The sequence below is a fragment of the Misgurnus anguillicaudatus genome, chromosome 17, assembly GCF_027580225.2.
Source record: "Misgurnus anguillicaudatus chromosome 17, ASM2758022v2, whole genome shotgun sequence".
Classification (NCBI taxonomy): Eukaryota; Metazoa; Chordata; class Actinopteri; order Cypriniformes; family Cobitidae; genus Misgurnus; species Misgurnus anguillicaudatus.
The window spans coordinates 4,091,179-4,379,536 of record NC_073353.2 but is presented as its reverse complement, the minus strand read 5'-3'; the positions used below and the strand labels follow the sequence as shown (position 1 = coordinate 4,379,536).

The following is a 288,358-nucleotide window of genomic DNA, read 5'->3' as shown; positions in this document are numbered from 1 at the left end:
CAATCTATGAGGCACCCTTACGAAAATTAACCATGGTTTTACTACAGTTAAACCCAAAAAGTAAAACCATGGTAATCCCAAAATAACCATGGTTTTGAGTTATTTATTTATTTATTTAAGCCATGGTTAGTGAAGTAAATCCATAGTTTTGCTGATAGTAATCAATACACCAAAAAAACATGGTTACTACACTTTTACCACAATAAAACCATGGCTAATTTTCGTAAAGGCAACCAGGACAGATAGCTTACAACCATCCCCTTTTTGATCACTCTTTATAATTTGTTGTGAATATTTTTTTGCATGTGTGCTTTTTGTTAACCAACCTGATCCTCGTACACATTTTACAAGTTGGGTAATTTTTGTGAATTTGTATGAAGTGAATCACACAAAATGTACGATTAATTCAATACCTGACACAATATCATGTCAATTCGTATGTGTTTTACAAGGTGGCTAATTTGTAAGTTTCTGATGCTTTCACCCATGTGATGATGGGGTTTGAGGCAGGGTTAGGGGTGGGGTGTCACTGTTTTTTATAACAATTCACACAAATTAGCCATCTCGTAAAATACATACAAAGTCCAATGAGATTAGGCTGTGATACCCCACCCCTATCCTTGCACCTAAACCCAACACACTAGTGGTGAAAGCAAAACGTACAAAAACATAAATATTTGGTCGTTCAAATTCATGCAAATTAGCCACCAAATAAAAAAGCCTGGTCTCACTGTTAATACATAGTATTAATGCATAACTTTCAAAAACACAAAACATAGTTTTTTGTACGTGTAGATGCAGAGGTGTTCAATGTAGATGTATTTGCAACATTTAATCGTAACATTATAACGTTTTTACAGCTTCAAAGCGTAAACAAAAGAGTTTATTAAAATAATGTAATGTGTAAACACAATAATTTATTTATTGTGAAATATCAAAAGCAGCACCAAAAGTAGTTAAAATAAGGATGTGCTGCATTCGTGCTCCTCTCTGGAGTTTATGATGAAGTACAGGGAAATATTAAAGGTATAGCGGAGGATTTTCTCGAATTTTAGAAAAGAACTCCCTTCCCCACTTTTTAAAAAATGCAATTGCGCAACACTCCTGATTGACAACGAGTAGGACCAATAGTCTTGATGATCCACCCGGAAAAAGAAAATCCTCCGCAATACCTTTAAGGTTGTTAATCCACCAGAACGTTAATTCAGCTTCTCTCTGTCAAGGCACACATTTTAATTTCAAAAGTACATCAACTGAAAGATAGAACACCAATGCCTGCAATTGTAATATTAATGAATAGGAATAAATAAATCTGTAAAGCTGTAAATACATAAATAATTAACGTATTAGTCCTGTCAACATGTTTTAGGGTGTATAAAAGCTCCCGTTCTTTCTGTGTATTTGAATCTTTGATTGTGTTTACAGTGCGCAATATAACATGTGTTCATGTTTCACGTGTAAAAACCCACTGTATTTTTCACACAATTTACTTATCTGTACAGCGCTGTTTTCACTGTCATAAAAACGGGCTGATGTCCTCCTTTTTCTATGAAGTCCCTCCTTTAGAAATCCGTAAGGAGTTCTGATTGTGTAGTTTGTTTAGTGTGTTGTGATTCGACAGCAGTTAGGCTTGTCGTTAGCTTAGCTGGCGACTGACATATTCCTGTGGGCGGAGTTTAGTCAGAAAACCGCTCTACTGACGTCATTAGAGCAGGAAGTAGAGGACTGTAGTCCAAACCGGCCGTTCGCTGTAGGCCTTGAAAGGCGAATTCTGGTGCAACCACACTTTACTTAAAAATACACACATATGCTGTGTCCAAAACCATTTACTTCCATACTATATAGTATGCGAAAAGCAGTAGGCGAGGCGAGTAGTATGTCCGAATTCATAGTATTACAAAAACATTAGGCAAAAAGTACCCTGCTGACCTACTACTTCCTGTTAGATTTTAAAAGTGTGCATACAACGGACACATCACTATCCGATGATTCCCCCGGCTGTATTAGCGCTGGTATGACATGATGACGACAATGACGTCACGTGAGGTATTAACATGGCTGATGTAGTACGTCCAAATCTCATTCATACTATTAGGATTCAAACTATACTTACTGTTTTAACGGTCAGTAAGTAGGTACTTCATCTCATTTAGTACATACTGTCACAGTATAGGGCTCGTTATAGTCGTGTGTAGGTCCTACGGCGCAGCCGCGACGGCGTAGGTTCCGCGTCGGTTTTCATTTATACTTTTGCGTCGTCCTCCGCGTCCACGTGCAAACACACGCGCAGACCGCTGGTAGGCAGTATCCACGCGTGTAACCACAGTAGCAGCGCGACCGTCAGAGAAGAAGAAACTTGGCAAGCTAACCCACAAACGAAGAAGAAACCGCAACTTGTTGTGTATGATTTGAGAAGACCAGCAATGATGGGAGTAAATAAACACTGACTTTTGTTGCAGATTGAGTTAAATCACTCCTCAACTTGGTTCATCTTTGTTTTCACCGTCGCAAACGGAAAAACCTATGACGCAGTTTGTTTTACCTGACGGGAGGGGTTCTGGTGGACCAATCACAGCGCTTGCGGTCCGCGTAGAACTGACGCGCTGTTAAAATTTTTGCGAGTCGCGCGTCAGGCTACGCAGAGCTACGCACAGGCTACGGATAGCCTACGCCGTAGCTACGGCGTAGAACTTACGCACGACTATAAATCGCCCTTATGCGGTTTCAGACGCAGTATTCTCATGAGATCACATTGGGCTTTAATACCCCACCCCTATCCCCGCCCCTAAACCCAACAAAGCAAAGGTGAAAGCAAAACATGCAAAATTGGTTGTATGAATTCATGCGAATTAACCACCTCATAAAATACCAGCGCTATCTTACGAGAACTTGTACATATTTTACAAGTTGGCTAATTCGTATTAATTATGACCACATTTTTGTACGATTTTTCTTGACCCATGTGCTGTGGGGTTAGGGGTTGGGTTTTGTACACTGAAAAATGATTCATTCTATTTACTAAATTTTTTTGAGGTAAGTGGTTGTAATCAATTTATTTAAGCTACATTTAAACAAAAGTTTTATATTTTATTTTACTTTACTAATCTTTTTTGTTTAAATGTAGCTTAAATAAATTGATTGCAACCACTTACCTTAAAAAATTAAGTTTTCAATGAATAATTTTTTTTAAAATATGTACGAATTCTCGTGAGATCAGGCTGAAAATACATATGAAATGGTATAAGATTGTGTTTTGTAATTACAGTGGCATTTACATTTATGCAGCACACTTTTTGGGGCTACTCTGTATTTTGTTAATGTATTTTTCTGCAATACAATCATGAAATACATGTGATTTTTATTCAGTCGTTTTGTCATGCAATATTTGTGTAATGTCATTTCTTGGCTTATTGACATCAATTTAGCAGCTTCTTGAAGAGTAGATGTCTTATTCAAAAGCAATTACTTCTATATCGTAACCACGTTTCATTTCAAATAACAAATCAGTGAAATACGTTTGATGTTTCGTCTTCATTTGTCAAGATGTTTGCACTGGAGACAGATAATTGGAGGAGACTTCTGCTTTTCCCTGTGTCATAAAGTTGTTTCAAATTGGTGGCGAAAGCAGCGTCGACATGGTATCAGATTCCTTAATTGACAGCGGCGTGCGTGCCGGCTCGCGGTGTGTTTTGCTCGTCTCTTTGTACGTGCGCGCGTGACTCTGGTCCCGTGTCACTCAGTGCCAGGACCCCGAGACCTCCGAGCTCATTTAACGCTAACATTATGAAAATCATCCCTCAGCCCTAAAGCGAGAGATCTTTGTTACGACTCGCGGCTCTGTCAAGCCTTCACCAATTACACTCACAGGTACAATGGCCTATTGAGAGGAGCGCAGCCCTTGACTGGCGCGCCGACAGTGATTTGTGAATCGTTACCGCGAGAGCTTCGTACCTGAGGAATGCAAATAATGTGCGGCGAAACCAAACTACAGCTACTATTACCGCAGATTGGATTTTTCTTCCTTTCCTCGCCTCCTTTTCTCTCGAGTGTGAAGTTTTCAACTAAATGTAAATTTCTCTCCATCAGAAGAGGCCACTAGCTCAGAATGATGGCTTTGACTCTCGCCTCAGGTTGAAGTGGCTTCGCTGGAGGTGTGATGTATAAGAAACAGCAGATGTTGGACTACTGTAGAATTACTTTCAAATGAAAACATGTATTGAGTGCATGTTCTTAAAAAGACGGCCGACTTCTTTAAACTATGTGTCAAATACAACACGGCTGCATTTTGTTGTTTAATGAACTTGTGATGGTGTGACACGCACAAGCTACCTCTCAAGCCTGGTTCAGTAGTGACTTGAGGATAACCAATCATGAGAAGCTTGGTTAACGTAAAAAGTTTACCCACAAATAAATTGTGGCTTTTTATTGTTCCAGGTCCATATGGCTTTCTAATTTCTGTAAACACAACAAAAGTTCAGCAAAATTACCAGGCCTTACAATCACGTGAAAGTAACCATGGGGACTCTTCGGTTTCTTTGAGTTTGCACAACCAAAAGGGAAAGATTTTCTGTGAAATATTATAAATATTGAAAATAATAGACTCATTTGCTCATACTTTTAAGGTGATTAAAACAAACCCCTAACCTTAAGTATTACATTTTGGTTCACTATAGGCCACTTGTCTTTGCTTAACCGTCTGTGCTGTGGCCATTAAAGGTGCTTCCAACCATAAAACGATACAGTAAGACATAAAATAGGTGCAAACATCATATAGACTTATGGGATAGAGCCATACCTGTGTTATAGGACCACGGGAATAAACTTCAAAAAGTTGTTTTTTACTTGGCATCCTCACATCACCAACTTACAAGCCAGACTGTTTCAGAAAATGTCAACATTACTGGTATGGAAACCCTGTTGAGTACAGTTTAGGAAGTATTGAAGTTCCAGTAACTCTGTTAAATTGCGGTACAAGTTTGCGCTATGACCTTGAAAACCTATCATTCAGAAACAGAAGGTGTGGCTGTGATCATAAATATACAACAGCTTCTGAATAATAGATACCCTTGTCTGTCAATAAACGGTGCATTTACAGACCAAGCACAAAGGAGATGCCCAGGTAGAAGTTCGGACCCGGCTGACCGGGTCACGGCACCACGATGAGGTGAACAGAGGAGTTCGGGAGGGGTGTCAGCAGCGGTGAGGAGCGAGGAGCAGCCATCCCTGAGGTTAATTAGCATTCTCTTTCCCTTCACTTTATTATCAGCTGTGTCCTCCACACAGCCGTTTAATTGCGTGAGCTGATCGAATAATAAATGGCAGAGTAATTACCATTCTAAAGGAGATCTCTCTCTCTCTCTCTCTCTCTCTCTCTCTCTCTCTCTCTCTCTCTCTCTCTCTCCCGCACAACTCAGTCAAAAGAGATTTTTATTCTAAATTAAGTTTTTAACTGTCATCTGTCATCTTAGGTATAATTATAACTTAGACATTTCGGGTTCATTGTTCTCGCACTGTGAAATTCTCGGCGGAGAAAAGACATTGTGACAGCGGATTTTGGGCGCATGGAAAATGATGTTCAGGAGGAATTCTCAATGCCTCTAAATGAGAAAGCAAATATGCTAATTAATCAAACTCGCTCGCAGGGCAATAACACAGTTGAAATCCTGCTCTTATTTTAATATATTTAATCAGTCTCTGAGTCAGGTAATGTGCTTTGTCTTTGCTGCAGCAGGACTGGATTGTATTCCTGACTGCATCTTCAGCTAAATACACTTGTAGGCCCGGTGTCACAGACAAGACTTAAGCTCACTCCCAGACTACAACTTTTTTATATTTAAATGAAAAACCATGTGCACAAACATATTTGAAAATATATCAGTGTCATTGTTTGTCTCAAGATTCACAGATATTTTTTTTAGGGGTATTTATAAAAGCTACCTACATGTCTTAATTTAACTAAGACTTCTGACTTAATCTAAGCCCTGTCTGTGAAACCAGGCCTTATTCATATAAACGTACAATTCTTCAGTAAAACACGTTTATTTTTAGTCTGCTAGTATAATAATGTCAGTGGACATACTGTACGTGCATGATTTACTAAACTGCCGTCACTTGTGCATTTGTGAATTAACATTCTGTGTTGGAATTTGTTTTAAAAAAAAATTGTATTATTTTTGTTTAATCTTGCTAATGCTAATCATATAGCTAAAATGTAATATACCCCAATATACAAAAACAGATATGCCTATTTGTGATCCTCTCTATAAAATTCAGGTCAAAAGTTTGATTTCATTCATTGATTTCACATTGATTTCAATCTTTGACCTTACTGAGTCAATATTAAAGATATTAGGTTAAAGGTTAAATAGATTGATTGATTGCTTGATGAGCGAATTTTTTTTCAACTGGTCTGGAAAAATGGTCAATAAAATAATTTTTATTTTTTTTACCATGTATTTATTTCATATTTTGTCTTAAACATGCTGTTGTCTGATTGGTTAACAAATACAATAACTTTTAAAAATAGTTGGAAAAAATAGGGAGAGGGTATATGGGGTATTTTGCTTTATATTTTAGGAACATTATTGTAGGCCTAATTTAATAAATGTAAACATCTATATTTTTATGTTGAATTTTTCATAAAAAAAAGATAATAATAGATGAAATGCCATTTAAAAAATGTATTAATTTATAAGACATTTAAAATGTAACTTTCATGAATAATAAATAAAATAAAAAGTGACACGTAAAAGTGCTTTTAGCTAAATAAACACATACCTCAAGCATAAATAATTAATAAGACTAATTAATACGGCTGTGAAAAGATTAATCACGGTTAATCGCATACAAAATAAGTTATTTTTGCATAATATATGTGTGTGTGTGTGTACTGTGTGTAATTATTGTGTATATTTAACCACACACAAATACATATATTCATATCAGTTTATATATATATATATATTTGAATTGATATATAATGTAGAATATATAAAAATATAAAAAAAATATATATATATATATATATATATATATTATATATATATATATATATATATATATATATATATATATATATATATAGACGGTTTCAGCAGTAACACCATAAACAAGCGGCTGTCGCGGTCCGCACGTAACTTCCGGTAAACTCCGCTAAGAAAAAATAACAACAAAGTACTTTAAATGTAGTTTATTTATATAACAAGTAAACAACAACACATAGTTTACATAGGAAACCAAATCATTTGTTATTTTCGATGAGGCATTTGTTCAAGAGATCAGTTTAGCAACTAGTCAGACCATTAAAAAAATGAATCCGGAAGTAAAGTTGGGATCCAGATGTGTATCACGTGCGTCTGATAAAACCGTATATATAAAGCACACACTCATATATTATGCCAAAAATCTCTTTTATTTTGTATTCGATTAATCGCGATTAATCTTTTCCCAGCCATACTAATTAATCATTAAAAGGTTACTCTACATTTACATTACATTTAGTCATTTAGCTGACGCTTTTCTCCAAAGCGACTTACAAATAAGGTAAACAATAGAAGTAATTATAACAACACAAGAACAGCAATACATAAGTGCACTGGAAATAGTCTCATCAAGTCCAACACAGTATACATAGCCAAGAGTTGGTTAGTAATTTTCTTTTTTTAAGAAAGAAAAGGAAAAAATAGAGAAAGATAGTACGTCCTATATTAGGAAGTGAGGTAATGGCGGAAGAGATGGGTTTTTAGTCGATTCTCTCATGTTTTAACACATGCAGTTGTTGGATTCTTGTTACTTAACCATTGGTTGAAACAACCCAGCAAATTGGGTCATTTTTAACTCAAGTAGTGTGTCCTGTCCAATATTTACAAAGTTAAAAACAACCCATCACCTTTTATATGTGTTAATTCATCACTATTACTCTTAAATAAGACTAAAATGGTTTTGTTTAACCAGGTGTGTCTATATATGAGAATCATCCAGGTGAGTCTTATTCTCTCTACCTGCTGGTGGTGTTCCAAGCCACAGACACCTGACCAGATATCACCGGCCTCCACCCGGGTCAAGCCACCATCCCAGACCGCGGAGAACTTCAATTACACCGGGATTCTCGGAGCAGAGAGCGAGGGGCCGCATTGATTGCGGAGGGCAACAATTGATTTTGTCCATTACGCGGTGAGAATGTTTCCATCCTGCGCAGATCAGGCTGCCCTCCTCCTGTGGGTGGAGATAAGACCCCGTTGCATTGTGGCTGCCTAATCTGTGTGACGGCGCTTGTCTGTGCTGAAATTGATGTGGCTTTTCAAGCGGCCGCGTGTGGCTCCGCGCAGGAGGGGTCTGTTCCTCTTCACCCCCGTCTCAGATCCACTCAGACCATTCAAATCTGAAAACATGAGAAGGATTTGCATCGATACAGATATTTGGCTTTGTGTTTGTTCCAGTGAATGTTCCCAAATAGAAGAAAAGAGTTTGTAATGATGTCTGCGACTTGTTGAACTCTTGACATCTTTTGACTTGGCAATGGCAGGAACAGGTCATAATCTTTAATAAGAGAGATTTAAATGATGTAAGTTATAGTAGAAGAGGTTTTTAGGACAAATAAGTTACACATTTCTTTCTTTTATAGCTTTTGAATAAGCATTGTTTTGTAAAAAAATATTTTTTCTTAATGCCCCCCCCCCAATAAAAACATAAAATGTCTGTCTTTATAATCTTCATCAAACTGCTTACACTTCTGAAACACATTTCTGCTGACTAAAGACATGTATTCTTTTGAATACAATGTTTTGGTACAAAATAAACATGTTTTTGAGTGAAATGTTGAATTAAAAATGTACGTGAATTTTAATAGTTTGGTATATCTGGGCACACTGATATTCAAGATTGACATTCAAGAGTTAATTGTCATATGTACAGGAAACACTCGCTGTACAATTAAAGTCTTACACTGTGAATTCTCTACAAAAAAAATAAAGACAAAAAACACAAAAGTACACAATAATTACTCAATTGCAAATCTGCAAGTGTGTGCATTAGTGTAAATTAACACTGTAGACATACATGTAAGTGTAGTAAACAAAATATATGACCAGTAAACAACACATTTTGTGTTATTTTTAACACAACTTGTGTTACTTTTTAATACAAAATCAAGTAAATGATGACAGATTATTTTTTAAATTTTGGTTGAACTATCCATGTAATTTGGGTTTGTCTCTTTTTGACCCAACTTTGGGTTAAAAAATAAGCCAGCATTTGTTAGGGTGTACAAATGAAGAGTTCAGATCTGACATATTTTCTTGTAAAATGAGCATTTTTATCAGGCTCGTATGTTTAGTTTTAGTACTCACAAATCATGTCACTTTAGTCATTTCATTGGTATTTAATAAAATTGTCTTTAGCCCCAAAACCCTCTAAGTGAATGCAAAACTCTCCACTACTAAAAAAGCTTCACTATCCTTTCTTAATAAAGGTAAAATACTTAAAAAAGCTGTCAATATCCTAAAATATTCAGTAAACCTCCTTTAATGAAGTTTATTTTGAGCATGCGCATAACCAACGTATGTTGTTGTCCATTATCGCTTGTTGGTCACCACAATTGCATAGAAGCAATAGATTTTGCTGTAATAAAGCTAGTAGGCTTTAGTAGCTTCTGTAGCACGAACACAATCACGTAGTCCGCCGTTATTGTTGTTGCTGTTACGTGTGACGCTTCTGACACGTGATGTGATGACGTTTTCGCTTTACAAAATATACGGATTGGCTGTACACATGAAACCGCAAGGGTGTCGATTTCAGATTTATCCACTTTAGGACCTGGTTTCAAAAAATAGCGGTTTCACTCTCTCAAAACGCCGGATCCATGTGGACGAAACGGCAATACGATAACAAATTTATACGTATACAGTGATATACGTCTCCGTGTGGGCAGCCCCTAATACTGAGGACACGCATTTCCCACACAAAACATTGTACTGTCAGAACCCTGCCAACAACACTAGATATAATACAAAACAAGATTCAGGCAGGATCCTGACAGCATGTTTGTTAAAACTAGTTATATTTCCTAATTAAACTAAGACCTAGTCTTGGCTTAAACTAATCTCTGTCCGGGAAACCACCCCTCTATGTCTTATGCATTTTACACATTCAATGATAAAGTTCAAAACTAGATGTTGCAAGATTAGTCTCAGACTTGTGGTCTCCTCTGTACGTTATCTTCCGAAAGTCAAATGGGTTACGGCGAACGGTGTTTCGTGTTCACTTGAACAACACAAGAGGAACATCAGCTCATTAGGCCAAACAGAGCCCGGCGCGTAACTGATTATGAGCAGCCTTGCTCCTGAATGAAAGGTACTTAGTCAGGTAAGCACCAGTGAGTAGCTATATTAACCCAATACATCTTGCACTGTAAAAACGGCACTCTGTAACGCTGCTCTGTTAAGCCCTCTAACATGCGTTATTAGGCAGCATTGAGGTGAATGTTATCTATCAGCCGGCTCTCGGCATCAAGATTCACAGCGAGAACATCGCAGGCTCATCTGTTCCTCTCTAACTAGACAAACCCTGATGCTGATTAATAGCGGTTAAACTTACAGGCACTCCGTCAGTGATGTTACACAGGGAGGGTAATATATGAGAGCCATTAAATACACATCATTTTCCTGGCATGAAATATGTTGACCCTGATCTTATTACACACGTAATTAAAAGCGTTCAACAGTTCTGCGGCCGTGTGTGTGTGCTGTTGAGCTGGGTCGCTCATCACAGACAGCCGCAAGTCAAATTGATGCGTCGCGAGAACGCAATTTGTTTTATTCATCCTTCTGAGCGTCGTTCCAACGGGTATGCATATAAATTGATTTTTATTAGAAAGTCGGATTTACAAAACATGAATTTATTGAGATGGATGTATTTTCTAGTTTTGGTTTTTAACATAAAAGCGATCGTTTCTTTAGTTGTTAACTTGCATGTTTTTATGAAGTGCATCAATATGGTAAACATGGGGATTTTTGCTGTGCAGAAGCACATTAAGTGGATCATTACTGACCGAACATTTCCCACATAACTTTTTTTTTACAGAAAACATGCTGATCTGTTTCCCAGACAGGTCTTATCCTAGTACCAGATTAAAATGTATGTTTAGGCTGCATAAATTTTAAAACATCTCGCACTGACATATATCAGTGCCATTGTTTTGTGTCAAAATGCACACCAATATTCTTTTTTGTAAGGTTTGTTTGTAAAAAATATATGTAAATGTCTTAATATAACTAGGCCTAGTCCTGGATTAATTTTTAAAGCAAGTCCAGGAAACCGTCCCTTAATGAAATATAAAAATCTCTAAATCTGGCCTATTCAAAACAGCAACAATGGTTCTTGATTTGAAGAAAGTTCTCTGCAGTTCACGGAATATTATGTTGAAGAACCACTGAAGAACATTTATGCTTTAGGATATTTTGTTTGTGTACAGACCTGAGCACTATTTATCAGTTGAAACCATAGACTGTAAAAAATATGGACGTAGTGTCCGGCCCATAGGTTTATGAAGAGTTTTTGAAGCCAATAGTTGGCGGGGTCTGCCGTCGCCATCTTGTGCATCACTTGCGGACAACCGGGGTAAAGAGGCCGGACGTGGGTGAAGCTAAGTTGTCTGGTTGCTGAAACCACACCTGCCTAGCTCGACTCTTGTGACAGCAGTGGCAGTTAACCCGTCACTTTTTGAAAACGTTTTGAGCTCGTCCACTTTCGACCACTTTCAACCACATTCAAAGGTAGTCGAAACCCCTTTCGATCGGATTGCTTTTGTAGTGTAAACGCACATGTGGTTGAATGTGTTCGAACAGCCACACACGACTACCTTCTCTCTGCCCATTTATTTAATCTGAGGTACTGAAAACAATGTTTTACGTCTTTTCTGGCGCAAACACACTGTGAACAGCGCTATTTAGCCTTTCATTGATAAAACTAAGCGGCTGATCTCCGCAGTGTCATTTTGAAAGCGTGTGAAAGTTGAGCGATCTTATTTCATCAATTGCGCTGAAAATTCAGAGAAAGCTTTAACATATACATGTACAAAACACTGTGCAGCATGTTTACTTGCTAAACAAGCAGTGCACTCCGACATAATATTAGTTTGCGTCCATTTAAACTCATAATTACTCCAGATCGCGTTTAAATGACAGCAGAGAGACTCGCCCACCGTCTCGACAGATCACCCCCTAAAAGTATTCAAGCCCGTTACAGTTTAAGTCACTTCAGTATTGGCTTCATCAGAGAGATCGGAAGGTTGCCCCTCGGTCGAAACAGAAATGAAATTTTTTGTATTGAAAAATTTGTCATTAACTACATTAACTATGTTTGCTACACTCTTTAAGCTTCACGATGCCAAGTCGTGGAAGAACCGTTTTTTTGGGCCTATTCATTCCAGAAGGAACCTTTAACATCCACAGTATCTTTCTGTTTCACCTGCCTGTACTCATGCGAATTCATAAAACATTTTGTCAAAGGAACATATATTTTTATGTTACTTTAACTTAAAAAATTAAGTTAAAATATAGCTGCAAGCAGCGATGGCGGGCCCTCGCACGTTATTTTTCCGCTACACGGTGCTTCCGAGAAAACGATGCACGGTGGGCAAGGGCCTCAAGTGGGTAAATATCAGTGGGCTATTTAATGTTGTTACTGACCCATTTGGGGACTGTTTGGTAAAAGAAACCCCACATTTTAGACAAACAGGGGGGGGGGCTAGTCAGCCACTAAATAGACACGCCTTTATCTGACCTTTTTGTCAACACTTAACTGCCAACAACTCTGATGTGTGTGCCAAATTTAAAGTTAATCCAAACACGCCAAGAGCCTTAAAAAAGTCTTAAATAAAAGTAAAGTTTGACGCGTTGCCATGGGAACAGCGTTCGAGATATCAAAAATCCCTTCGCAATTTATCATCTACAATGTCTCAGCATCATGTTGACCACTTTTGGTGTCAATCGAATGAATATTCTAGAAGGAGTATTTAAAAGTTCACTGCATGGAACTGAAAGGCTTCAATATGCCTTTAAAATGAAAGTAAAGTTTGACAGGTTGCCATGGGAACAGCATTCGAGATATCAAAAATCCCTTCGCAATTTATCATCTACAATGTCTCAGCATCATGTTGACCACTTTTGGTTTCAATCGAATGAATATCCTAGAAGGAGTATTTAAAAGAACATCGGATGGAACTGTCAAAAAAATCCACCTTTGTGACTGACACACTTCCTGGCGCCTGGTGGTGGCGCTATACCCGAGACTCACAATAGGCACATCAATGCGATCGTAATCTTCAGACGAACAAACGCCCCGCGTGTCATCACAATAAGACATTTTTTGCCTTAGATATTAGACACTTCCTGTTTCTCTGATTTCGCCATGACTTTGTCGCTTCGCCATGGCAGAACCGTTCGAGATATCAAAAATCCCTTCGCAATTTAGCAAGTACAATGTCTCGACATCATGATCACCACGTTTGGTGTCAATCCCATGAATCCCCTAGAAGGAGTATTCAAAAGTTCACCGCATGCATTTTTTAAAACATTCCGAAATAGCCGACTTCCTGTTGGGCGGAGCTTAAATGTTAGAGGGCGAAAGTTGTTCGGGTCGATGAGATCTATATGTGTACCAACTCTCGTACATGTGCGTACATTTTTGCCCGATCTGTGCCCCAATGTTTGTTTTTGAATTACAGGGGGCGCTACAGAGCTCCCTTGCCACGCCCGTATCCCAGCCCCTGCATGAGCCTAGTGGCACGCGACTCCGACGTGTGTGCCAAACCTCAAGACCTCCCGAGCACGTCAAGGCCCCCAAATTAGCACAAGTGCCGAAAAAAACAAAAACAAAAAAAAATATAGCTGCAAGCAGCGATGGCGGGCCCTCGCACGTTTTTTTACCGCTACACGGTGCCTCCGAGAAAACGATGCACGGTGGGCATGTGCATCAAGTGGGTAAATATCAGTGGACTATTTCATGTTGCTACTGATCCATTTAGGTACTGTAGGTAAAAGAAACCCCACATTTTAGACAAACGGGGGCGCTAGTGAGACACTAAATAGACACGCCTTTATCTGACCTTTTTGTTAACACTTAACAGCCGACAACTCTGGTGTGTGTGCCAAATTTAAAGTTAATCTAAGCACGCCAAGAGCCTTAAATATGCCTGAAATAAAAGTAAAGTTTGACACGTTGCCATGGGAACAGCGTTCGAGATGTCAAAAATTCCTTCACAATTTAGCATCTACAATGTCTCAGCATCATGTTGACCACTTTTGGTGTCAATCGCATGAATCCCATGCGAGGAGTATTCAAAAGTTCACAGCATGTAACTGTCAGTCTTAAATATGTGTAAAAATGAAAGTAAAGTTTGACACGTTGCCATGGGAACAGCGTTCGAGATATCAAAAATCCCTTCACAATTTATCATCTACAATGTCTCAACATCATGTTGACCACTTTTGGTGTCAATCACATGAATATTCTAGAAGGAGTATTTAAAAGAACATCGCATGCAACTGTCAAAAAAATCCAGCTTTGTGACTGTCACACTTCCTGGCGCCTGGTGGTGGCGCTATACCAGGGAGTCACAATAGGCACATCAATGCGATCGGAATCTTCAGATGAACAAACACCCCGTGTGTCTTCACAATAAGACATTTTTTGCCTTAGATATTAGACACTTCCTGTTTCTCTGATTTCGCCATGATTTTGTCGCGTCGCCATGGCAGAACCGTTCGAGATATCAAAAATCCCTTCGCAATTTAGCAAGTCCCATGTCTCGACATCATGATCACCACGTTTGGTGTCAATCCCATGTATTCCCTCGGAGGAGTATTCAAAAGTTCACCGCATGCATTTTTTAAACAATCCAAAATGGCCGACTTCCTGTTGGGCGGAGCTAAAAGGTTAGGGTGTGAAAGTTGTTCGGGTCGATGAGATCTATATGCGTACCAACTTTCGTGCATGTGCAAACATTTTTGCCCGATCTGTCTCCCAATGTTTGTTTTTGCATTACAGGGGGCGCTACAGAGCCCCCCTGCCACGCCTGTGTTCCAGCCTTTGCCCAGACCTGATGGCCGACGACTCCGACGTCTGTGCCAAATTTCAAGAGTTTTCGAGTATATTTAGGCACCCAAAGTGGCCAAAAGTGTTAAAAAAAAATAATAATAAATATAGCTGCAAGCAGCAATGGCGGGCCCTCGCACGTTTATTTTCCGCTACACGGTGCCTCCGAGAAAACGATGCACGGTGGGCAAGTGCATCAAGTGGGTAAATATCAGTGGACTATTTTATGTTGTTACTGACCCATTTGGGGACTGTAGGTAAAAGAAACCCCATATTTAAACAAACGGGGGCGCTAGTGAGCCACTAAATAGACACGCCTTTATCTGACCTTTTTGTCAACACTTTACAGCCGACAACTCTGATGTGTGTGCCAAATTTAAAGTTAATTTACGCATGCCACCAGCCTTAAATATGCCTGAAATTAAAGAAAGTTTAAAGCGTTGCCATGGCAACAGCGTTCGAGATGTCAAAAATTTCTTCGCAATTTGGCATCTACAATGTCGCAGCATCATGTTGACCACTTTTGGTGTCAATCGCATTAACATTCTAGGAGTAGTATTTAAAAGAACATCACATGGAACTGTCAAAAAAATCAACCTTTGTGACTGCAACACTTCCTGGCGCCTGGTGGTGGCGCTATACCCGAGACTCACAATAGGCACATCGATGCATTCAGAATCTTCAGACGAACAAACACCCGGTGTGTCATCACAATAAGACATTTTTTACCTTAGATATTACACACTTCCTGTTTCTCTGATTTCGCCATGAATTTGTCGCCTCGCCATGGCAGAACCGTTCGAGATATCAAAAATCCCTTCGCAATTTAGCAAGTACAGTGTCTCGGCATCATGATCACCACGTTTGGTGTCAATCCCATGAATTCCCTAGAAGAAGTATTCAAAAGTTCACCGTATGCATTTTTGAAACCATCCAAAATGGCCGACTTCCTGTTGGGCGGAGCTAATAGGTTTGATTGTGAAAGTTGTTCGGGTCGATGGGATCTATATACGTACCAACTCTCGTACATGTGCGTACATGTTTGCCTGATTTGTGCACCAATAAAATTTTTTGCATTACAGGGGGCGCTACAGAGCCCTACTGCCACGCCCGTGTTCCAGCATTTGCCCGGTCCTAATGGCCGACGACTTTGAGGTCTGTGCCAAATTCCCGGTGTTTTCGAGCCTGTTAAGGCACCCAAAGTGCATGCCAAGTGCTTAAATATGCCTGAAAATGAAAGTAAAGTTTGACGTATTACCATGGGAGCAGCATTTGAGATATCAAAAATCCCTTCGCAATTTATCATCTACAATGCCTCAACATCATGTTGACCACTTTTGGTGTCAATCGCATGAAAATCCTAGGAGGAGTATTTAAAAGAACTTTGCATGGAACTGTCAAAAAAATCTACCTTTGTGACTGACACACTTCCTGGCGCCTGGTGGTGGCGCTATACCTGAGACTCACAATAGGCACATCGATGCGTTAGGAATCTTCAGACGAACAAAAGTCCTGCGTATCATTACAATAAGACATTTTTTGCCTTAGATATTAGACACTTCCTGTTTCTCTGATTTCGCCATGATTTTGTCGCTTCGCCATGGCAGAACCGTTCGAGATATCAAAAATCCCTTCGCAATTTAGCAAGTACAATGTCTCGACATCATGTTCACCGTGTTTGGTGTCAATCGCATAAATCCCCTAGGAGGAGTATTTAAAAGTTCATCACATGAGTTTTTGAAACAATCAAAAATGGCCGACTTCCTGTTGGGCGGAGCTAATAGGTTTAAGTGCGAAAGTTGTTCGGGTCGATGAGTTCTATATGTGTACCAACTCTCGTACATGTGGATAAATTTTTGCCCGATCTGTGCCCCAATGTTTGTTTTTGAATTACAGGGGGCGCTACAGAGCTCCCTTGCCACGCCCGTGGTCCGGCCTTTGCCCGGACCTGATGGCCGACGACTCTGACGTCTGTGCAAAATTTCAAGAGTTTTTGAGTATGTTAAGGCTCCCAAATTGCCCCGAAACGTAAAAAAAAAAAAAAAAAAAAAAAATAATAATAAAAAATATAGCTGCAAGCAGCAATGGCGGGCCCTCGCACGTTTTTTTACCGCGACACGGTGCCTCCGAGAAAACGATGCACGGTGGGCAGGTGCATCAAGTGGGTAAATATCGGTGGACTATTTTATGTTGTTACTAACCCTTTTAGGGACTGTAGGTAAAAGAAACCCCACATTTTAGACATACGGGGCGCTAGTGAGCCACTTAAGAGACACGCCTATGTCTGACCTTTTTGTGCACACTTAACAGCCGACAAATCTGATGTGTGAGCCAAATTTAAAGTTAATCTAAGTACGCCAAGAGCCTTAAATAAGCCTGAAATGAAAGTAAAGTTTGACACGTTGCCATGGGAACAGCGTTCGAGATGTCAAAAATTCCTTCGCAATTTATCATCTACAATGTCTCGGCATCATGTTGACCACTTCTGGTGTCAATCGCATGAATCCCATACGAGGAGTATTTAAAGGTTCACAGCATATAACTGTCAGCCTTAAATATGTGTAAAAATGAAAGTAAAGTTTGACAGGTTGCCATGAGAACAGCGTTTGAGATATCAAAAATCCCTTCACAATTTATCATCTACAATGTCTCGGCATCATGTTGACCACTTCTGGTGTTAATCGCATGAATATCCTAGAAGGAGTATTTAAAGGAACATCGGCGTCAACTGAAAGGCTTAAATAAGCCTTTAAAATGAAAGTAAAGTTTGACGCGTTGCCATGGGAACAGCATTCGAGATATCAAAAATCCCTTCGCAATTTATCATCTACAATGTCTCAGCATCATGTTAACCACTTCTGGTGTCAATCTCATGAATATTCTAGAAGGAGTATTTAAAAGAACATTGCATGGAACTGTCAAAAAAATCCAGCTTTGTGACTGACACACTTCCTGGCGCCTGGTGGTGAAATATGCCCGGGAGTCACAATGGGCACATCGATGCGATCAGAATCTTCAGACGAACAAACACCCCGCGTGTCATTACAATAAGACATTTTTTGCCTTAGATATTAGACACTTCCTGTTTCTCTGATTTCGCCATGACTTTGTCGCCTCGCCATGTCAAAACCGTTCGAGATATCAAAAATCCCTTCGCAATTTAGCAAGTCCAATGTCTCGACATCATGTTCACCACGTTTGGTGTCAATCCAATGAATCCCCTGGGAGGAGTATATAAAAGTTCACCGCATGCATTTTTTAAACAATCCAAAATAGCCGACTTCCTGTTGGGCGGAGCTTAAATGTTAGAGGGCGAAAGTTGTTCGGGTCGATGAGATCTATAAGCGTACCAAGTCTCGTACATGTGCGTACATTTTCCCCCGATCTGTGCATCAATGTTTTTTTTGCATTACAGGGGGCGCTACAGAGCCCCTGTGCCACGCCCGTGTTCCAGCCTTTGTCTGTTCGCAATGACGGACGACTCTAACGTCTGTGCCAAATTTCAAGAGTTTTCGAGTATGTTAAGGCCCCCAAAAAGTCCAAAAGTGTTAAAAAAAATAAAAATAATAAAAAAAAAAATAAAAATAAAAAAAAAAATAATAAATTCGAGCAAAAACAATAGGGCTTCGCACCTTCGGTGCAGGCCATTCTGGCCTGCTCCTCGGTGCTCGGGCCCTAATAATAATCCGAGCAAAAACAATAGGGCTTCGCACCTTCGGTGCAGGCCATTCTGGCCTGCTCCTCGGTGCTCGGGCCCTAATAATAATCCGAGCAAAAACAATAGGGCTTCGCACCTTTCGGTGCAGGCCATTCTGGCCTGCTCCTCGGTGCTCGGGCCCTAATAATAATAAAAAAAATAATAATCTGAGCAAAAACAATAGGGCTTCGCACCTTTCGGTGCAGGCCATTCTGGCCTGCTCCTCGGTGCAGGCCATTCTGGCCTGCTCCTCGGTGCTCGGGCCCTAATAATTCAACTTGTTTATATAAGTTATGTCAACTTATCACAAGTCAAAACCTAAAATAGTAGGTTGCATTTGATTTTTCCTACCTTTATAACAGTTTTACTTTACTTTACTTTACTTTATTGTCCATGTAGTGGAAATTTGTCTTCGGCTTCACAATACAACAATACATCAGCACATAACACATAAAATACAATAAAAACGGAAAATGAGAAAAAGAAGTTGGCTAATTCCTATGAATTCGTACGAAATGAATCAATAAAAAAACAATAACAAAACCCCTTCCCTAAGCCCAACATCAGGGGCAAAAGCAAATCGTACAAAAATGTGGTCGTAAGAAAAGGATTAATACGAATTAACCACCTTGTAAAATGCAAAAAAAGTAAGAATTGTCATTGAATAGGGTTGGTTTCCCAAAAGGTTATTTGTAGTGAAAAAAGGTTCTTCAGATTAAAGTATTTATGAAATATTTCTTCTATAAGAACCTGTCACTAAATGGCTCTTATTGTATTGTTGTGAAGAACCCATAAGCATCTTTATTTTTAAGACAGCAAAGCTGAAATTTCATGATAACCCTTGTTCATTTTTTTTAATGTAGCATTTCAATAAACCCTGATCCTATGTGTTAAACTTTAGTAATGTCTGGAGACATGAATATTATACAGACTTGGAGGTGGGCTCTTTTGACTTAGAGCAACCACAATATCGTCTTAGCAAGGCTCTGGCAACCACACTTACACAAGCAAACAATGTAAAGTCTTTTTATTATAAATCTTTACCACTGATCTTTTTCTCCTCATCTCAGCCCTGATGGGTCTGCAGTGTTAGATGGATGTGAATCAATAACAGATGTGTGCTGATAGCAGGACTGATGTTTGATCAATGTGAGCTCTGTAGCATCACATAGAAATCACTTAAACCCCACAAACCTTCCACAGGTACCCTGACACACACACACACACACACACACATCTCTTATAAATCTTCCTCTTTCTATATCTAGTTCTTTCCCTCTCATCCATCCGCAAGAAAAGTTCTCGGCAGGTATTCCGGAGTAATCCGTGAGGAATCGCAGGCGGCTTTGTTTTATGTGATGCGATGAAACTGGGTCGTTATAAAGAGGTTGGCAGAGGGATGGATGTCAGAGCCCAGATGAGGACGACCTCCAGTGATCAGAGAGCTCAAACATCACCACACTACACACACTTTTACACAGAGGGAGAAATTACTGCCAAAACCTCCAAATCCAGTCTGAAATCCACTCTACATACAGTACAAGAGCTTTCCTTTTTATCAGGAGAATATCGTGTTGCCAGATCCTCTTTAACCAGCACACGGCACTGACGCTGATACAGAGAGGCACGTTAAATAAAGTGTGAAATTCTTAACATAAGGACTGTTACACGGATGAAGGGAGCACGGATAAGGGTTGCATATCTTTTTTTGTGACTGCCGACGTGTTGTGACCTTTTTACAGAGCCGGCATGTCTTTACACACAGACAGATTGGCCATACCTAAGTGAATTTTATGGTGGATTTGTAATGACAAAAGCATCGAGTTAAAGCATGTTGACACCGTGTTAAAGAGTTTCACACGGGGGTCTCGGTGTCTGACTCATGCACGCCATGGCTGTTAAATGCTTGACTCAGGCTGTAAATCTAACGCTATTGCTCATTTTGTCATTTTATGTGTGGATTTTACACGTTTATGGACTAAAACTGCTTCACTCTTTAATGTGGCTTTTAAGTTCGTACATTTATAAACAGATGCAAAGGGTGAGCTAACTGAAATTGGTTAAATGTGACATTGGATTGATATGAGGTAATGCCATTGTGACACATCTCACAGGAAATGCCCGGGGCTGGGAAAAGCATTCCAGGACAAATCACGTCACCGGATTCAGACTAAACGAGGTTGGTGGGGAGTCTGAGAAGATTGTTGGGCATGAAGGATATTCAGGTGAAATGTTTGGTGGGAGAACAGAGTAAGACGGTGACTTTGAAATCAAACCATAAAATATCTTTCTGGCCTGGATGCTGATTGGTCAATAAGTGATCATGATAAAATATTACCACAGATCTACATATCACAGATAAAGAGACAGAAGCGTTCCTTCAGGTGGAAATACCTGTGCATTTGCATTGTAACACACAACATTGTGGTGTGACAGTGAGTGGCTGTTTAATGCTGTTCCTAAGGGCACACAAGGCCTGCAGGTATTTGCAGCACCTGTTTAAACTAAAGAGGTATTAAGGAGGGAACAGAATAAGGGTGTGAGAACAAACCCTGACACAAAGCCCTCGAATAAAATTCAGAGATTAGACCCGAGATAAAATATAAACTTCATTGTTTACTGTGGACCTTAGTCATTATTTCACATACACATTTATGTGCTAAAATGATTTACATTTGTGCATGTGGCAGACACTTTTATTTAAAGCATTTAACGTGCATTGAGTCTTTCTTATTTATTTTTAATCAGTAATTGTGTTATCTGGAGATGAAACCCACACTGAAAATCCTAATAAGTTGACTGAACTCATTTGATTGAGTAAACTCAATCTCATTATATATCAATTATATATAATTAATAAATTATAATATAAATTGTATACATTTTTTTAATTGTATAATTTCAAGTTCACTTAGTTAACTTGGTGGCAACAAAGACTGAACTTAAATTGTCATTTAACTTTATATAACAAGGTGTAATGAAAGGTATTCAGAACTGACTCTCAATAAATGAATGAACTTCATTTTACACAGAAGCACACTGTTGAATTTTTTTTTAATTATTTTGTTTAATCAACTCAGATTTAGAAGTCATTTTATTATTTATCTTGACAAGTGATGAGTTGCTTCAACTTATGAAATACAATTGAAATATGTCAACTTCATTTTATAAGTTATAACAACTCTAATTACGATAAATAATAGTAAGTTGAAATAACATGTAAATCTGAGTTGATTAAACAAAAAAATTTAAGGCTGCAAATACTTTTATTGTATAAACAACTCTTTATGTGTCCAATCAGTTTTTATTCTTTGACCAAATAAAATCATTCAAAATGTTCAGGCGCAAGGGCTTATTTCTTACATAATTTTCAACTAATCATTTTAAGTTAATTACACTTGAATTTTTAAGTTTATGGTCTTTGGAAGTTAATAAGTTAGATGAACAATGATAGTTAAGTTATGGATCCAAAATGCAAAGTTTGTCATGATTGCTTGACTTTTTGAGTAACATCATTAGGGCTTTTAGTGCATAACCTGTGGGTTGCTAACACAACCATTGGAGCTACATGAACAAATTATGTTAAACCGTTTCTCAGAACTACACATTTTTGCAACTTTTTCACACAAGTGTCTCATCATAATCAAACATAAAGCAATCGGAAATTTTAAAAATGTTTTAGTCTGAAAAGCCAATGCACTGTAAAAATTCCTTGTTGCACTTAAATTTGTAAGTTTAATCAACTTGAATTTACAATTCATTTCAACTTTCTTGATTAGTGAGGAGTTGCTATAAATGATAAAAAATAAATGCTAATTCAACTTTATTTATTTTTTAATTTAAAGCAATTCCTTACTTATCAAGAAAGTTGAAATGAAGTTCAAGTTGATTAAACGTACAAATTTAAGTGCAACGTAGATTTACATTTTTTACAGTGGATCTCATGGAAAGTTGTGTTATGGTCACGAAAATTTTTATTAATTTATTTGTGTCCATGGCACAAAATTTAGCTTTTTTTTCATGCCTTGAGCACGAATGCCTTTTCGTCCCACTCAGCACAAATTTCTATAAATAGTTTTTTGTGTCCGTGTCATTTTATGTATTGTTTTATCTTTTTTTCCTATTTTTAAATCATTTTTGCTTGGGGTTAGGGTTAGATTTGGGGTTTGGGTTAGGATGTACTGTTATGTATCGGTTTCTACATGTTTTTCTTCCACCTTTATTTTTATTTTCGCCTGGAGTTGGGGTTTGGGTTAGGATGTCTAAAAATGTAACAGAATGTGATTCTAACCCCAATCCCAAGCGACAATGGTAAGAAAATAGGACAAAACAATAAGAATAATGAGTGACACGAAAAAGGCTCAAGGCATGCTGAATTTCGTGCCATGGACACAAATATGTTAATCAAATTTTTCATGACTATAACACGACTTTCCGCGAGATCAGTCTGTTTAAACATACGTTGTCTTGTAAAATTCCTATAAAATTGTGCTGCTTGGTATCTCATCCAATTAAATGACAATCATGCATTTTTAAATGTGGCTTAAATGTCCAAATATTTGGTTAGATGACAATGCCGACACTATGCATGGAGCAGTCGGTCTGAAGTGTGAAAAGAATGCAATGTCTATGTAAACTGGGATCAGTTAAGTGATATTTTATCAGGATGGATTAGATTAATCAGTAGCCTGAAGGAGATTGAGTTAAATAAAGATTGTTAGGCAGTAATCCCTCTCTCTGGGTGTGTGTGTAATTGAGACGGCCCTTTAACCCTTATTAGCGTTAGCCCGAGGGATCTGACACATACGGTTTGTTGTCCTCATTGTAATCTCTAAATATGCTCCATTTGTCTCTATTCAGCCTGTATTTCCCACTTACAACTTCTTAAAGGAATCTAGCTCTAGGTTATTCAAGCACGGAAAATTATTTTGACTTTTCCCACAGCCTGTTAAAAACAAACAAAATGTGTTGACAGAAATTCACTTGCAAAAGGTCCCATGTGCCATAAACTTGCATTATTTCTAATTATAATGATTAGAAACGATTTTATTTCTAGGTTTGCTTTTGAGTCTCATCCGCATAAGGCCCCGTGGTGCGACTTTTTATCTGCCGTTTATACGCATGTTTGCATTTGCACGTGCGCTCTTCCGTGGCTTCCCTGCGGTAGAAACCAGTGCTTTTTCATTTCTGCACTGGGAATAGGGCGTTTGAATGGGCCAGTGTACGGCTATATCACATTATTAGTAATCATATCTGCTTAAGCCAAGCCCGCTGCTCCAGATGGCTGCTTTCAAGTGCAAATGAAGCAGCGAGACGAGGCCGCCTTTAATACGTACTCACGATTCACAAATAGCCATTGATTTTTTCTGTGTCCCCCTCAAGGCAGCCAGTCTGCCGGCATTGAGCTCGGATTAAATGGTCTCCTGAGTCTTTAAAAGGAACATTGATTCTTCTAATTAATTGTGCGCCGTTCAGAAGCAGAATGCATAAACTCGCTCGTATTTGCACTTCAAGTCAATTATTTTGAGTTCGGCCGGACAGGGAACAAACAGGCCCGACGTATCCGCGGAGCTGATGGGAGTCATTTTGTGTGAATCCTCTCAAATGAAAGAGAATTATTTCCATTTTAGCTGTACGTCTGAATGGAAGTCGACATAGGAAGAGGTACGGTCGCCCACTGGGAATGCAGACGTGTTATGAATAACACACGAGAGCGCGTGTGCACGTATGAAGAGTGCGACTTGTTTTATTGTGTTGACAAGTCCCTACCTGTGATTCATTTAAACAAAAAGTATTTTCTTGTCCATATCCTCTCAAAAGGCGAGTCACTGTTGTTTGACGAATTAGGCTCACATGATCCAAGGATGTGACGAGTTTCGGATTTCGATAACTACCTGCCGAAAGGTGACCGGGCCGTCCCCATTTGCCCGGCACTGCATTATCTGCGTGCGCTTTCTCCGAGAGCACCGTACACCCCGGTGCCAGAGCGAAAGGTCCGCTGACAGCTTTGCTATTTAAGACAGGGACGGTCCTCTCCTCCAGATCGTAAGAGTGCTCGAAGAAGCGTATTACTCTCCTGATACTTCATTAATCTCCCTCAAACGCGGCGCCGCTGCCACGGCTGACAGCGGGGACAAAGCGGGGCGCTGCTCTCCTCCCAGCTCAGATAATGCGTGTTTTACAGTAGCCCAGATGTCCGCACTCAATAAAACATTTGAGGGAATCAGGCGAAGTGTGTTTGGGGATGTCTGTATTGACTGGCTGCTGTGTGGAGACTGCGATACGGGGGCTGCTCGTCTCTGATTACAGAATTAAAAGAGTGGGCTGACAGAGCGACTGGCAGGCCGGCGGACGGGGATAATTGTATCTGTGGAGGGATTTGGATTTGACCAAAGTGTGCCATCCTGATTATCTCATGCAGGAAGAGCTGCACGCCTGAAATGAGACTTGGATTAACCTTTCTTTTTCATTATTTTGTTTTATTTTTTTTTTTGCTCGAGTAGGGATATGTGTGGTATAAACACTGTTGCTGATATTCTCAATAAAATCGTTGCTGAACTCATCGGATACCCCTTAAAACCCCTTACCGCTTGAAGAAATTGCATCTTAGTGTTTGAAAAGGTGAGAATAAGAGGCCTGGGGCCACGTTTATAAAATGCTGCGTAGAAATCATCCTACATTTGATCTTACGATCATTTATCAAAAATGCGTACGTGTGATTCATAAACCGAACGTACGCGCTGAAAACGCTCTTGAACTTGTGCGCCGTTAAACGATGTCCAATTAAAGTTGGAGTCCACGATGTTTGAAAAACTCTTTGGAAAAGGAGACGGCCCGACTACCAATACACACTTATAGCCAATCAGCAGTAAGGAGCGTGTCTACTAACCGACACTTGCCGGATTGCGTATGTGTGGGACGGGTCTATCAACAGAAGGTCCAGATTCTATTGGGGTAGGGGTGTGTTTGTTTAGGTGATTTCAAATATCAACATTGGCTTTCAAACATCATGGACTCCGCCTTTAATGTCCTAGACATAAAAAAGAGCACTTGTCAATCTTTAAACCATTTTCGAGCGGCAAGAATGGCTTATTTTCCAAAAACCTGCAATCGGACAAGCAAAACTGCGTACGGCTGCTCAGACCCTGACGTGGCGCTAAGCACTTTTCCACGTCAAAGATCATTTTTATAAATATGGACTTTGTCGTGGATTTTGCGTAAACCATGAGCCCGTCCACACAAAAAATGTGTTTAGGTGTATACGTAAGTATTTTGTACCATATCTCCATTTTGTCCAGACCGATCTGGCATTTTGGGAGCCTGAAACCGCTATTTTTTTAAACTGGATCCCAAAGTGGATAAATCTGAACATGACACTCTTGCAGTTTTGTTTGTACAGCCAATCTGTATATTTTGTGATACGATGATGTCATCACCCTACGTCTCGACCCTTGTCATAGGGTGATGACTTCATCATATCACAAAATATACGGATTGGCTGTACACATGAAACCCTAGTCAGACACCGGTAAGTCATATAACAGCAACAATAACAACAACGACAGTGAGTCTATTACTATAAGCAAAATCTTGCAACATGCAAGCAACAATGATTATGGACAACAACAAGGTTTATGCGCATGCTCTTTTCTGTTTTTAGTGTATCTCTGTGGCAGAATTACAGTGCCACATCCTGGTCTGGCATGTATACTACATCTGTTTGAGTCGGTTTCAGTGGTTTCGTGTGTACACCGATATTTCTTAAGACGACACTGTGATTACAGACTTATTTTAGAACCAGGGAAAGAAAAGATTGTATAGGAAAAGCTCTGGTTTGTGTGGACGTGGCCAGTGGTGTAGTGGTGTCTGGAGAAGTGGGTATACTCTTAATTTATGCCCCCATTTGTAGGAGTGGGTATACCCCATGCTATCAAATAAAGAAGTGGGTATACTCCATAAACCTGTGTATACCCTGCACTACACCACTGGACGTGGCCTAAAGCGTGCTTTTTATTTCTGCATCGATAGTACGACGTAACCTACGCAGAGACACAAACCCTGCGCAGTAGCCTACGGGTAGCCTGACGTTCCTCTTCCAAAATGTAATAACGCGTCAATGCTACGCAGACTGCAATCGCTGTGATCAGTCTGCTAGAACCCCTCCCATCAGTTCAAAAAGATCTGCATCACATTTCCTTATACAGATTTACGCTTACGACAGTAAAACAAAGATGGGCCAAGTTGAGATGTGATATTGAATCTTAGCTGTCTGTTTTTTTTCATCACTGCTGGTCTTCTCAATAACATACACAAGCTTCTTCTTCATTTGTGGGTTTACTGGGCAAGCTGATTCTTCTTCGACTGTTGCTCTGCTCTTGTGGGTTACACGCATGGATACTGCCTACTAGCGGTCTGCATGTGTAATTGCACATCGATGCGAATGATGTAGAAGTATGATTGAAAACCGACGCATAGCCAGCATATAGGGCTGGGCGATAGAGCTAAAATGTTTATCACTGATATAATGTGTTATATCATTCGATAGCGGTAACTATCGATACATTTTATTAAGCTTTTTAAAAAATGACAAGTAGAAAAAAGTTTTAATTTAACCACTTTATGTTTTATTTACACACTAAAAAATAAAACAATAAACAATTGTAGTTTAGCAGTACAAAAAATGTGAATATCTTACATAAAGATTAAATTGGTGTTAAATAAACTCTATTACTGCTCTCTCAGAAGCATTTCTATCACCATAATATGGAGCCCCTAAGGGGACATGGAGGAAAAATTAAATCAAGTTTAGTTTCGCGTGCGCATGTGAACATATCGTATGCGCACGTGAAACTAGCGCGTGCGCACGTGAAACTACTGTGTTTAGTTTCAAGTGCTCACACATGAAACTATCGCATGCACATGTGAAACTTTCGCTTTCACGAGCGCGAGTAGTTTCATGTGTGCGTACGAAAGTTTCATGTGCCCACGCAAAACTAAACTTAAAAAAAATTCTGCACATGAAACTAAACTTTAGATTTCTTTACTCCAATGTCACCTTAGGGTCTCGGTACCATAATGTTTGATTCCTGTTCTTTGTTTCTTGTTGTTTGTTCTAAACTTGTTTGCAGTGGTGGAACGAATCAGTACAGCCTGGTAAAGTAATAATTTGAATGAAAAATTATTTGTATTGCTTACGTGTCGAACACTGCCATCCCCATGTAGCCACTTTGAAAGCCGGCACGTGCGAGCCGGATGCAGAAAAGAAGTGACAGGCCCACAAGTATGCACAGCTTACACACAACATTGTTCCAATGCCGGTCAGACAAAGAACAAAGAACTGCCACACTGGCGAGGTAACATTTCCTTATTAATATCTCCTCGGCCATAGCACTCATTTTTACACATTTTTATGCTTTTTCTGTTACATGGCGCAACAGAACCCCACAGCAACACATTAGCTGTTTGCTTGTCACTCGCAGCACGCTGCTTTATCAGGGCATATAATAGGCTGTGTAAGATATAGGAACAGTGATGTTATGTAGTCCAATGCAGTTTTAGCAATGCATTTACAGGCTTTATATCGAACATTAAGTTGTATCGTTGATACATATCGATATCGCTTTATCGCCCAGCCCTACTACAGCATCGAGGCAACAGCATAGGCCCTATGCAGAAATATAATGAGCCCTTAAGCGCTGTCTGTAAAACAGAGCCAGTGTTTGGGAATAATGGTTAAGATTAGCCATACCCTGATAAAAAAATATTAATTGTCATCACTGTACACAAATTTGAATGAATCATTTTTATGTTTTGGTTTTAAAATTCATTTAACAAATTATAAACATTTAAACTTGAATATTATATCGCTGCAAGCTATATTGGCTAAAACAAGGCAAAATTTGGGCTGTCAGTGAAAGTCTAATAGATGTCTAACCATAGCCCAAAAATAGACTGTGTGTATACGCTTAGAACATATAAGAGACATTAAAGCAAACACATTGAACAACTGTTGGCTTTGCTTAAATGATGAAATTTAGGACATCTCCAAGTTATTTGGGCAAAAACCGCATGTAACCAAATTCAAGGTTATTTAACCTTACAAAACAGCCAATCACAGTGGCCGCTACACATGCTTCGGTCTTCCATAAACGTAATTGGCTGGCTTTACCTAGGTTATTTGCATAAGGCGATCTGATTGGCTGACGCACGCGTTGCCGCTTGAAAAGTTGAGAAATTTATGCCGCAACCAACGGCACTGATTGGTGACAACGGATCCATAATTCAGTTCGGCAACGCATGACGTCACCCATTAAAAGTGAATGGGAAGCGCTTACGCTTACGACCCGCGTGAATGCGCCGTAAGTGGTTGCTTACAACCGGAGGGAAACGTTCACACACCTATAAGTATCTTTAATACTCTGGTCTCAGTTTCACTTGCTTAGAAAAGTTACAGCACACCTCTCTTTAACAAGATGCGTGATTTGTCACTGGACCACTTTTTAATAGGCCTGTAATATCAGGTCATGTACACTGTTAAAAATCTGTAGAAATTACAGTATGAATGGCAACTAGCTGCCAGTAACTTACTGTAGATTTTACATTTATGTTATTTACTTGCAACAGTTTGTTCAAAGTTAAATGAACATGAAACATTGTCTTTATCTTCTACAGTAAGTTACTGGCAACCAGCTGCATGATTACAGCAAATTTTTTACGACATCTTAAAGGGGACATTTCACAAGACTTTTTAATATATAAAATAAATCTTTGGTGTCCCCAGAGTGAAGTTTTAGCTAAAAATACCCCACAGGTCATTTATTATAGCATGTTGAAATTGCCACTTTGTAGGTGTGAGCAAAAATTTGCCGTTTTTGGGTGTATCTTTTTTAATGCAAATGAGCTGATCTCGGCAATAAATGGCCTCCTGACCTATTTTTTCACATGCTTGCAGAGAATGGTTTACCAAAACGAACTTACTGTGTTGATCTTTATCACTAAGTGTTAGAAGCAGGTCCCAATCATGCACTTAAACAAGGAAAAAGTCAGATTTTCATAATATGTCCCCTTTAAAATGTACTGTTGTGTAGAGCATTACGTTACCAGTGTGATTCCAGGGAACACATATACTGATACAAATGTATACCTTGTAATGGACTATAAGTTGCTTTATCTGCCAAATACGTAAATGTAATATTTAATAATCACATTCTTTTACATCATTTCCTGTCTCGTTCCTCCTTGACCAGAGGACAGCTTAAGTAACAACTGGCACATCTTACCCCACACCCCCAATGCATGCGTATGTGTATATAATGGAATGGTAATGTTGGTTTGATCACATTCGCGGCAGGAGCTCGAAAAACACACACATGATCTTCTCTGAGCTCCAAGTATTCTCCTCTAGACACGGCAAACTCTCACTCTGCAGACAGACTGCATAAATTGTCATCTTTTCTCAAATTTACGAGACAAAGTCTGTGCTGATGTGGTGTAGTATAGTATTCCTGGCTGAAATTGCACTCTCAGATATGGGAAAACAAAACCGTTCCTGTATTACTGTCTCTGTACTTCAAGGGGAGATTGAGTAGAAGATGTGTATGATAAAAAAGAGAGAGATGATAGAATATTTTAAATTGTAGTACTTTACATGTTTTGATTGTAGGTCATAGAGAAGGATATTTTGCCTCGCTCCACAGGAACACTGGGAAACCATGCATACTGATTTTTGTCTCTGATTTCTACGCCATAAAACACACACACACACAAATCTCTGCCATTCCAGCAATTTACTGTATAATCTCTATTTTTGAGGAGAAAAGAAATGTTGATCTCCGAGTCCAGCCTGTTTTTAATTATTTAATCTTTGTTCACATATTTCCACATGCAATGCCTAAAGTTCTTACCATCACATTTTATTATTTTCCAACCTTGGTATCTTTGTGAAAACGGGTCCACAGAATGTGCAGAGAAAAGCACGAACATTTCACTTTTTGGATGTGTGTAGTATTTTTATAGCAACCGCTGAGGTTTTCCTCATTAAGAAGTTCACAGGAAGATAATAGATGTTGGGTTCTGCGCTAGTCAAAGCTGAAAGCCATTACTGAGGCCTGTTTGTCAAAGCTAAATGAGTTAGGATGAAAAGTTGTTTTCCTGCGGCTTGGCTACGGCGTTTTGTTTTGCGTACAGTGACAGTCACATTTCTGGAACAATAATAAAGTTATTTAGGACAATGCAGATGTAGTTCATAAGACAAAACATCATAAACTCCACTCGCATGTCAACACATCATCGCTCAAAGATGTTTGGAATTTAACAGCAGCCCGTTTGACTTTGGTGAATAAAATACACATCAGACGTCTCTGGTTCTTCTCTTCATTCTGGACCGCTTTCATTTCATTTAATTGTAACAGATTCAAAGAAATGAAAGGATTAGAAGATATCAAAGTCTGATTAGTGGCTGGTTTTTGGTACGAATGTTGTCACGGTCGTCCATCAGACGGTGCCACTCTGCCCGGAGGCAAAAACCACAATGGCACCACACCAAGCAAGACAGTGAGACTAAAAACTGCACCCATGAAAACCAAATCCTGCTGTTGTAAATCATACCAACACAGCAATAAGCCAAAAATATGATCCATGAGATTACATGAGAGAAACAAACACATAAATTAACATGACAATTCTGAGCACAAACAAATGCATATGAATAAAGATAATCTGTAAAACAAAATGTTCGTTTAAATAAGATCTTGTAAATAAGAATCTTCCAGACGCTGATGTTGTTGTTTTATCAGGGTCATTAGAAAGATTTATCACTGCATTACAGAGAAAATACAGACGTCAACGTGTAGTGGTATTTCAGCTCCCCCGTCCAAACACATGACATGACTTTTCATCATACAATCAATTCCTGATGCATAAAATCAAGTACTGTCCTACTTGTGTGTCTTTTGTTTTCACCCAGACATATACAGTCTGTCACAAGAATTTATATAGAAATAATGCACAGCCTTTCAAAGCAGAAGACTTGTACATGTACACAGATGTTCAACGCATGCACATTGCGATAAAATACAATACGCGCGCACGCATCTGGGGTCTCATTTATAAAACTGTGTGTAAGACTTAAAGTCTACATACGCACAAAATTAAAAAATGGCAAAAAAATATTACGACTTATAAAACAAAGCAATGTTCCATTTATAATTCACCTGCAAGCGTGCGTAAATGAATCATCCTCAGATCCCACCCTGCAAGCCCATTCTCCTGTACAACACAACCTTTGCGTGGGAACTGGCGTACGCACATTTCTAGCCCCATTTTGTGCATACGCACGCTTTATAAATGAGACCCCAGATGACGAAAATTGCGTCAAAGTACACGTAAAACATGGACAATACCGTCTTTACAGTAACACTCAGGCGTCGTAAAAAACTGTTTTTCCTTTTAAGCAAATAACTATTTTGATAAAGGAAAACAGTGCTAAATTTAAACAAAAAAATGCGTGTTGAGAAATGTTTGATTAATTTAATTTTGTAAAGTTCTTAAAAATTATTTTGCACCCATTTTATAATTTTTGTCTTGACTCAACAATGTGGCCCAAAGACCATATACGCCTTAGTGTCACAGTTCTCATGAAAGACAGAGGTAGACAAAGACTTTATTTAAAACAGAAAACAAAACCCACGAGGGGTAAACAGTAGTGATGGGTCGTTCGCGAACGAGCCGTTCTAAGAGCTGATTCTTTGTAGCGAACGAGCAGAGCCGAATCTTCAGACGCAGGCAGGGGTGGGACCGTAAGAGCCGGCTCTTCTAAGGGAGCCGAGCCAGAAGAGCCGAATCTATGAAAAGAGCCGGACTGCCATCACTAAAATGTAGAGCCGGAGCTTGAGCCGAAAGAGCCGAATCTATGGAAAGAGCCAGACTGCCCATCACTACTTTCTATCACGTAGCCGAGACCAGACTTTGCATGGGTGAACAGTAGAAACCGAATCGGCACAGGACAGCCAACACAGGGGCATTATATAAGGGAGCAAATCAAAAGGGGAACAGGTGACAATCATGAAACAATAATAAGAAAATTAAAGAGGAAACGAGGGGGCGGGGTCAGGAGGCGAGACAGAAGGCACATGGCCTGAATAAACACACAAAACATAGGCCATGATCCTGCCTCAAGACTAATAATAAAACAAGGACAAGAGGGCAGAATCATGACACCCTAGACCAGGGGTGGGCATTCCTGGTCCTGGAGGGCCACTGTCCTGCAAAGTTAAGCTCCAACCCTAATCAAATTCAATTCAATTCAATTCAATTTTATTTATATAGCGCTTTTCACAAGTGTTAATTGTTGCAAAGCAGCTTAACATGAGAAGATGTAGAGGAGAACACAGAAAATCAATAGATAATAAAAGAAGTAGAGAAAGCGGTTAAACCGTACAAGCGAGCATATTAATAAAGTAACGTATACTGTAAAGTGCTAAGTTAAGCCAAAGTTGGCTGACTCTCCCTGGGATTAAAAACCCTCTAGGAAAAAAAACCCAATGGGAAAAAGTCCTAGAAGGACAAAAACCCTTGGGAGGAATTAATATATATTTATATATATATATATATATATATAGAAACGGTAGGGATAGGAGGCGGGTAAGCGAATTAAACTGGTTTAGCCGGTGGTCGTTGGTCGGGCATCGGCTGGTCATCACGTTGAAGGACAGCCAGTGGATCAGTGATGCAATGATCTTCACAGCAACCGGAACTGGGTCTGTTTGTCTCATGGTCCTCGTGGTTGAGGACGAGACAGGGAGAGAAAAACAGAATTCTATTAGCGTAGGGGCCGTTCGCATGCAATGCAAGTGTCAAACATTATAGTGGTTCAAGTCGGCTCGGTTCCAGACAGGCTAACTATTGCGGCAATAGTATATTACCCATATGAGGTATGTGAGTGCTTTGTTCTGGACAAACTAACTACTGCGGGAAAAGTACATTTACTGGACATTTTATGTGAATGCTTTGTTAAAGAAGAATGTCTTAAGTTTAGATTTAAATTGATCGACTGTGTCTGATACTCGAACATTGTTTGGTAAATCATTCCAGAGCTTAGGGGCTAAGTAGGAAAAGGATCTACCACCTTTAGACACTTTTGATATTCTAGGGATAATTAAGTGAACAGAATTTTGTGAGCGCAGTTTACGTGATGGATTGTATTCTGATAGTAGTTCTTTAATATACGAAGGCGCTAGGCCATTTAAGGCTTTGTAGGTGATTAGTAATATTTTAAATTGTATACGATATTTAACTGGTAGCCAGTGTAAAGATGCCAGAATTGGACTGATGTGGTCATACTTTTTAGATCGAGTAAGCACTCTTGCGGCGGCGTTTTGAACCAGCTGTAGCTTGTTTACCTGATTTGCATGGCATCCCCCGAGTAACGAGTTACAATAGTCTATTCTAGAGGTCATAAAAGCATGTATAAGCTTTTCTGCGTCTGATGCAGACAGCATATGGCGTATTTTTGAGATATTTCTAAGATGGAAGAATGCTGTGCGGCAGATGTTGGCGATATGACTATCAAAAGATAGATTGCTGTCGAACATTACGCCTAAATTCTTAACCGTGGAAGATGGCACCACCGTGCAGCCATCTATGGGCAACTTGTAATCTGACATATTATGTTTGTAGCGATTCGGTTCAATAATAAGTATCTCTGTTTTATTGGAGTTTAGCATAAGAAAGTTGTGTGCCATCCAGTCCCTAATATCACTAATGCAGTCTGTTAGCTTAGAAAACTGGTGGGTTTCGCTAGGATGCGACGAGATGTAAAGCTGGGTATCATCCGCATAGCAGTGAAAACTTATGTTATGTTTCCTGATAATGTCTCCTAGAGGTAACATATATAACGAGAATAGGATAGGGCCTAGAACTGATCCCTGAGGTATGCCGTATTTAACGGGGGAGTGATATGACTCTTCCTCATTTACATAAACAAAGTGATATCGATTGGTTAGATACGATCTGAACCAGGCTAACGCCTGACCACTGATGCCAACATAGTTTTCTAGTCTACTGAGTAAGATTGTGTGATCTATTGTGTCAAAGGCTGCACTAAGGTCTAGTAATATAAGGATTGAGATTTCACCACGATCGGATGTTAATAGGAGGTCATTTGTAACTCTAAGCAACGCTGTCTCTGTGCTATGGTGGGGCCTGAATCCTGATTGGAACTTTTCATATGTATTATTATTTTCTACGAATGTGCGTAGCTGGCTTGCCACTATTTTTTCTAATATTTTAGAAAGAAAAGGTAGATTTGAGATTGGTCTAAAGTTATTAAGATCTCCCTGGTCAAGGTTTTGCTTTTTAATGAGCGGTCTAATAACTGCTAGTTTGAAAGCTGTTGGAACGTATCCTAATTCTAGAGATGAGTTAAAGATATTAAGTACAGTGTCTGCCACTACATGAAATACCTCTTTTAGTAATTTTGTGGGAACGGGGTCTAGTATACAGGACGATGATTTGGATGACGTTACTAGTTTAGAGAGCTCTTCTATTGTAGTAGGATTAAATGACTCAAGATGTTCGTTTGGTAATCTAGTGGAAAATGTACTATTGGGTAGAGTGATGGCTGCTTGCATAGTTTCTATGTTTTCCCTAATAAACATAATTTTGTTAGTAAAGAAGTTCATGAAGTCGTCACTATTGTGTTGGAGTTTACTATTGGTTTCTGTTTGTTCTTTGTTTCTAGTCAGTTTCGCAACTGTGCTAAATAGAAAACGAGGGTTGTTATGATTTTCTTTAATAAGCGTACTGAGATAGGTAGATCTGGCAGTTTTAATAGCCTGTCTGTAGTGTTGAACACTCTCTTTCCATGCTGAACGCCATACCTCTAACTTTGTGCTTCGGTAGTTTCTTTCCATTTTTCTAGCTACTTTTTTAAGGGCTGCAGTATGATGGTCATACCATGGAGCTGGCGGTTTTTCTTTGATTCTCTTTTTTCGAATGGGAGCAACAGCATCCAACGTGCTAGAGCAGACGTTGTTCAGGTTTTCTATTATAATATCTAGATCTTCACGATTATCTGCTACATGTTTCATTTGGGACAGGTCTGGAAGAGTGCTAATAAAGCTATCTTTAGTGGTGGAAATTATTGTTCTGGCTAATCTGTAGCATGTTGTAGACTGAGCGGTCCTATCTAGAAGTATTGTACATGACACAAGGTAATGGTCTGAAACGGCATCGCTCTGGGGTGATATTTCGATGTCATTAATATTGAGTCCGAGTGACAGAATTAAGTCTAGTGTGTGATTACGAGTATGCGTGGGCCCTGACACGTTTTGTTTAATGCCGAGAGAATTTAGAACATCCATAAACGCACGTCCTAATGCATCTTTTGGATTATCCACATGGATATTAAAATCACCAACGATAAGAGCTTTATCTACAGTGACTGTAAGCTCAGATAGGAAGTCTGCTATTTCTTTAAGAAAATCTGTGTGGTGGCCTGGAGGCCTATATATGGTAGCTAAAATGAACGAAAGTCGTTTGTTGTTGCGATCAGTTATTTCCATATTTAACAGTATTATTTCAAACGAATTAAATTTTAGGTTGGATTTATGGTTTACTTTGAATATTTTATTGTATATTGTAGCTACACCACCCCCTCTCCCTATTAGACGAGGAACATGTTTATAATAATAGTCTTGTGGGGTGGATTCGTTTAAACTGGTGTAATCGTCTGCTTTAAGCCAGGTTTCTGTTAAACAGAGTGCATCTAAGTTTTGGTCAGTAATTATTTCATTGATAATTGGTTCTTTGTTGGTAAGTGATCTAATGTTAAGAAGGCCGAATTTTAACATTTGAGTTTCATCTGTTAATGTATTATGTTCTAGTTTTATGTTAATAAGATTTGTGCGAGACGAGGTAAACGGTGCTCTGTATTTATTTGTTCGAGGAACAAACACAGTTGAGATGTGTTGGTACTCTGTTAAAAAAGGCTCTATGTGCTGGGATATATGTGATCTTGACATGTCAAGGCAGCTAACAGACTGATGGGTAAGCCGATCTGTCTGTTTCCTGACCTGGGCCCTGGATAGTCAGACACACCTGAAAATTGCAATCAAAGGTTTCTGTGTTTGAAAGGTGTTTGATTAGGGTTGGAGCTAAACTTTGCAGGACAGTGGACCTCTAGGACCAGGAATGCCCTGCCCTAGACCATCACATGCCATATACACCCTACTAAAAAAATCCAGCTAAAGGTCTCCCAGCCTGGTTAAGTTGGTGTAGCAAGCTGGTTGGGATATTTTTAGCTGGTCAGGATGGAGGACCAGCTTGACCAGGCTGGAAGCTTGGCCAGCTTGGCTAACTGGTCTTAGCTGGTTTCAGATGGAAGTAGCTGGTTTAAGCTGGTTAAACCAGATTGACCAGACCGGAAGACCCGCTAAAAAAGTGGCCAAACCCCCTCTTAAACCAGCCTTCTATACCAGCTAAAACCAGCCAAACAGCTTTGGCTGTTTTTTTGCTGGTCGTTTCAGTAGGGTGGTAATTTACATTTATATACATTTTGCATATGGTGAAAAGCCGGTGCTACTCAGCAGCTATAGAAATGAGTCAACTAAAAACAAGAACAAGACTATGAATCAGTCTAGCAATCAGACACGCATCCCTTTATCCAGATGAAACCAGCATCTCAGTTCACCGGTGTCAAAGCTTTAAGAATGCAGGGTAATTCATGTGAATGTTTTCTTCATCATAACTACATCTGTGGTATCTGCTTTTCCTGCATGGGCAGGCAAAAAGCAAAATTTGACTCTAATTTCCGCTCATATTTTCTTCAAACATTAGCCCAAGCCGCAGTAAAAACCTCTGTCTTCACCTGAGTGGTGTCCGAATGGAGGTCCCTTTTCTCGTGTGTCATTGAGACACATTTGATATTCTGGCCACAGACTTTCCTGTGGTGCCATTTTGAAGCTTCCCCATTGAGGTTCCATTTACCCAGGCCACCGGGAGTCTCCAGCCGGGCAGACTCTCTCCACGCGGTCCCTTCCACTGCAGATCGGCCCCAGCAAGCGGCTTCGCCAATATGTTAATACGACACTTTCAGAAACAACTCATATTCACGCCGTAAGCAGGCCCGGCTATTTTCACCCCAGTAGACGGAGAGCTTGTCTCACCTCTGCGCTTTACAAAATACCGGAAAATGACTGATTTTTTCCCCTCTCCGAACGAAACATGCAGATTTCTGAAAGGTCATAAATAACTGGATTTGTATTTATTCTTTTGAACGATTTGGTTGCCTTAGATTCAAAATGCATTAAGCTAAGTGTCTAATTTTACTTCAATTATGAGTCCAATTTTTTAGTAATTGCATCAAATTCAAGAACAAATCTTTACAAAAACTGGCACCGAATTGTTTCGCTGCAACCAACATATTCTCATGGCAATTTGTACGCATTATGAGGTGCATAATTTGTATATTCGTATGTTTTTGTATGATTTGCTTTCAAACATGACGTTGGAATCTCACTATTGTTTCTTTCATAATAATCGTACGTTTTTGTACAATCTAGTTAATTACATACAAAGACTGTTACAACACCAGAAATGGTTTGCAGGTCATGGAAAAAGCTAAATATAATAATAAAATGTATCGAACTATCAAAGCAAACAACATACCACATTTGTACTTGTTGAAATCTTAAATGTTTAAATTTGTTGATGTATTTGGTTGCAAATTCATGTCACTTTGTATAAACTATCCAAGTTAGGCAGAACTAACACCAAGTTGCTTGACATTGCCCTCATCTCTTATGAAAATTACCCATGTTTTTTGTGTGTAGTAACCATGGTTTTGTGGTGTATTGCTTACTATTAGCAAAACCATAGTTTAACTACAGGCTATGGGTTTTGTAAGGGATAAGCGCAAACCTTAAATAAAGCTATGCAAAAAGAAATACACCGCGTTCCAAATTATTATGCACAAGCCATTTTTGTTTATTTTTCCAATACAGTCAGTAAGTTTACAAATTTTATTTTACCCTCAACACTTATATTACAGTGTGAATTTTTTTCTATTTAAATGAAATAAACAATGTTGCGGGTAACGCATTACAAGTAATGCGCGTATTACTTTTCTGAAGTAACAAGTAAAGTAATGCATTACTTTATAAATTAACACATTAATATTTAAGTTACTTTTTTAAAAATGTAATGCAAGTTACTTTTCAGTTTAATTAATTCAATTTAAAAATAAATTAATATACTGAATTATAGTGAACATGAGAATTATGCACTCTGTGCACCTGAGCGGTAACAGTTTGAGTAAAAAACGGAGATGGCAGGCCAGAGCTTGACATTTTTGCGATCTTAAAAAACACCCGCAAGGCCTGAAAGAGATCAAGCCTCAACCAAGTAAGAAAAAGTAACGCATAACTAACTTAAAAGTAACATAAGCATTCCTTTTCATGAAAGGTAACTAAGTAACGCAATTAGTTACTTTTTTGGGGAGTAACTTAATATTGTAATGCATTACTTTTAAAAGTAACTTTCCCCAACACTGGAAATAAACATGTCAAAAGATACTTTAAAGGCGAAGTCCCACGATGTTTGAAAAACGCTTTGGAAAACGAGACGGGCCGACTACCAAAACACACTTAAAGCCAATCAGCAGTAAGGAGCGTGTCTACTAACCGACATCCTTGCCGGTTTGCGTATGTGTGGGGGCGGGTCTATCAACAGAAGGTCCAGATTCTATTGGGGTAGGGGCGTGTTTGTTTAGGTGATTTCAAATATCAACACTGGCTTTCAAACATCGTGGACTTCGCCTTTAATACTTTGAAAAATATGCAAAATATGCTGTTCCAAATTATGATGCAGAATGCACTTTAACAAAATGTATAATTCTATAATAGATTATAATGATCCAAAAACAGATATCTATCAAATGTGCTGCATGGACGCAAAACAAACATTGTCCAAAAACAAACACAATGCAAAATAAATAATGTATTTTCACAAGTTACATAATAATATATAAGGATATCTTTGACATGACTTTAACTCCCCTATTCATTAAACTTGTAAGTATACAAGTATAGCTTTTGTCTTTATTTCACTTGAAGATGCTAGTATTGCATCCCAGAGTTGATGTTTTGAATTATAGTGCTGTCCACCTCACAGATCTTTTATATAATGATGCTCCACAGGCTCTTAATAGGACTAAGGTCATTGGAGGATGATGGTGGTCACACCTTGATTTATTTCTTATTTTATGCCCATATGAATTAAAATAGTCAGTGATGCTTTTTGCAGCATGGGATGATGTGTTATCCTCCATGAAAGTACATTTATTTCAGAAGACATGATTCCCTTTATATCTCATTGTGAAAAAACATCTTTTAGGAACTCTACATATCTTCTACATGCCCTTTCGACCCCATCAGGGATCCTAAGGGGACCGACCATCTTACTTCCCAATATTCCTGTCCAAATCATTCTGCCACCTCTCACTAATGTTACAGTCTTGTTTGAATACAGTGGCTATTCACCAACAATCCAGAATTACATTTATCAACATTACTCAGTATATTATGGCATGTCAATGAATAAAACTGTGAGACAAATAGTCTTCTTGTATTCTGAGCTTTGGTTTTGGTTTGGTGGAGGAGTAGTAATAAAGCTTTATGCATTGAAGGATCCAGTATTAAAGGGGTTCTTGGGATTCCAGAGACACCAGCAGGTTTAAATACATGGTTGCTTCGTAACGGTGGCTTTTTATTGCTGCCTCTTCCTAATATTTTCCTTAAAAATATTTTTAAAAGCCTTTATATAGTTAAATCTTTCTGTACTGAGAATCACTCATAAATCTTAAAATACTTCAATAATTTCTGTTTGGATCCACCAAATATAAATTGTTATAGGAAGTAATTTGCTTTTTTAAGATAATGCACACTTTTTGTCTTTAGAAAGATCTTTTTTCATACCTTTATTGTCTGAGAACTACAACTTGCTTAATAATTTGGAACAGCATATTTTTCAAAGTATTAAAGTATCTTTTAACATTTTAATTTAATTTAAATAGAATAACATCCACACTATCATATACGTGTTGAGGGTAAAATAAAATGTGTAAACTTACTGACTGTATTGGAAAAACAAAGAAAAATGGCATGTGCACAATAATTGGAACGCGGTGTATACGGTTGGGCACTGTATGTAAACTCTGGCTCTTGAAGTTCAACGGTGTTATACCTCCCAAAACATACTCGTGGCTCCTCTGTGACCAGATCATTCAACAACACAATCCCACGTTCAAAGTTTTACCTCTAGGTGTATCACACACAAGCCTGTTTCTTGGTTTGCAAGCCAATTTGTCACCTAGCCTGAAAACACATCCCTTCACACGCAAGACAAAATCTCGAAGCAATTAACTTATTGTGTAGTACCTCAATCTAAAGATATGAGATTAGATACATGCGGCATTGTACAACAGCTGCGTTTTGCCTTTCCATTTGAGCGTGGGTGTCTTTGTGCGTAAGATTGTGGATAAGGTAGCGCGAGGTATAAGGCAGAAGAGCGAGAGCCACAGATGTGGGCCTTTCTAAAGGCTCTGTCTGCCAGCCTGTGTTTACCTGACACTCAGAGTGACAGCGGAGTGATTGGAAATATCCCCCACTCACTGATGCGAGCCCCTGAGTGCACGGAAAGTGCTTTTGTAGTCTGGCTGTAATGGCCCAAGTTTGAATTGAAGGTTGAAGGAAAACGCTTCTCTCTGGTCACTCTCTGGGAGGAGCTGACATAGTGGAAACGATGCAGAGAACAGTAAGTCTTAGATCGGGAACGCAGCTGAGAGTGCAGAATGTTTCTGGGCTGTTATCTCAATGCAATCTTGCTAATCTCTCAGCGTTTATAAAAGCAACACCATTGCAACAGATAAAGTTCCGAGACTTTCCTTTTTTCTGCTTGACATCTAGGACGATGCAAAGTGATCTTGGTGAGGCCTTATCGTAACAGTTTTTCCTCTCAAACTCTCTGGTGAATAACAAAACAATCTGCCGAATTTGCCCCCCAGACAGACTAATTTCCTAAGATAATTTCATTCTCATTCTGTGCTGCTGAGCTCCCTTGACGCACTACGAAGCAGGGAGGCATAGGTACATCAGTTGTCAAAGTTGATAAGAATTGCAGACAGTATTGTGACAAAGAGATGCCATCATTCCCTTTATCAAATGATTTGTCTCTGAAGGGCCTCCACAGTTTGAAGGCCCAGCATTCTTGTCTTTGTGATTTTGGTAGGGTTTTTTGTTTGTTTGTTTGACACTGTATTGAGGGCATTTAATATCGATGCCTTATTCTTACTTTCTCATAAGGATTTTATTTTGCCTAACCAACATATTTTTAATAGGACATAGTATAAACCTACATTGCTTGTGCATTTTTTTTTTAATTAATTATTACACTGTTTTTACAATATGAAAGGGATCATCTGTAGGCAGCAGAAAAAAAGCCCCGATGCTAAGGGTCTTGTATCACACTAAAGGAGCTTATTTCGCTATAACAACCATTAGGGCGCTCATTACACTGCTATTTTCCTCATAAGTAAGGTAAGGAGTAAATATTGATTTCTTTAAAAATATTGAGCTAATTTTAACAAAACACAGACCACCCGCGAGGAAAACACGTAAACTTTCAGTTTTAAGGTAAGACAAGATGTTCATGTTCAAATGTCATTTGTAAATGTTATATGTCATTAAAAGACATATTTATATTTTTTTTGTGTATTAAACTGTACCTGTTAAAATGATTTGCAGCATGCAGGTTACCATGTGTTATTAGTTTTGAGTGGTTGTTATCTGGGAATAACAAACCTGCAAATGTCTGGACAGGCTAATCACAATCAAGCATTCAACAACATGCAATAATAACAATAAATACAAGAATACCAACTTAATATAAACCAAATAAATTAATAAATAATCACTCTAAATACACAGTAACAAACACAATAACCAAAATTACAGTACAAGTTAAAGGAAAACACCACAGTTTTTCAATACTTTACTATGTTTTTCACTCAACTTAGACAAATTAATACATACCAATCTTCTTTCAATGTGTGCACTTAATCTTTGTACAGCGCATCGTGAATGTGTTAGCATTTAGCCTAGCCCCATTCATTTCTTAGGATCCAAACAAGGATTAATTTATAAGCCACCAAACACTTCCATGTTTTCCCTATTTAAAGACTGTTACACGAGTAGTTACACAAGCAAGTATGGTGGCACAAAAATTAGGGATGTCCAGATCCGATATGCTGGATCGGTATCGGGGCCGATCCGGGCTTTTTGGCTGGATCGGACATCGGATCAAAGACCGACAACATGACCGATCCAATTCCGATATGTGCGTTAGCCGTGGTTGTTGTTACTTACAAGTTATTAAAAGGACAACATATTATAAAAGCACCATAAATGTTTTATGCACTATATTCAAAGTCTTTTAATACACTCAATAGCTTCATGTGAAGGAACAAACGCACATTTAAAGATATTTAAGTTCACACAAACAATGTAACTTACTCGCACACGAGTTACTCCACTGGTGAAGCGGACGGACGAAACGTGTCATTTACACACGCACACACAAGATAACTGTAGGCTATTGTAAAGATCTGATTTCATAAAGTCTCAGTAAGCAATTGGATGGATTCAATTCCCAGAGCACACGATGCATCTATTCTCTTTGTGTTTTAACAGTTATAAACTTTTCATTGCGGAGCGAGGATTTCCATGAGAGGATGATTCAAGGACATCAAATCTGCACCCAGAAACCCCATGAACGTTGCGTGTTATGACTTAGGCGCATCAATTCTGCACCCGGAGTGTGCATAAAAAGTCCGGTCAAAAGCATAATTCCCAAAATAACCATCTGCACACTAAAGCTTTTTTACTATGACAGTTTTACGCAATTAAGAAGAAAATATTTAGCATACTTAACTGATCAAACGTACCTATTTTATGTTCTCCTAAACACTGCCATGATGTTTCTTATAACTTGTAAATCATTTTACATTATTGATTTTAACATTTAAAATGGTACTAGATGTAGCTGAAAGCACTATACACATTCAATTAAAATACTATCGGGCAGATATTGGTATCGGCTGATATACAGAAATGAAAAAGTGGGATCGGGACATCCCTACACAAAATAAAATGTGGCTTTTTTTAAGCGGATAAAAAATAAGAACTACATTGCATGGCGGAAGAACACCCAGTCTGCAGCACTTCAACCTCGGCACGCAGCAACATCATCACTCCTGACTCTTGCTCAAAATTCCGTCAATATTACTGCGCCGAGGTCAAAGTACTGAAAACTAAGTGCTCTTCCGCCATACAATTCAGCCCTCACCTTCTATGTTTAAAGGGGCAATAAGTAGGATTTACCCCTATCTAGTGGTGAAATTGTATTTTGCATTCAAACGAACAGTGCTCTCTAGCGCCTCGCCTTTCCAAATGCGTGTTGCAACTACGGTAGCCATTATGTAATCACTGATCTCCTTGTCCGTTGCAGCTGGTTCACGTGTTCTGAATGAAAACGCGTTGTTGAAACGCGTTGGTAGGCTAGTGCTTTTTGTCCCTCTCTGCTATTATAGTTTATCAATACGGCAGAACGATATGGATGCCTCCTTGGACCCGTTCAATGTAAGTCAAGAGAAGAAATTCTAAGCTTACAAAAAAGTCAGATCACTGGCAGAGGTCATTTGACACCAACGAGGACATATTTATGAACAAAAGACATTGATTTTGATTAATAAAACACTTAAAATCCTACTAACTGTCCCTTTAAAAAAATCGCCACGGTTTATTTTGTGTCACCATACTTACTTCTGCAACAGTCTTCAAACAGGGAAAACATGGAAGCGCTTGGTGGCTCCCAAATCCATCCCTGTTTGGATCCCAAGGAATCAATGGGGCCAGGCCAAATGCCAACACATTCACAACGCTGCACAACGATTAAAAGTGCACACATTGAAAAAAGATAGGCATGTATTAATTCATCTAAGTTGAGGTAAGAACATAGTAAAATATAAAAAGGGTGGTGTTTTCCTTTAATATAGGATACACTTTTATTCAAAATGACTTCCCACTGATAAGAGTATTTAACATTTTGTCAGAAGAGCCAACAGTAAGCATAGTCAACAAAGTAGAAATAGAGTTGTAGCTATAATAGGGGAAAAGGAATATCAAAGATAAGAGGGGTTTTATATATTTTGTATATTACCAACCGAGTTCGACTGTGGATAGTTGATATTTCACTCTCATCCTTCAGAAAGATACTCGTCTTCTGCATTCAGACTAAGCAACAGAAATAATTGCATATCATTAATCATTTTGGTTACTTCAGAAAGACTTGACAGAGCTGAAGTGGCTCTTACACTAAACCATAAATCTCTTAATAGCTGATTACAATTGTAAGACAAAGAGAAATTATGTGACCTAACGTTAGTGTTTTTGTAATATGTGAATAAAAATCATATTAAACGAGTTAGGCATTCGTGGCAATAAGCTTTAAATACACTGATAAAGTCAACGCCTCGAAAACAAAAACAACTGATACAACAACAGTTCAGTGTGCAGAAAGCGCGTTCACATTTTCACCGGCCCAAACTTCAGAGGGATAGGAAACAAGCCGGTTGAAATGACAGACATCACACACGGCCAATAAACAGACGAGCTCTGAAACCTGACTACCAATGAGAGCGAAACGAAGGGCGGAACTTCCTGTTGGTGACGCAGTTGCGAAGTGGAAGCCCCGCCGTCAATCAAATTAGGAAAAAAACAAACTGGACTAAAGCGAGCGCAGACACAGATTAAAATCATCATGCTCGGAGTGTAAATAAGCGCAAAATATCCGTATTTTTTTAAAGACCGCACGTAATGACCGGTACGTAGCAGTTTGACGAGCGCGGGAATGGCTGCTTTGAATCTTTGTGCAGGCTCTGTTTATGCTAGGCTAGGCTAAGCTAACGTTAGCTGGCGGGTAAATATGCGAGTTTAAGATCCGTGGCGGAAATAAATAAAGACCTCGGAATAGAAGGAAAGCAATTGAGCGTTTCCGATAAAATAACTGAGGCTGTCCAAACACCAAACGTGCACGGTTTCTAACGGCTTTTGTTGTGTTTTGTGTGTCAGCGCCTGAAGGGCCAGTGAAAGCGGGAGTGATGGCGGACAGCAGTAGCGCTCAGGACGGCAGCGGTGTAGAGCAGGTGAGTTCAATCCTTCAATATCCTCTCTTACTCTCGAATGCATATGGTTTGGTGAAGTTTTGAATTAGTTCAGTTTAAAAACACTAGTACTTCCTGTGTGGCCACCCACTTACATGTGTTAAACCCGCCCATTATCAGGACGGCCAGCCCTCGCCGCTTGCCCTGCTTGCCGCCACCTGCACGGGCCTCGGTTCGCCCGCCCCCGGGGGAGAGAACGCGGCGAATTCTAACAGTTCTGCTGGGGTGGTAAGTCACCAACTACTCTTATAACCTTTATATAACCTTTATAGCACCACATGTCACCATTTGCCCAACCTCATGTTGTAACGAACCAGTATGAGCTTCTTATGTGGATTAGCATTTTCATTTTCAAAAGTGGGAGCAAAAAACCAAAACAAAATCGCACCTACTGCAAAGGGGAATGTATTTCTCAGGGGTTTTAAAAGCAGAAATGTAAAGTTATTGGTTTCAAAGTTCTTTCATTGTTGTAAGTTTTGGTTATATGGGTCAACAGTCCTGTGGCTGAGTTTATTAGATGTTAACAGTATTTCCTCACCCTTTAAGCAGCTGTTTACAGTACCGGCTTTTCTAGCTTTGCATGGTCATGGGATGAGTTAAAATATTACTACAAATATGTGAATAGTTGTAAAAAATGTGTTCCTGTAACTCAATGGTAGAGTTTTTGTGCGTTTGCAGCACAAAAGGTTGTGGGTTCAATCATAGGAATGCACATAGTTATACATTGTATACCTTGCAATGCACATTAAAGGAATAGTCTACCCTTTTGCCATATTAAACAATGTTATTACCTCAACTTAGACGAATTAATACATATCTATCTTTTTTCAATGCGTGCACTGTACAGTGTGTCGTGAATGTGTTAGCATTTAGCCTAGACCCATTCATTCCTATGGTACCAAACAGGGAAGCCACCAAACACTTCCGTGTTTTCCCTATTTAAAGACTGTTACATGAGGAGTTATACCAGTAAGTATGGTGCCACAAAATAAAACTTTTTTTGGTACAATAAGAATGAATGGGTCTAGGTTAAATGCTAACACATTCACAACGCGCTGTACAGTGCATGCATTGAAAAAAGATAGATATGTATTAATTTGTCTAGGTTGAGGTAATAACATAGTTTAATATGGCAAAAAAGGTAGACTATTCCTTTAAAGGGACCATTTAAAATATCCACCAAAAAAAAAAATCAATTCATACTCCACACTCCAAACAGACGGGGGCAGTGTACCTCCAGAAAGTGAGTTGGTCTATTTTAATTTAGCAGCTGCAAATTTAGCAGCATATATCAAGTTTGATTTACATTAGCAACTAAGTTATCATTAGTCACAAAAAAAAACATTCAGTCACAAAAAAAAACATTCGGTCTCATTAAAATGCAATGTTTTCCGCTACGTTTCGTGCGTCCATTTGGTGTTCATTATCATCGAAGACATTTCAAGCTTCTTAGCTAATGTTACATTTTAGTATCAGCTTGGTAGATAACGGGTGAAAACCGGATCGGATCTGTGGGTAGAGCTAACTATTAAACGCTAACAGCTAAGGATGCGCGATAATTTGCATGCGATAGTCATTGCGCTTCTCGTCAGTGAAGCCGGTTTCTTGATTAAAAGTGAATCGCCATTAGCTGCTTTCAGATGGAGCCACATTTACTGCACAAAGCCGTAGTTCATGTACAAGCTGAGCATAGGTTATCGCAATGCCTATTATAAGTGAACTTCTAGCGAAATACTAACAGCATCTTACTTACCAATCGAAAAGAAATGTTGTCATTTCGGAGTCGAACCTCATTTCTTTCATGTCCATTAGTTGTCTCCAGCGATGAAAAGCAGTGCCAGTATTTACTCTTCCTTTATTCCTTTATTTATCATATTTTATTTGTGATTCTGAGCGCGTTGTTCCCTGCAGCAAATGGTTGTGGTAGTGGTAAATGTCTCTTGCTTTAGCCATTCTTCCGCTCTCTTCCCTGAACTGAAATACGTCCGAAAACCCTATTGCAAGGCAGGAAGGCATGTCCGAATCCATGGCTGTCCGAATTGCTTTTTTTCTGAGCTGCCTTCATGCTTCTTAAGTCAACAAGTCAGCTTCGGACGCAGCGGTAGTAGTAGAGGGCTGTACTCCCACACACGCGACTTATTCGTGTATTGCAGTTTGGCTGGCGGTTATGTGCGTGGCCCGCATGCCGCCTTCCATGGTCGAAACTGGTATTACAACACCAGTCGGGCTGTAGCTAGTAATTTAGCATGCTAATTCAGATTGATATTTCTGCAGCACTATACCTTGTCATTTTTTTAATGACATCTTTGCCCTTATTTCTTCTCATTCTTTTGATGCGTGTAGCTAATTTTCTAAAATCTTTTACCTCAATTATTACAAATGGCACCTTTAAGTCGCTTTGGATTAAAGCGTCTGGGAAAATGTAAATTTTTTTTGGGAACCTCAGCAGCACTGATGAATAGTTTGGGACCATTTTACAATAAAGATTTGTTTGTTGACATCAATTGGGGTAAACCTTTCTTAGTTATCATGAATTTACAATACAGCTTTTATTAATTTTATTAATGTTAATTCCGGCATTTATTAACTCTTTCGCCGCCAGCGTTTTTAAAAAAAAGTTGCCAGCCATGATTTTCACAAAAGTTTAATGCCTTCCAGAAAATGTTCTTTTTTAAATATATAAACATACAATATACCAAATGAAAGAACAGACCCTCTGCTTTCAAAAAAAAAAACTGTTTCATCCTACCTTCAGTAGTTCTTTTGTAATCAGCTTTTGAATATGGTTAGGTTTCTGCAAAAACACCACATTTTGAGCAAAAAGCAGAGATAATTCAATTTTTGTGACAGACTTTTCATAGAGATCCCATTCAGAGCGATCTTTAAAACAGACACGGACATGCAGCCGCTTGCCATAGGGCAATACTTCCGGGTTTAAAATAGCGGTATTGCGGAAAGACGGAAACACTCGTCATTGGCAGGGAAGCGTTTTCTCTTGATTGATGAGATATCTCGTCAATGGCGGCAAAAGAGTTAATTACATGTTTTAAATTAAAAGTTGTATCTGCCAACGTGAGTTAACGGTGAACTAACATGAACAATTGTATTGGTATTAACTAAGATGGACAAAGATCACTAAATGCTGTAAGATATTACTCATTTACACTTAGGGGGCATGCACACCAAAACTTTTAAATGCAGCTGAAAATGCCTGGAGGACGCCAAATGCCAGCTTTCTTCAGCTGAGCGTTTTTTAGCTGTAATACTTGAGCTGTGAGCCGGTTGGTTGCTGTGGTAATGTCCCGCCCCTCCTCCACTGTGATTGGACCGCTGTGTGAGAACTGACATTGACGAGCGGAGCTTTTCACCCAAAGTTAAACGTTTTTCAACTCTCGGCGCTAAGTGCGGAAAAAACGCCAAGCGCCGGTTTTAAGTGAGGAAGAAAACCGCTAGCTGCTGGCTTTTTTGAAAAATGGCAAGCTTCCATTGGAAACAATTGAAAACATGCGCCGGCCGCGGGCGTAAAAGCTTTGGTGTGCAAGCCCCCGTATGAATCTGGCAGACACTTTTACCCAATCAACTTACAGTGCATTACAAGGTATACATTTTTGTCAGTATGTGTGTTCTCTGAGTTCGAATCCATTACCTTTTGCGCTGCAAATGCAATGCTCGACCACTGAGCTATACAGGAACACTGCTACTCATTGTTAGTTCACGTTAGATAATGCATTTACTAATGGTAAAGACAGTGCATTTCTAGTAGTGTCATTGTTTTGTTCTGTGTAAAACATGTCTTTTTCTTCTGTAGAACGCAGACCTGTCAGTCCACTTAACAGGGTCATCTGACAGATGGGAGGCGGTAAAGGATGATTCCGGTGTCTTGCATCTCCCCGGCACGGGTATCGTCACGTCCAACGGGCAATATGTTCTTCCTCTCCAGAGCCTCCAGGGTCTCCAGAACCAGTCCATCTTACTAACATCAGGAACAGACACGTCCACCGGCACAGTGCCTAACATCCAGTACCAAGTGATCCCTCAGGTGCAGACAGCCGATGGGCAGCTGGGTTTTTCAGTCGAGGGAGCTTCAATGGCGCAGGACGCCTCAGGGCAGATCCAAATCCTCTCAGACGGGACTCAGACCATCAACGTCACGGGAGCGTCATCATCTGATGTTCTTGGCAACAACCTTATGACCCAGTCGGGCCAAGTGCAGATACCACAGGTATCTCTGGGAAGTTCTGCCTTCAGCAGCCAGGGTCAGGTGGTCACAAACGTGCCTCTGGGTTTGCCTGGTAACATTACCTTTGTGCCCATAAACAGCGTCGATCTGGACTCTCTTGGACTCTCGGGGGCCCAGCCAATAGCCACTGGCGTCACTGCTGATGGACAGCTGATTATGACCAATCCGAGCACAGAGAACTCTGAAGGCTCGGAGAAAACGGGAGATCAGCAACAGACGCTCAACTCTAATGACATGTATGTGCCTACCACATCTTCAGCATCCTCGCAGCAGCCGACCAGCACGATAGATGGCACGGGCGTGCTGACGCAGGGTGAACAGGGGGATGGATCGGGCTACCTCAGTCAGGGTGCGGTGCAGGTGTCGGGCGGACAGCAGGTGATCCAGTTACAGCAGTTGCCTGTGCAAAGCAGTGACGGTCAGCTGTCTGCTCAGACCCAACAAAACATTCAGCTCATCAACCCGGGAACCTTCCTCATCCAGGCCCAAACGGTCACACCGTCAGGACAGATACAGTGGCAGACCTTCCAGGTACGACTTTCCAGCAGTGAATCTAATTCAGGAACCATATATATATTTTTTTGAGAACTGATAACCACACTAAAATACATATATATATATTACAGTACACCAGTATTTAACAAATACATTAAAACATTCAGAATGGCCCACATGAGTGATATACTGAGTGAAATATAATATATTGTGCCACGGATCTCTGTTGACCTTCGTATTCGCAGGTGCAAGGAGTTCAGAACCTCCAGAACCTTCAACTCCAGACGACTCCAACTCAGCAAATCACTCTTGCCCCAGTGCAGACACTGTCTCTGGGTCAGGGTGGTACACCAGTCAGTCTGGCATCAGGACAGATTCCTAACCTGCAGTCAGTGACAGTGAACTCGGTGGGTCAGGCAGGTGTTCAGTTCCAACAGTCTGAAGACACTGACAGCACTGGAGGTATGGCTGGAGATGATGATAAAACCTCTCCTTCAGAGATGAGAAATATTACATTTAAAGTTAATGTGAAATCTGAAATGATTTAGAAAACCTCATGATGCTTAGTAACATTTGACCGTCCACATTTAGATATCATTACCTATTCAGTATATTCAGCAACTTGTCCCGCTCTGATGAACGTCAGTGTGAACTACGCCACTCGTGACAGAGGTCATGTAAAGGTCTTAAAGGTACCTTACAATTAAATAGGCTGTTCTTTGCAAGGATTGTACTTTTGGTGTAAGGAACCTTGACTAGCCAAGTTTTGGGACAAAGCCACTCGAAATAGGCAGTGTGGTGAAAGGAGATCAGGAGATGATGTGCTTGAAGTCAAGCAGTAACTACAGTTTTGTTAGTGTAACTCTGATCATACTATACTCTGTAGATATTCAGATTAAGGAGGAGCCTGATTCGGAGGAGTGGCCTCTGGACAGTAGCTCTACGCTGAATGCCAATGACCTCTCTCACCTTCGTGTTCGTTTAGTGGAGGAGGAGATGGAGGGCTTGAGCCAGGAGGGCAAACGACTGCGCAGGGTTGCATGCACCTGTCCTAACTGCAAAGAAGGAGGCGGGAGGTGAGTGTTTTTTTTTCAGTTTTGCATTAAGTTAATGAAGTGGTATTCAAAGTATGTGTTGAGGTGATAGTCTAGGACTTCAGAACTCATTCCAGGGTTCCCACGGGTCCTTGAAAATTTGTGAATCTGGGGGGAATATTTTAAGGCCCTGGGAAGTTCTTAAAAATATACATACATAAGTACAGGTCATTGAAAGTCCTTGAATCTATTTTATAGAAGTTGTTTTCTGGAAAAAAACATATTATTCCCTGTGTAGTGTAGGATAATAAAATAAACATTCTAGACTTTTTAAGCACACGTGCTAAACTGTTCACTTTAAATGCTTATATCTTCTGTATGCGAATGTTGAATCATACCAAAATGCTTTTTGGCATAGTTGTGTTTGACACATGAAAACGTCTCTGGTTACGTATGTAACTGTTGTTCCCTGAGAAGGGAACAACTTCCTGTCCCTGTACTTCCTACGTCCCTGTAACGCCGTCTTTGGCAATATTTTAGATAGCGATATTCTTCCTGACTCCCGCGTCACCCTGTCTTTGTCGTTAAGCCTCACCATTGGTTGAATTTGATATACACATTCAGACGCACTTGGAGGCATCACCAAAGTGTCACCGCAGTGACGCAGCTCGAGTTCCCTCGAAAGGGAACTGTAACAATGAATGTGTCTTAAAAGGTAACACGATGTGACCTTGCTCTCACTGGAAATGTGCCCCCCCCCCCCCCAATTTAGTCCTTGAATTTGAGGGTATTGGTACTAGAAAGTCCTTGAAAGGTCCTTGAATTTGAAGTTAACTAAGGTGTGGGAACCCTGTCATTCAAAGAGACGACCTAAATGAGTAATAATTACAATTTCTTTCATTTTTATGATAACAAACTTTTGTTTTGTGTGTTTGCTTCGTTTTATTGTTCAGTCTCTTAGTTAAAACTGATAATGTCAAACATTTGTGTTATTGAACACGTTCGTATTATACGTTTATCAAATACTTTTGCTTCAAATCCGCTTGGCCCTTCAGAAATACTGGTTTGTTGGCAGAATTTGGCTCAGTTCACACTGCAGGTCTTAATGCTCAGTTCGGATTTTTTGCAGAAATCAGATTTTGCTCTTTTGAATTAGTTCTGCCATCAGTCTCACGTGTGAACCTTATACGGCCCTGAAGTGACCCGCATATGAAAAAAAATGCTTCTAGGGTTGCAAAGGGGTGTCATATTTCAGTAAATGTTTGGAAACTTTGCATGGAATCTTAATCTGGGTAATTTTGGAGATTTTCCAAATTGGAAATTTTTGGGATTTTAATTTTTTGAGGAAAAGTATATAAACTATTAATATATACAAATAAAGCTGCAAATTTCGACACTTTTTTCAACCGATTAGTCTATCGATTATTTTTTCGATTAATCGAATAGTCTAAAGATTTTTTTTACAAATAATAAATGTAACATCTGCTATTAATGCCAACATTTTAATGAAGCATTTTCTCAATTAAACAAATACACAAACATAAACTTCATTAGTTTATGATTAGTACATGCATTTACTCAGCATTAGTTCAGACTGAAGTAAAAATAAGTTCATTGTGATTCATGAACCCTTATTATAAAATGTAACCATTATATTATTACTGTTAATATTATTACTATCAGTAGTAACGTTACTGCATTCTCATTTAGCATCAACTTTAACATTTAACTTTTCTTAAGTCTCGGGTAAATACAAATTTAGTTAGCATGATCTTCTAATATTTTATAAACGGCGTTTACGCTGCTGTTACCTTAAATAAACGCATGTCAGGAATACCTAACGAGACGAGCTTTTATAATATCTGCGCACATAGCAAAAAAATAAGCTATGGGAACTCCGCGCTGCCAGCTGGCTTTCAGTGCACGCGGGCACATGCCTATCTCAGTGTAACACAGTAACTTATTATTTCATAACTTCTTAATATAAAAAGTTAAACATGTCCCGCTCTTTATTTACTGCTTCAACATACTGCCCAGACGCGATGCAATGTCGTGTCTGTCAGGCGTCTCGCAGCTCGTATTAAACTAAGATGTAAACACAGCTGTATTAAGCCAAATATATGCCTGCATTGATTCTATTGTTGTATAAAAACTTACTGTAAAAATTCAAATACTTATGCTGCCGTCGCGTCATTTTGAGGTCGGAGAGCTCCAGGTTGTTTTCTTTTAAGATGATCGTGCACAGATGTTGCGCTGCTGTGGTATGCCATTTCAGTTTTACACAGTATGTGTTTTATTTGGTCTCTGCTTAAAGTATTCCCACACTTTTGATCACGTTCTGGCTGTTTGGTATAACACTTGTATTATCCGGTCGGAGCTGAAGCCGCCTTCATTTGAAAACGTAAACAATGCGACGCATTTCCGGCAAATCGACGTAATTACGTAATCGACTACGTCGACGCGTCGTTCCAGCCCTATATACAAACATAAATAAACATTTAGTTTGGTCATAAGCAGACATGCATGCAAGGTAATACAAATTATAACAATGAAGTCTTGACTGATTTAATTGTAAGTAGAACTTTAAAGGCGGAGTCCACGATGTTTGAAAAACGCTTTGGAAAAGGAAACGGGACGACTACCAAAACACACTTATAGCCAATCAAATCAAATCAAATGCCGGGTTGCATATGTGTGGGGCGGGTCTATCAACAGAAGGTCCAGATTCTATTGGGGTAGGGGCGTGTTTGTTTGAAGGATTTCAAATATCAACATTGGCTTTCAAACATCATGGAATTATAGTTATTATACTACTGCTAGCTTACATTTATATATCTGATTTACTGGCTAGCTAGCTACTGTATAAACACATTTTGGTATTTGCTAAACTATAATGTATTTATCCAAGTTTTATATTCAAAACTTACTTGACTTGGTGTAGTCCTTGGGCTCAAATGCAGCTATTGTGGCAGTTCTAGCAAGATTTTTTTTAAACTACATTAAAGTTCCCTGTTTTAGGCAACTCTGCATTTTTATTTTTCAAATTCCAAGTTTATTCTCATTAATTCCCAAATATTCCTGTTAATTCCCATGGAAAGTTTCCAGCCTTGACAATTCCTGAAATATTGCAACCCTAGAGGCAGCACACTGTTTGCGGAGAAAAAGGGGATGCTGCTTGTAAAAGTTGAGTGAAATGTGACATGGCCGTTTAGACTGAAGTCGAATTGCCCGATTTAGGACCACATATGAAAGTTGCCTGGGTCTGATTTGATTGTGCTGTTCAGACTGTCCTAAGAAAATCAGATTTTGTCCACTTTCACAAGCAGTGTGAACAAAAAAGCCACAACGAGGTGCACAAAAGAAGAATTTGATGACTGACGGTGCGTGTACATCGGATTTCAGTTGTCGAGCTGCAAAATATTCTTTTTATCTTGTTAAAGGAGGTTTACAAAATATAGTAGGAAATTAACAGATTTTTTTTGAGGTTTCTCAAAAAAACCTTGCATGCACTTAGATGGTTTTGCAGCGAAAGTCAACTTTGTTAAAATACCAATGAAATAACTAAAATGACATTAGTGAATATAAGCCATCTCAATTACTGACTAATAACCTTTACATTGCCATTAAAGTGAAATAACTAAAACTAAACATAAGAATCTGATAAAAAAGACGCACTTAAAGCATCTAAAACTCTTTATATGCACTATTGTTAAAATGACCAAATGTTATCAGATTATATATACTGTTTGGCTGCTTGAATTGTCTTTATAATTACATATGTGTAATATACTTTTGTACTGACCATGTTTTCTAATCTTGCGTTGCAGAGGATCAAACATGGGCAAGAAGAAGCAGCATGTTTGTCATATAGTCGGCTGTGGGAAGGTGTATGGGAAGACATCTCACTTGCGAGCTCACCTGCGCTGGCACTCGGGGGAGAGACCCTTTGTCTGCACCTGGATGTTTTGTGGGAAAAGATTCACACGCAGTGATGAATTACAGCGACACAGGAGAACGCACACCGGTACTCACACATACACACACAGATGTGTCTTTAGCACATATCGAGCTGGCATACTTTCATAAGCACCATACTGAAACTTAATATGATTGATTTGGAATGCAAAGATGTCCTCATGTGAAGCTCACAGGGGACTTAATCGTAATTAAATTTAGTTTGACGTTAGCATGACGCTAAGCTAGCAACGCAAAATATTCATAGCTCATAAATATGTGACCCGGCCTGTGAAAACCAGGCTAATGTTTCATAATCTAATGATGAGGGTAAGATCATCAAAGTTTAATTTCAATATTTGACATGAGTTTACTCCGTGAATATTAAAGATATCAAGGTTATATTTTCACAAAAATGTTCTTTATGTTATGTAAAATGATTTTATGGTTAAAGTGGGTTTTCACAGGCCTGGTTAAATATTGTGTAAAATCATCAGTTTTTAATTGTATGGAATTCTCCTTATCCTTTTTATAAATAATTTTATATATTTAAAATTGATGACATGACACCAAATAGACAACAAACAGTACAGAATGGTGGGAAGATGGAAGACGTTACAGAAAGTCACATTTTAGTGTTGACTGAGTTGTAGTATTTACCAATTGCAACCTGTTACTCAAGTTATTCAAAGCTGTTTTCTAACAAAACAACATTTTGTCATTAACTAGACCAGCAAGAACATTGCAAAATCAGGGATTTAAACTTTTAAATGTCACAACGTTTGGTGAAAGGGTTGCAAAATTTGCAAACCCCATAGAAAACCAAAAAATGCAACTTTTTGTTAAGTCTAGTTTAGTTTGTTGATTTTAAAGGTGCCGTAGAATGTAAAACTGTATTTAACTTGACACAGATGAATAATAAGAGCTCTGTACATAGTAATGACATATTGTGATCCTCAAACACGATTGTTTCCTCCTTATGTAAACCTTGTGTATGCAAAAGACTGCCGGAAAACAGGCCAATTTCAACATAACACAGACTGTGACGTTACAGTAGAGATGTACGCCCCAAAATTAAATTACACATTAAATTAACTACAATGTTGTTACAATCCTAAAAACAATGTGAGTGTTGAGTTAGCGCTATATGCTAGTTAATGCTATATGCTAATGTTTAGGCTAATGTTCTGCTATTGACGTTACAGTTACGTTTTGCAGGTCCATACTGAAAAAACACAAACTTATCACTCAGAAATGTCTATTAACAATCTCCAAACTATTGATTATTCCTCAAAATCTGTATCTTCATCTGATACAGACTCAAACATAAGGTCTGTTTACACACACACAGAGCTACTGAAGGAGCTGCTCTGAGAAACCAATCAAAGCCAATCAGAGCAGAGCTCAACATTATTATTTATGACCCTTTTAAATAAGGCAATAATAGACCATTTCATTCTGAGGACAAATCCTAGGGTTGTAAATGGACATGTAAAACCATCTCTGGATCATTTTTGCACTTAATAAAGTCACAGACCTTCTATATGTAGATATCAGAAATCAATTTAACAGATTATTACAATGCATTCTTTGGCACTAATGAATTCATCTAACGAATTATTTGTCTATGCTGTGACAGGAGAGAAGAAGTTTGTGTGTTCAGAGTGTTCAAAGAGGTTCATGCGTAGCGATCACCTGGCCAAGCACATAAAGACGCACCAGAATAAGAAGGTAGGGGTCGGAGCCGTGGTAGGCAGTGTGGGCGGGGCAATGACCACAGACAGCATAATCACAGCGGGTGGTACCACACTCATCCTTACCAACATCCAGCCGGGTGGCGTGCAGGGTCTGGCCACCGTCAACGCTACGGTCAACACCTCCGGCTCACAGGAGCAGCTGGGTACGGGCGAGATTCCTCTGCAGTTAGTCTCTGTGTCCGCCGGGGACACGGCCGAGTGACTGCATGACTGGTCTGGTGCAGAGGGGGAGTAGTTTTTTTTTGTTTGTTTTTTGGAAGGAACCGCTGCTCTGGGATACAACTGAACCATTCTATTGGACTGCTAAGGTTCCATCTCTTCCTATATGATGTCACATCCTCTGCTGGGGCCTCAGAATTCATTTTGACTACATCAGTTCTACACTCACGCATATACTTTGCTTTTGTACCTTTACATATTTACTCTCCTTTACGTAAATATGTACATTTACGTGAATGCATACACATATATAAATATAAATATACACACACACATATATATATATATTTTACAAATATAGAATTATTTGGGGTTTTGTTCATCTTTTTATGGGCTAAGCATTATTTCTTTTCACATACAACACTGAAATGCCTTATTTTGTATTATAAGCTGTCGTGTACAAAGCTAGAGTTCTTCATGGGTGTTTTAAGCACCCGTTTCAGTATGTACTTGTTGGTGTGGGTATAATCATGTTGTATAAAGAATACAGCAATGGTGGGTAACTGGTGGCTAATGTTAAAGGAATAGTTCACAATTTTTTTTCATTATTTACACATCCTCATTTGTATGCTTTTTAAAAAATGTCCATTGAATACAAAAATCTGAATAGTTATAGTGACCACGTTTAGATATTTCAAGAAGGACAAAACTAATAAGGATGGACATTTGTTCAATAACTGGTGCTTTAATGTCATCTGTGTGAGGAACAGACCAAATCATTCTTCAGTGACAATCTTCTCAACCTCTGAATGAAGGTTGTCCGGTCCATGTTTGCATCCATAATGTAAAGAGTTCAAATAAGAGCACATACTCCAAAACTTTTCTATTTGTGATTTTCCATCAAAGATTAACATTTAGATGTTTGTTTCATGCTTTAGACTGGAGCGTGACAGGCACGGTGACTTTGAATTATCATATGGACAATGGTTTAAAACAGCATACAGGTTTGGGATGATATGAGGGTGAGTACATAATGACAGATTAGATTTTTTGTGAACTTTAATGTAATTTAATTCTAGGTTAAAGCGATATTAGTGGTGTACGTTTTTCAAATGAGGAGGAAGATAAAATATTAGAATGAAGTTTGCCATGGGAGTTTTGAAAGTGTCCAGCTGTGTCTTTAACCGTCTCTTAAAATGGGTTCTTATTTTATGTAGTTTTATTTTCTGTAGGGAGGCCCAGGCCCAACAAATGGGAACATTAAAACAATCATGTAATTAAAAACATTTTATGTATCATATTTCTCAAACCTCTTGTTGTTGATCAGATCTTTAGTAAGCATTTGTTGAAAAATAAGTCTTTTTGAGCGAAAATATTTATATACCTTGTAATCTGGATTTGTGGTGTCTACAACTGCTTTTCTAAGAAACAAACTACCTTTGGCTTCACTTCTTTTTTTTTTAAACAAACTGTACTATAAGTCAAGAATTGTTTGTATGAAATTAATTGGTTTGTAGTTTGCCAAAATTTATTCGATTCACACTTTGATAAAGTGAGAGAGAAACTGTTTCTTTTATGTGTGTCTGTTTGTGGGCCTGGATCATGTTTTAGGACCAAAAGAGCAGATCTGAATCTCTGGTATCAAATACTGATGATGCCAGGTTAAAAAAGTCCTACAAGTGTGGTAAAACAACAAAATGTTTGGTGGGACAATACCTCTGCCCTTTACGCTTGTGTTGGGTTTGAGAAGTCACATCACTGCTTAACTCTGTGATGTTTTAGGCAATATGTCCCAGGTTGTTATTATGTGGGGTTTTGTAAAGATCTGTCTTCTCCATCTGCTTACCGTGGCCATGTAGATGCTCATTTGCCTTTAAACAGGCATCTGTTGTCCTTACAGGAGAATTACGCCCTGTTACTCATTGTTAAACTATAAGTTTGATCATGAATATTTTGTAAAGAGAATGCATTGCATTGCTGTCCATGTACAAGTATGGCTTTGTTTCCACTTGTTACTGTACGCTTATTCTATATGTTTTATTATTTTATTTTTTTTACTCAAAATTATTGTCTCTCAATTCACTTTTGAGTTCCGTTGCCAACCTCCAATAGCCAAAAGGTTTTTACACTATTCAGTTTATTGAACCACATTTTCATATGTTTTGATTAAAAAGCCCAGCAGGCAAATGACAGATAATGAAACACTATTTTGTTTGCTGATTTGATAAGAGTCGTTGCTCTGTCAATGATCCAGATTGCATTTTTACTATATTTTCCTAGTTTGTGATGTCTGATTTGATTTTGTTCATTATAAATAGCATCTTAACATGTCACTTTTATCATTTTTATTTGGTCTTTTCTTCAAGAAAGCTTCAAACTGTTGTACAATGCCCACTTTTGAGGGCAGCTGTTTATTTCACACTAAAATAACTAAACGTAATGCCCTGATTGTCACTTGTCTTAATTTGATCATAATATTATATGCACAGAATGTGTGTACTTCAGATGCTGCCTTTCATATATTTCCCAATAGTTTTAATAACCTGTTTGCTTTTACTAGCTAATGTAAAACATCTTTTAATGTGACCAGAATGTAAAGGTAGTTCACCCAAAAATGAAAATTCTGTCATCATTTTCTCATCCTCTGTCTAAACCTGTATGAATTTCTTTTATTCTGATGAACACAAAAGAAGATATTTTGATAAATGATGGTAAGCACACAGCTGATTGTAACCATTGACTTCCATAGTAGGAAAACAAAATATGATTGAATTCGATCAGCTGTGAGCTTACTATCATTTATCAAAATAACTACATCAATTATCACAATACTTCAATAATATGTTTGTGTTCATCAGAAAAAGACATTCATACAGGTTTAGAACAACATGAAGATGATAAAATAATAACACAATTTTTATTTTTGGGTGAACTATTCCTTTAAAACCATAAAATTGTTAGGAAAGTGGTTTAAGTAAATATTTGTAGATGATGTTTCTCATCTCACATGCTGTTACTTGAGACTGCACATGCCGTGCAGACTACCTGCATACTTAGGAAAAAATTTACATTTGCAGTCCATAATATACAAATTTGTGATTTGGTTACATTTAATATCTCTGGTGTGTTTTAAATGGTTACATTTACATATTGTGTGATTGTGGGAGTGTGTAACCTTTGTGTACATAAAGTCCAGCAGATGTCACTGCAGCAGCAGGGCCAGTTGGGGATCCAGCTGAATCTCTGACCACTTCATGTGACTTCATGTGATTTATTCCTAAATTAGTTTGAAATCTTGAGTCACTGTTCAAATATTTATAAAAGAGGGACGGTACACGGAGAGCATCCACCTACTGTTTTACCCCCTTAAATTGCATTTGGAAACATGTTTATTCTTGGACTTGCTCAAGTGTGAAAATCATTACCCATTTTTCATTTCCAATTTAGAAATATACTTACAGCAATTTCCTCTTTGAGGAGGTTTAAGGCTATGTAACACTTTATGGTTGAGTGTTTCTTGAATACTAAAAAAATCCAGCTTTGGAAATGAAATTGTGTTGCTGACAAATAGCATGTATTTCTTGTGGTCTGACAAATGTTTTTTTATACATCCCTATGTAGTTTTCAAGAGGTCATAAAAACACAAACAGGCGTCATGCCCTCAGATTTTTGAACCAAATGGATTTTGCATGCAACTTTCAACTCAAAGAAGTGTCCAATGATCTGTTACTTTTCTTTTTATCTGTTTAATATGCACAGTATTATCAGTTCTGTGCGGCAACCTCTTCACTTTCCAGCGTTTTCGCCGTTTTGATCGTGTGATGAAGGCGCTGCAGACGCAACAGCGCAGTCGTTGACGTCATCAGCATCTGAGCGCGGACTCGCGAGCTCCTCACTGCTGCGTTTTGCTATCTGAAGAATTAAAACGTCGTCAGAAACGCTCACAACATTTCCAAACCTCAATACGATAATGTGCAGTTAACCTCCGCTGTTTAGAAAATGTAGCCTATGGTTCAAAAAGTGATAGTCTCGACGTTATATTAGTAGATTTCTAGATTCATATTGGTACAGCCAGAGTTCATGGGGCGCGGGAATCACATGTTCACAGTCACATATGAGGTAAAATTTAATGCAAAAATGCGATCCTCTAATCATTTTATATAAACATATTTTTTTAAAGTTTTTAATATTTGCAATAAAAATAAAAACTTAAAAAACAAAAAGCGTTACAACAGTAGGCAATTGCTTTTGCAGCGTTAAACATTAAAATCAATCACGTGACAGTCGCTTTTCATTGTTTATATACTTTATGGATTTAATATTTCATAAATTTTATAACATAACGCAGTTGTTGTGCAAATGCATTAATGGCACAATGATGCCAATATGTCATTATTCTGATTGAATTAATTGATTTACGTATTTCACATAACAGTTGGTCAACACCTTTATTTAGATAAAGAAAAATTATTTTCACATGAAGGCATGGGTGCTCAGATTGTTAGAAATGTAAGTTGGAGTGCCAAGGGAAAGACTTAATACGTATTTTAATGTTTATGCACAAATTTCTGTGAGCTGTGCCCCCTTAAAAAAAATGGTGCACGCCCGGACACAAATACATATACAAAGTGCATTCAGAATAATTATGAAACGAACAAATTAGGATGTAATATAATACTTTTCATTGGTGTCACAGCTTTTCAATGTCACCTGGCACTGATTTTTTTGCTCGATTCAGTTTCTCGTGTATAATATTTGGTTTAAAAAATATATTGTAGGCTATTTCCTTCATTTCTTATGTGGTTGCAGTCGCACGTGATCTAAAATCTTTAATCTGTCAAATCAAAGTAAAAAGTACATGCTTGTGAATTTGAGTCGACACAGACTCTGTTAATGTTCATACGGAGCCGTCCGTTTCTTGCCACCTTTCATTTGCATAATTTAATGAATTCAATTCATTGTAATGCAATACGGAGAGCACGGCGAACATGAAATGACAGTTTGAGTTAATGAAATGTGTTAACGGTATCATCATTTACTTGTATGTTAATTAGTCCAATTAATTTCCAGTGCACGCTAATCTGAATATTGTAATAGCGCTATGCGGGTCTGAAGTCAGGTGGAGAGCAGTGAATACTGAAACAGGGTCCATGAATCATCACATCCTCACCTTTACACCAAATGAGTCGAGCCATTACTGCGGGTTACCCAGAATTCCCAGCTGGCCTTCAACACGGCTGGGCCGCCGCTCACGTGGCCTCTCACCTTTGTGCTGAGGGATGAAAGCCTGAGCAGTTCACGCTGATGGTGAGTTTTGTTTGGATGACTTCTTACTGATCTCTGCTTCCTCAGATAGAAGGAGAAAAGGGGTGTAAAGTGATATATTCCTGTGAAAGCAGCGGCCGCGGCGCGTGTGGATCGATGTGAGTGCAGCCCGGCCGCGGTACAGCACTGATAAGTGAAATCTCTCTCGTGTGGTTGAACGCGGTAGTTTCTGCTGGGCCGCTCAGATAACAGCCGCCGTCAGGTTCAGTGTGGGGAAAGCAACTCAAAGGAGATTGTGTGGCTCAAAATCAAAACCTGTCATTCAGGTTTTTATTTTGTTATTGGGATATTTGGTGTTAAAGTTTCAAAACAGGGTTTGTTAACTTTTAAGAACCAGCGAGCGACCCCACACAGATTTAAAGGGATAGTTTACCTAAATATTAAAATTCTGTCATCATTTTCTCACTCTCATGTTGTTACAAACCTGTATAAACTTATTTGTTTTGATGAACACGAAGGAAGATATTTTGAGGAATGTTTGTAACCAAACCGTTCATGAGCCCCATTCACTTCCAAAATAGGAAAAGAATACTATTCCTCAAAATGTCTTCATTCATGTTCATCAGAACAAAGACATTTATACAGGTTTGTAACAACATAAGAGTGAGACAGAATGATGACAGAATTTTCTTTTTTTTTGGTGAACTATCACTTTAAAGGGACCCTTTTAAAAAAGACAGAATCTTAATGTTGCTTAATAACACATTAACTATTTAAGTAGATTTTGACATTTAGTTTTGGTTTAATCATAAGCCAGGGTCAATTTTTTTAAATTGAGATTATACATCTTAATAAATTAGCTTTCCGTAGATGTATGGTTTGTTAGGATAGGCCTATATTTGGCCGAGATCAAAATCTGGAATCTGAGGGTGCAAAAAAAAATCTGAATATTGAGAAAAAACACCATTAAAGTTGTTCAAATGAAGTCCTTAGCAACACTTATAACTAACAATAAATACATTTTTATATATTTACAGAAGAAATGTACAAAATATCTTTATGGGATGTGATCTACTTAATATACTTATACATACAATGTATTGTTGGCTATTGATGTTTGCGTGCTATTTGAAAAATAGACTTTTATATCTTCCAGGTTCACATGAGATAAAAAATAACATGGCTTTTTGAATATGGAAATCTGACTGTGAAACACAAATGTTTACTTAAAGGTATTCCATAATAGGCCTATTTTTCTTCCTCTTAAATGCACATGTAAATTAAAGGTCCCATTTTTCCTGTGTTTTTGAAGCTTTGAAAATGGTAAACATGTCTCCCTTACAAGCTGATGAGTTAAATCAGGTTTGTGAAATAAGGGAACATCTAAAACTTTCTGGTAGGGGGGCCTCGAGGACCAGGATTGGGAAACACTGCTCTAGAGTGCTGTTTTCACTGTCCTAAAAAAACGGCTGATGTCTTCCTTGTTCTATGAAGTCCCTCCTTCAGAAATATGTATCAAGTTCGGATTGTGTAGCTGGTTTAGTTTGTTGTGATTTGACAGCAGCTTAACTTAGCTGGCGACTGGTGTATTCCTGTAGGCTAGTCAAAAGCTCTTATATTGACGTCCTTTTTCCGGGAAGTAGAGGACTGTAGTCCAAACCGGCCGTTCTCTGTAGTTCTTGAAAAGTAAATTCTGTTAGAGAAAATAAAACGCTTGGCAATAAACTTTGAGCTTTATGATTTTGCAGGCATTATTTATGCTCTACACGCAACATTACACACTAACTAGTTTGAAAAATGGGATCACGATAAACGGCTGCTTTAAAATAAATATAATTTGTTCTTTGAAGAGCCATTACTATTTGTTGGGTATTATTGATTCTGGTTTGTGCATTTCATTCTCAGTATTCCTACAAAGTATGTTGTCCCCCCAAAAACTTGTGTCCTTTTTGTTACATACACAATTTATGTGTATTCTCTCGACTATTACAGAAAACACATATATAGACTGATGTCTGGACTCTATCGTCAGCGGTTTCGGAAAATATAAAAATAATGTTCAGTAATACATACACTTTATAGTTTTCTTATATTCATAATATAGTTTTGACTGCAAATGTCACACCCATAATGCTGGAATTGCTCATACAGCCTGACCTCACAGGAATTTGTACATATTTTACGAGATGGCTATTCAAATTAATTTGTATGCAGTGAATCATACAAATATGTACAATTATTATTATAATCAATAATGAAACTCCACCCCTAACCCCAGCATCAGAGGAGCGAAAGCAAATCTTATAGAATTGTATGAATTATGCTACCTACATGAGAATTATCGTGAATATGAGTTTCCTATAGGTAAAAATTGCACATGAATGCCCTCTGATGTCATGTTTACTTCTGGGAAGTTCAGAAAGAATTTTGATTCCTGAGATGCAGGCGTCAAACTTTAAAAATGGCAGAAAACCTCAAACTTTAAAAACCTGCTGTGGCAGGTATGCTTTATTAGTTTTATCCTGCAAGAGCTTTATTGCCTTGTCTTATCATTAAAATAGTACTTATTGGGCCAGATTTACTAAACGGAACAAAAATCGCAGATTGGAGTGGTAATATCTGCATGTTATTTACTAAAAGGTGCAAATTTAATGGCGCAACAGATGATTTCCATAATGACCAACACAATATACTAAGAACAGCGCACAAATTTCAGGCTCACAAATTAGCAGAGCTAATGCTCTTCAGGTGCGAGTGATCTACTAACACGCTTGAGTTCAGCACCATGGACATCTCAGCTGAAAATGCAGGAAGTGAAATCCCGTTTTACGAAGCCATAGTACACTGAAAAGAACTGGAGGACATAAATAAAGGTTTACAAAAAGTTTTAAAACACCTGATTTTGTGACTCTTCTTCAGCAAATAACATGGCTTGGCAAACAATATTTTTGAATAATATGTTCCTCAGGCATTCCAAATAAACTGATAAGTAAAAAAAACCTCTCCCTTGTACCACACGCGCTCTGATCTGTGCAACGCCATTGCTGCCATTTCAAGCGCAAAATGATTTAAGACATGCTTTTTTCTGTGTTAAATAATACCGCAAATACCAGTAATATCACACACGCAAACATTAGTAAATTGCGCTGCGTGAATAATTTTAAATAATCACCTGCTATAAATTTTGCATCGGAAAGGCAAACTTCTAGAAATGCATTTGCATTTAGGTCAGTCACTAAAATAACTCAACTTTTCATCGCTAATTATCCACTGCATGTCTTTAGTAAATCTTGACAGTTGTTTCTTAATGCCAAAATGATGGTTTGCCCTTGTGGTAGCTGATAGTAAATTTAACCCATTGTGTTTAAATAACATTTTCACACAGGAAAAAGTTAACCCGGGGTTTCTTTAAACCCCACGTGCGGTTGAATGCATCCGGTCCAGCTCGATTCAGACGTATCATCCTTCAAAGATCAGAACTCTTGATGTGTAAACTTCAGACAGTTGCGCTACTCTCTCTCATACTTTAGTGTATTAAAATACATTTGGCTAATAGAGCAATGAAAAACAACGTAACGTTTTTATGTGGGACGACTTTGATGCTGAGCCGTTTGTAATTCGCCCTCTGTCTGTGTGTGTGCGCTCGTTTAAGGGGACTCAGTAGTGCACACATGAAGAGATATGCAGTCTGTGCATATTTGGTCTTAAAGAGACCGTAAGCTCAATTGACCTACTTACGTCTGTGGCATTAATGTTAATCAAACAACCAAAGACAAAGAGAAAATCACTTCTGAAGCTTTAAAAAATAATAATTACATTTAATGAATACAATAAATGCACTGTTATTATTCATTTGATTTCTGTACCTGAATGTGCAACTTTGTTCTTTTTTATAAATGTTTGTAATTTCTTGATTTGTTATTAGAATTTACCATTCTTTTTTTTTGCTGATCCGAAAAATGATCCGATCCGTGCCTCAAAAACCGTAATGTGATCCGAACCGTGAGTTTTGTGATCCGTTGCTCCCCTAATCACAACTTCAGGAGTGGGAGTTATCAAATTTCCGATAGCCTGTTAAGGCAGCATTAATGTAAATTAGCCACCATGTAAAATATGAGATTGTGTTAGCTCATATGAGTCTACAGCGACTAAGGGGTTGTGCACACCAAAGCTTTTAAACGCGGCTGAAAACGCCTGGAGGACACCAAATGCCAGTTGTTTTTCAGCTGAGCACCAGCTTACTTCAGCCGAGCGCTTTGGTAGCTGTGATACTTGAGCTGTGAGCCGGTTGGTGTTTGTGATACTTGTCCTGCCCCTCCTTCACTCTGAATGGACGGCCATGTGAGAACTGACATTGACGAGCGGAGCTTTTCACCCAAAGTTGAATCTCTTTCAACTCTTGACGCTCGGCGCCAAACGCGGAAAAAACGCCGGGTGCCGGTTTTCAGCACGGAAAAAAGCTAGCTGCTGGCTTATTTGAAAAACGCAGAGCTTCCATTGGAAACAATTGAAAACATGCGCCGGCCGCGGGCGTAAAAGCTTTGGTGTGCACGCCCCCTAAGGAGGAGTCTGTTCTCTGATGTTATTTTGTGTATTTGGAATAATGCAATGTGTTCGTGTGGTTTATGGTTAAAAAACACATTTTCCACATACCGTACATTTTTGTAGCTCCAGATTTCACTCTCTTTCTGAAACGCACAGATCTGATAAGCTCTGTGCCCCTGATTGGCCAGCTAATCTGTACGTTGTGATTGGCCTGAATAGCTCTGACGTCAGCCAAAAATGTGACGCTCCTTACCATGTTCGAAAGATTCGCTCACAATGCAATACTAACAGGAGTTATCTTACAGGCCAAATCAGGCGGAATTATGATAATGTTGTCTTCTTTACATCACCAATCCCAGGAAGTAAACTGTTGCCTACAACCCGTGTGTTTGTTGTAGTCCAAGAAAAGAGATTTACATTGGAAACGATAACTCCCGTCATTGTTTACTTTGGGGTTTGTACTAATACACATTTACACACCAAAGGAAATGTAAAATCGTGAATCAGACAATAGGTGCTCTTTAAAGCTGTCCAGGAAACATGGATGAAGTTTATGTTGTGAAGTAGTTAGAACTTAGAAGTCATTCTTATGAAGTGTTTGGAAAGCAAATGTTTTGTTTGAACAAATAAACCTTTTTGAAAGTGATTTATTTTATATATAGTTAAAAAAAGAATTGGTAGGAGCTTGCATAATACTCAGAGCAAGTAACAATTCTGTCATTTAGCAAATGATCTTTCATCAATAATCAAATTATGTCATAATTGGCTTAGTATAAAATATATGGGATGAATGTATTATATAGCAAAAAATAATAGATAACAGTACAATCATCATAACACAAAAGTAAAGGGTTTGTTTGATAAGTATATAAAAGGTTTTTAGGATAAACCAAAAGCCAACTGAATTCTCTCATGGTTAGTACAATAAACCCAGTGTAAATGAAAGTGTAAAAACTGCTGTTATAATATTATATTATGGGTTGTTGCCCAGTGTTGGTTTGAGCCCAGAGGAATGGTAGGTAGGTAGTAGAATCCAGTAGGTTTAAAAGTAAATGCAATGGAGAATTTAGTGGTCGCAATTTCGCTTGTGATTTGTGAGGGTGGGTGTAATTTTGAGTATTCTCTTTCATCCGTGGGGCTGTTTGTGGTTCGATGTGCCAAATGGCTCTTTGTGAAGTGTTGGTCCTGGACCGACCCCCTCTCTTAGAATTAGAGTAATTGGAGCCGAGCTCCACTTTTTTATTTCAATTCATGTGCAAAATACATAAATAAGATAACGATGAAGATCTGGTAGGCCAGCAGAAAGCACACACAGCAATAACATAAAGGCATTTTTCAACTGCACGTCTGACACAATTTGATATGCCTGAGAGAAGGGGCTCTCTGAAACAGGACCATAATGAGAACAGTTGGTAGAAATGGTTTATTTGATTATATTTACCTTAGGATATAGCACATTTCAAAAAGCCTAAGGTTTCATCTTGGTCTCCTCCATTTACTCTAACTGCGCCTCTCTCTCTCTTCCTCTTCTGACGCTTTTCAGGTGGTTAAATATAAGGCGGTAATTTCCTAAAATGGCCACTATTCAATGAGACTGAAAGAGCAACAACTTTGCGAGGAGGGTCTTAAGAATCCTTCTGAGAGCTGCATTCATGTGCCATGTGCTCTGTGTTCATTCAGCTACTTTGTGCTATTCAAACGCGTTTTCACCCATGGTGTCTTTCGGCTCTGTTAAATGTGTTGATATTGAGGCCTAAATGTATATTCACACGTGTGCCATGAGAATCTTCGCCTGATGTACAGATCTGAACGTCTTTTTTATCTGAAACCTGTCGTTTATAGCCATATTGCACTGTAGCTGCTCTGCATTCAGTTGAGTTTTCAGTGAATCAAAACCGGAGCCATCGTTTCACTATCTATTGGAATATGTTGGACTTTTATATTTCTGGCCGCAGACTTAATAACACATCACCGTTTAGGATATAGTTGCTGAAACTGCTGAAAGGGAATGAGACATCATTTTACTTTGGCACCAGAGTACCTAAATTAAACATTGCACAGAAACTAGTAGAGCATAGCACGAGCGATGGCAAGATCATGGGTTTGGGAACAAAGACAAAAAAAAAACATATTCCTCAAATGAACTGCTGTGGATAAAAGCGTTCAGATGGATAAATATAAATACTCTCGTGTGAATGTGATATACTTTATATTGTACCCAAAACCGAGTGGCCATGATCAAAGATGGCATTATACTGGCTCCCCTGTTGTAAAAATCAAGTTTTCTTGTTGTTTATATGTCTATGTGGTGTCTTTAAAATGTTCCTGCCATTGACGAGTTATCTCAATGTCAATTAAGAGAAAACATTTGCATAAAAAAGTGTTACCATGGGTTCACACCAGCCGCGTTTGAGGCGCCAAAATCGCGTCTACCGCATCTAGTTTGCCACTTGAACATTTGGGGGTGGTTTCACGGACAGGGATTATCTTAAACGAGGACTAGGCCTTAGTTTAATAAGGACAGCTCTTACATTTATTTTAGTCTAGGACTAGTCTAATCCCTGTCCAGGAAACCGCCCCTTGGGGTTTACTTGCTTCATTCACCCGTGAAAGCTGTGCGTGAAATTCTACTCATCGAGACATTCATGCGGTAATTTGCGTCATGGGAGGGGCTTCTGCAACTCCGCTCGCTTTCTGTAATCACGTCACTACTCGAGCAAGCTCCTGATTGGTTAATGCAGCGTGTTTTTCCACCAAAGTTCAAATTTTTTCAACTCCCACGTTTGCCGCGACAACTCTCAATTCGCACCATTTGCGTGAACAAGGCGGAATCGCGTCTACCGCGCTGCACTAAATGCCTAATTCTCGCCGCGAGCAACGCGTCTTCACATTGACTTAACATTGAAATCACTTGCACTTGACGCCTCTACCGCGGCTGAAGTTAAAACGTTATTTACTAATTTTAAACTCTGTGTATGTTTTGATAATGGTTCTGAATCTGATCTCTAACAAAATTCCTTCACAAAAATCCAATTATTTCAGCTTTGTGCTAAAAAAAATTGTATTTTTAAAGAAAACTTATATTTTAGAGTTTTTAAGCACAGAAAAAATCTAGATAGTATGAAAATTTTTTCCTCTTTTGTTTGTTTGTTTGAAAGCAGAGGGTCTGTTCTTTCATTTGATACATTTGTATGTTTATATATTTTTAGAAGAACATTTTCCTGGAAGGCATTTTGTGAAACTTTTGTGAAAATCAGAAATAATGCTGGCAGCAAACTTTTCAAAAAATGACTGGCGAAGAATGAGTTAAAACGATTTAATGCAAACTATGCAAATTTATCAGTCAGCACCATTGCTGAGTAGTGCGCAGCACTACTTCTGTGATGTTCACACGTGCACTGTGAACGCTCTAACCTGTTAACATCAGCAAAAGAATTACTGCTGCAAAAATACACAATTCACGTATGCATTTTGCGAAACCGGACTTAACAGTAATGTTACTGAAACTGCCGAATGTGGCATCTATTTACATATATATCTATGGTCCGAGGTGTTGCGAGTGGAGCCGGGGACTTATTCGCATATTCATATGTATGGTTTGAGCTGTGTGATTGAGTAGAGGCGGGAACTAATTTGCATATTCATAGATCTACGTATACTAAACTCAAGGGTGTAGAGTTACATTCAAGCTGTTTTAAAGCATGAAGAAATTACTGTCACAGGGAAAACTTTTACATGATATTATTGTAGTGATCAAAGATGAATTTAAGTGATACAATTATCAACTACAGGGGGACTTTAAACTGGGTTAGGTCAGCCAAAAATAAAATTTTTGTCAGTAATTAGTTATTCACCCTTCATGTCATTCCACACCCATAAGACCTTTGTTCATCTTTGGAAACGCAAAATCAAGGTGGTGTCATGCATCGACCAAAGACAGAAATATATTCATTTGTGTTTCAAAGATGAACAAAGCTCTTACAACATAAGGAATTAATGACAAAGAAAATTCTAGTGTTAACTAACAGTTTAAACAACTTCATGTTTAAACAAGAAAAGAATTAAAAGAGGAAACAAAACTACACTGGGGGTCTTAAAATGTGAACTAATGCATTTCTGAAGCGGTGGAAAGTTCTATCAGGAGCCTCTATTGAGGACAAAATAATTAATTATAAGGAAAAATGTAACATTTTGCCCTTGATGTGTCTTTTTATTATTATGTTTGTTTGATTTAAAGAGAGTGCTTTTCTAATCCCTCACTGATTGAGTCAAGTCATTTCCTTTTAAAGCGGTGAGTTTGAGAGTTTGTTTCTCCTCTAAGTGTCTTTAGAAAGTGAAAGTCCTCTGCATTCATCACACACGCGTGTCCTTGATCAACCGCAGAAGCGGCGTATGCCGAAGCAGATCATTTTCTGCAGGCTAGTAGACTCAGCATGGACCAACTCAATAACCTGATATTCCCACTACGGCTGAATACGGCCAATTTTGCAGTAGGTCAGTGATTTTTCCCACTTTTTTCAAAGCAGAGACAATTATGTGACCTCCCCCTATAGAGCCAGCTAAGCTCAAGGGTGTGTGTGTGTGTCTGTGAGAGAGAGAAGTGCATTGAATCTCTATTGGAGACGTGGTGGGGTACCTGTGGAGGTTGAAACAAGGTGTGTATTATGCAAACGATGCTCCTGCGGTCCCAGAATGCTTTGCTCTGGATTGTCTCTGCCTGGGAAGTTTCCTGCCATTATTTGTAATCTGCATTAAACTGAGGTGTTTGGGTGGACACGAGATTGAGAGATGCGGAATTTTAAAAAGAAGGAGGGGGGAAAACAGCCTGGGCTGCAATTGTTTGACGTGTTTTGCTCTGGCCGAGAGGTTTGTTCTGTTCGCAGGGTCTAATTAGGTGCTTTCTTGTTTCAGAGGAAATTACAGGTTTTGTATATCTCTACTCTTCCAGGGAGGAAAATTTGAATAGTTTATTCTTTGTCATCATTGTTTGTTTAAGAGTTGTTTAAGCGATACGTTGCCTGCATCTTGAGTCTTTGTTTTTAAGGGCGCAATTCTGTTTGTGTTGCAAAATATGCAATCTGAAATGCGTCTCGTTTCGTTTGGCAAGCATCATTACGGTTCCTCTATTTAGGGTCAGGGATTTGAACAAGGCTATTACTTGACGATTGGCTAAACAAACTATCACTTGATGTTAAGGTGTTATCGAAAGCTTAGAAAAATCACTTTGGGCCTGTTGGATGAAGAACAAGCAACAGCCTTAACCACCCATAGGAACAGAGCATTGTAGCACAGCTCACCCTTTCTTCAGAAAGTGTAAAATCTGTTTTTATTGACAATGTTTTGGTCGAAATCTGTGTTTTGATTCCAAAGGCAAATAGTGAGGAAGCATCAATATAACAAGCGCTGCTCATATATGTATGCATGTGGTTATTTTCCATATTTCATTTCCATTTAGTCCCTCTGAAAGCTCAATTTTTTACTGCCCTCTCACAGAGAAATTGCGAGCGCCTCTGAAACCATTCACTGAAAGACAGCGAGAATTTCTGCCGGCGAGAAGAACGGCGGAAATGGTCTCCGTTTTGTGGAAATGTACATTAAACGGTGTCAGCTTCTGAATCGGAGGTCAGGACAGGGTCCCCATGGTGACAGTTGCCGGGAGAACTCATTGAGAGAAATGAAAACTAACCCCTTTCCTTCAGAATAGCAGGTGGCCGAGCGTTCTCGAAATCTCCCGTCACGTCTTTGGCGAGGTTGACACGGGTAATGTCCGTGAGGCTGTACCCTCCATACCGAGGATGATGTACATATCATTTCCCTGGCTGACTGATTGAAGACTGTAATCTGGACAGAAGTCTTTCTTACTTTGATTACAGTCGTCCATTCACCACGAGAAAAACACGGCACCGTGGCCTCCTCTGTGCTTCCGCGACACCATCAGCTTCTTTGGAGGTGCCCCGTGGGCCAGAACAATCTCCGACCCATTTGTGTTCAGGGGACACGATGCTCGGGTGATGCAGAGACGGCGTCTGTCTGTGAATGACAAACACATACAGATTCATTTGACTCCCAAGGTCGTTGCGCTTTATCGATGGGATGAGGAAACTTGAAAAACCACCTCTTTCTTTTGAGTCGTGCATCTGAAGAGCACCTGTGATTACTGAATAGGCCTCTTTAAGGGACTGACCCCGATGACGGTCCAGACTGCTGAAAATGCCAGCGAGTAAGTGGATGAAAGAAAGGGTGTTTTACATGAAGAAACACTTTTCTTCTGAAAGCCCGTCTCGCACAAAATTCCCTCGTCTCGTCGGCACGCAACCCCCAAGATCGAATCTATTTTCTCCGAGTTGTTCCGTCTACTCCCTCCCGCTGTTGTGGGCTTATCTCTCGCATTAGGCCGGGCTCTAAATGGGCCAGATTTCAGTGTTGACAGTCGCTCGCTGCTCGGCAGACAGACTATAGCGCATTAGCGCACGTTCCTTAGCACATTAGCGTGTTCCCGTGGGAGAAGTGGGTTCAAGATGATTGCCCTCTCTTACACGCGTTTCTGCTCTTATACCGCGTTAGACCTGCCATCATTACTGCTTTCCATCAGTTCCCACAGCAACTGGATGCCAAACGTTTGCAGGTGTCGCTTTGGTACGAGGTGAACCTGTCAGGTTGGGTTGAGGCGTCACGTCCTGTTTGAACGCAGAGTCGAATGGAAGTCAGGAGTGGAAGCAATGAAGTTTTATGAATCCTTGTTGTTTTTATATTGTTTTCTTCACTGCCAAGATATATTGATGCATATCAACTCAGATACTTTGGTAGTGTACACTCTTGAAATAAAGGTTCTGCTATAGAAGAAACATTTTTGGTTTCCCAAAGAACCAATAGTCTGAAGATCTCTTTTCCACTGTAAAGAACCTTTTGTGCAACAGAAGGATCTGTGGATGAGAGAGGTTCTTTGTGAAACCATACAGCCAGGCAACTAAGCTTTTAGGAATCTTTATTTTTCAGAGTATATGGTAATGGGAGAGAATGAATGCACACAATAGGTCCTTATCCGTAATCAACCAAAATCCATCCGAAGGCCTCATTCTGATGAGAAATCGTCTCGATCGAATCTAAACTGTGCAGTCATTGTTTCATTGGATACACATCAATCACGTTATCGTTCAGATATCCTCCACGTATATTTGATGAAGCGTCCTCCGAAACTCTTTATTCTTGTAAAGTAAGCATCAAATTAGTTTTTGACTCATCTTGTTTTTTCCCCTCCCTCAGTTTATCTCGTCAAGTCTTCTCCTCCTCCCACCCTCGTCTCTCTCCTTGTTTTTCTCCTCCAAATGAACAGCTTGAGAAATAAAGCAGAGGAACTTTACATTGTGCCGGAGAGGGGGGTGAAAATTACGGGCAGTGTCAGATAATTGAGCTTGTCTTAAGAGACGCGCTAATAACAGCCACAGATGCGGAAGCCGTGTCAGTCTGCGAGCGCGCTGACAGACTCTCTCTCTGTCGCTGATGAGCTGCGTAGGGGAAATCGTTCCATGCAAACAGCTTCGTTATTACGATCTGGCAAGCGCCACGCATGTGTGTACCCAATTCAGCTTGAACTGACAGAATCCGATTGACCGGGACACATTCATGCCCTTTATTCTCTTTATACTCGCCAACAATGCAGATAATTACTGCGGCAAGAAAAACTGAAAATAGAATTTCGCAGCGTGCAGTTGGTGGAGGGGGGGACAATGCGGGCGCTGTCACCGGGAGCATTTCTGTGTCTGATGAAATTGGCCCAGTCACTATTTACTCACAGTGGGTGAACGTCTCAATCTTAGACAGCCTCCTACGTTTCCTGCGTACCTCACAAACGTGCGGGTCTCTGCCGAACTGTATGTTGGCAGTTTACGGGAGGTGTCGGGCCTTTGAGGAATTCGTTTGATTTAGTCAGGTGTTTTTTGCTGATTTGAAGACAGTGTGACCTTTGACCTTTTCAAGCTGGCTTTTACATCATCCGAAAGGGTCACACATTTGACGTTAACCCACAGAAATGAAAGCGTTCTTGTGATTTACGTATAACGACTTTGTGTTGCTATAACCATGAAATAAAACTATAGCAAATGTTTCGCCTGTGACTACTTTTTGTTTGTTTGATTTGGAGGACTGAAATGGACTTGTGAAATAGTCGCTATTGAAAATCCTTGACCTTTTTTTCCTGGGAATCAAGAGTGTTTGGTCACATGACAATTACCTATCAGCTGATTGGCTCAAAACTAAAATAAGAACTGTGTCCAGACCAGCTTCCATCGGGATGGATATGAATGCTAACGGATAGCTTTCTTCAGGTATTATTTACCCGAAGATCACTAGCCAGCGGGACAGTTAAGTGCCTTGAGATGCCTGTCGGCGTTTTGCCACCACACAAGCTCGCCGCCGTTATCAGGAACGGAAACGCTCCGTCCAGAGAGATGAGTGACGCTTTGTGCTCACCGTAGACCTCTGTCTCTCTCGCGCGCTCTTTGTTGCTCTAACAAGCCCCGCTCAAGCTCCAGTGAAGCGAGAAATTGTAAACTCTGAGAGTGTAGGTAAAGATAAGGCCGTAGTGTGTGTGTCTCTCCCAGAGAGAGAGAGAGAGAGATCAGATAGCACACACCCACAGCAGGACACTAGCATAGCAGCCTCCTCCTCTAATCCACACACCTTTGTATTCACTTGCAAATCCTCCCGTCCCCATAAATATGTATTAGTACCTCAGACACTTCTCAATAACCACTTCAATAGATCCGATCAGATTTGGGCCTCTCTGTCGTTTTGTAGCATTGTGTCCCGTTGCGTGAGCGTAGAAAGCGTTCGAAGGCTTTCTGTGGTAATACACAGATATGGGATTGGATGGCGTGCTGCAGGTATTCAGGCGCACAGCATGTTTTATGACTGCCGTTTATGTAAAGACAGCAGAGGAGTGAGCAAGAGTGCATTATGTGCTTTCACCTTCAAACAGAGAACGATTGTACAAGGTTTGTGCCTTTACCCGGATGAATTTAAACAAACGTGCAGATAAATATTAAATGCTCAAAGTCTAATAAATGCAAATGGGTTTGAATTCTGATAAATTCAAATGTATGTGTGTGTTCTGTATTATAGCCAGTTCTTATCGATTTTCAAGAAGTCAAATTTTCCACCTCAGGTCAAAATCACCATTGACATTGAGGACCAATATGGACGCCCATCCAATATTACGTTTAGCAGTCAACAACTAATATCTTTTAAGTGGTTCATTCTGAATCCTCCAATTCTAAAGGTTTGATTCCAATTAATTTCTGGTAGTATCATTCAGTTTGGTGTCTAATGTAATAAATTAAATGTTAAAATCCATGTAAAGTGATGATAAATGTGCTCTGAGTTTGTCACATTTAAAATAAGTTCTTGGAAAAAAAGGCAGGATCCACTGCTCTCAAATGTTGGGGCTTGTCTGCCATAGTGCCATATATGTATAAAGGCTAGATATCTCGCACGCGCTGCTGGCCAATTGAGTGAAACGTCCGCATTTGGCGGTCATCTTTACCACGGGGACATTGAGTTTTAATGGTGCAGGTACTTTTAAATGACCATAACTTGCTTAATTTTCTACGGATTTTCAAACCGTTTGGTTTGTTATAAACGTCAAAGATGTACCTATGACACTGCATACTTAAACTAAAAAAAAAAAAAACAATTTATGAAACATGTTAACGCATCCAGAATTATAGCCATGTTAATAACGTTTGTAAGAAACCAAACTGTCATTTAAAAGTACCGGCACCATTAAAACACAATGCTACGAGTGAGCGAGCGCCCTGTGGTAAGATGGCCACCAGGTGATGACTCCGCCTTAACACATCTAGCCTTTATATATAACTGTTTAGCAGTGTTTGACAAACTCCACAATTCAGTACTACATCAAAGTCTTTGTAATGTGTTTCAGCAATGCATTTCATAAAGAAAGGCCATTGAATTATTCGAAAATAATGCACACCCAAGGTGGTATTGCAGCATAATGCGAAGGAAAGTTACACTGCAGGTGTGCATTATTTTCATATAGTTCAGAGGACCGGAGTCAATTATTCATCTTATAGCACGGTTTCCACAAACACTGCTCTAGTGGTTATTTTAAGACATTTGACAGATCAGGTGTGCATATGAATGTGTTTAGAAACAATTCTTTGAAATTATTTTAAAATAAAACATTTTCTGTCTTCATGAAGACCAGCAGATCACCTCAGCGTTTATAGTAAAGACATATTCGATCTTGTGTTTGATTAACTGGAGCAGCGCAAGATCGGTTTCTCACTCAAGGAGTTTTCTTTCATGTGTCAAATGCTATCTTAGAGTAATGTACATGAATGTGCTCTGTGTCTAAGGGTGGTTGTCTTGAAGTCAGATTGGCGGAGGCCAGAAGAGCACACGCTGGTTGCTTTCCCCGTTAATTCTTCCCTGTGTGTATAAGAGAATGCGATGCTCAGTTGGTGTGTGTGTGGTTGTGTGTGTGTGTGTGTGTGTGTGTTTATATGGAGAAATAAGTGCTGCTCTGAGATAAAGCTGTGGAGCAGCATCGCCTGTCAAGGATGATCACAATACCCAGGAGAACACAGAACAGACAGACACACTGTCATCATACAATTACGCCACCTATTACAACGCCACAACTGCACCTCACACACACACACACACACACACACACACACACACACACACACACACACACTTGCTATTCAGATCACTGTTGGTTTAACACTTAAATGTGGCTTGTGCTGCTGCTGTGATCTAGGTCTATGTCTTTATCTCCCTCTGGCGTTTTCTGAATACATACATACCTGCACAATCTACATATGCATTACATGTGTCATTTTGCCATCATCTCTCTGAAGGTGTCAATCTTCGCCTTTTTTTCGTTGTTTTTGCCTTTTATCTTCCTGTTTGAAGATGCATTCACGACACTGAAATGTTTGGAATGATGTACTACCTGATAGTTTTTTTGAAATACAATGTCAAATAATGTGCACTGTATGCTGTTATTATTTTCTGTATACATAAAACACTTTGGTCACCTACAATTCACCAAGAAGAAAACCATACAGAGCAGCCTGTGTGAAATATACTGTCCCAGAATGAAATGTGGTCAACTTTAAAGGGGACATTTCACAAGACTTTTTCAAGATGTATAAAAAAATCTTTGGTGTCCCCAGAGTACATATGTGAAGTTTTAGCTCAAAATATCATATAGATAATTTATTATACCATGTTAAATCATAAATCTGGCATCACAAGGGGAGCCAAATTTCAATTAGCTATTTTTTCATATGCTTGCAGGGAATGGTTTACCAAAACTAAGTTACTGGGTTGATACTGATAAAAGCACTGGGGACCCAAATATAGCACTTAAACATGAAAATACTCAGATTTACATGATATGTCTCCTTTAAATTCACAGGATCTTCAACAAAAATAACAGAAAAAACACAAAGTATTATTCACTCATGGTTGTGTAACAAAAATGCAGTTCTTTCAAGCAGCACACATCTCTACAAATGAACACCTAAAGTTTGTTTAACAGCTCTCATACAATATATAAGTGCAAATGTTACAACACCCCATAGGTGGGATTCATTGTAACAGACAGAGGGTTTTTAATGTAATTTTATTAAAACACAAACAATTCAATATTATTTTATCTAATAGAGGTGGATGTTGTTTGTACATCTGTCTATAATAGAAATCCACACATCCATCCATCAATTGCCCCTTAGCTAGCTAACCATCCTTCTTTAATGAATTAAAACATGTATCTATTTTAAAGGGTCGCACAAAAAGACAAAAACGCATAATTGTAAATGATTTTCTCTGATTTTGTATTTACAGTTATCATTTTGATTAAGACATTTACATTATTTGCATTTTTTTACTGTATACTTTTCAATCCTCACTGAAAGTTATTAGGAGTTGTTGACATGTTTCAAAAGGTCCGTAAGATCATGTAAATTTGGTGACTTCACACCTAACACTCATTGTCTAGAATCTGTACAAAAAGTACATAAAAACATTTAGCAAATTCACAGGAGATGTAGCACAAATGACTCAGTCTGGTGTAACTATGTACCGGTAAAAGGTCTGTGTCAGAAGAATTAACCCGGTGTTAGTTTGTGCCCCGCTCACTTCTATTGTATCTCACAATACACTAGACTGTCCAAAGTTATGAATTTGCTAACATAACTTTGTAAAATAATAGTCTCCTCCTTGAAATTTTGACACTAAATTAAATCTGAATTTGTATTTACAATATGATGTGACGACAGTGCACCATCCCAGCAGGCAATAGCCATCATTTCACCATTTAAGATTACTATAGACTAGGGATGCACCGATAGGATTTTTTGGGCCGATTCCGATTTAAACAGACAACTTCTGCCCGATGCCGATACCGATATCAAACACTTGTATACAATACTATACAGTTGGTCTATTAGCTAGTTTATTTCTGCATCAAATTATTTTTACTGAACATGGATTGGATCTAATTAACATTCAACTGACCAACATAATAAGAGAGGCACAAATTAAAACAAATATAATAAGACAGCATGACAACATTCAAAGGTGGTTTTTGCTATTCAGCATTTATTTTAACAACATTAACAAATTTTTTACATATAATGGATTTCTTTATGCAGTTAATTAATAAACAATCGGTATCGGCCTGTCTCGTGCTATTGCCGATATGCCGATGGTTTCAAATTCATCAAAAATCGGCCGATAAATATCGGTGGCCGATACATCGGTGCATCACTACTATAGACCCAATATAGTCTGACTATGAGTAACCCACTTTTAGCCAAAATAAACTTGAACTTGGTTACATGTTGTTTGCCAAAATAATCTGTGAGATCTCTGATACATGTAAGCAAAGTCGACAAGTTGTTTGCTTTTGTTTATTTCATTTATTTTTCTGGTAAATGTTCACTGAAAGCCCAAATATTGCCTTATTTTAGCCTAGACGTCTGGACTGAGCTGTGTTTGGACTGCTATTAGACATTAGCTGCTGGGATACAAGTGTTGCAGATTTTTCCACTCACTAAATGCTCATTCATTAACTAAAATGTTTATACAGTGTTAGTATGCAGCATACGGTACTCTATAGTATTTCACCAGCCACCATCTGACTGATTTTAAATAAACAATGTTCATTGTTTCTTCTCTTAGTGAACCCAGAAATGTCTTCATCATCTTCTGGTGTATTTCAGTTGATTTGTAGTTAGCATGTATAATGAATGTGTTCATGATCAGCCTGAGAGCCGGACAATCAGTACACACTTTAAGAGTCGAGTCATTACCGTATGTCGTGGTGTGATGTATTCAATCTTAATATTTATTTATAATATATATTTATTTACATTGGTAAACAGTCATTAGTGAGTCATAACTAAAGCATATGAGTAACTGAACTGGCCGTGATACAGTGTATAACAAACAATCTTTAAGATTTGAGCTGTTCGTTCTCCTCTGGCTTTAGTGTTTTTTTTTTCTCACACTGTGTGTTTTGGCACAACCTCTTCACATCCTCACTCACCTGTGTAAAGTTGCTCAGCAGATGCAGCGATGTCTTGCGTCAGTAACTGCAGATGAGCTGGTGTGAGGACTTGGCCAGCAGATTGGATTTAACAAGCCAGATGGTTTGTAATTGTCTGATCAATTCAGTGTTTGTGAGATTTTATGCCTTTCGTTATTATTTGTTTTGCCACTTATAATTTATCATGCAAATTCCAGCGTCCCTCACTGGGGAAGCGTCCATATGTCCACAAACACACACAGACAGGTTTCACCAATGCATCGGCCCGCATTTAAATGTGTATGTGTCGAATAAGGTGTTGGCCATGCCAGGACGGTTTTAGTGTCCTCCCTGGAGAGATTAAAAACACAAGTATCCATATGCTACACATCCTATACGATTAGTGCTGGAAATAATATTTGCAATTGCACATTTCATAAATCTTAACATTTTAATCAAAAAGTGTCTGTTAAAATCGGGAAATGAAACAAATTATAAAAGTATGATCCACTTTTAAAAATGAATAACAAATAAAAACGTCCTGTGGCCGAGGAAGTCGACATCAATTTCATTGCATGAGGGTAGTTTGTTTTGTTTAAACTGATTTAAATAGACAAATATATTAAAATGTTTCAGACATAATATTCTTTGTGTTACCTAATATATCATGTATTTTTTTATAACATATAAACAAAGAATATTAAGTTATATACAATTTTGGGCTATTAAAATGAAGTTGGGTTGGCTTTAAAGTAAATACTGTTTTTCAATATTTTACTATGTTCTCACCTCAATGCGTGCACTTTTAATCTTTGAACAGCGCGTCGTGAATGTGTTAGCATTTAGCTTAGCTCCATTCATTCCTATGACTCCAAACAGGGATGAATTTAGAAGCCACCAAACACTTCCATGTTTTTCCTATTTAAAGACGTTACATGAGTAGTTACACGAGTAAGTGTGGTGGCACAAGAAAAAACTTTTGTTTGGAGCCATAGGAATGAATGGGGCTAGGCTAATGCTAACACATTCACGAAGCACTGTACAAAAATTAAGGGCCCTATTTTAACGATCTAAGCACATTGTTTAAATGGGCGTGACTGATTCCACTTTTGCTAATTTAACGACGGGAAAAATGGTTTATGCGCCAAGCGCACGGCCTTAATGGGTGGTTCCTATTCTTGTAATGAGTAATGGGTGTGTTTTGGGCGTAATGTGCAATAAACCAATGAGAGTCTCAGCTCTCATCCCCTTGTTGCGTCTGGTGCCATGCGTAATCCCTATTTAGAAAGCGCAATTTGTAAACTGAAAAACTAAGCGGAGGAAGAAGACCAACAGTTTAAGAATAATGTTAAAAAATTGTGTTGTTTTCATTTTTATTGAACTTATTTTTATTAAAATCTCTAAAATCCATTTTCTTTAAGTCATGGAAGTACAATTAGCAGGCTTTTAATTGCTGGAAATGTATTGATATCCTACATAATAATTGTAATCTCATAAAATAATTTTAACATATGCAAGAAAAGGTTTGTACTCTAAAAATACTTTATAAGAGATAAAGAATTTACAAACGTGTGCATAGAGCCTTTTCAGCACTCGGACAGTGCCATGGATTTTTTTTTAAAGCATTACTTAAAAATGTTTCTCATCATATCCACAGGTACAGAGTCATCATATACAATAAATCTGTAAGGTAGCATTTAAAAACATTTAAAAACAGATGCATTTGTTTAAGGCAAAGCATTTATTTACTTACCAGGCTGCAGGTGAAGCAGTTTTTTTTCCAACAGACACAATAATATTTTTTTACATTTTAATCCTTTAATTTTTCATATTTAAAAGCGTTGTTGTGCTGCTGCGCATTCATGTATGTGATAAGCCAACACGTGTTATCGTCCTGTTTATAGGCGCATATTACTAACGTGCTCATAACAAAAACAATATTGCGCCATAGACTTTAGACCAGGTTTTAGTTGGTCAATGGCGTAGTCTATTTTAGTTGCCTCAAAATAGCAACGTGCCAACAATGCGCCTGAACACACCTCGTTTTCACACCAGAACATCCATGGGCACAAAATTGGGCACAAATGCATTTGCTATTTAAACAACGTGGCGCTAAACTTGATAATGATCATTGCGCCAAGTTGAAACTAGCAAAAGACACTTGCGTCGCGCATTGCGCCGGGTGTATGATAAGGCCCTAAAAGTGCACGCATTAAAAAAGGTATTTATTAATTCATTTAAGTTTAGGTAAGAACATAGTTTTTAGTTCTTGTGTGTCTTTTTCCTCTTATTCTTCTCTTCCACGTTTTCACCTTTATGTTTTACTAAGTCACCATTTTCTTTCCCAACAATCTTTTTTATCTCTGTATTACCTCAGGTAATAATATCCTCCGCAGTACTCCGGCTCTTCTGTGAATTGTATTTCTTGGACATCCAGGAACCGTTGACAAGGTAATATGAAGTCCGTACACAGGTATTCATTTCCGTCCAAGCTATCATATGATTGCTTTGCATTTTATGTTAAAATAGTTCTCGGCTGTCTCTGAGCAGACTGAAATGCAATTTAGCCAGTGTAACCTGTGTGACATTTGATGGTTCTTTGAATTGAAAGTGTGCTGGATCTTTATTAGTTACTTTAAGTGCACTTCAGTAAAGACAATACACCCTACACATGAATCAAGTAAGCCAGGTCTATAGCACATATAACATCTGTGTCAAGAAGGACTTTGTGCTGGAGATTTGAATTGTGTGGCCATTGATTTGCATTCATTAGAAAAATATAGGGGCAGCAAATTATATACATGCAATACTTTTAAATTGTATCATGTATAAAAGCAGCCTGATCTCACGAAAATTCGTACATATGTAGAGTTGGCTAATTCGTGTGAAGTGAATTGTACAAAAACAATGATTAGCATTAAAAAAAAACTATAATGAAACCCCACCCCTATCCCCAACCTAACAAAAATGTACAAATGTCTATCAATTTTGTGTACATTTTTTGGGGTACATTTTTCTTATGGCTCACTATCCTTTGTTTTTTGTTTGGTTTGCATTGTGCATTAGTGAGAACAAATACCCCGTGTTAAAACTTCGCCGATGTCGTCTTGTCTATCTGTACTATAAGTTGTGTGCAGTCTTTAGAGTAACTCAAAGACCTTTGACCCACTCACCACGACAGACACTCTTCATCTATAATACATGCATTTTAACTTTGATTTCTGTAAGTCTCTATAAATGTCCTTTAACTGCTCAGCTTTTCCACATTATAGTCCACCTCTTTTCCACCAATCAGCCGCGAGTAAGCGTCTCTCATAGTTGGCATCCTGCAGTCGCGTAGCTTGTTTCTCGTGGCATGTGAAGTGGGCTAAAGAGTTTCTCCTGGAGCTAAAGGGTTAACCCTTCACTTAGCGCTCAGCTCCTGGCTTTGTCACTCTGTTCTTTATGTGGATAATTAAGTCACTTTAAAGCGATCTTTTGTTTCTTTTCTTAGGTGTGTAATGAGTAAGATCGCTTGTACGTGCATCCAATCAGAAACAGCTAATCTGACCATATTGTTTGACAAGTGTGTTCCTTACTGCTCTCTGCCACAGGAGATGTAATCTGAAACAATTATGCCAATTCCTCAGAACAGTGTGGTGCGGGTAAGTAGCTTGTTTTCCACCTTCGTCAGGTTACATTCAATGGCCTCTCGAATGATATCGTTCAGAACGGCAGCCGGAGAAGTTGGAGGGTAGTTAGCCGAAGTTTATGTGCTGAGAAGCAACTTCTTGGCTGCCTGTGTTTCACGCCGCAGCTGAAAGGCTTTACTGCATATAGTTTAGTTTCTTTGTTTACAGGAGCCTCCAGTTCTGGTTTTGATTCAGTACCCAGTTTTTTTACATTAGGCATCGTGCATATTATCATACGACTGTATAAACAAAACCACAAAAATAGAGATGCGCCAATACTGATATTCTTAGATGTTGTACCAGTAGACTTATAGGGCAAAGACGAGATCAGATGCGTTCTCGCGCGGAGCGATGTGAATGATGGGAATTGGCGGTGCGATTGCCGCGAAAACACGCGCTATTCGCCTCAAACGCACCTTTGTGCAAGTTGAAAATATTCTACTCAAGCGAAAAAATTAGCATGACACAAAGTTAAATCGCGTGAGTAATGTAGAGCGAGCAACGCGATGCTACGCGTTTGGTGTGTACATAGCATTAGAATGGCATGTACTGATACCGTTGTGCTTTTTACAACTTGTTTGAACGTATTATGCTGTGTAATCCCAAAAGTGCAAAGCATACAAACTACAATTCTGTTGTCATTAGCTGCGTTTCCATTAAAGGACAAGTTGGGTATTTTACACTTAAAGCCCTGTTTTCAGATTGTTTATGGTGAAAAAGAACGGTTTTGACATATGAAATTTTGACATATGCGGCTGCCCCGAGAATTTTCGGGTGTTTGTTGTTTCACCTCACACCTCTACAATGGGTTTATAGGTGCACTGGAACAATTCTTTCTAAAATGCTTTAAACTTTCGTTTACAAAGATTTGAAACTCACTGAGTGGTCAGGGGTGTTCACTGATATGCTCACACAAAAATCGCTGCAAAAGATGCTTTCCAACAGGTGTTTTAGCATTCGTTGTTAACTTGTGGACCTATTTTTCCAAACGCCTCACACCCGTATATTCTCCCGTTGAGAGCTTGAATAATAGACACCTCAGCCCAGTTGGTGGCGATAATCCGCCATTGCCAATTGCAAGAATAGAAACAACGTTCCCGGCGCAGAGTAATACCGTACCTCGCAGCACATCTAAGTCAATGGAGTTGGCAAAAACTACGATAAAACAGCTGTTGTAATGCGTAATTTGCAGCGATTTTTGTGGGAGCATATCAGTGAACACCCCTGACCACTCGGTGAGTTTCACGTCTTTTTAAATGAAAGTTTAATGCATTTTAGGAATGATTGTTCCTGTGCACCTATAAACCCATTGTAGAGGTGGGAGATGAAACAAACACCCGAAAATTTCATTTCATCATAAACAATCTGCAAACAGGGCTTTAAGTGTAAAATACCCAACTTGTCCTTTAAATATTTGCACAAAACTTTAGCGTTATTTTGTAAATGTCAACAAAAACTATTGCGAAATAATGGAATTTACAGTAACAGATGTTTTGCGACTAATACATAATTTTGTTGTCTTGCGATACATCATTTTGAAATCCATGGTGACAGGTGTGTTCAACTTCATACGATGCCGAGCAGACCAGCATGCAGATGACATCAAAATCCCGCTTGAGCGACTCGAAAGCATACACAGCAACCGACTCCCGAATCTCTTTTGCATATTTTGATGTCATGCGCTTGTCAGTTTTTGTGACGTCACTTGAAGTTCAATGCACCTCTTTAGTCCTGTCTTCCAGTGCCATATTGAAATATTTATTATGTGGCTTTTACGAATGTCAGGTGATCTGTAAATGCAAAAAGCGGTTACATTTGCAGTTTTGTGATATTACTTTTCGAATTCACCCAAGCGTAAACATTTTTGTAATATATGGGAGTTTATGCGAAACTGTCGTGTTTCCATTGGGTGCCTTTTGAATTTGCACAATTTAAATGTTAAAGGCCAAAGAATGTTCCATTTTTTGTTTCACGTCCGCAAGGGTCTGCGTACAGTGCGCGTGACACAATTTTCGTCATCAGAAGAGTGTGCGTGTACTATACGTGCACGGCCGGACATCAAAAGAATGTACGCGTAGGCTTTGCATTCGCCTACAGAAAAATGTAGTATGTAGCCCACCAGCATTTTGTCACAATGCGGATGCGTCGAATGTCTGTGTACACCTATGATTCAAATAAACTATATGTTTGACCACATACATACGTTCGCATGTTCACTTACACGTAAAAAACACATTTAACTCCGAGCTTAATGGAAACTTAGTTTATTTTGGCCCATTACAAAATAACAGTGTTTGTAACGATATAATCTGTCCTGGTCAGCCTTTATCTGCTTATACAGATTACCGTATTTTTCGGTCTATAAGCAGGGTCCTTGAAATCCTTAAAAGTTTGTGAAACCGGGGGGAAAAATTCAAGGCCCTGGGAAGTTTTTGAAAATATTCATACATAGATACAGGTAATTGAAAGTGCTTTAATCTATTTTATGCAAGAAGTTTTCTGGAAAAAAATCTTTATAATTCCAGTGTAGGATAATATCATAAAATTCTAGACTTTTTAAGCACACATGCTGAACTGTTCCGGTGCGGCTTATAGTCCAGAAAGTACGGTATAGGCAGATATATCAGAGCATCCCTAATAAAGTAAACATTCAAATGCATGAATATTACTGTAAATTGCAGCGGTCCAATAATATTAATTGGCACAGTTGTCATTTTTAATAATAACCACAATACTCATCATAACAGCGTCCATGGAATACAAAATGATTTATTTTTGATGATAAAAGTCTGTAAATACGTAAGGAGAAAGCAAGGAATGTTTCTTCTTTGTCTTATATATGTGTATATAACCACAGATTCATGATCTAGTCAGTGCAAGTTTCAAAGAAAGAGGCCTGAGGTGTGTGAGAAAGTGAAAAAGAGAGATCTTACCATATCATAAGCCATATAAAACCCCTCCCACTTAAGTTCTCTCAGCCCACTCTGTTGATATAGACCGACTCTTTCCTTAAATGAGTCAAAAGTGACAGATGACATCCGACAAGATGGGAAATATCTCACACAGGTAATAGTGGACTCAAGGTTGTAGAGGACTGCTGCCTACCAGGGCCAAATGTAGCTCCCTGTTGAGCCCTTAAATTTTATCGCTCCCGGTATTTGTCCTCAATGACAAATTAACAGCCTTCGCCCTACGCTGGATTTCCTTTTAGGAGACCGAGCTTAAATTCTTTCTAACTACTTTGAATTTACTACTATTCTGCTTTTCACGGGACAGAATGAATACCGGGACTAAAGTAGAGGAGATAAAAATTTATGGTATCTTGCAATTTAATGGTTGAAAAGATGCAATTGGAGAGATCATAAATTGTGAAGGAGTTTATGCTTCATTGCTCCTGATTCAGTGCTTGCTGTTAGAACTTGATTTGCGAGTGTCTGCAGAGTGTGATTAATGACCCGATGAGCCCGAGCGACGCTAACCGCGTTACTGCTAATGCTGCTCATTAGAATAAATAAAATAAATTGACTGCAGCTCTATGAAAACTCTCTAATGGTTAAAAATCAAAGACTGTCACCCGCCGCCCGGATTTACCTTCCGAGCGCCCGTTCTCACCTCCGTCGCGTCTCTCCTGACGAGGCCGATGGGGGACCGACCGGGGGGCCCGACTGCACGGAAATACGACCGACGGGGAGGGGAGAGGATTGTTTAGTCGACTGGTAATCGCATGTCAGGGGCTTTTTTGCACTGAAAACAATTTGAGGAGAGGGATAACGGTTTGTGTGGTTATTATGCATAAAATTGTGTTTCAAGCTGAATCTGTGTGGCTCTTCATGTTGTTTTTTCAGGGCCTGGAGCTGTAGCCCTCACCGCATTCGTTCATTTGCACAAGGAATGGACTCTCAGACGGATCTGTTCGGAAAGGATTGTTCAGGATGATAGAGTCATCGAGCAGAGACGACGCTTGTACAGGTGACACTGGGTGCTCATGCAAGACATCGAAATTAGAAGTGGAAATAGACTGCAGAGGCAAAGTGATTTTGGTTGTAAGGGTTGATGGAGGTTAAAGGTCATAAAGGTGGATAAATATGTGTGTGTGTGTGGTCAGATTTTAAACACACACACACACACACACCATGACATCTTGTTGATAGTAAGCATACGCACATGCATAGTTTTATTATATTTAGGCTATATTTAAACATTCATAAAAACTATAAAAAACACTATTCATCCTTGCTATCTATCATACTTTACCTTTAAATAAAGTATAAAATCTTTCAAGATATCTTTAGTTTTTTGAATTTCTATGTGGGTCCATATCCCATCTTTGCTTAAAATACTTTTACCCTTGAAAAAGTCATAATATTTTAGATAAAATGCACATTTAGTCATGTCCCCATGATTTGACTCAGTCCTGTTACCCAACACCCCACGAGAGAATCTAGGAATATTCCACAATCACATTTTTAAGAGGAACTGACATCATCTGGATCTTCTGAAGGCCATGGCTAGATCAAAAGATCACTTTTCTCATTTTCTTTTCTGTATATTTTATGATATTGATGCTATGACTGTGAATGTCAATCTTAACGTTTAGCCCTCTTACCTGTATTATGTCTTTCATGTTATTGGTTTATTTTAAAATAGCAAGTAAATAACAAGAATTTGCTCAGTGTCTTCACGTTATCAGCACATATTTAATACAGCTATATTTTATGTATTTGCTAAATCTATGCAAAAAACTCAGTCCTGTTACTTTTAGTCCTGTTACCAAAATACATCCATCCCCCATTAAGAAACCATGTTACAAATAAACTAGTTACTAGAGAGGGAGACGCGCACATCCAAACACTAGCAGGTGCTGGAATCCAAAAATACAACTGAGTAAGTCAAAAAAAGGAGTCCGCACATTGAACTCACCAAAAAATATACTATTTTATTTAATCACCGAAGTAACGTTACTTCTGTGATTAAATAAAAGAATATGAAGAGTTTCGTTGCAAAACGAGATAAATCCATTTTTTTACATTTTTGTCAAAACATGTTTATTATTATGTTATCATGTTATTATTTTGTTTTATGGTGCTACTTAGCTGTATTTTTTAAGTTATGAAGGTTTAAATCAAAACAAACCAACTGCAGTTCAATTGAAGTTAATTGGAATGCACAACCAAAAAACGAGATTTCTGAACAATTCAAAAAACGGTGGTTATCTCGTTTTGAAACGAAACTCTTCATATATTTTTTTGTTACCTCGGATTGATCAATACTCATTTAAAAGATGTGTGTGTGTGTGCGCGCGCGTACGTGTGTGCGTGTGTGTGTGTGTGTGTGTGTGTGTGTGTGTTTAGATTTAGTGTTAAAAAATAAGAAAATTTCACTTCAATTTTGATGAGTTACAACATGTAAATGACATTGATTCGGTGGAATGACTTTTAGACACTTCAGCATCACTTACATAAATGTGATGACATTACAAATACTGTATAGAAAATCAGCTGTAGTTCATTATTCTGTACATGCGCTGTGCTTTGCCCGTTATGAATCTGATGTCTGTGCTCACCACATCAGAGCAGATATCTCATTATACATCGACATGACAGTTAGAAGTACATCCGAAAAGTCATATATCACACATAAAAAATGTAATCTGAACAAGTAATATATCTGCCGTGTTTGTTCTAACTTAATGAAAATGTAAATGTTTCAACATAAATCATATTGCTGATTCAGAGGATAAAGTCATATCTCCACTGCAGTATTTAATCCCTTCAGATGTTGAAAAGTTCTGCTGATATTAACTTTTGTTTTGGCACAAACTCAATAAGACTAGGGATGTTCATATTTTACCGACCGGTTAACCGTTAACTGAAGGTAAGAATTTTGACCGATAAAAAAATTGTCTTGCGCACGTCCGGACAGACCTTCACTGATCGTCTCTGTCCTAGACCCTGACCATAAACATCTCTCTTTATGCACAAACAGAGAAAGAAGACGCAAAAACTTTCTGAAATGTGTCCTGCTTTAGAAATGGCCACTGTGGTAGATGAAAAAAAGACAATCTGCCCTTTTTGGACATTAATCCTCTGGACTGATTGCGTGAAAATTTGATAATGTATGAATCCTGGTTCTGTTGTTGATCTGTAGCTGCTATTTGCACGTTTAAATTAAATGAAATGTTTGTATTGTTTTTACCAGGTCATAGACAACCGTCAACTGTATTTTTACTTTAGGTACTTTAGCTTGTTTCATTTCAAGTCATACATAAGCATAGACAAAGAAATACAGATCTTAGTTTGAACTGTTCTGTAAAAACAGCGTTTTAGCAGGTGAGAGTAAATTAGTACTGTAGTGTCCAAACAATAATGTATTCAGATTACAGTTAAATTACTTTTCTGAGTAACATAACCAGTACTGTATATACTTTTAGTTTCTTTGACCACAGTACAAACTTGGGGTGTAAATGTACATCTGTGATGAAGGACGTGTAGTCTCACGGTTAATAGTAATAATACATACCTTTCAAAAACACAGTATTTGTATATGTTTAAATAGATGCTGAAGCGTACAATGTAGACATATTTGCAACATTTAATCGTAGCAATATTACATTTTTACAGCTACAAAACAAAACATTTACAAATCATAAATATTACTGTATAATTTCCCTTCAAACATTTTTAAAAAAAAATATAACCATACTAACCCTACCCCAAACCTTACCCTAAAAACAAATATACAAAAGAATTAAAATATGTAATGTATTCCTTTTGTATTCTGCAATGTAGCAGACAGAAATGTATAGGACTTTTTTGTAACAATATAGCAATTAAAAGATATTTTAAGCCGCTTATACAGTCCTACCCCTAAACTTACTTTTATAAATAAAAAGCATAACAGACAGGCAAGTGTAATCACAATAACTTACTTATTGCAAAATATCAAGAGCAGTACCAAAAGTATTTAAAATACAGATGTGCTGCAGTCGCGGTCCTCTATGGAGTAAATGAAGAAGTAAAGAGAAATATTAAATTTATTAGTCCTCAAGGACGTTAGTCCAGCTTTTCTCTGTCAAGACACGCATTTCAAATGTCAAAAGTCCATTAACTGAAAGACGGCAATGTTGCTAATCTGTGACGTAGCCCACAAGAGCCAATGAGCATTTAATATTACTGCCGTAAAGCAATACTTGAATTCAAATTCCTAACGAACGCGAGATTTGATGTTTACAGTCGCTGATGAGAACTGGAATCAATTTGGGGCTGAATTTGGATTTGTACCGCACAATCATATGAATTTTAAAGGTGGGTGAATGACCTCTAAAAGCCAATGTTGACATTTCAAATCACCTAAACAAACACGCCCCTAGCCCAATAGAATCTAGACCTTTATTTGATAGACACACCCCACACATATGCAACCCAGGCAACGATGTCTGTTAGTAGACACGCCCCTTACTGATTGATTGGCTACAAGTGTGTTTTGGTACTCGGCCCGATTCAATTGACATTTGTGAATTTATGTTGTGTTTTGGTGTAATTATTGTTGCATAGTAGAAAACGCTTGATGTGTGTCATGGCAAACAAACTAAATATTACCATAAAATGGTTAAATGACTACAGAAATGCTATTTGTAGGGTTTTAAAGTGAAGTTAATATTGTGTAATTCTCTGTAAATCATGAACATTTCATTATGCAAATGAGTAAACTTACTTAAATAATTAAGTAAGAAACACAGATGCCAGCTATTTTAATAATAATCAATAGGAATACCTACACATCCCTATGTCTGTAAAGCTGTTAATACGTAAAGTATAAACGTATTAGTCCTGTCAACACGTTTCAGTGTGTATGAAAACGTTAGTAAATGTACGTGTGCGGCACAACCACACTTTATGTAAAAATACACGTGAGATCACGTTGCATAGTCCAACTGAGAGCTGTTGTGTTGTGTTTTGTGTGTTGTGCTTCCAGTGGTGTTTGTCCTCACTGTTGTACCACAACATTTGAGCCACAAACCTCTGCTGAAACGCGTCAACAATACTCCATGAGAGAATTTCAGGATACCCTGAAGTAATTAAATGGAATTCATTTCAAATTTATATTTTGGCCCTTTGTGGATTTCCCAGGATATTTCTTTTCAAACCGAAAACAATGTGCTCAATGACTGGATTATGTTTGTTTGTATTTATTCTGTTCGGCGTGCTGTAAATAAGGCATGTTCGTCTGTTGCCAACCTAAAACTTCATATCTGAAGGCTGCCAAATGACGGGGTCAGACGGAGCGCTGACACAAACCTGTGTTTGTCGTATTGAGCTCAATTCTGTTCTCTGGCATTTGCACACGAGAGAACGGGTGAAGAGTTTTTCACACACGTTTGTTAGTCAGATATCTGAACGAGAGCTACAGGTTTATTGTGTGGAGGACGCGGGGCTTTTGAATGGCGTTTTGTTTTACTCCACAATATAAATCCAAGAGGAGCGTAAATATAATGTCATTGTTTGATTCATGTTACCTTTTGGGAGGTGAGGGAGTAGATGCATACAATTACCAAAATTGCTTTTTTTTAAGCTGCTTTGAAAGAATGCGGATTGTACAAAACCTAATTGATTGATTGGTTGGTTATTTACTTTTTGGCCAGTATATGGTGTAAATTCAGACTAAATTGAATATCGTACCCTGTGACACAGTTTAATTTGAATCTGGGCACTTCTGAAAAAGTTAGCTTGGAGAAGTTACACTGAAAAAATATTCATTCAATTTACTCAATTTTTTTTAAGGTAAAGTGCCATCATTTTATTTAAGCTACATCTAAACAAAAGTTTTTGTTTTGATTTTCTTATTTTTTGTTTAAATGTAGCTTAAATAAATTGATTGCAACCACTTACCTTAAAAAAGTTGAGTAAATTGAATGAATATTTTTTTCAGTGGGGTTTGTTATCATTTTTATCTCAATAAAGACAGAAATGAAAGTTTAATGAGTTTGGGTCTAAACACTAATACAGTGTGAAGGGATCCAACCTGTCGAGAGGATTTTCTTGTTTGTTTATACCCTCTTTCCATCTCCATGCTGATTATTCATACACCTCCTTTCATTGTCATCAATACCTGTAATCCTGCGCTTTGTTCCAGCCAGAAGAACTTAAAGTTTACAGATCAAAACCAAGAGACTGTCACTGCATGCTAAGTCAATTACTACCATACAATATAATAGGTGAAAATCAGTAGGAGAGGCAAGTAATGTGTCCGAATTCATAGTGTTCGTAAAACAGTAGGTGAAAAGTATCCGGACGATCTACTAGTATGGGCAAGATTTCCCATGAGCCCCCTGGAGAGGATTCATCCAAAAAAGAAGGAGGAGAGGCGTTTTCATATTCAAAAATGTTATAAAGTGGTAATGTGGCTCTATTTAATCAACATGATCTCACAGAAATTTGTGTTATAATCATGCAAAATGTGATTATTTATTCGTGTCCATTGCACGCAATTCAGCTTTTTTTCATGACTTTAGCACGAATGCCTTTTTCGTGTAACTCGCAGGAATTTCTATAAATAGTTTTTCGTGTCCATAGCATGACATTCTTTTTCCTGTCATTTTATAAATTATTTTCAAAATTTTTCCCTATTTTTAAATCATTGTCGCTTGGGGTTGGGATTATATTTGGGTTAGGATTTACTTTTATGCATTGGTTCTTCCATGTTTTTCTTCCGCTTTTAAAACTATTCTCGTCTGGAGTTGGGGTTTGGGTTAGGATGTCTAAAAATGTAACAGAAAGGGAATCTAACCCCAACCCCAAGCGACAATGGTAAGAAAATAGGAATAAAAACTATGAGAAAACAATACATAAAATGAAACGAAAAAGAAAGTTGTGCAATGGACACGAAAAACTATTTATAGAAAAAGACATTCGTGCCCAAGGCACAAAAAAGCTGAATTTTGTGCCATGGCACACGAAAAAATCATCAAATTTTGCGTGACTACACTGTAAAAAATTATGCAGCTGGTGGCCAGTAACTTACTGTAGAAGATAAAGACTGAAAATTTGTAATGTTCATTTAACTTTAAACAAACTGTTGCAAGTAAATAACATAAATGTAAAATCTACAGTAAGTTACTGGCAGCTAGTTGCCAGTAATACCCATTAATACTGTAATTTCTACAGATTTTTTTTACAGTGTATAACACGACTTTCCGTGGGATTAATCGGATTTAAATGTTATTACATAAGGAAAACTTTCGTTCCTTGTGGTTAAATTGCGCTTGTTTAACATCTTCCATGTTAAAGTGATGTATCAAGATGGCCGAAGATGCAGTAGAGGTCTTCTCAGGTCCAAAGTGAACCGAATCACTTTCTTACCCCAACCCGACCCGATTTTTTTAAAGAAAGACCTGAGCCGAAACAAACCCAAGAAAATTACACCCGACCCAATGGCAATTTTTTGGACCCGAATGTAAACGGCAGCAACATGTGTGCAGTCCGCAGCCCGCACCCACCAGTCAGAAAGAAGGAAACCCTGGTGGCCTCGCAACCAATTTGGCCCGCTTCTCCAATTGTTTTCAGGATAACCGCTATAATGCACTTTCAAAATTAATTGACAGGTCTGTCTCAACGAAAATTACAGGGACATATTTTAAATATACAAATTTTCCAGCTCCACTAGAGTTAAACATTTGATTTTTACCTTTTTGGAATCCATTCAGCCGATCTCTGTGTATGCTAGCATAGCTTAGCATAATCCATTGAATCTGATTTAGCATTAGCATTGCGCTAAGAGTTTGGATATTTTCCTATTTAATACTTGACTTTTCTGTAGTTACATCATGTACTAAGACTGACAGAAAATTAAAAGTTGAGATTTTCTAGGCAGATATGTTTAGGAACTATACTCTCAAACTGGCGTAATAATCGAGAACTTTGCTGTTGTAACATGGCTGTAGCAGGCGTAGTGATTACCCGAAAATAGTCCCCTGCCATTGAAAGATACTAAGGGGACTATTTTCGGGCAGTGCGTAATATCACTATGCCTGCTGCAGCCATGTTACACCAGCGAAGGCCTTGATTATTACACCAGAATGAGAGTATAGTTCCTAAACATATCTGCCTAGAAAATCTCAACTTTTAATTTTCCGTCTGTCTTAGTACACGATGTAACTACAGAAGAGTCAAGTTTTAAACAGGAAAAATATCAAAACTCTTTGGTTATTTTTTAGCGTGATGCTAATGGTCTAATCAGATTCAATGGATTATGCTAAGCTATGCTAAAAGTGCTAGCGCCAGACCCGAAAATCGGCTGAATGATTCCAAAATGGTAAGAATCAAATATATTTAACTCTAGGGGAGCTGGAAAATTAGCATATTTTTTAATAAAGTGTAATGTCCCTTTAACCTACCGCTAGCCACACAATTCCGCAAGCGCTCTTGGCAAACAGAGGAGGGGTTGGAAAAGGACTCGATGCACTCACGCTATAGTTTGGGTCTTCTCTGGTCCGTTCTGCAAAAACACATTCATTTTAAATTACCCGAGGCCGCTAATATTATACCCAACCCGTGTCCAAGGCACACGTGAAACTTTTAGACCTAGACCCGCTCGGGTCAGACCTTTTGGATCTAAGTGGACCGTGAAGACCTCTAAGATTTCATTCACACTACCCATATTTATACTAATTCATATCTAATTTATTACATACCATCACAGTATGTGATTTCTGACGCGTTGTGACGCTGTGACCTTAAACTGAAACGGAAGGCACACTATTTAACTCGGATTATAAGCATCACATTACATGTATTGGAACAAATGCGCTTCCGGTCCACAGTGTCGAGTCACCTTTAACCTTGATGTTGTATGAGCATTATGTAGTTTTTCACCACAGGTTGACCCATCCTCCATTTATAAAAGCCTACGAATAGATAATTAAGCGCTTCTTTATCCTGCATGTGTTCTCCGTATCAGACTCCGAGGTCAGATCTCACCGGCACGCTGGCGGCTCCGAGCAGGTAAAGCAGGGGAGCGTCGGGCCAGAGAAGGTGGGGTGATGGGTTGAGAGGGGCTTTTGTTGTAATGGCACCTCGCTCCAAACTTTAACCAACACACTCCTCATCACAGTGAAGTGGCGGGAGAATGCGGAGGGGGGGAGCGCAGGTCAGCGGCGTCGTGAATAGACCTCATCAGCGAGGGCCAGAGATCAAATCCTCGCATTACTCGAAGCACAGTCACCTCCACGACCCCGCCAATATCGCACGCCTAACGCAATTATTTGCAATCAGCAAATGTGCGATTCATTATAAAAGATTTCTTACCCCGATATAATTTGCTATTGTTCGCAGGGGGAAAAAGCCACACAAAGGGCCTTTTTAAGTGTTATTGTAGAGAGCGGAGCCCTTTGTTTAAGACACTTTCATATCGCGGCAGTTAAAGTCTGATTAAAGTCTGAAACGGGGAGATGAAAATGAGCCGGTGTAATGTGGCGAGTCTTGCTGGGAAGGAAATGGCTGGTGTACTCGTACACACTCTCTATTGAATTGATTTGTAAATAGACTTTTCGACAAAAATCCTACAATTTCTGTGTCACTTTTCCCGCCGGTGTATTTTCTCCTGATTGTAGACGCGAGAACCGCTGAGATATAATCACATGCCGTGTTTATAGGAAAGTTTGTCTCGGAGAGACTTTTCCCATTGGATGGATTAGATTTGGGAATGTAAATATCAGAAGAAATGGACTGCTGTTTCCAAACCTGTAATATTAAGTTTTCATTATAAGCACAAAGTGAACCCTTATATTTAAGTGTTTCCTTCAAATGGATCTGGAATGACATGATATTTGTCTGTAGCATTTGAATGTTGGAGTGACACGTTATTTGGCCTCAGCATTTGCTTTGGCATTTGAATTCGGTACAAACGGTTCAAACAAATACAAACTTCTCCTGTGACTAAATGTGTAAATGTGTTTAATGTTTGTCTGTTCTGCGTGAAGTGCAGATTAATGCTGGATTTGTGTGTGCGTGTTGTCTGGGTTGTGCAAGATTAGCGCCGGGGTTAAACGTGTCTGTTGTTGTGCATTTAAGTTTAAAACTTTCTATCGTTTTTGTTTTGCTTGTGTGTGGCTCATTCATGAGGAACAAATATCTTTCTCATTTGCATATTTTTCTCTATCCGTGGAGTTTTTTATTTGTTTCAATACTGCATTAACTATCTCCTGCATAATTCTGCCTTCTAGATTGTAATGCAATTATGCATTTGAAAAACCGAATCATGCGAATCAACTAAACAGAGAGTTTAATAATGAAAAAAAATCTAAACGTTTTTGTTTAGTGTGGTAGAGTTAAATTTTTCTCTTGAAAGAATTTGATGTGAAACATTTCAGTTTTTTTTTTAGTACAGTTCTTGACATCGTTTCTTCTGAAAGTCCAGCAGAGAAAAATGGCAAATGATTTATCTTTGAAGAAAAAAACAGGAACCGCAAGGTTAAAAGATAAATCTCAATTTCCTCTGTTTTGCTCCAACTTTTTAACATGGTAGAAACCTCCTTCATTTCATATAATTACAATAAAACCATATGTACTTTTATCAACTTATCATTTTATATCTACCGTCTTTACTAATATTTACAATCTATTTTAAAGTGCGTGCGTTTGCTTGTGCATGTGTGTGTTCTTGTCTGTGTGTGTGTTCTTGTCTCTCTGTGTGTGTGTGTGTGTGTGTGTGTGTGTTCTTGTCTGTGTGTGTGTGTGTGTGTTACTGTCTATCTATGTGTGTATGTGTGTGTGTGTGCATGCATGTGTGTGTTGTTGTCTGTGTGTGTTCTTGTATACTGTATGTTCGTTAGTTTGTGTGTGTTCTTGTCTATCTGTTTGTGCGTGGATGTGTGTGTGAGCGTTCTTGTATATGTACATTAGCTTGTGTGTGTGTGTGTGTGTGTGTGTGTGTGTTTTTGTCTGTGTGTGTTCTTGTATACTGTATGTGTGTGCGTGTGTGTGTGTGTGTGTGTGTGTGTGTGTGTGTGTGTGTGTGTGTGTGTGTGTGTGTTCTTGTCTGTGTGTGCGTTCTTGTATATGTGCATTAGCTTGTGTGCGTGCGTGCGTGTGTGTGTGTGTGTGTGTGCGTGCGTGCGTGTGTGTGTGTTCTTGTCTGTGTGTATGTGTGTGTGTGTTACTGTCTATCTATGTGTGTATGTGTGCGTGCGTGCATGTGTGTGTTGTTGTCTGTGTGTGTTCTTGTGTGTCCGTTAGCTTGTGTGTGTTTGTGTGTGTGTGTTCTTGTCTATCTGTGTGTGCGTGGATGTGTGTGTGAGTGTTCTTGTATATGTACATTAGCTTGTGTGCGTGTGTGTGTTTTTGTCTGTGTGTGTTCTTGTATACTGTATGTACGTGTGTGTTCTTGTCTGTGTGTGCGTTCTTGTATATGTGCATTAGCGTGTGTGCGTACGTGCGTGTGTGTGTGCGTGCATGTGTGTGTTCTTGTCTGTGTGTGCGTTCTTGTATGTGTGCATTAGCTTTTGTGTGTGTGTGTGTGTGTGTGTGTGTGTGTGTGTGTGTGTGTGTGTGTGTGTGTGTGTGTGTGTGTGTGTGTGTCTGCGCGTGCCTGTGTGTGTGTGTGTCTGCGCGTGCCTGTGTGTGTGTGTGTGTGTGTGTGTGTGTGTGTGTGTGTGTGTGTGTGTGTGCGTGTGTGGCAGGGCCCGGTGGTGCCCGCGCAGTGTTTCGGGGCCGCGTGTGGGAGGAGAGCGCCTGTCAGCAGAGCTCATGGAAAGATAACAATAAATGTCTAATAATGACAGTTAATGAGCTTGATTAAGTTGATTTGTTATGGAAAAAAGTATGAGGGCAGAGGAGAAGCATGTAGCCACCGTAATAAGAGATTCATTTTAATAGATACAAATTCAGTGGGGTTTTGAAACACAATGGGGCTGCATGGAAAATTAGCAAGAAGTACAAAGGGACACCAGATTAATTCTGTCACACACACATATTTCTGGTAATTGCACGAGCCATCTCATGTCTGAGTTCACCTGCCGTTTATCACTGTAAGATTTCTATTATTTCATTCCCGCTTTTCCAGACTGTGACATTGGGAGGCCAGACACATAGCAGTGAAGTTTATACGTTTGTCATTTATCTTTTATATCATCCTCGAGCAAAGTTGTAGTTCGGTGACATTTGAAGCGATGTCACATCCAGCTGTGTAATTATGTTTTTTTTTCTCTATGCATGCACAGAAACTATTGTGTACCTGTTCTATTATACATTTTACCTGCCTGTCTTTCATCTGAACCAAATGAATAAAACCTCCAGGAGGTCTTCGTAAACAACTTTCTTTCATCTTCACAGAACTTTGTGCTATTGCGGGACAGTTTCATTGAAAGCGTTTGAGTTTGATACTTTTCCTTTTTATGGAGGGTTAATTAGGAAAAAACCTGTCGAGAGACATTTCCAATGATGCAGTGTATTGAGAGCATTAAAATCCTCCTCATATTTCCCCTACAGCAGTCTATCTCTCTCTTTCTCTCTCTGTGTGTGTGTGTGTGTGAGTCTCCAGAGAGACTGCTTTAATTGAATACATTAAAGGGCACAAGAGCTCTAGGCCTTATTTATTTGCTTGCTGTCTCAGACTTGTTTAAATGAGACCCACTGCTGCTCTGCTGAGCTCTGTTCCTCTGGGTGATGCTCTCTGGGTAAACACTCGCTGTTTAGCTGCCATCAGTGTCGTCTTCCTGTTATCCAAAATGTTATTTATAAATGATGCACCCTTGAGCGGGGAAATGGCACTCTTGCAGCCAGTAAAACGCTTAAAAGCAGCCGTAACGGATTAGAGATGTGAGAAATGCCAAATTTCGAATAAAAAAAAGTTTTTATGCTCGCTTAAAGGAAAACACCACCGTTTTTCAATATTTTACTATGATTTTACCTTAGCTTAGATGAATTAATACATACCTATCTTTTTCAATGTGTGCACTTTTAATCTTTGTACAGCACTTCGTGAATGTGTTAGCATTTAGCCTAGCCCCATTCATTCCTATGGCTCCAAACAAAAGTTTTATTTTGTGCCACCATACTTACTCGTGTAACTACTCATGTAACAGTTTTTAAATAGGAAAAACATGGAAGTGTTTGGTGGCTTCTAAATTCATCTCTGTTTGGATCCTAAGGAATGAATGGGGCTAGGCCAAATGCCAACACATTCATGAGGCGCTGTGCAAAGATTAAAAGTGCACCCATTGAAAAAAGATAGGTATGTATTAAGTCAGTTAAGGTAAGAACATAGTAAAATACTGAAAAACAGTTTTCCTTTAAGGTGGTTTTTACTTATGTGATAGAGTAAATGTGAATAATGGGAGATGGAAACGCATTTGCTGAATAAATTCTGATGTAGCCAACATTAAGGCCACCTTACTGATCGTCTAGCTATTTCCGCTGTTGTTGCCTTTACAGTCAAATACAGTCATGTCTCAATTTTCGAACCATTTTGTTTAATGTTGGTTATGTCATTCGCTCAAACATAAAAAAGCACCTAATTCGCATTTGTTTGTTTTTCTCGAATTTTGAATAGATTCGCTTCATGCGAATGTTTGGAAGAAAACCCCACTTCTGTTATGGGTTGTTGTGCACACCAAAGCTTTTAAACGTGGTTGAAAACACCTGAGGGCACTGAATGTTTTTCAGCCGACTGCCAGCTTTCTTCAGCTGAGCGCTTTGGTTGCTGTGATACTTTTGCTTTGTTTATCGGTTGTTGTACGATGCGCCGGTTGGTTGTTGTGAAATTTGTCCCGCCCCTCCTCCACTGCGATTGGAAGGCCGTGTGAGAACTGACATTGACGAGCTGAGATTTTCACCCAAAGTTGCTTTTTTTTTTTTATTCTCGACGCTAAGAGCTGAGCGCAAAAAACCCGGCAAGCGCCGGCTTTCAGCGCGGAAAAAAAACGCAAGCTACAGGTTTTTTGAAAAACACAACGCTTCCATTGGAAACAATTGAAAACACACGCCAGCATTGCTCCATGAAAATTTATGACATACAATATAAAAACTTGAATTAAACAAAACATATAAAATTATACAATGTAGTGCTGTTGGATTGTAGCTTTATTTTTCTGAGGTTTAGCTAAACTTAGAAATTGTGAAATATTATTGTGTTTTATAAAATGTCATAAACCACTGGTATAGACCACAGCACCCAGAAAGGTTTGCAAAATATGCATTTTCATAGAAGAAAGTCATAGGAACTTTGCATAATGTAATTTTTTATTTATTAAATAATGTATTACATTTATTAAAAACGTAATATTTTTTATTTTAGACTAAAACACTGCTTTATCTAAACTCCTGTATGTCTTCAATATCTATAATTTATGTTTATTCTGTTATTTAAGATGCATTCAGACTCATAGGCCTCAAAAATACAGTCTTGAAATAAAAAATGAAAGCAATTAAATATAGAAAAGGTTTGTGTGCGGAGAGTTGTGTGTGTGTGTGTGTGTGTGTGTGTGTGTGTGTGTGTGTAACGGCTGATTTGTGTTTTATCATGAGGTCATAATTCACAGCTGTCTTCCTGATATCCTCTACATTTATCACCTCTCAACACAAAACTTACCCACCACACGCATGCACATAAACAGCCCGTCTCCAATCAGTCTTAGCCGATGCGCGTCACAGTGCGTTACGCCTCATTTCTGTCATTTTCTAGTCCGCTAAATGTTTTGTACTTTTGTAAAGCTCACAGACTCTTTGACAGGTAATTCACATGTCTTTCGAGGGCCATATGCGAAGGATTGTGTGGGTTGTTGAAATTCATCTAATCATGCCTTTATTTCTTGAGAAGGTGAGCGAGGAGAAGCCTCCTCTGATCTTAAGATTTCTCTTGCCTACAATGCGTTCAATCAATATTCTGAGTGTGATAATGGCCTGTAAATGCATCTTATAAGGTGACAAAGATCCCTAATCACAAACACAATACTGCACTGACACACGTATCAGAAATGTAGGCCACTTGATCAAACCTTTATTCCTTCTTTTTCATTTGCTATTTATGCAGGAGCCTTTTAATGCTTTTACGTTTAAATGACGTTTTTTGAGGAAAACATTCCAGGATTTTTCTCCATATAGACGGTTTCATCGGACGCACGTGATACACGTTTGGATCCGAACTTTACTTCCGGTTTCGTTTTCTTAATGGTCTGACTTGTTGCAAAACTGATCTCTTGAACAAATGCCTTGTCAAAAAAACCAACACATTGATTACATAGGAAACCAAAACATTTGTTAATTTTGTTTGTTATGTAAATAAACTACGTTTAAAGAACTTTTTTGTTATTTATTCTTAGCAGAGTTTACCAGAAGTTACCTGCAGACCACGACAGCCACTTGTTTATGTTGTTACTGCTGAAACCATCTATAGTGGACTTTAGTGGACCCTCAACAGTTTACAGTTTCAGTGCAGTTTAAAATTGCCATTTCAATGCACTTTCAAAAGGCTCTAAAAGATCACAATTGAGACATAAGGGTCTTATCTAGTGAAACTGTTGTCATTTTTGACCAACCAAATAAAAAAATATGTACTTTTAAACCACAACTTCTCTTCTTGCACTAGCTGTGTGACGCGCTAGCATGACCTTACATATTACATAATCTTGTCGGAAGGTCACGCGTTACATATGTAAAATGCACACTTGCGGACCAATTTAAAAACTAAACTGACATTAATTAGTATCATTCCACATACAACAACACCTGAACGCTCCTCTTTCTCCGTACTTAAAGTGCACCTATTTCATTGCTAAAAAAACAACGTTATTTTGTGTATTTGGTATAATACAAAGTGTTTGCGTAGTTTATGGTTAAAAAACACATTATTTTCCACATACCGTACATTTTTGTAGCTCCAGATTTCACTCTCTTCCTGAAATGCATTGATTTCAAAAATGTGCTGTGTCTCTGATTGGCCAGCTAATCTGTACGTTGTGATTGGCCGGAATACCTCTGACGTCAGCCGGAAATGTGACGCTGTTTACCATGTTTGAAAGATTCACTCAAAATGCAATGCTGGCATGAGTTAATTTAAAGGCTGTGAGACAAAGCGGGAGAAATTATGATAATGTCGGTCTGGTCCACGTTAACAGGCCCAGGAAGTAAACTGTTGCCTACATTCCGTGTGTTTGTCGTAGTCCAAGAAAAGAGATTTACGTTGGAGACGATAACTCCCGTCATTGTTTACTTTGGGGTTTGTACTTTTTGCATATCGTTAACATGAACAAATACACACTTACACACCAAAAGAAATGTAAAAACGTGAATTGGACCATTGGTGTTTTTTAAACACTGGAGCGATGGTTTCACATACATCATGAGTGAGCTTTCAACGTAATTACGTAAAACATAAGGTCACACTGCCGCATCACACTGCTAGTGCAAGACAAGAAGTTGTGGTTTAAAAAGATTTTTTTTGGCAGAAATGACGATCGTTTTGCTAGATCAGACACTTATGTCCTGGTTGGGATCGTTTAGAGTCCTTTGAAACTGCATTGAAACTGTAAACTGTTGAGGTCCACTAAAGTCCACCATATGGAAAAAAATCCTGGAATGTTTTCCGCAAAAAAAAAAATTCTTTTTGACTGAACAAAGAAAGACATAAACATCTTAGATGACATGGGGGGGGGGTGTAAATTATCAGAATTTTGTTTTATTAAAGTGCATGAAGTAATCCTTTAAGTACGTGTAAATTTCAGAATTGTCACGTCTATAACGGAGAAATGTCACATCTATAACATTGTTTCTTCCTAATAAATGTGCATACAAAAATGTAAATATAATAAATATTAAATATTCTTTGAAGAGCCATCCTTTCTTCATTTGTTGGGTATTATTGCTTATTGCTGGTTTGTAGTCTATGACAGACAAAAAAACATCAAAAAGCGCCTATTTATTTTTGTGTTTATTAGAGGACTGACATCACATACAACCATGTTTAGCACTTTCAACAGTGTTTTATGTCATTTCAAAGGGTTTCCTGTAAAATGATACCAAACATTTGTATGTAAACCTTTGCATGTGGGTATGGGAAGCTTTTGAAATTGGGTAGGCCAAATCCAGGCGAAAATCCCCAAAATAGCTTCAGGGTGGAAGAAGTTAAGATTCATACAAAGTGTATTGTCTCCCAAAAATGTGTGCATTTGTGTCATATCCATAAATCCTGCATGTTTCAATTATCTAAAATAAAAAACATGATACTGATATTTTTCTGATTTCTAAACTCCGATGGTTCAATATATTGCTAAAATGCATTCTTTGTGAATTTATATTTCAAGTTTTGACCGCAAATGTCACATCCCTAATGTTGGATTTGCTCATATGTTCATTTCAACACTTCGTCTGAAACTGCAATGGATCTTTATCCAAGGTTCCCAACAAAAACATGCACTCATTCGTTGCTTTATATTTTAATTTCATAATGAGACCTCACACAAATTTACCTCAACACTTCATGTAAATGTATAACGTTGATCCTGTTAGACTAATTCAAAGTTTTCTTTCACATGTGCCCATGTTTGATCTGTGATAAACCTGCAACACAAAACTGGTGTTTTCTTCCCGGAGAAAAACCTTTGAACACCAACGCTAGTGTCCACATTTTTCTTGTCTCATAAAGTACTGCAATTTAAGAGCTGAAATCCTCTTTAGTGTGCAACAGTGGGCAGTGCTGTGAACTTGGTGATTAGGGGGAAAAAGTGTGATGCGTTTATACGGCGAGTGTGTTTGATAATGAATTGAAAGATTCAAGCTTTAGACCTAAATGTAATTTTTTCGTGTCGACTGTGTCTAATGTAGGGAGCGTTTAATCACCCTCAGTGACAGCCACGTGCGCCTTCATTTAACCTTCGGTGAAGATCATGAATTCTAACGCTCTTAATTGGATCCATCATTTAACTGAGGGAATGGAGCAAATTTTGGTGCAATTCAAAGTGATGTGATTGACAGGCAGGGGCAGTATTAAAGAATATCTGTATTCACGGCCCTTGTCACCACACACACACACACACACACATGTGTGTGATATCTCTCTGTTTGATGATCATTGAGATACAACAACATTAGTAATCTGACCTTGTTTTAAAAGGTTACAAGATCTGAATACTTCAGGTGGGAACCTAAAACTCACTGACACACAAACACTGTTGACCTTACAGCTAAAAGCCTACACAGTTACAGCAACCTGATACAATAACACTTTTTAAACAGCACCTATTTTCTGATTCACGATTTTACATTTCCTTTTGTGTTTAAGTGTGTGTTAGTACATGTTAATGATATGCAAAGGTATAAATCCCAAGGTAAACGGTGACGCGGGTTATCATCTCCAGCGTAAATGTCTTTTCTTGGACTACAACAAACACACGGATTGAAGGCAACAGTTTACTTCCTGAGATTGGTGATGTAGACAAGACTGAAATGATCATAATTCCTCCTGCTTGGACTCACAGCCTGTAAGTTAACTCGTGTTAGCAACCAATTTTTTCAAACATGGTAAGGAGCGTCACATTTTCAGGCCAATCACAACGTAAAGATTAGCTGGCCAATTAGGGCTTTTCAAATCTGTGTGTTTCAGGCAGAGAGTGAAATCTGGAGCTACAAAAATGTATGTTATGTGGAAAATAATGTGTTGTTTTAACCATAAACCACGCAAACACAGTGTACTATACCAAATACACAAAATATCATTGTTTTAAGCAATGAAATAGGTGCTCATTAACATTTATTTCATTTTAAAGCAACACTAAAGAGTTTTTTACTTAAAATAACATTTCCAAAAAAGTGTGAACGGCACTTTCACATTCACTTTGCAGCCCTCTATCGGCCAAAACCGCACTAAAGAAGTTTCCAACCGTCGGGTCGCGGCCCTGTAGTTCGAGTGAAAACTACAAAAACTTGCTTTACGGCAGACCTACAATCCAATCAGAGCCAGCTATGCTGCAGTATTTACGACAGTGCTAATGAACAATTACGCTTCTAACCTGTAGGGGGAGCAAAGAGCAAAAATGTATTTTAAGAAAAATTTATTCAATCATGAGCAACTGATGTTTTCTTTCATTGCACAAAATAACGTTGTTTTTAGTAATGTAATATGTGCTCTTTATAAAACAAAGGCAAAAAAGGTAAACAAATGTCTTTTCAAACATTAAATGTATGTTACCATTCACTGTATAGGCCAAACATTAGGTACATTTACTCTTGGCAGCAAATATTTCAAACACTGTAAAAAGTGTTTCTGTGCCTAGTAGATTTAACAAAGATAAAACGAGTAAACTGTATAAAAAAATGTAATTCTTGTTTTTTAATCAAATTAAAATAACATAAAAATGAATAATTTAAGTAATTCTAAATAAACACTTTATTGAGTAAAGTCAGCTTCATTTTATCATGTATAATCCACTTAAATTTGTAAAAAGGAAATTAACTTAATAATTTTGTGTTGAATTTACATGAATGATTTTAGTAAACATCGCTAACTAGGCAGTAGACTCGTAGTTCCCAGCATGCTTTGCATGGGACTGCATTTAGACAGTGAAATTTAAATTTAAACACTATTTTATGTGTTCTTAACTAAAAAGAAAGAGTTTTTAGTGTCTTTTAAGAAAGACTTTTTAATGTTTAATGTTCATTTATCTTCGAGATTTAGAAGAGTTTTTGTTTCATCTTTGAGTTTTGTAGATACCATTGTTCAGAAGACTGGTGCTTGTGCATAGACTGCATACTGAAGTATGTCACGCTTTACAGCTGCCCAAAACTAACCTGGATGGGCGCATTGATTGAATAAACAATTCTGGCCCTCATCTCACAGAAAGATAAAGTCTAAATCAATGTTTATGGAAACAACAACAAACCATAAAGAAGTTACCTGTACCAAGAAAAGTCAATTAAACTGAGTAATACTAGAACTATTAGTTAACTCAACTTAAAGGGGACATATTATGAGATTTTTTTTAAGATGTAAACTAAGTCTAAAATAGGTCTGAGCAAAAGTGTGCCATTTTGGGTGTGTCATTTAAAATGCAAATGAGCGGATGAAGTGCAACCACTGATCACAATGATGGTGGTTTGTTGCAATTGAAACTCAATTGTGCTGTGAAATATTTTATCTCTCTCTTTCTCTCCATACTAAATGGTTGTGCTGTGGTTGGATAGTGCAGATAAAGGGGGCGGTATTACCTTATTCTGACATCACAATAAGGGCCAAATTACAATGAGCTATTTTTTCACATGCTTGCAGAGAGTGGTTTACCAAAACTAAGTTATTGGGTTGATCTTTTTAACATTTTCTAGGTTGATAGAAGCACTGGGGACACAATTATAGCACTTAAACATGGAAAAAGTCAGATTTTCATAATATGTCCCCTTTAATATTGTTGCGTTTGTATTAAGTAATATTACAGTGTTTATTATACTTAAAAAAAGGCAACAAGTTGACTCAACTTAAAACATCAAATGCAGCCACTTGCCTAAATTTAGAAATTTAAGTTAGATTAAGGTATTACTTTTTACAGTAAAGTCGGTCTTCTCCACCAGCCTGATCTCATGGGAATTCATATGTATTTTACAAGTTAGCCAATTTGTATGCATTCGTAGAGAGTGAATCATACAAAAACGTACGATTATCATAAAAATAAAACAATAAGGAAACACCAACCCCATAACATTAACCAATGAAGTGTCACAGAGGCGACAGCAAATCGTGCAAAAATGTTTAAGTGTGGTTGTAAGAATTAATACAAATTGGCTACCTTGTAAAATGCATATAAATTGGCAGGAGATTGCGTTGCAACAACAGAACAAGCATTTAATGTAAGCCCATTTCACTTTGTGTAGTTTTGATCATGGCAACCTGCTCATTTTGGCATCTGCTTAATTTGCCCAAATAATGACTTTATTTGATTGGAGTTTGATTGGAGTATGACCTTTAACTTCAACAGCAATTGATCCTTTTTCAATTTGATGAGGATTGTTGTCCAAGTTAGCTGCAGTTTATTACTTGCAAATGCATTGTTTTCTGCTGTCTGTGACTAAAAAAAAACTTTGTAGCTTGTTTGCGGAAATAATGTCGTTTTCATTAACAGATGTCAAGCAACTGAAACATAACTTAAAGTTATTCCAATGTGTCCGACTTCATACGGTACCGCAATGAACTCTCGAATCGCTCTTGCAGTGTTTTGATGTCATGCGGTTCTTGTGACATCACATGAAGTCGAGCTCACCTCATCTGTCTTTCTCCTCTAACCGAACATACTGAGCCATATTTACAGAATGATCATGTGACTTTTATGCGGGTGAGAAAAATTCCGTTGTTGATTTGCGATATATTAATTTTTCTAATTGCTTGATAAACCACCTAACCTAAAAAACTTTTTGCGATTATATATGAGAGTTTATGCTAAATTACCGCGTTTCCATTGGATGCATTATTAATTGGCTATTTCAATTTGCACAATTTGAAGGGTAATGGAAACGCAGCTACTGTCCTAGACTCTTCTGCAGAGCAATCTCCAATCACTCTTAATTGAAATGTTTTAGAGTTGTGAGCTTGTTCTCGAATTCTGTCTGTAATGACTTTTTTGTCTTCTGCCCTTCTGTCGCCCCACGGTGAGTCCAAAACTGTGTCAAGTGGCTGATGGTGAAATGCATTTCCAGACATCTAATTGTTTTCTTGCCTCTGAGAGAAGAGAAATTAATGTGTGTAACAGTCTGGTCCTCTGTGACAAAACCTAACCAGCCAGATCATGTTTGCTTAAAGAATCAAGCTCCAGGGTGTAATTTGATATTTTGCAATTACATTTTTTCCTCTGACAAGTTTTAATGTATTATTTAAATGATTTTAGCTCTGGGATATATGCGGGGTTTTTAAACAATACATTACTTTTGGGATTTTGGGAGAATGCAGTTCAGTCAACACGCTGTGGCCCTGTTTCGCAGACGTTGTGTTTTAAAAGCAGATGAGTTTGATTACAACGTCTTTGTTTCTTAGAACCGAAAACATCTTAACATTTATGTATACATTTTGGGTGTAAAAATTAGGTTTTGTCTTTTTAGTTTCACAATTCTTTCATCCGTTTATACAACAGAATAATAATTCAGTTTATATTTAAACTGTGTCACACACAGTAATATAAAGTATGTGTGAATTAATCTTGTTTTTTTTATATTGTGCACTTTAACACTTCAATACAAACAGGCAATATTTAAAGATGTTTGTATTTAGTGCTGAATTAATGTCCACTTCAATGTAAAATTGAATGCACATAATGCTGTCGGGTGTAAAGCTGTGTTATGATGCTGTGTGTCACAGGTGTTTAGCAGAGGATAAAACATCACATTGAGACACATTGAGGTGTGTGTGTTAGGACAGATATACAGTATGAGCTCTGGGTTCAATCTTATACAGCTGAAACTTTCTCAGCATCAGTTATACTAACACAAGCATTTGAATAACAGATTGCTACTAAAGTTAGTTTGGTATTAAACAAATGAAGTAGGAGACAGAGTGGTGATATCTGTTTCGAGCTGAATCAAATGCAGCCTGAGAGAAGTTTGCACAAAATGTATAACACATGTTAGGTTACACTTTATTTCTGGGCATACACAGCTTCATACACGTGTTTGGTGTCACATGAAACTGCTCGTAATGTATTGTGTGACTTAACAGCCCTCAAAATTCACTCATAAAGATAAAGATCTCAATCTTGTGTTTTACTATCAGAATCAATAACAGTTTGATAATAAAAGAACATTTGATATAAATAAAACACAGAAAGAAACTTTCACTAAAAGTCACACAGAGATGTTTGTAATGGCTAACAATACATTGTAAAGGTCAAAATTATTAATTTGTCTTTTCTGCCAAAAATCATGAGAATATAAAGCTCATATTCTATGAAGATATTTTGTAAACTTCCTACTGTAAATATTTAAAAAATGTATTTATCATTAGTAATATGTGTTGCTAAGGACTTCATTTTGACAACTTCTTTCAATATTTAGAATGTTTGCATCCTCGGATTTTCTAAGCCAAATATTGTCCTATCCTAACAAACCAAACATCAATGGAAAGCTGATTTATTCATCACAATTTGTGGTCCAGGTCACATTTATTATTTAGACATTCTGTCAGAAGAGAATCCTGCTGGGGTAAATAAGCAATTAAATATATTTAATTGGTCTATTAATTAACATATCAAATTTTGTTTTACCAGAGTGCCAAGAATTGACAAAAAAATATTTCAAAAAATCTGTAACACCACAATAACATACCATTCCATTAGCTAACATAACTATGCAATATAGTGTAGTTTATAAGCATGTATTAATCTTTGTTATTACACGGCTCTCTGGAATGCTTGATTCTGATTGGTCAGTTGAGACATTTGCAGGTTCGTTCTTTTCAAATAATAACCGCTCCAAAGTAATAACGCATAGCCGGTACTACTTGTACGATTAAAATCGCTCCGCGCCAATAAAGATTACCGTTTGGCGCCATCTTGTGACAAACACTGGACAACCATAATTAAGAATGGAAAATTTTGACATTAATTTTAACATGTACGGGAAAAAAAACATTTAAACAGTGGATAGAAGAACGAACAACGACAAGACACAGAGAGCTTACTGAATTTGACAAAATAGAGCATGACAGCTACGAAGCCAACACACAAAAAATTACAGAATGGGCATTAAAACTTCTCAAAGACTGGCTAAAACAAAAAAAATGGAGACAGACAAGTATGAAGCAGAGGATCTTAATAAGGTATTACGATCATTTTATGCATCTGTGCAAAGTTTCGCGGAAGGATAAAAATGTTAATTTAAAACAAATAGGCCAATAAAATGTTTCATATTCATGTCCAGTTTTTTTCTTATGTGGCAATATAAGCGGGATAATGTAGAGGCAGCCGGTAGTTATCGGGTAAATAAGCCCCTTCAGTGTGATACAAGACCATCCACTTCGCGTCGGGTCCTGATCACACTGTCGGGGCTTATTTCCCAATAACTACCGGCTGCCTCTACATTATCCCTTACTTAATGTTTTACAGATGTTTATGTGAGTTAAATGTGCATTAATTAATGTTAACAGTTACAACTTTTGAAAATGTATTAGTAAATATTGAAAATAATATTAAGATGAATAAATGCTGTAGAAGTGTTACTTCATGTTAGCTAATGCAAACAAATACAGTGAAAGCTTAGTGGTTAGAGAGTCGGGTTAATAACCTTGAGCAAGCCCCCATTGCTTCCGGGCACTGTAGCTGCCCACTGCTTTGTGTGTGTGTGGGTGCGTGTGTGTGCGCGTTCGTGTGTGTGTGTGTTTACAACTTGCAGTGTGTGTTCACTGCACTGTACAAAAAAAATCTACATTTCAAGTCATTTCAACTTACTATTATTTACCTTGACTAGAGATGAGTTGCTAAAAAGGAAGTAAAATTGATTTATTTCAAATAGATTTTATCATTTATAACAAGTTGCCTCTAGTCAAGATAAATAATAGATTTTTTTAACCAAATGTTTGTTGACTAGTGTGTTTTATTGGGAAAGTTGTGTAATGTCATAACGTTGGCCAGCACTTTGCTTTTTGAACCATTTGATTGATTAAAAATGATTTGATTTGTACAGTATCTCATTAAACAGCCATAACAACTGAGCGACTGAATGAATAAAATGTTTACCTGTTTGTTTTCTGAGTGTCCTTATCAAATAATATGCTTTTCTATGACTGAAGCCTCTCTGGCAGTCAGTGTGGTGTAATGAACTGAGGTGAATTGTGTGTTACAGGTTATGAGAGAGCAGATTAATGAGGTAAAAACTAATGAAGCTTATGAGTGCCTCCACATCACAGCTGAGAGACTCTCATAACGGATGATCTCAATAAAAACCAGTCCATTCACTCACTCTCTCTCTCTCTCTCTCTCTCTCTCTCTCTCTCTCTCTCTCTCTCTCTCTCTCTCTCTCACAGCACACATTATGACCAGCAGCATCTTTCTCCTGTATAATGACCCAAACACCTTACAGTGACCAGGTCAGACTGACACATTCTGCTTTAGGCTGAAATACAAGATGCTCAGACGAAACTTAAAGGGTCATTCATTATTTGATATGCTTAATATTATAGCTTTGTTCATTTCTAGTAGGACTATTGAATATCCAGGAAGCCCTTATATATTTGCTCTCAGGCTCAGTATACAGTCTTAACATATAAACTGATACACGTCTGGATCCGAACTTTACTTCCGCTTTCGTTTTTTTATGGTCTGACTATTTCCTAAACTGATCTCTTGAACAAATGCCTCGTCGAAAATAACAAATATTTTGGTTTCCTAGTAATCTATGTGTTGTTTTGCTTGTTATATAAATAAACTACGTTTAAAGAACTTTGTTGTTATTTATTCTTAGCGGAGTTTACCGGAAGTTACATGCGGACCGCGACAGCCGCTTGTTTATGTTGTTACTGCTGAAACCGTCTATAAGCTCTGTTGAATGGCATCACACTTTTTAGATTTAATTTTCTGATTTGACCTCAGTTCATTTATACTACTGGGTTTTTAATACTGTTAAGTTGTAAATTATGTATAGGTTATATGTTAATAATTAACTTATCATTTACTAAACATGACTACATATTCAAGAATTAATAAGTGATATGCTAACAATTTATTTAAATGAGTGGCATTTCACTGAAAAAATGTATTCATTCAATTTACTTAATTTTTTGAGGTAAGTGGTTGCAAACAATTTATTTAAGCTACATTTAAACAAAAAAAAAGATTAGTTAAATAAAATAAAATAAAAACTTTTGTTTAAATGTATCTTAAATAAATTAATTGCAACCACTTACCTTAAAAAAATTGAGTAAATTGAATGGATCTTTTTTTCAGTGTTCCAGCAACATATCAAAAGTTAGTAGGTTCTGGCTGTTGATTTTCTTTAGTGCCAGTTTATCAATATTAATCTGATACGAAAATTAGTCAGATAAGTTTTTAGTACAATCCACCTTAAATTAAGATGTCTGTGTTTTCGGTGATTCTCAGAGCATTTCTCTTTGTGCTCCTGGCAGGTTCAAGTTAATAAAGAAGCAGTGTAGATATATTTTTAAAAACATAAAGTAATTCATTGTTGCAGTAACAATAGCATTATTTTGATGTTAATGTTATAATGGGTTTGTAACTTGCTGTTGCTTCCTAGTCTTTGGGTCCAGAATATATGCATGTTGGTTACATAATTGAAAAAATGCTGTTCATTTCTAACAAATAACTAGCTGTGAAAATGCTATTATTGTGGTATATTTTTCACTATGAATGGTTTACGCTTTAGATTAGGGGATGCAGAAAGCTTTGTTAATGATTTATTCATGCACTGTCAGAAAAAAAGTGCAAACCTGTCCCTTTCTGTCACTGGGGTGGTAGGTTCAGTTTGTACTTGTACAGGTATACAAAACATGGTACAAAATTGCAACTTTTTGGGTACATTAGTGTACCTAATGTTCCTTTAAAGGTACATTTAAATGTTTTGTACCCCTTCCATTTAACTGGTACACAATAGGTCCTTAAAGGTATACGATAAGACTACTGTACCCAAAATGGTACATCATTTCAATGTGTTACTCATAAAGGTATCCTTTGAGGACAACCCCAGTGAGAGAAAATGTATGGTTTTGTACTTTATTCTGACAGTTTACACATTATCTATAGGCATCTATAACAGGTGTTGAACACTTTGGGCTGACTGGAGAGCGTATATGTCTTCTCTAACAGATGTGAGCTTTAGTTCAGATTATTACTAGATCTCACATATTACATACATAGGCCTGCAAGTCTATGATGATGAGTCAAAGGACATAACATGACCCACTGAATTTTTTATTTTTTTCACTTGACATGAATATTTAAATGATTTATAAGGGAATTCATCAAATGTTTACCTGTTTGCAATTTTTTTCATGAATTGTTAGCATACTTATTAATTATTTATAAACATTTTGTAAATGATTAGTTCTGCATTACCTAAGATGAATGTACAACCGAATTAACAAAACATTAATACAATGTTAGCGTATCACTTAATAATAATTTATGAATATGTAGTCATGTATTGTATGTGAATAGTTCATTATTAACTGATTTACAACTGAATGTGATTATGAAGTGTGACTTTCTAGCACAAATTTACACAATGTCATATAATCAGATCAGATTAGAAATCATCACAGTGAAAATGATGCTTCCATACATCATATAATGAATTGAATTCTTGTTATTTTCCTAGAAATGTTTTGGTGTTATGGGGCTTAGTGAAATAAAATGTTAAGATGTGTCGGTGAAAGCTGCTTTCAGTTAATTAAAAGTCAGTGTTAAAATAAAAATGACATTACATTATTTGTGCTACCAAACAAGACCTGAATTAACCGCATGACCACCTGTCTTCAGTAGAGAGGTTGGCTTGTTTTTGAACAGTTCAGATGTTTGAAACAAATCTTTCTTTTGTTATGTATACATTTTATTTCCAGCTTAATGATTGAAAGAGGTCAGAGCACTGTCTAAACTGCAATTTCCTCTTTGGAGGATGAATCATTTTCTTGATATTATTTAATTATTTATGATAACAAATATAAGGCTTATACGCAACTTAGACTATAATTTAAGGGTTTAAACGTGTGTCCAGCTTTTTCTCTGACAGGTGCACCTACTGCAGGTATGAAAGTGTCCTGTATCGGAGCTCCCCCTTCAGGAGAAACCCTGCATTGCACTGCAGCTATGAACCCTTTCAGCATTAATGATGTCTATCCTCATCAAATACATTACTTTGACTTATCTGTTGTTTGTATCTTTACTTTTATAAATTATACATTGTTGCTATGGTCAGACATTAACTGATAAAATATTACCAAAGAAAATAAGAAAAGTGCCTCAAATTAAAATATTGATGTTATTAAGCTAATGTGTTATACAGCATTTAATGTAAACTGGATAGATGCATTTTTCTGATCTAGAACAAATCTTTGATAAAGAGATATAAATGTTACTAAAAACCAACAATACATTTATAAAGAAAAATATCTATATATTGATCAATGTAAATAAATTGGAGAATATTAATACTAGATGATGTCTCTGGCACTGGGTTAAGACATATGGACCTGGTTTCACAGACAAGGCTTAGCTAAAGCCAAGACTAGGCATTTGCTTAAATTAAGATGTTTAAGCATCTTTAATGAGCATGCCTTAGAAAAAGACATTACTTGTGTGCATCTGGAGACAAATCAATGGCACACTGGCATATTTTAAGATCTGTCAGTGCAAGTTATTTCAGTTGAGACATGTGTTTTAGTCTAGGACTAGCCTTAAGCCTCGTCTGTGAAACCGGGGGTTGATGATTTATGATATACAAACAGAAAGAAAGAAAGAGAGAGATTCCAGAACAGAGAAGTTTGTCTGATTTAGTCAGCCTTCTCCAGCAGTGTTGATTAAGTTACTCAAATAAAGTAATTAATTACTACTTATTACATCTTCAATCGTGTAATGTAATGTTAGATTACTGTACAAATGACTCTCTTCAAAAAGTATTTAATTACTTATTACTAATTACTTTTAAAATTATCTTTAGTAAATCATACAAAGATAGACTTGAAACGGCTCAAATAAATCATATAAAACTACATCAATTACTCTGGTCACACTTTTTTAAGATCCAATTCTCACTATAAACTAACTATTAACTACGTTTGCCTTAATATAGTCCTGCTTATTAATACTTACTAAAGTAATGACTACTTTACTAATACTTAAGTATTGGTAGGGATTGGGTAGGAATAAGGATGTAGAATAAGGTTTTGCAGAATCAGGTATTAATATGTGCTTTTAAAGTATCAATAAACAGCCAATATCTCAGTAATATTAATACTAATAACCAACCAGTTAAAAGTGAGAATAAGTTAGTGTCACCATTGTCCTTATTAACTCACCAAAGTATTTAAAGTGAAAAGGATACATAAAAAAACATGCATTTTAATATTAGACTTTAAATGTTGATGTTAAATCCACTATTGTATTATATATCATTGATCTACAGTCTATACATAGTATTTACTTCAATTACATTAAAAGTGACTGCAATTAAATTACTAAAAAAATAAGAGAAATCCCTTACTTTACTTTTTTAAAGAAAAAGTGATTAAATTACAGTTACTAATTATTTAGTTACACCCAAAACTCACTGTAAAAAAAATCTGTAGAAATTACAGTATTACTGGCAACTAGCCTACTGTAGATTTTACATTTATGTTATTTACTGGCAACAGTTTGTTCAAAGTTAAATGAACATAAAACATTTTGAGTCTTTATCTTCTACAGTAAGTTACTGGCAATCAGCTGCATAATTACAGCTTTTTTTAAGTGTGCTCTCCAGATATTTACCCTTTATCATCATATCTAGCTTGTGTTCAGAACTGCACCGTGCACATTTTCCTGTGACTACTGTGGCCTGTCTGTCTAAGAACAATACAAAAACAATACTTTATAATGAATAATATCTTACATAAACTGCTGTTAAACCGGATCATACTGATCGAGACTTCACAAATCTCCCAAAAACCTGACACAACAACCCAAAAGCAGCATACATTTAGTCAAGGGAACTATGATCTGATTAGCATACTACCATACTAATACCACTAATAAATACTTCAAACATGCTTTAATGTTGTCACTTCATGTTACATAGATTATCATCATCTTGTTAACATTTTGAATTAGATAAACATCTAAATTAAAACATGCAAAACTATATTTGATTATAAACTGTAAAAAAAAAAAACATCAGTGGACACATTGTATAGATAGCCTATTATGAGTGATAGAGAGGCTCCAAATCTATAATTTAATTATGTATTCAAAATCCTCATTAATAAATGCAAGGACATTATTTTACTATAGGCCTATATGTCCTCAGTTTCATCAGAGCATGCGCGTCATCGCGGTTACGCATCTGGACGGAACTTAAAGGTATTGTGGAGGATTTTCGTTTTCCGGGTGGATCATCAAGACTATTGGTCCTCCTTGTCAATCAGGAGTGTTGCGTAATTGCATGTTTTAAAAGAGTAGAGAAGGTGGTTCTTTTCTAAAATTCGAGAAAATCCTCCGCTACACCTTTAACTTCTGGTCCCTGTTAGCTTAACTGAACTCTGAACAAATACCTTATTGAAAATAACAAATGTTTTTATTTCCTAAAGACACATTTTACACAGTAACATTTTCTTAGTGTAGTTTTCGATATGCTTTAAAGTTGAACTAAGTGAACTAAATGACTCTTAAAGGACTCTGTTGTTATTGATTATTTGCAGAAGTTTACAGAAAGTTACGTTTGTTTCACGAAAGCCGTTTGTTTATGTTGTTACTGATGAAACCGTATAGTGTTGCCGTATCTGTTTTGAACATAAATAGCCTATAGTTTTACATAAATATGTTTTAATTTTGATGTTTGATTATAAACTGTCAAACTAAATCAGTAGACACCGATCATAATACATCACGAGTGAAAAGATCACAAGTCCCAAATCAATGATTTAATTTGAGTGTATAAGAATCCTAATTAATAAATGCAAATACATATATTATTTTACTACAGGTCTGCATGTCCTTTACACTACAGCACCAAGAAATCTAATTTCACATCTTATCCTCCTCTCTTTCTTTCTTTCTTTCAATCAATGTTTAACTGCGGGAGATTGTGAGCAATTTGCTCTCTGTTCTCAACAGGCAAACAGAAGCAAAGATTTGAGCGCTGCACAATAATAAATGTTCGATATCCTACAACATCATTATTAATCACGGATACTGGCACGGGCACCAAGCTGCAGTTCTGCGGTGTTGTTTATGTGCCCACGTCACGTGTGATGCCCGCTGACCCCGCAGCGCGGGAAACAGGTAACGCACGCGCGCGCACGCGCTCCGTCTCTCACGCGCTCATTTAGCGCTACGCTGCTTTTCATAATTAGCGCCGCGAGGCCTCATTAAGTTCGCTCTAATGAATAAATATTGTATTTCATAGCCTGATTACCAGATCAGCCCGACGCTCGAGCGTCGTAAACAATTATTTCCCTAAATATTCATCACCCTAAAGTGGATGATCATTGGTATTTAATACCAGTACTTTCGAGTGCATCTTTATTATGCAAATAAATACTTCTGAAGCGTTTGTTTCCTGCAGATCCAAAAAATTTCAAGAATTAAAAATAGTCGTGAAACATGACAGAGAAAAACCAATGGTGCAACTAGTATGTGCAAGAGATTCACACAAAAACATATAGTGTCTACTTTTATAAAATATTGTAGATGTACCAGTATTAGATCTGACAGGTTACCACACTCGCATGAACTTACACGATAAATAAATTGTGTAAAAAAATTCTCTCAGAAATGGCCAAGTTCATGGTGATCTTAAAAAGAAGGGAAAACCAGGAATGAGTGAGATGAGGATGGTGAATGAGCTTTAACAGGGAAAAATGATTCACAGGTATAAGATTTCCCATTAGAGTCTGCTAATTATTTCCACACCATTAGTGGCAGCAGCTCTCTAATGAGGGATACAGGAGCAGTCTGCAGTATATCACAGCACTTCTGCTCTCCGCTGCAGGGCTCCGGTCGGAAGAGCCAGGGTAATAGTCCCCATATCCCCCTCCTTTTGCCCTCCTCATGTTCAAATCACTGCAATATTCCTCTTTGATTGAATTTCTCCTGAAATAGATGTTGAGGTGGATTTACTGGCACAAGGGAACTTTCTGTTGTAAGTGCTCAAAAAACACAACACAGAAAATAAAACCTTAACAGCACACAAAAGAATGTCAGTTTGAAGTAGTTAAAGTCTGTGTAATGTAATTTTAGATAATTGTTTCTAAACACATTATGTTAGACATGTTTTGCTGAAACACATTACCAAAATTGTGGACTATGTAGTAGGCCTACTGAATTGTGGAGTTAAACCGTGCAGTTTTTCCACTCCACATGAATCCAGTGTTCAGAATTATTTGGGCGGGGCTAAAACAGTGACTCGATGACGCACTGGTGCTACCGCACATGACCCCACCCCTAAAACAATGCCAGCATCCATTCAGGTTGTGGTGTTATTTGAAAGGGTGACCGCTAGGGTGAACGTGATTTCACCAAGTAGCATGTGATCCTGGATCAACACCATTGTTGGTCCTGGATCAACATTTCATTAACCAATAAGATTGCAGGATTAGGGTGTATGTTAGATTTAGGTTTACGATTGGGTTAGGGGCTTTTAAAAAATACCCCTCAAACTATTATTTCACACTAATTTGAGGGTTTACAAATGGTTAGGGTTTGAGTTAAGGGTAAGTTGGGGTATCTTTGATTAAAACGTTAGTTGATGAAATCACGGCGACTTTCCAAATCTTGTAAGATGTGCGTAGGTTTGGGGGAAAACAGCAGTTCTGGTTAGAAAGGATACAGCTACAGCCCAAATCCCATAAAATTTGGGGTTTAGGGGTCAATTAGGATGAAAAATTGGCGGGGTGGTTAAAGGTATATATATATATAGAGAGCCCCTGACTGAAAATTTTAGGAGCGCCAGCAGAAAATTTAGGGCACACCTTAAATCGGCCTGCAATGCAATTATTCACCTTTTCACAAAATAACTGCATTACTGAAAAATACAAAGTAGATTTAACTCTGTGCAGCTGCTGCTGCACATGTCATTATGCACAATTGATGAAACTTTCAGAATAGGAAGTTATGAACCAAAGAATTATACAATCCCCTTAACTAATTCTAGGCATAAGATACATACCGGTACATATACAATTAGTTAGCCTTATCCAGATAGCATTGTAACGAGAGTGGCATTGCGTTTCTCATCTTTTATCCAGTTTTCCTTAACTGGGCACTGATGTAGACCTTTATTCTCATCTATAAGGTTTTTGGTGTTAATGTAGGCTAAACGTTCTCCCACTCTCTTTATCTCTCATCTCCGCCCTGCTGAAAATACCAGCAAGACCAGCATATGTTGTGTTTTGGTGATGGTTTGCTAGTGAACACCAGCATCAGCACCAGCATTAGCACCAGCTTAACCAGCACCAAACCAGCATTAGCACCAGCTTAACCAGCATCAAACCAGCATTAGCACCAGCATCCCTTGACCGGCATTTGTTGTGTTTTGGTGCTGGTATGCTGGTGACCACCAGCTAAACCAGCATCAAACCAGCATAATTCCCATGCTGGTTTGATGGTGTTTTATCAGCAGGGTGTAATGTCTAATTTTAAACTCGCGCGTGCACGTTTTCTCGCGGTTCTGGGGTGCGTTTCCCGATAGAAAATATGGTCGCAAGTTCTGTCGTTAACAATAAAGTTCAATGGTTACAAGACCATAGTTAGCTAACGATGCTTTTGGGAAACGCACCCCTGAGTGAAATGTGTTGACTTCACCCGGGCTGCAAAGACCCATTGGTAGATTCAACTGAGCGCATGGTGACATTAAACGATTGACGCGTCATGCAATTGAGCGGTTAAAACCCAATCGCACGTTCCGTATTTTTGTCACGGGTGCTCACATGCGCGAGTACTTGTAAAAATAACATTTTGGTCCCAGTCTGGATCCCTTGGTGCCCCGCATTGCCTGGTGGGGCATTCGCCCAATCGCATCTATGGATAATCCAGCCCTGCCTAGAACATAACATCAACTGTGATGTTACAGTCGAGATGTACACCCCCAACATTAAATTAAGCACAATGCTTTTAAAGCGCTAAAAACAAAGTTGTGACTGCTGAGTTAACGCTACATGCTAGTTAATGCTATACGCTAACATTTAGGCTAAGGTTCTACTACTGACATACTGATAAAAAACGTATCACTACAAAAAGTCCATTAACATTCTCCAAACAATTGATTATTCCTTAAAATCTGTCTCTTCAATCTAATACAGACTCAAGCATAAGATCTGTTTACACACACACAGAGCTACTGAAGTAGCTGCTCTGAGAAACAGCCAATCAGAGCAGTGCTCAACATTATTATTCATGACCCTATTCATAGACCATTTCATTCTAAAGGTAAATCATAGGGTTGTAAATGGACATGTAAAACCACCTCTAGGTAATTTTTACATTTAATAAAATCCACAAACCTTCCATGTAGATATCAAAGAACAATGTAACAGATTATGTTAATGCATTCTTTGGCACCTTCAAAATCACATTTTAACCCATTTAATTTCAGACTTTAATAGTTTTGTGGCTAAAGAGAAACTATTCTTACATGCCAAGTTGGGATGCTTACCTTCAGTTGTTTGCATTAAATGAAAACATTGAGATCATGAAGTCTTGAGTCTAAAACACTTCAGACAGCTTTGAAACATTCAATAGTAACAAACCACGTTGAGAAAGATTGGGAATGATGACTTCTTTCATTCATATTCGTCTAAAGATCTTAAAAAGGCACAGTATTTATTCAAGTACTTCAGCAGTACACAACGCAGTTAAAACAGCGCCAAAGCACAAAACTTAAGAATCTATTGATTCAAATAATGCTCAAATAAGTATTGCAGCCAACAATTAAAATCAAAGTCATCAATACAGTACAAAGATAAAAACCTCTCCCTTTCAAAACAAAAACAATTCATCGTATACATTTAAAACAATGCAAATTTAAAAAGCTTTTCAGGTAGACAACGGTCTACTCAAATTACAAAATGTGCAGCAGGTTTAGGGAAGCTCTATGAATCATGCAGAAATGGTGTAAGGAACTCTGAAACGGCAACAGTTTTCACTCTTTCATTCAGCTTCTTCTAGTTCTTTCTTCAAACTGTGGAAAGATGCAAGAGGGTCAAGATTACATTCCACAGGTCACAACAGAAATAACAGCTTTATCCCAAAACCTAGTAAGGTTCCCAACTACACGAACAGCAATCAAATGTAAGATGTTTAAAAACAGCATCCAAATACACATCTTATTTTTAAAAACAATACTTATGATAAATAAACCGTTACCTCTTCAGGTAAGCGTGGACGTTGTCATAGCCATGGTACTTGGCCAGATACACAAGCACACCTGTAGCACAGCGCCCCTCTCTGGCCCGGCAGAAACTGCAGTTACAGATACCCCTGCATGGGGGGCAGAGCCACTCCTATAGGAAACAAGCAGGTACCAATTGTCAATACTGGTTTATAGAGTGAGTATGAAACATCTTTACGTTAAGATATACGACTGAAGACGTCCTATAGGACATTTTACTGGAGAATACAACTAACCGGGTTCAGGAGGGCATCCTGGACCTCTTCACCGTAGCGGTTCTTGAGACAAGGCCCGCAGAACTGCCCTCGAACACCCACACATTCTGGATTACGGCAGTTGGTCTTGGTGTCTGTGGTTTTCTGACGACATTGATGGCACGTGGAGCCCTTTAAATAAAAATACACATTTGCATGAACTAAAACCAAGGTATTTCACTGAAGCCAACCGCTATTGTAACAGACTAACCAGAAGTTTTTAAGGAGTCTAAAGGACACTTACAGTGGCACGGTTGTAAATCTTCTCCCTGACGTTGACGCAGATGTTGTCCAGTTCAGCCTGAGTGATTTCCTCCACAGGCCTCACGACATGAGGAATAGTCAACGTGCTGTTATAACTGCGTCGACGTGGTTCCCTCTCCTCATACATACACAAAGACGGAAATCATCAATACAGAGCAAACAAAATAAGATTGGAAAAGTGATATAATCGGTCAAGCAGCCATCTCAAAACTAAAGCGAACTTTACTCACCTCCTCTTCATCATCATAATTTTTTTGCCTTCGGACGAGACTGAACTTGTCGTCTTCATCATCATCATCCTCTGGAGGGGGAGAAGGCGGCCCGTCGACAAGTGAACGTGAACGCGTGTGAGGGCGAGACGTCCGCTCTGGATTTCTCCGGCGAGCTGAACCAGGCTGAGCCGAGCGCCGTGGTGCACGAGGCTGTACGGCAAAAATAAAATTCAATTACTCAATTACAATTATTTTTTAAATTCAATCAAAAAATATTTTTTTTTTATAAATAAACAGCCCTAAAGCCTTACCGTGCTGCCCTGAGATAAAGACGACCTTTTAGGAAAGAGCCCAGGAACTTTGTCCAGTTCAGCCATTAGCTTAGCCAGCTAAAAAAGAAAAAATAAATCAGTATAAACAACTACAAACAAACTGAGAACACATTAATGCACACTAACAAACAGGGTTGCACAGTACAAGTGTGCATGTATACATCATTATTTAAAAATTATTTAAAACCTAATATCCAATCAGAACTTTGCAAAGGAGCAAAACATGAATCTGATTTTTCGTTTTAGCACATCATGACCCAAGAAATAAGTATTAAACTGGATTTCCAGGTATTTTTATAACAATTTTTAGGGAAAACAACCTTATTTAATGCATTTTCACAATACATATTGTGTGGGATATATAATGCAACATATGGACATGCATGTAGTCTCACCATAGCTTTGTTTTCTTTAATATTTAGAGCTCTCTTCAACATGAAGTTATCACCCTCAGATTCAGACTTGGGTTCTTTGGTCTTGGGCTGGGGTTTAGGCTCAGGTTTGGGTTCAGATGCTGCAGGTTTTGATGGACTGGCTCGTTTCGGTGGAAACTTCATTGCTACTTTAAGCGTGAATGATCGGCGAGTTTTTCTGGGAGGCGAACAGCATTCGGTGTCAGAATTCATGTTCTGAAAAGCAAACAAGATGCTATTAGTTGATGAATTTGGACTGGGTGCGTTTATCATTACGGTTTTAAATGATTTGAAGACTTTCAGGGTGGTCACAAACCATGTCTGTCATGTCATCATTCAGGTCGTCCTCAAACCCGCTGCAGGTATCTTCCTCCTCCACAGGAAGGTCAAACACTTTCTTACTCAGAGGAGAGGTCCTAGTTTGCCTCAGTGGTCTCTTCTATTAAAAAAAGTCAACATATTAACTTGCTGATCTTATACAAATAAAAATGATGTTGATGAATGATTGCGGGTGAAGGCAAAGAAGAAAGGTGATAAAGTTAACAACGTACCGAGTTCCCAAAACCATCAGATCCAAAACTGTCACAGCTGTCATCTGAAGAGGAGGTTTCCATGGGAACAGCAGCTGTGTTCCTGTAACTGCGCAGATTCATTCTGGTGGAGGGGGGAGACCCCTGCTGCCTCTGTGCACGAGGAAAAAAAACACGTCAGAAAAATCACCTTTACAGTAGATTAGGTTAGAAAGTACAGCAAAGTATGCATGCTCGGTCTCTACTTGATCTGATACATCTGAGAGTTATGAACACTTCCCAAGTCCCTTATTATTACCTAAACCACGTTTAATTTACTAGAGGAGTCCTCCTGATCCTTTAAGGGCTACAACTAAAACTCATTACAACAGAGGACACAGTTTAAAGAGATTAACAAAAGGTCAGAGATCAGATAAGGAAATATTTGCATTTCTTAGGGTCCCCCTGCCCCCACCTCACACTTACTAAAACTTCACAAACATACTAACGTTACACACAAAAAACAACCCATGCTCTCACTAACAAACAATCACAACGATCAGTTTACGCAGACAAACTAGTTTCTTACGACTAGTGTTGAACAATCTTTCTGCAAATAAACTACTGGCTCCGCGTGGATAAACTTCCAGAAACTATTCAATATTCACAAAACAACAAATGAGGAAAAACAAAGAGTAAACATTCACTTTACCTTTGAGCGCATTGTCGTGTAATCTGACGATAAAAAGAAAATTGCGTAAACGTGTGATGTTTGTGACCAGTTGCTCCCCTGTATGCGAATGCACCTCTCTGTCCTGCAGCGCGCGAGTTTAGTGTGGAAGTTCGCGGGTAATTCTTAAAAGGGGCGTGGGTTTCTTCCGCGCCACAGTCGAGTCCTGAAAGATGTATAAAGGTAATAAAGTAACTTTATTTAATAAAATATATATAACGTAAAGATATTATCCACTGTATAATTGTATATATTTATTTGGTGAAGTTAATCTAATGTAAGCGTTAGGTTATGTGACAGATTATAAAAAAGCACACATACACGCCATTTGACATGAAGTGCCCTTCCAGGATCTATAGCTGTGGCGCCAAATCTCTGATCTCAAGGACGCACAAATCGCGCGAAATCCTGTCTTTACAGCTTTAGATGAAAGAGGCAATGTCCTTTAAATTGTAATTTTTAATAACATATCAGCTCGACATAAAACATCAAATTTCATAATAAATATTCATCTTAAAGTATATCATATAAAATAAATAATTTGACATCATGAAAGAAAATGATATCATCTTATTTTGCAGGGAGACAAGTGACAGCTTAATAGAAAAGATCCTTGATTATCACCATTAAAGATTAACATTTAAAAAGAAAATATACATTTTCTTAGTGAGCAAAAAATAGTTTAAGCTCTAGTTGTATAGGAATACAAATGTTTTATATTTTTAAAATAAGAAAAACCCTAAATATGTCATTTAACATGAGTGTTTCTGATAACTACTTATCAGTAGTGCATAAACTGTCTATATTTTACTACTAATGCCAATTTAGGCATTAGCACATATTTTACTCGGTACACTAAAAATCCCTTTGCAACAACCAGTGTTAAGTGACAATTGACAGGTCCTCCCTAGAACTGGGCAAACCCTCAACTTCGGCCACGCCCACCTCCTCTCCCTCCTCTTTTTGGGCGACCTCTGGTTTGCCTCACTTCCTGATGTTTGCATTCCTGTTTATTAGGTTTTTTTCTTTCTACTTTGATCCATTCCCCATCACTAGCCCCACCCTCTTCAGTCTGCCCTTTTTGCTTAACCCTTTCAGTCTCAAGTGACATCCCTGGTATCGGCCGCTGGTGGTGTCGCGCTCGCCCGGCTTGTTGGGGTCCTCTAAATCCTTTAAAGTTATTAGGTCCCCCAGAGGACCTCCTGGCACCTCCTCCTCCTCCTCGTCCTCCTCCGGTGATCTTTAGAGTGTGTTCATAGTAACTGTTTTTGCTGTAGCTGTGTTTGGATCCAGCGCTAGCGGGGCGCTCTCGCTCAGAGGCGCTCTCCGATGTTGTGCTGGATGGGCTGCTGCCCTTTGACCCCAGATGGATGTTGGACAGTTTGACTGAGAGTGTTGGAGAGGAGCTCCGCGAGTCTGTCCACGGAGAGAGAGGGCTGCGATTGGGCGATCTCCTCACAGCGGCGGCGTAAGATGATTGGTTCCCGAGCGCAGACAGGAACTGAGGGAGCGTCATGTTATCAGGGCGGCTCGTGGAGTTCTGGGCCGCCTGCTGGTTGATCTGCTTCATTCTCAGACTGTAAATCCATCTGGGATCAACACCTGATGGAAAAGAATGACAACGTTTGCAAATATATCTTTACATTTACAGTTTCCCTACCAATCAGCTGTTAGATTAGATTCATTTTACTTTGACTACTATTTTTTTTCCATATAATTTCATACAATTCATATCATCAAACACTTACCTGAATTGGACCTGCCTCTGTTGTGTCCTTCTCTATTGGTTGGTGCAGTATCGATGATCAGCTCGACGGGTTTAATGACATCTCTACCGCTGTCCTGACCCCATTGCACTGTGTGCATATGTCTTGTAGACTTGGGGGATCTCACGTTACTCTGGAAAAGATGCAGATAGAGAACTCATTTATCTCTCATACTGGCGTACTGACTAAGCAGGAGTATATGAACAGCAGAAATCTCAGCAGCACATTCATAAAGTTCTGGATATGTTCAGCTCCTTGCATTTTCGTTTATTAAAGGGGTCATATTATGAGATTTTTTTTAAGATGTAAAATAAGTCTTTGGGGTCCCCAGAGTGCGTATGTGAAGTTTTAGCGCAAAATACCACATCGATAATTTATTATAGCATGTTAAAATTGCCACTTTAGGTGTGAGCAAAAATATGCCATTTTGGGTGTGTCCTTTAAAATGCAAATGAGCTGATGAAATGCAAACAGTGATCACAATGATGGTGATTTGTTGAAATTGAAACTCAATTGTGCTGTCAATAATTTTTTCTCTGCGCTAAATGGCAGTGCCGTGGTTGGATTGAGGGGCGGTATTATTATAATAAGACTCGCTACCTATGTCACAAAACAGGTGAAGTCTGAATGAGCTATTTTTTCACATGCTTGCAGAGAATGGTAAACTAAGTTACTGGGTTGATCTTTTAATGTTTACTAAGTTGAAAGAAGCACTGGCACCCAATTATAGCACCTAAAGGCGGAGTGCACGATTTCTGAAAAACACTTTGTAAAAGGGAGTCGGGCCGAGTACCAAAACACACTTGTAGCCAAGATCATGGACCCTGCCTTTAAACATGGAAAAAGTCAGAGTTTCAAGCTATGGCCCCTTTAAAAATTCCTCAGATTTTCAACAAAGTTCGGCACGGAAAATGTTAAATAAGATTTCAGATACAGATTTCATCTGGACCCCTTTTTTTAATAAGATATACTAACATTACACAACTCAGCAAGATGTAGTTTAAGGAATAGTTCACCCATAAATGAAAATTAGTCCTTGTGTTTTTATAAGGAAACATTTATAAACTACGGCAGTATGTGTGTTTACGAGAGGCTGACCTCTGAGCCAACGTTACAAAAGCCCATGGGTTCACCTCAGAAGACATGTAATAAGTGTATGAATTAGTTTTTGATGGATGGATGCGCTTTTTAGGAGCTTTAAAATGTGGCACTATCCAATGCCATTATAAAGCTGAAAAGAGTCAGGATATTATTCAGTAACTCCAGCTGTGTTTGGCTGAAAGAAGAAAGTCATATAGAGTGCCGAAGTAATGGCGTCACTTTGTAGGCTAAAACGCGGAAGTGAGCTAGCATTTTAGCACTACGGGTTCCCTCGCCCTGAAGTCTATGGGTTTTTTGAATGGGTTTTTGCTAAATCGCCTGAAATAAGGTCTGTGGTAACAAAACCTCTAAATATTTTCACGTTTTGTTCTATGATATAAAATACACCAGTTATAATCTGCTTGTGATTTTTTTAAACTTTATTGTGCCTTAAAACGGTGGTTGCTAACAAGTTGCTAATAGGGACTACATCCGTGGCGGGGAGTTTAGACGTCATCATGACAGGAAATCTGTCACTAGCCTTTCAGCATCACGTTCTCAGAAGTTTACCTTTCAGTTAATATACATAACGTTATATATTTAGTCTTTTCAAATTGTAGTTTTTCCAAATATTGTTGTACTGTGGAGAGACTGTAGTTTGACATGTTTTGTTTTGTCCGGAGATGCACGTTTACCATCCGATGTTCCCCAGCGGAGACTGTTCGTGCCGTAAGGTAACGTTAAGCGTTGAACGTTTTTCATTACAAAATCAACAGCTAAAATAACTTACCTGTGTCTTTCTCTTAACGTATCTTAAAGCCTGTTTACTTTGCTGTTTAATAGATTAGATCCGCTGCAGTTTTATTAAAGGCTAACGTTACTTCGAGAAATGTGTTTAATTAAAATATTCAAAATAATACCTGGTTTATTGACTTTTATTCAACTTTGCTTTACCCACTAATAATAATGATTGTAGTTATTTGTAAACAGCACTAGTTAGGCATTAGATAACAATGATATTAATCTTTGTTATTTTTGTAGTAAAGTGTGATTTTTGTAATTTTAATTTGTAAAGGTGTAACTTCCATAAAACTAACACTGCTTATTTTGAATTTATCCTTAGACGAGCTGACCGGATGTCCAGTGTCCATTCTCGCATCTGCAGCTATCATTTTCCTGCAGGGGATAAAATGTCCCCCTTTGTTTATATCCACAAATGATGTTCCCACTGGACAAATTTTGGAAGATCATTCATACTCCCTGAGACAGGATAGGGCTGATGTGCCTAAAAATGTTCCACCACCCATTTATAAAGAGTGCTGTGTGTGAATATGTTGCTCATTTTGAGGATTCCATTACGTACTTTGCTGGATGGAGGAGACCCAAAGAAATCATCCTTGAGGACCTTGAGTAAAATTCGCCACAACTATACACACTTGCACTTGCATTTTCCATGTGGGCATTCACATTGTGTTGCAAAAATACCTTCTTTCCCTGTAGAGACTTGTCATGTGAATTATATAGTTTGTTTTCAGTTTCCTTATTTTATGAAAATAAAGATGTTTACTACAAAACTTGCTGCAATGTTTCTGTGGATCAGTGATTGGAGCATTTTGTTAACTTTTGTTTAATTCCCAGAGAACACGCTGATATCTATAGCTTGAATGCACTATAAGTCACTTGTCTAACAAATACCAAAAATTAAATGTTATACTATTGTAACTATACACCAGTCAGCTCACAGTAATGTGAGATACAATTTACTACACAGGCTCTCACATTGGGGCTTGTGGATTACCAGGTAAAAATATATAGAAAATGTGAACAAAATTAGTATATATGGTTTATTTAGGGAACATGTATGGTTTAATTATAATATATTGTATTTAAGCATTGATGCTATTGGACAATTCTCTTTAAATTCAACATATATAATTATATATAACTATTATATTAAATGTTTGGAATTTAACTGTGTTCTGTTTGTTCAGAGATTGTATAGTTATCTTATAAATACATAGAACACTTTATTTAACTCCTCTATCTCTCCATAGTTTTACTTAATGAGACTTGATAAACCTTGTCCCTCATGCTGGCCCTTACAATACCGGTAAGTAAACCAGCATCTAAGCTGCACTGTTATGTCCAGATTTATAGTGGTTCTCTCTCCTCGATCTATGGTTTTCTATCGTCTAAGTAAGAAAAAGTACATAAGATTGGTAATTGATACGGCAATAGTTAGGGCTTCTGAGATGTTTTTTTTCTGGCGAATTAGCAAATGGTATGCAAACATACAATCAAACATAATACAGTGAAAGATAATCTTTAAAGTTTATTTGGGGCACAATGATCATGCATAATAACCTTAATCACAAACAAAATAATATTAAGGTTTATATAAACTAACGAAATAATAAACTAATAAATAAATAAAACATTAACAAAAAATCTCAAAGAGGCACGCGTAAACAAAATTTCTAACATTTTTGGAAATAACGAATGGGCAATATTTCTCATGAAAAAGTGGATAAGTGTCCATAAACAGCGCAGATCATAATGAGGGAGCGTGTTTTTTAAATAAAGTTTGAGGAAGCTTGATGATGACGTTGATCCGCGACCAGTGCGCTGTAGTCCGTTTATAGCATACCGTTAGCATTTTATATCTGACGGCTTTATTTAGGCTTCAAAATGTATACATTATCGTTTAACTTATAAAGATTATCTTGATAGACAAAACGTGTAAGGTTCATAACTCTTTGTTGAACACAGATCTTATTTTTTGCGATTCTCCAAAAGTCTATGGGAAAAATGAATGGCTTTTCGATCGAGGGAACCCATGCGCCGCTAACTTCCGGGTTGGCCTACAAAGTGACGTCATGACTTCGGCACTCTATAGATCTAGGATGAGTAAAAAATATGCTAATTTTCATTTTGGGTGAACTGTTTCTCTAAATTTCAGAACTTTTAATGAAACATTTATGTACGAAATGAAGTAATGCACCATGATTGAAAACGAGACAAATTGTTCTTTTAAAATAAAGTTAAAAATCCTATTGTACTTTATTGGACATACAGTATATACACAGAAATTTTATCTTTGTAATCTTTTTTTAAGTGATGTTTTTGGTCATTTTTGCCATTATTAGATAGATGATATTATAGGAGAGGACAGGAAAGTATGCGGTGGAGAGAGGCTTATGGGATATGCGAACTCAGGTTGCCGAAAGTGCATCTGCACCATATGTTGGAGCATTGTCCACTACACCATCGGCTCTGACATCATTGTAATCATTATATAATTGTAATAACTTTAAATGACCACTCGGCCAACTTTTAACCATCCATTCAATTTTTAATGTATACATTTGAATTCATACATACGTTTAGTAGCACTACGCTGTATTTATCCTGGTACATACTCTCATAGTTAACTATGCACTCAACGGTTTGTGTCCCAGATACTCCGACTATCCATTTATCCATCACAAATGGAGGCTGGGGAGTAAAACAGTAAAGCTCATCAAGTTAACATTGAACCAGATTCATAACATGCTTAAAAGTTTCCTTTTTAGTCACAAAAAAAAGCAAAACCAGCAGTATATCTCATCTTTTATAACAATATCAGCTATGACCTACATAAAGCTATTTGGACTAATGTATCCTGTTTCCTCAAAACAGACCGCAAACATAATGGATGTGTCATTTATGGTGATATACAGTATGTCATCTCTCACCTTGGTCATCTTTAATACATCTACATCCGTTCTGTTGGCATTAAAGGTCACGTCTTTGATGTATGCTATTGCCACTTCATCCCCATCACGCTCCATGTACATTTTCCATTTACAGTCCTGCAGAGGTCAGAAAGACGGTGAGAGATACAGATGAGACATCGATAGACAGGATGACGATAAAGTGATGGTAAAAGTGAGTATAAACATAATGAATGTTTTGAACAAACAGATACATTATAGACCTGTTTGGTTTTTAGGTTAAGAGGGAGCGTAATATAACCCAACAGCACAACCTAGAGGATGTCAATGGTATTATTAACACGCTTTAGGTTTGGGTGGTCTTTTTGCACACAGTAACTTTTCCATCAATCAATCGATTTTGTCAAATAATCAATTGCTGTTTGCACTCAGAAAATGTTTATTAACTAACTATGTAGATTCTAATTTATTTGGAGCATTTTTTAGCTTGTTGCTACTGCATGCAGTTGCTAGGGTGTTCTGTGTGGTTGTTAGGGTGTTGCTAGAGCATTCTGGGAAGTTGTTAATTCTACATATGGGTGATTATAAAATTGCAAGTACAATCGGTGTCATTACTTTTTCTACTTTTTGCAAATAATTATATTTTTAAATGAAGTTAGTTTTTAACTAAGTTCAGGAGGAGCATGGCCATGTTATCCAACCAATAAGCACAAAGAGGTCTCTACATATAGCCATCCCTCACCTCTGTCCCGTGACAGAGCATCCCTCATCCACCCACCCGTAATAAGATAAAGCAAATATGCTTTATCTCATTACCCTATTGATTACATGTTTATGCAAACTTGTGTTAATGCATAACTTCCTGTTGTCCAAATTAGTCAGTGTTTGTTACCAAAATAGAGAAACAGTGTTGACAGTGTTGTGAAACGCATGTGCGGTGACAAGATTACGCGTCTGAGCAAAACTTTACACATGTTTTGGTTTCCTAAAGACGATGGGAAACGGCAATCATGTTATTTGATGGGAGGTTTGGCAGCCATTCTGTAGTTAAGATTGTATACATTATATAATACACATTTTACACAGTAACGTTATCTCAGTGTGGTTTTAGATACACTTTAGCTATGATTTAAATTAAGGTAATTAGTTTACCGGAACGAGTTTACCGGAAGTTATGTTCCACGAAAAACCGTTTGTTTATGTTGTTACTGCTGAAACGGTCTATATAAGACACTTTTTACAGAAAATATTATATTGTTATGGCCTGTATAACTTTGTGATCCATAAAAAAGATTATTAAAAAAACTTTTAAACAAAATAATCACTTTGAACAATAAATGTACTTTCAATCACCCATATGATCAACAGTGACAGTGATGCAAGTCTAAAGCCTTGAGTATAGTTCATTGTTATGCAAACGCGAGCGTATGCACACAGTCAAACGCAAAGTATAGAGGGTATGCACATGATGTCACCTTCAGCGAAAGTGACTGCGGTTACGCCCACTGAGGGGCAAAAGACAGAGCGGCAGCATTTGTGTACAGTGTGAAATCAGCGAAAACACGGGGATAACGTGTCTAAATGGGAAAAAGCTGTTGTGCGATAGACTGTACTAACAGATTAAAGGCAAGAGAGGCAGGAATTATCTTACAAAACTTTTTTACAAATAAACTGTCTTTATATCCCAATACATAAGTAAAATGTAAGTACTCTGAAAAAAAGAGTATAAAAATCGTGTGTCTGTAGACCTCTCATGACTGTTTTAAACACAGCTAATTATTTTCATTTACTCCACCCCTCCCTTCTGGGTTTCTTCTAAAGCCACGCCCCCAAAACACATGAACACGCGATACCGACAGCTTTGCTGGGAGAAGGATTTACCTCAGACAAGCGGAGAGGAAGGAGCGCGGTGCATGTAGTAACATCATGTCAGAATCACATGTAATAATACACCTAACTTTATTCACTATAAATATAAACAAATAGGATGGCTTTTAGTACTCACTATTAAGCTAGCATATTGATACTGGTAAAATTTAAAATATATTTTGTTTGATTCGGTAACAAACAAGCTAGTTATATTTATAAGACAAAGCTAAAAACAGGTTGCATTGATAAGTTTTTTCATTACCATCAGTTACACTGTGATGAAGGTGAATTTTGTGGAAGATTCATAACATATACAGTGTTTTGCATGTAAGAGTTTCCGTGATGAAAGCATTGTTGACTCTGACGAGGACTACACTCCGCAGACAATACCGCTACGTCGCATCGTCGACTCGAGGAAAAGCCACGCGACATTTACTCTTGTTTGATTTCTTTGTTTATTCCTTTTTTGCCTCGTTTGCTTTCGCTGACTGCATATGCAGGTACTGTGAGTTCTGAATGCTCTTTCTCTGTCGTACTTGTGCTCTTCCTAGAGTGCCTCGTGCACGTTCAAATCAATCGGGTGTGCGCATGTGTTGGCAGATCCAATTGCAACAGGGGTTGTGCCATGGTCGCGAGAGAGAGTGATAGTCGCGCAAGCCAATCATTTGTTTGTCCCGAATGGAAATAATGAGCTGTGTTTAAAACAGTGGTGAGAGGTCTACAGACACTCCAGTTTTATACTCACTTTTTCAGAGTACTTACATTTTAATTATGTATTTGTATATAAAGACAGTTTAAACAAATTTGTAAAAAAGTTTTTTAGATAATTCCTGCCTATCCTGCCTTTAACAAGAATTCGGAGCTATCGTTTTAAAGACTGCCAAGAAACACCAAAAGGAGAAGCAAATTGATCGTCCATGCAACCATCCACAGACCACACAGGTGGGTTGATAAGGTGCTAGGGTCACTATCAAGGGCAACTAAATTTAATTTTCGCTGTCAGTTATACTGACATTTTCGCGGCCGCCGCTAGAACAGCCAGCCATTTTGCTAAATGTTTTGAAACTCAACAGGGCGTGCTCCGGCGTGGCGTGGTCATTTGACTCATACATCATTCAATTGATGAAACATTGGCACGTCTAATGCACAGGAAACATGAGCACTAGGCTTTCATGCATGCACAGTGAGAGACAAGCACCAATAAATTCTTATATCATATATAATCGCCAAATTATTACCTTTTACGCAAACAGGAAATGCTTTTATTTCGATAACGTGCAGGTTTCATGGGTCTGCACGTGACACACGCATCTTGAGGGACAGCGCACTTGTAAATGTGTGAGATAAGGAAAAGCTCTCATTTGTCATTTGTTAGCTGGTGGCAGTAAATGTGAGTTTGTAACCATAGCGACGCGAATAGCGTGGTTAACGGCATACGCAGGGACGCACATTGTCTATGTTCAGCGTAGCTGCGTCTGGTCATAATATTAGATGGTGCAACAGGCGTAAATTTTTTTCACAAAGCCGGACGAAGTTAACCTCGACATAGTGTTTACAGTACACCCAACTTTTTTACGTCTAGCTGGTACAACCGGCCCCTGGGCTACATACTACATTCCATGAACAATGTACACAATGTTTTAAAAATCTGGTACACACTCTTTTGATGACAAAAATTGCGCTACACGCGCTGTACGCGGACCTTCGCGTACACATAAAAAAGTGGACTTCAGCCTTAAAGCTAAAAGTTTGTGCGTACAGGAGAATGTAGTATGTAGCCCATTGTGTCACAATGTGCATGCGTACACATATGAGTCAACTAAACTATGATGTGCAAAACAAGTTCGACAAGCATGTAAAAAAACAAACTATACTTCAGGCTTAAGCAAACACCAGTAACAAATTGTGACAGTATTTACAATGGTGAACTTTGCTCTGTTGTGCATCTGTGGTGTATTAAAGCAAACATATCCTGGTTGATGCCAAGTGTGGGAATAAATAATTGAATAACTTGGGAAGAGAATTCATTCACACACACACACACGTATGACTGATGTAAAGGCTGAAGCTACGAGAGATCAGAGTGCAGAGAACCGACCGTGTTCGTTTCTTAGACATAACAAGAGTGGGGGACCTCAACATTCATTCTTATTCACATTAGCAATGGAGATGAGGCTCCTCGCCGAGAGGACACGTCAGAAACGCTTGAGCCGTGCATGCTGGGTACAGCGGTAATGATCTGTCCAATCTGCCAACCCACCACCGGGGTCAAAGGTAACCGCTTACAGCACGTGGCCAGGGTCGCATAGAAAATGCGGTTCACACTACGCACACTTTGTTTCAGGAGGACACGAGGACGTGTGCGGGTGTGATCAGAGAATCAGATGCGTATTCGAAGGGGGCATAAAGGCACCACGTCAGCGCGCGCGGTAACACGTTGGCCGAACGCTGACCAATAACGTGCCTAATAACGGCAGCGGAAACAATGTGCGGTAATGACGGCCAGCGCGGTAAGCATCTAATGACACCTCATACATAATTCAGCACCTTTCCGGCGACTAAGCCCTGATATCCTCATTAACAGAAACACTCTGCGCTGTCAGATGGGCAAAGCACAATCGCAGGGCCTCATTTAGGCTTTGAAAAGTGCAGCTGGTACTGCGACACCGCCAGAACGAGAGAGAGAGAGCGAAAAAGGCAGAAAAAACCCAGAGCCGAGAGGGTTTGTTTTATTTAGTGCAAAAAAGCCTCGCAGTTTGTAAAAACAAGGCTGACACGGAGGCTGACACCAGGCAGGGGAAAATAATTAGCTCTCATTTTCTCAGACTCCTGTTTCCTTCTCCCTGCTGAGCGTCTTCCCCACCAAACCACCACATGTCAGGAGAAATAGGAGGCAATTAGCGGCCCCGCTTCAGCCCCGCCGCACGCCTTGAAAGGCGACTATTTATGATGGGACAATGAACAGCTGAAAGATTAAATAACATTTGCCTTTTAAAAAGAAAATGACTTCTGGCTAAATTTTTGATTAAATTCAAACGGCAAGTGGAGACGCAGTCGCTCTCCTGTAACAGAAGCCCGAACAAAAGGCTCGTCGGCAAGAGGGGGTGGATGCTACGCGCCCCGCTTTAGATAAAAAAATATTTATCTCACTTTTTTAAGTGAAAGAAAAGGAGAAACGAAAACGAGAGGCTTGGGAGCAGAGAATGCGTTCGGAGATGCAGTGGTCAGTGTTTGATGGGACTATGAACAGGCGCTTTGACTTAAGCGTGACAACTTCAAATTAAGGAGCCCTGCGATTGTGGCTTTCAAAAGACATCTCGGTTATGAGAAGACATCACATCTCCAACAAAATCAGAGGAAAGGACCCAAAGAAAGCAAAGCACAAATAAGAGAAAATAAATCAAAGGAAAAAGAGCTTACATACTTAAAATCAAAATCAGCTGATTCGCTAAAACAATCACTAAACTTAGTTATAATTTTAAACAACTTATCAATCACTCAGGATTATGCTAGCACCAACTCAGAATCTTATAGTAGAAACAATCGATTGAGCAATTGGGCTATTATGATTTTAAAGTGTCGCTAAGTGCAAACAGCGACCCTTGTTGGCAAATGCTGTTTACACTTGGGCCATGAAAGTTTAAAAAAGACGTCTTTTAGTGGATCAGGAGTAGTGAGTAACATGTCCCAAATGGCACACTCCGGACTTGTGGTCCTCCTCAGAGTCCACCTTTGATGACATCATGTTGTGCAGACCTTAGAAACCCTTGACGCGAGACCAAGAGGACGCACCGGAGTCATATTTTGGGACAGTCTCAAACGTCACGCCGGAAATAGGAAGAGAAGTTGCCCATCAGTGTGAACTCCTCCCTTTTGTCTTCTGATTGGTTTGATTGCTCTTTCGCAAGGACTTCTGGGTTGGTAAAGTCCGAAGACTGCATCAAGGGTGCAAAGGGGGCGCTGATGAGCACACTTTGGAGCATAAAAATGACAGATGGGACACCCTACGGACTCATAGACTAAGCGAACACGCGCAGTTTAAGTCCACGAGACAAAAAGTCCACATGAAGTCCGCCATTTGGGACAGGGCCTTACTCGCCGTGTGTTGCTAGTCTCATTCAATGAGGTAGTTACAAGGTAATTCTGGTTGTCCTAATAACAACTATAAAGTAAAGGGCAGTTCACAATTTGCGTTTACGCTTTTGTTGGGTAAGTTGTTGGGGCAGGCAGTTGAAAATACTTCAACTGTTTAAAATGCCATGTCAGAAAGCATGTTGGAAAGAAGGAGGAAAGCAGCGTGGTCGCGTTTTCCGTGCAGCTTTAGATGCAAAATATGAACCGCCCTTTCTGTAAATTACGAAAGACAGATGACGTGAACTTCACTGCTTCACTCTTACTTTTCGTTGTTTCGGAAAGTCGCTCGTAATTTGCATAAAGTTGAACTGTTTTCAACTTTGTCGCATGTCCACTTCCTATCGGCAACGGTCTTGTCGCTCGTGCCGCCTGAACTCGCTAAGCCTCCATTGAACTGAATGAGATCACGTCGCTCCGCCATTGCTAGTTGTTGGCCGTGTGCACGCATTCTGCTTTTTAATTCCACTCGGGATGGGAAATAAATGATCACTTTCCTCACTGTTATGAACTATAATGGCGCTTTCCATTGCATACACGGTTTGGTTTGGGTCGGGTAAGCTTACTTTTGGGAGCTTTCCACAGGGTTCTGTTCGTAGTACCTGATACTTTTTTAGTACCACCTCGGTTCGGGTTCCAAGCGACCCGAGCTGATACCAAAATGTGACGTGAAAACACTGATTTTCACTGATTGGTCTGAGAGAATCGTCACTACCAGTGTGATTGCTATAATGTAAAAGATTAGCTTTACCTTCATGCTAGCTTGCACTGTCTCGAGTAAACATGTTGTCATCTGTGCTCTGCTATAAGTTCCCAAACTCACTTTTAGCGATGAAAATCATCCACAGGTTGAGAATCAGGAAAACCAGAACAGTTTTTTCCAGACTTGCAGTTTCTGGCGGAACATTCGCGACGAGCACGTCACCATTATGCTTAAATGCAACTTCAATGAGGCTCAGCGGAGCGCCGTCAGCTAACGCCACGGGTGTTTGAACAGAAACTGTCATGTGAGACATGTGCACAGTGATAAACGCGATGTGCAAACATCTATTTGTGGTGGTCAATTTGAATTTTGTGGCAGAATGAGAAATAAATAAATTTATGGGAATGTACAACAACACTTTCACTTGTATGATGTCACAGCAGTGGACAGCGCAAATATAACGACACGCCTATAATCCCTCCCACTGCGAAGTGATACTAAACTCGATGGAAAAGCTAACAGAGCCAAAGTGAGGTGTGGGGTACTATGGAATGGAAAAGCGCCATAATACACGATGATCTGTACTTCAATAAAATATAAGAAAATGCTTGAAAAGTGTAAATAAAGAGTGTTTATTAAAGCAATAAACCCCAAGAAGCAGTGGGTTACCAGTGCATTTTATGACAGCTAAGGGGCGTTGTTAGGCACGACGCGAAGCGGAGTGCCTAAACCCCCTTGGCTGTTATAAAATGCACTGGTGACCCAACGCTTCGAGGGGTTTATTGCGTTTATAAAACGGTTACTTCATATGCATAACGTTAGCGGGGTTTTATAAAATAAAACACAAATAAGTTGTAATTATATTAGTATAAATATTACTCTTCCGCCAAACAAAGTAGTTCCTCAGAATCAAGTGTGGCTGCAACAGAGCGCAGTTCACAAACAACAGAGATGCAGCAAAGGCACAATGAAAATATGATTTAAGACTGTGGTGTTTATTTTTATAAATCAACATTCATCTAATTTATACATTAACATTTATATCGTGCAACTGTTGAAGTGATGATCAAATATGCTTGGAAGCATGCTTAACTTTTTCCCCGTCAGCGTTTTTTTAAGTTGCCACCCAGTTTTAGTTGAATGTCTTACAGAAAAATTATCTTCTTTAAATAAACATAATAAAAATAAAATATCAAATGAAAGAACAGTCCATCCGCTTTCCAACAACATCAAAAAAACGTTTCATCCTACCTTCATTTGTTGTCTTATCAGTTATCACCTCTCAAATTTTCAGCTAAATGCGGAGATAATTCCATTTTTGTGAAGAACTTTGTAAGAGATCAGATTCAGAGCCTGATCAAAACACACGTCACGCTAAATCCACCACAACGCTGTTGTGTCGAGTGAATGCCTCAGTGTTTAAGTTGGGTAAGATTGCCATCTTGTGGATAATAGCGGAAATATCCATTTAAGACAAAAACAACCCAGAGAACGTTTTCTCTTTATTGACGAAATGACTCAACAATATTTATTGACATTTATCTGTATATATCGCCATAATTGTGCAAATGTAGAAAAATTAAAAAATGATTAAAGACTGTGGTGTTTATTTTCATAAATCAGTACACAGCAACAGTGGCGCAATGATACTTGTGATGCGGTCTGAACCGTGGGTTTACCGGGGTATTTTATCACGGCTTAGAACGCGTTTCAACCAATCAGAATGAAGAACCAGAACGAGCCGTTTTATAATAAGAATTAAAGTATTTATTGGGTTGGTTAGGGGTCGGTGTAGTAGCCAATGTGGTAGACATTGCCCAACCGTAATTAAAACCGAACCGAGTAATTTACCTTGTGTCCTGTGCCTGCTTTCCAGTGATATCCAAACACTAACTCCAGATTGACAGTTTTCCTGCACTCCTCCTCTTCCTCAACGGCCGAACCGTCCTGAGATTGAACAGAGGAACCAATCAGATACATTTGAAGCAGCATTACTGTCTGTTTTTCAATGAAAACTGTCAATGTAATATAAAACAACAAGATAATCACATGCCTTGATCAGTGGAGGAAAGTGGAAGAGGCTCAAGTAGTCTTGGGTTAGCTTCTCAATTTCATTCTGCAAAAGAAAGATTTGACACGATGTTTAAAACATTACGAGAGGGATTTACACCGGGGTTATGCAGTGCGCCGACAATCAGCCAATGACCAGCTGTGTATGAATGTAACATAATTATGACCTGTTAATGGACTTTCAGCAGCAAAACAACAATTAATACCATTGTGTATCACTTATGAGCATGTAATTCATGTCATATACATCTAAAGCCATTCATTCAACAAATCACACTCACTGTTGAGCACCCATGCTAATACATGTGTGATGTCAGGTGTCATGGTTTCCTGGAGAAACATTTCATTTCTCAGTGGTTGCTCTTTCAAAGCTCAGGACTGTGACTTAATGGAGTTCTTAATTATGTTTTCATTTAACCGTCAACTTAATCTCACATCTTTTTAAATTCACTAGTTCGAACAAGTACAGAGACAAATGAGACAAACTGTGGAATTGCTGGTGTACAGCACGAGAACTGTGAATTGAATTTGAGTTTTTTTTAAGTAATGTTAATATTGGGATTTTTGACTACTGATTGTGGCGACCTGACGAATGCAATGCATTTTGGTTAGAAAAATTGTCTGACTGTGATCAGCGCTGCAGCCGCCTCGTGATCATGTGTGCCAGTACAGTGAGAGCAAGATGCACTAATGCTGCTTTCACATAGGAAGTGGTGTGCGCTGCGTTTGCCGCTAGGTTCAGCGCAGCCAAGCGATTTGAGCTCTGCTGGCCAGACCAAAGTAGGCGGGGTTTTCAATAAATTATTACAACACATTCTCACTCCCCAAGGCGAAGGGTGCCCCTATGCGTCACTATATCGACGAAATGGGAACTCCGTTGCTTTCATGCTAATCCCTCAGCGTCGGATATAGACGAAAGGGAATCCCGGAAGGTGATGCCGTCACGTTATGCGACGATCGGCAGGATCATGCCACTTCTGGACGGTAACTACTTTTTTTCCAATTTTTAAACCATTGTCGCCTGGGGTTGGGGTTAGACTTGGGGTTTGGATGTCAGTTTAAATATTGGTTTATACTTTTTGTCTTCTGATTTTTAAGCCATTGTCGCTTGGGGTTAGAGTTGGGTTTGGGTTAGGATGTAATTTTATGTAACAGAAAGTCATTCTAACCGCAACCCCAAGCGACAATGGTAAAAAATTTGGAACAAAAATTGAGTAGTTACCGTCCAGAAGCGGCATGATCCTGCCAATCGTCGCATAACGTGACGGCATCACCTTCCGGGATTCCCTTTCGTCTATATCCGACGCTGAGGGATTAGCATGAAAGCAACGGAGTTCCCATTTCGTCGATGTAGTGACGCATAGGGGCACCCTTCGCGCCTTCATACTGACACTGAAGGCGTTTGAACATGCTTCAGATTTTGACGCCATGGGGAGTGAGAATGGGTTGATTATTACAGTGTTTATATTTGGGTTAAATAGTGGATGAGGAATACAGAGACTGATGTTGCCCATCTCTATTTCACGTAACTTAAAGCTGCCTACCTACAACAAACTACTTGACTTAAAACACACCTGACATGCCAACTTGAATTGCTACGTGTTTCCATGACCCGACTTTCCTTCCGATGTCTCTGTAGGAGCTCCGGGAGTTCCGAGTATAAGCTCTTCGTCCATTTTGTTTGGATGCATGCCCCGTTTCTATTGGCCGCGGGGGTGATCATCACAGAGCGCAGCCCAAAAGTTAAACTATTTTGAACTCTGACCGCTGCTTGACGCAACAACAAACTGCCCTCGCGCGGCGGAAGCCATTGAAATGAATGTGTTTCATAGCGCAGTGCGCACCAGGTCCTATGTGAAAGCCGCACAATGCTCACAAATTCGTGTTTTTGTAACAATATGTTTCCATCCAAAGTTATGTGCAAAACTGCAATATCGCATAAAACATTTGCAATTAAAGCACTGTTTCCATCCAGCGAGTCGAAAATCACCAGTGGCGTGTTTACCCACCACGCAAATCACGCAATTGCGTGGGGCCCCGCGGGCTTGGGGGCCCCCTACTGGCCACAAGGTTTGCGAAAGTATGTTACGTTTATTTAGACCCAAATCTAAGGTACGGAAAAAGCATGCACGAGCGAGAGATGTGCGAGTATGCACGCAGAATAATATTTGCACAAATCCTCGCAAGGGCACATATAGGCTACTCCATGAGCGAACAGAAAAGCACACCTCTGCTAACCTCTGTATCTCATCATTGTCATTAAAATCTCATCTTTAGTGTATATGTCTAGTCTATATGCTTGTTGTATCACACAGTAAGTTTGTTTTTGCAATATGAACATGAGAGTTATGTGATCCCATCCATAAATTCAAGAACTAACCAACTTACAATGTTGTTTGCTGGTGTTTGTTAGTTCAGTCTGAATCATAATCTAATGCTTCCTCTTTTTCCTCATTACATTTTTTTAGTAAGATGTCAGACACTGAAGTTGCAGTATTAATTACATTGTTTTAATTACATCCTATAAGACATTTGCAAGCAAAATATATATCTGAGAGGGGCATGAAACATTTTTTAATCCAAGAATTTGTGTACCAAACTGTAACAAAATAGTGTTATTTTAAGCAGTGTAAAACAAAATAAACCCGCTTTATATATATCTCACTTAATTCTATGTACTGAATATTATTGTTGTGCAATTCAAATGAAAAACCTTGGGCAATGCTGGGGCATGGGGGGGCCCGGTTCTTGGACTTTGCTTAGGGCCCCCAAAATGATAAACACGCCACTGAAAATCACAAATGCGTTACTTCCTCATAAACTGATGCTAGGACTGGACAATAATAATTTAATATCAATATATTTCGCTGTATATTTTTTTCCAATAATGGTGATATGGTTTTTAAACCTGCTCATGTACAAGAAAACATGTCAGATGGGTTTTTTAAAGGGTTTTGCATCTAAGCTCTTCTTCATATAGACCTCAATTGATTGTTTTTTTTTAATAATACAGATTGTAACTTCATTTTTGTTTCATATTCAATATAAACTGCTTCTGCTTGCTACATTTCAATTGGAAGGTTTGCTTATCTAACAAATTTTACATCTAATCCACTTCATCTGCGATAAAAACGTGAACACCAGCGAACGTCACTACGGCAAGCAGCAAGTGTCCGACATGACAGCCGTGTCTTTACTCCTCTCCGCCTGCAACCGGCAGATCTCGCTGGTCGGTTAAAGTCTAGGACAGTTCAACTGGAACACGACTCTAAAATGCTGTACCACGCTCTAACATGAAACATGACAGTGTGTACCTTCAGGTGTATGATGTGTCCTTTGGACATGACACCCAGATCTCTCATGTCAGTCTCAGACAGGAGCAGGAGTCTCTGTCCTGTGATGTGGTTCTGCTTGAAGACATCAGCATACTGCTGCAGCTCTCCATCACCTGCACAACACACAGACAGACATCTACTTGTCTTCATGGGGACTTCGAATAGACTTGAATTGTTTTTATACTCGGCTAATCATGATATTTTCAATCTGCTTACTGAACCCCTAAACAATACCTAAATCATTTAATATGTTATAAAAGTGTTTTTGTAATAAAGGACCATTCACAACACAGATGCAATGTGAACGATGGCTCTACAGGGAGTAAAATCTCACCTTCAAAGATCTGCTGCATCCAGAAATGCTGTCAAAGGTAAAACAAAAATCTGAATCAGCTATAATCCTGTCATGTGCAGGGTAATATCATTTATAGAAATACTCATGTTAATAAGAAGAAACCCACCACATGTTCTTCTGTCCAGGAGTGAATCGCCAGGTTTGGAAGAAGCTGCCAGACACATAAGGTACATATTTAATTGTATGTGCATACACGCTACTATCAACCTGTTTACAGCAATATAGAGACAGAGCGCAGTTATGCTAATTTGAAAACCACTCCCACCGGGGGGAAAACAATCCAACCGTCTCCATTGACTTTGTATTGCGAGAGGCTGCCTTCTCGTCATTTCTGGCTTATAACAAAAAACAGAATAATGCCTAAAAGCTGCTGTGTGACAAGATGTACACCTAACAAGCCAAAAAAAACCCAGCAAAAAGTGGATCGCTGACTACGTTTCCCTCTAGTGGGCGCAGTTCTATTAATAGTAGTAATATGAAAAGTTGCCTGTTTCCACTTTTGTGTCTTTAAACGCTCGTTTTTTGGGGGGGTCGACAGCTTATAAAAACTTATTTCTGTTTTTTTTTTTTGCTTATCAGCTGTACATCTTGCCACACAGCAGCTCAGAGGCATTATTCTGTTTTTTGTTATAAGCCAGAAATGACAAGGAGGCGTGTTCTCGCAATACAAAGTTAATGGAGACGGATGGATTGCCTCCCCCCACCGCGCTGGGCGTGGTTTTCAGGTTATGACGCGCTGCTCTCTGTCTCCATACATATTCATGTTGGGGGGATATACAGTAGAGTATTGATGAATGTTAAGCACATATGCTGCTCAGTCGGGGTGAAATAATTACTAAACTTTACGAAACAAATTTATAAAGACAGATAGATAGATAGATTGATAGATATACAAACAGAGAAATACATATACACCAACAAGTAACTGTCAGTAGCTGCGTTTCCATTTCCCTTTAAAAGTGCTTAAGAATGCATTGAAATAATCTGTTAAATTGTTAAATGTTGATATCTACATAGAAGGTCTGTGACTTTATTAAGTGCAAAAATTATCTAGAGATGATTTTACATGTCCATTTACAGCCATAGGATTATTACCTTATTTGAAAGGGTCATGAATAATAACATTGAGCTCTGCTCTGATTGGGTGTTTCTCAGAGCAGCTCTTTTAAGTAGCTCTGTGTGTGTGTAAACAGATCTTATGTTTGAGTTTGTATTAGACGAAGATACAGAATTTAAGGAATAATCAATTGTTTGGAGATTGTTAATGGATGTTTCTGAGTGGTAAGTTTGTGTTTTTTTCAGTATGGACCTGCAAAACGTAACTGTAACTTCAATAGTAGAACTTCAGGCTAAACGTTAGCATATAGCATTAACTAGCATATAGCGCTAACTCAACTGTCACAACTTTGTATTTAGAATTTAACAACTTTGTACTTCATTTAATGTGTAATTTAATGTTGGGGGTGTACAACTCAGCTGTAACATCACAGTTGGTGTTTTGTTGAGATTGGTGTGTTTTCCAGCTGCATGAACGAGGTTTACATAAGGAGGAGGAAACAATCATGTTTGAGGCTCACGATATGTCATTACCATGTACATAACTCTTATTATTCAACTATGCCCAGTGTTGGGTAAGTTGCTCAAAAAAGTCAATCTTAAATCATGTAATTACGTTACCGTACAAATTACTCTCTTCAAAAAGTATTTAATGACCTACTAATAATTACTTTCTAAATCCTATTTAGTAAATGATACAAAGAAACCGCTCAAATAAATCAAATAAAAGTACATAAATTATTCTGGTTACGCTTTTTAAGTTTCAATTCTCACTATTAACTAACTATCAACGATTTTTTGCCTCATTATACTCCTCGTTACTGCTTATTAATACTTAGTAAAGTAGTTGTTAAGTTTAAGTACTGGTAGGAATTGGGTAGGAATAAGGATTTAGAATAATGTTTTGCAGAATCAGACATTAATATCTCATCTAGCCAATATCTCAGTAATATTAATGCTAATAACCAACCGGTTAAGAGTGAGAACTGTAAACTACACTAGAGTTTTACCATTATTTGTATTAACTCACCAAAGTATTTAAAGTGAGAAGGATACATAAAAACATGTTAAATGTTGATGTTAAATCCACTGTTGTATTATATATATAAATAATCTACAGTCCATATACAGAATTTACTTCAATCAGATGTAAATGTAATTAAATTATTGGAAAAATAAGAGGAATCCCTTACTTTACTTTTTCAAGGACAAATTAATTAAATTACAGTAACTAATTACTTATTAACTACACCCAACACTGTCTATGCCTAGCTAAATACAATTTTACATTCTACGGCACCTTTAATCACAGAACTGTGTTTTACAAAAAAAATAGAGTTAAACTAGTACCCATCTATACCCAAACAAATTGAGTTCATTTGAAAAGTGAAGTTAAATCTGTAAAAAAAAAACAGAGACAGATATATATTTCACTGTGAAATATTGAAATGCTTTTCTCTGCTCCGTTTCTGTCTCTCTCTCTTTCCTCACTGTTCACACAACTCAAATTGGCCAATCTTAATGTCAGTGAAATGTCAGTTGTTGGTAAGTGCGTGCCGTCCTTGCCACGCTGACACACTGTTCACTCTCACTCTCCACAGCATGTGGCTATACATCCACTTCATTTGCTATAAATAACATCCATAAGGACCTGGTGGGCGTCAGTCCCACTCACCTAATACAGCCTTATAAAGTGACTGCTCTAACCTGTATACAGCGCACAGCATACCACTTATGTATATATCTCTTTAATAAAAGAGTATTACAATATGTAAAGAGTTGTACTTATTAAAAGCTCATTACATAATGCATATTATTGACTTTAATAATATCACATTGCAAAGAAAATCCTATAATAAGATTTAATTTATATAGCAAAGTATTTAAAAATCTGAAAAATACAAGATTGGTAGTAAATCAACATTACCTGCTTTCAGATGGAGATTCGAGTTCACTTTAAAAATGCAAAGTTGTTTTTAATGTGCTTTCAAGAGTATTGGGACACCAGCTTGACTATAGACAGTATGCACGTGACGTCACTTTTGGCGAAAGTGCCTGCGGTTACGCCCACTGAGTGGCAAAAGACAGAGCGGCAGCATTTGGGTACAGTGTGAAATCAGTGAAAACACGTGGAAAACGCGTCTAAATGAGAAACAGCTGTTGTGCGATAGACTATACTAACAGATTTAACAAGAATTCGGAGCTATCGTTTTACAGACTGCCAAAAAATACTGAAAGGAGAAAAAAATTGATCATTCATGCCAACGTCCACAGACCACAGGTGGGTTGATAAGTTTCTAGGGTCACTATCAAGCAGAGGTTTTACTTTCTACTTAAACATATTTTTTTAAGTATTTGTATTTTATCCGTGTTTTTCTTTGGAAAACATACATTCCAAAGCATATTATCATAATTTTGACTCTATTACATTTCATAAATAATACGTGTTTGTTTTACATTTAATATTTAAGTACATTAACATACTTTTACTCGAGTAAAAGTACACAATTTTAATGTAATTAGGCATTAAATAAATTTTAATGTGCAATATTAAAGAATACACAGTATGATGATTTAGAATGTAGTGAAGTAAAATTTTTCCCGATACAAACATCCTAATAATGCACAAATGCTTGAAAAATGTAACTAATGTAACTAAGTATTGTCCACCTCTGCTATCAAGTCCAACTAAACTCAATTTAAGCTAATAATAGTCAGTTTTACTGCCATTTTCGCAGCAGCCGCTATGAAAACCAGCCATTTTGTTGCACGTTTTGCCACTCAACCGGGCAAGCTCTTGCGTGGTCACATGGAAAAGTGACGTCAATGCATACCCTCTATAGCATTTGCAATGCTTTATGGGATTTTTCTCAATGGGAGTTTTTCTGCCGTGATTTTTTTCTATAGTAACAGTGACTTCTCATGGTGAATATCTCTTCAGGATTATGGGTAGTGTAGTTTTTTTTTAACAAACAGTAGAAATCTTTCTATAGAAGTGAATACAGAATATGTCTTTGCTTAACACCTCACCGAAGCTCATGGTAGGCCCAAAAACCACTTTATTGATAGAACAAATGGGAATTTTTACATCCTAAATTGTACAGCGCTGTATTTCAGCAGGTAAAATAAACACCTCCTGTAAGTACCTGCTTATTTGGGTCCTAATCACCAGTGAAATCTGGCCATGCCCATCGTCATGGTCGCAATGTACAGAGAGTTAGCGGATCTCTGTTTGGCCTTCATATGGACCTGTATGCCCAGCTGAAGTACAGGAGCTGATGAGAACTCCAGGGGCAACATCTGATCAAAACCCCTCATCTCTCTGCCACACATCTGTCCATCAGCAAAGTTGCTGATCTCACTATTCAATTCCTCCAACACTGACTTATAAAACAGCTCTGAGCTTTATGCTGTGGCCAAAGGAAGAACTGAGAGCAATGAAAGAAAGACGACGAAGTTAGAAAACCAGAAAAATATTGAACAGAGGATAAACAACACCAAAAGAGAAACAGAAAGAAAGAAAAGTCATGTAGTTGATATTCTCCAGACAAACAAAAGGAACAGATAGCAAGTGCAAAGAAAAAATATTTCAAAATTTTAAAGATCATACACAAAACAAACCATATAGTGTTGGTGCTAAATATCCATAGAGTCCATGTCAATTCAGAACTAAGATTTAAGGAGGTCGCACACTAAGTGAGAAGCACACTGGACGTGCACATTCAATAGCACAAGCTTAGTCAGACACAGTCTACTTCAAGATCCAAAATATACGTTAGCAGCCTAGTTTAATAGCTAACGATTGAGGACAAATATGATGTTATTTAATGTTAAACTATGTAAGTGGCAAGGCAGGGATTTGAGCAGGGTCCAGAGAGTCACAGCGGACAGCTGCCACCGGCGTGTATACATTCACAGAAAATAATACGTTCGATTTTTAGATACATGGCGGGACGCAATGCTTCTCGTCCGGTGTGCGACCCCCTTTAGGTTAAAACGTTTTGGATTTATACAGTAAAGTACATATTCTAGGCACTAACTAACTGGGCATTTTTCACAATTTATAAATTTTTATCATTAGGATAAAATGAGATCATAGGTCATAAACTTTTTGAATAATATAAAAAAATATTGTGTTTATAAATAGCAAGTCCACCCCAGGACATTCACATAAAGCATCATTCCTTCCAGAAAAATGCAGAGTTTTTTTTTATGATTGTTGAGGGCAAAAATCCTTGATCTTGCGGCAGGTTTTCTTAAAAAATGCGATGGAATATGCAGGATATTTATGCGATGAATTTGCGGGAACTTGCAAAAACTGCAGCTTTTCATTGATGTTCAAGTCGCATCATTTTGTCACTTCCTAACATTCCCATGACAACACGGAACATGACTGCACATGTGTAAATGCAACATTTTTCAACTTTCTGCTAAGATATATATGACTTTTTGCTACGAAAATGTGGGGATTATGAAATCATGCAAGCCCTGCATATTTTGCGTGCAGAAATCTGCAATTTATGCAGCGAAAGTGCATTGAATCATGCAATTGCATAATTGCGTAGGTTTTTTTTGGAGGGACTGGCATAAACTGCACCTGTGGTCTTTATCAGGTATCCACAGGTGAGCCTACTTATGCCCTAACCATTTTTTCCTTGTATTATGTTAAAGGAACAGTTCACCCAAAAATGAAAATTCTGTCATAATTTACTTACTCTCATGTTGTTTCAAACCTGTATAAATTTCTTTGTTCTGATGAACAGGAAAGAAGATTATTTGATGAATGTAACCAAACAGTTCATGAGTCCCATTCACTTCCATAGTATAATTTGTCCTACTATTAAAATGAATGGGGCTCATGATCAGTTTGGTTTCAAACATTCCTTAAAATATCTTCCTGCGTGTTCATCAGAACAAAGAAATGTATACAGGTTTGAAACAACATAAAAGTAAGTAAATGATGACAGAAATTTCATTTTTGGGTAAACTATCCCTTTAAGGCACTTTACAGTAAGAGAGAGAGAGAGAGAGAGACTCACGGGTGTGTTGGACTGCTCGATCAGTTTCCTCTCCCACATCTTCAGTCGTCTCTCTCTCTCCTTCAGCTCTTGTTCTTTGGTGCTCAGGTCTCTCTCCAAACGCTTCAGACGCTCTAGAGTCGCCTCAATCTCACATCTGCACACACACACACACACACACACACACACACACACACACACACACACACACACACACACACACACACAAACATGCTACATGTCACATTCACAAACAACTATACCATGTGATCAGTGGACAATTCCTGCTGTTACAATGCAATCTAATCAAATACAAAAATCATTAAGCACAAATAATAACAAATTTCATACTTTTGCGTAATACTGCCAATGCACCAAATAAAACATCATATCATCGCTATTGGGTAAAAACCTTGCATCTCCATATTTTTCATAAATCATTAATACATCTTTACATCTGTTTGTGAGTTTTTAAATATTTTACCAATGAAAAGTATTTTTTTTAAAAACCTGCGTAACTCCATCCCGTCTCAAGTGTGAATGAAGTGCTGCTGATGCACACATTTCGGGTAAATAATGAGCTGTTTATTTGAATGTGTACAGGATTTTGTTTGCAAGCAGTTAATAAATAAAGGCTATTGTCTTTTGTATTTTAGGAGCAGAGAAGAGTGTCTCATTCCAGCATCTGTCATCAAATCATATAGCCAATACTCTTAAACAGTCTTGAATAGTTGGCGCGTAGCACTTATATTTTATAACATGAGATACCACAACAATAAACTCACAAAAATATCATAACCAGATAACTTTTAATTTCACAGGACCTTTGAAAACACTATTTGTCTTGTGATATTTGACTGAACCAGCAGAGGGAGCTAAACCACCTCTTTTACCTTACTCAAAAATAAGCTAGATTTGAATAAATGGACCCATAACCCTTTACTTTGACATTTAGCCCCGCGCCAATGCCCTGCTCATTCCTCTGCCAACTACTTGTGAAACTGATTTTTCTGCTTGTCTTGTAAGTTATCTTTCTTTGGTTCTTTCTCTTTTGTGTTGAGCTGTGGGTGGCGGGTGGGAAAGAAAGCTTCTGTTCCTGTTTCCTGGCCCACTTCCAGACCATCCTAATATAGCATCAAACACACAGAGCTTTCTGGACCACCCGCACACAATGAGTGTGAATGGATACGGTCTTCATCTCATTACTGCATGACTGAAAACGGATTTCAGTAAACCGAAACAAATATGTTATAACCTTTGCTTTTTTATATTTAACTGCAATTACTGTCAACTCTCTTTGATTTCATCAGCTCCCTAAATTTTAAAGGATGTTTCCTGATTTAAGGAGCAGATTCCATAAACTTGATGTTTTTATAGAGCACTAGTTATTAATACTATAACCCACACTAACAGATAACTTTCTCCATTTGTTTCATGTCAATTATTTTTATAGCTTTTTTACAAATAAGGATGTCTCCAAAGGGAGATTATTCTCAGGTTTGTCAGGTTTTGCCCACTTTGGGGTGCAAATTTGCCCTGGAAATAGTGTCAAGTAGGTACAAACACACAACCACACAATCTAAAATCACATTTCTCCTCAGTATGTAAATGTACCTCCAGTCAGCTTTACTATGCAGGAAAGTGTTGCACTCATCAGGTAACTGTGTGTCGCTCCACATGGACTCCAACGTGGACAGAATGTGTTTGAACATTGGCCTGTCCTTCAACATAACCACATATACATAATCAACAACCATCACAAACAGAGGACATATTTAAATATTAAAAAATTATTTTGATTTAAACATTTATAAACCAACACCCCCGAAAAGTGAGCCGTACTATGCAGTGGAAAAGCTCCTTACGTACATTTTAAATGCAATTAGTCTTTATGCTCCTTAAAAACCAAATATATTTATAATGTTTATATTTAAATATAATAAATTTAAATATAAAATATTTCTTCAAATAAACATTATAAATAACGCTGGGCAAAGATTAATCGCGATTAATCGCATACAAAATAAAAGTGATTTTTAGCATAATATACAAGTGTGTACTGTGTTTAATTATTATGTATATATAAATACACACACACTGTATGTATTTAAGAAACATTTAAATGTGTATATATATTTATTTATATTTTTATATATTATTTATAAATTTAAAAAAATATATTTAAATAAAAATGTTCTGAAATGAATATATATGTGAGTGTGTTTAAATATACATAATAATTACACACAGTACACACACATATTTTATGCAAAAATTTACTTTTATTTTGTATGCGATTAATCTTTGCCCAGCACTAAAAATGTAATGTTTTTCTGTGTTGTATGTACATTTTGGTCTAATTAAATGCTTTCTGGCATGAACATTTCCCTAAAACAAGCTGGCACTAAGCTATGTTTTTTTACACAGAGGATCAGGTCTTGTGCAGTTAGCACCTGCTGATAAATGCCAACAAGTGTGACATATATTAACAGCTATTTTAATGCAAGCAACATGCACTTTCATCATGTAATATAAACTGTACTATGCCTGATTCACGGTTAGAAAAGTTTATCTAATACCTCAGAGTTTAAATGAACAGGTTTTGAGTGTTAATGGATGGATGTCAGTGGTTTAGATGTGTGACCTGATCAAATAAAACTCAAGCCCTGACATGAAGCAGACTCAATGAGAGAATTAAAAATGACATGCATTAATAAAAGCAGTTATTACAGACCTGACCCAACAGCATGTCTTATCTATTATTCATGCATTGACATGATTCACATTCATAAATGCCTACTGGCTACTTAATATCTGCTTTATTCCTGTCCTGCCATGAATTGCTAATGCTTTGTCATAGTCACTAAATTGGGCATTTCACTTTATGGTTGCTACGTAATATCAAAACAATCTATATATACAGGATGTTTGCAAAAGATGATCTCATAGTAATATAATAACATGACGAACAGGCCTTAAATTTGCAGTGTTTACGATTAGCTTTATATACTGTATAAAAACATCAGTTTAAAGAATGACGATTAGATAACTAAATCAACATGTGCTGCTTCTTACTTTGGGTTCTGTCAGCCAACAGCTTCTCATCAAACAGGCAAAACTGGCTGGACAGCTACTGGGAATTGTTAACCTCTGCAAAACAAATATGGCATATACGTCAAACATCACACACACACACCAATCTGACAATACAACCAATGATTGATGTGGCCGATCAGAAACTTCACCTCATTCTTCTCAACCACCAGCCAAGCCACCTGCAGGCCCTCCAGACCTTTGAAGGGAATTTCACGTGTCAGCATCTCCCACAGGACCTGAAAGAACACCACATTCAACAACACAATCAAAACTCTGGGGAAGGAGTTCTGGACAAATCTGCTTGTTACAACTTTTAGCATTACCATTTAATGTAGTCAGCATTTAAAGGTGCATTGTGTGACTTTCAGAAGGACCTCTTACATAAATGCAATGTGAAATGTGTGTTTTGTCACTATGTTGTCTCAGATGATGACATGACATGACGTTTGTCCTGTGGCGGCTACCGTAGCTTCTCTATGCATTTCGAAATGGAAGGGTGATCTGTGGACTGAGCCACTGGTTAACAATGTCACTGCTAGATGCCGCTAAAAATCTACACAGTTGACCTTCAAGTTTAGTTTTGAAATACTTTCTTACTCGCAAAACATCTTTTATTTCATTCGGCATCAGACAACATTTTTTCGTTTGGTGCATCCCTAGTAAAAACATAGCATAGTTATTAAAATAAAAACAAAATTTAGCTGTGGAGCAAGTACATAAAAAATGTATAATTTTAATATATTACTTGATGATTTATAAATTAGCGGTTAGTTCTGATTTTGCAGGTAAGGTCGGTTTAACTTTATTTGACAACCCACGCAGAGATGGCGATAGAGAGGCAATTTAAAGGTTATGAATTGCTGCTTAAGGAACATATACGCTGCGCCACAATTTGCCTAGTATCCATTGAAAAGAGTATTCGAAATAAAAATTAGTGTGTCCCAAATCCATGATCCAAAGCTGATATTACCCACAACTCATTGCAAGAGGAAGGAATTAGGGATTCTGGACTGAATTAATAAATAAAATCAGTGATGCTTCAGATGTTTAATAAATTAAGTGATATAGTAAATAATATATAAGAAATAATGAATCAAAAAAGCGAATTTCCGTGTGAATTTCTCAAATGACTAGAATTTCACGCGGAAATGGGAGGGTCTTCTGCGACTCCACTGAGACTCCGCCACTCTGCTCGCTTCCTGTAATCACGTAACTACTACAGTAAGGTCCTGATTGATTCGTCGAAGTTCAGATTTTTCAACTCACGCGTTTCCCGTGGCAACGCTCAATCAGTGTTGAGCAAGTTACTGAAAATTAGTAATTAGTTACAGTTACTAGTTACTTCTTTTAAAAGTAATTGAGTTACTCTACAGTTACTGTATATCAAAAGTAATTAGTTACTAGGGAAAGTAACTTTTAAGTTACTTTTATGTCTGCTTTTTAAATGTAAATATGAACAGTACTGAACAGTCAAACAATAAAATGATATGGATGGGTTATTTTACACGCAATTTTACACCTAGTATTTCACATACTGTAGGAGCCTATTTTGCTTTAGATTCAGCTGTTGAATATTTTTGTTAAAAATTATTTTAATATGTAAGCTTAGTTTATTTATGTATATCATTTAGACAAATATTCTGTGTGTTTACATTGAAAATATATAGTGTGTTAAAATTGTGTATTGTCTCTTTAAGAATTTGGATCATATTCTTAAATATTTTCATATTTTCTAAAAAAAATTATCATTTTTCTGATTCCATATTTATTTTAATAAGCCAGAAACGTCTCTGATGTGTCCTGCTGACAGGCGCGGTGTGCGCGTCCAGCAGCTGACGCAAATTATGGGTCCTCCGAAGATTAGACCGTCTCATTTCAGTTCTCTTCGCGAACTTCTGAGGCTTCCACCTTGAAAAACCGAGTGCTCACATTTTTAGGTCCCATGCTTAGCAGGGCGCGGCCATGGAATTGGGACACAGCTTGTGAAGCTTGCAGCGGTAGTGCGCTCTTTGGTCATATGTTGTTTGTATATGTTTTCTGTTGGATTTAAATGATACACAGGATTAAAGGAAGATATTTAATCAGAAAACGGAGTACGTGAATTGTTTTGTCCGACGGACACAGAGCGAGTGGATTGTTTTGTCAGACGGACACAGAGCGAGTGGATTGTTTTGTCAGACGGACACAGAGCGAGTGGATTGTTTTGTCGGATACGGTGCGAGTGAAACTGAAACTGAAACTAAATACGCACTCACACATATGGAGTTTTAACACGTTTTAACAGTTGTACAGCGCAGTGTGAATATTTTTCTGGAAACAACAATCGCAGATCGTTCTCTTCCATGAAGGCCGATGTAAACATCTAAGATATATATTAACATTTCTCAGATTTATTTCTTTTGTGGACTACAAATGAAAGTTAATGTCATACTGGGATTGCTTGGCTAAGATCATTTACAAACATGAGACCGGATGGATTATGACTTGCGCACAATTTTTAAACAAAGGTATGTTGTCCCGTTTAGATTTTTCATGTTCATTCTATATGCACTGTCAGCTATGATGAAGTTTAATGATTCATTGCGCCCCCCACCACGGTCATGCGACGTTAAATCAGAAATGTCTTGTCTGTAAGTGTTATTTTTTTACAAAATAGAGTAACGTGAGTAACGAACTCATTTAAATTTCAGTAATTGTAATTGCGTTACTTGATTAAAAAAAAAACTTCGTTACATACTCGTTACTGATAAAAGTAGTGGAATTACAGTAAAGTTACTCCCATCACTGCGCTCAATTAATGCGGAACGTGCGGCGCAGATGGCTATTGCGCCGCCCTTTCAGCGCTATTCGCGCCGCGCTTTCCACGTGTACCGCGCCACAGGTGTAATCGCGTCTTTGCATTGACTTAACATGTAAATCACCCGCGCTACACAGCATTAGAGATATATGAAGAGATGCATTTTTAACCTCCTAAGACCCGAGCTTTGGTTTGTCTTTTTTTCAGATTTCTTTCAGCTATTTTGGGGTTAGGAAGAAACAATAAATATAATAACCAAATATTTTTCTTTGAACATGAAGCAGCGTAGTTGTCCACGTTTGTGTACAACAGGTTCCAGTTACCCAGAATTAAATATTGTAGTGCAAACAACAACAAAAAATGTGATGGTCTTAGGAGGTTAATTCAAATGTATTTGTACTGCAGCAACTTTGACAATAAATCTTGTTTCATAGCAGCTTTACAAACAGTCCTGTCTTATAAAGCCAAGATAAAGGGGACTGTAAAAAGAAAAACACACTAGAAACATACAAAGCAAGTATAAATGTTTCTGAAATGTATGTAGCAAGACATAAGAGACAAACACACCTAATAAATACATTTTACAATTTTTCTTTGGCTTTTTTTGGGGACCCCCTAGAACCTCCTGGGGACCCCAGTTTGAAAACTCCTGGTCTAAGCAACAAAGTTTCGCATCTTTTACGCATTAGTATGTCATAGTACTTGCACCCTTTTTTGTTATGCACTGTATAAACTTTTCCATAGCAAAAACAGTACATACTTTAGTGTATAGTATATGTAGGCGACATGGGATGCAGCAATAGAGTTCAGCTGATGTTAGGTGAGAAATATATTGTTTTATTGTGACATTAGCAAATGATTAACACTCACAACACAATATATGTCAGTCATAAATCACAGAAACTCACACAGACACACAAACAGTGCACACATACTTACCACTCCATACGAGTAAGTATCACAGGTCTCAGACACAGGAAGACTCTGGATGACTTCCGGGGCCATCCAAGGAAATGTGCCCACCAGAGACATGTGAGTGGTGTGTGAATGAAACTTAGACGCCCCGAAATCACAAATCTGATGGAGAGTACCATTTCATTAGTTTCATTGAACTAACAACTTGATGCTGTACAGTATGTATATGTAAACATTGATAGTCTTGTACCTTGGGTATTCTATCTGTAGTCAAGACAACTGTAAAAAAATACAAGATGATAAGCTCATAGAAACAGAAAGTATTGTGCATAAAGTATATGCCTCTTATAATTAAGGTTTAGGACCGGGTAGAAACAGCATTTCTGTTTTCCAAATATTTTTCTTCATTTGTTCCTAACCAAATCCTAATCTTTAACAAATGAATATTTGAATTACTTCCCAAAGCACTATTTAAAAATAATGAAGTGTTTTATTAACAAATCGTTTCGGGACTTGAGGTCTCTGTGGATGACTATAACCGGGGCTTCAGTGTGCAGATAATGCATCCCTATAAAGAAAAACACACACAGCAATGATGGATCTACTCTAGGAAAGAAAACTGTTTAGAGTTTCATTTTGTGATTAGAAAACAAAACAATTTCCAACTTCGAGAGACTATTTGAGCTCTATGGACAGCATATGTTCCCTTTCCTGTGCCTCAGCATGTATAAACAAACGGGATACAGTATGTGTTTACAGTAATAAACTTACAGCTGAAGTCTAACAGGCAGAAATGTATTTACAGGAATTGATCAGTAACCACGACACTGCCTACATGATGCACTACTGATGTAATTCCTCTTGTGTTTTTTTCCATGTTACCACACATTGCATTATATCTATGTATTTGGAAGACGATTTATAGCACAGTGATTTCATTTCTTCAGTATGTTTGTTTCCTGGGCATCAAACCCATGAACTTTGGACGACTACACATTGCTCTACCAATTGTGCAACAGGAACATTTAAACAAAACTTGGCATCTAGCCCCTGCCATATACCTTCCTGCTTTCTATACCGGTTTTCCTGGATAGGGTGGGTAGTAAGGCTTGTTACATTATGGGCCACTCCACTGAATCTGTGCTATTTCTATCCCCGTGACATTATATGTATACAAATCCATATTTATAAACTAACTACAAATAAAATACATTTTATTATTAAGCAAAGTGCATGTTTATCTAACACCAAATTTAAACTACATAATTTAATTCATTAATAAAAACTACAAAGAACATTGAAAAACAGCATTTTTATCCGTCCCTGCTCTCTATCGCTATATTTTACCTTTAAATATAAAGCATAAAATCCTTCAGATATCCTCATTTTTTTGCATTTCTGTGTGGGTCACATCTTTGCTTTATATATTTTTTACCATAGAAAATGTCATAATATTTTAGATGAAATGCACATTTTAGTCGTCCCCCCCACGATTTGACTCAGTCCTGTTACCCAACACGTCCCCCCTCTGAAATCTAGGAATTTCCCACAAGTCACATTTACAAGAGGAAGTTACATCATGTAGATCTTCTGAAGGCCATGTGAAGATCAAAAGTCACTTTTCTCATTTTCTGACTGTGAATGTCAATCTAAATGTTCAGCCCTGTTACCTGTATTATGTCTGATGTTATTGGTTTATTTTAAAATAAAGCTTTTGATTAAATCACAAAAAAATTTCAGTGTCTTCACGCTATCAGCACATATTTTATGTATTTGCTTAATCTATGCAAAAACTCAGTCCTGTTACTTTCAGTCCTGTTACCAAAATGCCTCCATCCTCCATTAAGAAACCATGTTACAAATAAACTAGTTACCTGAGATTGATCAATACTTATTTTGAAAAGTAAAATATATGTGTTGCTAGATTTAGGAGTGGTTTCCTGGACAAAGCTTATCTTAGTCCCAAACTACAATGCATGTTTGAGCTGCCTCAATTTAAAAACATCTTACATTGACATATCTTAACACATATCAGTGCCGTGGTTTTGTCTCATGATGCACAGCAGTATTGTTATTATGTAAGGAATGTTTGTAAATACTACTTAAAGGAACAGTATGTAAGAATTTTATATCAATTAATCATAAAATGGCCCTGATATGTCACTAGACATTAAGAAATTATTTTCATTTCAAATACTTATATCACTGACAACAGTGGTCTGGTCAGGATATTGTCATTTAAAAATTGGAGTTGCACCCTCAACTGATGTTTATGTTGTCATGTTGTGTATTGGCCTACAAGTTGTGTGATTGCAATACCAGTTTTGACCACAATCCTACATACTGTTCCTTTAAATGTCCTAATATAACTAAGACCTAGTCCTTGAGTAACTTAATGGCTGTTTCTCAATGTCAAGGATACTTCCTTGGCAGGACTAGTCCTTAAAAGTCACTTCCTTCAGAGGCTAGGCGAGGCTCCACTTTAGAATTTGGAGAACATGTAAATGGAACAGGCTAGCAAGTGCACGTCATCGGTCATTACGTCAGTAAAAAGGTGTGCTTTCGGCGATTTGAGAGCGTGAAGGATATACATATGCATCCTTTCCTGTATATGGGATATTTTTCAAACGAAGGACTTAGTCCTTGGTTGCAATTCTGAGGATCCTTGACATTGGATGTCGATAACGTAGCATCCTCGAAATTCTGGCTTCCGATGATCCTTCCTTGACATTGAGAAACGGGGAACTGCCCCTAAAGGGGGTTGCACACCGGACGAGAAGCGCTGCGTCATGTCTAGGACAACTCGGAAGTATTGTACACCGGAAGTGCACATTAAATAGCGCAAGCTTAGTCAGATAGTGTCTACTTCAAAATACAAAATATACGTTAGCAGCCAATGTTAATCGCTAATGATTTGGGACAAATATGATGTTATTTAATGTTATACCACGGGTCTGTTGAATGCTGCATTCTGATTGGCTGAGAAAATGTTCTATGGGTGTTGATTATTTTTCTGTAAACCGCACACCTAACTTTTCAAATGTCTTAAAAATAGGCACCAGAGCAATGTTTGTGGTAACCGTGGTATAAGAGGAATAATTGACTCCGGTCCTTTGAACTATTTGAAAATAATGCACACCTGCGGTGCAATGGCACTCCGCTTCGCGTCGTGCCGCATTACCACCTTGGTGTGCATTATTTTCTTACAATTCAACGGCCCGTCGTCAATTACTCCTTACTTAAACTATGTGAGTGGCGCGACTTGAGCAACTTCCTGACTCGTAGCTGCGCACCGCGGACAGGCGTCACTTGTCGGTGCTGGTGTGCGTATACTTATAGAAAACAATGTGTTAGATTTTTTTCGAACGGCGTGGCGCTGTGCGCCGCTGAGCTGCGAGTCCCGTGTGTAAAAAAGTAAAAAAATTAACTTACTTTTTTTTACAACATGCAAATGGCACTGATTGGGTGGAATGGCCCTTATACCAGTAAATGTGAAAAGTGTTTCCTGCTACATACAGTGCTTGACAAATTTATACAGCAGCTGTCTATTTATCTCAAAGATCATCCAGCATCATGTGGACTCTTTATTTTACAGAGAGTTCTCTGTGTTTTATCATTTTGAACAGGATAATTTTTGCGTTTTTATACTCTATGCTTTGGTAATATATCTGTATTTTTCCCAGTGGGATACGGGATGTGACAGTACTAAATCGGTGTGGTCTGATTTGACCCTGCTTTGAAACAAAAGCTCTGCCAGATATGTACATGAGGTCAGATGTAAGCTTTCCAACCTGTTTGCATGTTTCGCAGCTGTACATTTTTAAACTGGGAGGAAACCCCTGTCATTACATTTTATTTTCATCATGCACTGTTTTAATAAAGGTGAATGTGACATCTAACATGAAGCTTTGAATTGTCATGACAGTGCTACGTGTCAGTGTGTGTAGTTGTTGTAGTTCTTTTATTGTGTTATGTGCTTGTTGCCCTGCCTGAACTCTTCTCACCCGTCTGTTACCTCAGATTAGTTTCTCTACTGTATTTATACCTCAGTGTTCCCTTTCTCCCCGTCAATAATGTCTGTCAGCTCTTTTGTGTCCTGACGGTCTGCCTATTCTTGTCTGGTGTTTGGATTATTAAACCTGTCATCTTGCCTTCATGTTTTCATCCTGCATACATAATGTTTAAAAGAGATGTATAAAGGGAACTTAATTCCTCCAGTGTATTATCAGCTGTAAGTCTGTGTACTTTCTGGCATTATGTTAACACTTTATATAAAGATTATATTTAACTGTTTTGATGTATATTCTGTTGTGTTTTTTATTTATTGTGTGTTTATTTGGGGTTTTTTTTGTTCTGTGGGTGTGTAAAACCTTTAGCGATGTCGATTGCCCAGGTCATAATCTGTTTCATGCTGATTTCTTCACTCTCAGAACTGGACAGATAGTCAAACAGAGATCCACCGCTGGCGTACTCTATAATAAAAGACATCAAATGCAAACAAATCATTTAAAATGTAAGAAAAGCTGATAAATGTTGTTTTAAGCAGTAGCGGCCACAATGCTGTGGGTCTCTTGTTTTGGGGCTTTCATTTTGAAGCTCATGCTCATCTAAGACTTCCTGTTCTTTTCTGTGTTTCTATCGCTGCGTCTGAAATTGTCTACTTCCATACTACATAGTAGGTGAACAGCAGTAAGCGAGTTCATTGGCTACATCCGAAAGCTGTAATATGCTTCCTACTGAGGTATCATTCAAAGGCATGAAGGCATCAAGGCATGTCCAAATCCAATGTTTGGTTTACTTCCTGTCTCCTGAGATACCTTCATTGTCTTGTCCCACAATTTTATGCGCGGGCGTGAGCGGGGAATGTGATTGGTCAAGCCTGGTCGAGTTCGAAAGAATAAAATGGTGGCAAAGAAAGCTGCTGGAGCACAAATTTAGTGAACATTAAGTTATATTTTCACTTTTTACACTTTTTGTTTGCATTTTTTAGTGAGAAATTAGTATTGTAGTTTTCAAATATGGTATTGGTTATCACAAAGAAGCTCTTTGTCTATATTTCAAACATAATTGTTTTTCGCTGCCTATGAAGGCTGTCCAAATGCGTTTCCCAGAGCTGCCTTCATGCTGCCAAAGTCATTGCCTCATGAGGCAGCAAGGCAACAAGGGTTCAATCCCCAGTTCAAATGCAAATACAGATATTAAATGGCTGTCCCTTGTGGTTAAATTGCGCTAGTTTAACGTCATTCCAGTTAACGACAATCTTGTGTTATGATGTATGTGATGTACATTCCAAATTCATTCATATTATCAATATTCATACTATATAGTACCTACTGTTTTAACGCTCAATGAATTTTAGTTTATCTGATCTGTTCCTAATTTAAATGATAGGCTATTAAATAGGGGAGAGTGGGGGCGAAAGTACCAATTTTCAAAAAAAAATAATTTTGAAAGATAATGTTATACACTCTTAAAATTGATGTGTTAAAAATTTACACAAAATATGTGTAAAAGGATTCTAACACATTTTTGTGTTGGAACTGACACATAATGTGTAAATATTATGCTTAACTGCTTACACAATGAATGTGTAAAACACGTTAACCAGTACACAATAAAATGAAATGCATAATTATTGTAGTTTAATGACGATTTATATTTAAACAAAGTAACATGAAAAAATGTGATATAAAACACTATATCCTGTAGTTTTCATAAAAAAGTGATTTAGGCAGCGTGCACTGACACTGATTATCCTCTACTTTTGTTTGTTATAAAAACCAAATATCATATATAACACATTCCTTTATCAAGTATAAGATGTTTGTGCAACAGGAAATATACAAGCAAGTTCGGTCAAAAGCACAATAAGCCTGCACTTCACCACAAAGTCAAATAAAAAATATAAAGTTTTACAATGCAACTTTGTCCTTAGTCAAAACGATTTGCCCAGGAACAGATAATATATTTTTGAGACCAAAGATTGTCCATAAGACAGTACCAATAAAATATATATAACACTGTTAACCACTACTAACACATAACACCCAGCGGCCAGCGGTGATTTTCAGAAGGACTTGCCGAGATCAAGCTGCGTTGGGCGGGGTACATGAGCGCTAAGTACCCGTTGGTTGTCTGGATCAGAACTCCGAAAAAATCGGGGAAGATTTTTTAATAAACGCTCTCTTTATAAACCGACCGCAAATTTGAACTTTTTATACATACATTCTCGCCTAAAAAGCTTTTGAACATACACTTTGTGACACAATAAGAGTAATATTTCAAACATTATGCAGGCGTTCTCTTCCATTGGTGGCTGTCATAAGTTCACACGAATCTGCTGATGACGTTTCACATGGACAGACAACTACGCATTATTGTATTTTTAATTGTATTTTTTTGCTTGTGTTATTTTTATTTCATTATTATGAAAATCATGATCATTATTATTGAGCCTTGGCTGGCAGTCTGTTTTGAATTTGTTTTATTGAAAAAACAAACACACAACGCATATTGTGTTGCGCCTGCGCAGTGACGTTCTTTCCAACCGCCTTTCCAGTCAAGAGGTCAAGAATGTTCCTGTCTGCATCAGGTAAGAAATTAAATTAAAAATTACAGTTATAATATTATATCTATTTCTCATATAGTGTAAGAAACTTTCGTATTAATTGTGCAGGAGACTGTTAATTTAAACTTTATTATGGTAACGTTCAAAACTCGCTCGTTTTGCAAAGTTACGTTTGGAGATTCATGTTAACAGTCATTGTTTAATGAAAGGCACATTGGACTACGGGTTAGTAATATGTGTGACACTTGCTTGCAGCACTGTAACGTAAATCGTTAACACCGTGTCCTAAATAGACGTGACACGCGCTACCGGGTTTCTTTTCAGTTTATGTCTTTACGTTATAGGACGGGTCATTATAAATTATGCCTTTCGATTATCGCAACGCCTCGTCGCGTTTGGTTAAGCACATGGTGGAACAGTATGCACATCACTGTACCTAACGTACTGTACACCTGTGAGCGGCATGACGAGACAAAAGACGGTAAAACTCATTATTAATCGGTGATGCTGTACATTCTGGATGATGCACAGCCACATGTTATAATACTGTTTTTATTTTCGTGTCGCGCCGCTCGCGTTCAATATAAAGTTAGACAAGACGCAATTAATTACTGGGAGAGTAGTGGTCTAATGTTAAGAGTCGAACTTCACAAACCTTTCACTGCTTGCAGTAAGGCTAAAGTGCTACGTGAATAAGATGGGTGTAGTTTTGTGCTACTAGCTGTAAAGTGTTTTTGCACTATTGAGTTATAAATACTGCCCAGTAATACTTAACTAGATGTAAATCACAATTCTTGTGTCAATGTTTGTTTGTAATCTTTTTCAGCTATCCATCTGAAAAAGAAAAGCTGGCACTCTCAAAGGAGATTGTGTTGTTGGTTTATGGTCTCATTTGGTCAAAAAGAGGGACATGTACCGTAAGGATGCTTTTACATACTTAATTTATGTGTATGAAATTACTTACTTGACAATGTGTATAAAAATTGTACATGACTCTAAGCAAGTGCTATTTTTGCATTGATCATGATAGGAGCATTTTTTTTTTTTTTTGATGGCCATCACACAGTGGATTTATAAAATGAGATTACAGAACATCAGACGGTAGCTTCAACAGAGTTGAAGTGGGAGGACATCATCAATAAAGAATGGCATTGACCAAACCTTCAGTCATCAAAGAAGATGGATACAGGTAATGACAAAATCACCAATTATTGGTGAAATCTTTAAGGAATATCCCCAATTTCTGGACATGCCAGTGTTTGTAATATACTTAAAGGCGGGGTGCACAATGTTTGAAAGCCAATGTTGATATTTGAAATCACCTAAACAAACACGCCCCTACCCCAATAGAATCTGGACCTTCTTTTAAAAGACCCACCCCACACATACGCAACGCGGCAAGGATGTCGGTTAGTAGACACGCTCCTTACTGCTGATTGGCTATAAATGTGTTTTGGTAGTCGGCCCGTCTCCTTTTCCAAAGCGTTTTTCAAACATTGTGCACTCCGCCTTTAACTGGAGATAACTTTACACAAAGTGTTTCATAATTCCAATATTAATATTTCTTTTTAAATTCACTGAAGGGGGACATCAAGTTTTCCAGACTTACCGATGGGAAAGAAGAAATGGGAATGTGACAATTATTGAGAAACTCAGGGAAAAAGCATCTTTAGAGAAGAAAATGGACATCAGACATTTATTGAAGAAAGCTGACAGTGAACATAATGGTATGATTTCCTATCTCTGTTCCAAATGTTTAATTTGGAAAATGACGTTTAAAATGTAACATTCAAAGTACGATATAAAAGTAATCATTTTTTAAGAATTTTTTCTCAATTTATATTTTGCATGTGACCTGCATGTTTACTTTACCCAGATGAGAGCTGTTTTATACAATGTTAAGGATACTCGTTCATCTTCTGCTGTGTGAATTCTGCTGTGTCAGTCCTGTGGGACTTGATGCCGGTAGGCTTTGTGACTCTAAACTTTATATAAAATAAGTAATTTTCATGCAACAACATTTTCTAATGATGTTCATTGTTTCATTTGTGTAGGCTGGTAGCAGTGTGACGTCTTTGCTTACTAAATGATCAAAGGGTGTCTGAAATCAGCTCAGCCACAGTTGGTTTCCAGCGGTTCTTCAGGACATGGAGGCCACTACGTAACTGTTGCAATGAACGATTATTTTGCCTTTCCACCTGATGTTGACAATTTGACCTGTGCGGTGCTGAAAACAACTTGCACTGAAATATATCTTAAAATATATCAGTGCCCTTTGTTTTGCCTCAAAATGCACACCAGTAATGTTTTTTGTTGAAACCAGTTATATTTCCTAATTAAACTAAGGCCTAGTCCTGGATTAAGCTAATCCCCTGTCCGGGAAATCGCCCCTAAATGTTTTGTGACGGAAATTTCTTTGAATACACTTGTCAAGTTAATTTGAAGTATTTTTCTAAATGTAAGATAACATGTTAATGTTTCAGGACAAGTTAAAAAATTTTGATAACTGGCATGTTGGAAACGATTTCAGACATTGTTCTATTCAACATGTTTAACACAGTTGCTTTTAAATTCAATGAATTATTTTATAAACAGTGTGTTAAAACGTATCAATGTAATGTACTTGCACTTACATTTATTTAAATTAGCATACATCTAGCAACATAAAGTAGGCTACTAGCATATTTTCATGCAAGCATTAATTGTCAAATATTTGTTATTTTACAAATAAATAGTTTGTGAACAATATTCAATAGTTGTCTGCTTGATTTCATAATTTAAAGTTTACAAATCATATGTTTTTTTTCTCTTTAATATTAAAACTAAACAATTACTCGGTAACACACAGTTGTGTTAGATTAATAGAAAGTTACACATTAATGTGTTTACTGAAGCAACACATTTTTGTGTTGCATTTTATAACACATATTCTGTGTTAAATTTAACTCAACATGTGTTGTCCCTGCGCACACTCAGAACATGTGTAAAAAATAACACATGTTGTGTTGTTTTTAACACATTTGTTTTAAGAGTGTAGACAGAGATATATTTTTGCTGTGGTCATTAACTCACAAATGTGATCTATCAATACAAGGTTGAATTTTGATCAAATGTAAAAGGACTTCAGTATAATTTTACTTTGAACATAGGGAGCGCATTGTTACTTTTGACCCTATAACAGCAGGGACAAAAGTAACACAACAAAACAAAATAAATGTTTCTGTTACACTTGTTTTTATTAAAGACACATGACTATGACCTTGTTATCTAACTGCAAACATATTTTGTCATTTATCTTTGTAAAAAATAATGAAATTACATTTTAATTTTAAATTTCAGTTTTATTAAAGTGTTTCAAAAGCAACCAACAGTACAAACTTGAATTGTTGATAATAAAACATTTTTTCAACAGTTTGAACACTATAAAAAATTAAATGAAATCAAATTAGAATAATATAAATGTTCAACATATACAACAGCATGAGCAGCGGGATAAAAGTAACAAGTGTTACTTAACATTTAAACCCGATTTACTTTTATTTTGAAAAACTCTGAGAAGTCAAACTTCAGGATCTGTTAGATCACTAAATAACCTGTAGATTGACCAGTATTGTAACACATGAAACAAGAAACACAACGCATTATAAGAAAAAAATGACCGCTTTAGGAATTAACTTATCATGGTTGAAAAAATGGTGAATAAATAACGCAATATTTGTCAGCTCTATCAAGGTTTTGCACGCTAAAGATGCTGTCATGGTTGGGGATGCAAATATTATGAGGGCTCGGAGAAAATCGCTTTGTTATTTTTATCCCACTTTACTTTTGCCCCGGTTCTCCCCTACACTTCACACGCCTCAGGATTTAAGTTATTTGCTTTATAAGAAATGCAAACCTTTTGTGAAGAAAAACATTTCGTAGTAGCTTTAAGCCAAGATGCTTTCGAACAAGTTCGAAGTTCAAAAAAGACAGTTGTTATCTGTGAATAACAAACCTTGGAATGTCACGACTTATCAGAATCAGAAAAGGTGCTGTGTAATCTGTCATTTTGTCAACAATGTTTAATACAATATCCTATACCTGACATCTACACGCGTTTTCAGAGACAAAAATTAGAATATTTATTTGCATTGCGTACTGTATTTCTTCTTTAAAGATAGTTTCGCAAAAAATAAAAAATTACCCCAGGATATACTCACCCTCTTTCAGATGAACACAATTTGAGTTATTTTAGTAAATGTTTATAACAATAGAAAACATGGTCCATGACTTTCAAGCCCCAAAAGTGTATTCATCCTTCACAGAAGTAATCCACATGGCTCCAGTGGGTTAATAAAGGTATTCTTAAGGCAATCAATGCGATTTTGTAAGAAAAATATCCACATTAAAACTTTATAAAATATATATTGGCCTCCGGTAGAGGTCAATGCACAAAATCACACCAATTACCCTCAGATGATGGACATATGTATCTCGGATGGCTTAAGGGTGAGTAAATCATAAGGTCATTTTCATTTTATGCCGAACTATCCCTTTTAGGAAACAGACAGCACATTTCCACATTGTAAAATAAGTAAAATACACCTGCTATCAAATACACAATACACATCTATAATCTCTGGACTCTGTTCACATTTCACATCTTACACAACAAAGTAATTGCATCTTAAAATGTGTGACAGACACATATTCCTTACACGTGACTGTACTGTAGTAAGGTCTGTTAATCTTTATAAATCTGTATTTGAGGAAACTGTGAGCACACATCATATATTGGTCAGATTATTAGGTGGGGTTACAAGGTTCAAACAGATGCACAGAGGAAATTAATAACCTTGTGAAATCCATCTCATCCTATGAACACCTCTCACCTTTATCTGCCTTAAATTACATTTACTTTTCATAAACAGAGACGCAGCTTAAACACTTTATCACCTTTTACAATCACCGCTGCATACTGAGTCAAACTCACAGCAGATTCAGTGTTTATATAAAGAGCAGCAGACAAACCTCAGCAAACCAGTCTCAGTCTGTGGGGGAAAGGGTTCAGATTTTCCCATCTACATTTGTAAAGGGTCAACATTAAATCAGCTCATCATGACCTAATGTGATATCACCAAATCATGTAATGTTGGACAAAATTGCCCACAAAAAAGACTTCTATTAGTACTAAATAAACTATACTATTTTCATTTCGCAGTGAAGCAGAGATCATTTTTTAATTTGACATATTATGAGAGAGTTCTCATTAAAACTCTAGATCATTTTAAGAAATTACAATGTAATTACAATACCCCCCCCCCTTGTGTAGGATTCATCCCCCCTGAGGCCCCCCAAAGAAAATGTATGACATAAAACAATCTCAAACTTGAAATTTGAGTCAAACTAAATTATATGTCTTGTTGTGGTCCAGGGTCACATATTTCATAAAACTGGGGGGCCCTGGTACTACTATCTGGTTCCCTCTCCCCCTTTTGATAACCACTGGTGTACATTTCAGATAAAAATGGTGACCATTTCTAAATGATTAAAAGAGTAAAACTCACCTGTAACAATTCCATAGTTTGGTGCCTCCAGAATTGCTCCATAAAACTGGATAATATTTCTATGACTAAGAACACTTAAAATCTCTGCCTGAAATCATAAACAAAACAACAACAACAGATTAATACACGATGACTTCTAATATATATATTAATATTTAATGCCAAAGATTCAAATAATGTGACACTTCTTGAAACACTGATGCGCCTAGAGATACACCAATATAAACCTTTTCCAGTGATACCGATAGATGATTATTTAGGCTGATATCTGCCAATACCGATGCCGATTGTTTGGTGGTTATATTAACTTGCATTAACTGAATTCTGAAGACTTTCTGATTGTTATTCATTCATATGATGACCATTAACCCCTTAACTGGCACAAATCCCCTTTGAGTGGGGGAGGAAATGTGATATACTCAAATTCAAATTAATCTAACTCTGCCATTTTTTAGTCTAGAAGCCTAATCTTGGTCTTGTTTTAAAGAAGAGACTTTAAGGAGGTAAGAATATTAAATAAAAAAAGTTATAGCAGTTTAAAAAATTTTTGTAACCTGTAGAGGCTGGTCAAAGTTGACCAGAGAGGAAAGCTACTTAAATATGTTACCAAAAAGTTAAATATATAGTGCAAATGAATACAAAATTTAATCGTTTAGTTGTACTATTTCACTGTTAGTCATGTTATAATTTATTTTAAAAAATAAAAAATTTAAACTGAGTGTGTGTGTCATGTTTGTGTCTCTGGGGCGCAGCCCTAATGAGTGTCTATGTAGGTCAGTAAAAAGGGTAAAAACATGTCACCTGAGGCTGAGCTCTAATTGGATGTTTTTGGATCCACCCTGGGGCGCAGGACTGTGCGACCCAAACCCTTATGTTGTAAGCGAATCAATGTTTTTTTTTACATTTTTGACCTCCTGTGATTGGATCGTTCACAGAGTCTCATAACCGCGTTGCAGATTGCTGTGTTAACTGATAGCTAAAGTACTGATCAGTGAAAGCAAGTGAAATATCTTGAGATGAAGGAAAATATGATTTTATCCTTACAAAATCACCATTTACAAGGCATTTCATTGATAAATAAATAAAGGATTAGGAAGCTTGGACCAACAGATCAAATAATTGCAGTCTGTGTGCTCCATCACTTCTCATGATAGCTGGATATCATGTAAGTCGTGAGTTCAATTTTTTTCCCTTTTTGCTGTTTTAATGTCTGAATGCATGATAGACTGCACGACACGACATTTTGTGGCGCGTTTGAGCTGGCATTGTGTGAATAATGAGAGCGAGAGCTCATATAATCTGGTATATTACGTGGCTTGGTCAACTTTGTTGTTAGAGTTTTGTTACAGAGCACCCACGAGAAAACCACTGTTTTAAGGGAACTTCACGAACCGTGCAGAATGAGCTATTGTAAGTTAGTCTGTTGTGAGGGAAAAAATGTGCATGTGCTATTGCTATTAAAGCAAAAAGAAACGTACCAGCCTGTGATTAGGCAACTTTAGTGTCTCTTTTTGTGTGTGTGATCGTTCGCGTTAACCGAAAAGTCTTTGATGGAAATTTTTTTAAGCAGAATAAAGAAAAATCTGAACGCCATTTTGAATTCCTAGTCTTGTCCAGTTGGTGGCAGTGTGTTGCTCAAATGACGCCCTGGTTTTTGGACATTCTTGCGATATTTTGATGTCATACACTGATTGGTCTGCGCATGGCTGCTGAAGTTAAACACTACAGGAGCGCTGCAACAAGACGCCTGTCTAAGGTAAAGATACAAAATCTAATGACAAAGAGTCTGCATTAATCTACTTTCATGCGTTTATTACACAAGATGGTTTCAGATGAGTTTAGTTCAATTCAGATTTTTACACGTTTATTGATATTTTAATCGCTGTAGTATTTTGTTATTTGATTTGTTCATATTTGCCTGTTCAGCATAAAGTTTTCATGCTTTATCGACTCTGCTTTCATTGTGAGAAAGAAAAACATTCATTCATCTGCTTCATGTCATGTTAAACATGTAAAGGGATGCACGGTTTCCGTTTATCTGTTCTCTAAACAAATAAATAAACACATTTTGACTTGTATGCTCGTCTTGTAAGTTTATGATTAGAAATGGACATGTGAACGAAAATTAAAACATGAAATGACAAGTAATAACTGACTGTGACGTGTGTGTGTGTGTGTGTGTGTGTGTGTGTACCTGGTAATTATCACATTGTGGGGACCAATTGTCCCCACAAAGATAGGAATACCAGTGTTTTTGTGACCTTGAGGGGACATTTTGAGGTCCCCATGAGGAAACAAGCTGATAAATTAAACACAATAATGTTTATTAAAAATGTGAAGTAGGAGAAAGTTTTACTTTTAGTGGTTTTACCAACAACAAGCAATAGGTGTCAATGATTTGCTGCATACTCTTGTCACAAATTAATAAATTACTGTAACTGCATTATTGTTAATGCAATAATAAATGACTCTCACTAGGTTCTAATGTTCCCCATATGGTGATGAAATATGAAAACTAAACTCTTTGAGCTTTCCAGTGATATATAGTTTGTCAAGATTGTTTAGGTTTAGAAAAGAGTATTAGTGCTATACATATGTAAAAACAAATTGTGTCAACCTGTGGCCGTGTGACATTTTGGAAACTGACTCTCATTACATCATAACTTTCTCAAAATGGTGATGAACTATGAAAACGACACTCTTTGAGCTTTCCAATGATATATAATTTGTCAAGATTATTTAGGTTTAGGATGTGGTATTAGTGTTACAAATATATAATAACAAAGTGGGCCCACCTGTGGCATTTTAGAAAATGTCTCTCACTATGTCATTCCTTAACCAAAATGGTGATGATAAATGAAAACTACACTCTCACTTGTGCAAACAATATATAGTTTGTCATGATTAGATAAGAATTCACATGCAAACACTGAAGTAAACGTAGGTGTCACGCTGGCGGGACAGTGACATTTAGCAGAATATACATGTTTTGAGGCACACTTTCTTCATAAATGAATCAATTACTCTCCCTACATAATATATTTTATAAAACACTGTTGAAATGTCTAATCTAGAGGCTTACACCTTTCCAATGATACATAGTTTGTCACGATAGATAAAAATGTCCATGCAAAATATTGAAGTAAAGCAGGTGTCCCGCTCAAGGACCAGTGCCAGTTAAAGGGTTTTAATATTGAACATTAAAGAAGTCAAATAGTTTCTTTACATTTTCTATACACACAGCTCAAATTCATTGCATTTTCCTGTTCTCCATTGACAGGATATATCTGGGAAATTTATTAATTCTAAGTGAAAACTAAAACATTTATATAAATGTCAGTGCTGTTTTAGACGCAACTTTGTTTATACATAAAGTTGAAGATTTAAAATGTTGTACCGCACCATACTATTTAAATGTATCTAAAAACTTTGTGTGAACTGAATATGGCAAACTAGGCAAATCTAAGTCCTTATGACACTTCTGTGTGATTGTACAGCATTTTCATCTCTTTATCAAATGAATTTCAAAGGAATTTTACCCACAAAGCATTTAACGCCAAAGCAAATGTTACAATGCCCAAATGCTACCAAAACCATTACACACTAAAATCACTTTGTGAAGAACAAAGACTACAATGAATCTAGCGTTTAAAAGTAAATAGATGTCAACCTTAAGACAAACACTGCAGTCAGATGAAACTAATATGACTTAATTGTGTGACAATTTTCTCTTAAAGACACAGTCTATGAATTTAAGTTCACAAAAGACCCAGCGATAGCGAGCGTCTGGAGAGACGAGGGTTATAATCGCGGCGGTCCGACACACAGAGAGGCAATTATAATGATTATCACACTGACAATTAAAGCATCTGTATGAAAAGCTGAAGCGATTCTGACTCCCACTCACCTCTTTCTCAATCTTCAGGAGTTTTTTCACCGCCACCTCTTTGTCCTGTGAGAGCCAGCGGGCGCGATACACGCTCCCGAAACTTCCTCCGCCGCAGTTCTCGTAGAAGAGGATGTCATCGAATTTGATTTGCACAAAGTAGGTGCCCAGAGATGCCATGGCATAATGGCAATATATAACACGCTTATCTCCTGAAGAACAAAGAAACAAGAAGATGAGAGGAAAAATGAGGTTGTGATGAGAGGAGAGCTCGATCTGTTACTGAGTGAACACTTTACTACTAATCTAATCAACACACACAAGTGTACTTTACTATATTAGAGAGATTAACTCATGCACCTGTGATGTTTTCATACCAAGATAATCATATCATAACAGTCCATTAACCTTAAGCATCACACAAACCTGCAGATGTTATTAGATTTGACTCATTTATGGGCCACAAAAATGTCCACACAAGTCAGCTTACACTATATTTATAAGCAAACTTGGCTTTGGCACTATATACACACTAGAACAGGGTAAAGCATGATTATCTGATTTTATTTAATAAACCAATATAGATTTGCAAAATCTCTAAATCGATTCTTAATATGAGATTGACACTCGGTTAATTTTATCTGACAATACAACAATAAAGAGATTACATCTGAAACTAGCGTGTGCAAGCTTACCATACACGTCCATATCTTACTGTCCATTGATGTGGATGCTAATATTGTTCTGCTTCTTAACCTCTTTGTGTGAACAGGAGACAGACATCCTTTCTGTTGAATGTTTTTTGTGTTACAGGAAATCATCTATACCTCTGACCAGACCACATAATGTGCTGATTCACACACTTCACCTGATCTAGGTTTTGCTAACAGACAGTGGTATAAAGGCCATGTATGCATTAAAAAAACATGTTCAAAAACTATTCTGTCTAATCTAATGTGCTTATGCAATGCCCCCATTGTCCACAACATTTGAAGGAGCCCTCAAACAGCAATGCCCCAGAAACCACCCAGAACATCCTAGATAATAACTTTATTTTATATAGCACCAGCTTCTCAAAGCATTGTACATAAGAACATAGAATCACAACAGAATGAAACAACATGTAGATACCACGTAGCAATGCCCTAGCAACCACACAGAGCATTAGGGCTGGGTATTGGCAAGGGCCTCACGATACGATACGTATCATGATACAATGTATCACAATACGATACAATGCGTTGCATGTTGCGATACATTGCAATGCTTTTTCTTTTTTTTATCAAAAATGTAAAAAATAGAGCTGATTTTTTTTAACTTTTTCTTTAAAGCCAAAGTGCGTCCACATGAAAGCTGCAGTTGTTTTTGAATTTTCTGCCATTTTTTCACTCCCGCTATCTTTTGAGACATTGGCCATATATAGCAGACAATTGGACAGCGACAACTACAGCAGCGGCGGAAGAGGTCGTTTGACGCACAGAGGGATTATTAAATTTTTTAAATACCGATAGTAGAGATTGAAATATCGATACAATATCATGGAAAAAAGTATCACGATAGTTAGCTGTATCTATATTTTTGCACAGCCCTACAGAGCATCTATACACACATAGCAACCACCCACAACATTCTAGATATCACATAGCAAGCCCTAGCAACCACACAGAGCATCGTAGATGCTAGTGATAGGACAATAAATTGCAAATGTCGATATATCCAGCTCAGTCACACAAAATTATGTACCTAATAGTCATGTAATTTTTTTAGTCTTTTTCGTGATACTGTCACAAATTTCTGCGTTTTTTCGTGATCGTATCACGAATTTCTGTTTATGTGTCATTGTCACGTATTGGTTACTCAACTGTTTTGTCCTATTTTCTTACCATTGTCGCTTCGGTTTAGGGTAAGATTTACATATAATGACTGTCATGGTCTTGCCAGACCTTTGTGTTAGATTCAGGTCTGATTTTATAGGGCAAGATCATGACAGGACTGTGTTTTGTTTGGGGACATGTGGAGTATCATTGTATGCTTTGGCCACATATTCCCAGTGTCTTGTCACTTTTACCCCACTCCCTTATGTGCTCTCGTCCTGATTATGTAATGATTTGCACCTGTTCCCCATCTGTTTCGCTGTCTTTATAATGCCCTCTCGTTCTCTGTCTTGTGCTCTTCGTTCGTCAAGATTCAGTGTGTTTGGTTCACGTCTTTCTGTGTTACCTGAATCTAGTCCTCAGAGTTTCTGTTATTTTGTATTCAGTGTTTGTTTCTTGGGTTTGTGTTTTACATCATCATTCAGCACCTGTTTTACCCCCTCATGGGTTTTTGTGTTTTGTAGTTTTACTAAACCTTCGGTTTATCTTACAGTTGTCTGCAATTGGGTTCTCTCTTTATTTTTACCGTGACAATGACATCCTTACCCAAACCCAACTCTAACCCTAACGCCAGGCGACAATGTTTTAACATGTAGAAAATATTAAAAAAAAAATTTATAAACCAATACTTAAAGTGACATACTAACGCAAACACCAAATCCAACCCTAAACCGAAGCGACAATGGTTTGAAAATAGGAAAAAGCTGTGGAGTAACCAATGCATGACAATGACACAGAAATTCGATCCGATCACGAAAAACGCAGAAATTTGTGACAGTATCACGAAAAAGAATGAAAAGTTACATGACTATAGGTACATAATTTTATGATACTGGGTAGATCTATCGGCTGATATTTGGATTTTTTTCCTTTTCAATCAGCCAGTAAATTTCTTTATCACTTACATTTGATGTTTGTAATAAAAAAGACACTCAATGTAAAGCCAAAGTCTGGCAGACAGTAAAATGACCAATCATTATTTACTTTTTAACATGATGTTATGTTGTGTCACACACAACACTACACTAGTTCAACACACTTATTCAAACAGTACCGTGAGATGTCAGATCCTTATTAATTATGTCTAGTAAATATGTTTTAACTACTTTAAAAGGGTTTATTTTAGGGATGCACCGATAGGATTTTTTTGGGCCGATACCGATTCCGATTTAAACAGACAACTTCTGGCCGATACCGATACCAATATTAAATACTTGTATACAATACTATACAGTTGGTTATTAGCTTATTTATTTCTGCATCAAATTATTTTTACTGAACATGGATTGGATCTAATTAACATTGAACTGACCAACATAATAAGAGAGGCACAAATTAAGCTAAAACAAATATAATAAGACAGCATGACAACCTTCAAAGGTGGTTTTTGCTATTCAGCATTTATTTTATTAACATCATTAACTCATTTTTTTACATATAATGGATTTCTTTATGCAGTTTATTAATAAACAATCGGTATCGGCCTTTCTCGTGCTATTGCCGATATGCAGATGGTTTCAAATTCATCAAAAATCGGCTGATAAATATCGGTGGCCGATACATCGGTACATCACTAGTTTATTTATAAATGTTATACATAACTATGTTTTTTGTAGTTTCACTGTTTGTCTCTTATTTACTGTAATAACATTTGTGTTATATCAGCCTCATATCGACCATACAGCTTTCTTAATATCGGTACGGCATCAGCTATTAAGAACCACATATCGGTCGACCTCTACTATATACCACATAACAATGCCCTTTAACTTTAACCTATCAAATTAAGTTAAATAATGTCAACTTGTTTATAAGTTCTGTTAACTTTATACTAGTCAAAAACTTGAAAAATAGGTTCAATTTGATTAAGCAACCACCCTGAACATCCTAGAAATCACAAAGCAATGCCCTAGCAACCAATTGGAACAGCCTATTAGAGTACCTACATAGTAACACCCTGGCACAACACCTTAACATGAATCAAGTTTTAGTGATGAAAGGGTGAATGCAAAAAATTGTAACTTGATCAATGTAATGTACAAGCTTAGCTTGTGATGCTGAATATAAAGGCATCTTGTTGAGAGAGAAATGGCTGCTGGTGTATTGTTCATAAGTGAAGTCATTATGGTTTTTTGAGGACTGCTGGGTTCACAGCATGCTTTAGCTTCATTCTCACAGTGGGATGCTGTGGATATTTCAGTCGATTTACGTTATAGTTAGCAGCACGGCAGGACATTGCTTCACGTTCACACTATAAACACTTTGGTTACTTTAAAAAGAAAAACTCCAGTAGTAGACACATCTATCTACTGTACACCGTCAAGCTGAGAAAATATGAAATGGCATTGTGTTAGATAAATATGGCTTTAGGAAGCTGAAGTTCACTTCATTATCTTGAAGAGTAACCACATTAGTTACCACATGTGAATCAATGGACATCATACAAATCTGTGTGAACTGCACATCATTTGACTTATCATGTTACCACACTTTTTTATTATCTACTATATAAGTGTAATATTTTGTTTTATATGACATTCATAAATTATTATTTAGTGTAATGTAAACACTTTTTTAGGGTCTCTGAATTTAACCAGTAGGTTGACAGCAGTATTTCTCAATCATATGGGCACGTGGCCTGGAACAGAAAGTAAAACCAGCTGATTTTTCTCCTTTATCTAATAGTAACGACCGTAATATTCATACATCTGCTATGAAAACACACTTCAAGCAAAATGCTAAATCTAATTACAGCAATATTATGCAAATAATATAGTGATCTCACGGGGCTACTGATTTCTATTAGAGATCACTTTATTGATCATGTGTCATTTCTATAGACACATAACAAATCACTGACATTATACAGTTATTATTATGTAAGTATAGAAGATAATCACACTGACGGAAGATCAGATATCATTATAAAGAAAGAATGCGCTGTTTAAAAGTCATTATACATGCAACATTTCTCAAATAATCGATAGTTTTATTTTATCCTGATCTTCCCTGATTCCTGAGCTGATCCATAAACAGGTCCAGGCAGATCCCAGAAGATCCATTAGACTGTCGTCACGTGTGTGTTATTACAGTGTAACATAACATACCCGCTCTCCAGCTCTCCTCTGCTCTGCTGTCACTTCTGCCGGGAGAAATTATAAACAACTCTCATGAAGATCTTGTGACTAAACAGCAGATATATCCACTGCGCGACGAATTCACGTGTAATTCAACAACTTCCTGATTGTAGCTGGCCAACACACACACACACACACAGAGAGAGAGAGAGAGAGAGAGAGAGAGAGAGAGAGAGAGAGAGAGAGAGCGAGAGAGAGAGAGAAACACAGAGAAACAGTGACGCCGAGCGGTCACATGAGGTACTGCTTTACTGTGCTGAACGTCTGTTTGTCAACATATCTTTATGTGTGTGTGTATAGTAGTAAAATATACATTTAATTTAAAATATATAATTTTTGTAATATAATATAATATAATATAAAATAATAAAATATAATATAAAATAATATAATATAATATAATATAATAATTTATAATATAATATAATAAAATATAATAATTTGTAATATAATAATTTGTAATATAATATAATATAATATATACCACAGGCTAAATGCTTTATTCTGATTGGTTTAGAAATGTTTCATTGATTATTTTTCACGTTGTGTCACATTACCACCTTGGGTGTGCATTATTTTTGAATAATTTAACGCCCGTTGTCAAATATTCCTTATAATATAATACAATATAAGATATTGTAATATAATATAATATAATATAATGTAATATAATAATTTATAAAACGGTTAGTTCCAATCCTTGATTCTGATTGGTCAATAGGTGTGCTTTATTCGCAATAAAACACTGCTATGACCGCTTCACCCAACGGTTCTATTTAATATCACTGCGCCCTTAGCAACACCCTTAGCAACACATAAACATATAATGAGACAAATTCTGAGAACAGTTTGTTGTTTTTATTTGAGCTTTCATGTTGTTTTTCGCAGTCAGGGACTATTTTTTCTAGCGGAAGGAATGCTTTTATTAATTTAACTTCATGAAAGTTGCACTAATATTTTTTTTTACTTTAATATTGTGTGGTAACCGTTTTATAAAAGCAATAAGGTACTCGAGGCAAGTGCTGCATCGTGAATAAGCAACGGCTGAAGAGGTTGCAGGCACTCCGCTTCGCGTCGTGCCTAACAACGCCCCTCAGCCGCCACTTATTCACGATACAGCACAGCCTCTCGTACCTTATTGCTTACATATACCACGGGCTGTTGAATGCTTTATTCTGGTCAGTTTAGAAATGTTTAATGGGTGTTGATTATTTTTCGCGTCGTGCCGCATTACCACCTTGGGTGTGCATTACTTTTTAATAATTTAACGGCCTGTAGTCAATATTTCTTACATAATATCATATCATATAATGTTATATTTGTAGTTGCATACTATGACCACCTATAAATGATAAATAAAAAAGACTGACCCTGTAAATATGGATCTTATAACCGGTTTATTTACACAACACACACAGGAATATAAAGTTTGCAGACAAGCCATCAAGAGGCTTTTGAAATGTGCTCATATGGTTTCATTTCCATATTTAGCTTATTAACTTCATGCCTAAACTGATATAAATATGCTAATAAAATGTACATCCAGTTAAAAACGAATTCACAAATTAAAATTTAAAAAATATTACTTAAAAATAAAATGTTTTGTAATGATTGATCGCAGATAAACAAAGACACAGCTTAAGCAAAAATGTACAAAAAAAATCGATAAAATCAGTAAGACTCTTCAGTTAAAGAAACTTCACTTTCAACAAGTTGATTCAAAACTTCAAACCATTGGTTTAAAGCAATGGAATTATTATGAAATAATTTTGGGAGAAACATTTTTAATCCTTAAATCAGAAAATAAGGTGACAAAGATCCGATGAAATGAAGCTTACACTGAAATGAAGCCACGCTTTTATTAAATATTCAGCCAGGCAGAAACAAAAATAAAAGCCCTTATGACGAGACAATTTTGACTTGACTGTGCATATACAGCAGGACAGGTCTTGTTTTAATACAGCTATAGCTTATTCACTGGCAGAGGTAAAGCAGCACTGATTCTGTACTTCTGTAATGATGTGAATCCGGCTCAGGTCCGGCGGGGCTCAAGCCTGTGAGAGAGCTGTGATAGGCTGCGCTGGTTGTCAATCACGCTTATATGACGCACGTAGCTCCACACATCCTGGTGGTTTTTACCAGTCACTTGAAGTGCTTGATCTTGATCTATTATGACAAAGATTTTGAAATTAGATAATTAAATTTACATTTAGTTTATAAAGTTTTTTAATATAATGTGACTTGAGGTTTTCTTGGAAGCATAAATGATTTGGACTTATAAATAACCTCTTTACAGTCATCCAGAACTCTCTAATACAACAGCAGCAGTCAGAACTTCCTAGTAACTTCATAGCCATTCTTAAACCACATCTTATCAATCACATTACAATGCCTGAACAAACATTAGGAAAACATTTATTTTTACTTCAGAAAATCTCTGTTTGTAAGTGACTTACTGAAAGATTGACTTCTGCAATATCTGACGATTCTGACTGTGTTTGCGATCATTCTCTAAAAAACACAAAATCGCAAAATAAACATTATCACAAGTCTCCTGTAAAATGGTCTCAGAGATTTTCAGAAAACTCACCATTTTCTCAAAGTTGACCAATCTGTCTGTGAATGTTTTGTTACCCTCATGAGTGAATGTCATATCTGAAAGTAGAAATATGCAGATTTTAGAAACAACTTTCTTTGAGACAACCTTTTTTTTGTACAATTCAGCATGTTTTATGTTTCCTTATTTTTAACATTCATACCCCTTAACTGTCAAACCCCCCCCCCTCTTGTGTGGGGGTGATATTCACCTTTAAATCAGTATAACTCTGGCATACTTTAAAGTTGTATTCTGAAGTTGTTAATATTAAATAAAATATTATAGTAGTTTTCATTTATTTTTATAAACAAAAATAATATTTTTTATATTCAAATCAATAAAAATGAAAATGTTCCACAAAAATAAAAACAAAATAGAGCCATGGGAATCAACTAGTTTGAGTTTTGATCCAAAGTTTAAGTTAAAATCACAAAACGAGCTTTTTGTGACACCTTTAGTAGATTTAGCAGCAACGGCCATTAGGTTTCATTGGTTTGTTAAATACTCTTCACTGAAAAAAATGATTCATTGAATTTAATCAATTTTTTTAAGGTAAGTGGTTGCAATCAATTTATTTAAGCTACATTTAAACAAAAAAGATTAGTAACGTAAAACAAAATATAAAACTTTTGTTTAAATGTAGCTTAAATAAATTGATTGCAACCACTTACCTTAAAAATTGATTAAATTCAATGAATAATTTTTTTCAGTGTTGATACATAAAAGTCACTGCATTATTATTACGGCAAAGGTTTTGAAATATGAAAACTACATTGATATATAGTTTGTCAAGATGTTTGAAGATTTATAATAGGATATTAGTGTTAAGCATATGCATAGTAATGACATTTATAATTAGAGTGACATTTACACTTAAAATGACTGTCGCTACATCATTTCTATCACTTAATGGCTTTCAAATATGAAACTATTCTTAGCACTTTCCAATGATATATGTAAGCAATAAGGTACGAGAGGCTGTGCTGTATTGTGAATCAGAGTCATATAAAGAGAGAGTTACGAAACGCTTTGATCTCGCCGCCGCGCGGTCACGTGATTCATGTAACGTTCTACAGTTCCTAACCAAGCAGGGCTGTCAATCTGTTTGCATAGGTTTTCAGCTATTTTAGGTAAATATTAGCTTGTAATGTGAATTGATCACTATACTTACTATGTTTATAACGTTTTTTTTTACTAGGGAGTGATGGAAATACAGTAAATCAGTTAATAAAGATAAACAGTTAATGATGACCCAAAGATAACTGTGGTTATCTATACCAACTACAGCAACACAGTTTATCTTTTATTTTTATAACAAAAATATGGCTATATAAATGGCTATCAATCTGCTAAAAACATAATTCCTACACTTTTACTATATTAAATCACAAAAAAGATCGCCAACGCGGTTTTTTGTAACAGTGAAGCATAACAGAAACACACTAAATTCATATTTAATTATTTATAGTACACATTAAATGTTAATATAATTATACATGATTTTCGAGGATACATCACTCGTATTACTTACCAAACACAATGAAACACATAGCAGCATAGTGAAGCAGTGTGACTTTCTTATAAGGCATTTAGCTTGTCGCTGTTGCCCCCTAGTGTTACTCGTAATATATAAAAAAAGATAAGTATAAAGTAGATGGCCACCAGTATTAAAATATTAAATCTATATTATTCACACATTATACACAACTCATTAAAATATAAAAAAAATCCTAGTTATTATTAACGATAATCATTACCTACAGCAGAGTTCATAAAATATCACTGTTGACTATATTCATAAAATGTCTGAAAATGTCAAGAGAAACGGTAATTTCATCGATTTACCAGCAGGTGTCATTGAAATGAATGGGCTTCAGTGCTGCGTTTGTAACTATGCGTCACTACATGACACGCTGTTACTTCCGCATTCCATTCTTACAACGGTCGTCTATGTGAGTGTCGTAACTCTATTTTTATACGACTCTGTCGTGAATAAGTAACGGCTGAAGGGCGTTGTTAGGCACGACGCGAAGCGGAGTGCCTGCAACCCCTTCAGCCGTTACTTATTCACGATACAGCACTTGCCTTGAGTACCTTATTGCTTTTATAAAACGGTTACCACACAATATTAAAGTAAAAAAAATATTAGTGCAACTTTCATTAGGTTAAATCAATAAAAGCATTCCTTCCGCTAGAAAAAATAGTCCCTGACTGTGAACAACAACATGAAAGCTCAAATAAAAACAACAAACTGTTCTCAGACTTTGTCTCATTATATGTTTATATGTTGCTAAGGGTGTTGCTAAGGGTGCAGTGATATTAAATAGAACCGTTGGGTGAAGCGGTCATAGCAGTGTTTTATCGTGAATAAAGCACACCTATTGACCAATCAGAATCAAGGATTGGAACTAACCGTTTTATAAAGGTTTTTAAGATTTTCCATGTTTAGAATAAGACATTACTACTCATAAATATGTATTAACAATAGGCCCACCTGTGGGACAATGACATTTTTTGAAATTACTGTTACTTCATCATTCTTTTTGCAAAACAGGGGTGAAATATAAAAACTAAACTCTTAGCGCTTTCCAACAATATATAATTTGTCAAGATTATTTATGTCTAGAGTATGATATGTGTGTTATAAATATGTAATAACAACAACCTGGGACCACCTGTGGGCCAGTCACATTTTACAAAATTACTCTCACTACATCATTCTTTTTGGAAAATGGTGATGAAATATGAAAAACTGCCTCTTAGAGCTTTCAAACGATATATAAATATATATATCGCAAGTTTTCAAATAGGCTATGTGAACAATAACATTTACAGTAAGCAGTATTGTCTTTATATTGTGTTGTTTTGACTTAGTCAGGAAGTATTTTTCTACATATGACTTACACATATATAATATTGCATTTAAAGGTCCTACAATTATCTTAAAGACACTGCTCTTTATTTAGGATTTTCTTATGTCTGTATTTCAGTGTGCTTTCTGTAAAGCTGATTTGTAACAATGTAAACAGTGAAAAGCACTACACAGTATAAAATATATACAGAAACTTGAATTAAATATGTAAGCTCACCTTTAATCAGTAAAGGCATGAAAGGGATGATGGGGGGTTCTGACTTTGCCATTGTGAGTCGATACGCTCGGTGATTTCTGGAAGGATCCTAGAATTAGAGATAGAGATAATCTCCAGTGGATAACCAGGTTACTGTATATCTCTAATGCTTAACTCAACAGCTTCTCATTATTTGTTATTTGAATTACTTCAGAGAAATATTGACTTTTATGCAGACAGTCTGTCACTGGAAAAGACAGATAGTCACACCCTAAATACATGCCATTGGTTGAGGCTGTCTTTGTATATTAAGATAAAACAGAATAAATTATTTTAACATTGAAGAAAAATGTGCCATCACTCACCATGAGGTTTTCAAACTCTGCATAAAACTTCTTAAACTTGCTGGGCAGTTTCTGTAAAGAGCAAACTCTTAAAAGTTGTTTTCCCTTTTCTTTTTAGGAACTGTTGGTTTCTCATGATGTGTGTTTGTGTCAGTCAGTGTCAGGAAATGTATTTATGTCTGTGTATCAGTATATTTATTAGACTCTTACCTCCCACGTCTGATGAAGTCGGCAGACGGCTGGATTTGCCAGGCCCATGATAATGGCGAAGAATGAGTTCAGATTCTTAAACTCTTTACAGCTTTAAAAGAGCAAACACATACAGTACAGCTCAGATAACCACAGAGTAAAGAGGACTTGAACAGATGATCACAAATTATTGTCATTGTTTACTTACTAACAAGTTTGTACAACCTATATATCTTTCTTGCCTTTGTAAAACACAAAATGAAATCCTTATAGCAGAATGTGCACCTTGTCATTCTCATGCAATAAACGTTAATGTTGATAAGCTCTAAAAAGTTAAGTATTATAAATCAAAGTATTATATGACCTGTGTGCTATATATCATGTCTCCTGCAGTCACATGACAGCTGTGTTTGAGGTACAGATGTTTTTAATCTCATTTGCATATTCACATGATTTTTATGCACATTGTGGCCCCTATCATGCACAATGCGAAATGCAGCGCAGTGTTTTTTGCTAGTTTCAGCCCGACGCAGTTATTATTTTCACGTCTAGTACCACATCGTTTAAATAGCAAATGCATTTGCCCCCATACAGTATGTGAGCCCATGGGTGTGCAAACATGACATCTGAAAGCTTTGGTTTAAGAAAAGATTGATTTTTATTTTTAGACTGTTCCTCACACATTATGGATTGATGTTAAAATGCTTCATGGTGCCCTGGTATTTCACTCTGTGCTTCCATTATAAAAGCGTTTTTTGCAACACACGGCTAGACTTCACACAGAATTTGAGCTACATCAATACTATTAAAACTGTTGAAGAAAATAACACATCACACAAACACACATTAACATGTATACTGCCCTGCAAAGGCTAAGTGCAGTATCTACGCAAACACTGAAACTGAGAAAAATGGCTTTAAAGTTTTTTACACCAGCCAGTCAAACATGTTACTGCAATTTTGGCACACACATTTCTCTGAAATGGGACAAAATTTAACCAGGAGACTTTGTCACAAGACACAACAGATCTCACAAAGCCCATTTTAACCCTTAACTCAATTTTGACCAAATGCGTAGTTACTGCGCTTTCGCTTTGTAGGGCAGTATATTAATTGATGGCACCCGTCACTCACTGTGCTGCTATCTTGATGAACTTCTTGAGGAGTTGGACACGTTTGCTAAGTGTTGGACACAGACAAACCTCTGTGACCACCCATAACTGAACCTCATTGAACCTCCGCAGGAACAGGTCCAGATTAGCCGTGGTCTTCTTGAAATGCTGCCGTCCGAATGTGTGATAGATCAGCTCGTGCTGAAAGAGACATTGATGCAGGGTTTTAGTGCAGAAGGATCCTAAAGCACTTGGAATGGAAAGTGGCATGACCTGGTTTCCCATTTTGTTTTCCTATTACTTTACTTTTCTTTTATATTGAGGTTTCAAACTTTATGGGGGTTTCCACAAAAACTTGACCTTCTTACTTAGTTTTTTTGTCTTGTTTTCAGTACAATTATCTAAAAATTAAGATGCATTTTCTCGATGAGCTAAGAAAATAAGTCTAGTTTTTAGACAAAAAACATAAAATTTAAGTGAATCTATATTCAAAACGAGCAAAAAAAATCTGCCAATGGGGTAAGAAAAAAATCTCAAACTTTTTCCTTAAACACTAAATTCAAGAAAAATTTGAGGAAAAAATGGGGTCTTACCCCATTAGCAGATGTTTTTCCTTGTTTAAAGCACAAATACACTTAAATTGTATATTTTTTAGACTTATTAGATCATTTTGCTCATCAAGAAAATACATCTTAATTTGTAGATATTTTTACTGAAAGACTACTAAGTAAGTCATTTTTTGCAGTGTGGAAATTATGTTGCCGTAGTAGACAACCTAGAATAGGAATTAAATACAGTATGGTGGCATACTGTAAAAACTTCAAAATTGTCTCATACTTGTCTCATGACTAGTTGTCATATGGGATAAAAGGTAAAAAATTATACTGTGTTTTATAATAAATCACAATATAAATTTTGCAATATGGAGCCACAATCCAAGACACAACAGCATTTCAATATAAAATCATTTGTTTGTGGTCAGTTGAAGAAATAAAGCTACACATCAGGGATGGCATGAGGGTGAATGAATTATAAAAGTATTTTTATATTTAGATGAATTTATATTTAGACTACTCCTTTATCTTCAAATAACCATATAAAATCCTTTACACTGATTCTTGATAATAATAATAATAATGTATAATGAACTTATAGTTCACTCAAAAATGAAAATAAGCCCATATTTTAATTTACTATTACAATATAATTTTAAATAGGAAACATTTAAATTTCTAATGTTATAAACTTAGGCTGTAGGCGTATTCATGAGAGAACTGAGGGCTGAAGGTCCAGTGTTAAAAAAAACAATTTTTTACCTCATCTAATAACTGTATCCGTTCATTTTTGATGAATGGATGAAGCTTTTAAAATGGGGCACTATCCACTGACATTATAAAACTAAAGTCAGGATATTATTCAATATAACTCTTGTGCTGATTTTCATTTAATTTGAAAGTGAAGCCGAGTTGTGTGTATATGTACCTCATGTACACAATCAAAGAGTTCCCAGTCATAGAGAGTCAACTGATGAGCCAGATCTTTAGAGCTCATGAGCTCAAACGTGGACATAGATCCTGCAGAAGGACCCTCCTGCTCCGGCAGCGGAGTCTACAACGTAAACATTTCATCAAGTCATCGCTCAGTGTTTGTTAGGAGTGTGTTTACAGCTCATGTGTGTTGTATATGCAGTCGCTCACAAACCAAAGAGTCCAGCTGGTCTCTCGTACAGACAAATAGACGACCATTAATGCTCAGTGATGAAAAGATGGACACATCGGACGGCTTCAGAACCTCTTTATCTGAGAAAAACACACATTTAGGCATTACTAGCATAACAGAGTCTGGTACTATAGTACAATAACCTAAATAATAAATATTCTGTACATTTTTATATATGCTTATCTTTTAATTAAAACGTGAAAGATGTTTCATAATAAAGATGATATAACAGTCCCAAATAGTGATTGGAAAATGCAGTGTTCAAGCTTACAGTAAGTGTGCAACAGTACAGTATGTGATATAAAATGTAAGTATGTCTGTTTGTGTATGAGTGCAGTAAGATACGTAGGTGACTGTGTAGTAGATGTGTATTAACTGAGAATAAAACATCTATCTTACACAGACAACTAGATACACAAAATCTGAAATATCTCAATATAAAGTAGTGTAGTTTCAAAAGTCTTTGCGCGCGCGTGTGTGTTTGTGTGTGTGTTTCTGTGTGTTTATCTCCAGCCGAGCTGAGGTGGATGAGCAGAAGTTCATCACCTGAACCCAGTTTATCTGTAACAGCTGTGATGATCTCTCTGACAGATGCTGCCACAGGCACTCGTATTGTAGTGTAAGTGTGATCACTGCAGTACACTTTAAAGAGGACTACAGAGAAAAGCACTTATTTAAAACTACAGACACATATAAAATCTAAATATTAAATAATCAATATCTAAAATATAATCATTTATTATTCATTATTAATGATTATACTAATGTTTCATAACATTGATATAACTGTGATATGATTTCAACTCAAATGTAACAGTAAAACAGTGTTTGAATTGGGCTGGGGTTGTGGTCCCTGACCTCCTAGCATTGAGGGACCCCTGCAAAACACCAATATAAATTGGGGGTCCCCATTTTTGTTAAAATGAAAATACTACCTGAATTTCAAAGTCTCATGAATTTAAAGTGATACTGTACATTATTTGTCCCAATTTCTCAATAAACGAATCCAAAAGATTTCTGTCTGAAATAAACTCTCATATGCGCCTCATGCTGTTATATGGAGGAATTGACAGATTGTTAGCGTCTTTTAAAAAATTCACCTCAAACGATTATTTCACACTAATCTGAGGGGTAAAAAATGGTTAGGGTTTGAGTTAATGGTAATTTGGGGTTTCTATGATTAAAACGTTGATCCATGACCAACAAAAAATGTTGATCCAGCATTACATCTTACTTTGTGAAATCACAACACAGTGACCCTATAATGGCGGGGGGGTGGGGGGGAGACTTTCAAGTTTTGACGTAATTCGAAAACTGCAATAAATCATAATTATTCAAAATTAAATGGTTAACTTTCTGAACCGAACAGAAATAAATGTGACCCCTGACCACAAGACAGTCATAAGTCACACATGTATACACTCACCTAAAGGATTATTAGGAACACCATACTAAAACTGTGTTTGACCCCCTTTTGCCTTCAGAACTGTCTTAATTCTGCGTGGCATTGATTCAACAAGGTGCTGAAAGCATTCTTTAGAAATGTTGGCCCATTTTGATAAAATAACATCTTGCAGTTGATGGAGATTTGTGGGATGCACATCCAGGGCACGAAGCTCCCGTTCCACCACATCCCAAAGATGCTCTATTGGGTTGAGATCTGGTGACTGTGGGGGCCATTTTAGTACAGTGAACTCATTGTCATGTTCAAGAAACCAATTTGAAATGATTTGAGTTTTCTGACATACTGCATTATCCTGCTGGAAGTAGCCATCAGAGGATGGGTACATGGTGGTCATAAAGGGATGGACATGGTCAGAAACAATGCTCAGGTAGGCTGTGGCATTTAAACGATGCCCAATTGGCACTAAGGGGCCTAAAGTGTGCCGAGAAAACACCCCCCACACCATTACACCACCACCACCAGCTTGCACAGTGGTAACAAGGCATGATTGATCCATGTTCTCATTCTGTTTACGCCAAATTCTGACTCTACCATCTGAATGTCTCAACAGAAATCGAGACTCATCAGACCAGGCAACATTTTTCCAGTCTTCAACTGTCTAATTTTGGCGAGCTCATGCAAATTGTAGCCTCTTTTTCCTATTTGTAGTGGACATGAGTGGTACCAGGTGGAGTCTTCTGCTGTTGTAGCCCATCCGCCTCAAGGTTGTGCGTGTTGTGGCTTCACAAATGCTTTGCTGCATACCTCGATTGTAACGAGTGGTTATTTCAGTCAAAGTTGCTCTTCTATCAGCTTGAATCAGTCGGCACATTCTCCTCTGACCTTTAGCATCAACAAGGCATTTTCGCCCACAGGACTGCTGCATAATGGATGTTTTTCCCTTTTCACACCATTATTTGTAAACCCTAGAAATGGCTGTGCGTGAAAATCCCAGTAACTGAGCAGATTGTGAAATACTCAGACCAGCCCGCCTGGCACCAACAACCATGACACGCTCAAAATTGCTTAATTCACCTTTCTTCTCCATTCTGACATTCAGTTTGGACTTCAGGAGATTGTCTTGACCAGGACCACGCCCCTAAATGCATTGAAGGAACTGCCATGTGATTGGTTGATTAGATAATTGCATTAATGAGAAATTGAACAGGTGTTCCTAATAATCCTTTAGGTGAGTGTATTTGTAGCAATAGCCTATGGGTCAAAATTATTGATTTGTCTTTTATGCCAAAAATCAATAGGATATTAAGTACAGATCATGTTCCATGAAGATATTTTGTACATTTCATAACGTAAATTTATCAAAAATGTATTTATCTTCCTAACTCTTCCCCCAGATGTCATCGTTGTAAAATGTACAAAGGGTCAAATATACATGTTTTTTGGGAATGCAGGACATTAAAACATTTCTGGAAGGCGGTACATGATCTAACTGTTAAGAATGTGTAAACCCCATTACACCAACACTGTACATATTTGGTACGGAATTGGACAAGACACTGGATACCACATGCAGGAAAAGGATTATCATAATGTCCTATATAGCAAAGAAATGCATTCTGATTAAATGGAACCAACAAAGACCCCCATCATTTAACCCTTTAACTGGCGCAGCCCTTTTTGAGTGGGGGGGTTGGTGAAAAGGTGATATACACCTTTAAATTAATATAACTCTGGCTTTTTTTTGGTCTAGAAGCCTAATTTTGGTTTTAATTTTGGTAATTTTTTGTTTTAAAGAAAACACTTCAACGTTTTTTAGGGAAGTGTCTGGAGGTGAAAATATATATATTTTTTAAAGCAGTTTACATTTATTCGTAATAAATAAAAATGCAATATAGTATTATTTTTAATACATAAAATTGTCAAAAAACTGAGGTTTGTGCTGGTTTGCTGTGAGGTTTGCTGCATACTTGTGTCACAAATGAATAAATTACAGTTACTGCATTATTATTACTGCTAAAAGGTTTTGAAATATAAAACTACATTCTTAGACCTTTCCAACAATATATAGTTTGTCGTGATAGATTAACATTTACATAGAAAATATTAAAATAAATGTAGGTGTCCCGCTCACGGGACAGCGCCAATTAACGGGTTAAACTGTTTAAACGAATCCTAAATGAAACTTTAAGACTGGAACAACGCACATACGCCCTAAAAAATAAGGGAGACGCCTATGGAAAGAAATTAGACTCAAAATGATCAACAAATACATGCACATTTATCTGTGAATTGGATGCATGTTACAAATGTATTTTACTATCCACGAACAAATGTCTTTAGATTTGAATATGTGAATTCAGAATTTAAATGAACGTGTATCGATTTGTACAAATGTACAAATACAAATGTTATATTGTGTATTCAAATATCATAATTTGCGCGTGCAAAAAGGGAGATGTGCATTTGTGGATCAGGTGACGCGCGTGCATTAATCCAGGTCTGTTCATTTGTATATTGAGACTTTCATTTCACCGTTTAAAGCATTTTATGAGCCAAACACAAACAACCATCAATGAATGAACTAAACAGATGTCTTTGATTTTGTGTCTGCGAATTTTAATATATACGTGAATGTGCATCGATTTGTACAAACAGAGACATATTTGTGAATTCAGTTGGCATATTTCGTAAAATTATTTCACAATTTGTGCACGCAAAAAAGAGGACGTGCACCCGTGGACCAGGCGACGCGCGTGCATCCATCCTGTTCTGTGCATACGAGTTTTGAGACTTAAGTTGCGTGGTTTGCATTGAAAGATCCACAAGCACAGCTGTGCTAAGAAAACAGTCACCACTAGGTGTCAGTCTAACAGGGTTTCACACATGGCGGTGAATTATGTTTTCTGTATTTCCCTTTAGTCTGGTGTTTTTATAGCATTACGTTTATTATCTATAATATATTAAATGTTTTAATGGCTTGGCTACTGAGATGTGTTTGTGTGCATGTATGTAATGTATCTTTATTGTCCTTTAATGGTAAGTCAATTATTTTTACAGTACAATTCACTTCATTCCAAAAAGCAACACATTCATCTATTATACTATACCATTTATTAAATATTTCATAATTTTCCTATTTTCTATTATTTCTTTTTACCTTATATATAGCCTACGTGTTTGTTCTACAAATTTTTGTGTTACATTCATACAAATTAATATGCCCCAGCCTGTTTATATATAAATAACACTTCACATCATGCGTGCTATATTATTAAGAATGTCCACATAATAATCACCAAAACAGGTTATAAAAAACACCACAATAGAAAACTGGGGAAAGTATGAAACATCCAATAAACTGCACTATAGAACACATCAAACCACTGCTTGTCCAGTATAAACCATTCAAATCTCCAGTCTTCACAAATATACAAAAACATACCGTGACAAAAACGCCACACCAAAGGGAAGGGAACAGACCCCGACAGAACACCCGAAACCAGTTGCTTTGCTTGGGGCCTATGCTGGTATCCCCAACGCCAAAAAATTATAATCTGATCTAGTCTAAATTTAATTAAGCTCCTATATCAGACGTTATTTAAGGTTATGTGAATAATAGCCTATATTTATACTACGGGTCTGTTGAATGCTGCATTCTGATTGGCTGAGAAATGTTCTATGGGTGTTGATTATTTTTCTGTAAACCGCACACCTAACTTGTCAAATGGCTTAAAAATAGGCACCAGAGCAATGTTTGTGGTAACCGTGGTATAAGCGGAATAATTGACTCCGGTCCTCTGAATTATTTGAAAATAATGAACACATGCAGTGTAACGCTTCGCGTCGTGCCGCATTACCACCTTGGTGTGCATTATTTTCTTGTAATTCAATGGCCCGTCGTCAATTATTCCTTACTTAAGCACTTATAGAATATTGTATTAACCCTATAACTGCCACTGCCCCTTTTGAGTGGGGGGGGTGAAAAGGTGATCTGCACGTTAAAATGACTATAACTCTGGCATTCTTTGGTTTAGAAGCAAAATCTTGGTCTCTTTTTTAAGAAGACAATTTATAGTTTTACACTGAGGTGTTTGAAGTTGTAAATATTAAATGACAAAAAAGTTATACCCGTTTAAATTTATTTTCAATAATTAAAATAATGCAATAAAGTATATACTCTCTAATCAAATGTATATAAAAATTTAAATATTTTACTCTCAAAACACCACACCAATAAAGACACAAGTCTCAACTAGTTCTGAACCAAATTTTAGGTGAAAATAACAAAAAATGAAGTTTCTGTCACACTTTTAGTGGTTTTACCAACCAAGGCCACTAGGTGTCAACGGTTAGTTGCAATATCTTGTCAAAAGTTGATAAATTACTGTCTCTGCATTGTGTTTAATGCAAAAAGGTTTTGAAATATGAAAACTACATTCTTAGAGCTTTCCAACGATATATAGTTTGTCAAGATTTTTGAAGATTCATATATTCATTTTGAAGAATATTAGAATTATGAATATATACGAGTTCATATGGACTCCTACTGGGTCAGTGACAAATAACAAAAAGACTGTCCCTAATAAATTTCCATCATCAAATGGCCTTGAAATATGAAAACTACATTCCTAGAGCTTTCCAACAATATATAGTTTGTCAAGATTATTTCAAGTTTATAGGGTATTAGTGTTATAAATATATAATAATTTATATGTATTCCTATGGGGTGAGTGACATTTAACAAAATAACTGTCCCTATACAAATTCTATCATCAAATAGCCTTGAAATATGAAAACTACATTCCCTGAGCTTTCCAACAATATATAGTTTGTCGAGGTTATTTCAGGTTAATGGGATATTTACAAATAAATATGTAATAACATTTTGGGCCCAACTGTTGGTCTGCGACATTTTAAAAAATGACTCCTACTACATACGTTTTTTTTTTCAAAATGGTGTTGATATATTGAAACTACATTTTTAGAGCTTTCCAACGGTATATAGTTTGTCAAGATTGGTGTAGGTTTAGACTATGTAATTATTGTTTTAAATATGTAATGCCAAACGTCCCACCTGTGGGACAGTGACAGTTATAGGGTTAACAAAGTACTTACACACTTTAAAGTTCTGAACTGCTGATCGATTCATAAGTTATGAACGAAAACATGATTTATAAACGTACATAATTAGTGTGATATAAATTGTAAAAAGTCTGTTGCCTGTTGTGAAAAGCGCTCCTCAGGCTTCGTCTTTGGGTTGTCAGAGGGATTACTCGCCCGAATATTAACATTTACTAAATTTCCCATCGGCCCGTACCAGAGACTGATTGCTCGCATCGCCTGTTCTTCATTTGGTGGACTTTATTTATTTCATTTAGATCTTCATTTAGAATCTCACCAAACCTGTTCGGTGCGAAGTCTTGCTTTGCCATGGTGAACGTTGCTGAGCGTTTCTTTGCCTATCTTTACCTGGATTTATATATCCCGACTGTTTATTGGATTATTGTATGTATAATCTAATAAAAATGTAATGTACTGTGACTGTCACCCAGATCAGGAAAGGCAGTAATACTTAAGGATCCTGATCTGAGTGACAGTACATTACACACACGGTAACGTTTTTTTAATTAAGCTCCTAAATCAAATTACTGATTAAATTACAAATAATGTTACTGATCTAGTTTTGTAGCGGTGAAGGACTTTCCCTTGCGGTGATTTTGCGTGGCGCTGTATGCGATTTTACGGCTTTTATTTACTAAAAGTATAATTTAAATCCAGAACAACGAGGTGCACTAAGGTAGAAGCAGGGTGCTATGTCTTAACCCTTATGAAAAGAAACATCATCAACACAAGCTATACTACAGCTACATTTAAACAAAAATACATAAATAAATTAAAGAACATGGTTTAGGCTTGTTAAGTGCAAATTTTCAAAGCATCGGTAAATACAGAACATTGCGCTGTAACTGTACAAAACGAATGCAATACACAAGCACTGCATATTCATTTAGGCCATTTTCAATAATATATTAGTATTCTCATGAAATGCGTGCAGATGACACGCAGTGTGATTATCGTGCAATACATAGGCTACATAAAATTACAATTTTGAGTGAATATGATACGCAAGTCCTTCCTGTTCCATTATGGCTCATCTATTCGTGTTTTTTTAATAATTGGTTTCTCATTTGTTTTTTACCATTGTCTCCTGGGTTTGGGGTTAGAGTAAGTTTTTGTAAAATAAAATGATATCCAAACCCAAACCCCAATTCTAACCCACACCCAATGGTTTAAAAATGGCAATGGTTTAAAAAACAGACAAAAAAACAATAAATAGAACGACACCAAACGATGCGCCATTTATGTGAGCGGGAAGGACTGGCGTATGCACGCAAAATTGAAATTTGGCGTATATGTATTGCACGATAATCACACTGATTGCTATTCATACGCATTTGATGATAATAGGTTGATTAGATAAATTAATGTGTATCTATACAGTATGAAAACGATTGAATCAGTATTTTGGCTAAATTAAGATGTATCATTTCAAGATCATTTTTAGTCATTTAGATTTTGTCATCATTACAGAAAAAGCTTATTCTATCTATAACAACTTACATTATATCATGTGTGTTTCTTGAATATATATTGAAATATATGCAAGTAAAAAAGTACAAAATAAAATCGTTCAGCTCATGGGGAGTGAACAAAAAGACGTTAAAGTCTCTCCGCAATAACGCAGACGACGTGCTGAAACTGTCGAGTCAACAGATGATCATCATGTTTAAAATGTTTCACCCAGAAATTAATAATGAAAACTTGAATATCTAAATGCCCAGGTAAGAGTCAAGTGTTCAGTCAGTTCACAAAAAAGGAAAAAGCCAACGACATTGGCTGCAGCTTCCTCATCCACGGGCGGATGCTGCAGATACACAAAGAAAAAAACTATAAAGGTTTTAATGCTGGTAAAAAAATCAATTATGGCATTTTATATTTGTGTTGATCAGTTAAAGTTATTTTAATCTTTAATACTGCATCTGCAGACAATCTGACGACGCTATCATTCTATTATCTCAGTTTCACTTTCTCACGCATTCACTGTAGCCAGACCCGGATTAACACAGTGAAGTGCCCCCAATATATTTAATTGATTTATTTATTTATTTATTTATTCATTCATTCCTTTAAACTAGTCATTCAGGGCTTCAGACTAACTTTTTTGTTATTAGGAGCACTGTAGCCCCTGACTGAAAATTTTAGGAGCGCTAGCAGAAAATTTAGGGCACACCTTAAATAAGCCTGCAATGCAATTTTTGACATTTTCCCAAAATAACTGCATTACTGAAAAATACTAAATAGACTTAACTATGCAGTTGCTGCACATGTCATCATTATGCACAATTAATGAAACTTTCAGAATAGGAAGTTATGAACCAAAGATTCATACAACCCCCTTAACTATAGGCATAAGATACATATAGGCTACAATAAGTTATATCTAGATAGCATACTTTAATGAGATGAGTGCCAGGGCAGAAGATTACATGCTTGTATCCTTCACACGTTTCTCATCTTTTATCTAGTTTTCCTTGGGCACTGATGTAGACCTTTATTCTCGTCTATAATGTTTTAAGTGTTAATGTAGGCTAAAAGTTGTCCAGCTCTCTTTATCTCTCATCGCTGTAATGTTTAACCGGCGCGTCTCCTCGCAGTTCTGAGTGAAATGTGTTGACTTTACCAGTACGCGAAATTCTCTTTCCTATTTTCTTACCATTTTCTACCATTTTCGCGTCAGTTTAGGGTTAGATTTACATAATGACATCCCTACCCAAACCTATCCCTAACCCCAATGTCAGGTGACAACTGTTTAATTTCGCGTGCCTAGTGGTATTGAGGTCCCTGGTTCGTCAAAAAGTGACGCGAAAGGGGTACCCTCCGCGTCAACATATTGACGCATGGTCAAGTGTCGTCAAATATTGACGCCATGGGTGTGAGACTAAAATCAACCGAGCGCATGGTGACATAAAACGATATACGCGATTACGCGTCATGAAATTGAGCGGTTAAAACCCAATCGCGCATTCCGTAGTGCCCGCACATGCTCGAGTACTTGTAATAACATTTTGGCCGCAGTCTGGAGACCTCGGTGCCCCCCATTGCCTGGGGCACTCGCCCAATATTGACAATCCATCCCTGGCTGTAGCCTGTGATTTAACGAAATGACCCTCTTACCAATTTATTTGGCCTTCATTATACATGTATGATGTGAAAAACGAGAAGGTCATAGCTAGTTTCATTAATTTAACGTAAAAAGCGCCGTGGTTGCATTTATGCGATTGGCTTCAGTGCGGTAATACAGGATTGCGTTAATTAGTAGGTCCTAAGCAAAGCAACTGATTTCAGGTGTTCTGTCAAAGTCTGTTCCCTTCCCTTTAGTGCAGCGTTTTTTATCACGGTATGTTTTTATATATTTATAAAGACTAAAGATTTGAATGGTTTATACTAAACAAACAATAATTTAATGTATTCTATAGTGCAGTTTATTGGATGTTTCATACTTTCCCCAGTTTTCTATTGTGGTATTTTTTATAACCTGTTTTAATAATTATTATGTGGACATTCCCAACAATATAGCACACACCCATGATGTGAAGCGCCATCCATACACAAACAGGCTGGGGCATACCAACCTGCACGCATGCAACACAACAATTGCAGAACAAACACGCAGGCCATATACAAGGCAAAAAGAAACAATAGAACATAGAAAAACCATGAAACATTCAATAAATGGCACAGTACAACAGATGAAAGCACTACCCCTCAAAATGAAGTGAATTATACTGCAAAAACAATTGACCCACCATCAAAGGACAACAAAGACACACCACATACATGCACACAAACACATCCCAGCAGCCAAGCCACCAAAACATTCAATACACCATAGACAATAAACGTAGTGCTATAAAAACACCAGACTAAAGGGAAATACAGAAAACATAATTCACCGCCATGTGTGAAACCCTGTTAGACTGACACCTAGTGGTGACTGTTTTCTTAGCACAGCTGTGCTTGTGGATCTTTCAATGCAAACCACGCAACTTAAGTCTCAAAACTCGTATGCACAGAACAGGATGAATGCACGCGCGTAGCCTGATCCACAAATGCACATCCTCTTTTTTGCGTGCACAAATTGTAAAATAATTATACAAAATATGCCAACTGAATTCACAAATATGTCTCTGTTTGTACAAATCGATGCACATTCACGTAAATATTAAAATTCGCAGACACAAAATCAAAGACATCTGTTTAGTTCATTCGTTGATGGTTGTTTGTGTTTGGCTCATAAAATGCTTTAAACGGTGAAATGAAAGTCTCAATATACAAATGAACAGACCTGGATTAATGCACGCGCGTCACCTGATCCACAAATGCACATCTCCCTTTTTGCACGCGCAAATTATGATATTTGAATACACAATATAACATTTGTATTTGTACATTTGTACAAATCGATACACGTTCATTTAAATTCTGAATTCACATATTCAAATCTAAAGACATTTGTTCGTGGATAGTAAAATACATTTGTAACATGCATCCAATTCACAGATAAATGTGCATGTATTTGTTAATCATTTTGAGTCTGATTTCTTTCCATAGACGCCTTCCGAAGGATATGGGAACCGCTTATGGACCTCTGACGCTACCATGTCATAACAGGGTTTGGCATGTTTACATAACTTTTAAAAATGAATCGTGATTTGTGACCATGGACCGACTTGACTTAATTTGATGTATTTTTTTTATGTTATTTATTATTGTTATTTATTCATTTTTATTTCTTGTAATTTTATTTCTTTTTTTCTGTCTGCTATGTTAACAAAATGTTAAAAATCAATAAAAAAAATTATTGAAAAAAAAATGTTCAAATAGTTGTATAGGCAAAATAATGTTGTATCCTAACAAATCATATATTAATGGAAAGCTTATTTATTCATATAATTTCAATTTGAAAAAAATCCCCTTATGGTTTTGCTGTTCAGGGTCACAAATGGAGATATTGGTGCACACTGATGACTCACTCTCATCTGTGCTTCTGATTGGCTGTCGCTTCTGCAGTCTGTCGTTCCCCGTGCTAAACTGACGCAGAAGGACTTTGTGCTGAAGTATGAGAATTACAACATGGTGCTCTTTTAGTAAATAAAATTATTATTAGAGAAACAAACATTTGTGTTGATTTGTGCAATTTTTCACCTTTTTCTGAGAGGGTCTGTCATCATCTGAACTGTAAACAAAAGTGATTAAAATAAGTTAAAAATAAGTATAACAGCTGTCAGTCTCAGTTTGTTTTGTAAAAGAATGTAATTTCATTCTCTCGTGTCTCACTTTTGTTTAATGATCTTCTCAAGTTCAGGCAGATGATCTTTCAGAGCTGGAATGAGTCTGGAATCTTCACACACCGTCTCATAGAAATCCTGCAACAGCAGAATAAACCCTGACATCTACACGTGACAAATCCAGCTCCCAGAAGAGTTTAAAGATGTCTGTAAAGCCCAGACCTAAATGAAGAGCAGGTGCTGCTGACCTGAAGGAAGTGGTAAGAGCTGTCCTCCTCTTGTAGGTGGTCTGTGTTAATGTCAGCCCACTGTAACACCAGACGAATCACTCTGCGTTTGTTATTGAGAGTGTAATCCATCCTCTCCTGTTCACTGCCCTGGGACGCCTGGGCGTGATAGGTGCACCAGCGCTAAGGACTTTACACATTTCTTGCATTACCTGTAAATTGAACCAATGACCTTGGCCATGATGATTGTAAGAGTTTTGTCCTGTGTTATGTTGTGTTTTGTACTTTTATTTTAACACCCTGTTCTGTTCTGACTTTTATTTTATTCTAATATCATCATGCCATGCTTCACTTCCCACTTCCTGCTTGTTTAGTATAAAACCACTTCCTTTTGATAATATCACTGCTGATTATTGCTTAGCCTGTTTAGCCTGTCTGCATCCTACCTGTGTCCTGTTTTCGGTTTTGTATCTGCCTGTTTTTGATCCGTGCCTGTTAATTGGATATTGATTGTTTTCTGCCTGCCCTGACCATTTGCCTGTTCATTCGGATATTCTTTTGGATTGCCCTTTTGGATGTGTTTGCCTGCCCTTTGGGATTTACTTTAATAAACCTCTTTTGCACATGGATTCAACTCCCCATTGCTTTCTTTAAAGCACCCCACGTTACAATGGCCAAGCTCTACGGTTTGATCTATAGGTATGCTGTAGCATGTCCTAATCTCATGTCCCTTCACACACACATATTTACCTGTGTACACTTATAAGTATGAAGGTAAAAAGGCCAAACATTAAGAGATGTCACATGGAGAGACCTACACAGTTTAGGTACTGTATTCAGTAATTGGTTTTGGATACATTGATGCCCCCTGTAGGCATAACAGTGCTACTGCACCAAAAAAAGATTCTTCATTGTGAGAAACTAGTTTGAAGTAACATTTTTGATTTGTCTACTCAGATCAATGGTATAAAACAACAGACAGGTTGGCTGAAAATGCACATCTAATCTCTGCCAGTAGGTGGCAAGTGGTTAGATAAAAAAGCCTGTCACATCAACTTTATGTCAATGTTGGAGACGTGTTAGTCGGATTAGACAAATTAACAGAGTAAACTTTTTTGAGATTGAACGTTTGTCTCAATGTGAACCGGTCTGTAGAGGAGAAGGAGAAAGTAAATGTATATCTACAGAGGGTCCAATATTAAAAACGTGCTGTAAATGTGAATGTGTAAAGGATATTGGGCCATGAGGAGAGGACACAGCTGACTGTTTGGTACAAAGACACAGTGCATAAGCAAAAAGTCATCCATAGCAGGATCTAGGGAGGGAGAGAGAGAGAGATTTGATTATTTTGAACTTTACATTTATCTTAACTTCAGACAAAAAGGTTCAAATAAAAAAGGAAACAAACATTCAAACATATATTTAACAAACAACAGACTTACAGAACAGAAATATGTGTCCTGTAATATCACACTTCTGTGGCGGGCAGCACTTTCTCATGCCATGGTCAAATTCTTTGTTTAGCCAATCAGAGCTTTAAAGCTAAACATTTTCTTTACTCTTCTACTGAAGACAAAGTGTAAAACTACATCTTGGCTGGGACTTCGGTCACTACCCTGCTAAAAAAACCAATAGACACCATCACAGAAATTCTATTGGATTTATTGGTTTTAATGGGAATTTTATTGGTTGTGTTGGAAACTATAATGTTCTCTATAGACCCCTTCACGGTTCACGTCACAGGCGGTTCCCACTGCGCATGTCGGGGTCAGAAAATTCATTACAGCAGATTGAGTTGCGTATTATTCGGTATCGTAAAAAATGCCTACTTGCGTCGTGGGCTGTGAAAATCGCAGCAGGTCTTCTGTTAAGTTTTCGCGATTCATGCAGAATCTCAAAAACAAAAAAATACAACATCTGCAGCTGCAAGCAATTAACGTGCAGACTGGGACAATGCAAAGATCAAAGAGGCTTGTGTTTGTAGTGCTCACTTCATTTGAGGTAAGTCATCATTTTTCAGCCCTGTTAGATTAAATTATAAAGCCCCGATTGTATGACAGTTTGACCCCATGCTGCGCGCACACCCGATAGTCATTCAATGTTTACAAACCTTGAAGGGGTCTCTACTGGTGTGTGTTGGGTTCTATTGGTGGGGCCATTAAATCCTAATAGAATATGTCCCAAAACGCACTACACAAAGGAATTTTGTAGTGGTTTTAATGCTAAAAGCTAATGGCTCCATTGGTATTTTAATGGAAACCATTAGGAATTTCTGTAATGGTTTTATTTTTTTTCAGCCTGCCGCCATGTTGATTCCAAACCGAGGCTGTGAGGGATGAACGTCCAGACTCCAGAGCATGCGCTTTAAACCTATTATTGTTTTATATCAGCATGCTGGTCATTCAGCAATCAAAACACAGAAAATACAGAATTTTACAAATTTCCACAGGACAAAGAACCTTAGAAAACGTAGATTGTTAAAATGAGAAGGGACATATGACCTTTATTTTGAGATAAGTGCAGTACAATGTGTTTTGTTATTAGTCTATTGGCAAATCATTAATTTCTAATGTTGTGCGCATGCTTAATTCTCTTTAAAACACGAATATAGTCCTATAACTAAGTGGATATCTTCAATTCACACAGATTGCAAGGCATGATTACATTAAAAGCTTTTCTCTAGTAAGTTTTTTAAGCACATTGACAAAAATCAACAGAAGCAGGATTCATTTCTAACTAATTAACATTTGTACACAACTTTGGGGGTTTAATGTTTTTTTTCATCTCTAACAATACTTGCACAACCAACTACCACGTAAATAACTTGTTGTCAATCACACGTTATTAAGTCAATGTTCATGTCTTAAAAAAAATTATGGAGAAAATACATGAGAAAAACTCTTACGATCTGTACAAACTGAAGATGTATACTTAGTTGTTGTCATAAAATATTGAACTTTTGCACTACATTGGTGTTAGCACTACACTGGTGTTTTAAAGGAAAGTACCCTGCTGAAAATCCAGTTTAATGAAATTTCGTTATATAATCGATAACCTATTTTTTTAATTCTTTTTTCATGCTATTATCACAAATTTTCGCGGTTTTTCGTGATCGTATAACAAATTCCTGTTTTCGTGTGATTATCACGTATTGGTTACTCAACTGCTTTTTCCTATTTTTAAACCATTGTCGCTTCGGTTTAGGGTTAGATTTGGTGCTTGCATTAGAATGTCACATATTGGTTTATACTATTTTTTCTGATTTATTTTTTTATATGTCGCCTGGCGTTAGGGTTAGAGTTGGGTTTGGTTAGGGATGTCGTTTTATGTAAATCTAACCCTAAACCGAAGCGACAATGGTAAGAAAATAGGACAAAACAGTTGAGTAACCAATACATGATAATCACACGAAAACAGGAATTCGTTATACGATCACGAAAAAAAGCGAAATTCGTAATAATAGCACGAAAAAAGAAAAAAAATACGTTACTATATAACGAAACTTTGTGAGACTGGGTAGCAAAAAAACCCAGCATAAACCGGCATAATTCCCATTATTACCAGCATACCAGCACCAAAACACAAAGCTGGTCTTGCTGGTATGCATGAGAAATTATGAAAAAACTAATATTATGTACACAATGTGCTTTTCTCAATATGTCCCTTCTAATTTTAACAATCCAAGTTTTCTGAGGATCTTTGTCATGTGAAAATTTGTAAAACAATGTATTTATAGTGTTTTGATGGCTGAATGACCAGCATCCTGATATAAAATAATAGCTCTGGACGTCCATCCCTCACAGACTTGTTTTTGAATCAACATGGTGGCAGACTGAATAAGGTGTATTGCTGAGATTACAACAGCATGTATAAAACGTTTGCGAGATCTGTCAGGTAGCTCTGTGGATTGAAGGTTTAATATGAATGAAGAACCTGATTCTGTGAATTGTGAATCGAGTTTCATCGTTTCCAGAAGATGTTCCAGAATCTTCTCTGGAGTCCCAGACATCACAGTGTACCTGAAGAACAGATGAGACAAACATGACATTATCACATTAACTGTTACTCAGAAATCCAGCAGGATGTGAACAGACTTTTTTTAGTGATTTTTGTGTTAAAAGAGAAATTTACTTGAGAGGAGAAGAACTGGAACTTCTGCTGTTGCTCTTCTCCAAAACTAACACATCTTCCTCATGTTCCTTCAAACGGACTGTGTTTGCTTCCACATCCTAAACACACACATATTTGATTATTCAGTTTACAATTTACATAGTTGTAATTATAAGTAGGCTAATATATTTGTAAGAAGTTGTTTGTTAATGACAGGCCGTTCTCAGCTAATGTTAGATGAGTGTCGTTGTGACACATGAGATATCTGAACTCACTGTCAAACAGCACTAAACTAACATCATACTGTTAAAGAATGAGGGGAATAAAGGTGTTTGTTGCTCAGTCAGTGTTTATTTTTTACAATTGATGTGATGTAATGTAAGTGTTGTAATTCTGCATCACCACCAGGAGATGGAGACTCAAATCAATTTAGACGATCTTAATTTATTCTTTACGCCATTCCAGGATCTATGGCTCTATTCATGGCAAAGTAAGAGTACACTATAAAACATGTTGTTTATGTTGTGTTTTGTGTGTTAAATCTTGTTATCTTGTGTAAGCACACATTGTAAATGATGACCCCTGACCCTGAGGATCCTGTTGAAGTCTTCTTTATCCACCCTCAGAAAGTGACAGTTGTCTTCTCTCAGTACAATAGAGGCGGCCCGAGGTGCATCATTCACCAGAGCCAGCTTCCCAAAGTCATCTCCCTCGTGAAGTGTGCATACTACACCCTGCAAGGAGACACAAGATCTGTGACATCCGGATCTTTAAATATATCACAAACATCATAAAGTTAATGGCTTGACAACCCTAATCAGAAATTTTACTAACTTAAATAACAAAACATTTCATGACAGGCATAAAGTCAAAACATTCAAAGAGAAAAATAAAAAAGAAATCATTAAAAGGCTAAAAAAGTAGTGTGGCATATTTTGTTATTGCAACAGCTATTTTTGTATTTTTTATTATGATTACGATTTAAAAAAACAGTTGTATGATAAATTAATAACTGTTAAAATAATGTTAAATTATTTATGTTTAATTGTTACCGTTTAAAACATCTCTATAGCTTTAATGAGTTTTGCACACACTTTCTTGTCACTGTTTCTGTATGAACTATAATTGGCTTAAATTATCACTTATTAAAAGCTTCATTGGTCGGTTAAATATAAAGCACTGGGGAAAAATTACAAGTCTGACCTTCCCATAGATCACCACATTAACCGAGCCCTTCAGGATGATGTACCACGACGTCCCTTCCTCCCCCTGATTAAATACTAGGAACAAAAGAATTCAACAAGATTATAATCCACAGAGCACAGCACACAGATCAGAACTAATCTGAGATTATCACATTGAAATTCACAAAATCATTAAATCCATTTAGCATGTCTTTGTGAGGTGAAGCAGGTTAAATGTAATGTATTTCTGACACTTACACACCGTGCCTGCTTTCGCATGAGACTCAAAGATTAAAACTCCAGCCAATTCCCTCTTCACCTAAAGAGAATAGAAAAGAGTCTCTATTACTGAAACAAACTATGTCACCGTGTAACTATGAGAAAAGAAAATCACATTTAAAATTATGCCCATACTAAATTAAATGAAGAAAAGTCTACCAGAAAAGTTTGGCCAAAAATAAAAATGTATATGATTTTCTGCTCTGTATCATACAATTAAAGTGAATCTGAAGCTGTACCTTAATATTTATTGTATTTTATGTTTAAATTTAAATATGCTGGGTGAAAATTTATATGCATGGAATTCAGGGACGAATTAAACTTTGATGTGCCCAGGGCACGGACGTCTCAAACTTTGAGTAAAGGGAGTTGCTCAACGGACGAGAAGCGCCGCGTCGCGTCTAGGACAACTCGTAGGTATCGTAGGCCTACACCGGAAGCGCACATTAAATAGCGCAAGCTTAGATAGCGTCTACTTCAAAATGCAAAATATATGTTAGCAGCCAATGTTAATCGGTAATGATTTGGGACAAATATGATGTCATTTAATGCTAAACTATGTGAGTGGCACTCTGTGGCACGACAGGGATTTAAGCAGTGTCCAGAGTCACAATGGACAGCCACCACCAGGCACCGCCCCGCCAGTGTGCATACATTCATAGAAAATAATGTCTTCTGTTTTTAGATTCATTGCACGACGCGGCACTTCTCGTCCGGTGTGCGACCCCCTTAAGACATCTAAGTACACAACATGTTGTTTTTAACTCTCACTCAACAGTGATGGAATGCATTAGGATTATTTATTTATTTATTTATTAACTGAAAGCACGTTATTTCAACGTATATTATTATACGTTGAATGTTAAATATAACATTTTGAAAATTATATGAATATTTTATGCCAGGGGGCCCCCTGCTGGTCTAGTGTCCAATAATGCCCAATAGACCCGTGCGTTATTTTTATGTTCTTTATTACATGTCCTTTTAATATAGGCTGTCAATACATGTCATCAAGCCTAGCTATTTAAGATTTTATCAAAAAACTATTTAAATTTTGCTCTGTATCTCACACCCATCTTATATGGCTGAGATTACCTGAAACCACAAAGATTACTTTAATGGGGATTTATGTCCTTTTTGCAGATAGCCAAATCTATAATTCATTGTATGAAGAACAGTGATGGGCAGTAACACGTTAGAAGTAACGCGTTACTGTAATCCGATTACTTTTTTTCAAGTAACGAGTAAGTAAGGGATTACAATTGCAAAACCAGTAATTAGATTACTGTTACTTCCCTGTTAGCAGGCTGCGTTACTGCGTTATTTTTAATCTTGATTTTGTTTCGTGAGACTCTCTCGTGTTGTGACGCGAGTCGAGTGACAATGACGTATGAGCGCTGTGCCGTCAGTCAGTGTATTGTTGAACGTGACGTGAGAAGACAACATGGAGTCATTTTAACTTTACTCAGAGTAAAAGTTACTTTTTTTTACAGCGGGCAGAGGTGGAGGATTCTATTATAGTTCAAAAACGACGAGGGAATATACATCTCAAACTAGTTGTTTTTAATTGTAGGAACATCTTTACAATTAAAGTGCAATAACAAAAAGTTAATAAAATAAAAGCTTTTTTAAAGTAAGAAACATTTATGGAATTGTTTAATGATTTTTACAGGTGAGTTATGCACTTTTGAAGGTGGTCAGCAGCTTGTAAATACAATCACTATAGTAAGGTTGTAATTGATGTATTGCTGGTAACATACATTATTTTATTAAACTATATATAGTTTAAATGAGCATATAATGAGATGAGTGCCATGTCTATATACATTTGACACGTTTATTATCTTCTTACTTCCCTGACCTGGGTACCTGATGACCTTTCTTCTCTCTCTCTCTCTTTCTTTCTCTCTCTCTCTCTCTCTCTCTCTCTCTCTCTCTGCAATGTCTTATGACCTGCGCATTCTCGAGGATGTTTTGAAGTTGTGTTTGACCTGACGCGAAGCTGCTAGACCTCGGAAGATAATGCGCATGGTATTAAAAACGCGTCATGCAATTTCGTACTTAAGAGCATGAATCCTACCTTTCATAGAAATGAAACACTCGCTTCGCGTCAGTGGAAAGTGGTCGCTTAAATATGACCAGGTGTTTCTTTCATAAGATTTGAACTGAGGCGGGTCTGCATTAGCGCGCGCCTGTCTCGTCCGTCTCCATGGTTCTTTTTGAGCGTTCCCCCGGGCCCCGCCCATTTACATCCGTTGCGCGTCTTTATCACCTTGCTTTTTAAAAAAAAATTTTACTCAGTAACGGATATGATTTAAAATGTAGCGAAGTACAATACTTTAAATAAAACACACTTAAGTAAAAGTAAAAGTACAGATTTTAAAAACTACTCAAAAAAGTAAAAATACACAAAAAAACTACTCAATTACAGTAACGTGAGTAAATGTAATTCGTTACTTTCCACCTCTGGGTAAAATAGATATGGAATAATGACAAAATTTTTATTTTTTAGGTGAACTATCTCTTTAAATGAAAAAGTAGATTTTGTGTGGACTTACAGTGGTGGAAAGGTGTGATAAAGCTTTAATATGCAGCAGCTCCTCGTAAATGATCTCTAAATCATCTACGGTCCTCTGTCCAGGCCTGCAGTGAAATGCATTGAGACAATGATGTCATCCATTAGAAATGACTTTTATTCTGACATTTTCAATGATAAACTTCTGCCCTGATGCAGATATTACTATAGCAGAACTTTCAGTAGGACACATCTCTGCTTCAGGCCATACAAGAGTCTCATCACACCCTAGAGAAAACTGTGGGAAAGTTCAGAGGAAAGCAGCCAAACAGAGGCCGATTTGGATCAGATCACTGAGACCGTTTGCTTTATCAGCCTCCAGGGAGACGTAATGACTCAATTGTAATGCGGGAACGTACTGTTTCTGCAGGATCATTCGCAGATGGGCGTCAGGTCCGATCTGAGAGAGGAGGAGGAGGGTGTCCTGGAGCTCCTCTTCACTCTCTTTCATTTCATCCTCATTGGGAAGAGGAGCGTCCTCCATTTCGTCCTCCAGGAAGCGATAGAACAGATACTTATCTTGAAAACTCTGCTCCTGATCCACTAAAGCACAAAACAAGACTCCGGTTCAGACAACACAAACAGGTCAACTAATAAAGACAAATTATTACACAATACAGAAGAGGATTTAATCATTGAGTATTGTACATGTAACTTATCTATTTACAATTTTAAGAAGCTCCTCTGTTTAAGCCACCAGTTCATTTTCTGCTAATATAAGAATTAAGGCTTTGGTTACAGTGTTTATTTTAATCGATAAGAGTCTGTGAGTATCATTTTTAGATCTCTTGACTAATTGAATAACCCTGCTGACTATCCAAAAACTCTTCATGGCATAAACTCTCTCATGACTCCGCACAGGTAAAGATCAGTTTTAAGCACAAAAAAAACTTTATACCTTAGCCTAAGTTTATTAAGTTGTTGGTGCAAATCTTGTATGTGGTCCTTTCAGTGACAAATCATCTCCATTATGGCACTTAAAGTGCCAGCCAGACCCAGTATTGAAATTACCTGTATTACAGTGTGTCATGTAGCTGTCCATCAATGATCAATGTAAATAATGTGCAAAGTTGTTAACCAAAAAAAAATCACGTTAAATAAAGTTATTGGCTTTTAAAGTAGGGAGTCGAGGCTGAACTGCGTTTTGGGTCATATTATTTTCGAATCTCCGGCATGTTGTCTGTCTACGTATGCACAACGTATGTTTACATTATCAGTCTTGCCCATGAGAAACGAAAACCCTGACCTGCCCACAGACACTTCAGCTTGTTAGTGTGTTAACATCATGTCGAGAAGACACTGGGCTCTATCATACACCCGGCGCAATGCAGTGCAATGCATGACTCAAGTGTTTTTTGCTAGTTTCCACCCGGCGCAATTATCATTTTCACGTTTAGCGCCACGTTGTTTAAATAGCAAATGCATTTGTTCCCCCTTTTGCGCCCATGGGCGTGTGTTCAGGCGCATTGTTGGTGCGTTGCTATTTTGAGGCAACTAAAATAGACCAACAAAAACCTGGTCTAAAGTCTAAAGTCAATGGCGCAATATGTTTTTTGTTATTATTTAAAGAGCACATTAGTAATATGCGCCTATAAACGGGACGACAAAGCGAGTTTGCTTATCACATACATGAATGCGCAGCAGCACAAAAACGCTTTTAAATATGAAAGATTAAAGGAAAGATTAAATCCAGCGCAACAGGCTTTTAAAGGGGATGAGAGCTGAGACTCTCATTGGTCTATTGCACGTTACGCCCAAAATACTCCCATTACTCATTAAAAAAATAGAACCAATCCTTTCGACCATGCGCTCGGCGCACAAACCATTTTTCCCGTTGTTAAATTAGCAAAAGTGGATTTGGACACGCCCATTTAGATGTTGCACTGTGCGCTTTAGACAATGCGCTTAGATTGTTAAAATAGGGCCCACTGTGTTTTCAGCTGTAAAGGCCAGTTTATGGATGAAGATGTGAAGAATCAGTGGTTAAAATATTTTTTTTCATGATACCACAACAGTAACGTTACAATAGAACCCTTTTGTTGTGTTCCCATCATTTTCGAGTTCAAGGTGGGATTTGCTAAACATTTGGCCATGAAAGATGGTTCAGTACCTATTTATTTGGACCAACGTGTGTCTCCTAACCACATCCTGTAAGTATGATTATTACGTTTTGTGTTAATTTTAAGTGTTGAATATATAGTTTACTGTAATGTCATATCAGTAAGTCACGCTAGCACTCGGCTAACGCATATTGCAGTTGCACTATGTGGGCCCGGTTTGCTTAAATACTTGCTTATATGAGTATACATATATTAGTGTTTGTCGCCATTTTTATTAATGATAAATGATGTTTAATGATGTCAGTTTTCAAACTCTAATGTATTATCAGCAAGTTATGTCAGTCCTAGGTCAATAAATGTTACACTATTGTTGGACTGTGTGGAAAAACCAATCACAACTGACTCTGTCAGTTGACCAATCAGAGCAGAGTACGTTACCGAAAGGTGAGGTTTAGGCAGACTGAATCTTTGAACGGCGCCACATGAATCGTTTGAGGATCTCTGAGAAATGAGGTAATATTACATTTATATTTTACAGTGTTTTTTGATGCATTTAAATCTGTTGTTGGGGACTCCTAAACAATATTAGGATGCTTAGAAATAGGGTCTGACTGGCACTTAAATAGAGAGCTTCAATAGTCCAGATGTACTGTAGCATTCATATTTACTGCAGTTGTATGTAATGGGTGAATACACATGTATGACATGCTCACCGTGGTTTAAAACTCCCTCCTCGAGCAACACTTGCCACATGCCAACAGCCTGAACACGAGAGTGCACACAGGAAGTGTGCTGTAACAGCCAATCAACAAGCTCTGTGCCCATACAGCACTGCCTACAACACATGAATACAGAAAACATGTAACAGACTCTTGACAATACACAAACTTAATATAGAGAGCTCTGAATATTTATAATAAATAAAACTGTAACACTTTATAATAAGATTGTATTTGTTAAAGGGACAATCCACTTAAAAAAGCTCATTTCCCAGCTCCCCTAGAGTTAACATTAGATTTTTATCGTTTTGGAAGCCATTTAGCCGATATCTGGCGCTACCACTTTTAGGATAGCTTAGCATAATCCATTGAATCTGATTAGACCATTAGCATTGCGCTCAAAAATAATCAAAGAGTTTCAATATTTTTCCTATTTAAAACTTAACTCTTCTGTATTTACATTGTGTACCAAGACTGATAAAAAATTAAAAGTTGTGATTTTCTAGGCAGATATGGTTAGGAACTATACTCTTATTCTGGCGTAATAATCAAGGACTTTGCTGCCGTAACATGACTGCAGCAGGCACAATGATATTACGCACTGCCCGAAAATAGTCCCATGCTATTGAAAGATACTAATGGGGACTATTTTCGGGCAGTGTGTAATATAATATCATTGCGCCTTCTGCAGCCATGTTACGGCAGCAAACTCCTTGATTATTACGCCAGAATGAGAGTATAGTTCCTAGCCATATCTGCCTAGAAAATCACAACTTTTAATTTTCTGTCTGTCTTAGTACACGATGTAACGTCTCGGTTACGGATGTAACCCTCGTTCCCTGAAGGAGGGAACGGAGACGTCACGTCGTGACCGACGAATTGGGAACTCGCTTAGAGAGACCAATCTGCTTCGAATAATACTAAAACGCCAATGAACTTGGCATTGAGATATTTGCATAATGCTGGCGCCGCCCCGCCAGGTGCGTATATAAGGAGCACGTGCAAATAGGGAAATCAGCTTCTGTTCGCTGAGAAAGCCGGAAAGGTGACCGGCCGTAACAGCTGGTGGCAGCACCTGTGGCGACGGGACGTGACGTCTCCGTTCCCTCCTTCAGGGAACGAGGGTTACATCCGTAACCGAGACGTTCCCTTTCAGTATTGGGAATCCCTACCAAAACGCCACTAGGGGCTGACCTCTTCCAGTGTCTGCAAAAAGCCCTCCAAATCCCCTTAAGGGAATGGAGAAATAGGATAAGGCAGAAAGGCCGGGCACTAGATGTTCCTTTAACCCCACAGTAGTGCCAGCGACTGGGAAGCGCCCTACCAGAGCGGGATAGGAACGCTGCGGAAGCCACCGCCCCTCTTAAGGGCTGATGGTGGACTAAATAAACAATAATAAGGACAGCCGTGGCTGTGTAAGCAAAGCAGTGCTCTGCTAAGGGAAACGTGGGCTGGTAGGATTAACCCCACGGAATAATACTCACAAAGGAACCCATTGGGACACAATGTGGAGCCCAAGCCAAACACCTAGGTTCGTAAGAATACATCTAGTGAAAGGCTGACAGCCAATGCTCCGCAACAAAGGCTGCCAAGGCAGCGGAGGAAGAGCAATTCAAACCATTACGCATTTTTGCTCTGATGGCCTTCCATACTGAAACTCAATTTGGAGCCTCAGTCGGAGGCTGCAAGCCGACTTGCGAGTCTGCTCTCTGTGCCCTCCCTGGTGAGGAAAGAACACGAGAGGATACAGGCTCGATACGAACATTGTAAAATCTAATGAACGTATTAGGTGTCGCCCAACCAGCAGCTCTACAGATGTCTGTTAGCGAGGAACCACGAGCATTAGCCCAAAATGAGGCAACACTCCGTGTGGAGTGCGCTCTCAAATTAAAGGGGCAAGAAATACCCTGAAGATTATAAGCCAGGGCGATAGTATCAACTATCCAATGAGACATCCTCTGCTTAGTGACAGCTTTCCCTTTCTGCTGGCCACCATAACAAACAATGAGCTGGTCTGAGGTCCTGAGGCTTTGCGTGCGATCCACGTAGAGTCGCATAGCGCGTACGGGGCACAACAAAGCCACGGTTGGGTCTGCGTCCCCCGGGGCAGCGCTTGCAAGCTCACCACCTTATCTCTGAAGGGAGTGGTGGGAACTTTGGGCACGTAGCCTGGTCTGGGTCTCAATGTTACACTCGAGACAGCAGGGCCAAACTAAAAGCACGAATCGTCAACAGAGAATGCATGTAAATCCCCTACTCTCTTCATGGAGGCCAATGCTAGCAGGGTCAGAGTTTTCATTGATAAAAAACTTCAGACTCGCAAACTGCAAAGGCTAAAATAGGAGACCTGAAGGCTTCAGCACCATGGACAGGTCTCAGGAGGAAAGAGGGAGGGCGCGAGGGGTTTTGCCTGCGAGCGCCTCTTAAAATGAAATAATTAAATCATGCTGGCCAACTGATTTCAATTCAATTCAATTTTATTTATATAGCGCTTTTCACAATTGGTGATTGTTTCAAAGCAGCTTTACATTAATAGAAGCAGTGGAAAGCACAGAAAAACGACAGATAGCACAACATAATACACGATAGCACAAGCAGCTAAATTTGCTGCGGCTATGAATCAACATTATAAGCGTGTGTATTACTAATGTAACGTAAAGGGGAAGGTGCTAAGTTAAGCCTAAAAAGGCTGCCTCCCCGGGTTGAAAAACCCCCTATGAGAAAAAAAACCCAGGCTTAGCCAGGGAAGTAAAAAAAAAAGTCCTAGGAGGGAAAAACCCTTGGGAGATATATTTATATATACATTGAAACGATTAAGGAGATTAGGCGGAGGTTAAGGGCGTTCTGCTGGTGGTCGTTGGTCATGCATCAGCTGGGCATCACGTTGAAGGTCTGCCGGTGGGTCAGAGGTGTGCCGACTTTCACATTTACCGGAACTGGGTCTGTTTGTCTCATTGTCCTCGGTCGAGGACGAGACATAAAGAAAGAAAAACAAAACCCAATTAGCGTAGGGGCCATTCATATGTATACACATATACATATACACACATATATATATACACACATACATACACATATATATATATATATATATATATATACATATATATACACACACACGTATTGAAGATACAACGTCACCCCAGTGACAGACTCTGCACAGTTTGGTTTAGGGAGAATGAGAAAATTGCACGGGACGGCGAATGTTTTGGAGATGGATGCAGTGACACCCTTTTAAGAACCGAAGTACCGCCCCCGACTAGTGGGCTTAATACCACAAATCTATACCCACCGAGCTTTATTGAAATCCGGACGAGCAAGGGAGTAAAGGGGAGACGGCGACGTGACTGCGCCAGCCATCTCCCTGATGCCTGTCTGGGCTTCACAGTACTCCCCTACTCGACTCAGAAACCTCAGGAGAAGGGCCGTGCAAGTGATAACATAATGCCATACATAACTTTCAATCACTCCTCTGCGCTTGGAATTAATGGCCCGTTTCGGGGTTTTATTGGTCTAGTTTTGAAGATCTGCCGTAGATAAATGAGTGATGAGCAGAAATAGCGGCGATATCAACTTTAATGGCGGAGGGACAGCCTACCATCTAACCTATGTTAAAGATATAAAAGCACAATGTTAAAGGCATTCTCTGGGGTCCTCGCGTTGCGAAGAGCACCGGGTGACGAAAAGGTTTCATTAAGCGCTTAAGCCTGTCTTGTGGACGGTGCTCGAACCGCGTCGATGGTGTTAGATACCGCTTGCGATAAATCACCTAAACCTTGCGCGCGCTCAACGACCATACATGGATATCCACAGGTCGGGGTGCGAGTGCCAAATGTGCCCCTTCCTTGAGAAAGAAAGTCCTTCCTCAGGGAAATCCGCCAGGGAGGGCTGTCGCGAGGAGCATTAACTATGAAACCAATTCTTGGTCGTCCAGTACGGACGATTAATAAAAGGCTCTCCTCGTCCTGCCTGACTTTGCACAGTGTCTGCGCAATAAAGCTCACTGGAAGGAATGCGTATTTACGCACCCCCCGCGGCCAGCTGTGTGCCAACGCATCCATGCCGGGGCTGCCCTCGGTTAGTGAAAAATAGGCGACAGTGGGTATCGTCCGGCGACGCAAACAGATCTATCTGCGCACGACCGAACTTCTTCCAAATTAGCTGAACCGTCTGGGGGTGGAGTCGCCATTCGCCGGCGGCGCAGCTCGGGAAGCGCGTCACCGCTGTATTGAGCGATCCCGGGATGTAAATGGCACGAAGGGACCTCAGATGCTTCTGACTCCAAAGAAGGAGATGACGAGCGAGATGCGACAGGTGACGAGAGCGCAAAACCGCCTTAACGGTAAATAACGCAACAGTCGCAATGTTATCGGTGTCGACTAATACATCCTTCCCTCGCATCTCCATAGCGGAGCGTACAAGTCCCAGATATACAGCGCACCGCTCGCAGCAGTTGGGGTGCTATGCACACCCCAGAGACTGCAAGCCCGTCATACGTGGCGGATCAACCCGTGCTTAGGGCATTGCATGCTACAGAATGCCAGGAGACCCCTCAGAGGCATATCTTGCTATCAGAAATGCTGGGTCTACTACGGGGAAAATTTAAATGACACGCAGGTGTAGTGTTTACACAATGTATGCCGGTGCGCCACGCTCTCCTCGAGACTCGATCGTAAAGCCAACGCTGAAGCGGTCTCATATGACGCAGCTCGAGCAGTGTCACAGCCGCAGCATGCTGTCATATGTCCAGGAGCTTCTGAAATTGTTTCAGAGGGACCGCGTACTTCCCTCGAATTAAACCGAGGCAAGTCAGAACTGACTAGTTGCGCGCTCTTGTAAAACACGCCAATTAGTCGATCGAGTCTAATTCCATACTGAGAAAAAGGATCCTCTGCACGGGGCAAAGTTGCTCTTTCCCAGCTGACCTGATGACTTAAACGAGCAAGATGCCGAAGCATTAACTCTCTGTGTTCGCGCACGTCTGCCAAGAACGGGCTATTATAAGTCAACGTAAATAAAAGCAGAATGCAAACAACGCTCTCTCTCTGATATTTTAATGCCGTGACTAGCACTTTCATGGAGACACGGAGAGAGAGAGACAGCTCGAATGGTGTACTTAATATTAATATGCCCACCCCACGACGCAGAGCGAAAAAAACGGTCTAAGGCGAGGGGAGATGGACACAAAAAGTACATGTCTTACAGGTCTAAGGCTGCAAACCGATCTGAATATTGAAATACGAGCCTCGGCGTTATCATCCAAAAAAAGACCACCTTTGTAGAGCCGGTGCGTAAATCAAATCGATCGTAACCCACCGCGTATTTTGGGTACTATGAGATAAAGGCTGGAAAAACCCTATCATCATCATCATCTCGGTAAGAGGGACCGGCTCGATACATCCTTCGCCAGCAGGACATCGACTTATGCACGCAGTACATGTGCATCGGACACTTTCACTATAGTGAAAACGAAAGCCCGAGAATTTTGGGGTTGTGCCGGTAATTGTATTTCGTAACCGAGGCGGATCGTGCGTAAAACCCAACGAACGACGGTCATTTAAATTTTCCCCGTAGTAGACCCAGCATTTCTGATAGCAAGATATGCCTCTGAGGGGTCTCCTGGCATTCTGTAGCATGCGATGCCCTAAGCACGGGTTGATCCGCCACGTATGACGGGCTTGCAGTCTCTGGGGTGTGCATAGCACCCCAACTGCCGCGAGCGGTGCGCTGTATATCTGGGACTTGTACGCTCCGCTATGGAGATGCGAGGGAAGGATGTATTAGTCGACACTGATAACATTGCGACTGTTGCGTTATTTACCGTTAAGGCGGTTTTGCGCTCTCGTCACCTGTCGCATCTCGCTCGTCATCTCCTCCTTTGGAGTCAGAAGCATCTGAGGTCCCTTCGTGCCATTTACATCCCGGGATCGCTCAATACAGCGGTGACGCGCTTCCCGAGCTGCGCCCCCGGCGAATGGCGACTCCACCCCCAGACGGTCCAGCTAATTTGGAAGAAGTTCGGTTGTGCGTAGATAGATCTGTTTGCGTCGCCGGACGATACCCACTGTCGCCTATTTTTCACTAACCGAGGGCAGCCTCGGCGTGGATGCGTTGGCACACAGCTGGCCGCGGGGGGTGCGTAAATACGCATTCCTTCCAGTGAGCTTTATTGCGCAGACACTGTGCAAAGTCAGGCAGGACGAGGAGAGCCTTTTATTAATCGTCCGTACTGGACGACCAAGAATTGGTTTCATAGTTAATTCTCCTCGCGACAGCCCTCCCTGGCGGATTCCCCTGAGGAAGGACTTTCTTTCTCAAGGAAGGGGCACATTTGGCACTCGCGCCCGACCTGTGGATATCCATGTATGGTCTTCTGCAGCATCAGAGGGGTGTCCAATTTTTCCTCCGAAGTGGAGTCGTTCCGGAGATGGCGGCCGTGCCCGCTCGAGCGGCGGAAACGATAGAGTTGGAGAGGTTAACCCCTCTCCGCCCGAACCGTACCGCCCACGTGATTGGTATTTCGGAGCTGCTTGGGCCTCTCGGTCCTCTTCTCCTGTGCCTTTCTTTCCCGACGGCACGCAGGCGAGAACAACTTCTTGAATGCTCCTGTCTCACAGACCGGCCTCTTCGACGAGGCCGTGGAGTCGTACAGCTCCGCTGCGCAGACTGAGGCGATCTCTTAGGTCATGCCCCGGCGAAGGAGAGCTGCCCTTGGTAAAAACCACCACGCCGGCTCCTCAGTCTGCCTCTCGCCGTCTGCGTCCTGCGGCGACCACCTCCGTTCCCCTCCTCGGACCCCATCTCGGCAGCGCGGGGGAACCGGTCGTCAGCAGCTCGCCCGCCCGCTTAGCCGCTTCCCGTGAAATCGGGAGTTTAAGTGGCCAGTAAACGGGCGACCCGGATTGGCAGAGGATCACTCTTCAGGAGACGGTGATTCGCTCCTTCCCCCGATAGAGGGTCGGGTGGAAAATTCTTGGTTTGCATATGTTCCACCGGCTGTTTAGCCGGTACCCACTTAACCACACATAGAGTGCATTCCTCTTCCCTCTCCAGGTCTCCAGAGGATCGAGAGAGCCGTGAGCGGGCACACACCAGCTCACCCTACCTCTCCTCTATCGCCAGCGGGTGTTCTGAGGAGTCCGAGCCCTCCACTGAGGAGACCGGACCACCAGCACCCTCATCGGAGTCTGCGCTCTCCGCAGAGGAGACCAGACGACCGTCACCTTCAGCGGGCTAAGGTCAATGTCACACACACATACTGTAGATGCTTATGCTGTCACAGCAGACGCACCGGCAGTCTCACCTGTCTCGCTTCGCTGCCCCACCGCGGGTACTTCGGTAGTGTCGTTAATTCTCCTCACACGGTGCCTGGGTGCTTGGCTTCAGTTGGGTGGTCCCTCCAGGAACGCAGCTGCATCGCAACCCCCCGCTCCACTGAAGGGGTCCCCGCCCTTAGCGGCTCCATTGGTGAGGGAGGTGAGGGGTGAAAGGTGAAGCTGAACGCTGAACGGCCGTATGGCCGCAAATCACGTCAGCTCTTCGTGCCGTCGGGAAAGAAAGGCACAGGAGAAGAGGACCGAGAGGCCAGAGCAGCTCCGAAATACCAATCACGTGGGCGGTACGGTTCGGGCGGAGAGGGGTTAACCTCTCCAACTCTACCGTTTCCGCCGCTCGAGCGGGCACGGCCACCATCTCCGGAACGACTCCACTTCGGAGGAAAAATTGGACACCCCTCTGATGCTGCAGAAGTGAACGGGACCAGAAGGAGGTCCAATGGATTCGGCAGAAATCGTAGAACACGACTCTGCAGTCTCCACCGGAGCCTCAACCGGCTGAGGATGAAAGGCCGGTAGGTGGAGGACGCATCCTCCGTCCTACTCAGCGTAGTGATGCGAAGAGCGTCCTGCGAGCGCTTGACAGCCGCACCATGGCGGCGTCAGCACTGCAAAGGCACGTACAGCATTCCTGTAGAAACGTCAGTCGTCTCCGCAATCCAAGAGGGTTATGCTCTCACAGAGAGAACAAAAACTCTCCACGAACACAGCCTCAGAGTGCTTGATGCCCAAGCATGAAGACAGCGCTCGTGACCGTAACTGGAACCCTTATACCTCTCGCATCCAAGATCGCATGGACGAAAAGCAATCCTGAAAAGGACGCTGATCTCTGAATATACGAGAGAGTGGCTGTCTAAAAAGACACAGAGCTCTCACATATTACTCTTTAGGGAAATCACTCTTTAGGTGCTCAGCTGATGATGCGCACAGGGAAAGGCAACGCACACACTAAACTCAAAACAAAAAATATGCAGAGTAGTGGAATACTGCGAGCGTCCGCTGTGTTAGTACTGCTTGTCAATCAACTTCAGCAACCGTTCCCAGAAGAGCAGAAAGTAGCTTCTCAGTAGCAGATAATGCCGGCTTTCGAAGCGATAAAAAGCTGATTTCCCTATTTGCACGTGCTCCTTATATACGCACCTGGCGGGGCGGCGCCAGCATTATGCAAATATCTCAATGCCAAGTTCATTGGCGTTTTAGTAGTATTCGAAGCAGATTGGTCTCTCTAAGCGAGTTCCCAATTCGTCGGTCACGACGTGACGTCGTAGTGACCGACTAAAAGGGAACTACAGAAGAGTCAAGTTTTAAATAGGAAAAATATCAAAACTCTTTGGTTATTTAGCGTGATGCTAATGGTCTAATCAGATTCAATGGATTATTCTAAGCTATGCTAAAAGTGGTAGCGTCAGACCCGGAGATCAGCTGAATGGATTCCAAAACGGTAAAAATCAAATGTTTAACTCTAGGGGAGCTGGATAATGAGCATATTTATAAAAAAGTGAAGTGTCCCTTTAACATTAGTTAATGCATTTAACTAACATTAACAATACTTTTATAGTATATATTAATATTATGATAAATACAGAATTTCTTCATAATCTTTTTTTTATCGAAGGTTAACGTTAACATTAGGTTATGCACACTGAGCTAACTAAGATTAAGTGCTGAAAAACTACATTGCTCATGTGTTGTTTATGTTAGTTAATGCATTTATTAATGTTAACAAATACAACTTTGATGTAAAGTATAACCAATAAAACATATAACTTCACAATAAATCTGCAGTATAAAAAATAACAAAATAACAACTCATAATAATTACAAACCTTATTCATTGTTAATGCTCAAATTAAGTATTTTAATTTCTAAAATGTAGTTAAAAATACAATGAAATATAAAATAATTAGACTTGTTAAGACTTTTACCTGTATGACTTCAGGTGGTACTTTCTGTCTCTGATCATATGAGGTGCTCGGGACAGGATGATGTTTCTTAACACTTTACCTGCTCGTAAGATCTTTTCTGATGCCACCTGAGAGACAAGCAGAGAGAAATCCCTCAATACACACAGTGAGTGACATCACAAAACTCACAGCTGTCACCATGATGGCTGTAATACCTGCGTAATACATTTGGAGTGAAGTTTGGTGGGACTTTGAATAAATGATTTCTGGAAAACAAAACATTCAAAACAGAAATGGTGAAAAGAACGGAAAATGAAGGAATGGAATGAGATTCATGTGGGGTCATAGCTTTAATTGTCTTGACTTAAAGGGGCCATGGCACAAAACTTTTTTAAGATGTCAAATAAATCTTTGGTGTCCCCAGATCACATATGTAAAGTTTTAGCTCAAATACCATATAAATAATTTATTATAACATGTTAAAATTGACACTTTGTAGGTGTGTGCAAAAATGTGGGTGTGTCCTTTAAAATGCAAATGAGTTGATGAAATTCAAACACTGATCACAATGATGGTGGTTTGTTAAAATTAAACTTAATTGTGCTTTTCTCTGCACTAAATGTCAGTGCTGTGGTTGGATAGTGCAGATTAAGGGGCGGTATTATTATAATAAGAACTCCTTATGACATCATAAGAAGAGCCAAATTTCAAAGACCTATTTTTTCACATGCTTGTAGAGAATGGTTTACCAAAACTAAGTTACTGGGTTGATCTTTTTCACATTTTCTAGGTTGATAGAAGCACTGGGGACCCAATCATAGCACTTAAACATGAAAAAAGTCAGATTTTCATGCCATGGCCCCTTTAAACAGCATAAATATACAGTAAAATACTGGCAGGCAGTCTTACTTTACAGTATATTGTTTTTGGCTGAAAATGTCAACTGTAAAAATGTAAAAGTGAAAATCCTAAATAAAATGCTAAAAATTATTATTTTCCAAACCTGTCATCACAAACATAACAGTGGCCATTTACATTGTTAGCGGCAAAATCAGTAAGGGCCATTTTTTCAAAACTAAATGTTAATAAATAATGATGACATGTTGTTAAAACTGGCTCTGATTGTATTAATGCCAAGTTGACATAGTTGCGAATGTAACTCATACAACATTTTTTGTGTAAAATCAAACCTTTTTTAAGTGTTTGGATGAGGATCCTGGAGAATTGTTGCTCATAGTCTCCTTGTCTGGCATTCCTGTGGAAGAAAAACATAAAAATCATATTTGAAATATGGCATAATCGTAAAACATCAAAGATGATCAGATCCAGCAGAATAAAAGAGTCATGAAAGAGGATAAAATAAAGTGTGTTATTAAGACGTCATGAAATGCAGGGTATGTTTAATCTTGAGTAATGGCTCCTGAGGGACAACAGAAAGCCAGGCAGGGTCATCAACAATCCATCAAAAGCTTTCTATTCACCAGGAACCACAATCCTATCAGGCCCTGGAGTCTAAATAAAACAACAACACATCCTCCTCTGCATGTACTGCACTGTGCCAAAGTCTTAGGCTTCATCTAAAAATGTTTTTGTTTTTGTTTGGAAACAAGGTGTTCACAGGTTCTCTTGGATCTTTTGACAGAGGAAATGTGAAGTCCCTTATGGGGTCTTTGAAACATTCATACACAGATGCAAGAATATGCAACAAGCAAGTGCAAATTAGATATTAGGGTTTTAGAGAATAATAACAAAACTGTTAAAGCAATTTTATAGCGGTTTATTTATTTAATTGATTTTTTACTTGACAACTTCTGGTTACTCTATGTTTTTGTTGTATGGAAAAGTGCAGTGTCGACATGTTTCATGAAAGAATGTCAAACTTGGACTGACATGAGTGTGCTGACTATTGAGGGAGTTTTATACTTACTATCTGTGTTTGGGCAACTCTCCATAACACCATAGGGAGGGACCAGAAGAGCAGCCATACAGTGACGATACTTCTGAAAAACACAAACACTTGCATATCATAAATGGCACAAAACCATCATAAACATAATGGTCAATTTGTCACTTCCTTTTTTATATTTTTCACATTTTACAATAATGATAGACTCATTAAAACTATAAAATAACAAAAATGAAACTATGTTAATTATGTTATAAATCCAAAATAAATCAAAACTATGTTATGTGTTTTTTTATTGTATTTTAATGCCTTTTTACATCTTGGCCAGGGGACTACAGATGAAAAATAGCCTTTTGGCTAATTCTGGCTTTTTTAACAATGTTTGTACATGTGTTTTATGAAATTGCGCTGTCCCCTTTTAAAATAAACCATTAAATCAAATCAAAAAATGTGTTAGCATTGTCAGTGTAACCACAGCTTTGTCAAGAATTTACATTGAAACATAATTGAACACAGACTTTCCTCCATTATTTAGTCATTCTTAGTCAAAATGAATAATAAAAGTTTTGTAATGTAACAAGGGTGTTTTAGGGGATTGATACTCAAAGTCACTGAGCTAACTCCCACTGAATGAAAACAAGAGCAGAGATAGGAAAAGAGCACAGAGACGTGGATCTTCAATTAACTGATAAACTTTACTGAAGTAAAATACAACAAACTAAAGGAAACTATTTGCCCCCCACAAACAAAATCATACAATTTTACATGCAATATTACATACACACAAAAAATCACGTATAAATATCATGTGATCATTTACACTCAAATCTTAAATGCATTAAATTTAACAAAGCCGTTTTTGGTGTATTATTAATGTTGTAGGGAAAAATCATTTTGGGTGCTTCTTACTGAACCAATTTTTGGTTTGCAAATCTTATTTTGGCATGGCAAGACTTGCGAAAAGTTAGTATTTCTAACATTTTGTATAAAAAAACGTTAGGTTTAGGGTAAGGTTTAGGATGGTAAATTATACAATTATTATAAATTATACAACAATCGTATGGTATGAAAGATGTGTAAATGTTTTATGTTTTTGTAGATGTAAAAACGTTATAATGCTACTATTATATGTTGCAAATATGTTTTTGAAAGTTACATATTATTACTACGTATTAACAGTGAGAGCAGGCAAGGTATTTTTAAGTTGTGAACAAACCCTATAAGCTTTTGGCATGTAGGCCTAAGTCACACTTTGTTTGTGCTACAGATACTTTTTATCTGGCTGATGATAAAGCAGGCGTAATAATCTAGATTTAGATTTACACTAAAGAAATGAATCAAGTAATATCTAGAGTCTTGCCCTGTGTCTCAATTCGTTCCCTAGCTCCCGAGGTAGTGAATCAGTATATCGTGTAGACAGGTTTGGGCATTGGTAAGGACCCTATAGCTCACTTGACATTGTGACACTGTTCACTTATTATTCTGTGACGTGGCTGCTTTAGCGCTTTGTGATCATTCACAGCTGTTACATATCCTGCGTAGAATTGGAGGAATATAATTACATTTTTTTACAATTTTAAATAAATATTATTATTATAAAATATTGAGTAAATTGTGGTCACTTCCTGTCTAGCGATGTGTGTTTATATTTAAAACTAAAATGCGTTCTCTCGCATTTCATGAAGTTTATTGAGCTAGCTCGCGCGATCTTTGGTTGGAGAGCTTCAGAAAAGGTCACATGATTTCCGGTAAGGGAACATAGGGACCATCGATGCTCACTGTGTTTTGCATTGCATTGTGGGAATTTTTAGGGAACAAACGTTCCAGTGCACTGGAAGGATTTTACGATTGAGACAGCCCTTGTTTAAAATGTCGGACTCCCTGATCAGTGCCCTGACTACTGAACAAGGGAACTGATTGAGACACAGCCTTGGCTTATTTTGACTTGACCCAGCACTACCTAACAACCATGCCAAGGACCCTAGCAACCACCTTTTGAGTTGCAGTTCACAAACACATCAGATTAGGGAAGCAATATGAGAAGAAATCTGCAAATCTCTTTAACCAGGTTTGACTCTGAATGAGAGAAGATTATACTGGATTAACCCGTCCAAACACAGCCCAGATGCCTAGGCCAGTTGACTTAACTTTTTATATTGTGTTATTAATGTATTTGTTTTAGATTCCATTCTTTATTGCTATTTATTTACATTATGTTTCACTGTAAAATTGAAAATTACAGAGTAAAGTGCTGTTTACATTTTAACTAAAAATATATAGTTTTAAAAATCTTTTATATTAAAGAGAATAGCAGAGTTCACACCACAACTATAACGATAAAGATAAAATGAATGAACAATATTGTTGGGATCACTTGGCGATTTTTTTCCACCTGATGAACGATAAAGCTTTGACAGACAGTCAAGTCTATTTAAACTTCAAGTGCACATGCATTTAAAATGACAGTGGAGAAGCTGATTGCTGAGGTCTATGACATAAAATCATCTCAGGTATCCAGCGCTGACGCAGCTGCTGTAAAATTGACTATGTAATCCTTTTTTCTACTACACTGACTACGACAAAAGGTAAGATATTATTACACAAAACTACTAGATTCAACGTTTAGAGTTATGCGAAATGCAGCATGTTGAGAACATCTGCTGGTTACCCGCTGGGTAACTCTTACAAAAATTAACCATGGTTTTACTACAGTTAAAACAAAACAAAAAACATGGTTACTGTAGGAAAACCATGGTAACCACAAAATAAAAAGTTAAATTAGTGTAGTAAAACCATGGTTTTGCTGATAGTAATTACACAAAAAACCATGGTTACTTTTACCACAATAAAACCATGGTTATGTTTCGTAAGGGAAATGCAACAAGAACAGGGAATTAGCAAGTTATCACTATCGTCTGGTGATGTGAATGCTAATATAGTTATCGTTATAGTAAGCATTATAATGTATACAGCCCTTTATAGGTTTTAAAAGGTCCTGCAGAAAAGCCCAAACACTGACAGTCATTAAATTCAAATAACAGATTATCAGAGACACCAACAATAAAGTTTTATAAAAGTCATTCAGGGTTTTATATTTAGCAGCACAGATATCAAACCTGACAGACAGATAATCAGATAGACAAACAAAAGTGCATTTAGTAAGGCATTTAGGCTATGGGTTAGTGTCGGAGGAGACCTCTAGTGTATTTTAAATTGCTTTCAAACATCTGCTAATAATAGACACAAGAGAGATTAATGCCCCTTTCACATTAGACTGAAGAGAGTCCTGTTAGTCCAGCGAGGTCAGAGTCCATGACAGACATAAACTGATTGGTCGATCCTTAAAGGGCATATTCAATATAAAATTGATTTATGGTCTAACCCAACCAGATATTGAACAAAAGACAATAAACCAACCTCACACGTAACGCACTAATTTTTGAAACTCAGAAACACAACATGGACACTTGAAGCTGCATTCACACATATCTGTTATTTTAAAGGGGATTGTAAAAACTTTACTGTAGTTATGCAGCTGTTTGCCAGTAACTTACTGTAGATTTAAATGTATGTTATCTACTGGCAACAGTTTGTTCAAAGATAAATGAACATTATACATTCATTTTGTAAAGATACATTTTTATTTTTATCTTTGAACAAACTGTTGCCAGTATATAACATTTAAATCTACAGTAAGTTACCGCAGCCAGTTATACTGTCATTTCAACAGACATTTTTAACAGTGTAGGTCTTTGGGTCAGTTGGGTCTGAATGTTTTTGGTAAAGGGAGGTGTCATTAAATAAAGCTCAGTGTCTAATGACACACAGTCAAATCCATTAGACACATGGGAGACTTAGCACAGCTTTTCTCTTTTGCAGATGTGGCCGTCTCTCCAGGTAATGAAGTCAGCATCTCTGATTGATGCACCCATAAATCACTAAAACCTAACTTAATATTTCATTGTGTCTATTTGGGGGGGCAATTTACACTACTGGTTAGTTTAGGGCACAGGTTCTCAAACGTTTCATCATCCACCCCTCCCTAAATCAGATCATTACATAACACAATATCAAACTTACATTTTATATTTAACTTAATTTAAGCAGTTGGTTAGTAGCCCTACACAGAGTTTATAATACATTAATGTATTTCATAAAATTTCATATCTTGCACCCTCAGTTTGAGAACTACTGGTTTAGGGTCACTTGAGACTGGACTCAAACTTTCCCATGACCTTCAAAACTTTTGATTTCAAAAAATGTATGCATTAATGTTTATTTAAAGCAACACTATGTAGTTTTTTTACCTTTAAATAATGTCTCTAAAATATTTCAGTGATAGAACAACTTTTAACTGGACAAATTGTACTGTGGCTGCAACCTGAGCAACCTCCTAGCTGCTACAAGCACACTCTGAAAGTGGCGGTGGAGCCCCGCCCCTCCCCCTGCCTGCAGAAGAGTGTCTGATACCAGACACTGTTGCGCTTTTCAACCACATGGGGGAGCTGTAAGTCATTTTTACATGGAAACAACATAGTGTTGCTTTAATGTTTAAGATTTTTGTAGCCAGAAATATTATTGTGGCAAATACTTTTTAAAACTCAGCATTTTTTAGAGTGTACAGTGCATAAGTCTCTCAAATAATTTATTTCCCATGTGTTCAGCTCTAGTAAAACCACCACAGACTGCGATCATTGAATAACTGAGCCCCTCCTCTCAGTGGTGTGTTTGCTTTGATTTGATTTCTAAGGATTTGTCATTCTGTGTACATCAATCTTCCTATCCAAAGTTCTTCATCATTGGTAAAGATTAAACGCTAAAACAATTACAATTAATGAGGAGGAAGACCATCAGAACTGATCATCAAATTCATTTTGAATTATTATCAGCACTGTAGCAGCACTCTGTCCTATACTCAGAAAGTGGTGGACAGACTCAGATTTTTGTTCACATTTCTGAACTGATATTGGATATTTAGCAATGGATTAAAACACAGTATGATACAGCTGAGATCATCATGAAATTAGCTTAATATATAAGAGACAAACACACAAGGTTAGGGGCTTAAGTCCCAGGTAGGCATACAACTAAATGTCTGTTAGGATGGTTTAACTAAACATAGACAATTTGCTAGTATTACTTTAGTGGTTTCCATGGTGATGGGACCTGCATTGCATAATTGGCAAATAATCCATCTGAAATAGTCTGGATCTTCACATGTGACACATTCCCTTGGGAAGAGCTGTAAGAGCTTAGGTGAAGTTTAAAGAGCACCAATGGTCTGATTTTAGAACTTTACATTTCCTTTGGTGTGTAAATGTGTATTAGTTCATGTTAACAATATGCAAAAGGTAAAAACCCCAAAGTAAACAATGACGCGAGTTATAGTATCCAAATGTAAATCTCTTTTCTTGGACTAGAACAATCACACAGATTGTACACTGTTAAAAAAACAATTAATGAAATGTTGAACGGGCAAAAATATATAAGTTAAACCAATTTTCTTGTTTGAACTTAGTTGAGAAGACATATTATTTTAAGTCTACATAAATCTGTGTTTAAAACATTAAATGAATGGTTATTTTCAAATCTAGTCAACATTCAGAATGGCTAGTGTTGACTGAACTAATTAAGACCAATCTGGTAAATTTGTGGACCTATGACAGCTGTTTCCTGATAACAAAATGCTCCAACATGATCTCACAAAGTTCCGTGGGATAGTCACGGAATTTTGTGCTAATTTTTCCGTTGCATTCTCACGGATCTCCGCATTTTTTCGTGGGCCTGCTACGGACTGTCTTTTTCCGTGGCATTCTCACGGATTGGTTACTCAACTGCATTTTCCCATTTTCAAACCATTTTCGCTTCGGTTTAGGGTTAGATTTGGTGTTTGCGTTAGTATGTCACTTTAAATATTGGTTTATACTATTTTTTCTGCTTTATTCTTTTATATTTTCTAAACTTTAAACAATTGTTGCCTGGCGTTGGGGTTAGAGTTGGGTTTGGGTAGGGATGTCATTTCATGTAAATCTAACCCTAAACCAAAGCGAAAATGGTAAGAAAATAGGACAAAACAGTTGACTAACCAATCCGTGAGAATGCCACGGAAAAAGACAGTCCGTAGCAGGGCCACGGAAAAATGCAGAGATCCGTGAGAATGCCACGGAAAAATGAGCACAAAATTCCGTGACTATGCCACGGAAATTAGTGAGATCAGGTTGAAATGTTCATAATATTACTGTTATTTGGTCACAAAATGTAATTGTAAGAGTTGTTCAGGCGTGAATTTATGTGCTTTAAGTTTAAATATGCGATCGGTTAATAAAGATAGCGTCTATTTAAAAATGTGCTTGGACACTTTCGATCGGAGATGAGCTCCAGAATATCACGTCGCTCATGCGCTCACACCCCGCCCAGCGCAGCCTCGCCTCGGCAAGCCCATCAGAAATCAACTGCTGGCTCTGATATCTCTGTGCCGTTTAAATGTGATTTAATTCATTTTAATTTCTCATACTTAACAATGAAAGGGTTATGTTTTAAATCGTATTTTAGGATTGCACTTAATTGATATCACTGTTGAGTGATGTTTCATATCTTTTACATTTGTTATAACCGGACTGCCTGCGAATTTGAACTTCAGAGCTGAAGGAGCGGGTGGAGAAATAGTCCCATTATCATAACAATCTTAAATAAAACTTCTAAATATACCCGTGTGTGTATGTTTGTGCGTGTGTGTTTTGAATTTAAAATGTCTTAACTTGGAATCACAGGTCATTTCATCTGAGATCAATCCACACATAACAGCCGGAATCACTTGTTTCACACAACGACACAAGTCCTCAGCCGTTTCCTCAAGTTCACGTCAGGTAAGTGTTTGTAAAAAATTTTTATTTTAGACTATATTAATTAGCAAAGACGCAAATACTCGACGTTTTTGTAAAGATATAAGTTATATAAAGGTGTGTTATGTGATGTGTCCAAGTTAAAGTGGAGGTATTTTAGTTAAGATAGCCTGGATATAGGGTTGGTTTACCGGACAGGGTTTAGGATTCTGTCTTAATTATAATTGGGACATTTTTACAAACAAACCTTATAAAATACAATACTGGCGTGCATTTTGAGACAAAACAATAACACTCATATGTTAAGAGATGTCAGTATTTTAGTCAGTGATAAGCCCTGTCAGAGAAAACCGCCCAATAGTGTTTAATTATGTGTGATGTCTGAGGGAAATTTGGCCTAACATTAACGTTATTTTAATTAAGGAATAAAGTCTTTCACCGTCAAGCTTTATTATATTAAACATGTATTTATGTATGTGTATGTGTATTTATATTCTTCTGTTTATCAAACCAGAGCGGTGATGATGTGGAGAGGCAGACCAGAGGGATACATGGCGAAAGAAGTTCTCCTAAATGTCCCTTCAGATGTTCTGACTGACTTTGAGTGCTTTGGACTGTTTTATGCCTTCTATTTAGAAAATACTTTATTTTGTATGTTCAGTCTGTATGATAAGTGAATAAAGCTTTTGTTTTTATGTGACTGAAGTTAATTATTTTGTTAACAACACCAGCATAAATGATTTGATAAATAATTTAAAAATGTTTATTAAAAATTTCCAAATAATAATTGAAGTAACACATAAAACATTGAGTAAATACTTTGCTGTAAGTTTTTAAAGATTCAACTGATTAAAACATTTTAGTTGAATGAACGATAAAGCTAGTTGAGCAAACATACTTTTTTATATTTGAGTCAACTAAAAAACAACAATCCAGGTAACACTTTGTCAGAAATTGAGTGAACGTAACATTTCTGTGGAACTAGTTACTAAAAAATAATTCATTGAGCAAACAATTTATTTTTTACAGTGTAGGCAACAGTTTACTTCCTGGGATTGGTGATGTAAAGACCGACATTATCATAATTCCTCTCGCGTCAGACTCACAGCCTGTAAGTTAACTCCTGTTAGCATTGCATTGCGAGCAAATCTTTCAAACATGGTAGGGAGTGTCACATTTCCGGCTGACATCAGAGGTATTCAGGCCAATAACAACATACAGATTAGCTGGCAACTCAGGCACACAGAGCTTTTCAAATGGGTTAGAGTTTTGTACAAAATCCATCCGTTTCAGGAAGACAGTATATCTGGAGCTACAAAAATGTACAGTATGTGGAAAAGAATGTGTTTTTGAACCATAAACCACGCAAACACATTGTATTATACCAAATACACAAAATAACTTGTGAGTGTGTGCATGTGACAGGAACTAAAAAAGGTTTGTAAAAGTTAGATAAACCAAAAGATGGAAATAAACAAATTGTTTATTCGTAAATCTCATGGGATTACTTGATTTAGTCGTGTTGTGTCTACATAAGGTATCCGAGTTAATTTCATTTTAAGAAAACGTGAGTCAATCATGTGTGAATTATGCTTAGCCAATGAGCTATTTTTTTTAAAGTACATAAGTAAGGTATTTTTAGATGTGTTTACACTACACTTTTTAAAAATAAAGGCTCTAAAAGAGTTTTTCACAGCAATTCCATTGAAGAATAATCATTACTGGGTCCACAAAGGACGATCAAGACTTTTTTTAAAAAAAGACAGCAATATAACATGACAAATTACACACAGCACTGTGGCTTTAGTGGAGAGCTGTGATTGGAGGACAGATGACAGCCTAGAGGTGCTAGTGTGCCTAAAATACAATTACACACCCAGTTATACACACATACAGAAAACTAACACACATACAATACACACATTCGTAAAAAATAAATGTAATCTGCTCATGGTTACTTACTTAAAGATACAATGATGAAACAAATACAATAACATTAGACACATACTGTACATACACACAACAGTGTCATACAGATGAGCACACATGTATATGCACACTCATAGTAGATGTGCATTCAACCTGAACCGAGTAATGAAGCGTACAGTACATGCTCAGGGTGTGTGAATATCTCTTATATAACCATCATCTACTCTTACACAAGATACTAGGGTTTGTAATGAAATCTCATGTTTGTAATCTATAGAGCTGACTTTTAAAGCATCAGCAACATTTTCAACAGATTATTAAATCATTTCTCACTGAAATAAGCCATTGTGGAGGCTGTGGGTTTGTGTGAATTAGAGGTCTTGACGGACCAAAGACCATCTGTGTGATACATGCCCAAGCAAAGTTATAATATACAGAATCATAAAAGAGTGTGCCATCACCATGACAACCAGAGCCTTCCTTCAGCTCACAGATAATTACACATTGACTTTATTTGACTTTATTTAAAAGATGAAGGAATGTTTCCAGCATCAGTGATGTCTGACAGTTAACACACTCCTCTTCAAAACAAGAATGCACTTAAGCCCTGTTTACATCTTTGGTCGATCGGATCACAAGTGGACGATGTTAAAGACAGGTGTAAACAATGCCTTCAATATGTTGTGAGCATTAAAATTGCTATTTGTACAACACTAAGAAGGCTCGACACAACATGAAACTTTGCTCGAAGTCTCTACACGTGAACGCGAGCATTGAGAACATTGTTTGTGTACACAGTGTTTACTAAAAATAAAGTTTTGAACATCCGACTTTGATTGTTTTGGTGTCCGCTCGCCGCCATCTTCCCAGTCAAGATGTATCGATCTCCAAATGCGATGTAAAGATGGATAGCTCCTAAAGCATAGTGTCATATAAATTCGTTGTTTTGTCGCAAGTGAAAAACAATATTGAACTTCTAGTTGAAAAAGGAGCCTCATATGAGATTCATTAAACCGCATTCGGAAATGGATTATTTACGTCTGGCAGAGATGACGAGCGGACACCATAACAGCCAAAATCAGTCGTACAAAACCTTTCTTTTTAGTAAACTCTATGTACACAAACAATGTTCTCAATGCTCGCGTTTATGTGTAGAGATCCAGGTGATACTTCCAGCAAAGTTTGATGTTGTGTCGCACCTTCTTAGTGTTGTAAAAATAGTGGTAGTTCGGTAGCAGGGGACAGCGGCTGGAAGAACGCATCAGGGATCGAGTAGGCATCACACCCTAACAAAGATATTGATTAAACAAGTAGCTTTTCTTTTCATGACAGTCGAGGTGCAAAATGTTGTCTTTCGTAGCCATTTCCCGTATCCGTAAGAATCATAGACAGTAAAAGATAAGAAATCCGTAAATCGTAGCAAGCTAGCCAATGCTTGTCCTACTGGTACTCGGTAGGTACTCAAGATGGCGGCAGGCAACTGGAATGACGTAAAAGGTCACATGACTGATATTCATGAATACATGTACCCAGGGACAGATTATGGCGATGATGTGCCCTGGGCACAGATGTCTCAAAGGCCCCCTTTACCAATTTTTTGGGCAACAGCGTTGCACCTGTATGCACAGGGCTCAAGTGTTGGTTCGCCTCTGCCTGTATGCCCCATCATACAGGATTAACAATGGCACTAATACGGGGGGAGAGAATGCACACAATATTCTGTTCTTTCACACCACAAATTGGTTTATTTATATCTCACCAGTATTTGTACAACATACTCCAAAAAGACGAGCGGAGGTTTTCACTCAAAGTTGAATATTTTTGAACTCTCGATGCTCAGCGCTGAGCACGAATAAAACCCTGAGTGCCGGTTTTCAGCGCGGAAAAAACTCGCTAGCTGCTTGCTTATTTGAAAAACGCAGAGTTTCCATTGGAATCAGTTGAAAACATGCGCCGGCCGCAGGCGTAAAAGCTTTGGTGTGTCCAGTCCCTAGCTTAGAACAAAAAAGTTGGTTTAAAAAAAAAAGTTGGTTTAAATTTACCTTAGCTGAGGGGTATCTTTCTCGATTTCCTCAGAGAAAACAATTCCACCACATCATCAAAATCCAGTTCCCTCACAAGATCGCATTCAATGGCCTTTAAAGACGTCCTTGACAGATTTTGCTTCTTAGTTCGTTTTTTACTCTTGCTATTAGAGAAAATGAACATTCTCCTTCACAATTGCTGACTGGCATGGTGAGGAAAAGCTGTCCTTTTGTGCTTTCGTCTCCTTGATCCACTTGGTTGTGGTTGTAAACTCAGTTTTGTTTTGGATTTTGAGTACCCGTCTTCTACGCGTGACTTTTATATTACGCAATGCTTTTCACTCGCCTCTAGATGTCCCTTTCAACAGCGCAGCAATACATTAAAATTATTTATTTGATTTATTTACTAGTTAATACTTTGCAACTGCAAAAAAATGCACATTATTCCTCAATATTTAACAAAATTTTACTGAAATTAAAATTAAAATTAAAATATTTACTTGAAAAAAATAGACACAGTAAATTTGACAGGGCCCCCTGCTGGCCCAGTGCCCTGGGCAAGTGCCCAGTAGGCCCGTGCGTTAATCCATGCCTGCATGTACCAAGCATGTATGTTTACTAACAACACAAGCAGCGGACTCTGAAGTAGGGGTGAGCTATTGTCATGATCTCGTTCTGTGTTTCCCTGTACTCTTATTTTGAAGTTCTGTTCCGTCTGCCATGTTTTGTAGTCTGTAGTGTTGATTGCCTCCCCAGGTGTGTCTTTTTATCCTGTTTAAACTTGTGTATATATAGCCCTATGTGATGCCTGAAACCGCATTTACTTCCTGCTCTGCTACTGTTCGGACGCTTTTGCTTACTGCTCTGCGCTTTGCTCTATCGCTTTTATATTTTATCTTATAATTTTAACTTCAAACGTCAATTTACAAACTTTCGGGACTGGAGGATTACAAAAAAGTGGAATTTTTCATCCGTCTAGCCTCCCACCGCCATCAGCTTACATTCCAGAAGGAAAAACACAGCTGCCTTCATTGAAAAGGATAAGAAAAAGGAATGCCTCATCAACAATCTACTTGCTGCACAAACTGCCACAGACTTTTACAAAGGATTGCTGTTCTTGAAACAAAGTTACTTACAGGACTACCAAACCAGACGGAACACACAACAGAGCTTCGTCATCATGGACGCCCTCAGCAAACAGCCGGTGAGTCCCATAAATCTAATGATCAACACACTAATCAATGGTACAAACAGGGAGCAAGACCCAAAATCACTCAAGAAATCAGACTGTCACGAGCATCACATTTTGCCGCAATAGCTTCCTCTACCCCAGATACAGCTAGGACAAGGATTGCAAACACTGACTTTCTACCACCACCTATACATCTTGAGAACAGATTTGAAGTATTAATGAATATGAGTGAGGAATCCCCAAATGTGATAAATGTGACTAAACACCGATCAAATCAGCCAGCAGCTAACACTGATGCTAACTGCCGCTCAAGATCGAGCAGACAGCGGCACTCAGCGCAGAGCGCATCCGAGCCCAGAACTCTGATATTAGGTGACTCAATAATCAGAAACTATAGCAACAGAGACTCAACTACGTGCTGCCTTCCACAAGCAACCGTTTCTGATGTAAACAGGGAACTTAAGAACATTCTGATGAAACATAAGACTGTAAATCGAGTTGTCATTCATGTAGGGAAGAATGATATTCACAAAGAGCAATCTGAACTCCTTAAGAGGGATTTCAACAAACTTTTTGAAACACTCAGAACAGTAAAAGCTCAGCCGTTCATCAGTGGACCACTTCCAGCAAGAGGAACAAATAGGTTTTCACGTTTGCTTGGACTTAATACATGGCTGCAAAAAACCTGCAACATAAAAGGATTGAACTTTATCAACAACTTCAATCTTTTCTGGAGTCAGAGACAACTATTTAAACAGGATGGCATCCACCCAAACAGGCTGGGTGCAAGAGTTCTAAAGGACAACATCTATTTCTCCCTTCATCATCCTTCAGCAGTGTGTGCCAATCCACTCAACCTGAATGGCACACACACACCTGGACAGAGTATGAATGACCACAGGACTTCTTTCCAGCACCTGAATGGACATGATGTTGACATATCCCACAAGGACAGAGATAACACCACTCAGCCACAACAACCACTGCTCATGGACACAATCTCAGCTGAGTCATGCCCACAGAGCTTACTACAGTCAGACTGTGTCAGATTAGAACGGCTCCAAGATTCAGCACCCAAGGACGACTTTCTGGAAAACAGCCAGGGAAACCAGGACAACATATCACAGCCTCCGGTCACATCAGAACAACAGGACTCCTCACTAGATATGTCATTCCTCTCTCCAGCATCCCCGCTTTTGACCTTCTCCGGAAAAATGGAGGAACTGGTTTATGCTGGAACTAAACTATCCCACTCTATTGCTGCAAGCCCACAGATTTCAACCAGAAAACAGCAAGCCCCAAAACCACCAAAGCCAGTGGGCCCAGTTCCCCCTCCTCGTCCTGTGAGAGCTCTTCGGTCTCTGACACAACGCCAAGGCACACACCCTCCTCCATCTGCTGTAGGTGAACCAAAAACAACTGATAATGGCTCTCAGTGATGTGTGTCGGGTTCCTGCTATGAGAATACTAATACTTTTATCAAATGTTTACAAAAGCAGGAACTCAGTGTGCCTATACCTTTCTCTATTTCTGTTTTAGTACATGATAGAAAGTGTAAGGCTAGATCAAATCGTGTGGCAAATCAATCTAATCTGCTGCCTGTGACTTGTCAAACTAAGATCTCTGTTAGGGAAAAAAATTGTACTATTAAGTTAGCACTTTTAAATATCTGTTCACTTAAAAACAAATCACTTCTAGTCAGCGACTTAATAGCCACAAACAACCTGGATTTTATGTTTCTAAATGAAACATGGCTAGAAGAAAGCTACAGTGCAACAGTCCTTAATGAAACAGCCCCTCCTAACTTTACCTATTTGAGTTTTTGCAGAGCTGCTAGGAGGGGTGGAGGTCTTGCTGCTCTTTTTAAAGATGTCTATCAATGTAAGCAAGTGTCATTTGGGAATTACCCGTCTTTTGAACATCTAGGTATTGTGTTGAAAGGTACCCCACGCATTCTACTGATCATTATTTACAGGCCCCCAAAATACTCTCCAGCATTTGTTGAGGACTTTACAGAACTGTTATCAATGATTTCCTCAGAGTTTGACTGTTTTGCTATTGCTGGAGATTTTAACATTCACATAGATAAGCCAGAAAGCATTATGACAAAAGATGTCACAGCTGTTTTAAATACTTTTGATCTGACTCAACATGTACATGGACCCACACACAATCGTGGACACACTCTAGATTTAATTATCAGTAAGGGTGTAAACATTTCATCAGTTGTTATTAAGGATGTAGCACTGTCTGATCATTTCTGTATTTTCTTTGATATATTAATCTCTCCTACTATTGAAACTAGATCTGTGTCTGTCAAAAAGAGATCCTTAAATGAGAACACCAGTGTGCTATTTATGAAGGCTATATCTTTAACACCAAGCATATCTGCAGACTCTGTTGATTTTCTCCTTGATTCCTTTAATTCGAAAGTTAAGAGTGTAATCGATGATATTGCTCCTGTAAAAGTCAGGAAGAAGAATGGCAGGCAAAAATCACCTTGGAGAAACTCAACAGAGGTGCAGAATATGAAGAGACAATGCAGAAAAGCTGAGCGCATGTGGCGGAAGACAAAACTTGTAGTCCATTATAATATCTATAAAGACAGCCTTCGTGCTTTCAGTGTGGAACTAGGCAAAGCTAGACAGACTTTCTTTTCAAATATTATAAACAAAAACATAAATAACACACGCACTCTTTTTGCTACTATAGAGAGACTAACAACCCCCCCAAGTCACATTCCAAGTGAAATGCTCTCAGACAGCAAATGTAGTGAGTTTGCTAACTTCTTCTCTGAGAAAATCAATAATATCAGAAAGGTGATCAGCACATCCTTGAGCTGCGCCGGGGTCAGACAAATCAGACCACAACATCAGAAAGTAGTTACGATGTCTGATTTCGAAGCAGTTGATGGTAAAATTTTGGAAGAAACAGTACAGCATCTTAAAACATCAACCTGTGCCCTTGACACACTCCCAACATCTTTTTTCAAAAGTGTCTTTAACTGTTTAGAAGCAGATCTCCTAAAAGTGGTAAATTCATCACTTCACTCTGGGACTTTTCCAAAGTCCCTTAAAACTGCAGTTGTTAAGCCCCTCCTGAAAAAGAGCAACCTAGATAACACTGTATTGAGCAACTACAGACCAATCTCAAATCTTCCTTTCATAGGCAAGATCATTGAAAAAGTTGTTTTCAATCAGCTGAACAAATTCTTAATTTCTAATGGTTACTTTGACATTTTTCAATCTGGTTTCAGACCACACCACAGTACAGAGACAGCGCTCATAAAGATAATAAATGATATTCGCCTCAACACAGACACAGGCAAACTATCAGTGCTGGTGCTACTCGACCTCAGTGCTGCTTTTGACACTGTCGATCACAACATACTTCTTGACAGGCTGGAAAACTGGGTCGGACTTTCTGGGGTGGTCCTGAAATGGTTCAAGTCATACTTAGAAGGGAGAGGTTATTATGTAAGTATAGGTGGCCATAAATCTGAGTGGACATCCATGACATGCGGAGTCCCGCAAGGCTCAATTCTTGCGCCACTCCTGTTCAACCTGTATATGCTCCCACTAAGCCAAATAATGAGAGAGAACAAAATTGCCTATCACAGTTATGCAGACGACACCCAGATCTACTTAGCTCTATCCCCTAACGACTATAGCCCCATTGACTCCCTGTGCAAATGCATTGATGAAGTTAACAGTTGGATGTGCCAAAACTTTCTTCAGTTAAACAAAGAGAAAACTGAAGTCATTGCGTTTGGAAACAAAGATGAAGTTCTCAAGGTGAATGCATACCTTGACGCTAGGGGTCAAACAACTAAAAATCAAGTCAGGAATCTTGGTGTGATTCTGGAGTCTGACCTTAGTTTCAGCAGTCATGTCAAAGCAATAACTAAATCAGCATACTATCATCTCAAAAATATCGCAAGAATTAGATGCTTTGTTTCCAGACAAGACTTAGAGAAACTTGTGCATGCTTTCATCACCAGCAGGGTGGATTATTGTAATGGCCTCCTCACTGGCCTTCCCAAAAAGACCATTAGACAGCTCCAGCTCATTCAGAACGCTGCTGCCAGGATTCTGAGCAGAACCAGAAAATATGAACATATCACACCAGTCCTCAGGTCGCTACACTGGCTACCAGTTACATTTAGGATTGATTTTAAAGTATTATTAATGGTATATAAATCACTCATTGGACTAGGACCTCAATACATTGCTGATATGCTCATTGAATACAAACCTATCAGATCACTCAGATCATTAGGATCACATCAGCTAGAAATACCAAGGGTTCACTCAAAGCAAGGAGAGTCAGCTTTTAGCTATTATGCCAGTCAGAGTTGGAACCAGCTTCCAGAAGAGATCAGATGTGCTCCAACAGTAGCCACATTCAAATCCAGACTCAAAACACATCTGTTTAGCTATGCATTTACTGAATGAGCACTATGCTGCGTCCGAACTGATTGCACTATATTATATATGCACTATTTTAATTATTTTCTATTTCTCTTGTTTTTATTCTTATTTTTAACTGTTTTATACTTTTATTCCTGTTTTATTCTTTTTCACACATTTAAACAGTTTTTATTAAAATCACATTTCTTTTCTTTTAATTGATATTTCAAATTCATGTATCTTTTATTTTTGTTTTCTCATTTCTATGTAAAGCACTTTGAATGACCTTTGTGTATGAAATGTGCTATACAAATAAACTTTGCCTTGCCTTGCCTTGCATTCTTCCATACATAGTAGGCAAAGTAGTGCTTTTCGCCTACTATATAGTATAAAAGTAGGCGGTATTTAAAGGAGGGGTGCATGATATCTGAAAGCCAATGTTGACATTTGAAATTACCTAAAAAAAATACGCCCCTATCCCAATAGAATCTGGACCTTCTTTTGATAGACCCATCCCACACATTTTATTACTCGGCCCGACTCCCTTTTCCAACGTGTTTTTCAGAAATCGTGCACTCCTCCTTTAAGGGTTTTTCTTTATTAAAGAAAATGTATTTTATCCGATTACTCGATTAATCGACAAAATAATCAGTAGAATACTCGATTACTAAAATAATCAATAGCTCCGAGACTACAATCAAGTTGTTTGTCATAAATGAGTAAAAAAATGAACAATTAAATATATAAGTCAACTATCGCCCCGCCCCCGATACTATTGAGAATTGCGATTTCATAGCCTGATGATAGGACGATCTCACAATGGGTTATATCGCCCAACACTAATAACAAGTCCTTTGCAGATTCACGAGAGCCACACAACAAATGACAAAGTTATTCCCCATCCATTCTCTTAGTGGTTAGACCAGGGGTTTTTAAACTGTGGGTCGGGACCATCTAGTGGATTGCGCAAAGTCACTTAGTGGTTGTAGTGAATGACTCAAAAACTGCTTTGTCCTATTAATGATAATTAATGGGAATGGTTTTGATGGCAGATAGTTTGGAATTGCAATTAAACCTATGTTAAATTTAATTCATACATTGAAAAGATAAACTACTCTCTACTAAAAGAAAAGTAATTTATTTTTTACATTTCTTAATTTATTTCTATGTAAAATATTTTGGTGGGTCCAGAGTTAGATTATACTGTCTAAGTGGACTGTGGAATAAAGGGGGGGGGGGGTAATGTTGGGGTTGGGAAATTTCCCTTATTTTCAAATCCCAATGTTGACAGGTAAGATCATGTTTTTTTGCTGTTTTCCAAAAATAATGGCAGGGTACCATGCCCGAAATACCTTGTTAAACCCATGGTACTTTGTGGTATATTTGGGGTCATACAGTACTGTACATTGCAATAGACCTAACTCTCTCAGTTTAATTTCTTTTTCTAAGAGCCAAAACTTAATTATTTTTTAACAGAAGAAATGTTGACCTGTCAATGATTAAAATATCTACATGATGTTTTAGATAAACCCTACAGCAATGTGATTATTATTTAAGTAATAAATCTAAAAGTATTTTTTATGATGACACAGTTGGTCAGTGTTGATATATAAGAAGATGAAAGTCACATCAAACCACCTGACAGAGAGACTGCTGGAGATTCAGCAGCTGAGAATGTAGGAAAGATGCAACATGTCATTACTCAAAATGAACAACATGAGAGAGAATCTGAAGTCTGGAGCCGAAAAGTCACAATAATGATACATCAGAAATGTGGGAAAAGACTTTGCCGAGATTAAGACGATGCTGTTTGCTTGAGCAAAACAAAAGCGATTTGTGTGCATAACTCTAATGGCGACAAAATCCTGTGGAGAGATGGGAACGGTGCTCTGTCTGTGGCCATGCTTTTAGCAGCAGAGACTACACGAGAATACAGAGGGAACAAAAATATTGTTACATAAAAATGTTGACATTCAACAACTGAGTCCTGCTTAAATTTATTTACGCAAACTAACACTGGCTCAAAAACACAAAGGGTAAATGATCCTATAATGTCCTAAACAGTGAATCTATCTGATTGATATGCTTATAATATTTATATAAGCTGCCATCTGACCAGGACAGCCTGGAGAAATCTGCCTGAAATAATGAGCCAAAACCACACCAGTACTCCACACAAACCTTTTAAAGGTGCCTCTATATCAAAAGGTAAACCAGAAGTTGGGATGGACTCTAAAATAAAGGGCATATGGCTTATTTGTCTTATTATCAGCAGACTGACAGGGAGATGGCAGAGCTTAACTCATGTTGTCAAACTGACATCATTAAAGAAGAACCACCTTTCAGAGAGGGGGCACATTTTCAGATTTTGATTACAAAGATTACGAAGATGAAAAAATGTATACATTGTGATTTTTGCAAATGAAGTAAATAGGTTCAATTTTGATATAATGTGGAATTTAAAATATTTCGTTCCCTTTCAGTCGGTCACTACGACGTCACGTCGTGACCGACGAATTGGGAACCGCTTCGCGGGTGACCTATCTACTTCGAGAACTATCAAAAACGCCAATGAACTTGGCATGCAGGTATTTGCATAATGCCGGCGCCGCCCCGCCAGGCGCGCACACAAGGCACAGGTGCACAACACCAAATCAGCTTTATTGCTTCGAAGCCGGCAGACATCTGCTCACGAGAAGCTATTCTAACTGATCTTCGTAGATCCTGTTCTGGGAAGAAAAGTCTCAGCTTGCTGAAGTTGGTTGGGCAAAGACACCCCAGCGGAGGCCCGCAGTGTTTTTTTCCACCCTTTCTCTCTCTCTCTGTCTCTTAATTTAGGACTTGAGTTCGAGTGAGTGCGTTTGCCTCTCCCTGTGTGTTTCACCAGCTCGCACAAAAGAGTGATTTCCCTAAAAGAGCAGCACGTTTGAGCTTTGTGTCTTTTTAAAGACAGCCACTCATTCGTGTCACGGTCGGGGTCGTCTTTTTAAAGATGGATTTCCGTCCGTGCTCCGTTTCTGGATGCGGTGTGTTTATCGCCCCCCAGGATGGCCACAAGCGTTGTCTCTCGTGTCTGGGGCTCCAGCACGCAGAGGCAGCGTTGCGTGATAGTTCATGCCCCATCTGTGAGGGCATGACTATAGCGGATTTGCGGAGACGGGTGTCGTTCCTCCGGCAACGGCCCCCGCCTTCCCAGTCTGGTGCTGCTAAGGGCGCAGCTACCAGATTGGCGAAGGATGACCTCCGTATAACGGTGCTGGGTCGGTCTGCTGGTTCGTCCAGTAGCTCCCAGGGCCCTGATCCGTTGCCAGCGGAGGTCCCGATGGAGACGAGCGGCCCGTGTTCTACGGTGTCCTCGCGCTCTGTCGAGCCTCCACCTGACGCGATATCCACCGTAACGTCGGAGGGGGGGTTGTCAGCCTCAGACGTCGATCCGGATCCGCTCCCGCCTTCGGGCCAGGTTGCGGCTTCTGCGTTCGACCCTGAGATGGCAGCCATGCTCGCTCGGGCGGCGGAGGCGGTCGGCTTGGAGTGGACTAAACCTCCCCCACCTGAACCGTCCCGCCTCGATGATTGGTTCTTCGGGGGTGCCAGGGCTTCTCAGTCCTCGCCCCCGGTGCCTTTCTTCCCCGAGGTGCATGAAGAGCTGACGCGGTCGTGGAAAACCCCGTTTTCCGCCCGGAACCGGCCGTATCAGCCTTCACCTCTCACCTCTCTCGAGGGTGGAGATGCCAAGGGGTACACTGGTATCCCGTCAGTGGAGCGCCCGGTCGCGATGCAGTTGTGTCCGGCCGGTGTCGCTTCCTCCTGGCGGGACCAGCCTACTCTCCCCTCACGGGCCTGTAAGCAGTCTTCGGCGCTGTCCGGTGCTGCTTACAAGGCTTGTGGGGAGGCAGCCTCTGCCCTGCATGCCATGGCATTGCTGCAGGTCCATCAGGCTAAGGCTCTGAGGGATCTGCACGCGGGAGGTCACGACTCGGCGGAGTTCTCTGAACTACGTGCGGCTACTGATCTGGCGCTTCGTGCGACCAAGGTCACCGCACGCGCCGTCGGGCGTGCGATGTCTACCCTGGTAGTCCAGGAACGCCATCTCTGGCTGTGTCTGGCGGACATGAAGGACGCTGATAAAACCCGGCTCCTGAATGCTCCGGTTTCCCAGACCGGCCTGTTCGGCGAGACGGTCGAGGAGTTTGCCCAGCAATTCTCCGCGGCCAAGAAGCAGACTGAGGCCATCGCTCAGATCATGCCACGTCGGAAGCGTCCTGCGCCTGCCCCATCCACGTCGGCGCCTCAGCCTGCTCCTCGCCGAGGGCGTCCTGCGGCGGCCGCCTCCGTTCCTCCCCGGGGCTCTTCTAAGAAGCGAGGAACCGGTCGTCAGCAGCCCGCCCCGCCCGCTCAGCCCGCTGCAAAGGGTGGTAAAAGAAGATCAAAGCGGCCCTGAGACGGGCGACCTAGAGATGGAGGGGATCGCTCTTCGGGAGATGGTGAAGGCACCACTCCCCCCACCGGAGGAGGGCCGGTTGGGGAATCTTTTGTTTCATTTTTCTGTTCCGCCGACTTTTCAGTCGGCACCCACAAATCCACAAAAAGAGCGAATTCCACTTCCATCTCTAGGTCTTCAGATGAGCTCCGGAGATACGAGAGGGCTCATAACCCCCCCTCGTTCTCCGACTCATCAGAGGAGAACGAGAGCGACGCACGGGCTCATAACCCCACCGCGCTCTCAGCCGGTAGGAGACAGCTACGGGCTCATAACCCATCGTCTCCCTCCTCCTTCGCCAGAGGGTGCATCGAGTGGTGTGAGGTGTCTTCAGCAGAGCCTCCCTTACTCAACCACCCAGCAACGGACTCAGGTGAGTGTTATCACACACAACACTGCTGTCGGTGCGGCCGTTACGCACACACCGGCGATCACCTCCGTTGCGCCCGCCGCGGGTACACCGATCGTGCCTTTAGTCCCTCTCGCACGGTATCTGGGGGCGTGGGAACAGCTTCCCAGCCCGTCGCGTTGGCTTTTACGCACGATTCGTCTCGGCTATGCGATCCAATTTGCCCGGCGTCCCCCCAAATTCTCCGGCGTTCGTTTCACTACGGTGAGAGCTGCCGATGCGCACGTCCTCCGTGCGGAGATCGCTGTCTTATTGGCGAAAGACGCGATTCAGCCGGTCCCTCCAGCCGAGATGAGGTCGGGGTTTTACAGCCCTTACTTTATTGTACCCAAGAAAAGCGGCGGCTTGCGACCGATCCTGGACCTGCGTTCGCTGAACCGTGCACTTCACAGAATGCCGTTCAAAATGCTGACGCCCAAACGCATATTTCCATGCATTCGTCCAAACGATTGGTTCGCATCTATCGACCTGAAGGACGCGTACTTTCACGTATCGATTCTCCCCCGACACAGGCCGTTTCTTCGCTTTGCGTTCGAGGGGCGAGCATACCAGTACAAAGTCCTCCCATTCGGGCTCTCTCTGTCGCCCCGTGTATTCACCAAAGTAGTGGAGGGGGCTTTACAACCCCTGAGAGAGAGAGGTGTGCGCATTCTCGCGTATCTGGACGATTGGCTAATAATAGCTCAAACACGTCAGACGCTGTGCGATCACAGAGATTTAACTTTAAAACACCTCGCTCGTTTGGGTCTTCGGGTCAACTGGGAAAAGAGCAAGCTTTGCCCCGTGCAGAGAATCTCTTTTCTCGGTATGGAACTGGACTCGATCGATTTGACAGCTCGTCTAACAGAAGCGCGTGTACAGTCGATTCTGACTTGCCTGAATACATTCAAGAGCAAGAGCGCGGTCCCGCTGAAACAATTTCAGAAGCTTTTGGGGCATATGGCAGCAGCCGCAGCTGTAACTCCGCTCGGACTGCTTCATATGCGACCGCTTCAGCGTTGGCTTCACGATCGAGTCCCGAGGAGAGCGTGGTTGCGCGGCATTCACCGTGTTATCATTACACCTGCGTGTCGTCGCACTTTCACTCCGTGGTCAGACCGTGCGTTTCTCCGAGCCGGTGTGCCTCTGAGACAGGTCTCCAGGCACGCGATAGTATGCACAGATGCGTCAGACACGGGGTGGGGGGCCACGTACGATGGGCTTGCGGCTTCGGGGGTCTGGACGACACCCCAGCTGCATTGGCACATAAACTGCCGGGAAATGTGGGCTGTATATCTTGCGCTCGTCCGTTTCAGCAACGAGTTACGGGGCAAAGATGTATTAGTTCGTACAGACAACACTGCGACTGTGGCGTACATCAATCGTCAAGGCGGTTTACGCTCGCGTCACCTGTCGCATCTCGCCCGTCACCTCCTCACTTGGAGTCAGAAGAATTTGAGGTCTCTTCGTGCCATTTACATCCCGGGCACGCTCAATGTAGAGGCGGATGCGCTCTCTCGGGCTGCGCGTCCCGGCGAATGGCGACTCCACCCCATTGCGGTTCAGCAAATTTGGAGACGTTTCGGCAAAGCGCAGATAGATCTGTTTGCTTCCCCAGAGACGACCCATTGTCGCCTGTTCTATTCACTAGCCGACGACTCGCTCGGCGTGGATGCATTGGCACACAGCTGGCCGCGAAACTTGCGCAAATACGCGTTCCCTCCGGTGAGCCTCATTGCGCAAACCTTATGCAAAATCCGGGAGGACGAGGAGAGCGTGCTGTTGGTGGCACCGTATTGGACAACCAGGAGCTGGTTTCCAGAACTCTCTCTCCTCGCGACAGCCCCTCCGTGGAAGATTCCCCTGAGGAAGGACCTTCTTTCTCAACAAGAGGGCACATTATGGCACCCGCGCCCCGACCTGTGGAACCTCCATGTGTGGTCTCTGGACGGGGCACGGAGGATATGAGTGATTTACCGCAAGAGGTATCTAACACTATTGCTGCTGCGCGAGCGCCGTCTACGAGACAGGCTTACGCGCTTAAATGGAACCTGTTTGTCGACTGGTGTTCTTCCCGAAGTGAAAACCCCCGAGAATGCCCGATTAGTGTTGTGCTTTTATATCTCCAGCGTCGCTTGGAGAATAGGCTGTCACCATCCACTATTAAAGTCGATATCGCTGCGATATCAGCTCACCATTCACCCGTAAACGGTAGAACAGTGGGTCAGCACGACCTAGTCATTAGATTTCTCAGAGGCGCTCGAAGACTGAATCCTTCGCGTCCCCCCTCTATTCCTCCTTGGGACCTGTCCTTGGTGCTGAAATCACTCCAGGAAGCCCCATTCGAGCCTCTGCATAGTGTGAGTGTTAAGTTTCTTACAATGAAAACTTTAACTCTCCTTGCTTTGGCTTCTGTTAAGAGGATAGGGGATATTCATGCATTTTCGGTCGATGAATCGTGCCTTCAGTTCGGGCCGGCTGCATCCAGCGTAACACTGAGACCCCGGCCCGGCTTTGTGCCCAAAGTTCCCACCACTCCTTTTAGAGATCAAGTGGTGAATCTCCAAGCACTGCCTTTGGAGGAGGCAGAACCAGCCATGGCTTTGTTATGTCCTGTTCGTGCACTACGTGTGTATATAGACAGAACGCAAAGTTTTAGGACCTCAGATCAGCTCTTTGTTTGTTACGGTGGTCAGCAGAAAGGAAAAGCTGTCACCAAGCAGAGGATGTCCCATTGGATTGTGGATACTATAGCCCTTGCATATCAAAAGCAGAATGTGCCTTGTCCATTTAATTTACGTGCCCACTCTACTCGCAGTGTGGCATCATCTTGGGCACTGGCTCGCGGTTCCTCGCTAACAGATATTTGTAGAGCTGCAGGCTGGGCGACACCTAATACGTTCACAAGATTCTATAGTGTTCGTGTCGAACCGGTTTCCACTCGGGTTCTTTCTACTAACTAGTTAAGAATGCCGAGGGTCGGCTCGTGTGTCGGCTTGGAGCCTCTATTTTGGTGCTGCACATTTGCACCATTATGGAAGGCCATCGGGGCAAAAACGTCTAAAAAACTGTTTTTGCCTCTCCTCCACCGCCCTGATAGCTGGTGTTGCGGAGCATCCGCTGTCAACCTATCACTGATGTATTCTCTGTAAACCTGTGTAGGCTAGGCATCCACATTTGTCCCCTACGTGGGGTTCATTTGTGTGTATAGTCCGTGGGGTTCTAATCCTCCACGTTTTTCCTTAGCAGAGCCTGCTCTGCATCTCTCAACATACCATGTATTGTTCAGAGACTTATTTTGAGCAACCTGTCGGTTGTTTCATATATTTTATGTCATCCATTTAACCTTCTTAGGGGATGGCTTCCGCAGTGTTCTAGCTCCGCTCAGTTTAGACGCTTCTCCCAGTTCGCTGCTTCACTATCGTGGGTTAAGGAACAGGTAGTGACCGGCCTTCTGCATTTCGCCTTAGGTTCCGCCCCTTATGTGGAGGGCGGAGGGCTTTTGCAGGCACTGGAAGGGTTCAGCTGCAGTGGCGTTTTGGTAGGGATTCCCAATTCGTCGGTCACGACGTGACGTCGTAGTGACCGACTGAAAGGGAACGTCTCGGTTACGTATGTAACCCTCGTTCCCTGAAGGAAGGGAACGGAGACGTCACGTCCCGTCGCCACAGTTTGCTGTTCCATTGCTGTTCAGGCCGGGCACTGTTGCTCGGCTTCTCAGCAATAATATAGCTGATTTGGTATTATGCACCTGTGCCTTATATACGCACCTGGCGGGGCGGCGCCGGCATTATGCAAATACCTGCATGCCAAGTTCATTGGCGTTTTTGATAGTTCTCGAAGTAGATAGGTCACCCGCGAAGCGGTTCCCAATTCGTCGGTCACGACGTGACGTCTCCGTTCCCTTCCTTCAGGGAACGAGGGTTACATACGTAACCGAGACGTTTTCTGCAAACACTGTTTTATCTGTCATTAAAGGATTAGTCAATTTTCTTAAAAGAAAAATCCAGATAATTTACTCAGCACCATGTCATCCAAAATGTTGATGTCTTTCTTTGTTCAGTCGAGAAGAAATTATGTTTTTTGAGGAAAACATTGCAGGATTTTTCTCATTTTAATGGACTTTAATAGTGCCCAACATTTAATTCCCAACTCAACACTTAACAGTTTTTTTCAACAGAGTTTCAAAGGACTATAAACAATTCCAAACGAGGCATAAGGGTCTTATCTAGCAAAACGATTGTCATTTTTGACAAGAAAAATGACAAATATACACTTTTAAAGCACAACTTCTCGTCTAGATCCTGTCGTGATGCGCTAGCGTGACCCGACTCAATACGTCATGAGGTCACAGAGGACGAACGCGAAACTCCACCCCAGTGTTTACAAATGTGTTGAAAGAGGACCGTTCCGACGTTGTTGTACTAATTAATGTCTTTGTGTCAGTTTATTGTTTAAAATGGTCCGCAAATGTGCATTTCATATATGTAACATGTGACCTCCCTACGTCACCACGCATTTACGTTAGGTCGCGCTGGACCGGACCTAGACGAAAAGTTGTGGTTTAAAAGAGCATATTTTTTATTTTTCTTGTCAAACATGACGGTCGTTTCGATGGTTGAGGCCCTTGTGCCTCGTTTGGGATCGTTTGTGGTCCTTTGAAACTCTGTTGAAAAAAATTGTTAAGTGTTGAGTTAAGTAATAAATGTTGGGCTCCACAAAATGAGAAAAATCCTGCAATGTTTTCCTCAAAAAACATAATTTCTTCTTGACTGAACAAAGAAAGACATCAACATTTTGGATGACATGGTGGTGAGTAAATAATCTGGATTTTTCTTTTAAGAAAATGGACTTATCCTTAAAGGATTATACAGACTGATCCACAAACTCCAGCCAACACCAACATTTTGTTTTATAATGAATGAGTTTGCTGGTGTTTTTTGGATCCATGTAAATTAAACAAAAAACGTTATGCTGTTATGCACATCAGCTTTGGAATATTGTTAAATTTTACAAATTGATTTTGTGAAAAAAAGATACTGAAATTAAAATTCATCATTGGTTGTCCATGCAGTTAAATGAAAGAGGTTTGCACTGCAATGTATTTGAGATGTTTAATAATCATTTAAACAATTATTCAAAGCATTATCGAAGATCATTTCTAATTTTTAGAAAAATTGTGACGAACTTGTAGACAATTTGTTATACATTTTATTTTATGACTAACAAAAATTTCATATGAACAAAAAAGTGACAGCTCATAAAGATTCCTTACTTTAGATCTGCCAATATAAGCTATAAAATGCATTTAATATTCATTCTCCTCTGCACTTTGTTTCACTGAATTATTCACACATACATTCTTAAAGCCGTTCTGAGCAAAGTCTACTGTATTCTCTCTCTCACACGGTATCTAATACGAGTGAAGACATATTATAACACAAACAAACATCAGTAATGCACACGCCTGCAAACATGCACATCACTATACCAAAACATTCATCTGTAAGTACAAAAAGTTACACACATCACATCCTACATAGTATATATAAAGAGCAGAAGAAAAGAGCACACTACAAACAGTGACCGGGTCAAAATATGAAAAAGTACCAAATTAAAAAAACAAAAAGAAAGAAAGGTAAAGGAGCACTCATAGACTTACCTACAATCACACCATGAGTGATGACACTGAAGTGGTCAAAGCTACACTAGCTCTCTCTCTCTCTCTCTCTCTCTCTCTCTCTCTCTCTCTCTCTCTCTCTCTCTCTCTCTCTCTCTCTCTCTCTCTCTCTCTCGAGGTTTTGGTGTGTGTGGTCCAAGCCAATGGATGCGTGGATAACAACATCAGCCACAATGTGTGTGTTTGGAAGATTAGAAGAGAGCTGATGTAGGGTGTGTGTGTGTGTGTGTATGTGTGTGTGTGTGTGTGTGTGTGTGTGTACGGGCAGCTGACCCCCTCCATTTGGAGTGGAGTGGTTGCTAGGTGATGGGAGTACTCCAATCATCATGGTCTAATGACTACTGACTGCACATACACACAAACATAAACACACACAAACATAAACACAACACACAAACTGAGACTCTAATGACTACTGTATAATTGAAACAGAAAATTGTTTTTTAGGTCAGATCTCTCATAAGTCAACCGAAAATCATCTGAACTTATTGATGGATTTTGTTACAGCTACTGTAGAAAAGATTTCATAACTGGGTCATATTGTCACTTTTCTTTACTTAACACTTAAGAGTTCCTAGGGACATTTTGTGCCATTTTGATTTTGATTTTTAAACCATCTTGACTGTGATGATTGAATATTGCCCAAATTTGCCAAAGGTTAATCATTTTTGATACATTTTAGAATTTTGGTTTCAGTTTTTTAAATTAGCTTAAAATGGCTAAGCTACGCAAAAACCGACTAATGTGTTCCTAAGGACAAAAAATGCCCCATTGAAAACCATTATAACTACCATTTTTGACCCCCCCCCCCATGTATCTTAACATAAACTAATACATACCTTTATGTCAATATGGGGCGGTTTCGCGGACAGGGATTAACACTAATCTTAGAATTAAATGCACATTTAAACTGGATTAACTGAAAAAGCATTTCTCAGACATGGTTTAAAATAGTCTCAGACTTTCCTTAGTTGTAAATTATAAAGTCAGATTTCCTAAAGGATGATCAGAGATAGTCTAGGTTTATATGAAGGTATAACTTAAACCTGGCCAGAGGCAGGTTTAACTTCAGATTAACTGATGTTGGCCTCCAGGTTGACATCAGCAAAGGAAGAAAATGGATTACTTGGACTATTTTATTGATGATGAAAGGGTACCACCAAGACCAGATAGGCGGGCAATTATAGACAGGAGCAACCCACTAAACGAGTTTGATGAAATTAACTTTCGTGACCGTTTTCGTATGTACAAACAAAATGTAGCTGACATAATTATTTTGCTGGAACCAAGGCTTTCATCTCACTCTTTAAGGGGAAGGCCTATCCCTCCTTCCCTACAAATACTGATTACCTTGAGGTTTTTGGCATGTGGAACATTCCATCGTGAAACAGGAGATTTGTGTGGTGTGAGTGAACCAACAGTGTGCAAAATAGTCCACAAAGTCTGCAATGCTATAGGGCTTATTCGCAAACACCGGAAGTCGCTAGCTGCGGCCATCTTGTTGACATGACATCTGTCCTGCCCCTAGCCGCACGTAGATTTGAGTCGAGGGGAGCAGTAGCCTAATGCCTTAATCTCGTCTGTATTAAGAGAAGATGAGCTTGATTATTGTGGAACAATATCAAATAGACCCAATAGCCTTAAGTAAAGATCCGTCCTTTTGCCAGCCGTAACTTATCTGGATATTTATAACTATATCGTTCATACAGTATCCGCATTCATCATACAAGCACTGAAGGGCCATTCACATTATAACGATAACTATAACGATAACTATATCATCGTCCACATCACCAAACAATACGTTTATGCTAATTCTCTCACGGCACTCGCGCAAATCACTTGCCTTTAATAAACTTGCTTGTAATAAAAACTTTTGCAGATGTCCTCAACACGCTGCGTTTCGAGTAACTCTAAACAGTGAATCTAATAGTGTGTAATCTCTTACCTTTTGGCATAACAGTTAGTTAATGTAATAGATTAAAAAGCATTACGTAGTCAATTTTCAAAGCAATTGAAGGTAATCTAATGTTATAGAGCTCAGCAATGAGCTTCACTGTCATTTTAAGTGCTCGTGCACTTGAAGTTCAAATAGATTTTAATGCTATCAATGGTTTATCCTTCATCAGGTGGGAAAAATCGCTCAAAAAGTGATCCCAATGATGTCGTTCATTGTATCTGTATCGTTATAGTTTTGGTGTGAGCTCCGCTATTCTGTTTAATATAAAACGATTTTCAAAACTATGTGAATGGCCCTAATCCCCTACCTAGTATCAATGCCAGACCTATTATTATGTTCATATAGTTATTAATACTAAATTAATAACTGTCTCAATTTATGGCAGCTTATTTGAAAGAGCAGTTTCAGCCACTGCTTACAGCTAACCATATGTGATCAAATTATGGGGACAGACTTTGCTGTGAGCATATATCCCTAACGTTACCTGTGGTAAAATGATGGGGACAGACTTTGCTGTTGGGAGTCTCTCCTTCGCTGGTTCAGCTCCTCTCTCCTTTCATGTTTTCTGACAGTCAGTATCGCATAAAAACTAATTCCGGGGTTCTTTTTGCTGTTGTTAGAACATCCGTGTATTACACCACACACCATCGTGCGGTTTTAAAAAAATTACACCGATAATACCATGCATAATACCCACGCTGCCTCGCTTGTCAATTGACAGACTGACAGTTTTATGTCAACAATATGGCCGCCGCGAACATTGATGACGTAGATCGAATAAGCCCTATATGTAAACTAAAAGATGACTACATCAAGTTCCCTGATGCTGCTACCCAAGCCATCTACAAGGTGCAGTTCTATGAATATGGCAATTTCCCTGGAGTCATTGGCTGCATTGATGGGTGTCATATTCCCATAAAGCATCCCTCTAGACCAGCGGTTCCCAAACTTTTTTTCCTGCGCACCCCCTTCTATGTCCCGACCGGGTTGGCGTACCCCCAAACCCCACTTCAAAAAAAAATAAAGACTCGCCATAAAGACTCATGTTTTATCATGTGCAAATAACCAGGGGCCGGTTGCAACAACCGGACGTAAAGAAGTTGGGTGTAAGTCCTACGTCGGGCTTAGCTACGTCTGACATTGTGAAAAATATTTACGCCTGTTGCACCATCTGAAACTACGACTAGACGCAGCTACGCTCAGCGTAGATGATGCGCGCCCCCGTGTATGCGTTTATAACGCCATTCGAGTTTACTATGGTAAGAAACGTACACTTACTGCCGCCAGCTAATAGATGACATATGAGAGCTTTCCTCATGTTTACCAGTGCGCTCTCCCTCAAGATGCGTCACGTGCAGACCCATCAAGCACATTCAAAAAAGCCTTTACAGTTTGCACAAAAGGTGTATAATAGTTTGCACATTCATTATAACAGCTCAAGTTTCAAACAAAATTAAATGAAAGCTTTTAATAAGTTCTCTAAAGTGTCTTTGTAAGTATTTATGTATTTTATTATAAAAATTAATTGCCGGTCTCTCTACCATGAAAGCACATTGCTCGCGTGTGCCTGTGCAGACGCACCCATGTCTCGTCCCATTTGATTATTTCTATTTTTGCCACAGAAAAAAGTCTCTCTCTCTTGGTCCCTCTCCTCCTTCGTGACTAACAACTTTATCATAAGACATCCCACTTGACAGTTTCCCTGATTTCAGCCAGTTAAGCATATTTATAATATGGAATGAATTGACGCGCATATAGCGGCTGCAGTGCATAACAGAAGAGCAGTGCGTAGAAAAAGACAGCAGCTGTCTTCTACGTTTCTATCAAAAACTAAAAGTATAGTTATTTTATTTAAAATAAAAGCGATTACAAAGGAAATGTTTACTGTTCATGTTTTTTATTCATTTATTGTATGGAAAAATCCCACTTAAAGAACCAGACCGCCATTAGATTTTTCCACTCGCGCACCCCCCGGTGGCAGCTCGCGTACCCCTGGGGGTGCGCGTACCACACTTTGGAAATCCCTGCTCTAGACCAGATGCTGAAGAGTACAGGAATCGTAAAAACTGGTTCTCAGTAAATGTGCAAGGTGTGTGCACTTCCACTATGCAGTTCTCCAACATTGTTGCACGTTGGAAAGGTGCAACTGATGACTCAAGGATTTTCCAAAACTCCTCTTTGTATGCTCAGTTGGAAGGGGGACAACATAGTGGAATCATACTTGGTGTCAGTGGGTATGCACAGAACAACTTCTTGTTCACCCCCTATCTTCATGCAGTCACACCAGAGCAACAGAGGTACAACCAAGCTCACATTCGCACTAGAGGTATAGTGGAGCGCATGTTTGGTGTGTGGAAGAGTCGTTTCCAGTGTCTCAGAAGCACACTGCGCTTTGAACCAAGAAGATGCTGGCGATAATTGCTGTAGCAGTGCTTCACAATTACCTAAAACAACATGGTTGGCCAGATCCTGAAATAGAAGATGACAGTGACCTAAATATTCCCAATGTTGAAGCCAACAATGACAGATATGGACTAGCCTGCAGAGATGTTTTTGCTGTGCAGCATTTTTCACAAAGACAATGAATGAAGGCAACAACTGCCCTGTATTGGTTTCAAGATTTTTTATTTAAATAAAGGAAATTTCAGGACCTAGAACTGGACAGCATTTGTTGCTGCTTCATTTTTCTTTCCTCCTCCATAGCCAACTCAATATTAAGGATTTTCATCTTTATTTCATGTTCTTCTTTTAAATACTTTAATTTGTGCTCATGAAAGTACATGGCCAGTTTCTCATGTATGGTCTGTCTCTTAATCTTTCGGCCCACATTAGTGACACCATCTTCCCCCCTGGATGCCTCAGATGTAGTGGGCTGACATGTACCCTCTCTTGGGCCATCCAAGCTTATGTGGTCATCTGAAAAACATTGGATTGATGATGCACCAAAGAACAATACTTCAGTTGAGTTCCTTGCTTATTTTTGTTTGGGAAATATAAGAGATGACAGACAGCATTACAGAATCACTGAAGTCTGAGGATGGCACATGTTGCCTACCAAATGAGGACTGGACAGGTGCCCCATCTGAACTGTCCAAATGGTCATCATCGGGGATACCTTCCAGGGGTTGCTGGCTATCAATGAGGGAACTCAACAAGTCTCCCATGTCATCTGTCTCTGGTCTTTCCAGGGGTCCACCACCAGTCTTGAAACGCTCCCTACGAGCAGCAGCATTTGTCTTCTTTAATTGAATTTTTATGTTTTTCCAGAGGATCTTAGCAACATGATAATTTAGAAATTATGTTAGTAATTATTATATGGTTTCTTTAAAGACGGAGTCCACAATGTTTGAAAAACGCTTTGGAAAAGGAGACGGGCCGACTACCAAAACACACTTATAGCCAATCAGCAGTAAGGAGCGTGTCTACTAACCGACATCCTTGCTGGGTTGCGTATGTGTGGGGCGGGTCTATCAACAGAAGGTCCAAATTCTATTGGGGTAGGGGCGTGTTTGTTTAGGTGATTTCAAATATCAACATTGGCTTTCAAACATCGTGGACTCCGCCTTTAATTTCGGAATTACAGATATGTTTAGGTCCCACTGTGTGTGCTATACAAACTTTAAGGACTGATTTGTAAAAGTGGGCAAACCTACACTCTTACATGAAGTTGCTGGACTGTCCTTTGGCTTACTTTTTCGTTTGAGTTAAATTCAGTGCAAATTTGACTCCAGGCATTCTTTTTCTTGTGTTCTGTTGATGAATCATGCTGTTTCTTCTCAATAATTGGGTGGTTTGACACAATTTGCTTCAAGAAATGTTTTTCAAATTCACAGAAATTCTTTGAACGTTTCCTTTTACCTTTGTCCATTGTTTGTGTGGATGATTTACTCCAGTTCCACACAGTGCTAATGTATGTTAAGATTCCATCCCTGGTTTTTGAAGAGTCCTCAGGACATCACTATGCAATCGTCATTAATATAATCAGGCTTCACAAAGAGTATCTTATTAGTCCTAATTTAGCTTAGTCTGTGACTCTCTAGTCTACAACTAATTAATCTTAACTTAAAACAAAAAAACTTAAAAAACTTAACTTAAAAAAAAAAAAAAAAAAAAAAAAAAAAAACTAATTAATCTTAACTTAAGTAGTGTCTCAAAAAGCCTTTTTTAAATTCTGAATTAATTTTAAAAAAATTAGGCTAGTTCTGACTTTATTTAATCCCTGTCTGCGAAACCGCCCCTATATCATTTTGAACTGCTGGCCTTGAAGTTTTAATTTTTATACTTGTCCACCAGGTGGCGCTACTTTTTACCATTTCATGCATTCATCAAAATGTCACAATTTTTGCTGTTTTCTGCAGACCGCATAGCTACTGAAAAGATAAACCTTTAATGTTGAAAATTGGTGTGTGTGTAAAAAAAAGTGTGTCTGAGTGGTAAGGGGGTGATGTCGGGGTGGGGTCAGTGTTGAGTGGGGCAGGGGGGCATATTCAACATATCCAAATTCAAATAATGCAGTAATAAAAACGATGAGAGGCCAGAACCGAAACAAAATCAATCTTCATTTTGGTTCTCGCTCATGTTGTTTATGCAAGTGCACTGCTAAAGTATGAACAGTAAAGCAGAAGTAGTGAAAATGTCAAGGCATTACAGCACACATAAGGCTCTAGAAATAATCATGCACTTCAAGAGCGAGGATGGCTCCTCATCTTCCTCCGAGGATTCTGAGGTCGACACGGAGGCCTCAGAGGTAGAAGTAGACCAGCTGGAGTCTAATTCATTAGAGGGATCTTCAGAAGACTTGACAGAAGGTGACAGCGGAGAGGAGATGGATGAAGTGGCGGCAGGATGGACGTCAAAAATTTAAAAATCTTCTGGTCTCCCACAAACACGGAGACGCTCCGCTACTTCCCAGCAGCCAGAGATTTGATCCCAGGGCTTACACACTATGCCACTGCCCAAATCAGTGCCCTGACTTCAAGCTTTTCATTGATGCTGATGCATGAAATCCTGCAGCATATCGGGGCTAAATACATATGCTAAATACATTTTGTAAAAGTAAAGCTTAATTTACTTAAGTTATTTACTTTTAACCTTCATATATTAAAATATATTTCAGAATGTATTTCAGGGTTAATAAATAAATGTCTAATTTAACTAACCCATACAGCAAATTTGTAGTCTTTAACTCAACCGCTGATAGCCATCAATCAGACCCGAACAAGAAATCACATTGACGGATAAGGTAATCAAGTCTTATAAATGTTGCGTTTGATGACATTGTTTTATTTCATGTTGTAAGGTTATATTTAATATTCAAATTGTTAGTCATAGATGTCACAGTATTAGTCCAAATTCAATGGAGTTTTAACAGAGCACAGAATTAAGTGTTCAAACTTACAATCTACAATGATTTTTCACATAATGTATTGACAGTACAAATCTTATTGTGAGGTTATGATGTAAAATTATGATAGACTGTACGGTACCAAACTTTAATCTATTAGTAAGTGTCTTAAAATGACCATTTATATTGCTGTACAATACCTCTTGATGTGCATATCGTCCGCGGGAAGACACGCTGATTACAATCTACACACTAATGTTGTGATCGATATGATAGCATACGATTTTTGAAGGGTTACAAATCAAAACAACTCACCTGTCGCGTAAAACACAAGCAAGATCAGCATCTCTGTCTAGTTAAATGTTGTCGTGACGCTCTCTCCATCCAGATAATGCAACAATGATATTAATCCTCATTCTTTGTCTTGTCTTGTTCCAAACTCTTCTTGGTCATTTGGTTGGCCCGTACGCTTACGGGAGCTGTCTTTGCTGACACAACCAGCGGCAGACGGTAAAGGGTAATCCATAAGTCCATAAACAAGCGTGCAGCCCGACAGGCACTAACGCATACTTCCTCATTTGTCCACGACACTGTTTTTATGTCAGTAAAGGCGGTAAGAAAGGGTCACGTGGATATTAACATCATTGAAAGGAGACTGCACTGCCCCGTGTCAATGTTTTGAATGGCAATTTTCTCACGGTTTACATTAGGTTGAAAACATTAGAGATATTGATAGTAATAAGTTGGACAAAATATATAACACTGGCCAAGTGGTTTTTGGATATTTTACTGCAAATATCTTACAAATTGCACCTTTAATACTATGTATGGGTATTTTTACTTAGTTTATCTAGTTTTAGCTACAATAAATATACTACTGTTTAGACCAGAGATTCTGAAACACTTTAATTCTGCAACCCACTTAGATGCGTATAATCTATACACCAACATATGTTTATATGCAAATATGAGGAAAATACTTTTTTTTTTAGTAGGCTACATTATAAATAAAATAGTAGTATTAAAATAACTTGTTATATCATATCAAAATTATTGTAGCCAAGCGACTTTACACTACCCACCTTATCCCAGTGTGTGATTAACAAGCGTGTCCCAACACACAGTTTGAAAACCTCTGGTTTATACTGTCTGTATAGGCTCTCTGCAGTTTAAACAGATACTTCCTCAGATGACTGCTTAAAACTTTACTGATTAAACATAATGTATCTAGTTTAAATACTTTTTAAGGGCACCTAAAGGTGAACGAAGGGGTTTGTTAACAGAAAAGCCCACATGGGGGGAAAAGACAAAACATCAACTGGTGACCAAGACAAGACATGACACGACACGACACTAAACTGTGACACGACTAACTTGATTTGTTGGTTTACAGACAGAGTTGTCACACGAGGCAACAACCAAAAATTCAAAGCAATTCAGCACAGGACAGAACATACTGGGGCATTAAATAGGAAAAAACTAAACAAGATAACTAGGGAAGGTCAGGTGAGGGGAGTTAACCAATAATGAATAATAAACGAGGAAACAAGGGGGCAGGGTTAAGACTTAAGACACGGTAACGCACTCCCCAAACAAAAAGCCATGTGCTACCACACAGAACATGGGTACCGCCACGATCCTGCCATATGAACTATGAATTACTATGACAGGCTGGCAGGATCATGACATAATTGAGGATTATTCACCTTGATACTGTAATTGCGATTATTATTATTGACGATTAACTCTTTCTTTTCTCGTCAACTAAAAGAAAACACTTCCCTGTCAAAGATGAATTATAAAATACTATAGCATATACGGATCCAAAAACAGTAAAATGTCACCATCTTAAATTCCTCTGCATTCAGGAGAGTATCAGCGTAATGCTCACACTTTTTTATGGTGACGTATGGGAAGGGTTGTCACCACGAAAATTGATACTCTCTCCTAAATGCAGAGGAGTCCAAGTTACCAGAAGCTAGATATTTTCATTCGTAAAGTTTTAAATATGGATATTTCTCTTACAAAATCGCATCCATTACCCTCAGAAGGCCTGTATTTATCCCCCTGGAGTCCTGTGGATTACTTTTGTAAAGGATGGATGCACATTATTGGGACTTGAAGGAGCTGGACCCTATATTCATCTGTCATAAAGACTGGAAGAGTATGTGAACATTTATCTGAAATATGTGTTCCTATGAAAAATGATGAACATATCTCTAATGGCTTGAGGACATGTTTGTCCTGCGGGGGCTACCATATGAGTTTTGAAATTGAGGGGTGAGCTGTTGGTTGCAATCTCATCACTAGATACCGCTAAAATGTACACACAACACCTTGTTAAGGACTTTATTTTTTAACAACTTTAAAGGGGACACATCATGAAAATCGGACTTTTTTCCATATAAGGGCGCACTCACATTATCCAAACCAAACTATGCCCCAGTGCGATTGTCACCTCTCCCTACTCCCCCAGATGCACGCACTCACACTGTACTTTTTATCCATCCGAGTCCGGGCGCGCTTTCGTCATTAAGATGTAATTGTTTTGAAAAAAGCAGGAAGTAAAGCTCTCTCTTAACACTTGAACCCACCGTAATGATAAGCCTGTGGTTTTTATTCAGAGTCGTTTGGTGCGCGATTACAGACAGCCCTCTCACATGTCATCATATTGCTTAGTTGGTCTGTCACGTGTGCAGCTTAGACATTCACGTAACCCCGCTGCGCGCAATCAAAATGTTTGTACGAAGGCAGATGAAGGTGAGTGGTCGCGCAACTGACGTCTTCACTTCTTGAATCGCGCTCAGGCGTGATTGCGCTCACACCACAGCCTTCCGCGCCTGAGCCCAAGTGAACCGCGCTCCGGCCCACCTCTGCAACCGGCCGCGGCGCGATTAACCAATCCGCGCCCGGGCGCGGAACAGAGCGATGACACTAGTCAAACAAACCAGGCCACACATTGAATTTCTCACGCAGAAAAACTATTTATCATATATTTAATATGCTGCAGCGCCCAAAATTTATCTGGCCACATCGCTCTCATATTATGCCCGTCTCCCCTGGAGTTCTAGTCAAGAGTGCCGCTTATCAGCCAATCAAAAAAAAGAAAAAAGGCTACACAATCAGAAAATAGCACTGTTGTATCTGGGTAAGATTTAACGCAACAACCAATAAAAAGCCTCGTTATATTTTCATTATTCATTTTGTCACATTAAACATCTCTCTCCAAATAGGCTTAATAATTTATAAGCAACTGCTTTGCAACCAAATTAAGCTTTAGCTTCCCTAAAACTAGGGAACTGTTGTTGACTTCAAGATCTTTTAAATAATAAATTTTACACTTGGTTTCTATTGTTATTTTCGATTTCAGCATTTGCTTATTTACAGGGAACCTTTTTTTTAACACTGAGGGCTGGTGGTCTACGAAATTTTCGGGTATATTTTTTTGGTCCCACTCCACCCCTGCCTTTAACATCACTGATGAGAGGTTGCTCACTGTGCACCTCCAATTGAAAGCTACAGGACACAGCAAACATCTCTTCTCATTTCTTTTAACTACATGATCTCTACTCCTCAAAGTTTGCTGCCATTTTCTTCCATTAATCAATACAATGTATTTGTTGTATGGCTTGTTAAATGTGTTAATGGCTGATCAACCCTTAAAGGGATACTTCACCGATTTAGCATTCAGCTTTGTATCTGTAGAAACCCGGCAGTATTACTGAATGACCATGTTTCCCTCCATCATTTCCCCCTGAGAGGAGAGATATCTGCATTTTGGTTCTGCAAAAAAGTCCTCCGATGATGCAAAAATCGTCATATTACATCATCGGAGGACTTTTTTGCAGAACCAAAATGCAGATATCTCTCCTCTCAGGGGGAAATGATGGAGGGAAACATGGTCATTCAGTAATACTGCCGGGTTTCTACAGATACAAAGCTGAATGCTAAATCGGTGAAGTATCCCTTTAATATTATTAACCATGTAGGAAGCAGTTTAAAATCACAAAGTCCTGCCATAAACGTTGTCAGTGTCAGGTGGTCCGTTCGAATGATCAAACAAACAGAGCCGTGTTTGTATGTAGACTGTTTAGACATCTTCAACAAATTTAGCATCAATTTCCAAAGCTCTCTCACACTGATCTGTATTATTGTGTTATAATGTTTACAATGTTTCAAAAGAAGAAGTGGCAGGTCAGTACAAAGAAATTACTCTTTAATGTCCCCACACCCAAATTCACCAGTAATTGTGTTAGATCTGATCAATCTAAAGTAAATACAAATAACTCCTCAATATCCAGTGAACGACACACAGTTTGTGAAGAGCAGATGGGTTTTATTGAGATGCAGGAGCTCTTTGCCATGACCGGGATGTGTTTGTGTCAGATTAAAGGCCAGCTGTCCCTCTGTAAAGACACAGAGACTCGCACAGCTTCAAAAGAGACTCGACCGTCATTCAGACAAACATCACAATTACCCAGCGTAGGACTACAGGCTTTGAAATAGAAATGAGTTACTACCTACAGGTGCTGCTGGTTTTTGCCAAACCTCTCCTTTATATACAAATATTGCGCTTCCCTGAAATGCCAGTAATCATTTGAAATAGAAACACTCAAGATTATTTATAACATCATTATACCATTCATTCACGATCATTAAATATTATAAATTAGAAAATGCATTTGGAAATATTGGCCAACATAAGCCAGTTCTTTTAGTATCAGCCTGAACAATATAGATATAAATGTAGTTGTTTTAGCCAGTAATCCAACATGATCTCACGGAAAGACGTGTTATAGTCACGCAAAATTTGATTAATTTATTCATGTCCATGGCACAAAATTCAGCTTTTTTGTGCCTATAGTTTCTCGTGTCTGTTGCACGACTTTCTTTTTGTGTCATTTTATGTATTGTTTTTTTTTCTTTTTATCTCCCTATTTTTAAATCATTGTGGCGTGGGGGTTGATTTGGGGTCTGGGGTAGGATGTACTTTTATGTATTGGTTTCTACATGTTTTTCTTACGCTTTTTAAACTATTCTCACCTGGGTTTAAGGTTAGAGTTGGGGTTTGGGTTAGGATGTCTAAAAATGTAACAAAAAGTGATTCTAACCCCAAACCAAGTGACAATGGTAAAAAAATTGGAAAAAACAATAAAATGACATGAAAAAGAAAGTCTTGCCACGGACACAAAAAACTATTTATGAAAATTTGTGCGAATGTCACGAAAAAGACCTTGGTGCTCAAGGCATGAAAAAAGCTGAATTTCGTGCCATGGACACGAATAAATTAATCAAATTTTGCGTGACTATAACACAACTTTTTGTGAGATCAGTCTGCAGTAATCATAACTAACTAGACGTTATACACAAACAAGAGTAGATCAGGATCAGCTAAAATGAATACAGTTAAATCTGTAAAATGTGCAGGAGATTAGTTGCCTGTGATCAGAATCATTCATCAACATCAGAGAGCTGTGTAATAAGTAAATAACTATTGACTGGTTATATTGGTAATAATGTGGAAGATTACAAACAGACAGAGTCTGGACTCCTCTGCACATATACTGTACTGTAACTTTCTATGTATTATAATCACTTCTGCACAATCCCTCATGCCCTACAACACTTATATAACAACATGCCCTTATAAGACATCCAACAGATGGGTGAGTTTTGGTGCTAAATGCCTCTGGCAAAAGAGGAACGTGTGTGTGTGTGTGTGTGTGTGTGTGTGTGTGTGTGTGTGTGTGTGTGTTGTTATACTTGCTGTGTGTAACCTGACATGGGTGGGATGGGAACATGGTCATGGGAACCTGCCCATTCCCAAAAAAAACCTAAACACAGTGTCTCTGTCTTTTCCTGTTAGTCAGCTCTGTGGGCAGCCCACCCAATGACCTGATATTAAAATAACAAATGAATAAACAAACACACCTCTCATTCCCAGCAGACATGTGAAAAATGTCTACAATTATAGAGAAAAAAAGTGAAAATAAGTTGACTCTGGTCACAAAACTATTTTAAAGTAAGTATAGAAAATTCAGACACAGTATTTTTCTCATTTGAAATCCATGTGGATGTAACTGGTTTTGAGAAACTATGAATAAAAAAATCCTATCTGATCGGTGAATCGTTTAGGAGCTTTACCCAAATAAGTATTTTTTACTATAGTTTGGGACTAAATAATGGTTTGAAGTTACTGATACATTTATATTGTCCATGAATTATAGAAAAATGTTTTTCATGTATCAAAAACTTGCCTGACAGTGTTAAATATTAGACCTGTTTAGAAACTACACAAACTTTCATTTGAGTACTGACTATGGGGAAAAAAGTCTACAGAATCTAAACCCAAGAAATTTTCTTAAAATGCAACAAGATTCTTCAATGAACGTTACTGTATAGTGACACTTAATCTGAATAATCATTCTGTGTAAGATGTACAGCACATTCATTTAAACCCCACTGCCCCCTGCTGGACACATGTGAGAAAGCAGTTCAAATACATCTCTTAACATTTTCAGGGGGCTGCAGCCTGCAGCTAAAACTACGCAAAAGTTACATCAAAAATTTCAACTTTGAACTTTTTAAAAGTATAGACACAGACTCCTACATCTTCTGAGACTCCTGGTCTCAACACTGACTGGTTTATGAACATACAGAACCACAGAGGCCTGCAAGCGGCCACACAGAGGAGCCCTTACGCAGTTATTACATTTGCCTTTCTAGAGTTTGTCTAAAGCCCGGGATACACTGCACGATTATTGGCTGTCCCAGACGAAAGATTGCCATTGTGAAAACAATTTCTGTGATCGTGGCTCTTCATCGGTGGTCCTATGTCGTACAATGAGAGAGGTTCAAAGACGCCGTTTTCACCGGTCTTCACCCAAAGATAGCCTACGATAGTTTTCTGAAAGTGTCAGAAATTCAGCATGATCACCGCACAGTGTGTTTGGTGCTACGACCTGCGCGCCGGTATTTGTTTACCACGAGCGCATGCTGGTGACGTTGCGCAACGTGTGACGCTGCCGCCAAAGCTTCCGTGTCATCATCGTACAGTCTACATGCCTCTCGTATCCGAGTTTAAACGATACATGTCGCACAGTGTGATAAGGTAGTGCTTTCATAGGAGGGCAAAAATCGTGCAGTGTTTTCCGGGCTTAAAGTAAGTCACCATTTATCCTGTGATCCTGTAATAGAGCTCCATTCTGAAATGTAAATATTCGATTGTTGTAACCTAATCCAGAAATTCATGAAAACATCTCAGCTGAGCACAGAGACCACAAAAATATGCAAGGGATCAATATTTTGTAGTCAAGCAAAAGGATTGGCACTATATTCTACAAATGCCTGACTTTTCCTGGATTGGATATTACAAATATTTCCATAACTGTGTAAAACATCAACACCACTACTTTACAACATCTGCAAACTTTCATGCATGAGGTAAGTTTGTAGAGGTTTTCAAAGTTTGTGGAGGGACTCGTCAGATTTCAGGTATTCAACTACACTCTTATGAAAAATGGTTCTTCAAAGGTTCTGAAATGATGGTAAAGGTTCTATATAGAACCATAGCTTACTGAAGAACCCTTTTTTGCTGAAATGGTTCTTTGTCTTGGCAAAAGGGTTCTTTTTCCCTCCTTTTTTGATTTTAAATTTAGTCAGTTATTTTCAAGCTGCCTCTTGATTATTTTCACCTGTAAAAGCCCTGAATCATCAGTCCTGCTGAACTACCTGCAGACTAACATCACAAACAGGTAAGAGAGGAAGATAATCATCATTTACTGTTAAAAACATTTTGAAAATTGAAGTTTTGTGTGTTCTTATTGTAATTTATTTATTTTATAACAATTAAACTTTATACTGTAAGCTTCATTCCCTTTAAAGCAGGTAAGCTTCATATTGTTTTAAATGATAGGAGACTCTGCTTTAACAATGACTTAGGATAATGATTTGTTAAAGTGTTCAAAAGCATATACATGTATATTTTACATTAAGTTTATTAAACTAATTATGAAAAGAATATGGTACAGCATATGTTTAGGTTTTTTTTATTGATATTTCAGAGTTTTTATATTTGATGTAATCTTGCTGGGAGTGAAGGCAGTGCGTATGATCGCTTGATATGAGAGACACATACTGTATTTAAAGGTGATGTATGCATGTTACTTTCAATGCTGACATTAAAATAATAGTTATTTACTGTTTAAACATTTTGTAAATTTAAGTTTTGTGTGTTCTTATTGTACTTTATATCGTTTATAACAGGTCAACTTTATACGTAAAATTCATTCCATTTATAACAGGTAAGCTTCATATTGTTTTAAATGATATATTTAGGGGACTCTATACTTTAACAATGACTTAGGATAATGATTTGTTAAAGTGTTATAAAGCATATACATGTGTACATTAAGTTTATTAAACTAATTATCAGAAGTATGTGGTACAACATGTGTTTAGTTTTTTTATTGATATTTCAGAGTTTTCATATGTGAGGTAATCATCTTGCTGGGAGTGAAGGCAGTGTGTTCTGTTCAATAGTGACCCAGCCCTGGGTTAAAAGCAATCCAGGATTTTTTTGAGTGTGCGAGAGACACATTCTATTTTTAAAGGTGATGTATGCATGTTACTTTCAATCCTGGCATTAAAATAATAATATTTACTGTTTAAACATTTAGTAAATTGAGGTTTTGTGTGTTTTTGATGTACTTTATTTCTTTTATAACAGGTCAACATACTGTAAGCTTTATTCCCTTTAAAGCAGGTAATCTTCATATTGTTTTAAATGATATATTTAGAGGACTCTGCTTTAACAATGACTTAGGATAATGATTTGTTATAGTGTTTGTTATCAAGCATATACATGTATATTTTACATTAAGTTTATTAAACTAATTATGAAAAGAATGTGGTACAACATGTGTTTAGTTTTTTTTTTATTGATATTTCAGAGTTTTCATATGTGAGGTAATCTTACTGGGAGTGAAGGCAGTGCATATGACCACTTGATATGAAAGACACATCCTGTTTTTAAAGGTGATGTATGCATGTTACTTTCAATGCTGGCATTAAAATAATAGTTATTTACTGTTCAAACATTTTGGAGATTGTGTGTGTGTGATCTTGTGGCACATTTACTTGTGATAACAGAATTATTTTTGTCTATCTGTTTTAGGTGGATTGTGAGTGAAGCTCTGCAGATTCGCCATTGGCTTGATAACAGGTTTATGTGAATTGAGTGAATTCAATTTATAAATAAATCTTTCACCAAGCATTCACCTATTTACTGACAAAACAGGTATCTTGAGCAGAGTCATATTAAAACTTCTGTCAAATCATGTTTTACATACAGTATGTAAGAAAACTCCAGGCTAATATTAACTTGTTTTGTCTCCATGTCTTATCCTTTCTCCCATCTCCAACAGATCCAAATCTTGTTCAGCCTGATGCTCAACCTTGTATGATGATGACCACAGCCAGGTGATGGAGATCTGTGTTATTCACAGCCTGCATCTCAAGATCAACATGACAATAGCAGACCATTTCTTATCTTACTCTTATCTGACTAAATGTTCAGCATCATCTGAATGTAATGTCAATAATATGTTAATATTCAGGATTTATTATCATTTGCATGTTTTGATGTTGCATATCATGATTTTATTGATTTCATGTAATTGTTGTCTATTTAAAATTATTTTAATTGCCAAATTTTATTGTTACTTTATTTAATATTGAAGCTGTTATTTAACATCCATATCTTATTTGAGTAGTGATTTGTTATATTTGCATAATAATTCATATATTTATTCTGATTGTGATTTTAATGCAAATATTTATTATTGTATGACACCTCATGTAATGAAAAAATGAAAATAAAAGTATGTTCTGATGTCTTGCTGTTCTGTTTTTAAACTGATAAACCTTATAAAGTGCTATAAATAAGAAAAAACAAATAAAAAATAATCCTTCTGACTGCTGATAAATGAAAGGGTTCTTTATAGCACCACTGAGGTTCTATTTAGCACTTTTTCAAGGCAAGGTTCTATATAGAATAGTGATGCTCCGATCGATCGGCCGCCCATCGTAATCGGCCGATAACGACATTAAATGACGCGATCCGCACTCGCTAAATTTGCCGATCTCATGAGCCGATTTTTCTGTTTACTTTTGTCATCATAGCGTTCCTGATACGGCTGTAATAAGAGACCATTTTACACAGTGCCAGCATTTTGTAACCTATTGCTCATGTGTGACGTGCAGATTTGGATTTCCTCTCTGCCTTTAACAGAGATATGCGTATTTTCTATGAGGACGCGCGATGCGTCTTCACATCCCTATCAAACAGCGTATACAACACATATCTATCGCGGACAATTGCATCCTCGTGCCTAAAGTTTATTACTTGCATTCGTTTTAAAGTTTTAAAGGTTTAAACATCTATTTTCCTCACAGCTGCTCTTGTTTGCGGACTATGAGGACGCGCTCTGGTCCTCAGCGCAATGCGTCTTCACATCAGCGTATACAACACATATCTATCGCGGACAATTGCATCCTCATGCCGCAAGTTTATTACTTGCATTCATTTTAAAGTTTTGAAGGTTTAAACTTCCATTTTCCTCACAGCTGCTCTTGTTTGCGGACACCCGCCGCACGCATACACAGCAGCCTGTCATCAGTGCACGTGAAGAGAACGATCTCTCCCACGTCTTAAAGCTACAGTATCCTAATTCATCTCTCAATAAAATTACTCTCTGCTCATCAGTGAAGAACTGTTGTACTTCATACGAATGCGTGTTTATTTAATTCATACAGTTAAAACTGTGAAGTGTTTTATTTTAATCACTTTTAACAGACATAAACCTTTTTAAAGGCATATAACATTTCTCTTTGCAAGAAGAAATATTTGTTGTGCTTATTTATTTGATTGTCTTATTAAAACAATAATACACCTAATTTATAGTTAATTTCATTTCTACAAATGGTGCAAACTCTGCTAGATTATAGATAAAAGATTCCCATTCCACTGCCATTCTGTGATCGGCACTGATCGGCGATCGGCAGATCATGATTTTGGTGATCGGTAATCGGTGATCGGCCCCAAAAATGCTGATCGGAGCATCTCTAATATAGAACCATCTAAAAAAGGGTTCTATATAGTACCAGAAAGGGTGCTGCTATTGTTACAAGCTGAAGAACCCTTATTTGGTACTATATAGAACCATTTTTCTTAAGAGTGTAACAAATACATAAAATATGTACACAATTTTTATAGTGCAAATGTGAAATTTGTGTGTTTTCAGAGGACTGGCGTACCTCCCACAGGGTCCTAAACTCCCTCTGCTCGATCCGCAAAAGTTCACTAAACTCTCGGGTGACGATGGTGGCGTGTCGCGGCGTGTTGTCCAGAATGGACTCCCCAAAAGCTGTGCCGATGCCCAGTGTACAGATGGTGACGGCATCCTTAACAGGAGAAAGAGCTCAAGTTAGAGGCAGAGGATGAGAGGAGGGGTGGAGGTCACATTTAGAAACAAACCATCTGAGATTTTATTCCAAATAACAAGCAGTTATTATTCATCACACACACACACATACAGGGAGAATGAGAGAGACGGCCGCTCTCCAGAGATCTTTATAGCTCTGTTAGGAGAGTTGCTCTAGATTTCTATAATAAGCACATGCACTCAATAGAGACGTGAACACTTGAACTGTGTCTTTCATATTCAGTTTTACTGGGAATGTGGAACTGAATATTTCTAGTTTAAAATATGATTTCATATAACCGTACAAGATTGCATGAAGACACAAACAACTAAAGGGCATCATACTAAACAAATGTCAAGTATATTAAACAATGCCTGAATAAAAAAAATGCACTTTATTGCTCATTTTAAGATGGTCCAAAGGCTGTCCTTTAAATTGATCAAATGCTCTAGGTTTGATATTAGAGGTGTTAGTGAGACCAGCAGGGGGTGCTCATCCTATGGTCTGTGTACGTCCTAATAGTGATGGGGACACTACAGGTGCTGGTCATATAATTAAAATATCATCAAAAAGTTGATTTATTTCACTAATTCCATTCAAAAAGTGAAACTTGTATATTATATTCATTCAAATATTTCAGATGTTTATTATAACTGACAACTAAGGAAAATTCCAAATTCAGTATCTCAGAAAATTACACCTGACACCTGGTGCCACAGTTGTAAACAATGTTAACGACTTTCAGCACATTTATTCACAACTCTGGGTTAAAGAGGTCGCATTTTTTGAGTACGAAAATACTTGACAATCGGCACCCCTGTTTTAGAGAAACAATGGACACAAAGTAAACTTTAAAAAAAAAAACATCTGAATAAGCTGATGGAGAGTATCAGGTTTACTTGGAAATCTCATCCTGGTATGTCTGATTAGAGAAACCATTTTCAGTTTTTTCTTAATTTCCTTTTTTTCATCCCACAGGATATATTCATCAAACACAGACATACAATATACAATTTCAAACCACTACACCCAGATGTTGCGTGTGTGGTTTCCCATCCTGTCAAAGAGACGTGTGATAAGACAAAAGTCTATGCCATAAAAAACACAGAGTATAATAACGTGCCTGATAGTTTGCCGTTTCAGAGACTTTGACATCCAGAGATCCAGACAGGACAGCATACCAGTTAGTGCCAATATCACCCTGTCTGTATACTAAAACACATACACAGGAAACTGTAATAAAAATCAGAAGTATTAAGTTAACAAATGTTTTTTGTGTGTTTGTTAAACTTACACGTGATACCTTTCTCCAGACATTCATAAAAGCCACACAGACAGATCTGCTGAAGAAGAGCAGGGTGAAACTTCTCAAAGGCCTTCACACTTTTTAGACGAGCTAAAATAATGTCCACATCTTCCCCTGAGCGCTCCTCTGGTCTGTACAACACATGTATAAAACACACACATAAATAAATCAGTCAATATGAAATGGAAATCACAACTTATTTGACTAACATTACTTTTTGTGTTCCAATTAAGTCCTTTGATTTTTCATCTTTCATTTTGGTGATTAAATCCTTTGTAATTGCTTCACATGGGTCCATATCATAATAAAAAAATTCTACCCTTACTTAGTGTGACATATTTTCAAACTATACAGAATAATTGCTTTATTGCAATAATAGACATTAAGTATTGTGTTTACTGTATTACCACAGTATGCCCTTAATTTAAATGTATTTCTAGTGCTTTTTACAATTTTGCATTGTATGAAAGCATCTTTCCAAGCAAATAATACAGAGCCGTATGAATATATGATAGAGTACAAAATACACTTTCAGTACATTTGCCATACTATCCACAAAAACAATCAGGTTGTTATATTCATAGTAGGTATGGGATGATAAATGCTGATATCCATTAATAATACCTGGGTGATATCGATTCTGAATCGCACGGCCAATATTATTCACAGCTATTTCATGTACTTATCGATCTTAAATCACTGTTAGTTTGACTCGTTATAACATGCACTTGAAAAAGTCAACATATTCTTTATTATCATGAAAATACCTGAAAAGGTTTAAAGAACACCAATGCAAATATATACATAAGCCATTTCCTGGAGATGCGTGTGTAAATTCTTCTTCTTCTGCGGCCCATATTGAGTTTCTGCACGAGAGCGCCCTCTGGCTTTGGGATGTAGCAGCATTTCACCGTAATTCATTGAGAAGCATAGCAAGCATCATTGGCCGATTAAGCGGTCCATCCCTAACTGTGCGTTTACACCAGACGCGGAAGAGGTGGCAAGCGTTTACATATTAAGTCAATGCAAAAATGCGAATAGGTATCCTGCAGCGAGGTGCGCGCGAATGGCACTGAACGTGCAGATGGTGCAGAACATGCGGAAGGCGTAGCACGGATGGCGCGTTCCGTGCGTAGTGAGCGTTGGCACGAGAAACACACGAGTTGAAAAATCTGAACTTGGCCTGATATTCGTGCCACGTTAACCAATCAGGAGCTTGCTCTAGTAGTGACGTGATTACAGAAAATGAGCGGAGGCAGAAGAAGCCCCTCCCATGATGCAAATGTCCGTGTGAATGTCTCGAATTACTAGGATTTCATGTGCGTGAATGAAGCGAGTAAATGCAAAATATTCAAGTGTGCAATTATGACCATTGAAAGCCAAAGTTGTTGTAAAGGACCTACTCAAGTTCTGTACTACTTTTGGATTGCCAAAAGTGATTCAGAGTGACAAAGGGTTGAATTTCACCCCCCGAATTTTCAAGCAAGCTTTAGATCCTCTTGGTATTCCCCACCAAATGTCCAGCGCATATCACCTTCAGTCTCAAGGAACACTTGAACTGTTCCACCAAACCCTTAAAACCATGTTACATCGGTACTGTTTAGAAACTGTAAAAGACTGGGTTGAAAGCTTCTGTTTCTGATGTTTGCTGTTAGGGAGTCTGTGCAAGAATCCCTTGGCTTTAGCCCTGCTTAGCTTGTATTTGGCTACACAGTGCATGGCCAGCTTAAACTGTTAAGTGAACAGTTGTTAAGTAAAAAATCCTGTCCCTGTTGTTCAGAGTCACTTTTATTTGTGAAAAACTGTGGCAAGCTCAGAGGCTTGCTAGACTTTATCTGTCTCATACACAGAGTAAGATGAAGAGTCATTTTGACAAAAACTCAAAAGAGAGTTTTGTCTAGGTGACACTGTCCTAGTTCTTCTCCCAACTCCTGGTACCTGGCAAAGTTTTCTGGTTCATATCTGAGACCAATTATTTTATTGCTACTTCTTCCAGGTGTGTCATGTAAACAGGCTTAAGGCCTAAGTATGCAGAGGTAACACTGAGGACAAGACTGATGACAAGAGTGATGTCCCATTAATTATCTCTTCGTTCACTGCAACTCCTCCTTGGAGGATAAGTTTGCTGGGCAAAGATGCTCCAATGTCTTCTATTTGTTTAAAGAATTCAGCCATATTGCGAAGATAAAGAGACGTCTAAAGATGTGGTCAATTTGTTGAGTTCTTTCCTACCGAGTAGAACTCATGTGTGTTTAGGACATTGATGTTGGTGATGCTGTCCCTATAAAACAACATCCTTACAGGGTGAATTTTTCCAAGTGTATGATAATGCAAACAGAGGTGGAGTATTTGCTATAACATTGACTTGCTGTACCCAGTCAGAGTTCTTGGAGTTCCACCTGTTTACTTTTTTCCATAGCCTGATTCTACCCTCCGGTTTTGAACAGAATATCCAAAAGTTGACAAAAACCTCACTCTTTCCCCCTTCCCAGAATGGAGAACTGTGTAAACAGAGGTGAGTTAGCTAAATGTGTTACCAAATAAGATCTACTAAAGGGTTATTGGCAAGTGCCTCCCACCCCACGTGCCTCTGAGATCAGATCACTGCATTTGCAATGTACAGTCTTAGCCTTTGGCATGCACAATGCGCCTGCTACATTTCAACATATGATGCATACTGTAAGATACTGCGTGTGAAGTGTACCTAGATGATATTGTGGTGTAATCAAATAACTGGTCAGATCATATGAAAACTTGATCAGAAGTATTCAAACGCCTGATGCTTCCCTGACACTAAATCTAGCGTGAGTTTGCAAAAGGTGTTGTTACCAGGTAGGCCAGGGTTGTAAAGTCTGTCTTTTCTAAAAAGGTCTCTAAGACCCTGCATAACTATAGTGTAATTGATAAAAAACTTTTCCATTACCGTTGGCACTTCAGCACTTTGATGTTTATTTGGAAATTAGCTCTAATCCTGTGATTGTGTATACTGACCACAATCCTTTAGTGTTCCTTACCTGTATGTCTGGTTCTAACCTGCAATTGCTACGGTCGTATCTTACTGTCCTGGAGTAAAACCTGGACAGTTACAACAAAAAAAGGAAAACAGAGTATACTTTTAAGAGTATAAGGTGGTGGTGTTCACACTGTATTCTTTATGCTTTGTGACTGGTAACACTGTATAATGACTACAAGCTCCTGGTTTGTATTTTTAATGGTGGGGTGTTACGTCCCAGAGACGTATTATAATTCCAGAACTATGTTTAACTATGTGTGGGTGTGTTTGTGTGTTACTTTTGTTTTCTTTTGCTCTCTCTCTTTCTCTCTCTCTCTTTCTCTCTCTCTCTTTCTGCTCGTTAGCGGCCCATCAATCCAATGCACCTGATGCTCTTAAAAAAGAGCATGCGCACTATAAGAGAGGAGAAGAAGCTGTCTTCGACAGAGGTTCACTTCTCCCCTGAATGAGATTAGTCAGTGGTTTCCTTTTGGTGTAACTTTATGGTAGCCTTTTTAAGCTGTGTGCTTGTGTTAACTAGTGAAAGACTCGTATTTGTTCACTTCTCTGTGTGTGGGTATTAAAAGGTAAATGTGCAGGTAAATATTTAATTCTTATTTAACTTACCAATTAATCTACTAGTACTAGCTAATTTGGGAACCGTAGGTGGACGGTCCCAGTTTTTTATGCCATGTCCTTGTTTGTGGTAAGTAAGGGATTTGAGGAACGCTTATGTTGTTTATTTTCTACAATTTACCTGATTAGGTCATTAAATTAGTAGTTCTCCAAAAATAGTAAGTTGACTTTTTGTTTGCTGTTTTGGCTAGACCCTCCCATGAAGTTTCAATGCTCCGACTAATCTAATAAATGTATCAACATTGATACAACATATGCTACGTCTCTGCACTGGGGAGGAACATAACAAATATACTCGCATAACTTCACCTAACTGCATAATGACATTAATAAACATATACTGTAAAAATAATATTACCAAAAAAAACCAGCATAATTAAAGAAATAAACTCTGAGGTAATTGCGCCAAACGCACAGTCCGAATAAGCTCAATAACAGTTAAACAGTTAAAAACATTATATTTACTCTCATAACGAAGTCTATAAATGTCAGTAATTATATTTCAAGGAACTCTATTCTTACACTTATTAAAAAATGCAGATATTATTACAAATATTGATGTTTAACCTACTCCTGTTTACTAAGCACGTCCGTCTCCCCTCTATCTGGCATGTTATAGCGCTGATTGACAGGCATGCTAAGTCCTTCAAAAAGATAATATTTTGATAAGTTACTCCCTTGGGGAAATTAACCATGATTTTATTATAGAAAAACATGTTTTTTGGCAGATTGATTACCAATTGCTATAGTTGTACTATTAATACCATGGTTATGGCTATTGTGGTGAGACCATAGTACATTTGTGATTACTGTTGTTTTACTACATTAAAGGAGTCACGATTTCATGTTTTCCTCTGTTTTTAGAGTGTTAAATGATGTCTGTGCACATAAAAGATCTGACTGTAAAGTTGCAAAAATTAAAGTTTCAAATCCAAAAATATCTTCTTTCTAAAAGTGAAGCCTCATCCACGCCTACCTAACACAACTCGTTCAATACGCCCATGCAGTTAGACCTTATACTGGTTTGAACATTTGAATAACACCACCCTAATGTATACGCAAAGATAGAGGGTGATCACGCTGTTGTATTGTTGCTGCCGCCTTGTCGTGGAGACGCTGTGTTTTCCCCTGCGAAAGGCAAACAACTTTGTTTGTCCTTCCGATTGAGTAAACATTAAGAAACCAGTGGTTAGATTTTATTTACAACACTGTGTGCTGCACGTTTTACGAAAGGACTACTTTCTAAACACGGGGGAGTTACAAAGGCTGGATTTCTATGCGTTTCTACGATCACAAATGCAGACATGGTTTTGTATATTCAAGAATTACTATCAGAATACAATCCACCACGTAAACTGCGATCACAAAATTCTGGTCTCTTAGTTATCCCTAAAATATCAAAAGGGTCTAAAGGTGGAAGATCCTTTTCCTACTTAGCCCCTAAGCCAGGGGTCTCAAACTCAAACTGGCTTGGGGCCATTTCTGAGACTGACATTTCATCAGAGGGCCGCAGAGCTATTTTAACGTTCAAAAAAGTACAATATTTCTTTAAAATAGTTTTTAATGTATAATAATACTTGAAAATATATAAACAGTGTTTAAGTAAGTAAGTAAATATTTTTTTTACCTTATTAGGCTTTGCATTATTAACTAAGGCCTATTAAAACTAACAAATTTAATTCCTATACATTTATAAACTATTATAAAAAATGTACCAACAGTAAGTGTTTCTGTTTTTATTTATTTTTGACTGTTTTCAGTCATAGTATTGACTTTATTATGTTCCTTTTTGTTATTCCACCGTTTTAATGAATTTGCTATTATATTTAGAAAAATATTATTAAGTGAAAGTGATCCTAAAACATTTGGATGGGTAGTCAATGTTACATAAGCTAGTTGGACAGTAAAAATTAATAATACTGCTCTTTGTATAAGCAAGCAAGATAATAATGTATTATACTTCATATATATTTAATATAGAAGTGTACATACTTGTATCCTCTGTAATTTCTTCTCATCTTTCCTCTTTTCCTAACCTGGGCACTTTGATGGGTCATTTTCTCATCCGTAGTTTAATATTAAACTGTTGCACTACATCTCCCACTGCGGTGTCTCCATTAGAAGCAGTGACTTGATGTGAACTACGGTAATAACCCCACAGCAGCTCTTCTCTGAGTAACAGAGTATCCACCCGGAAGTAACAAATCTTCTCTGGACAAACACTACAAAGTCGCGAACTGATCGCCTTGTGACAATGATATGATTGACGCGAGAGGAATTAAAATCCGATCACGCATTCCGTTACCCTCGCCATCACGGAGCGCGCGCTCGTGGCTGCGTAGCAACGGGTGACGCGACCCCACGCTGCGCAACCTCCGCTCCCAAGCAAGCACTTTGAAAAGTAAACATACTTTAAGAAACGCCTCGACTCGTTTTAACTCGCGTTGTTGGACGGGACATGTGACCGGACCCTTAAACGTTTAAATAAAAAAAACGAATTTAAATAAAAATCTTTCTGCGGGCCAGATTACGTTATATTGTTGAAGGGTGACGCGGGCCGCAGAGAGGGGGAGGGCGGGCCGCAAATGGCCCGCGGGCCGGGAGTTTGAGACCACTGCCTTAAGCTCTGGAATGATTTACCAAATAATGGTCGAGAATTAGACACAGTCGATCAATTTAAATCTAAACTTAAGACATTCTTCTTTAACAAAGCATTCACATAAAATGTCCAGTAAATGTACTTACTTATCCTGCAATAGTTATTTTGACTAGAACAAAGCACTCACATACCTCATATGGGTAATATGCTATTTCCGCAATAGTTAGCCTGTCTGGAATTGAGCGAATTTTAAACCACAATACTGTATGACACTTGCATTACATGCGAACGGCCCCTACGCTAATAGAACTCTGTTTTTCTCTCCCTGTCTCGTCCTCGACCCTGAGGACAATGAGAGCCAGTTCCTTTTGCTGTGAAGGTCATCACACCACTGATCTACTGATGCCCAGCCGATGCCTGTCCAACGACCACTGGCTAAACCAGTTTAATCCACTAACCCGCTTCCTATCCCTACCGTGTTTATATATATATATATATAAATTTCTCCCAAGGGTTTTTTGTCCTTCTAGGAGTTTTTCCCACTGGGTTTTCTCCTAGGGGTTTTTTTCGTCCCTGGGAAAGTCAGCCAACTTTGGCTTAACTGTATACATTACATTATTACTACGCTCGCTTGTACGGTTTATCCTTAGCCGCAATATTCAACTTCTTATATTATCTTTTGATTTTCTGTGTTCTCCCCTACATTTACTCATGTAAAGCTGCTTTGCAACAATTAACAATTGTGAAAAGCGCTATATAAATAAAATTGAATTGAATTGAATTGAATTCTTTTAGTATCCTTACCTTACTAATCTGTTATGTTCTGCTCACATCGTGCTGGTAAAGTTGATCGATCAGCTTAGTCATCTGTGTTTTTTGGGTCAGATTCAGGCTCGTATTGATAAGGTAGTCAATAAGATAGTATATTCTGGCTTTCACTATTGCTTTGGGATCTCATCCTTTAAAAAATGGTAAGGAGCATCACATTTTCGTTTACGTAATTCGGCCAATCACAACGCATTGGATAGCTGGCCAATCGGTTCACAACCGTTTACACCGCGCTTTCTCACAACAATGAGCTTTGTAAAAAACAACCTGTTACAGATGGGCGGGACTTAGAGGTGATACAAAAATGTACGGTATGTGGAAAGTAATGTGTTTTTTTAAACATAAACCATGCAAACACATTGTATTACACTAAATACACAAAGTAATTTTAAACTTTTCATTTGTTTTCATCAATGTTAGTTTAATTAAAGGTGCATTGTGTAACTTTTAAAAGGATAAAATCTGGTTATGTATATTATCAGTGGTGTATCAAGACCTTACACAATGAACTGTTAGGTTTTTATTACCTTACAATGAGCCATTTTTATCTACAGTACATCCTTCTTAGAGTTACACAATGCACCTTTAACTGACACTAAAACACATGTATTACAGTTGTGATTGTTGCTGATTCTGTTTCTAAGATTAAATGTTTGTTTGAAAAATCATCTTGCTTGATCCAGGTGTCACATGTCCAATGTGAGCAGGTGTGTTTAACAGGGACTAAAAATCCATTTACTCCACAAACAGTTCAACACCTAACACTAAATCACACTGTCAATGTGACCAACACATTTTACACTGATCTCAGAACAGATCTTCCAGATCCCTCCAGTGCAGCTAAAACACTGACTTTACCTACACTGACCTCCAATCAGCCCAATATTCAGATAAGAGTTGTCTTTAATGGATTCAAACTAATATAGGGATTTGTTCATGTTGTTTTTGTGTATGTCTGTCATTGACGTCCTCCCAAAGACAAACACACAGAAGTCTAACAGCTTATAGATTACATATTAAACTTACATACATTTATGTGTCTTCATCCTCTTTTTCTTAAGCTTTTATATATACAACACTACTGAACTAACCACTCAACTACTTTCAGTTTCAATAGTGACAGTTCATTTATTCAAACAGTATAACTAACTCAAACAGTGATCAATGCTTGTTTGCTTGTTCGAGTTGAGCGGTGGAAATTAAATACAGCTCAATTTACTGTAAGACAGACATCTGGACATTTGCCGTTGTGCGTCAACATCCCTCTATCAAAACAACGTCAGGGGAAAGAGGGAGATAAAGACGCAGGGAACAGAGAGAAATCAGTGCTGGGACATTTACTCTTTAAAACAGACCTATGGCCATCTGCTTTAGATGTGTAAATATTGATCTACATTGAGATGGATCCATTCATTGCAGAGAAGAGCGGGACAGAGCCCATTAGAGTGTGCCATAAATCCATTAAGACACAATTCTCTGCCAAGTTAGATAAAGAGACTATAATGTCAGGAAACCGCTTGATAATGTTACAGATATTCTAGTTTTAGCCAATATATCATGAGTGAGCTGTGTCCATAAAGCAACATAACAGCCCTAAGGATCAATCCTTGGTTTGCAACTTTTAATTCGTATTGTAAAGAGATGATAGTTTACACAAAAATCGATCTCTTGCCGTTTTCTGTCTTCATAAAACACAAAAAAGATGATTTTTGTCAACATTGTCTGTCAAGCAATAAAATGGGGGGACACCATTGTGAGGATTTCTTTTATCAAAGCATCTGCAGCATGCACGTATTTTGACATGATGCGTGATGCACATAAGTTTACATGATGCGCTGAAAACTAATTTTGACATGTTGAGCCACACACATGATGGGCTAAATACATGTTGTGAAAAGCTTCGCATCGTGAACACTGTAAAAAGTAATACCTAGATCTAACTTATAAAAAGTGAGGCAAGTGACTGCATGGGAAGTTTTAGGTTGAGTCAACTTTCAACCTTTTTTAAGTATATTGAACACACTAACATTACTTAAAATGAATGCAATAAAAGTTGAGTTGAGTTAACTAATTGTGCTAGTATTACTCAGTTAGATAAATCTTCTTTTCTTGGTACAGGTAGCGTATTTATGGTTAGTTGTTGTTTTTTATGCCGTCAGATGAGGGCTAGAAACGTTTATTCAAACAACACACCCACTAAGTTTCGTTTTGGGCAGCTGTAAAGCGCGACATACTTCAGTATGCAGTCTATGCACAAGCACCAGTCTTCTGAACAATGGTATCTACAAAACTCAAAGAAGAAACAGAAACACTTCCAAATATCGAAGATAAATGAACATTAAACACTAACAAGTCTTTCTTTTTAGTTAAAAACAAAACAAAAAAAGTTTCAATTCAAATTTCACTCTCCAAATGCAGTCCCATGCAAAGCATGCTGGGAACTGCAAGTCCACTGCCTAGTTAGTTGTGTTTACTCAAATAATTCATGTAGTTTTAACACAAAATTAATAAGTTAATTTCTTTCTTACAAATTTAAATCGATTATAGATAATAAAATTAAGTTGAATTTACTCAATAATGTGCTCATTTAGAATTAATCAATTTATTCCAATTTTTATTTTATTTTAACTCATATTTTGATTAAAAAAACAAGAATAAATTTTTTTTAATACAGTTTACTCAATTAATTTTTTTAAAATCTACTAAGGCACAGAAACACTTTTTACAGTGAACCCCTTGAAAAAGAAGTCAACGGCCACCACCGGTTTTTGATAAAAACATCCGTCACTCTATATAGAGATATAGGTTTATTTGTGCATTTAATTCAAATATGGTGACGCAAATTCTGGCATTAATTACATTTAGAATGAAAGCCGAAGTTGCCCATTCCTGGGTTAGGGTATAATATGTGACCCTAAATGTGTTGCTAAGGACTTCATTTGGACAACTTTAAAGTCAATTTTCTCAATATTTTGGTTTTGTTTTGCATCCTCAGATTCCAGATTTTCAAATAGCTGTATCTAGGACAAATATTGTCCTATCCTAACAAACTGTACATCGATGAAAAGCTCATTTATTTATTTATTCCTTATGACTGGTGGTTTTGTGGTCCAGAGTCAGATATATGTTTCTGTAAGATGGAACAGTCCTGAAATCGTACTATTAACAGACTCAAAAAAACACCATGCAGTCTATTTAGACTAAGCCTTTAAATTTCATTGGTTCATTGGTTTCATTGGGACATGTAATTTATGATAACTAGTCATGAGATTCAAAATTATCGTCACGTCATGCTATTTGAATTTAGCTCTCAGATATACTTGTGTATATCCATCTATCCATTCACTTCAGAAGACATTTACTGCATTAGCTCATTGCACTTATTTGGATACCTTTGTTATGGATAAACTGTATGTGCTTTGACATTTTTGGACCTATTTATGCACATAAGTTGATAAACAGTTTTATTAAAAAAGTGTGAAGAAAAGAAGTCATATAGGTTTCACAAAGGATGTGATCCTAAATCAACATTTTTTGTTGGTCCTCCTGGATCACTGTTTTAATCAAAGAAACCCCAGCTTAACCTTAACTCAAACCCTAACCCTTTTTTACCCCTCAAAATAGTGTGAAATAATTGTTTTTTTAAAAGACCCTAACCCATTGCTAAATCTAACATACACCCTAATCCTAATCCTGCAATCTGATTATTAGAATAATCTGGTTAATAAAAATGTTGACCCAGGACCAACAACAGTGTTGATCCAGGATCACATCCTACTTGGTCAAATCACGTTCATCGATGGTATGAATGTGAGTAAATTAGGACAAAATGTTCATATTTGGGTGAATTATTCTTTATGATTAGTTGTGCCATAGTTCAGACCTGCACTCATGCCATTGATTGAGTCGATGTTGCTGTGTTATTTAAACTGTGTGATAAAGACTAAAACATTGATTCTAATCTGTTCCTTCAGTGATCTTTGCTACGGTATCAGTCTCTCTCTCTTCCTGAGTCTGCAGTAACAGAAGCACTGCAGCACTGGTGACCTCCTCCAGGTAACAAACATCCCCTACAGTCACAGACCCTACACCTGCATTTATTATGAACTCTCCTGATGTTAATGCGTGAATTAACGCATTGAATCAATCAATGTGTAGCCAATGAATAGCCTACCAGCACTGAGAATAAAATCCGCACCTGATTCTGCATCAAATCACTCACGTACTGACAACAAGCGCATTTCACAGTGTATGAGATTAATATAATACTCTGATCAGGGTTTAAGAATGTATATGTGCTTGGGACCAGAGGCTTTAAAGTGTGGAGGACTGCTGAAGGCGGAGCAGAACAAGCCGAAAGAAATATGAAGTTTGTTTAGGGTGAAAATGCTCGTACCTCTTATCCAGACACGCGATCCATTCGGCAGAAGCAGAAGAGCTGGAGCTGTGTGCTGCGACCATCTTCTGAGAGATCATGAGGTAAAATCACAATCCGCATTGTCTGAGACTGATCAGAAACAAATCGGACTTTACTGAAACCGAGTCTAAATGATTTCTAGCGCTGATGCTGCGCACGCCCAGTCTAAGTTTTACAGAGAGAGAGAGAGAGAGAGAGAGAGAGAGAGAGAGAGAGAGAGAGAGAGAGAGAGAGAGAGAGAGAGAGAGAGATGCACACTGAGCCTTGACTAGAAAGGGTTTTCACAGTGTTGTTGTTTTTTTTTGTCTAAAATATAAAATAGTATTGTATGCTACATAAAAAGCATTTTAAGTAGTGAAACGCCACGAAACACAAAACAATTAATTAAAGGTGCCGTGTGAAAACTGTATTTAAAGGACAAGTTCGGTGTTTTACACTTAAAGCCCTGTTTTCAGATTATTTATGATGAAATAGAACGGTTTTGACTGAAATTTCGACATATGCGGCTGCCCTCAGAATTTTCGGGTGTTTGTGTTTCCTCACACCTCTACAATGGGTTTAATGGTGCACTGGAACAATCCTTCCTAATATGCATTAAACTTTCGTTTACAAAGACGTGAACCCACCGAGTGGTCAGGGGCGCCCACCGACATGCTCACACAAAAACCGCTGCAAAATACGCACTCCAACAGGTTTTATCGTAGTTCTTGCCAACTCCATTGACTTGTATTAGATGTGCTGTGAGGTACGGTATTACTCCGCGCCGGGAACTTTGTTTGTATTCTTGCAATTGGCAATGGCGGATTAGCGCCACCAACTGGGCTGGAGTGTCTATTATTCAAGTACGGGTGTGAGGCGTTTGGAAAAATAGGTCCACAAGTTAACAACGAATGCTAAAACACCTGTTGGAAAGCATCTTTTGCAACGATTTTTGTGTGAGCATATCAGTGAACACCCCTGACCACTCGGTGAGTTTCACGTCTTTGTAAACGAAAGTTTAATGCATTTTAGGAAGGATTGTTCCAGTGCACCATTAAACCCATTGTAGAGGTGTGAGGTGAAACACAAACACCCGAAAATTCTCAGGGCAGCCGGATATGTCGAAATTTCAGTCAAAACCGTTCTATTTCACCATAAACAATCTGAAAACAATACCGACCTTATCCTTTAAGTATTGATAAATAATAAGAGTTCTGTCCAAGGTAATGACATATCGTGAGCCTCAAAAACAATTGTTTCCTCCTTTTTATGTAAACTTTGTGCATGCCAAAGACTGCTGGAAACAGAGCAATCTCAACATAACACCAACGGTGACGTTAGTCAAGATGTACACCCCAACATTAAATTACACATTAAATTAACTACAATGTTGTTACAATGCTAAAAACAAAGTTGTGACTACTGAGTTAGCACTATATGCTAGTTATATTATTCATGACACTTTCAAAAAAGGTAATAATACACCATTTCATTCTAAAGGCAAATTCTAGGGTTGTAAATGGACATGTAAAACAATATCTGAATCATCTTTGCACTTAATAAAGCCACATGCCTTATAGATATCAGAGAAAAACAATGTTGTGCTCATTTTTCCGTGGCATTCTCACGGATCTCCGCATTTTTCCGTGGCCCTGCTACGGACTGTCTTTTTCCGTGGCATTCTCACGGATTGGTTACTCAACTGCTTTTTCCTATTTTCAAACCATTTTCGCTTCGGTTTAGGGTTAGATTTGGTGTTTGCGTTTGTATGTCACTTTATATATTGGTTTAAACTATTTTTTCTGATTTATTCTTTTATATTTTCTAAACTTTAAACAATTGTTGCCTGGCGTTGGGGTTAGAGTTGGGTTTGGGTAGGGATGTCATTTCATGTAAATCTAACCCTAAACCGAAGCGAAAATGATAAGAAAATAGGACAAAACAGTTGAGTAACCAATCCGCGAGAACGCCACGGAAAAAGACAGTCCGCAGCAGGGCCACGGAAAAATGCGAGGATCCGCGAGAACGCCACGGAAAAATGAGCACAAAACTCCGTGACTACGCCACGGAAATTTGTGAGATCATGTTTGACAAAAATGAGATAGGTATCATGCTTTGCTCAAAATTAAAGGGCACCTATTATGCCCATTTTAACAAGATGTATTATAAGTCTCAGGTGTGCCCAGAATGTGTCTGTGAAGTTTTAGCTAAGTTTTAGACTAAATTCAAAAGGCTACCCGCCACACTGGCGGGTGATTTTCATACCAAAATATTAATGCAATATAATGTGTTTGCCAGTAACTAATCTGGGGATGAGGTGAGCTAGCCACAGAACGTCTCTACGCTCCAAGTCTCGCACTAGAGACGGTCTGTTGCTAGCTAGTACTGCAGGTAACTTGCGGTCTGCAGCTATCTGCTGCATATTAGCTATCAATGCATCCCCGCCCTGCCCGTCGGGCTATCTTGACTTATAGGGAAGAAAAAATATATTTAAATGCTTATGCATTCTTTCACAGATTTGGATGTGTAATAATGGCGTATGAAATTCAGGCATTGGTTATTTAAATTACGTTTGAGCGCGCGCCCGAGTTTTACTTTCACTTTCGCGATCGCGTGAAAAGACGCAGTACAGGAAGCAATCCGTCATGATTTGTCATGGATTTGTTGGGCAAATCCTCCAACTTCGTCCTGTCAGTCATTACTATCATCACGTAAGAGAATTAAATCTCTCGCAGCAAGCTTTAAAGTGATATAGATTGTACGGGCAGTGAAGAGAGTGACTCTGTTGCACAATCGCTCTTAAAGCGACAGTAGCCCCTGTTTTTCTGATCGAAAAAATTATCCAATCTGTAACTGGATGATCCAAACTGTGAGTTTTGTGACCCACTAAACCACTTTTAAATGGTGAGTATATCTGGTGTGGGGATGAGCAGGAAAAGAGAGTTTACATGGAAATCCAGTCTTTTTGTTTGTTAAAAAAACAACAGCATCAAAACAACAACAAGAATAGAGGCCCTATTGGCTTTGTATTGGCAAAATTTGGCCTGTGGTAAAACTAATTGAATAAGCCTGTGCTATGACCACAAAGTCAAGTGGCATTTTCTTATCTGTGACTTCAGTTAATATTTCAGATTCAGAATCTGATGTATAGATATTTCACTTTGGTTAGAAGAAAAATTTGTACGGATGATTGATATGTACTGAAAATTGATATGTGTTATTTGTGTTTTAATATTCTACATTAAAAGTAATGTATTTTTTATTCGGGCTACTTGCATTCATTTCGTGCTACCAGGGATTTTGAAATTTTGCGAGCAATGCCATGAATACAGCAAATGAAATTAATGTACATGTGACAAAAAAAGGCTGTTTATTATTCTGGCCGGTAAAAAATATGCTTGGCTGGTGGATTTTTTAATCTTCCAGTCCCCGTGGCAGGTGAGCCAAAAAGTTAATTTCGGACCCTGCTCTCAACACTCATTTATAATCGATTTTGCATAATAGGCGCCCTTTAAGGCACTGATCGGTCAACCATTAAACAATGTAATATTGTCTGGTAGTGTGTTACACTCCAAAAAAAAAAAAAATGCTGGGCTTATTCAACCCATAGTTGAGTAAAATATGGACAAACCCAAATAATGAATTTTAATCAACCTGTGCTGGGTCGATTTGTAGCTCTTTTTAGTTTATGGCATCCTGACATTGAGAAGTGTTAGGCCAGTAGCCAACATAAGTGTGTGTACAGCTGGGAAAATGTGTGTTTCTCTGTTTTCTGCAGTCAGGAATTCCAGACCCTGGCACATTAACGTGCTGTAAACCAGTCTCATTACAAAGATGTACAGTCAGCAACCCGAGGGACAAACAGCCCTACAAAGAGAGAGAGAAAGAGAGAGATTGTGCTTAGAGATATGCTTCTAAATATGTGATTTACATTGAGTCCGACTCTTTTCCTCGTATAAATATGTAAGTACTTCTACATTTCCCCATGGACTCGGCATTACTACATCAGCTGTGTGCACTGGACATCAATGCTTTAAGCTGCACATGGCCTCCACATTCCTCTGCTTGTATCCTTGGTAACAGATGAACAAAAGAAGATATTGACTGTGTAGTAATAAAACATTATCACTCTTTCTGATGGTTTGTTAGTGCACAGTTGGCATGAACTGAAATATTAGCACTGTCCATAATAACTAATGAGGTTTATTTATTAAAGGTGCACTCCGTACTTTTTGTCTTCTTAGATTTTATCCTGACACCTAGCGGCATGAAAAGGTATAGAAATGTAAATGTAGAGTACAGTAAGTTATTTAAACTGTTTTATAGTACTATTCCTTTACATTACATTACGTTACATTTAAAATTACGAGTGCAATTTTAAATGGGTATGTTATGGATGTTACAATTATAAATATTACATAATTTATGAAATTGTTTAAGTATACCTTATTATTACTTCCATTAAAGTCCCCATTATGCTATTAGTCCACCAGGTGGCAACACTTACATTCAGTATAGAAATCATGCCATATTTTCAGAGGTGTATAATACTTAAGTATTTTAGTTACATTTTCCAAGCATCTGTGCTTTATCAGTGTTTGTCTTCAGAAAAAATGTACTTTTCTTTACTAAAAAATGTTCACTACATTCTAAGCATAGAATCATACATGTGTATTCATTATATATTGCATATTAAAATTGATTTAATGCCTAATTACATAAAAATTGTGTACTTTTATTTTCTTGAGTAAAAGTACGATTTTTTTTACTTAAGTAAAAGTACAAAAAATTACTAGATGTTTAATGTACTTAAATATTAAATATAAACCAAAAACTTGAAATTATGAAATGTAGTGGAGTAAAAATTATGATAATATGTTTTGGAATGTTTGTTTTCCAAAGAAAAACACTAATAAAATATGAATAATTGAAAATTTACTTTAATGTAGAAAGTAAAAATACTTAAGTACTATACAACTCTGCATATTTTTAAATAAAGACTAGAGAAGAGGTTCTTAACCTTTCTGTGACATTTTTCATGTGACAGTTTTCATGAGGATCACTTTGGACAGAACTTCATGCGAACTAAGTCATGACCGCAGTTTGGAGTATAACTTTCTCCCCTGTGAGCTTCAAAGGAAAACTATTTGGCAGCTGTACTTTGACACCATGAAAGCAAAATAATTGTATTGATCATGTGCCAGAAAAATACAACCTGTTCATATCACTGATGATATCAGCAGAGCCTGTTAAAGGGACAGACCGAGAACCAGAGACATGGTTTGGGTAAAATGTTGCCATGACAAATGCACATTTGAAAAGAAAAAAGTCTTCAATAATTGTTGGTCTGCAGTTTAAAGCCCTGTATAGTGATGATACAGCAGACATGTAATCACTGTTTAGCTGAGCTGTTCTCTAGTCTGCAGACTGCAGAACTGAAGCGTGATCACCGGTGGGTAAAGGATGTGTTTATTATACTACCAGTCAAAGATTCAACTGATTTTCTGTTTCTCAAAGCCTGAAGCTTACAATGAAATTTAAAATGTAAATTATACCTGCGTGCATAATTCATAAATCACAATTACAGTTTCATGTTAGTGCTCAGTGTGAATGTTACTATTATTTTAAAATGTGGATAACATTCATAATAAAGAAGGAGGAAGTTATGTTAGATCATGATAAACGCACAGCAGTAAGCTACTGTAAATGATGTCATCCCAAGAGTGTGCTTTAAGTGAAATGTTAATTTGGTGTCAGCTGTCATCATCGTGTGAGTTTGGCACAACATGAGGGTGAATAAAAACAGATGTTTATTTTAGGGTGTGTATTGTGTTTCATTTGGTTGCCTGATTCTGTCAATCTGGACTCATGTACTATAGTGCCGTCTGATTGACGTTGATCTGAGTTCATTCATAAAACAGTCCGTGTTCATGAGTATCTACAGCTAAATACTTATTCTGTTCATCTTGTGTTCAATGCACAGGAGGGCGGAGGATATGATTTACTCTCAACAGATAACAGATAACTCTTTCCAGGATGAGCTGGAATGAGAGAGCAGGAAATAACATTCATTTGCAAGTCACTAACATATCTAAACAAACTTAAATGCAGAAGCAAAGCTCCAGACATCTCCAGCGGCACAGACCAGCAGGAGAAAATCAATGTGTTAAGTTTATAAGATAAATCATAAATCAACCAAAAGGCTCATCTTTCTGAACTTGTAACTAACTTCCCAAAATCAAGACATGAAAGAAGGCATTTGTGGTCTTAATAGTTTTAGTAATGTACTACAGAAATGTTTTGAATAATGTTTGCTCAGTGCATCTCACAAAGCGGCTTGGCTTTAGCCACCGGGAGGCAGTTTAAAAAGTGGAAAGCTGATTGTGGGAAGACACCAAATTTGACTTGCAGTTGTCAATTGAACCATAAGTGAACATAAGTGAAAGGTGCATCAATTTAAGGTCATGGTTTCATAAAATATTCACGTCTGACAGTGCACAGCCAAACCAGATCTGGAGGAAATATCTGACAGACATCTGTGAACAGAACTGAGACAAGAGGTTTCCAGACTGCCACATCACCCTAACACCATAAAGCCACATGCTTGTGTTCAGCAACCTATGTGTTTGAAGATAAATGTGTATTTCAGCACAAACTGAGCTGAAACAAACACACTGTGACTGTGATGTAAAACACCCACCTCTACTACAACATGAAAATATTACGAATTTGTTGATTTAATGATCAAACATCTTTCATAAGCACGAAAATCATTGTGTTTGAAGAAATTCTAAAGGTATTTATTATGCAATATTTGTTTGCTGTATGAGTCTGTTTTTTGAATCATTAAACAAATGACACATTGTTTTGTAAACTTAGTAAAATGTAATAAATAATAATAAATAGGTAGCTAGCTAATAAAGTGATAAAGGCAATTAAAAAAATATGCCTATTCAAATATTTTACATGTGCATTGCATATAACAAAATATGAATATTTGTTCATTTTCTTTAGGAGCCTTAACTTCATGAACTTGACAACAAGTTCAGTGTCTCAACAAGTTCAGATCACCGTTTATTCCCATGTCATTGCCGATTTGCGATGAATCAATCGTGAAAATGATTAACACATCGAATCGTACTACGGCAAAGGCATGCATCATGAATACTAATTAGGAAACATGATTGGACAGTCAAGACGGGTTCTGAAAGAACGTCACCATTACCTAATTCATATTTATAAAATAAACCTTCGCCTTAGTAAGATTAGTAAATACACAGTCGGGAAGGGAGTTGGGATTAATAACAGCGCTGGAATGTGCTCATGTGCGCACTCTCGGTTGCCGCGCACCAGACTCGGGGACGCGCGCCTGTGCAACAGGTTTGTGAACTTTAAAGTGTGTGTTTGCGCGCGCATGTGTAGTTTTCAACAGGGAGGGAGGGAAGGCAGAGAAACGCTGAAGTGGCGAAAACTTCAATACAGCTCAACGAATCGATTCGTTCGGACAGTTCATTTTACTGAACCGGTTCCAATAAAATAATTCACCAGTCACAGCTCTAAGTAGGGCTTTTCAAGTAAAAAATATATATAGTATATGGTTATATTTCTAACTATTTTTATGACGAACATATACATCTTGTAATTGCAACCCTTACGAAAAGTAACCGGTTTTATTGTAAAAGTGTAGTTACCATGTTTTTTGTGTGTATTGATTATCAGCAAAACTATGGTTTTACTACACTAACCATTGTTTAACTATGGTTTTTGAAAACCGTAGTCATTTCATAGTAACCATGGTTTTACTACAGTAACCATGTTTTTTTTGTTCTAACTGAAGTAAAACCATGGTTAATTTTCAAGGAATGATTTCATTTACTTATGAAACACTTTTATGTTACAGTTATTTTGTAACATAACTTAGTTATGTTTTGCCAAATATTTTTTCTTGTGGTTCAAACGCCACTCACTAAAGTTAAAAACTTTCAATATATCTCTTAAAGGGATAGTTCACCCAAAAATTTAAATTCTCTCATCATTTACTCGCCCTCATGTTACAAACCTGTAAAAATGTCTTTGTTTTGATGAACACGAAGGAAGATATTTTGAGAAATGTTTGTAACCAAACCGTTCAAGAGCACCATTGACTTTGACATTGACTACTATGGAAGTGAATGGGGCTTGGTTTGGTTACAAACATTCCTCAAAATATCTCCCTTCGTGTTTATCAGAACAAAGAAATTTATAAAGGTTTGTAACAACATGAGATGGAGATTTTTTTTTTTAAATCTTTCGCTTCTTTTATTGGTCATTTTATTCAACAAAACAACACATTACAGCAGTAATGATACAACATTCATACAACAACAGAAA

General features: G+C 38.2%; 4 protein-coding genes and 3 long non-coding RNA genes across 16 annotated transcripts; 3 read left to right on the top strand and 4 right to left on the bottom strand.

The window, feature by feature from the left end:
* Positions 1 to 8,252: 8,252 nt before the first annotated feature.
* Positions 8,253 to 46,287, bottom strand: LOC141350226 (uncharacterized). Its single transcript, XR_012358233.1, has 3 exons — positions 46,160 to 46,287; positions 45,066 to 45,135; positions 8,253 to 8,380 (listed from the first exon to the last, which is right to left on the bottom strand). It is a non-coding gene; the product is annotated as an uncharacterized lncRNA (long non-coding RNA).
* sp3a (sp3a transcription factor) lies at positions 45,556 to 59,162 on the top strand. Of its 2 annotated transcripts, none has more exons than XM_055214809.2 (8): positions 45,556 to 45,724; positions 45,973 to 46,046; positions 46,185 to 46,292; positions 49,873 to 50,835; positions 51,045 to 51,261; positions 51,785 to 51,875; positions 55,661 to 55,857; positions 57,427 to 59,162. In XM_055214809.2, the coding sequence occupies exons 1-8, from the start codon at positions 45,718 to 45,720 to the stop codon at positions 57,744 to 57,746; spliced, it is 1,977 nt and encodes a 658-aa protein (XP_055070784.2). In that variant the 5' UTR covers positions 45,556 to 45,717; the 3' UTR covers positions 57,747 to 59,162. The 2 variants fall into 2 exon arrangements, with proteins under 2 accessions (XP_055070784.2, XP_055070783.2); XM_055214808.2 differs by having other exon boundaries at positions 51,686 to 51,875.
* A 3,720-nt stretch (positions 59,163 to 62,882) lies between these two features.
* On the top strand, positions 62,883 to 88,898 carry LOC129451564 (uncharacterized). The gene is made up of 4 exons (XR_008646809.2): positions 62,883 to 63,010; positions 83,449 to 83,522; positions 84,665 to 84,715; positions 88,588 to 88,898. It is a non-coding gene; the product is annotated as an uncharacterized lncRNA (long non-coding RNA).
* Positions 88,899 to 122,205: 33,307 nt separating this feature from the next.
* cdca7a (cell division cycle associated 7a) lies at positions 122,206 to 125,620 on the bottom strand. Of its 2 annotated transcripts, none has more exons than XM_073854854.1 (10): positions 125,487 to 125,620; positions 124,817 to 124,948; positions 124,582 to 124,704; positions 124,248 to 124,481; positions 123,832 to 123,909; positions 123,539 to 123,730; positions 123,289 to 123,426; positions 123,027 to 123,176; positions 122,766 to 122,902; positions 122,206 to 122,580 (listed from the first exon to the last, which is right to left on the bottom strand). In XM_073854854.1, exons 1-10 carry the CDS (start codon positions 125,496 to 125,498, stop codon positions 122,550 to 122,552), a joined length of 1,227 nt encoding a protein of 408 aa, XP_073710955.1. In that variant the 5' UTR covers positions 125,499 to 125,620; the 3' UTR covers positions 122,206 to 122,549. The 2 variants fall into 2 exon arrangements, with proteins under 2 accessions (XP_073710955.1, XP_055071500.2); XM_055215525.2 differs by having other exon boundaries at positions 123,289 to 123,423.
* Positions 125,621 to 125,663: 43 nt separating this feature from the next.
* map3k20a (mitogen-activated protein kinase kinase kinase 20a) lies at positions 125,664 to 178,553 on the bottom strand. The gene is made up of 20 exons (XM_073854853.1): positions 178,390 to 178,553; positions 173,430 to 173,620; positions 169,523 to 169,610; positions 161,779 to 161,880; positions 157,912 to 157,976; positions 157,659 to 157,688; positions 157,433 to 157,570; positions 153,846 to 153,932; positions 153,676 to 153,750; positions 152,215 to 152,321; positions 150,622 to 150,757; positions 144,633 to 144,677; positions 144,506 to 144,533; positions 144,151 to 144,284; positions 140,820 to 140,882; positions 140,618 to 140,713; positions 132,085 to 132,201; positions 131,773 to 131,845; positions 127,253 to 127,405; positions 125,664 to 127,106 (listed from the first exon to the last, which is right to left on the bottom strand). Exons 2-20 carry the CDS (start codon positions 173,586 to 173,588, stop codon positions 126,430 to 126,432), a joined length of 2,373 nt encoding a protein of 790 aa, XP_073710954.1. The 5' UTR covers positions 173,589 to 173,620; positions 178,390 to 178,553; the 3' UTR covers positions 125,664 to 126,429.
* Positions 163,949 to 166,571, top strand: LOC129451408 (uncharacterized). 4 transcript variants are annotated; one of them, XR_012358231.1, is made up of 6 exons: positions 163,949 to 164,000; positions 164,803 to 164,893; positions 165,043 to 165,165; positions 165,560 to 165,703; positions 165,853 to 165,941; positions 166,031 to 166,571. It is a non-coding gene; the product is annotated as an uncharacterized lncRNA (long non-coding RNA). The 4 variants fall into 4 exon arrangements; XR_012358232.1 differs by having other exon boundaries at positions 165,007 to 165,165; XR_012358230.1 differs by lacking the exon at positions 163,949 to 164,000 and having other exon boundaries at positions 164,008 to 164,893.
* Positions 178,554 to 179,797: 1,244 nt separating the features above from the next.
* rapgef4a (Rap guanine nucleotide exchange factor 4a) lies at positions 179,798 to 280,195 on the bottom strand. 5 transcript variants are annotated; one of them, XM_073854856.1, is made up of 31 exons: positions 279,989 to 280,194; positions 268,526 to 268,668; positions 268,355 to 268,443; positions 267,064 to 267,210; positions 221,521 to 221,593; positions 220,784 to 220,848; positions 219,809 to 219,859; positions 219,615 to 219,721; positions 210,350 to 210,471; positions 207,936 to 208,119; positions 207,560 to 207,644; positions 204,981 to 205,041; positions 204,742 to 204,818; positions 204,126 to 204,272; positions 203,560 to 203,657; positions 203,362 to 203,447; positions 200,665 to 200,743; positions 199,450 to 199,600; positions 199,251 to 199,339; positions 199,119 to 199,149; positions 198,947 to 199,025; positions 187,957 to 188,101; positions 187,430 to 187,529; positions 187,211 to 187,336; positions 185,751 to 185,929; positions 184,638 to 184,728; positions 184,449 to 184,499; positions 184,105 to 184,192; positions 181,010 to 181,074; positions 180,876 to 180,930; positions 179,798 to 180,585 (listed from the first exon to the last, which is right to left on the bottom strand). In XM_073854856.1, the coding sequence occupies exons 1-31, from the start codon at positions 280,066 to 280,068 to the stop codon at positions 180,452 to 180,454; spliced, it is 3,078 nt and encodes a 1,025-aa protein (XP_073710957.1). In that variant the 5' UTR covers positions 280,069 to 280,194; the 3' UTR covers positions 179,798 to 180,451. The 5 variants fall into 5 exon arrangements, 4 of the variants coding, with proteins under 4 accessions (XP_073710957.1, XP_073710958.1, XP_073710959.1 ...); XM_073854857.1 differs by lacking the exon at positions 219,809 to 219,859; XM_073854858.1 differs by lacking the exons at positions 267,064 to 267,210; positions 268,355 to 268,443; positions 268,526 to 268,668; positions 279,989 to 280,194 and adding an exon at positions 248,426 to 248,508.
* Between the last annotated feature and the right edge of the window lie 8,163 nt (positions 280,196 to 288,358).

What these genes read in the sequence shown, in the direction of transcription:
- sp3a (XM_055214808.2), top strand. An exon ending in ACGGCAGCGGTGTAGAGCAG is followed by an intron (nt 46,047 to 46,184) that starts GTGAGTTCAATC and finishes GCCCATTATCAG; the next exon opens with GACGGCCAGCCCTCGCCGCT. An exon ending in CTAACAGTTCTGCTGGGGTG is followed by an intron (nt 46,293 to 49,872) that starts GTAAGTCACCAA and finishes TTTCTTCTGTAG; the next exon opens with AACGCAGACCTGTCAGTCCA.
- cdca7a (XM_073854854.1), bottom strand. An exon ending in ATGATGACATGACAGACATG is followed by an intron (nt 124,482 to 124,581) that starts GTTTGTGACCAC and finishes TTTGCTTTTCAG; the next exon opens with AACATGAATTCTGACACCGA. An exon ending in AGATTTACAACCGTGCCACT is followed by an intron (nt 123,177 to 123,288) that starts GTAAGTGTCCTT and finishes TTTTATTTAAAG; the next exon opens with GGCTCCACGTGCCATCAATG.
- map3k20a (XM_073854853.1), bottom strand. Translation starts at nt 173,588, where the DNA reads ATGGCATCTCTGGGCACCTACTTTGTGCAAATCAAATTCGATGACATC. An exon ending in TCGAGCAGTCCAACACACCC is followed by an intron (nt 144,678 to 150,621) that starts GTGAGTCTCTCT and finishes TGTGTCTGGCAG; the next exon opens with CTTCTTCCAAACCTGGCGAT. An exon ending in CAGAGGCAGGTCCAATTCAG is followed by an intron (nt 127,107 to 127,252) that starts GTAAGTGTTTGA and finishes CTTTTCCATCAG; the next exon opens with GTGTTGATCCCAGATGGATT.
- rapgef4a (XM_073854856.1), bottom strand. Translation starts at nt 280,068, where the DNA reads ATGATCTCTCAGAAGATGGTCGCAGCACACAGCTCCAGCTCTTCTGCT. An exon ending in TCTGGAGAAAGGTATCACGT is followed by an intron (nt 268,444 to 268,525) that starts GTAAGTTTAACA and finishes TATGTGTTTTAG; the next exon opens with TATACAGACAGGGTGATATT. An exon ending in GAGACCAGCTGGACTCTTTG is followed by an intron (nt 187,337 to 187,429) that starts GTTTGTGAGCGA and finishes TTTACGTTGTAG; the next exon opens with ACTCCGCTGCCGGAGCAGGA.